At 56.9% G+C, this 274544-nt stretch overlaps 8 protein-coding genes and 2 long non-coding RNA genes across 26 annotated transcripts; 5 read left to right on the forward strand and 5 right to left on the reverse strand.

Annotated features, from left to right (window-relative positions):
- Positions 1–8779: 8779 nt before the first annotated feature.
- Positions 8780–30644, forward strand: Ubac1 (UBA domain containing 1). 2 transcript variants are annotated; one of them, XR_006856439.2, is made up of 11 exons: positions 8780–9002; positions 13657–13777; positions 14811–14884; positions 18706–18813; positions 19929–20031; positions 20339–20447; positions 21549–21771; positions 24931–25017; positions 25736–25874; positions 26849–27014; positions 30127–30644. XR_006856439.2 is itself a non-coding variant. In XM_046465640.2 (10 exons), the coding sequence occupies exons 1-10, from the start codon at positions 8865–8867 to the stop codon at positions 30240–30242; spliced, it is 1218 nt and encodes a 405-aa protein (XP_046321596.1). In that variant the 5' UTR covers positions 8782–8864; the 3' UTR covers positions 30243–30644. The 2 variants fall into 2 exon arrangements, 1 of the variants encoding a protein (XP_046321596.1); XM_046465640.2 differs by lacking the exon at positions 26849–27014 and having other exon boundaries at positions 8782–9002.
- A 6088-nt stretch (positions 30645–36732) lies between these two features.
- On the reverse strand, positions 36733–41445 carry LOC124107507 (uncharacterized). 2 transcript variants are annotated; one of them, XR_006856440.2, is made up of 2 exons: positions 40817–41445; positions 36733–38502 (listed from the first exon to the last, which is right to left on the reverse strand). It is a non-coding gene; the product is annotated as an uncharacterized LOC124107507 (long non-coding RNA). The 2 variants fall into 2 exon arrangements; XR_009228739.1 differs by having other exon boundaries at positions 40751–41445.
- Positions 41446–42126: 681 nt separating this feature from the next.
- Camsap1 (calmodulin regulated spectrin associated protein 1) lies at positions 42127–105470 on the forward strand. Of its 12 annotated transcripts, none has more exons than XR_009228740.1 (19): positions 42128–42314; positions 60367–60629; positions 61478–61639; positions 72604–72684; positions 73682–73714; positions 76074–76215; positions 85370–85509; positions 85607–85703; positions 85961–86138; positions 88404–88495; positions 88973–89057; positions 89727–92142; positions 93021–93226; positions 93739–93947; positions 94128–94230; positions 95683–95798; positions 96311–96429; positions 99857–100760; positions 101077–101582. XR_009228740.1 is itself a non-coding variant. In XM_058585935.1 (19 exons), the coding sequence occupies exons 1-19, from the start codon at positions 42158–42160 to the stop codon at positions 101094–101096; spliced, it is 4914 nt and encodes a 1637-aa protein (XP_058441918.1). In that variant the 5' UTR covers positions 42128–42157; the 3' UTR covers positions 101097–101582. The 12 variants fall into 12 exon arrangements, 11 of the variants coding, with proteins under 11 accessions (XP_058441921.1, XP_058441918.1, XP_046321399.1 ...); XM_058585935.1 differs by having other exon boundaries at positions 99857–100151; XM_058585936.1 differs by having other exon boundaries at positions 42130–42314; positions 93090–93226; positions 99857–100151.
- Positions 105471–105534: 64 nt separating this feature from the next.
- On the reverse strand, positions 105535–148928 carry Kcnt1 (potassium sodium-activated channel subfamily T member 1). Of its 3 annotated transcripts, XM_058585943.1 has the most exons (32): positions 148774–148928; positions 142487–142528; positions 137636–137715; positions 137073–137172; positions 135050–135106; positions 134632–134680; positions 133864–133923; positions 133657–133731; positions 133364–133447; positions 132612–132706; positions 131287–131467; positions 127693–127857; positions 127311–127447; positions 125967–126030; positions 125748–125856; positions 125149–125257; positions 124701–124850; positions 124126–124352; positions 122646–122880; positions 121248–121353; positions 120071–120243; positions 119619–119690; positions 119316–119450; positions 118799–118910; positions 114784–114885; positions 114380–114463; positions 114121–114246; positions 113785–113805; positions 112751–113075; positions 111344–111406; positions 108209–108293; positions 105536–108088 (listed from the first exon to the last, which is right to left on the reverse strand). In XM_058585943.1, the coding sequence occupies exons 1-32, from the start codon at positions 148926–148928 to the stop codon at positions 107968–107970; spliced, it is 3699 nt and encodes a 1232-aa protein (XP_058441926.1). In that variant the 3' UTR covers positions 105536–107967. The 3 variants fall into 3 exon arrangements, with proteins under 3 accessions (XP_058441925.1, XP_058441926.1, XP_058441924.1); XM_058585941.1 differs by lacking the exon at positions 142487–142528 and having other exon boundaries at positions 105537–108088; XM_058585942.1 differs by lacking the exons at positions 111344–111406; positions 142487–142528 and having other exon boundaries at positions 105535–108088.
- Positions 148929–177515: 28587 nt separating this feature from the next.
- On the forward strand, positions 177516–182702 carry Sohlh1 (spermatogenesis and oogenesis specific basic helix-loop-helix 1). Its single transcript, XM_046465643.1, has 8 exons — positions 177516–177639; positions 177917–178051; positions 178454–178601; positions 179522–179643; positions 179891–179967; positions 180850–181030; positions 181530–181600; positions 182303–182702. Exons 1-8 carry the CDS (start codon positions 177572–177574, stop codon positions 182518–182520), a joined length of 1020 nt encoding a protein of 339 aa, XP_046321599.1. The 5' UTR covers positions 177516–177571; the 3' UTR covers positions 182521–182702.
- Positions 182703–200830: 18128 nt separating this feature from the next.
- On the forward strand, positions 200831–213227 carry LOC124107403 (uncharacterized). The gene is made up of 3 exons (XR_006856379.2): positions 200831–200945; positions 212075–212142; positions 212740–213227. It is a non-coding gene; the product is annotated as an uncharacterized LOC124107403 (long non-coding RNA).
- Lcn9 (lipocalin 9) lies at positions 201035–203819 on the reverse strand. Its single transcript, XM_046465342.2, has 7 exons — positions 203669–203819; positions 203186–203322; positions 202858–202931; positions 202341–202451; positions 202029–202130; positions 201879–201921; positions 201035–201354 (listed from the first exon to the last, which is right to left on the reverse strand). The coding sequence occupies exons 1-6, from the start codon at positions 203762–203764 to the stop codon at positions 201899–201901; spliced, it is 543 nt and encodes a 180-aa protein (XP_046321298.1). The 5' UTR covers positions 203765–203819; the 3' UTR covers positions 201035–201354; positions 201879–201898.
- Positions 213228–216739: 3512 nt separating the features above from the next.
- Positions 216740–224187, forward strand: Glt6d1 (glycosyltransferase 6 domain containing 1). The gene is made up of 4 exons (XM_046465369.2): positions 216740–216813; positions 220426–220473; positions 222908–223045; positions 223461–224187. Exons 1-4 carry the CDS (start codon positions 216740–216742, stop codon positions 224125–224127), a joined length of 927 nt encoding a protein of 308 aa, XP_046321325.1. The 3' UTR covers positions 224128–224187.
- A 297-nt stretch (positions 224188–224484) lies between these two features.
- Positions 224485–230757, reverse strand: LOC124107419 (beta-lactoglobulin). 2 transcript variants are annotated; one of them, XM_046465370.2, is made up of 6 exons: positions 230472–230757; positions 229665–229801; positions 228540–228613; positions 228201–228308; positions 227716–227811; positions 224485–227465 (listed from the first exon to the last, which is right to left on the reverse strand). In XM_046465370.2, exons 1-6 carry the CDS (start codon positions 230574–230576, stop codon positions 227425–227427), a joined length of 561 nt encoding a protein of 186 aa, XP_046321326.2. In that variant the 5' UTR covers positions 230577–230757; the 3' UTR covers positions 224485–227424. The 2 variants fall into 2 exon arrangements, with proteins under 2 accessions (XP_046321326.2, XP_058441845.1); XM_058585862.1 differs by lacking the exon at positions 228201–228308.
- A 2554-nt stretch (positions 230758–233311) lies between these two features.
- On the reverse strand, positions 233312–236186 carry LOC124107420 (allergen Fel d 4-like). The gene is made up of 6 exons (XM_046465371.1): positions 236079–236186; positions 235230–235366; positions 234680–234753; positions 233844–233951; positions 233518–233619; positions 233312–233337 (listed from the first exon to the last, which is right to left on the reverse strand). The coding sequence occupies exons 1-6, from the start codon at positions 236184–236186 to the stop codon at positions 233312–233314; spliced, it is 555 nt and encodes a 184-aa protein (XP_046321327.1).
- Between the last annotated feature and the right edge of the window lie 38358 nt (positions 236187–274544).

Consider the following 274544-nt stretch of genomic DNA (forward strand, 5'->3'; position numbering starts at 1 on the left):
TGTAAGCAACAGAGTCACTTGCCAAACCCCTCAGAGGATGGCCTTTGCAGGAGGTGCTGAGGCCAGCTGGGGAAGGCCCTGGGGACAGAATGGGGTCCCTCCCAGGACTGCAGTGGGTTGGACTAGAGATACGCTGCTCAAACAGGGACCCCAGAGGAATCTGGGGGCCAAAGAGTCTTGGTCCCCCCACTTCTTCCCTTTTGCCACCTAGAGAACTTGTCACTCCTGGGGCCCATCACCCACCTCCTGAGGGGTGCTGGCTCGCACCAGCTCTCCCTCGGGTCTCTGCACCCAGCCTGAGGGCTGCAGCTCTGGGCCCTGCAGTGTTCATGGCAATGCCAGCCCTCAAGGTCTGTGTGTGCACACACACAACATGCAGCACTCACATGCACCCCACACCTACACAGACACACAAACATGTACACCTGCACCTTCTTACACTACGCGCACATGCACACTGCACGCACCCCCATCGGTAGGACGATGGCTCGCCTGCCCCCTCTAGTGGCTGAATCTTGGCACCGCAGCTGGCTCTCTCCAAGGGTTTCCAGCTTGGTTGAGGCCTCCTGGGTCCGTGGAGGTGGTGGTGCCTGGGAAACGGGCTGTAGAGACGTGGTCAGCAGCACTGGAGAGGAGCAGAACTCCAAGCTTTATCTTACACAAGTGGGCCCAGAGGAAGACAAAACTCCAAATCCTGAGCACCCATCCAGTTTCTCACATTTACAGGCTATCTAGGGGCGTGGATTTTCTAGTCTGCCTGACAGTGTTGTGCACCCGTGTCCAGAGGGAAGCATGTTTACAGGAGCAGAGTGTGATAAGGGGAAGAACTGGCTCCTGTTGCAAGGCCTTGAGTCAGAACCTCCATAAAAGAAGGGACCCCGTCAGTCAGGCTTCCTGGAGAAAGGCTGAGAGAGGGGAGGGGGGCAGGCCCTTCCCCAGGCTTTGGTTTCTTACCATGACATTTTTATAATTTCATTTTACAGCCAGGTCTGGACACAGTGGTAGAGCCCCATCTAGGTCAGACTTGGTGACCCCTTTGCGGGAAGACCCTCTCCAGCCTGTCCAGTTCTGCCAGTGACTTCCCAGGCTCCCACATTGACCCTGTGCAGGGCTGGGCCGAGTCTGCCCAGGGAGCTTGTCAAGGTAGGCCAGGAGAAGGATGGCCATGTCCTCAGCAGCCACCACCCAGGGCAGCTCAGGCCCTCCAGGGAACTCTCAGTGCTGGGGTAGGAGCCAGGGCTGGGCTGGGGTGTCCAGCTCACTTCAAGCCCCTGGCAGGGCTAGCTCTTCCCCGCTCTGGATGATTTCCTGCTGGGCCCAGGGCTGCCATGCTCAGCCCATCCAAGGCAGGGGCACTGGCAGGTAGGGAGGAGGATCCACCTCCCTGCCTCTTCCTGAGAACAACAGGTACTTCTTCACAGCAGGAGGTAACCTGCTGTCTCTCAATGAAAGGGACCTTGGGGCTGGCATTGCCATGAACACTGCCGGGCCCAGAGCTGCAGCCCTCAGGCTGGGTGCAGAGACCCGAGGGAGAGCTGGTGAGAGCCAGCACCCCTCAGGAGGTGGGCGATGGGCCCCAGGAGTGACCAAGTTCTCCAGGCAGCAAGAGGGAAGAAGTGGGGGGACCAAGACTCTTTGGCCCCCAGACCCCTCTGGGGACCCTGTTGGAGCAGTGTATCTCTGGCACAACTCAGAGGCTGTCAGTGTGGGCTTGTGTGGACCAGCCCCTACTCAACAAGCTTGGAGGGATGGAGTTTGGTAGGGTGTCCAGCATGCTGCTGGCAGTGGACTTACCTGGTGACACTCCTGCAACGACCTTGAGCCCCAGCCTGGTTCTCCTGGCCAAGGGAGGTTTTGGAACATTCCAGCACCTCCTCTGTGCATTCCTCTTCTGCCTGAAGTGGCCAAAGCTGGATACTGTAGTTAAAAGCCCCCTCGGCCCTGCCTGAGCCCTTGAAGGGCCCTGACCCTACCTGGGAACAGAGGCCCACTCTCCCCAAGACGGGAAGTCCCATGTGACCTTCTCCCAGCTGCACCCCAAATCTAAGGTGGCACCCGGAACAGAGTAGGTACTAAATAAACCATGGGAACCTGTGAACCACAGCGGCTGTGCCAGCATGTTCTCCAGAGTAGAGGCCAAGAAACAGTTTCAGGGCACATGAGGGGCACTGGGACCAGCATTTGGATGGTTGGTGGTAAGGGAGGCCACCTCAGGCGGAGGGAGAAACCAAGCCGCGGCAGGTGGGGCAGCTCAGGGTACGTACCCCTAACCGCGTGTCCCATGAAATGGCCTGAACCCACTGAGTTCAGCCACCCAGGAGGGGTGTGACCCCCACAGGTGCCTCCACAGCTGGGCTGGTGCTGAGGGCTGAGGGCAGGGCAGCCTGCGGCAGGTCCTCCCTGGAGGCACTCTGGTGGGACCTCTGTGTCCAGACATTAGCCTGACCCTCATCCAGGAGGGAGCTCGGAAAGGAAGTGACCTGCTGTCTCTCAGTGAGAAGGGATAGACGTGGACACCAAACTGGTCGACTGGAGTCCAGAGGCCCCCCTGCATGCTGCTGTCTCATCCCAGGGACCCCAAAGAGCCAGGATTGGTGAGGGCCTTGGGAGCAGCACATGGGCATATAGAAAGGCCTTGACCACGCCCCTCTGGGCATTTCCTGTTCTTCTCCATCATTCCTGAGGGTGCAGGGTGGCCACAGACTGGCTTCTGCCTAGGGAGGACCTGCCACCCCCAGGTGTCCACTCACATTGACTTCTGAGATCCTCAGAGAAAATCTGCCAGCAAGCTCAGTATGCCGAGCGGTGGCCGGGCAGGCGGGCAGAGTGGAGGAGGAGGCCCGAGGTCTGAGAAGGGGTTGGGTTGACAGGCTTGGAGCAAGGAAGCAGGAGTCACGTGGGAACCCCAGGAGCAACGGGCAGTGGTGAGCAGCCCAGGCGGGGCAGGGAGGGACTCTGCTGAGGCTCATGACAGACCACAAGGCCACAAGAGATAAGGCCAGACCTGTGGATTTGCTGATGACACAAGCTGCCCTAGGCTCAGTTTATCAGTGACACAGACCATGGAGGGGAGCGTGGGGTGTGGCTCCGCAGCCTCATCACACAGCTACCGGAGCACATCAGAGCACAGGAGGATGAGGGTCCCACATAAGTGGGGCACTGTGGCTGCAGAGCCTTCCAGAAGGGTAGCCCTGTGCTGTCTCAGTGGGGGCTTCCCAGAGATGCAGCCATGCCCTAACCCTGGAATGCAGATGAGCCTCACTGGGAAAAAGTTCTTTGCAGATTTAAGTAAGAATCTTATTGAGCTAAGATCATTATAGACGAGGGTGAGCCCTAAATCCAATGACAGGTGTCCTCGTAAGAGACACACTGGGAGGAGAGGAGAGGCCACGGGAAGAGGGAGGCAAAGGCTGGAGTGGTGCTGCCTCAGGCCAGGGACACCTGGAGCCCCCAGCAGCTGGAGGAGGCAGGAAGGCTCCAACCCCAGGGCCCCTAGAGGGACCACCCTGGCCACACCTGGATTTCAGACTTGGGGCTTCCAGGACCGTGAGCAGATATATTTCTGCTGCTTTAAGCCACTCGTGAGTTTGTGGTACTTGCTTATGGGTAGGAATGTGGCCCCTACCTCGTTAGAGCCCAGGAGGCGGTGAGAACCTGCCTCCTGATGCCTCCAGGAAGACAGAGAGGCCAGAGCGAGTGGCCTCAGCACCTCACACGTCTCCCGCCTGCTCATGTTCCCAGAGGGTCTGCCAATTCAAATCCATGGCCTGAGCCTTTGCCTGCATGGCCGTGCGGACACTTGGCAGTCCCCAGGTGGGGTGGGCCCTGCTCCGTATAGCCTACAGCTCGGTGGGCAATTGGGAGGGTTTGACTCCAAGATGGGATCCAGATTTCTCCTGTTGGAAGTGGGTGCCATTGAGGACCAGGCTGGGCCCTCTCCAGCTGCACCCTCTGCCCCGGAGCCCCCTTCCCCCTGTGTGATCAGCCCAGCAATGTGTCCAGTCTCCCTTGAAACCAACCCCAGAGTCTTTGTGGGGAACAGGCCGTCTTCTCCTTTTCTTAGCCTTTCCATACACTAGTCAGTGGGACATCTGACTTGAGTAGGACAGATATCACAAATTAAGATCGGAATAAAGAACCCGTGATTGTCCAGCTCACGGCTACCAAGTGACCCAGGTGTCCTTGGGGAGTTGCAGCTGCTGGAAGGGGTGCAGCTTGTGAGCTTCTATCCCCACGTTCTGTGGTGTGGGCAGACAAGTGCTATGTTACAGCACCTCTTGCCCATGAGCCTCCGGCAGGGCCCTGGCGCTCTCCTCAGCCACTTCCCAGAGAGGCCCAACTTCCTCACCAACCTCTGAGCTGGACAAAGAGGTGCTCTCCCGGCCCCATCAGTGGCTTCCGCATGTCCCTGCCCTCAGCCCTTCACGGTGACTTCACTCCCAGCTGTGTGACATGGTCAAAAGGATGCCAATAGGAGGAGCACAAGCAGACACTCCAGGGAACAGGCCTCAGGAAGCTGGGGACGGGAGACCACGCAGCCATCCATCTGAGAGCCCAGGGCCACCCGTCCGCCAGCCTGAAGGCAGGTGACCGAGGAGCCCTGCTGAAATCAGAGCAGCTGCCCAGGTTGGTAGAACCGCTGGTCAGCCCCGGGCTCGTGAGGGTCATGGACTTGTTCTGAGCCTTGAGCTTGAAGATGGTTTTGTCGCACAGCATCACTGGGTTGTGGGTGACGTCTGTGGCCAGGCAGGATTGTGCCCTGCCAGGCCCCTGAAGACACCCAGGTGGCAGGTGACATTTGGGGTTCTCCTGTGGGTTCTGTTCTCTCCTCCCCCTTTGCGTGTCGCTGGCCGGGCGAGTAGAACCTTCCCAGGCTCCCTACTGCAGCTGGGTCATCCCCTCAGTGGCTCTCACGATGACATCATGTGCCCTGGAGAAGCTCCCCCAAGCTGACTCCATGCGCCCCTAGCCTCCCTGGCCCTGCTCACCATCTTTAAATGCCAGAAGTGCGGAGTGATTTGTCACTTTCTTCCCACCCCCTATCTCCTCCATGCCTGCCTTTGATCATCCCTCTGTTCCAGCCTCTGTCTCCTCCCTCCATCTGCAGCTTCCTCCTCCTGCCCTCGCCTCCCCTGACCCCAGGGTCTCCTATGGTCAGTACCGCTCCTTCCCAGGAGAGAACCCGGTTCTGGTCTTCATCCTGGCTGAATTTCAGGGACTAACAGGCTCCAGGTCCTGGAGGGCAGGAGGTAAGCTAAACTACACCACAGGGATTTGGACATGACTGGAACCGGTTCCCAGGGAAAGATGAGGACATGTGTGCAAAGTGGTTCAGAGAGGAATGGCCTGAGCGGGGAGACCCTGGGCCTCTCCCCACAAAGCGCACCCACCTTGGAACCACAGCTCATCCTCCTGTGTCCACCAAGGCTTCTGAGTGAATCCCATGAGTGTGTGGGTGTCCGTCAAGGGCCTAGGTCTAGCCCAGACTGCGCCTCTGGTAGTGGCCACCCATTAAACAAACATTACTCAGAGACACCCATTAAGCATGAGAAAGACTTTATTCAGGAGAACTGACAGGTACAAGGACCAGGACAACAGGGTCTAGTAGAGGAGGAGAGAGATCGGGCTCACCATGGCACAGCAGAGCATGGAATTTATAGCCAAGGAGCAAAGCAGGGGCAGCTGATGGAACATTAAGAGGACACTTCTGCCTGGGTGCAGTGGCCCCCACCTGTAATTCCAGATTTGGGAGGCTGAGGCAGGAGGATCACAAGTTCGAAGCCAGACTGGCAACTTGGAGACTCTGTTTCAAAATTTAAAAAGGGCTGGGGATGTAGCTCAGCTGGGGATGTAGCTCAGCACTTGCCTAACATGTATGAGGCCTGGGTTGGACACCCCCGTACCCAAGGGAGAAAGAAAAAGAGAAAACATCTGTGGTAAGAGAGGTTCTAGGGTTCTGGCTAAACTGTCCTAATAGGCCAGGGTGACGATGCTACAGAGCTGAGGCCTTTCGGGAAACTGAGACAGCATGAAGACCCTCTCTTCAACCCCAATTCTTGCCATCAAGTCAGAAAGATTTCAGACTTATCACTCAGAGCAATGGGGTGCGTTTATTGAAGGGATAGGGAAAGGGAAAAGGGACACTTTCAAGAGAGAGAGTGGTCCTCTCAGAGAGGAGAGGGACTGTGTGCTTCCTGTACTCCAGCTTTATTGCAGATCCCAGAGAAGTTTCCAGAGAGTCCAACCTAGGCCCACTTCTTGACTTTTGACTGACAGCAGGGTGACATCAGATTTTCAAGTCCACATGGCCATGACAAATCTAGGTCACCTTGGCCCATGTTGACCAGTTCTAATTGGATTCTTTTTTTTTTTTTAAAGATAGACACAATATCTTTATTTATTTATTTATTTATTTATTTATTTATTTTTTATGTGGTGCTGAGGATCAAACCTGGTATATCACAAGGGTGAGGCAAGCGTTCTACTTCTGAGCTATAACTCCAGCCCCTCTAATTGGATTATTATTATTATTATTTTTACAATATCTTTATTTTATTTATTTATTTTTAGTGGTGCTGAGGATCAAACCCAGGGTCTCACACCTGCTAGGCAAGTTCTCTACCACTGAGCTACAATTCCAGCCCCTCTAATTGGATTCTTAACCATGAATTCTTACAGATTTTATGGTTAAGAAGAATTATCCTTATCTACTTGAGTTTCAGAATCTGGTTTGTGGAAAAGGTCACAAAAGTGTCTCCCTTCAGTGTAACTTGGGTCCTCATAGCAACGTTATTCCAGGCCTACATTTTTCCTGCAGATAACAGATAGTTTGCCGAGAAATGTGACATGTCCTGTCCACTTAGGCCAGGCCGGGCTGCAGGTCAATTGCTCCTGGGAAAAGAAAGCATGTGGGGATCAGCACATTGGTGCAGTTTATAGAATTATTCTCAACCTCCTGCTCCCACCATTTGCACCTGTCTATCCTCTAACAATCAGAGGGCACCTGGGGGGAGGGGTGTGGAGGATGAGGAGCCCAACCAGAAAGGGAGGTGGGTCCCTGCTAAATTGACTCGGCAGGGTCCTTTAATCTGGATGGGCCTAAGATAAGGTTCAGGAGCCGGATGGATAAAGTTTGGCCAAGCACGGAATCTTTGTCACACCCCACAGAAGAGTCCCCAGGCTGCTGGTCTGGGGGCCCCAAGCTGAGAACTCTGCTCTAGGGCCTTGCTGTCCCAAAAAACATCACAGCAGCATATACAGGTTCAACTTCCTAATCACCATAGTGTAAGGTAGGAGCTCAGGGGCGCCCAGAAGGTGGGGCAGGGTATAGAAGACGATGCGGAGGGAGGCAGGGGGCAGTCATGTCCCTGTTTAGCATAAGTCCCATCACCAAGACAACTCCCGCATAGGTTCAGTATTTTAAAATGACCAATGGGTCTCCTTCCCTCTTCTGTGCAATTCCCCCTCTCTCTCCCATTCCCTCCCACCTATCGTCCCTGTTTGATGATAATTTTCTTCTCATGCTCTTCCTCCCTGCTTTGTTTTGAGTCGCCTCCCTTATATCAAAGAAGGCATTCGGCATTTGTTTTTAAGGGATTGGCTGACTTCACTTATCATAATCTGCTCTAATGCCATCCATTTCCCTGCAAATGCCATGATTTTGTTGTTTTTTATTGCTGAGTAATATTCCAAGAGGAGGAAAAAATAAATAAAAAATATGAGTTATGGCAGATGGGGTAGAGGGAGGGGAGGAGAGGGGAGGGGAGGGGGGATAGGAAGGGGATAGGAAGGGCAGCAGAATACAACAGACACTTGTTTGGCAGTATGTGTAAACGTGGCTGTATAATCAACGTGACTCTGCAATCTGTACACGGGGGAATAATAAGAATTCATACCCCATTTGAAACAAATGTATGGTATATGATATGTCAAGATCAATGTAAAGTTTTGAGCAACCAATAAATTTCAGATGCTTAAAAAAATGACCAATGGGGGTAAAGTGGGCAGTATTCTAATTAGGTTTTCTAAAGTAACCAAAGGGGGACAGAAGTCAGGCAAGTATCATAAGGTGGCCAATGGGGACACATGGGGTAAGGTCGTCAGTCAGATCAGGCTAGAAAAGACCCGGCTGGCGGTTGGGCATGCAGGACCACTGTGCAGACGGCCGGCGCCTCCCTCGGCCCTCTCTGCTCTGCCTGACAGAGGGCCACTCGCGCGGCCGCTTCAGGAAATCTGCACCTTGCCTATTACTTGTGTGTCTTGCTCAGTTCCCTGTTCCGGACATCAAGGATCTGGACCCCAGCTGGACACAATACCTCCAAGACAAGGAGAAACAGGTGATTTCAATAATATATTTTACTTTGCCCATGGATCCACATATCACTTCGACGCGCAACCTACAAACATGACCGAGGAGCTTCGTGTCCCTTCTAACTGCTGGAGACCCCGTGTCAGCTCCGCCGGAGCTCACCTCCTCGCGCCCCAGCGGGCTGCCGCCCCGAGGCTCCGCCCCCGAGGACCACGACTCCCGGCATGCACGTGGCGCGCCAGACACGCATTTCCGGCGCGCCTGCGGGAGGGGGCTCCCGCGGAGAACCACATCTCCCGGCATGCCCCTGCGCGCCCGAACGCACTTCCGGCGCGGCGGCGACGGCACGCCCCCGGCGGCTGCGGCGGCGGCAACCAGGCGACCGCTCGGGCGGCGGCGGCGAGTGACGGGCGGCCGGGCCGACGGGAGCCGGGGCGGGGCGGCGGCGCGGCCCAGCGGAGGAGAGCCCGGCGGCTCGCCCCGCCCCCGCCCCGCCCGTGCGCCCCGGTGACCTTCACGGGCTCGGGCGGCGGGTGCAGGCCCGGGCGGCGGCGCGATGTTCGTGCAGGAGGAGAAGATCTTCGCGGGCAAGGTGCTGCGGCTGCACATCTGTGCCGCGGACGGCGCCGAGTGGCTGGAGGAGGCGACCGAGGACACCTCGGTGGAGAAGCTCAAGGAGCGCTGCCTCAAGCACGTAAGGCCCGGCCCCGCGGTCCCCGCCCCGGCCCGGACCCCGACCTCGGCGCCCGCGCTCCGGCCGTATCCGCCCGCGGCGGGGGCAGCGCCTCCAGCTCCTTAGCTCGGTACCCTCCTTCCCGACTCGGAAACCTCTGGGCGCTATTTCTGAGCCCAGCCTCCAGGCCTAGCACTTTACGTGCCTCCTGCATTTAATTTCCACAGCTACTTGGGGAGGTAGGGCAGATGGGAAAACGGAGGCCGGCGAGGACAGCCTGACCCGAGCAGAGCTCGTGGTTTTCTGGCGTCCGTGCTTGCTTCCTTGCTGTTGGGTAAGGCTTTTGTTCTTCAGTGGCTCCCGCAAGAGCTGGGAGTTAGTGTGCGTTCCTTAATTAAGAGGACCCTTTCCTGTCCCTGCAGAGCCAGCTGCTTGGAGCGATTTCCTGTGGCCAGCCAGCCGGCCTGGGGTTGGCTCCTAGCTGGTGTCACTTAAAATAGTGCCACAGTGGGACAAGTCTCCCGGCTCTTGGTTTTTCTGCCGGGTAAAATTGATTTAGTGGAAAGGTCCAGGACAAAGGGTTTCCTCACTGGGAGTACCACTTGCTGAAGTTTATTCATAGGAAATACTTCTTAAATTGTTAGGCCCTCTGGGTTGCTAATTTCTGGAACTAGTTCTTGAGGCCTTTGCCTCTCACTAAGTTCAGGTGAGACATCTATTCACCTCTCAGGCCCTGGTGGCCTGTACTTTGTGATGTAATTTTGCCTGGCAGAATTTAGCCACAGCTTTTTAATGGGGACTTTAGGTGAAAAGTTACATACTTAGTCCTCAGGTTGCTTGCATTAAAATATGGTTTGGCATTGTCTCTTAAGGTAAACTTTCAGTTATTATTTTATTAACTGCTTGCAAATAGTACTTTTTCACCCCTCCAGTGAGGGGTGGAGCTGATCTTATGGGACTTATGATTTTGTGGAGCTGATCTGTAACTGCAGAGGTAGGAATGGTGAAACCCAGCCTTCAGCCCCCACTGGAGCACAGTGGTTGTGCAGGTTTGCTTGGAGGGATTTCGAAATCAAAGGCTGGGGATTCCAAAGGCCTCTAGGGTGTTTGTTAGTGTCAGGTTTGTTGCTTGTCTAGGCTTGTGTCTTTACTACCTCACCCCCTTGGTGCTATGTCCTCCCACCGAGGGTGGGCTCCTCAAGGACTAAGTTTGTATCCACAAGCCCAGGGCCAGGCTTAGAGTGGCCACAAAACAAAGGTCAGGATTCATAAAACAAATGTAAACTTACTCTCAACTGCTTAGACATAGGTGTGGCATTTAGTCTAACTCAATTGTGGTATGGATTTGCATAACCATCATAGTAGTATTTTATGAAGGGAAATGACAAATGATCCCTAGATACAGGAGCACTTGGGGTTAATTAGGCAAGTATTCTCAATATGCTGATTATTCATGATATTTCTTGTTCTAGTTGGTATTGCGATTATATCATTTGGGATTTTTTTTTTTTTTTCCATTCTTAACCTCCTTTCAGTTGAGATTTCATTCCACTCTGCAGTTTCCCTGGGAGTGGAGGATCTAAGCATCAGGGACTTCCACACCTTGAGGATCCACATTGGCCATAGGACTGGTGGACTGTGTTCTCAGAAAATGTCCTCCCTTCATCCCACCATCCTGCAGGCAGAGTCAGTGTGGTAGTCAGAAAAGAGAATTCCTGAGTTTTGCACTTGAACATCACCCAGAAAACAGCTGCAGCTGTTGTATTGCTGGAGGCAATGAGATCTGGATGTCTTGGCTTTGCCTTCCTGTGCCTACTTTGCCTGTACGCGCTTATGCTGGTGGAGATTTTCCTTCCTCTTTCCCCCTTTGCCTTAAGAGGGATGATGTGGGCATAGCTCTCACCTAGTTCTTTTGCCAGATTTCTACTGTGTTAGAGAGGGATTGTCATAACTTTTTTTTGGAGGGGAGGTACTGGGGAATGAACCCAGGGGCTACATCCCCCAACCCTTTTATTTTGTAGCAGTCTTGCTAAGTTGCTGAGGCTGTTCTGAAACTTGCAGTCCTCCTGCATCAGTCTCCTGCGTTGTTGGAATTACAGGCATGTGCCATTGTGCCCAGTTTGTCAGCTGTTAAGGAGATGGATAGCTATTGTTACCTTTCCCTTTTTTGTTTTATCCAAAGTGAGTTCACCCTGGCAATCTCTGGTTTCCATTGTGCATTACTGGAAGAAGGGGGACAGTAAGCTCTTGTCTAATAGGGGGTTAAAAGTGTTAAAAAAAATGTTATATATGTGGCATGGTGGAGTTTTTCTGTGATAAGGTGTCAGAAAAGAGCACCATTCTTGCTAGTATAGCTGCTAAAACTTCCTAGGTCCTGTCATTTTCACATGGCAGCATCAGGTATGAGAGAAGGTGAGAGGTGGCTCCTCTGGGGAGGCCGTGGGATGCAGAGGGGATGCAGGCCTCCCTGCCCTAGTGGTGGCCTCCATTGGGGCTTCGCTGCTGCATCCTGGCATGTGCAACAGAGATGGAAGGAGATTGTCATTCGAGGCAGGGGTAATCCATGCTTACATTATGACCCCAGCGTGCTGTTGACAACTGCAGAGTACAGTTTTTGTGGAACCAGGATGAGGATTTTTTTAAAACTCTGTTTCATAAACTGAACTTGACCAATCAACTAGAATTAGTTGTGAATTTTAGTACTACCAAGAGGCACATGCAATATTCTGGGAACAGAACCCTTGCCAAGTTCAAGGGAGTTGCGGCTTCTGACCTACGTCATCAGAGGAGAGAATGCAGACTACTGTGGCTGGGCTTCTCCTCCTCCACTCTCAGGCCAGTCTGAATCTGCGTCGACCTCTTAAGCCTGCATGATGCTTTTTTTAAAGCTGTTTTCAGTCTTGGAGACTAACAGACATTTTGGCTACTCTTACAATTCTGATGTTGAGTGAAGAATGTGCTTCTGTTTCTTCTTTTCTGGTTAACAGTTGTCTGTGTGGGGTATTTTGAATGTCTGATGGCTAGGGAGGTGGCAAGCAGGCCTCCAGTGGAGTCTGCCCGTGGCTTCCTGATGCGTCCTGGAAGGCCTGGAGGACCCTGGTGCCCTGAGCGTTCTGGGGTGGGCATGTCTTGGAATGGCACACAGCCCCCTTGGAGGGCAGGCCACACATGCAGCTTGATGCTGGGTGTTCAGAGGCAGCCATTGAGCTGTCTCACCTGGCTTCTTCCTTTCCTGTTCTTTAGATAATTCTGTCATCTAAGCCCAGGGGATCCATAGCAGTAGGAATATAGTTGGGGCCCCTAGCTCCATTCTGAATTTCAGGGGCCTCCAAACTGGGCTCTGGAAGCATTTGTGTATTTTTTCCAAAGTATAAGTGCCACCCCACTTCCCCAGCCCAAGGCTCTGGCTCATGGGTGGGGCACAACTGAGAGGTGGGCACTGTGTGATGCGTGATGCTGATGAACAGGGAAGGGGTTGGGATGTTGGGTACAGACCCTGGTGAGCATGCGTGGCCCACCAACAGGCACCAAGAGCTCACATGGTCTTCCTGCGTGGTGCTGTCCGCATTGCAGGACCTACTGTGCGTGGTGGCCAGGTGGGCGGGACTTCTGTGATCCAGTAGGTGTGTGGGTCTGGAGGGTGGCCCACGGCTGTGCACAGAGAGAAGCCTCATTGAATAAAGAAAATGTCTGCCTGGCCCCTGCCAGCCATTTGCTGTGAGATATTTAGATGATATTACAGGATTAGGAGAATCTGCTTGGGCTCCCTCCTGGCCTGTGGAGTCTGACCATGGAGGTGGTATCTGGAGGCACCCTGGAGTGTGGGTGGGGTAGCTGTGTGGTGTGCGTGAGGACCATGCTCTTGTGCATGTGGCCGCCTTCCCTGGGTGGATGAAGATATCAGGCCCTTTCTTCTGCTGCCCCATGCATGTAACTGGGTTTCTAGGTGTCGTAGACATGACTGTGTGCTTGTTGATCCCCTGTGAGCTGCCCCAGGAGGGCCGGAAGCTGCGTGCACAGTGTGGCTGTCACTAGTGGGCTGGAGGCCAGTCTGAGGCCATTGTGCTCAGCACTGTCCTGGGGACTTTGTGGGCTCCCTGGGCAGGTCCTGGTCCTTGCCTCTGGGAACAGTTCTTTTTGTTCGTGGACCTCTACTCCTTTTCACAAAGGACTGTACCATGGAAGAAAGAAAAACAAGTGCTCAGAGTGTACCTGGATCTCTAGGTTATCAGGAAACAACAGACCTATTTTCACTCAAAATTTACTTTTCCAGGCTGGGGTTGTGGCTCAATGGTAGAGTGCTTGCTTAGCACGTATGAGGCACTGGGTTTAATCCTCAGCACTACAAAAAAAATAAATAAATAAAAAATTACTTTCCAGATCTTTCCAGACTAAGGAGTCGGTCTGGGTTGCACCACTTATCAGGAGGGTGCTGCGTGTCCAAGCTCAGGAGTCTGTGGTAGGTGGGTGCTGAGGTCAGAGGCTGGGATCATGGGTCCTGGCATTGCATCTAGCTTCTGTTGGTGATGGGATTCTTTGATTTCTTCTCAGCTTTAATGGCTTAGCTAGTAAGAAGCCAGTTGATTTCTGTGTGACCCCGGACATCAGGTCCTGTGTTATTGGCATTGTGACATATTTTCTGTTTAGATATGTGTCATTTGCTTCTCCCCTGCAGTGTGCTCATGGGAGCTTAGAGGATCCCAAAAGTGTGACCCATCATAAGTTAATCCACGCTGCTTCAGAGAGGGTGCTGAGTGACACCAGGACAATCTTAGAGGAGAATGTCCAAGACAAAGGTAAGTGGCCTCCAGTGAGGTGGTGCCCAGAGGCTGTGGGGCATGGGGCCTGGGAGCCATAAGCCCTTGCCAGCATGATGTCCAGTTCTGAGCTGGATATGAGTGGGGAAACTGGGCCTGCTCTGGTTTTATTTTCTTTTTACTAAAAAAAAAAAAAAAGCATGTGTTATGTTGGTGTATTTGTGAAAAATAGCAGAAACTGCTGGGCACGGTGGTGCACGCCTGTAATCCCCGTGGCTCAGGAGGCTGAGGCAGGAGGATCTCGAGTTCAAAGCCAGCCTCAGCAAGGCCTTAAGTAACTCAGCAAGACCCTGTCTCTAAAGAAAATATAAAAAAGGGCTGGGGATGTGGCTCAGAGATTATGCACCCCTGAGGTTCACCTTTGAGGTTAAGCACCCTTGGGTTCAATCCAGAGTACCAAAAAAAAAGAAAGAAAGCAGAACCCAGAGTTGAGCAAGCAAACAGATACATGAGAACCTAACATGGACTTTATTTTTAATTCTGTTTCAAAGCAAAATTGACTCTGGAGTGTCTGCAGGTTTTACTGATGGGCTGGGAGCCACCTTCATGGGGCTTCAGGCACCCGGGCCTGTGCTCATGCACAGATTCTCTGCATCACTTGACTGTGCCTGGGGCATGTGGGGAGGAAACCCCAGCTTTCTGTGTGTCACTTCGAATAGTGACTTTAATTCTGGAAATACTGGGTTATCAGCTCCGAGCTGCAAGAGTAAACTTTGCAGCCTCACAGAGTTTTTGAAACAGCCCATGAAAACGAGAACATTTGAGAGATTCCCATGAGTTCTTTATGTGGTTGTCAGTGCTGCACTATGCCTGTCTCCTGGGCCAATGGTCACCTGTGACCACCCTCCGTCTGCTGCTCTTCAGGCCCAGGAACTGTATGTCAGCCAGGGTTGTACACACATCATGGACACCGAGGGAGGATGGGCTTGCTGGGTTTAGGATGGACCCAGGGGGAACCACGGCTGTTCTGTCCTTTCTTCCACTTACGCTGCGAAACGTTCTTTCTCTCTAGATGTCCTATTATTGATAAAAAAGCGTGCTCCAGAGCCACTTCCCAAGATGGCTGATGTCTCCGCAGAAGAAAAGGTACGTGCCATGGTGTGCAGCCAGAGTGCTCTTGGTGGGAGTCTCCTGTGCTTGAGATTGTTAGGAAACATTCTCTGTACTGATTATTCACCAGTTGGGCATAATCCCCAGTCATGGACCATGTGGCTACTAGGGATTCTCAGTCATGGCTGAGCCTGTTTAGCTGATCTTGGTCTGTCCCTCATGGGTGACAAGCCCCAGAAAAGCTGGCTATATGGTTTTTGAGATGCAGAGGGGAGTGAGGGCAAGTTCTTCAGTTACAGCCCAAGCCTGTGCTGCCGTTCAGCTTAACCTCTGTCCTTTCCTTTTTCTCAAGCAGCCAGATTGGTCTCAATAGAACAGTGTAGCACAGTTGTTAAGAGACCCCCCCCAAGAGACAGCACAGGAACAGAGAGGGGGTACTGCTGTTCTGAGAAGCTGCATTTTGTCTGTCTTGCCGATTCACGTTCATAGAGTGGATTTATGATCTGCGTCTTCCCTTTAACATAGGTGCCTTAGGAAAGCTGTAGGTTATTATGGGCTAGTGGCTATCCCAGAGTGTGACCCTTGGGAAGCTCCTGATGAGAGCTGTTCTGCAGATGGGTCTTTTTCTGCTCTTAACCCAGACTTCTCATCCATGTGCTAGCGCAAAGCGGTCCTATCTTAAAGGGCACCACCTTTGTTTAACAGCTCTTATCTCATGGGGGTAGAGCTTCTTACTCCTTCCTGGGACACCCAGAAACAGTGTTCGGCCCAGAGGATGAGCAGGCCAAACTCCTGGGGTTGGGCCCGTGACCTGATAGCAGATGAGCTATTTTGGGGTCTCCTCTGGGACCAGGGATGTAAGGGGAGTGTACCAGGCCTTGGGCCCTCCTTATCTTTAGCTGCTCCTGGCCAGGGTGTGGGCATAGGCGGGCACCCTTCTCCAGTGGATAGACCTGGGCCTGCCCCAGCTTGTCCTGAACTAGGCCTGCTTCCAAGAACTGCTCCAGGCCTGTTGTTCTCAGATTACAGGTTTGACTGTTGGTGTTTATAAATGGTGGTGGGGTTCTGACCTGCCCCACAGTCCTCTGGGCAGCTGGCTTGCAGGATGCAGTGGAGCTCCTGGACCTGCTCCTCCTCCTCCATGTTTTGGCAGAATGACACACTGTAGGATGCCAACTTATAGTTTGTGGATTAATTTTAAAAAATTATTTTAGTTGTTAATAGATCTTTATTTTATTCATTTACTTATATGCAGTACTGAGAATCGAACCCAGTGCCTCACACGTATGAGGCAAGCACTCTACCACTGAGCCACAACCCCAGCCCATGGATTAATTTTTCTCCATATGTAGCTAAAAAGTCATATAGTTCTACTGGTCTTTTAATAAAACCAGTAGCTGGCTGTCACACCAGAGTCATAGTCCCCCAAGGTGACCACTCATGGTGCTTTCAGCTGTTGTCTTTAGTAGTCCTCTTTCTTATTTCTGAGTAGCATACATGTGTTGCTGTTTCTTGAATTGCCAGTTTGGGCTGCTGGCTCCTTAACAGCAGAATGGAGCCCCCAGGCTTCGCCACTCTCCCCACAGGTGTCAGAGCGGAGTGTTGATGGGAGAGGGTGTCCGTGGCTCCATTACTATTGTTACTGATGTGTAGTTCTCTGCCACATGCAAGGCACATGAAGATTATCTGTCTGGGGGTAGGGCGTTAGCCTAGCATGTGCAAGGCCCTGGGTGTATCCCCTGTACTCACCCCACGAGATTATCTTTTTACACAGTTGCTTGTCCTGGAGGTAATAATCGCCTTGTCATTTTGCTTTCTTGCTTAGCTTTTTATCATCACTTCATTTTCTTCAACAGAATTGGTAAACCCTCTGAAAACGTGCTTGTGTATATTAATTAGGTCATCAGTCAAAAATTGCCTTTTCTTAGAAATTTCCCTCTAAGCGCCTGTGGCCTTCATCTGTCTGAATCGTCCACTCCTGCCTCCTGTGCTTCTTTCTCTCATTTTAGAATTGTATGCAGGTTTCCTATTGCCACCTAACAAATGGCCACAGACTTACCTTCTTAAAACAACACTCATTTCTTGCTTGTGGTTCGTTTGGTCAGAAGGCTCTGCTGATTTCTGTACCCAGAGTCTTTGGAGTTGGAATCAAGGTGTCAGAGTGCTGGTTCCTTTCTAGGGGCTCTGGGGAGTGCATTGCTCTCAGGCTCTTATGGTCCCTGCAGTCATAGGGCTGAGGCCCCATTTTCTCACTGGCATGGGAGGGGCAGCCTTCAGCTCCTGGAGGCAGACTGCATTCCTTGGGTGGTGGCCCTCCATCTTCACAACCTGCAACAAAGTTTTTTAGGGGTTGAATCCCTCTTACCAGAGGAACCCTGTGCTTCATAAGGGCCCTTCTGTTTAGACCAGGGTCACCTTAGATCATGTGCTTTTCCTGAAGTTGGCTATTCTCGGGATGAAACCCAAACCCACAGTGGGATCTTCCATGCCAGTGCCCTGCAGCCATGCAGAGGCGACCCGGGAAGGAGCTTGGGGCCGGTGCACTTCTGCCTGCTCTGGAGTGGAGTGGAGTGGAGTATGTCACTTGCTTCCCTGGTCTGCTGGAGCCTGGCTTCCTCTGGTGTCTGGGAAGGGAGTTCATTCTTTAGGCCTTGTGTTCCCGTGTCCTGGCATAGATTTAGCACCAGCAGGGCGCATTCCACCCTGTGTGATCTGGCTTCTCCCTGCTCCATGTGGCACCTCTTGGGCCCTCTGGGTGCTGCTGGTGTTGGGGCGTCACAGGTGCTCTGAGGTAGCTCTGTCCTTCACTGTGCCTGGCACTCGACTCTGGAGACTGATGTTTGAGTTCCAGGCATCAAGTGCTGGGTCCCTTTTGCTGATTTTTGTCCTCGCTTTGTCTGCTGCTCTGGCTTGTTGGCTGGTGGGCCTGCTTCCTGCATGATCCCCTTCCCTTGTCTTCCACCCCCCAGAGCCTTCTGTCTGGCTGTGCAGCTCCTGTTGGGGTGCCCTGGTGCCCACAGAGGAGCGTGACTACTGGCTGCTGGTGCCCACATCCCCTCTTTGCTGCTCTTGTACCTTTCCTGTTCTTATTTTGGCTTTTGTGATTTATCCTGGATGCGCTCCCTGCACCTGCCCAGCTATTCTTGCCTGTCTCTTGCCTCTGAGAGGCCCTGGAAGCCTGTTGGTGTCTGTGCCCATGAGGCTGACTGTGGGGTGCGAGCCCAGCCATCTTGCCTGCTTCAGCCCACAGCTCTGCCTGTCCTGCTGGGTCACTGATGTGAGTAGTGCCAGGGCTGGGTCTCCTGACGGGGCGCAGGTGGGTGCTGCTCCCTCCCTTCTGGGTTGCCGTCCTTGAGTCCTGTCACAGCTCTCAGGGTAGCTTTCTTCAGGGAGCAGCTTGCTGAGCTGAGTGCTGGAGGAGCGCCCCCTGTGGCTCCAGAGCTGGTGCCCTCTGGCACCCGCCTGGGGGATTAGGGGAGGGTGGCGTGGCCTTGCTTCCAGGGTTCTGCCTTGGGTCTCTCCCAGGCTTGTTGGCTTCACCCTGTGTTCTGTTTCTGCCTCCACGTTCTTCACGCTTACCAGGGAGGCTCTGGGAGGCTGCTCTCTCCTTCAGGCTCCTCTGAAGTTCTTGTGCCCTGCCCGCTGCAGCTGGGGGTGGCTGCTCTGTGGCACTGCCGCGCCATAGAGGCCTGGTGTTCCTGAGTCCCACCTGCACTCCGTCCTTGGGTTGCGCACAGGACTCCAGAACCTCAGCTTGCCAGGGTGTATGGCTGTAGCTTGGGCAGACAGGCCTGCTGTTGAGCTTGATGCCTTTATGCTCCTGTGCCCACCTGTGACTCGCCTCACTTTCTGTACAGAAGAAACAAGAACAGAAGGCTCCAGACAGAGACGCCATACATCGGGCCACAGCCAAGCTGCCCGCCTGTAGCACGGACCGGGCCGCAGTCCAGACCACCATGAGGGATGTGAGTGCTGTCCCACAGTGGGTGGGGGTCTGTACTGAGCACCTGGGGTCTGTGAGAGGTTCCCCAGAAGTGCCTAGGGTTGGCGCTGCGTGCTGTCCCAGTATTTTTGGAGGCTGAGGCAGTAGGATTGCAAGGTCTGGGTCAGCTTGGGCAATTTAGGAAAGCCCTGTCTCAATAGAGAAAAAAACAAATGTTTGGGGAAGCCAGGAAGGGAATTTGGGAAATCTTTATTACTTTTGTAGCTTTCCCATCATCTCAGACTATTTCAAAACCAGAAGTTTAAAGACACCTGGGGGCGGGGCTGAAAAGATGTAAACCCTGGGGAGCGTCACGTCTTTTCTGAGAGTGGTGAACTGTTAGGATGGAGCCCGAGGGCTTAAGTTACTTTGGACTGGAAAGTTCTAAGCTAAAAGACAATGTGTTTGCCATGCTAGAGTGGATGGTGCAGGCTGAGGGCATGCTCACATGTCAGCAGGGGGGACGGTGGCCAGCCTTTGACCTCATGCCATCAGCTGTGACCTGGGTACTTCGAGAACTTGTCTGCTTTGTTTTAGGAACACCTCTCTTGGGGTCTCTTCTAGAGAGTTCTGTGTTGCCCAGAACCCTTCCACAGCAGCGGGTGGGTGTCCTACCCCTGCCTCTGTGTGTCCAGCCTGGGACTCTCAAAGGCCTGGGCTTGTGTGGGAGGAGCTGTTGATCTGAACCCAGGCCTGCCCTGGCTAGAGCTGGTGTGCAGAGTCTCTGAGGGCACCGTGCCAGCCCCCTTGTTGTTAGGCTGTGGCCAGCCAGTTGGACAGGTGGAGTCATCAGAATATTCTCTCCTCAGCAAAGCTGCTAACCCTGGCCGACAAGTGCTTTCCTCACTGGCCATAGGCTGAGCGGCACACTTCGCTCTCGGGGTTTGGCACCAGATGTATGTGTGTTGGCCTTGAGCCCTGCCCTGTCCATGTGCACAAAGCCCTTCCTTCCTGAGGGGGCCTCCTGAGGAGGTGCGGCTCCAAGCCCAACCCTCCTCTCTCAGGCAGCCTGGTTTAATTGGCGTGTTAGAACAGGTGGGGCTGTAGGTGACAGAGGCTTGTTGATGTCAGAGAAGTGATTTTTTTTCCCCACTGCAGTTCCAGACAGAGCTCCGGAAAATCTTGGTGTCTCTCATCGAGGTGGCACAGAAGTTGTTAGCACTGAACCCTGACGCAGTTGAATTGTTTAAGAAGGCAAATGGTATGAGCAGAACCCAGACTGATTGCATGACTCTCGTTCCCACCCGTCTACCCTCTGCCTCAGAGAACATGCCGCAGCCCTTGGCGTGAAGCTGGAGAGGTCAGCAGCTGTGCCTGCCTTCGCTGGTGTGGGCCGGCGGCCTGCTGATACCCCGTTCCTTGCACACAGGGCGAGAGCTGGTGCTACAGCTTGGGTTCCCTGAGGTCTCAGAACGTGCTAGAAGCGCTTGGTGTTGCAGATGTGCCTGACAAACTTGGGGGCCCTGAGAACGCCCCCCTGACGTGGCTGGTCTCCTCTCTTCCCACAGCCATGTTGGACGAGGATGAGGACGAGCGAGTGGATGAGGCCGCCCTGCGGCAGCTCACAGAGATGGGCTTTCCTGAGAGCAGGGCTGCAAAGGCCCTTCGGCTGAACCAGTACGTCAGGCCCTCTCCTTCCTGAGATGCTGGGGCATGGTCTCGTGGGCCTGCTGGGGTCCCGTCCTCTCTGCCAGTCACGCACATGCTTCGCTCATTGGGTCATTCCCAATACATGTGTGTTTTTAAAGGGGACCCTATATGTGTGCCCCACAGGTAGCTTAATTCATCACCTTGAATTGTGTTTTGTTTTTTTAAGTAGTGGGGATTGAACTCAGGAGTACTGTGTACTGAGCTCCATCCCCAGCCCTTTTTTAAAAAAATATTTTTAGTTGTAGTTGGACATAATAACTTTATTTTTTATTTATTTTTCTGTGTGGTGCTGAGGATGGAACCCAAGGCCTCACACGTGCTAGGCAAGCGCCACACCACTGGGCCCCAGCCCCAGCCCCAGCCCTTTTTATCCCTTCATGAGTCAGGTTCCTACATTGCCTAGGCTGGCCTTGACTAGCAGTCCTCCTGCCTCACCTCATAAATACTTGGGGTTACAGGTGTGCACCATTGTGCTTAGCTCAAAGTGGTGTTGTGTTAGTTCTGAGCCTCGGTCTTGCTGCGTTGCCCAGGCTGTCCTTGAACTCCTGGGCTCCAGCGTCTTCCTTCCTCAGCCTCCTGAGTAGCTGGGACTGCAGGTCTGTGCACCACTGCACGTGGCTATCATGAGTTTTAAATTCTCTCCTCCTTTGGGGGAAATGTAAGCCAACTGGTGGACCTGTTGGTGCTCACCGTGCCCTTGTTATGAGAGCTCAGCGTCGAGCCTCCTCCCAGCAGGGACCGGGGCTCTATTAGTACTTCTTGAGATTCGTGCTTTTAGTTGCTTGACACAAAGTCTTCATGGGGGGTGGTCAGAGGCCGTGTCCCGTGTTATGCACCTGGATTCATACACCCTGGGTGTTTGGTGCTCTTGGCTTAGAAAACGGGGTCTGCACGGCAAGAGCCTTGGTGATTGAGGCAAGGGCTGTGTGAAGGGTTCCTGTCCCAAGGGGCCACCTGCTGCTGCTGGTGAAGTTGCCTGAACAGTAGTGTCCCTTCTTTGGTGCACGTGGGACGGGAGCCCTGTTACTGGCCTGGGAGAGTTGAATAGAGTGTCTTGTCCCCTCTCAGCATGTCGGTGCCTCAAGCCATGGAGTGGCTGATAGAGCACGCCGAGGACCCGGCCATCGATGCGCCTCTTCCAGGCCAGGCCTCACCAGCAGCAGCAGGTGCTGCGGCCGCCACTCCAGAAGCTGCTGCTGGGACTAGCGAGGGAGACCAGGAGGTCCGGGACGAGCTCACGGATATCTTCAAGAAGATTCGCAGGAAAAGGGAATTCCGGGCCGATGCTCGGGTATGTTTTGTGAGCGCCGGGTGATTTGGCCTCTTGCTACAGCTGTGAGGAGGCTGTGGAAATCTGGAGGGCCTCCCGAAGGCCACTCTATGTTGTCTTCTTGGGGTCCAGGTGACCTCTTTCCTCTCAGTGGCCAGTTGACATGGGGCCTCTCCTGAGAAGGTGGTGTGGAAGTTCCTGTCCAGTCACAGGTGTCAGCCAGCCTCACCTGCTGCTGTGGCCACAGGACAGGGCTGGGTGGTAGTGCCCAGAGAACTGAGGCATCGCGTGGGCTGGCAGGCCTATGAGCAGGGACTGAGGGTCTGGGACACCCGGCCCTGCATGGCCATGGGTACAGTGTGTGGACTGGCTCCCTGCTGCCTTGTGCTTGATGCCTCCCTATTCTGTGCCCCCTGCCCTCCTCTTTGATTAGGGTCTTGATTCTTCCTTGGCCCTGTGCTTCCTGTCAGATCGTAGGCTTGTGTATCTGCGTTCTCATTCTGTTTTTGAGGTTGTTATCATTAATGGTACTGGGAATAGAACCCAGAGATGCTCTAACACTGTGCTGTGTCTCCCGTACTTTTTATCTCCTATTTTTTATTTTGGGTAGGGTCTTGTAAATTATTGAGGCTGGCCTCAAGTTTGCAACCCTCCTGCCTCCCAAGCTGTTGGGCTCACAGGCAAAACCACCGCACCTGGCTCCAGATTTTTGCATGTGGTGTATAGATTGTTCCTTCAGGATCTCACCAGTGGGGTTGTTTGTTCCATTGGAACCACATGTGGCCAGGTCTCAGATGTCCAGGCAGGATGATTCTTAGCAGGACCCCAACTAGGAGCCAACCCTTAGATCTTCAGTTCTGGTGGGACCATGGCCACATACTGACTTCTCAATGTAGTCCTGCAGAGACCAGGATGTCTGCCTCTCCTTCCTGGCTGAGCCAGGGTCTCAGTGCCCACTCCACCTGCGGTGGGCCCAGGTCTGTCTGCTTTCTGCCTGATGGTGCATCCTGCCCCCCAGGGTAGCCCTGCCTCACATGCCCTCTCACTGTTAGGCTTTCCGTTCTGTCTCTGTCTCTTGGGGATTCCCTGTCTTGAGAGTTTGTGCATTTAACTCTTTTGTTTCTTGAAGGCATTCCTCAGATTAGCTGAGCATTTGTCTCCTGATTGTAGGCCTCCAGGGAGTCAGGTCCATTTCCTGTGCTGGGACCCTGTGGGGACACAGCTCTTGGGCTGGTCCTTGGCCTCTGTGGGCAGTGGGTGTGTGCTTCCCCTCGTCTGGGTCCTGCCTGGTCCTTGTGTGGTTGCTGCTGGTCAGTGTACGTTCCTTCTTGTCTCAGCCTTTTCTAAGATGCAGGTCTCCGTAGTTGAGGGTGCTCATTTGCTCAGATGCTCTTCTCCTGCCATTCCTGCCCTTCACCTCTTGTGCTGAAACCCTTCTCAGAAGGCCTTCTTGTGTGGCACTGTGAAGGCTGTAGCTCCAGTGCAGCTTGCCAGCCTGTCTCCTGCCCTCTGGTTCCTGCCCCAGGAGTCCGACAGGGCTCAGGTATTGGTCACACACAGTGGCCTGTGCTGCTTGCTTCCCTCCCAGCTGGGGCTGAGACAACCACTGCAGGAGGTGCAGGGTCCCCAGAGGCGCGAGCATGAGGACTCTGTCCTGCTGCCGCCACGGGAAAGTCCTTCCCTTTGGACTGGGCTGAAGGGCAGAAAGCTACCAAGTGTCATCTGGAAATACTGGGGCATCATTTCATGGGCTAAGATGGACGTGAAGAGGGAAAGTGGATTTTATTGACACTAAAAGAAAAGACCATCCTGTGCTTGAATTCAGCTCTAGACTGCAGGCCATCTGCTGGAGATGTGTGGCATGTGCTTGGCCCCTGAGCCATCTCAGCCCCATGTCTTGTGACTTTGACATCCAAATGCTGTTCAGTGAGTGCTTCTCCCAGCATTTGCTTTTAGACCTTGGAGTCAGGAAGGGTCCAGGAAAGCACACGAGGTAGACCATGAACAGAACGGGGGAGCTTCTGAGCCAACCACACACCACCTGGATCCAGCCAGCATCCTTCCTGCTTCTCCTCTCCTCTGAAGTCCTCTTCTGTTGGTCCCCTTGAAACTCTGTGCAAACTGAGCTGTGAGTGGACAGCACTTCCTGGGGCAGCGTGTCATGGCATTGGGAATGCTGTGGGGGCTGCTTAACACTGTGAGAACCTGAGCAAGAGGGGCCCAGGGCTGTGAGACTTGAGACTTGACCTTCAGAGAATCAAGAGAGACCCTTGAAAACTCAATGCAACCTTTTTGTCTTTTGCAAAATTGACCCTTCAAACACTGCATTTCATAGTTGAGTATAAAGGACATGTTTATTATCTTGTCACACGGATATCGTGTGGAAAATCACCCTCCCCAAACACTGAAGATTAAGTCCTTGTTCACACCAAGAATGTTTACACTTAAGAGCCTGAGTTTGTATTAGATGTAAGATTAATTTTTAGTTTCTTTTTTCCCTAAGATAATCTGAATAGAGCCCTCCCTCCCTTTTTGCTTTTGGTAGTGGGAATTGAACTCAGGAGTGCTCAACCATAGAGGCATATCCCCAGCCCTTTTTATTTTTTATTTTGAGACAGGCTCTTGCCAAGTTGCTGAGGCTGGCTTTGAATTTGTGAACCTCGTGACTCAGCCTCCTGAGTACCTGAAATCACAGGTGTGCACCACCGTACCTGGCTAAGGCCCCCTTTGTAACAAAATACTATGACCCTTCTGTCTCCATTTAAGTTGGATTTATGAACTTGACCTTTCTCTGAGGCTGCTTGTGGGATAGCAAAGCCTCTGGCGTGAGTTCCCTGAAGGTTGCTGAGAATGGCCTGAGCCACACACTCACTGGGACAAACCTAAAACATTTGATGCCGGCTGGCCTGCCTTGGGTCCATGTGAGTGTCATCTGGAGGCCTGGCCACTTCTCCTCACCCCAGCTGGCTTCCCTCAACACCTCCTGGGCCCTGCTCACTGCATCCCGTCTGGCAGCTCTTGGGCGAAGCTGCCCAGAGCCCGCGTGTTCTCCAGTGAAGCTGTGCACAGGAGCACTGGGCAGAAGGTCCTGGTGTGTTTAGGAGGCCCTGCTGAGGGGCTGGCTCCCTCACGGGCTGCTCGGCCTCGGCGGGGCGTGACCGGCTGTGTGGTTCCCTGCAGGCCGTCGTTTCCCTGATGGAGATGGGCTTTGATGAGAAGGAGGTGGTGGACGCCCTCAGAGTGAGCAACAACCAGCAGAATGCCGCCGTGAGTACCAGCAGGCGCCTGTGGTGCGCCTGCGCCGCGGTGCCCCTTGCCCATTGGCCCTGTGCTGCGCACTGTGGCTCCCACGCGTGGTCAGTTACGCAGCTTTTTACGTGAAAGGTTAGCCGGGATGGTTTAGGTGTTACACGTTTTTAAAATACTGAGAACATTCTGGGCCTCGGCTTGCTGAGAACGGTGCTCTTGTGAGCGTGCTCTGCAGAGGAGCATGCAGCTTGTTAGTTTATCTGTTAAACAGACTCTTAACATTGAGTTCCCCCCGGGGACTGCTGAGGGGAGCTCTGCTCCAGGTGGGCTCAGTGGTGACTTGGGGACAGAGTTGAGGCAAAGACCGCCAAGACAGAGGTGAGGAGTCTGTATGTCCACACTCGCAGGCTTGTTGGCTATGGAGAAGTGCAGTCAGGCTGGTCCTTCCCTAGAACAAAGTAGGTTGTTGGGGGCTCTGTTGGCACCCAGGTTCAGTGGCGGGGGCCTGTGGGTGGGTGGTCAGACCACTAAGAAAGCCAGCCTTCCTTCTCTCTCTGAGCTGCCTGGCGTGCGGACCCTGCATGTGTGCTGGGTTCATTGGCTCCAGGGCTCCTTATGGCCAGAACAGCTGTGGGAGTCAGCAGGCATGCACAGAAGGGCAGGGCCGCCAGCCGCTTCACTCCATGTTGAAGGTATTCGAGGAGCTAACGGCTACTTTGCTGTTTTGGGTTTGCAGTGCGAGTGGCTGCTGGGAGACCGCAAGCCATCCCCTGAGGAGCTGGACCAGGGCATCGACCCCAACAGCCCTCTCTTTCAGGCTATTCTGGACAACCCGGTGGTGCAGCTGGGGCTTACCAACCCCAAAACATTGCTCGGTACGTGTGTTTCCCACACTCGGCGCCTCTGCGCCCGCTGCCCAGTCCTGCATCCTGCAGGCACTGCTGCCTAGTCACTGGAGAGCTGGGAGTCAGGCTCTTGGGGATGGGACCGGCTCCTGCAAGGGTGAGCCTGGGTGGGCAGTGGCTTCAGTAGGGACAGACATGAGGAGAAAGTGTGGTTTTGACTTTTGCTTTTTATTTACAAGGGACAACTTTGTTAATTTGTTTCTATTGTGATATGTAGATATGTGCGAAAGTGTATGTGTTTATAATTTTTGGGGGGGGGGGGTGGTACCGGGGATTGAACTCAGGGGCACTCACTACTGAGCCACATCCCCAGCCTTATTTTGCATTTTATTTAGAGACAAGGTCTAACTGAGTTGTTTAGTGCCTTGCTTTTGCTGAGGCTGACTTTGAACTTGGGATCTTCCTGCCTCAGCCTCCTGAGCTGCTGGGATTTTAGGTATGCGCCACCATACCCAGCAGTGTGTTTATAATTTTAAAGAATAATAAATCCAACTGGGCACAGTGTCATACACCTGTAATCCTAGGGACTCAGGAGGCTGAGATAGGAGGATTGCAAGTTTAAGGCCAGCCTCAGCAACTTAGCAAGACCCAGTCTCAAAAAATAAAAAGCACTGGGAATGTAGCTCAGTGGTTAAGTGCCCGGCTTCAATCCCCAGTGCCAAATAAAAATAAGTCTGATAGCCACATATCTGCCCTTCAGCTTAAAAACAGTGCAGGCCTCCCTGGGGATTAGTCCTAGGACCCTCACAGACTGCAAAGTCCACAGGTGCTCACATTCCTTACACACAATGGCACGTGACCTGCGGATGTCTTCCCACGCAGTTTGGTCTCTGGCTTACATGCAGGCCCTTGTGAGATGCCAAGCTACGTAAACGGTTGTGTTTAGGGAATAAAGACGAGGAAGAAAGTCTGGGCATTTTAATGCACAGTTCTTTTTCCTCAAGTATTTTTGACCCTCATCTGGTTGATCCACGGATGCTGGACCCCTGGATTGGAGGCCTAGCCATTGCAGTCCCCCTGAGCCGCTGGATGCCTCGCCTCACTGTCCTGTGCTGCAGAGTCTTGCCAGGCATGTCTCCAGCAGTCCAGCAGCTCTTCCTGCTTTCTGTGGTGAGCTTGTTGAGGTGCCTGGGTGACCTGCTGCTGTGTCCTCTTGTGGCCAGGTGTGTCGCACAGTGGCGGTTCTCTCTTCTACCATCTCTGCCACTGTGAAAAACAGAGATGTACTGGGTTGCTTTCGGTACACCGTGCTGCTCTGAGCCCTCTTGTCCCTGTGCCTGAGGTCCCTGGGGCTCCCTGGAGGCCGCAGCCTGGCAGGAGGGTGTGGTGGAGCCTCGCTGGCCTGAGGTGGAGCTCCTCTAGCAGGGTCTGGCTGCAGGGTCTCAGCTTGGCTGGCCCCTTTTCCTGTGGGATTGTTTTCTCCCCACACTGGCGTAGAAAGCCCAGGTCCCCATGCTGGCCCTGTATCAGTTACTTGCTTCTTGGTTTTTTTTTTTTTTTTGGTACCAGGAATTGAGTCCAGAGGCATTTTAACCACTGAGCCACATCCCATCCCTTTTTTATTTTTTTAGGCAGTTCAGGGCCTGAGTTGCTGAGGTTGGTTTGAACCTGCGATCCTCTTGCCTCAGCCTCCCAAGTCACTGGAATTAGAGGCATGGCCACTGTGCCTTGCCCAGTTTCCTGTGTTGGTTTTTGGCTTCTTCCCACCAGCTGGCGAGTGCAGGGCTCATGTAGTGACAAACAGAACCTGTTTCGTTTCTGTCAAAACCCTTTGAGAGAAAAGTTGAGAAAGGCACTCTCCAGCCCCTGCTGCATCCCAGAGCTCTGCGCTCCCCCTTTCTGGGCCAGTCCTGTGAGTGATGTGCGGGACGACACTTCACGCCAGTTCCGAAGTGTGCGGCTGTCTTTAGTGAGTGCGTTTCACCCTCAGTGCCCTTTCACACTGAACCTGGCTCCCCACCTCTCCTGCTGTTTGTGACCCTTAGGAAACTGGGGGACTGCCCAGTGGCCTTTCCTTTTTCTCCATCACATCCAGGGTCCTTTCAGTTGGGCGCTCATCTCGGAGTACAAGTGCACCCTTCCTTCCCCTCACCTGGAGTGGGTGAGGCTCGCAGGGCCTTCAGGAGTCCTCGGGTGAACCCCATCAGTGTGGCTTCTCCTGTGTGACTACGCTTCTGCTTAGTACCTTGGTTCTTCTGGAGCTTGTTTTTCTGTAGTGGGGAGGCAGGGGGAAGTGAGGTTCCTTATTCTGTAGCAGGGAGGCAGGGGGAAGTGAGGTTCCTTATTCTGTAGCAGGGAGGCAGGGGGAAGTGGGGTTCCTTATTCTGTAGCGGGGAGGCAGGGGGAAGTGGGGTTCCTTATTCTGTAGCAGGGAGGCAGGGGGAAGTGAGGTTCCTTATTCTGTAGCAGGGAGGCAGGGGGAAGTGGGGTTCCTTATTCTGTAGTGGGGAGGCAGGGGAAATGGGATTCCCTATTCTGTAGCGGGGAGGCAGGGGGTAGTGGGGTTCCCTATTTTTCTGAATCAGGGGGCTGGGAAGTGGGGTTCCCAGTCCTTGCTTCCTTTGTCAGATGCCACGCTCGCCTCGCCCTGTGTTCTCACAGCCCCATGTGCCTTTCTGCAGCCTGAGATTTTCCCTGGTTTGCAGAGGTGTTAGGCACATCAGCAGGTGGCTGGGGCTGGGAGGTGGTTGTGTCATTCTTAGAACAGTCAGATCCACTCTGTGCTCTGAGCCTGGCCAGGGTCCTACTTGACGCTGAGTGGCTGTGGGCTGCTGAGGCACAGGCTGCGCATCCCTAATGGGAAAAAAAAAAAAAAGAACAAGAAAGGGGAGAAAAAAAAGCTTCAGATTTTAGAGCATTAAGGATGATTGTCTGGTGAAACCTCTGCAGATACTCCAAACCCAAGCCAGGTATGGTGGTATCCATGCCTGTAATCCCAGCAAAGGAGACTGAGGCAGGAGGATCTCAAGTTCAAGGCCAGCTTAGGACTAGGGGTATGGCTTAGTGGCAAAGCTCCCCTGGGTTCAATCTGTACTATCCAAAAAACAAACAAACAAAAAATGTATATAAATAGATAAATAAAGCTGACAACCTTGAATCTGAACCACTTCTGGTCCGATTGCCCCAGAGGAGGACTACTCCTGCTTGGTGCTTTCGCTGGAGCCTTGGACATGGGCGTGGGCCATCTTTGCTGAGGTGGCCAGGCCTGGCATAGGCTGTCTGATGCTGGCGGAGTTGGGATTGCTGTCCTGCGGTATGGCTGGGTCATTGAGCTTTTTGCCATAAAGCGGACCTGGTTTTGGGAACGATTTTATAAAACTGTTGAGAAAGTCAAGAGTTTTGATTTTGAAGAAGTGCTGCATCACATTTTGTCCTTATCTGTTTGGGCTGCACTCGAGGTCTTCCACATGCTGTGTGAGTGCTCACCACCCCCTGCAGCCCAGCTCTTCCATTACCTTTTTGCTGTTTTTTTTTTTTTTTTTTTGTGTGTGTGTGTGTGTGTTTTATCTGTTTATTTTTATGTGGTACCAAGGATAGAACCCAGTGCCTCACACTACTAGGCAAGCACTCTACCCGTAAGCTACAGCCCCAGCCCTGATGTGCTGTTTTTTCCTAAGATTGAAAGTTAGGTTTTCAACTCAGTGTTATTAAATTTGCAGCAGGCCCTTTGTGCGTTAGTTGTGCCTGCGTTATTTTCTCAGTGTGGGATTGCAGGTTGAGGTGAGTTTCGGGGTCCTGGTAGTTGCTGCCAGGTGGCCGTCCAGAGTCAGGTGCTTGAGCACAGAGGCGAGCTGCGCCCTGCCAGATGGAATAGCAGCCTCTGTTTTCAGATCTGCTGTTTGGGTCACTGTTGGGTATTGTCCAGGGGATTTTAGGCTGGGACTTAGCATCAGCAGTGAAGTGTTTTTTTTTTTTTTGGTTCTGGGGATTGAACTCAGGGGCCCTTAACCACTGAAGCACATCCCCAGCCTTTTTAAATTTTTTTGAGACAGGGTCTCGCTAAGTTGTTTAGGGCGTTGCTAAGTTGCTCAAGGTGGCCTTGAACTTGGGATCCTCCTGACTCAGCCTCCGGAGCCACTGGGATCACAGGTGTGCACCACCCCTCCTGGCTTTTGGCAGAAGTTTTGAGTGACCCTTTCCTCTTTTATGCATCGAGAGGAGAGTCGCCCCTGTGCTTGTTGGTTTCTGGGTGCTGGTACTCAGCCTCACTGTATGTCCACAGCATTTGAAGACATGCTGGAGAACCCACTGAACAGCACCCAGTGGATGAATGACCCAGAAACCGGCCCAGTCATGCTGCAGATTTCTAGAATCTTCCAGACGCTGAACCGCACGTAGGTGGCATTGCAACTCTTGGCTGTCTGGCTGTAGCAGCCTCCCCAGGCATGGAGCAGGAGGGCAGGGGCCCTCACCCAGAAGCCGCCTTCAGCACCAGGCCTGGATTGCTCGGGCCACAGCTGCTTTTCCTCCCTGACCTTACTGCCTATGGACTCCTGGACGGTAAGCTGCCTTCTTAGCTCCTGACAGGTGTTCCCAGGAAGTGGCTGTCGGGTGGAAGCGGAGCGATCGCCTTCTCTCCAGAGTGCTGCAGTGGCTCTGAAAGGCGCCCCCTGGCGAGTGCTGTGGGGTCCGCAGGTCATCTGAAAGAAGCATGCTGCAGTCCAGTGCTTTCGCGTGGGCTGACCCTCCAGAGTGACTCTCAGATGGCTCCTTTAATAAATAAAGCTCTTTCCTATTTTCTGCCCTGGCTCCTGCAGTGCCCCCAGCGGCGCTGCATGTTGTCTGGATGTCCGCCTTCTCATGCTCAGTGTGGGTACTGCCTGCACCTGAGGCAGTTGTCGGTGCCTTGGGTTCCCTGGGGCCCTTGTAGACACATTTTGTTGGCAGATCTGGGGACTATGACATAGTGGGCTAGTTGGTGGAACCAGGGACCATGGCCACCTGTGTTGCCAGCTGTCTGTCGTTCCTTCTTTTTCTTAAATACCATCTGTGTTTTAAAACAAGGACCCGAGTTTCCCTTTCTCTAAACTTGGCTCGTTGCTGCTCACAGCTGCTCATTCTCAGCTGGGTTTCAAACTTCCCTCCACAATTGCTCTGCCAAGACCTGGGTAGGCACCGGGTAGGAGCCTCACCTGAGCTCCTGCTCCAATGCAGCTGAGTCAGGATGCTTTAAGAACCTGTTCCTATTCGCTGATCTGAAATCGTCTCTTCCTTGCCCTGCCACCAGCCCCATGCCAGCGGGGTTTGGCCCACCTCAAGTCCTCCCATGCCAGTCACACCCTTTAGTGGATGTTGGGGCTGGAAGAGAATGTTCTCCTGTTGGTTAGTTGTGATTGAGAAGTCTGTGGGACCCAGTGTGGGGGCTGTGGGCTGTGTGTTTTCCCCAGGATCTGTGTTGGGGCTATTTTCCTACAAGGACATAACGCCATGAGATAGACATGTGGCTGAGCTGATGCCCACCCATGTGGTGACCTGCCCTGAGACGTTGTCATGGCATCCTCCAGGGTGCTGGTCCTGACTGGTCTTGTGTGGCTTCTTACTTGGTTGGTGCATTCCCAGCCTACTCTTCGGGCCCCCCCAGAGGCCTGGGGCCATGGGACATGTATTTTTTCCCTTATCCCAACCTCTGGGGATTGTGGATCTGTGTTTTAATCTGGGTGGGGCTTTAATACCCTGTGGAGTTCTGGGAAGAGTCTCTGTGGCAGCTAGTGGCTACCAGTGGCTTGGGTTTAGGGATATAATCCTGCTGTCCTCATGTGTGAGGTCTACCTGCCTGCCTTAGTTGCTCGGGGTATGCAGGGTGTCATCCTGGTGCCTGCACGTGGTACAGCCTCTGCCTAGCCTGGTGTGGACATCTGTGTCCTGCAGGCCTTGTTGAGGGCCAGGGTGCATTTCAGGAGGCTAATGTGGGGGTGGGCAAACTGTGCAGGGCAGCATTTTGCACTTCGACTTGAACCGGGAGTTGAGTTCGGTGACCAGTGATGATGCTGTTTGATCCTGCTTATTGGGGTCATGGTGACACAGAGAGGAAGAACACATAGCCAGGTGACCTCTCAACCAGTTGGGACAGGATGAGGTGTGGCCGTTGATGGTGAGTGTGGGCGTGGGCCTGGGGACCCAGATGCCTGTGCCTGCATAGATGATCTGGCACACACTTACCATTAAATAATATCCACCTGTGTCATTTGGAGCTCCTTCTCTGCCTTTGTCCTTTGGGGCTTGTGAAGTGGGTGGTTTTTGCCTGTGCAGGCCCGGGGCTCTGTCTCAGCTGCTGGGGGCATGCAGGAGCTCCAGGGAGGACTCCCCAGTTCTGGGACTGGCAGCCATGATGGCAGTGGATGGAGGCAGGAAGGGCCAGGACACCTGGGTGCCACAGACTGCAGGGACCTGGCCTGTTGCCACTGTGGCCCATTTGGCCCCCCAAGCCCGGTTATGGGTTTTTCTCCCATAGTTCACTTTCTCAGCTTCCACACTGGGCCCATAGTGCAGTTACAGTGTGGTGGCTCATTTAAGAAACTGTGTGTTTCATTACGAAGTACTTACGTCTACAGAGACACATTTCTGATGGTGGTATTCTCAGAACATGAGGCAGGCACATCTGGTTTGGGTTCTGCACATTTAGACTTAGAAGAAGTTAGAGGCTGAGAGATGTTTATCATGGGGCAGAATAAGAGGGGCTAGGGTTGCAGGATCCCACACTGGCTCCAAGGGGTCTGTTGAAAATCAGTTATGCAGTGTGCTCCTGCAGGAGTGGGCAGCTGGCCACCATGTCCTCCACATCAGACTTCTGCCCCTAGGCCACGAGACCCTTAAGAAGCAGGGATTCCTAGAGAATTCTGAAGTACTGGGTGTGGTGGCACAGGCCTCTAATCCCAGTGGCTCAGGAGGCTGAGACTAGGGGATCACAAGTTGCCAGCCTGGGCAACTTAGCAAGATCCTACTTCAAAATAAGAAAGAAAGAGAAGAGTTAGGAGTGTAGCTCTGGTAGAACACCTCTAGTTTAATCCCCGTCACCCCTAAAAGAAAAGTCTAAAGGAGCCCAGATCCCTGGGAAGGTCCCCTGCTACATGGTGTCATTCTGATGTCCTTCTCAGTTCATTAAGAAGCACAATGTCTTAAGATTGCCTTTTTCCATGGAGTGGCTGAGCCTCACCTATCTTTCCCAAAGGACCTGTTATTCATCTGCAGACTTGAGGACCCAGCACAGCCCTGGGTGTCCTTCATGGGAATGGTCCAGATGGGGAGAAGTCTCAGGCAGATTCAGTGCTTAGCACTCTTAGAGGGTGCAGGGCCTGATTAGGAGGGTCCAGTGGAAGGTTGGATGGTGGGACTAGTACTGAGGCTTGGTGTGACTTTTGCACGAAGGGCCTGAGGATCCTTGGTGCCTAGTGTCCATACATACCTCACCATGGGCTGGATACCTCACATGGTGGTGCCCCAACAGCTGCAGAGCCACCCAGAGGGAGGTGGCTCAAGAGACTCCTGCAGAGATGTGAGGGGCAAAGCTGAGGTGGAGAGCGAAGTGGGAGGTGGAGGGCAGGAGGGTTGGAAGGGCAGGGGGAGCACCAAGAGTTTGTGCCTGAGATGGGGGGCCTGAGGGCCTCCAACAGCAGATGTGGGCCAGAGATGGGGTAAAACCATTCTCTGGCTGGGGCTCCTGAGCCAGGGATTGGCCTTGGGAGCAGTGTAGGCCGTCCCTACTCTGCACACTTTCTGGGCACAGTTGTCAGTGCATGCGAGCACTAACTGTGGGCTTGCCTAGGATCCAGAGCCAGATGTGGAAGTGGAGTTGCAAAGGGACGTTTGTACACGGTGGTCACAGCAGGAGTGTTCTGTAGCTCAGAGTTCTGTGGCACAGTCCACATGATCAGGGAGGATGATGGGTAAGCAGTGTGTGGCCAGCCACATAGATCCCTCAGCCTCAAGCACCTACTGCAGGATGGCTGAGCCTCGAGGACATCATCACATTACCATGGGATCCACTTATGTGAGGTCCCCAGAGTCACCAAGCCACAGGAAATGGAAGGGGAGGGGTACCAGGGGCTGGGCAGCCAGTTGAGTGGAACAGAGATTCTGTTTGGGAGGATGAAAGTTGACAAGCACAGTGGAGATGACTGTATGACAATGTGAATGGACACTTGAAAAGTCAATACTAGCTGGGAGTGATGGTGCACACCTGTAATCCCAGCGACTTGAGAGGTTGAGACAGAAGGATTTCAAGTTCAAGTCCAGTCTCAGCAATTTAGCAAGGCCCTAAGCAACTTAGTGAAACCTTGTCTCAAAAAATAAAAATGGCTGGGGATATGGCCCAGTAGTTGAGGGCCCCTGGGTTTAATCCCCAGTGCAAAAAAAAAAAAAAAAAAAAAAACAAAAACCAAAAGTCAACATCATACATTTTGTGTCATGTATATTCAGTCTCAGTAAGAGGCAGCACTGCTGTCTCCTCCATCCCTAAAGCTCCCTAAAACTGGGCGCAGGAGGCATCTCCCTGTGTGTCCTTCGGTGACACTTGGCAGAGGAGCTGTGGAGGCCTGGCCTGCAGCAGGTGGACTAAAGAGGCTGGTCTGGGCTATGGGTTCTGGGCTGGCTGCAAGGGAGAGCGCCACTGGCCACTGGCCTGTTCCTCTTGCCAGCTTCCTTCTGGCCAGGCTGGGTGACCCAGCAGTCTTCAGGCTGGCAGTGCTCCCAGGTGGCACAGGTGGTAGAGGCTTAGGTGGGGCTGGATGAGTTGACCAGTGTGAGACATCTGGGCACAGCATGCAGCAGGGGAGAGGGGTGCCCACCCTGGAGAGAGAGACCCATAGGGAAGTTCCACCTCTGTCTGTGTGGGGGGCTGAGCAAGTGCAGCTCAGGACAGAGGTGAGTGGAAGCTTCTCTGGGGCCGGGGAAGGAGCCCCTTCAGCCCCCATGGGCCTCTGGAAGGGTTAGTTTGGACCCCAGAGGCCCCTTCTGGCTGAGAGGCCCCACCCCTGGTACTGACTTTCCTCTAGGCTTGCCAGGAGTATTCATGTTCCTTGTCCCTGGTGGCTAGTCTCTGACCAGATCCTGAGATGCAGGCCAGAGAGGCCAAGACCAGGGAAGCCAAGGCCAGGGAAGGTGTGCCTTCTGGAGGCCAGTCATGAGCAGCGTCCTGGCTGGGACCAGTGTCTCGGCTCTTTCTGGGTTCTGTGATGAGTACCTCTTTATGGCTGAGCTCTACCAAGTGGCTGTGTGCATGTGGTGCCTCAGCTTCAGTGGCTCTGCAGAGCCTGGCTTGCCCTGGCCCGGTCCCCGAGGTGCAGCTCTGTCTGGCATGTCCCAAACAGTATCCTAGGCCTGCAGGCTGACAACCACCTGCTGCTCTCTGTCCCGGGGTGATTTTTCCCGGTAGGATATGGGTAGGTGGATGCAATGACCCCCATGGTAAGCACTAAAGATGCCAGTTTCCTCCTGGGGCACAGGAAGCCTCAGGTGAAGAGCTGAGGGGGTGTTTCATGGTGGAGTCAGGTCTCCCAGGGGTCTTGCCAACTGCTCTTCTCAGGGAGGGGCTGCTGGACTGCATGAACTGGGCTCTGTGGCCTCATGTTGCCCACCTTTTGTAGTGATCACCATGTACTGAGCAAGGACTGTGCTCCAGGTAGCTGTGAGGGCTTTGTGTCCACTCTGGTGCATGCCACATGCCCTCCTGGGACCAGGAGACAGGCTCTGTGCAGAGGACTAAGTAGAGGTCCACCTAGGCAAACTGAGATCTGACGAGTCACTTATTAAAGTTTGAAAATTTAAAAACTGGTTCTGCACATCTAAGCCAAGAACACCTTAGTTCTTCCTGAATTTTCAGTTCAGCATATGCATTTTTAAAGTTGTGGTAAAATTGTCATTAAAATTTATCACCTCTGTTGGCCCTAAGCTCCTGAGCCTCCTGCCTCAGCCTGCCAAGTGCTGGGACCGCAGGTGAGCGACACTGCTTGCACCTGGCCTCCAGGATCCACTTGAAGGCTCTGTGAGGTCCTTTTGCAGCTGGAACCAAGGCAGGGGCATCAACTGGCCTGTCTTAGCTTCCCTGGCCCCCTCAGCTCTGCCTGGGAGGCCTGGGACCCATGCAGAGCATTTGGGAAGTATATGCTCTTTAAACTGCCATGGCCATGCACTGTACACAGTGCCGTGCACATGGTGCTGCCTGGTGCACCTCTGGGGTGCCATCCTGGGGGCATCCTCCGGGCCCAACATACACCTTCCACCTAGCACAGAGCACAGGAACAAGACGGGGGTGCTGCCTCCCTACTGGTGCTCCTGGTTCTGGTGTGCATTGTTTAGGGAGAGATCATGTTTTGGGGTCTGTGTGTGAGTCTAGGGGAACCCTTTTCTCCCTGCTGCTCAGCTCTGGCCGGTTTGGGTGGAACTGAGCCCTGATTAGCCACCTTCAGGGGACCATGGGGCCTCCCCCAGGGGAAGCTCCCGTCTCGCGCCAAAGCATGGGTGCTGCCAGAATCCTGAGAGAGCGGAGAGGACTCCAGAGAACACCCAGCTATGTGGGGGCAGGGTGCAACCATGCCCAGCTGACACTGCTCCCATGAGGGGCCTCAGTGCCGCAGGAGCGCCTGTCCTGTTTCCACACTCTGCAGCTGGGCTGACCCTTCTCAGCCACAGAATGAGAGGAGCCCTGGCCTCAGGCCATCTGGAGGGGCACGCTGGGTTTGATGGCTAAGTGTCCACTGTAGGGACACCAGTCACACCTACCCCCTGCCACAGGCTCAGGGGTTTAGTGCTCCTGCTGCCCAATTCCTCCAGAGGTGGCTGGGAGGTGGCTGCCATATCGCTAGGCCTGCACATCCCACAGTGAAGCCTCTGCTCTGATGGCGCCCCCACAGGCTTACATGTCATTTATTTTTCAGAAAGGATGAGGGGATGGTGTCATGCTCGTTGTGGGATGACAGCTCTTTTTTCTCTTTTCTTCTGTGGTGCTGGGGATTGAACCCAAGGCCTTGTGCATGTGAGGCAAGCGCTCTACCATCTGAGCTGTATTCCCAGCCCGAGGGATGACAGCTCTTTAACAGAAGCTGTGGGGTCCTTGCCATCTTGAACCTCCTATGAGCTGGTGCAGGTCTGGCGGGAGCTGCTTCCACTCCTGGTTCACGGAGAATGAGGGCAATAAGGAGGGTGTGGCCCAGTCTCTCTTGCTGGAGGCTGCTGTTTGCCAGCCTCACGTGGAGAGAGTCTCCATTCTGGTGGGGGAACTGGCTCCCTTATAGCTGAGGGAACCAGCCATGTCACCTCTCACAGCCGGTACCAGGCAGTAGGTCCTCCCCCCATCCTCTCTGATTCCCTTATTCAACTTCTCACATAAACATGCCAAGAGTGGCCTGAAATCTCTTCAGGGCCACAGCCAAGCAAAGGAAGCCGGTACTGACATGTGCATGAGCACACAGGTGCACATGTCCCCACACGTTTCACAGCCCACCTTGGGGTGTGACTCCCGCCACAGTGCCAGTCTGCAGGCCAGTTCTCTGCACGCAGGAGCATCTGGGTGTGAGGAACCTCTCCAGGTCACTCCCATGAGCAGCAGCATCCTGTCCCAGCCCTCTGCCTCTCCACATGCCAATGAGAGTCAAGGCCTTTCCTCTCCTCTCCTGAATCACTGACTAATGAAAAGCTCAAAGGAATTCAAAGTTGTGCCTGTTCCTCCAGGTCCCCCACCCCAGAAATCACTCCCCCCCCATGCCTTTCAGGTAAGGGGTTTTTGGGTGAAAATCATCCCATACCACCATCCTACATGACCTTTCTGTACCCACAAGGAACCAACTGGCATTTCCAGTTGGGCAGATGGCTCTAACACTGGCCACACCAGGCCTTGGGGGCAGCCCTGTCTACCTCGAGGAACAGACTGCCCTGGTTATAGGGAAGGTGAAGTACACAGAAGGGCGCTCTCACATGATGCTGGATTTCAGTTAAGACCAAAATACATACCTCTCAAATCAGAACCAAAAATACAAAGATGACATTTCTACTTTTGCAAATGAAAGACAGCTGCCAGGCTGATGCAGAGGTACATTAGCATCTCCTGTAAGCGGTGTCTCTGGGGACAGGGTGCATCTCCACTGCAGGTGCTGGCCTGTGCCCTGGCCCTGGGCTAGAATTCCCCTGAGCTTGCTTGGGATCCTGGGTCAAGTGGGTGCCCAGAGGATCCTATAAATAAGGAAGTTCCAGGGCAGCCTGCAGCTGGCCAGAGCATGAGACAAGGGGCGTGAATATTGGCAGAGGCTTGGAAGCTGGACCTCCTCCAGGTGCTTCTCTTTTCTGAGGGGCTGGAACAGGATTTGGGTCTCTTGAAATTTGATGTGATGGAAGGTGGAGCCTAGAACCAGAACTATAGGAAAGCGAAGGTCAGGGGAGCCAGCCAAGCTCACCTATGCTGGAGAGAATGCTCTCTGCTGGGATATTTGAGAGACGTGGTGCAGGGGCTCCTCCTGCTCGGAGTTGCAGACTGGTGGGCTGGGACGTCACTCTCCTGCTGGGCTGATGGCTTTGGTTCCATCCTGAAGATGTTTGGGGTTGCAGGCAGGGGCCATTTCCTTGCATCCTCTCAGAGTCTTCATGGCACCTTTGGCAAACTGCCCCTTTGCTGCAGATAAACAAAACCAGTCCTGGGTTCTAGCAGCAAGTTTGTTTTGGATGATAGAGATAAATGCTGCTCCTATATTCAAACTTGAGCAAGGTACAGAGGCCTGGCTGACAGCTTCCTAAAGGGTAACTCCTAAAGCACACATGAGCCAGAACTGGCATCTAGACAAAACGCTTGTCTTTCCAGTGCCAGAACAGGTGGAAACATGCAATTCTAGCAGCCCAGATGATTCCTCTGACCCAGAGCCCTCTGTTCCCACTCTTTGCAGTTCCTTAAGCCCACGGGATCTCTGGGCTGCCAGGTTCTCCATCTGCTCCCTGCCCCATGTGGCCCCAGTGTCACAATTGACCCCTGCATATCCCTCCGCATCCCTGGAGGGTTCTGCCCTGGCCAAGCCCTGTGACTCAGCCCTTCTCTGGTGGTCTCAGGGCACATGCCACATCAGCCTTCCTTCCAGGTATGTCCACCTATGAGATGTCTCCTGGGAAGACAAAGAATGATGACGGCATCATAGTCTATCTCTGCAGCTCAGACAACTAACTATCCCAGGCTTTCTCCTGTCCCCTGCCACCCATGGTACCCTGCTGTGCCCTTAAGCCAGTCTTGGGGCCACTAGGGCAGAGTCAGCCAGGCTTCCCGCCCCAGCCCATCCTCCTGTCCCAGTGCCTTCTCTCACGCTGCTACCAGATGAAAAAGAGGGGCCTCCTCCCAGTTTCGTGTCTAGTCTTATGGCGCCAGCAACTCTCCGCCTCTGTCATCAGGTTTCCACCGGCATCTGGAATGTCCAGTTTGCACACACACCCCTCTTTCTGCACCCTGTCCTCCCCTTGGTTCAGCTCAGCTTCTCTGCTCTCCTCCACAGTGAAACTCCTGGAAGGAAGCTGCATACTCATTGTGGGGATTCTATCCTCCTCTGTCCCCACCCTCCCACAGAATTGCTTTCCAGGGATGCTAGGGCATCCCCAAATCCAAAGTCATGCTGAAAACTCTTGATTCTGCCCCACTTCCCTGTTCTGGCCTTTCCTATTTTAGTTAAGGATTACTCAGGTATCAGAATTGTTTAGGCCCAAAACCTGAGAACTAGATAAAATGGACACATTTCTAGAAAGACTTAACCACTGAAACTAACTCAAGGTGAAACAATCTGAACAGACCTATAGTGAATAATAATCAGTTACCCATGAACCCCCATTTCCATATGGCTGTGATGCTGAATTCTACCAAAGAATTAATGCCAGTTCTTTAAGAACTCTTCCAGAAATATATGAGGAACACTCTCAATCTGATTTATGAGGCCAGTGGTAACTGATATACCAAGACCAGATGAAGACTTCACAAGAACTTATAAACCAGTATTATTTTGAACATGGATGCAAAAAAAAAAAAAAAAACCCAACAAAATAGTACTAAACCAAACCTAGGAACATATCAAGAGGAATCTATGTCGTGACCAAGGGCAGTTTATCCAGGAATGCAAGGGAGGGTCAATAACTGAAAATCAAGCAATAAAATACACTACAGTAACAGGATGGCGGGGGGAGATAGATGCAAAAAAAGCATTTTGGATTTTCTGGAGAAAATCCAACCATGTTTCATGATAAAAGACATAACCTGGAGGTGCTGGGGATATAGCTCAGTTGGTAGAGTGCTTGCCTCGCACAAGGCCCTGGGTTTGATCCCCAGCAACACACATACACACACATTCCAAACAAACAAACAAAACAAAAACCTGGGAATAGAGAGGAACTTTTGTCTGATAAAGGGCATCCATGAAAAACCTACAGCCAGCATCATAGTGATAAGTGGGATGCCTCCTCCAGATCAGGAATGGGATAAAGACATATGCTCTCACGCTCCCACTTGACCCTGAGCTGGAGCTTCTTTCAAGCCAGGTCTCAGGCAAGAAGAAATAAAGCACCCTCCTCCCTCGGTTGGGAAAAAGAGGTAAGCTCCCTTCACAGAAGACAAGCTCTGTGTTCAGAAAATGCTGGGAAATCCACTGAGAAACAATATGAACTAATCAATTGGTTCCCAGTTCCTTCATGATAGGAGACCAACACTTGAGCAAGCACCGCAGGTCCTCCTTGACCTCTTTCCTTCTCACCACTTGTCCCACTGTCAGTGACGCCTGCTTCACCCTTCAGAATCCTTCCTCCCTCTGCTCAAAATCCCTTGATGGCACTCCACCTCACCTAGAGGAGGACAAGGTTCTGACCCTGTAGGATCTGCTGTCCCCCCTACTCCTCACCTCCTCCCCTGACTGGGAGTAAATGTCCCCTCGTAGGGCTTTCCTCGGTGGACGGGTTCTATCTACCTCTTGATGTGACATAGTGCCCATCACCGCCCAGTGTACTGCGGGTCACTCCTCTTCTGCCTGGACTCAGCTCCTGAGCCCTACGTCATCTGGACAGCATCTGAAAGACGGGGTCCACTTCAGCACAGCCTTCTTTCTGATAACAGGAGGGCTCTACCAAGTCCACAGAAGTTAAGAACCTCAGATCCAGGGAGGCAGGGGGCCAAGTGGCCACTCCAAGGCGTTGCGTGTCCTCTGATCTCCTGGGGCTGGTGCCCGTGGGCCAGCTCTTCTTCGAGGTCAGCACTCATTTCACAGGGATACTGACTCCCGGATCGTCCAGACCCTGCCTGGCTGAGAATGAAGCCACGCCCGCTCGGGAGGGAGACGCACGCCGTCTTCGCGAGCGTGGGATTACGTGGGATGCCACACAACTGCCCACCTGGGGGTAGGCTCACCCGGATTGTCCAGTTGGGGGGCTCGAAGTCTCCCCAAGCTTCAAGCACTGTTGGGGTCCCCACCCAGCTACGTCGGAGAATGGGCAGTGGAAGGCGCTGTCCAAGAGAGTTGGTGTCCGGCGAATTGGAGGAGCCAAGCCGGCGGTGGTGGAGGGGACCGAGCCTCAGGCCGTCCCACTGTACCTGGGGGCGGGGACGAATGACCGGGCTTAGGGCCGTTCCATTGCGCCTGGGGGCGGGACTGTAGGCGGGGCCTCAGGCGTGCGCAATGTACCTGGGGGCGGGGTGGAAGGGCGGGGCTTCAGGCGCGTGCCACGCGCTGGCGGAGGGGGGCGGGGACTTACGCGCTCCCACAGCGGCTGGGGGCGGGGCTGGAGGCGGGGCTTCAGGTGTTTCCCTTGTGCTTGACGACGGGGGCGGGGCCTCAGGCGCGTCCTGTGCCCTTGCGGACGGGGGTGGGGCCGGGGCAGGCTTTCGGGCTGTCTACTGCGCCTGCGGACGCCGGGGGTGTCAGGGTTAGGCCGGGGGCGGGGCCGCGGGCGGCGCGCTCTGCGCCTGCGGAAAGGGGCGGGGCTGCTGTGGCTTTCAGTGCGCCTGCGCAAGGCAGCGGCGGTGCGCTCGCTCCCGCCCGTTGGCCGCCGCCTCAGCCGCCACCTCCCGGGGCCGCGCACGCGCCGCCTCCGCCCCCGGCCCGCGCCCGCCCCCGGCCCGCGCCCGCCCGCCGCATCCTCGCCGGCCCGCTCCGCGCCTCTTCGGCCTCGGCTCGGCGCCCGCATCATGCAACAACAGCTAGGGCGGCGGCGGCGGCGGCGGCCGTGAGGCGAGGGCCGTGCGCCCGGCGGGCCGGCGCGGGAGGGCGGCGGCGCCTTTGTTGCGGCCGGGCCGCCGCGGCCTTTGTCTGCGGATGGTGGACGCGGGAGGCCGCCCCGCCGCCGAGGGCTGGCGGAGGATGGAGGCCCCGCCGGACGGCGCTGACCTGGTGCCGCTGGACCGCTACGACGCGGCGCGGGCCAAGATCGCCGCCAACCTGCAGTGGATCTGCGCCAAGGCCTACGGGCTAGGTGCGCGGCGGGCGGGGGGCGCGGGCGGAGGGCGCCTGGCGCGGGGGGCGCCGGCCGCCCGCTGGCCGCGGTCCCGAGCGGTGGCCAGAGCGCCTACGGCGAGGCTCGCCGCAGAGGGACGCCCTGGACGCCCAGGCGACCCGTTCGCCACCGGTTTTGGTGGTTGCAGAATCTTGGGCCGCTGACTCCCAGGCCCTCAGCTGGGCCTTGCACGGATTGCGTGGATCTTAGCGATCCCTCCGGTAATTCTGGTCGCGGAGCTGGGTGATCCTGCGACGGAGTTCTTGGTGAGGCCTAAGGTGCTTAGTGGATTAAGGCGGTCTGATTCCTGCTCCGGGAACTTTGCAAACCAGGTGGTGCGGCAGTGCCTTGATTCCTGGCTTCCTCTATTAATTAACCTTAGGTGCTTTGTTTCAATCCAAAGTTAGGGGTTAACACTGGTGTAAGCCTCTTAATTTGAAGCACGAATTAATTGCTTTTATTCTGGTGATAAATGACTGATTCTAGAGCAAGACTGAAGGGCAGAGGTAGCCCTTGGAGAAAAGGGTTAGTTGACCAGTTTTGAGAACTTGCTGAGCAGGCGTTCGGTGTGACAGTGGCCTGTGCCTCAGTCCGCCTCGGGTTAGTCATAAGCACAAACACGTTTTGTGAGTCTCAGATTAAATACACGCTTTATTATTTTTAAAAAATATTGTTTAGTGTCAGTGAACCTTTTTTTGTTTATTTATATGCGGTGCCTATAATCCAGTGCCTTACACATTAGGCAAGCGCTGTCCCGCTGAGCCAGCCCACAGCTTTATTTTAAACTCGTTTTTGTGCTGTGTAAGTAGCAGTTGGAAAATGATTCTTTCCTTTCTTTTAGAATTTTCAGTTTACGATCATTGTTCCCTGGTTATGTTGAATTTCTCTCAGGTTCTGTATGGTGGTGGAAAAATGCTGCCACATACCTGACTTTAAGTGGAATTGATAAAATGTACATGTAACACCTTAGAAAATGACACTGGAGTGTCGCTGGGTGTTGGGCACCATCCACACAGTGGCTTCAGGCACCCCTGCTGGCTGGCCCCTCCTGTGCCTTCCACAGTGATGTCTTCTGAGGCATCTGTATTCCACGATGTGTGCTTAGGTTCCTCCTTCATCCAAGCTCACTGAATTTTTTTCCACGTTGTGTAATATTTCACCAAGGCTTGTCCACCATGTGCCACTCTGACGATTATGGGTGCTGCTCAGTTCAGATTTTGTTGTTAAACCTGGTCAGTTCTTGGGCATGACTTACAGGCCTGTGTGCAAGGTTCACCTCTGTGGTTTTGAGGTTGTGCCTGCTTAGGCTCTCCTGATGAATTGTTAGACTCAAATATTTAACAAAAGGGGCTTCCGTCATTTGCGCTCTCAGTTTGTTGGTAAGGCCAGTGTCTGTTTTATTGCTTTCAGCCTTGGCATTCATCTTGGATCTTGTTAGCTATCCAGAGGTAAGTGTTGACTCAGAAGGTTGTATCTGGTCGGTCTAGCTTATCAGTATGGGTTGCTCTTGGGTATTCTACCTCATTGGAGAGAGAATCAAAACCTGGCACTGGGCTGTAAGTTGGAATTATTGGGAGGTGGGCATGTGAAGACTAGAGACACTGGTAGTAACTGAAGATCAGGTACTTTCTGTCCTGGGATCGAGCCGGGATGGCTGTGCCAGTTGGAGACAGGACTTTAGCTAACAGTGCATATCACTCTGGCTTTAGGAGATCTGTATTCCATCCATTTTTGCTCAATGAGAAATTTTCTGTTTTGAAGGGGAGTAGACGTAAAAAAAAGAAAAAAAAAATGGAAACTCCCTTTAAATTTACAAATTTGAAAGGTCCCAATTCAGATGACCAAGGAAACTCGCCGTGGCTCAGTTGAAGGAATTTTATGTATGCTGTAGTCAAGGGGGTCCCAGCTGGGGTGTCATTTCGCTATAGCTGGTGTGGGGTTGTGTCTTCCATCAACTGGGTGGGGAGTGATTTTAGCAGGATATGTAGATTGTTTCCCCTCAAACTTTGATCCTAATACAGGGGTGAATCTTTGTTATCCTCCACTACCTCTGCAGCTTACGTGCTTTTCAATGAAAGCGACACTTCCAGTCTGGGCACTTCAGTGGTTAGTCAGTGTGGGCAGGCTTGCTGGGAGAAGTGGCTTAGGTGTTTTATAGGTATACAGTTGTTTCTTAGGCTGTGAAGTGAAACCAGCTTTCCTTTTGTGTAGGAATTGAAAGCATGCCAAACTCTAGGGCTGGTTGTGAAGGCCACCTTCTTGGTTTGCCTCTGGGGTTCTGTGTCCCTGGGCACCCGGCTGCCATCTGTATAATCAGTGGCAGGCTCCTGGTGCTCACCCTGCCAGGCCTCAGACATTGGATTATGCCGAAATATTTCCTCCAGCTTAATCTGGCTCTGGTGCCACAGCCAAGACTCGTGGGCTGTCCTGTCCTGTGCTTTTATTTGTAGGTCCACCTCCCTCTTTTTTTGGTAACTCTCATGTTTCATTGACAGTCTTTTAATATTTTTTAGAAGTAACTTATTGGATATGTTGAAAATTCTTCACTTTAAGAAGTCTAAGAGGAGAGGAGTCTGGTAACATTTAGGGTGAAAATCGTAATAAGTTAGTAACAAGTTTAAAGGGTGACTCAAAATGCTATTTACTTTACAGAATCAAGTGCTGGACTGGGGTTGTGGAATTCCAGTCCACTGTGCATTTCACATGTGCCCTACTCTCAGGGACAGTGGGGGACATCAAATCTTGTTATCCCAAGGACAGTTCTGTGTCTGATCTGGCTCTTAGTCATTGCAAGGTTTCTGTGTAGCTCCTTGGAAACCCACGTGCTTTTGCCCTGGAGCTGAGCTGCTGACACCTGGCACTGGGCGGCAGCTCAGCCTTCTGTCCTACCAACACCCACTACTGGGCTAGATAGTGGCTGCTACCTGCCCAGGGTCCCTGTGGTGGGGAATGCTGCACCCCACTCCCTCCCTCTTGCTCTCCCACTCTGGCTAGAGTCATTTAAACAGCTGATTTGACAGGCACGTGTGGAGTGAGAGATCACAGTCGCTTGTGCGTTTAAACCGGCCAGCTCGTACGTACGTACGTACGTGGAGAGTGTTGGAGCCGCTGCGGGCTGCTTCATCTTGTAGGCATTAAGAGTAGCTTTGACCCTGGTTTGTTTAGTTGCAATTAGGGGCAGAACCCTTCGTTATCAATTCCAGGGGGTTGCTTGCTGTTTTGTTGTAGATTGGTCAAAAGGAGTTCAGTGCTGGGAGCCCCTTTCTAGCTCCAGAGCTGGTGTGGAGTCTCTCTCGCTTCGTCCCTGGACTGGGGCGCGTCTTCCTGGGAGCAGCCTTCTCCTGACAGTTTCAGAAGCATATTGCCAAATTCTTCCAGGTGATTATTTGTTTAGGTTATGAGTTTATTACTTTAGATTGTGTTTTTAAATAGCCTTTGTTGTTCTTGGAAAGGAGTTGAGTACTTCTGGGCTGGGTTTAAATGAGCGCTGTTAGGTGGAACTGAGGCTGCAGGGCCAGCGGCTGGTCCTCTGAGTGGCATCTGAGAACTGCCTGTCTGGTTATGTGTGCAGCTGTGCGTGGCTGGAGTCCTGGTCTTGCCTGGAGCTCTGTGTCCACCTTGCTGGGTGCTCAGGTGCTTCTTGAATGGGGGAAGGGGAAGATGTGTTTTGTAGTTCTGTCCTGGTGGCCAGAAGCGGGTGGATTCATATTTTCAAAGATAAGTCAGTTTGTAAATGGTCTCTTTCCTAGCTTGATGCCTAAGTGAAGTATTAGCCCAAGAACGAACGGAAATCCATCTTTGAGTTTGGTCAGTTCTAACTCTTTAAGTTCAAGTGACTCTCTAGAGGGCTGGCCTCATGGTGCTTCAGGGTATAAGCTTTGGGCAGACGTCTCTGAAGGGCTGGCCCTTAGTTCTTATTGCTCATGGCCTTCTGCCTTGGACTATTCTTGTGGCCTAGTAGTGCTGTGTGCCAGCGCCCTTCCCCATCACCTAGCTGCACTGTGGAAAAGCATGGATTGCTGTCATTTTCATTGTTAGGGTGGCCAGAATGGAGCCAGTGTCAAGTCATAACCAATGACAAATGAATGGCCACCCTGTGCATTGTTTTTTATTATAGGAAATACAGAGGGGGATTTTTATTTCCTGCTTTGTTGATTAAAGTCCCCACAAAATATGGACAGACACAGAGGAAACAGGAATAATGCAGGGGTTAGAAGATGACTGCATGATGAGACTGGGGGCTGCAAAAGAGGAGCCTCCAGGTGCATGGGGTGGGAGGGTGCCGGGACAACAGGCTTTGAAGGATGGAGAAGGCTTGGGTAGCCCCCAGGGACACAGGGGAGGGTATCTGGTTGCACCCTTGCAGCGGCAGAGTGTTTTGGGGGCACTGAGTGGATTAATCTTGTTGAGGCAGACAAGTCCACAAAACTGGTGGATTGAAAGAGTAGGCGATTGGTTGGAAACAGTCTGGGGCCAGGTTGTTTATGGCATTCAGGCTGCCTGGGGATTGTTTGGTGTGTGCCTGGGAAGATGTTTTTAGCAGGTCAGAGTGGGAGGAGGCCATGGACAGGTGGACCATCTGGGAACTGAGTCTCTGAGGCTGAAAAAGCCACAGCGAATTAGGGCGGTGGATTGAGCCAGGAGACACTATGAAAGCAGAATCCAGGAGACTGGATTGTGACAGTTGTGCAGGAGGTTGAGTTAGGGCCGCTGGGTCGACAGTGTTGGCTGAACATGGGGACCATCATACCCTTGGCGGGAATGGTTACAGGCTTGCTCTTGGTTCGTTCATTCGTTCCTTCCTTCCTTCCTTCCTTCCCACTTCCCTTCCCTTCCATTCCATTTTATTTATTTTTGGTGCTGGAGGTGGAACCCAGGGCCTTCCTTGCATGTTAGCAAGCACTATACCACCTAGGTATACCCCCAGTACTAGTTAGAGTCTTTGTGTCATGGAGATTTCTACTCTTATGGCTTCTCTTGACCTATACAGAAAGATGATGTTTGAGTTTTTATTTCTGAGTTCCCACCTGGCCCTTTTTTTTTTTTTTTTTAAGAGCTTAACCTTTATTTTAATTTGTATTTGGTGCTGAAGATCGAACCCACTGCCTCACCATGCCAGGCAAGTGCTCTGCTACTGCTGCACAACCCCAGCCCCGGCCCTCTTTTTTAAATGATGCTGGGGATGGAATGCAAGGCCTAGAGCATGCTAGGCCTCTTTTTCATGTGCTTCTCACCTATGGTGGTTTCAGTCCACATGAAGCCCATCATAAATCAAAAATATCACAATGTCAGAAACACATTTAATACACCTAACCTCCTGATTGTCATAGTCTGCAGCACAGCACACTGGAGTAGTGATTTCTGGTCCTTGTGGTCCCGAATCATGAGGGAAAATGATTTGGCATTTTGCTAAGCCCCCAAAGAGATCAGAATTCAGAGTTCAAAGTGCAATTTCTGCTGAATGCATGCTGCTTTGTACCATCAGGAGGTTGAAAACAGTGGTTAATCTTGAACCATCACCAGTCAGACCATTAAGCTAGTGTGCTTGAGTATTCCCTGGGTACTGCAGACTTGACCAATCAAAATTAGACTTGGGTCTGTTCAGATGAGGAGCATGTGCTGTGACCTTGGGTCCCGCTGTGCTTCTCAGGCCTCAGGTAATGCTGGGCTAGCCATGTATGCAAAGACTTATAAGGAAAGTTCTGGTGGTTCCCTGTCTAGTGAGGGGCAGATGCCACCGGGAGGGTATATGAAGAGTGAGAAGACCTCCCTGGAGGGCATCTACAGTGTTCCCTTAAAGAAAGTGGAACCCAGTGAGTGGCCCGGTGGGTAAAAACCAGGGCAGAGGCAGGGAAGGGGAATGGCGGTGGCTGTGGTGTTTTACTAAGGGAAAGGCTAGTGGCAGTTGGAGCGCACAATTAGACTGGATAAGATCTGGGCCAGACCTTGGAATGGCTCCAGTGGCTGATTGATCAATTGATGAGTCCTCGCCTGGGCCTTCCTGTGTGTGAAGTGGAGCCGTGGAAGTTTCTGAGGAGGGAACAGATGTCTCACTGTTTAGTCTTTGCTAGGGTACCATAGCTACTGCCCACTGTAAGTATAAGATGCAGATTTATTTTGTACCTTTGAGAAGACCGCTTTTATAGAGTTGTAATTTACATGCACTAAGATACACATTTTGTACCTTTATCTATCTATCTATTTTTATGTGGTGCTAAGGATCTAACCCAGTGCCTCACACATGCTAGGTGAGTGCTCTACCACTGAGCTACATCCAGCCTTAAGATGCACATTTTTTTTTATTTATATTTTTTAATATTTATTTTTTAGTTTTCGCTGGACACAACATCTTTGTTTGTATGTGGTGCTGAGGATTGAACCCGGGCCGCACGCATGCCAGGCGAGCACGCTACCGCTTGAGCCACATCCCCAGTCCCAAGATGCACATTTTTGAGAATACAGTTAGATGGGTTTAAAGGAAGGCACACTGCTCTGACCCCTGCCACAACTGAGAGAAAGCATTTCTTTCTCTGCCTGAGGTTCCCCAAGAGTCCCCCAGGGCTTCCCTGACCTGCTTCCTTTTGCAGCACATCAGACCTGTCTTTCTGGAGTTTCCTGCCATCTAAGCACACAGCGAGGACCTGCTATTCCTTGCTGGATGCAGGATATTTGAGATTCGAGCAAGCGAGCCCTAGTAGGCTTCCATCTGTGTCCTGCCCACATTGACCTCTCCGTTCACCTATAATGGTTACGTGGATGGTTTCCAGTTTAGGGCTCTGATGAGTAAAGTGGATGTGAACCTTCATTTTTGTGGACAGGTGTCTTCATTTGTCTCGCACAGGTAGACATGGCATTCTCACTCAGGAGATGAGTATGTGTGTGAAGTCATAGGAAAGGGCCTGCTGTTTATAGAGGGGTGGCGTTGGTGCTTCCCATTAGCAGGGCGCTGGGGCTCAGTGAGCTCCCTTCCCATCGGTGCTTGTCAGTCCTTCCCTGTCATTGTCCAGGTGGGTGGACTGTGCTGTCTGTGCCTTTACTGTGCATTTCCCCCAAGACTAAACATGATGGGCATTTTAAAATGCGGATTTTAGGCCTTTCTAATATCTTTTCTATGAAATACCTTTTAAAATCATGGCCAGTTTTATTTTGAGATCATTGTATATTGACGTGGTTGTAAGAAACACTGCAGAGATCTGGGTGCCCTTACCTGATTCCCTAGAGGTAACTTCTTGCAAAACTAGTGAAGTATTATAACCAGCATGCTGATCTTAGAATGACCCAGGTGTGGAGCCTTCCCTCCCTCTGGCCTCTTCTCTGGCCCTTTTATGCTATACCTGCCTCTTCTGCTTCCTTGGTCTATTTCACTTGGTTTCTTCAGTCTTAGGGCTTAGTATGGGTTTTTGCATGAGGGATTTAGCCAGGGATGCTCTATTCTGCCCTTTTTAAATTTTATTAATTTTTATTTTGAGACAGGGCATTGCTAATTTGCTGAGGCTGGACTTGAACCTGCAGTCCTCCTGTCTCTGTCTCCCGAGTTGCTGTAATTATAGCATGTGCCACCACACCCTGCTAGGAGCTTAGATATTGATTTGAGAGCAGGACCTTTTTCTGATGTAAGCAGTTACTGTCAGTATTACCACCTTCACTGTATCTCACATATATTGATAGGTTATATTTTCATTTTCATTTGATTCTATCTATCTTTAATTTTTTTCCTTTGATGCTTCCTCTTTGGCCCATTGTCTTAGTCCATTTTGGGCTGCTGTTACAAAATACCTCAGGGTAATTTGTACATGACAGAAATTTATTGTTCACATTTCTGGGGGCTGGGAAGTCCAATGCCGCAGTCTGGCTGGGCACAAAATCACGAGCCACCACACACCTTGTAGATTCAAACAGCAACTCTTTATTCCCGAACTCACACCAGCACTCTACACACGTTCTGGGGAAATCTACATTCTGGGCCAAATCCACGTTCTGGATCCCAAATACCCTCTGAATCCCGTGAGAACTCAAGGAGCAGCGAGCCCGAGGCAGCAGGATATGCCCTATTCCCAGCAGGGTACACCTTAAACCTGGAACCGCCCTAAACCCAAGGAGAGCCCTAAACTCTGATCCGCCCTAAACCCAAGGAGAGCCCTAAACTCTGATCCGCCCTAAACCGGGATCCGCCCTGGTCCTTGAGCAAGGTCACCTTACATGCAATGTCACTGCAAATGACCTGGGTCAATATGGAGAGTCCTTCCTCTAAGCAACATTGGGTAGGCTGACAAAGAAATTGCCATGTGTCATTCCTACTTGGCAATGGCTCTCAGCAGTCCAAGATCGGGCACCAGCAGACTCTGTGCCTGGCCCATTTCCTGTTCATAGACGGTGCCTTCTCTGTGTCCTCACCTGGCAGAGGGAAGACAGGTTCCTTCTCCTCTCTGCAGGATGTGCACCCCATTCATGAGGCAGGGCTCATCACCTAATCACCTCCGGAGGGCCCCACCTCTTCCTACCATCATAACCACCGGGGCACAGACATTCAGACCATAACACTTAGGAATCATTTATTAGTATAATTTCCAAGGGATTATAGAGATTTTCCTGTTTTCTTGCTTTTATTTCTAATGTGATTTCACTTTTACAGTAAGGTAACAAACTGATTTCTATTATTTTAAACTTGTTAGTGTTTGTTCCAGAATGTGCTCTGTTTTGGCGAATGATCCATTGGCATTTGGGAAAAAAATGAGTATTCTGTGGTTGTTGGGTGGAGAGCTCTTTATAGCCAATGGGATGCCATGTTGGTTGTGTTCATATTTATAACCTTGTAGATTTTATGTCTAGTATTTCTGTCAGTTGCTGGCAGAGGGTATTCTTGGTCTTACTTGTGGGTTGGTCTTTCTTAACATTATGTAATGACCTCTACGTCTTTAGTAGTTTTCTTTCTACTTTATCTCATAGCCATGTTCAGTGGTCCCTACTTATCTGTGCATTTGCTTTGCACAGTTTCAGTTACCCATGGTAAACTGTGCTCTGACAGTATTAAATGAAAAATTTAGAAATAAATAATTCCTAAGTTTAAGATTGCCATTTTGAGTAACATGATGAAATCTTTCATATCCTGCCTGGAACATGAGTCATGCTTTGTTCAGTGTGTCCACGCTGTATACACTACCCTCCCCTTAGTCACTCAGTAGTTGTCTAGGTCATTAGATCATGGTTTTGCAGTGCTTATATTTGACCCTCATTGTACATGATAATGGCTTCGAAGAGCAAGAATAACAATGATGGCAGTTTTGTTATGGTAGTTATGATTTTTGTTTATTTATTTATTTATTATTATTTTTTGTGCCAGAGATTGAACACAGAGGTGCTTACCCATTGAACCACATCCCCAACCCTTTTTTAATTTTTGAGACAGAGTTTTGCTAAATTGTTTAGGGCTTCACTAAGTTGCTGAGGCTGCCCTTGAACTTGTGATCCTCCTGCCTCAGTCTCCTGAGCCACTGGGATTATAGGCATGTGCCACCATACCCAGCATAATTGTTTTATTTTATTATTAGCTACTGTTGTTAACTTCTTATGGTGCTTAATTTATAAACTTGGTATCAGCCAGGTGCAGTGGTGCACACCTGTAATCCCAGTGGCTTGGGAGGCTGAGACAGGAGGATAGAAGTTCAAAGCCAGCCTTAGCAATGGTGAGGCACTAAGCAACTTGGTGAGACCCTGTCTCTAAATAAAATACAAAATAGGGGTGGGGATGTGGGTCAGTGGCCAAGTGCCCCTGAGTTCAATTCCCAGTGCCAAAACAAAACAAAACAAAAAAATCTTTATTGTAGGTCTACCACGATATCATATCTCCCCTGGGGTTCTGGGACTATGTCCCTGAGGATGGGGGTGGGGGGGGGCACTGTAACTCTCTTCTTTCTTTTTGGTGCTGGGGATCGAACCCAGGGCCTTCCTTGTGCATGCAAGGCAAGCACTCTACCAATTGAGCTATATCCCCAGCCCCTTTCTGCTTTTTTAAAAATAATTTTTGCATGGTATATCTTTTCCTACTCTTTTACTTTAACTCATGTCATAGAATTTGAAGTGAGTTTCTTGTGAATAGCTTATGGTTGTGAGCTCTTTTTAAAATCCAGCCTGCCAGTTTCTGTCTTTCAATTGTTGTGTTTGGATTTAATGTGATTGTTGTTATGTTAGGACTTGAGAGATGTTTTGTAATTTATTATTCGTTCCATTTCCTGTTCCTGTTTCTCTTTGATCTGGGTTATACATTTCTGTTTAGTTTCTTTGTGGTTGCTCTGGGTGTTATGGGGAGGTATGTGTCTTAAGACAGTTAATGGTGGTGGTGTTTCACTATTATCAGTGAAACATGGAAACTTTTTTTTCCGTTTAGGTCCCTTTACCTTACCCACTTTTTTTTTTTGTACCCAGGATTGAACCATCCATGGTTCTTAACCACTGAGTCACATCCCCACCCCTTTTTATTTGTGATTTTGAGACTGGGTCTTACTAAGCTGCTTAGGGCCTTCCTGAGTTGCAGAGGCTAGCTTTGTACTTGCAGTCCTCCTGCCTTAGCTTCCTGAGTTGCTGGGATTACAGGTGTGGTTTCTTTTTTACTCCCCCACTGCTGGGGATCAAACTCAAGGCCTCCTGCATGCCAGGCAAGTGCTGTACCCCTGAGCTACATCCCCAGCTCATTTATTTATTTCTCAGATGTTCTCACCAAGTTGCCAGGCTTGGCCTTGAACTTGGGATTCTCCTGCCTCGGCCTTCTGAGTAGCTGGAATTACAGGTGTGGCCATCATGCCTGGCTTATCTTTTAAGCTTATTGGAGACACATTCTTTTATTTTCCTTCATATGAGAATATGTCTATTTCCCAGCTTTTCCTTAAGAATAGCTTTGCTGGATGTGGAGTTTTTGGTTGACAATTCTTTTCCTCCAGCATTTGAAAAAATGTGTGCCAGTTGCCTGTGGCTGCCATGGCTTCAGATGAGACCCCCTGCCATTGGAGTCTTTGGAGGGGGTGTCTCTCTTTATGCAGTGTGCCCTCTCTGTGTGACTGCTTCAAAATATTTGTAGTTTAGAAGTGTGAGTACAATGTGTCTTGGCACGAGTCTCTCTGGGTTCTTCCTACTTGGAGTTTACTTTATCTTGAAATTGGTGGGTTTATACCATCAGCTATGCGTGGGCAGAGCTCAGCCATCGTGCTGCCAGTGCTCTTCAGCTGTGTGCTTTCCCCTCTCCTGGGCTCAGGAAGCACACAGCTGGCCTTTGGTTGCTCCCCCGAGGTCCCTCAGCTCTGCCCGCACTCTTCCAGTTTTCTGTCTGCTGTTCAGGTGGGTGGATGCTGCTGACCTCAGGTTCAGTGATTGTGTCTTCTGTCATCACCGTCCTGCAGTTGAATCCTTCCAGTGAGTTTTTAAATGTCTGTTACTATATTTTTTATTTCTATATTTGATGCTTTTAAAAAATTTCTTTCTGTGTTGAAATTTTCTAATTTTGTTTCAGAATTTGTTATATCTTGTAGAATCATTATAGTTGCTTTAAAATTCTCGTCAGATAATTACTGCATTTGAATCATCTTGGGGTTTGTGTCAGTTGGTCACCTTTTCTTTCTAATATGGTTTTCAGTTATTTCCTGGAGACTTTGGCTGTTGTGTTAGAAGATTTTGGGTTCTTAGGCTTCTTTTATTTTAGCAGCAGTGCCCTGTTGAGGTTTGCTTGCAGCCGTGGCCTCCTTTTGTGGGCTGTGGTCCAGCGTGGCACTGTCTCCAAGCCTTGTGCTATTTCAGTCTGCTCCCACTGGGCCCTTCTGGTGTGGCCGAGGGCAGGAGGAGCTTTGTGGGGCTCACTGTGGTTTTCGGTCCTGCCTCTAGTAATGGAGCACGTTTCCCAAGCATTGGTTATGGGGTGGTTTCCTTTGTGGGAGCATGGGGGGAGGCCCCTCATGACTGACAGGGAAAGAGAATATCTTCTTGACCACGTGCTTATGGTGGGACACCACTTGCCGGGTTCCCCTGGCACAGGTGACTCTGGCTTTGGGGAGGGGTGTTTTAGGCCTGATGGGGAGGAAGAGCAGGTCTGGCTGGTTTTCTATCATGCCATCTCTTGCTAGGGTCCCCTGGCTGCTTATTTTTATAGAGGCCTTCTATTAATTCCCCTGCCCCTTTGAGTCTGGGCCGGGATGAGCTGCCCGCTGCCAGGTTTGCTCTACCGGGAGTCAGCAGACACCAGGACTGGCCCCTGCTGGCTGGGGGTGAGGTGTCCCTCTCTAGGTCTGTGCCCCAACCAGCATCCCCCTCTTGCCTTTGAACTATTCTGGGGTTTGTAGCTGTTCTCTGTGCAGAGGAGGAGGCAGAGATCAGCCTGCTCTTCTGGTCTGATCAGAAACCCCTTCTAGCTGCTTGAAAAAGCATCTGTCTTTGGGTCCATCAGCATCTCTGTGCTGTCTTTGATGTGTGGGTTTCTTTTTTTAGTCCTGCTGGCATTTTGTAGTGCTTCTTGAAGATGTGGTTTTGTGAATTTTACAAGTACCAGGACATTCTCATCCAGTATCTGTTAAAGTGCTGCTTCTGCTCGTGACTTTCTTTTCCTGGCCTCCAGGTGCAGTTCCGAAGCACCGACAGGTCTGTCGTCCACCTCCTGGTCGTCTTTCTACTTCTTTGTCTCGTTGTTTTCCACTTACCTTTATCTCAGTCTGAACTGTTCAACAATCCATTGCATAAAACCAAACCCTGCTCTAGAATTTCTAGTTTGTCCTTTCTCTAACTTGTCAGGGTCTTTTTCCTTCTTTTTGAAAATAGCCTTTCCACTTTTCTGCTAAAATTCCTTCCTGTCTTTTCCCCTCCACTATCTTAAACACAGTACTTTAGAGTTGTGGCTGGTGGCTCACACTGTAGCTCCTGAGGTCCTGTTTCTTCCTTGTGAATTATGTGGTGGTGTTGTTTTTTAAATTTTTTTTAAAGTTGTGGAATTTTAATTTGTTGTTCTTGTTTTTATTTCAATCTGCTCCCACTGGGCCCTTCTCTGCTGAGAACTTCTGTTTCCCACTGACTTTAAGAGTTTTGCTTGTCCCTTCTAGAACTGGCCATGGTCTTAGATAGCCCCACCATCTGGGACCTCTTGAAGCTGGGGCCTGTCAGTTGCCTTTTTCCTTGAGGACTGGTCATGTTTTCTCAGTTCTTTGTATGCTGGGTGTTTATGGGCTGTGGCATGGGGTGAGGTTCTTTGCTGGGTACTGTTCATCTCCTGTGGTGAATGTGGATCTTCTTTCTTTGCAGCTGGGTAGCAGTAACCTACTAGGGTCAGACTCCGAATCTGCCTGGCCACATGGGCAGACATTCAAGGATCATTCCCCCTCAAGGCCTTTGTGGTGCCTTTGGGTCCATCCTAGGCATACAGCTCAGGAGCCGGCCCATAATGGCCCAGCTCCTATACGTGGTTGGGACCCACCACACTCTGTGGCTCCCGGTAACCCCTGCACCTTACCCTCTGGCTAGAAAGGCAGTTTTGGCTGCTGTGAGTAGGGTGACAGACACAGGGTGGGAGAGAAAAGGGAAACACCCCACTCTCCAGCTTTAGGGGTTCCTCTCCTGGGGAGGCCCAGAGGGCAGGTTTCTCTTGGGATTCACTGGTCCCATCGCAGTCCTGTGGCTGGGCACCCTCAGGTCCACAGTGGCTGCCCTCCCCACTGTGCCTGCTGTTGCCCACTTTGCAGAGCCCTCAGAGGCTTTGGTTGTAGGCCATGGGGAGAGGCTGCACTACTCAAGTCTGTCCACTGTGGGGCACCGCCTCTGTTGCCCCTTGTTGCTGCTGCCTTTGCTCACCCTGTCTTGTCATTTTGCCCATCTGCTTATTTTTCTTTGGGCACCAAACATTGTATTTGGAAGTGTGGGAATAATCTGAGGCCCAAGGTGGCATTCTCCTGCAGGGGGCATTGAGACCTGCTTGCAGCTGTCGCGCCCTCCCACCTCAGGAGGCTCCAGAGCTGGCCCGGGTCCTTGGCTCCGTTCCCAGGCCAAAGTGTGTGGGTGGTTCCACCAGGCAGGCCCATGGGTCCCAACTTTGTCCCTAGAAGCGAGCTAGGTGCTGGAAGTATGGCTGCACTTTCCTGCCACCTCTTCTAGGAAAGAAGAGGGAAACCAGGAGAGAGCGCGAGTGTCTCAGGTGAAATGGCCTCCGCCTTGGCTCTCAGGACTCTGGTTCCCCTGGATGTGGCTGGGCTGACACAGCCTTGAGCAGGGGTTATGGTCACGCTGCTCTCTGCTTGCTGGCCAGAATCCTGGAAGTGGACCTCCCACGTGGTCTAAGGGACTCCTGTGCTCGGGTGCCACGGCTAGCTCTTACTTCCCTGTGTTCCGACGGGTTACTTGGCTGTGTCTCCGTCTCAGGGGTGACTGTGATACATGTAGGATGGCCCTGTCCTCCTGGAGGAGCTGTCCCTGCACTGTGGCCATGAAGCCTGATGAGGGTGGCAGGTGGTTGTGCATGGTGAGCCCTCTGCTCAGGTTGGTCCCCTGTGTCGGGAGGATCTGGTGTCTGGGGATGCTGAGCTGGCCCCAAGGGGAAGCCAGGCCTTGCTCGGGAAGGTGGAAGGCTGTGCGAGTTCCTGCCCATCTTTCTGTTCCCCGGCACCTGGCTTTTGGTGTCCCTCACAGGCTTCTCTGTCCCCCGAGTTTTGTGTTTTGTGTTCGTGTTGTTTATCCCAGGGCTTGCCCTTACTGTGGGAAGCACGTTCAGATGCTTTCTCTAAAGCCTTTGGAGGGCAGCTCCGCCGCCCGGCTTCTACTGATAGTGTTTCTTTTGGGGGCTTTGGGTTTCCCTGCTTGTTCTTTCTTCCTTGCGTTACTGTGGGTGGCGTGTGGATATCTGAGAGACTCTGCTTTGCAGTTGTGGGCTTATTGGAAAGCTGGCATAGACTGGTCTTGCTGGCTTTAGCAGCTGGCCCACCAGGTTGTTGGCTGCAGCTCACCGTCTACCCTGTGGCCCTGCTGGGTGGTCGTGGAGTGCCAGCGTGAAACCCAGACTGTTGGTGTAGCTCTTGGAGTCGCTGTATGGCTGCATTGGATTTCACATGCGGCCACTTGGGGTGTCCAGGACCTCATATACAGATCCAAATGCCCACTCTCTGAATGTGAAGAGTCCCCCAGGGCTCATGTGAGAGACAACGTAAGAACATTATGAGGTGAGATGATTGGGTTATGAGAGCCCTAACCCTGTCAGTGCATTAATACCCTGGCAGGGAATAGCTAGGTGGAAACTGTGGGCAGGCGGGGGGTGTTGCTGGAGAAGGCGGGACCACAGCTGCCTCCTGGTGTCCAGCCCATCCTTCACTTTGCACGGGGAAGACAAGCAGGTGTTAAGTAACTCTTTTTCCTCCAGCTTCCCCAGCCCCTGACCCAACCTGACCTAGTCCATTCCCTTGCTGTGTGCCTTAAGTTCCTCAGCCTGCCTGTTCCCTGACAGCCCACAGAGAAGGCAGGCGTGTAGCAGGTGCTTAGTTAAGAGTCTGTGAACAGGGCTGGGGCTTGGCTCGGTGGGACAGCGCTTGCCTAGCACTTGTGAGGTCCTGGGCTTGATTCTCAGCACCACATAGAAATAAACATAATAAAAGCATTCTATCCACGTACAACTAAAAAAAAAAAAAAAAGTCTATGAACAAGTTACTGAAGCACTGAGTTTGAGTTCCCTAAACTTGCCAGGCAAGGGTCATTGGAACATTTTTCCTTTCGCCTGGAAGTTTGGCCACCTGCACAGCTCATCCCCGCCCCCTCAGTGCTGGGCTGTCTGCTGACCCCTCCCTGTGTGCTCCCTCTGCACCTGGGAAGTTGCCTGCTGACTTTGGCATCTTCTTCAGCATCAGCCCACTGCAGTGTCTCTTGCCCCCTCCTGGCTTCCCAGCATTTTTGTACCTTCCTGGCTCACAGAGGTGCTTGCTAATTGTTGAGTGAATAAATAGTTCTGACAATCTGCATTACTGGATTGCAGAAGAAATGAAAAACAAATGAAAAATAGAAAGAGATTGAAGGCATCTATGAAGCTGTTTGAAATAGCTGCTTCCTAGTAAACATCAAGGACATCAGGTCTGTGCACATCAGTTCTTGAGGGACCAACAGCTCAGCATGAGGGCAGTCACTGCCCCACTGGACCAGGGAGTGTGGCTCCTTACTGAGTGGGGCTGTAGTGGCCCTGTGGCACACACTGAGGAGTCCATGGGTCTGGAGCCATTATTCCAGCGTGAGCACCACTGTCCCCTGGCTCTCCCCTTGTGATCCTGAAGCATCCGGGGGTGTCTTACAGTATTCACATACATACGGGATTCGAAGAGCCGCTGGTGTGAACCCCTCCTTGCTGACTGTGGCCCAGCGAAGCATCGCTGTGGGGCCGATGGTCCAGGAGAGCCGCTGCTCAGACCTGCCTTGCCAGCCCCTGCCTTTCCGGTGGGCATCTTCACCAGGTTGGGGCTTTAGTTCAGTCCTTGCTTGCCCACCCATGCTTGCACAGGATCAGGACCCTGTAGGGTCCCCATGAGTTGTGGCGGCTCCTGCCCTTCTAGAGAGAAGCCCGTAGTTCAGGTCAGAGGGAGGATGGTGTTGTTCAGCTGATGGGGCTCAAGGGGCCCTAGGCCCCATGTGGAAACATCACATAGGCACTCAAGGTGGTGGCCACAGCCAGAAGGTACATCTGAGGTCACCCCACAGCTGTGGTCTTTGAAGCTTTGAGGCTAAATGCGCTCTTCTCGGACATGAGGTAGGACATAGCCTTGCAGTCTTGGGCGACTGAGGCAGCAGTGAGGTAGAAGGAGAGCAGAGGGCAGGTGAGGTGACCTGTAGCCTTCCCTGGCAGCATAAACTTCTGAAACTGTCGTCGAACCTGGGGCTCCTGCCTGGTGCCCTTCCCAGTTTCTGCTCTGCAGGCTGCCTGTCCCTGGGCACCACACTTTCCTCCCAGGACATATTGCTCCCATGTGTGGGTGCCCCTTGCCTTCTTTTGTCCCTGCTCCCATCTCTGGGGCAGGGCTTTCCTGGACTGCTTAGTGAAGCACAGCAAGCCAAAGGCCCTCCTATGGTGCTGCATGCTGGAGCCTGGTCCTTCTATCATTGATGTGGTCTGTTTTGTTCAGAGCTACAGGTGACTTCAAACTAGGTGGCTTTCCAGGGTAGTCGGCGAGTGTGAGGTTGGCCCTGGTGACACTCTCTGAGCTTAGCAGAACCACTGTAGCCTTCCAGAGTTGGAGCTGACTTGCCCTGTCCACCCTCAGAGCTGCTGTGGTCACTAAGCATCTCAGTGCTTTAAAAGTAGAGTGCCATGTGAATGCTGGCTGGCCACACTCAGAAAGAAGAAACTGAGAGCCAGGAGTTGAGACTGGGGCTGCGATGAGGATCCACAGACCCATGTTAAGTGGCCTGGGTCTCAGAAAACAGCACCCATGAGAAACAAAAGGAGACAGGAACAGAGGGAGAGAGGGGCCTTTGAAAAAGGATCTGCTCTGCTCTGCTCAGGCAGGGCCTGACTCAGGAAGCATGAGCCTCCCTGGTACGTTCGTGATTTCAACACTGGCCTTCCTTGGGAATGGTGGCTCTTTCTAAACACTTGTGGAGGTGTGGACAATTCAGAAGTGCTGCAGCCTGCACTGTCTCAGACTGAGTGGGTTAGGTTTGTGGGACTCGGTGCTCTTAGATTGACTGTAGAGACCTCCCTCTGTGGGACAGCTGCTGACCTCTTGCAGATGAGTCTAGGAGCAAGCTGGGCGGTATATAGGGCAGAACTGTGGTGGCGGTGGTGTACTTACCTGGCACATGTGCGTTTGGCTCCCTGCTTCAGAGTTGGTTTTGGCTTCTGGTGACCTTGGGCATGTTGTTCCTCTCTGTGCCTGGGTTTTCTTAGCTGGATGCAGGGACAGGGCCATATTGGGTGGCGTCACAGTGGTGATTCTGTAGCGTGGTCTGCTAATCTACACAGCTGAGAAGAGCCTGGCTGCTGTTGCTGGCAGGCGTGCCCTGTGTGCACCTCACTCACGGTGCTCTTTCTTTGCTCTAGATAACATCCCCGAGGACCTCAGAGACCCCTTCTACATTGACCAGTATGAGCAGGAGCACATTAAGCCACCTGTTATCAAGCTGCTCCTGTCCAGTGAGCTGTACTGCCGTGTCTGCAGCCTCATCCTGAAGGGGGACCAGGCAGCCACCTTGCAAGGACACCAATCTGTCATCCAGGCTCTGTCCCGAAAGGGCATCTATGTGATGGAGAGTGACGACACCCCTGTGACAGACGCAGACCTGGGCCACGCGCCCATAAAGATGGTGAGTGTCTGTAGTGGGCACACCCTGTCCTCTGCAGTTGGCCGCATGGGCAAGGCATAGTGCCCTGCGAACAGGCATACAAGAGGCGAGGCTGGCACATGGGCAGTGGTGGCTCTTAGTGGCTCGTGTCTTTTCACATGTGTAGACCCTCTGGCAGCGGGAGGGAGCGGGCTTGTGAACAGAGGCACTGAGGCCACTGTAGTGGCCCACATGTCCTTGTGGAGGCCTTCCTATTAGGTGGCTATGTGTCTGTCCTGTGGGTCTTCTAGTGCCAGTGCCAGTGGGCATGCCCCTCTCCCCTGAGCAGGCCTTGTCCACGGCCCCCCTGCTGCCTGTCCTGTTCCAGCGCCTGTTGGTACCCTACATTTCTCCTTTCGGGCACGTCATGGCATTCTGTATTCTGTGGTCTTTCTCACTGGAAGGGTGCCTGTTGTAGGTGAAGAGAAGGTTCTTGGTGCCCCGTGAGAAGGCGTGCTGTGTGCATGGGCTTGGGGTGGCAGCTGGAGGCATGTGTTGGCATGGGCATGGGCAGCCTCTTCTCACAGCTTTCCCACATGGGGCTGCACTAGGCAGTACTCCACCTGCCAGGAAAACTCATGGGCTGCTGGGGCTAAGGAGATGAGGGGCTGGAACCCACCCAGCCCAGGTGCTGGCCTTGCTTGAGAAGGGATGCTGTGCTTCCTGACCACCCTGAGGCTGGTGGGCCAGAGCCCAGGTGTGATGCAGTGAGGGGCATGTGCACTGGAGTGAGTGTCTCTTCCCACGGGGAGGATGGAAAAGAGCTATCTGGGTGGGCTCCCATGTGGGACCTGCTGGGAGAGGAGTACTGACTGTGGCCTCTTCCCCAGAGCGCCCACATGGCCATGGTGGACGCCCTGATGATGGCCTACACCGTGGAGATGATCAGCATCGAGAAGGTGGTGGCCAGCGTCAAGCGCTTCTCTACATTCAGCGCCTCGAAAGAACTTCCCTACGACCTCGAGGATGCCATGGTGTTCTGGATCAACAAGGTGAGCGCCTGCTGAGCCCTCCTTCCCTGAGAGCACATACTGACTCTCAGACAGGGACCTGGCTGCTGGGTCTTATCATTTGGGACTACTGGATGCTGTGACCAGCAAGGTGTCTGCAATAGTTTAAAAACAGAACAGGCCTTTCTCCTGGGCATCCAGAGTGAGCAAGATGAGTGGTCTTTGAAAATGCAGTACATGGGTATGGTTGAAACAAATGAATGGATCCTCATTTTATCTTTGGCACCTGTGTGCAGGTCAGTTTTAGAAAACATTGATTCTTAGGAGGCACATGGTGTCTTCTTGTTAAATATTGTTTTTTCCTTTTACATTTAAACGCTTTTTATTTTTGGTACCAGGGATTGAACCCAGGGGCACTTAACCACTGAGCTACATCCTCAGCCCTTTTTTGTTTTTTATTTTGAGACAGGGTCTCCCTAAGTTGCTGAGGCTGGCTTTGAACTTGTGATCCTTCTGCCTTAGCCTCCCAGGCCACTGGGATTACAGATGTGTGCCACTGTGCCCAGCTTCCTCACATTTAGAAATTTACAGTGCAGTTTTTATACAATACACACGAAGAACTTTCATCTTTAGTATGTGTACTTATTCATGAGTTTACCTTCCCAAAGTCTGTGGTTTGTAAGCATCCTTATTTGTAAACGGTGTTTGAGTGGGCATCAGGAGCCAAAGGAGACAAGATTGTGCAGCCCCATGTGAAGTTACCTCAGCGTGCTTGAAGATGTGACCCTGTGAGACCTTTTAAATTCTTTGCTTATAAGTGTGTGCGTGTGCAAAAGCTGGACTAATGGCTCCCTTTGCTGGCTCCCCTTAAACTGCTATGACAAGTAGATTGGTGTCAGGAATTGGGAAAGGCTTGTGCTGGGACTTCTGCTCAGATAGTCACCTTGTTCTTGAATTGATTTGTGTTCCAGATGAGAGTTTGGGGGATCAGGTGGGTTGTCCGGCTCCCTTACACCTGTGATCTTGTGGCAGGGGAAGGTGAGTGCTGCTGTCTTTGCTGGGTCTCACTTTGGAGCCTCTGGGCCTAGTTTGGACCTGGATGCTGGTTAGCGCCATCTCTGCCTGTAAGGGCACCTCTGGAGGTGGGCACCATGTCTCATGTGAGGCCGGTGCCAGGGGGAGGTGCTGTAGGAACTTGGTTAAAAATGGGATTAGAAACTGAGCTTCAGGACATTTCTGAAACTCTAGTAGGATCTTCCTGTGGGCAAATATTCAGTTTTTGACTTATTATAAAACAAATGATATGGTTTTTACAGAAAATTCAGAAACTATGAATGGGTGAAAGGACAAACGTAACTGACCCATGATCTTACCATATGAAAATGGTTGACATTCTGATGGTCCTTACAGTTTTTGTTTATGTGGGTTACATGTAGATTTAGAGACACAGTTGGACCTTATCTAAGCACATCCCAGGTAAGTCAAGGTTGGGTCGGTGAGGGCAGCGGGCGTCTCCCTGCCACCCGGCTGACCCCTGCTGATGGAGGCTGTCTCTCTTCTCTGCACTGCCTCTTGGACAGTCTCCAGCATTTCCTCAGACCATGTTTCAGCAAGGGAATGGTTGTGGTGCAGGTGTTCATTTTTAATGACTTCTGCTTCTCTTGCCAGAACCGACCTTTGAAGGCTGTGTGTTTTTATCATGCCATTAGTCTTTCTGGGTGCCCTGTCTCCCAATTCTTCCATAAATTGGATGTCATTAATAAATACCTGCCCCTTTGAAAGGTGACTCTCCCCACAGGATAAAGCCTGTGTTCCTTTGGGGAGGAGCACATTTCTCCCTCCCTGTTTGATCAGGTTTCTCCAGTGTTTGCCATGTGTTTATACACGGTTTTCTGAGGTTCCTGCCCCTGTTGCCCGTGGACATGGCAGATGTTTACAAGTTCATATCCATGTGTTCTAGAGGCCACATGGTCCTTATGGATTTTTCTGGCTTCTATATCCCTTTTTTTTTTTTGTTTTTGTTTTTTTGGTTCTGTGGGTTGAACCAGGGGTGCTTAACTACTGAGCCACATCCCCAGCCCTTTTTATTTTTACTTTGCAAGGGTCTCACCAAGTTGCTGAGGCTGGTCTTGAACTTGCCATCCTCCTACCTCAGCCTCTTGAGTCACTGGGATTACAGGCATGTGCCACCACACCCAGCTTAGTTTTTTTGTTCTTAATACAGGATCTTGCCATATGGCTCAGGCTAGGTTTAGGCAGTCCTCCTGCCTCAGCTTCCTGAGTCACTGAGGCCACTGGTGTATGCCCCATGCCTGGCTATGATGATGTATTTTTTTTAAAAAATTTGCAGATGTCACACCATATGCATTTCTTATTTTCTTTGAGCTAGATCTTGGTATACTGCTCAGGCTGGCCTTGAACTCCTGGGTTCAAGCAATCCTTCTGCCTCAGCCTCCTGAGCAGCTGGGATCACAGGTACATACCATTGCATCTGACTTCCTCCTGGCTTGTCCCCAGTGGACACAGCTACTGACCTGGATTGTGCTACGATGCTTGCAGCTCCTGTGGCCTCTGTCCCCAGCCCCTTCTCCTGGATCAGACTTGAGGTTGAGTGGCGGGGTGTTCCCTTCTTACCCCGAGTGCTGTTTCTTGTCTGTTATCATGGCCTCTTTCCCAACCCGATATGACTGGCTGCTTCCTTGGCATATCCAGAGGAGCTCAGGCTCACCTTGCCAGGCTGTGCCTGGTGTGGCTGTGGTGCGCTGGGGGCCTTGTGTGCTCTCCCACTCTCGGTTCCTGGGCTTCCTCTCAACCGGGGTCCTCTGCTGCCACCAGTGTGCAGACTGCACACACCTCCCAGTGTTTTCAGGTGGGACTCCCTGGTCAGTAAGATGGAGCATCCTTCAGGCTTCCCCATGTGCACTGCCCTTCTGGGGTCCTCTCCCAAGCGCACCTCCGAGGCCTCCCAGTCTTCAGCAGCTTCAAGGCCTGTCTAGTGAGCCGAGATCCTTTTCTTGTGGCATCCCTCTGGGACCCCGTCCTGCCCCCACTGAGATGGTGGCAGCCTAGGCTGTCTGCATGTCTGCCATCTTGGACTTGCCTTTGCCTCCTCTTGGCCTGAACCTTGGTTCCTTGCACACCCTGTGTACCTCTGAGACACTACCTTTCGGCCCAGCACCCGGGGTGCTGTGTAGCTGTCCTTTGTCTGGGACTGCAACAGCCAAGCCGTCCTTGTGGGTTCCTGAAACTCTCTGTGGTGGTTAGGTATTTGGGTTCTCTTTTTTCCTGGGTTTTCCAAGGTTTCACCAAAGTCTGCCTTCCAGAGGTTCTTTTTAGTTTTTATTGATGGCCAGGCCATTGCTTTCTTTTTCTATTTTGAAAAAATGCCTTGCTGAGGTATAACTTGTATGTAACAAATGGATGTGATTCTTTGCGTTTTGACAAGTGACAGTAACTTTTTTTTTTTTTTTTTTTTGATGGTGCTAGGGATAGAACTCTGCCTCACACATGCTAGACAGGCTCTACCACTGAACTAAATCCCCAGCCCTTTTAAAAAAATTTTATTTTGAGACAGGGTCAGGCCAAGTTGCCCAGGCTGGCTTGAACATGTGATCGTCCTGCCTCAGCCTCCCAAGCATCTGGCATTGCAGTGTGGCCATCATGTTGGCTGACCGTTTAATAGCCACTAGGATGGAGGCTGTGTTCTGCCACCTGTGGAACCCTGCTTTGTGCTCCTGTGCAGCTGACCCCTAGGCACTGCCGATCTGCTTTCTTCATGGGGATTTGTTTTGATAAAGTGTTTTGCGCTGTGTGATCTTCCTGGGTCTAGCCTCTTTGATTGAGCATCCATCAGCAGTTTGCTGTTTTTGTGCTTGTATTTCTGTTATATAAATGCACCATGATTTATCATCCCCTGCTGATGGGCACTTGGGTTGTTGCTGATGTTTATTTATTTTTTGGTACTGGGGATTGAACTCGGGCACTCAGCAATTGAGCCACATCCCCAGCCCTATTTTGTATTTTATTTAGAGACAGGGTCTCACTGAGCTGCTAAGCACTTCACCATTGCTGAGGCTGGCTTTGAACTTGCAATCCTCCTGTCTCAGCCTTCTGAGCTGCTGGGATTACAGACCTGCGCCACCATGCCCAGCTGATGTTGTCTATTTTGATATAGGTTCTAGGAGTCTGTTTGGCGCACATCTCTGTGTGCTGATGTGTTTTCATGCATTCAAGTAAATGTTTAAATCACATGATAAGTGTATGTAACTTAAATATAGCAGTATATTTGAACCATAGTTTAGAAGCAGCTATCTGAACGCTTTCCAGAGTGGCTGTGTCTTTTAAACTCCACTGGCAAGGCAGAGTTTCAGTGGCCGTGCTGTTGAGCCCATGCTTGGTGCAGTCTTCACTTCAGCTGTGGAATGAGGTTCTCCTGAGGTGGGTTCTCCTGTGCTTTCCTGTGTGTGTACCTGGGAGAGATGTCTGTGCTTTTTTATCAGGTGCCTTTTCAGGTATTCTACCCTTATTTACTTTACCTTTACTTTATTTTTTCCAGTACTGGGGATTGGACCCAGGGCGCTCTACCACTGAGCCACACCCTTACCCCTTTTTATTGTATTTTGAGACAGGGCCTCACAGCATTGCTCAGGCCAGGCTGGAACTGTGGTCCTCCTGCCTTGGCCTCCTGAGTTGCTAGGATCACAGGTGTGCATCATTCGTTTTCACTCGTTTTAATTGACTATTTGTCTTATTATCAAGTTGTGATAATTTGGAACACTGTACTGGGAATCCAGTGCCTTCTCAGTCTGGTCTCCTCCCTCCCTCCCCCCTCCCTCCTCCTGTGTGGTACTGGGGATCAAGCCTCGTCCTGCATTGCAGTATACCCCAGTCCTCCTCACTATTTTCTTAGTTGGTCTGTTGAAAAGCACAGGCTCCTGAGCCCTGCAGCCCACATTGCAGTGCTTCTATCTTAGAAATCTCTGCCTATCCCCGCTGGCTGTGCCATGGTCTCAGTTCTTGTGCTGGCATCCCTGACCCCTTCTGAGTTCATTCACTGTGCATGAGGGTGTGAGGTTTCTGGCTCCTGTGCAGAGGCAGTTCTGAGGCCCTCTCTGAAGGGCATCTTCCATTCTCCTTTGCTTCACAGTGGTGGCTGTGGGAAAACCAGTGAGTCTGTGTTGGATGCTTACATCTTTTCCACGAATCTGTGTGACTTAATTTCCTGGCCGCGTCGGACAGTCTCTGGTTGATCCAGACTGTGGTAGTACTTGTAAGTCTGTGGTGAGATAATTTTGGTCTTTGAACTATGCCCTTTTGTTAAACAATAATCGTTCTAGCTGTTCTAGGTCTGCACATTCACATCAGCTTGGCATTTCCCGCAAAGGGCATTTGCTGGGATTTTGAGTGGGAATGTGTTAAATCTAGAGCAGTTATCAGTGTTGCCAGTGTTGAGGCTCACAGTCTGTCAGCATGCCCTATTTGAGCATGGCTGTAGATTTTCAGGGTGGCATCTTGTATAGAGTTTCTGAATTTGTCCCTGGACTTTTAATGTCTTTGGCTGTGTCCTAAGCAGTGGCACACAATTTTATCTCCCTAATTTTATCTCCTAGTTAAATAGAAGAGCAAATTAAATACTTGAAGGTATTTAGGTTTTCTATTCAATTTGAATAGAAAAGGTTTAGATTTTGTTAAGAAATTTTAGGTCAGTTTTGGTAAGAAATGTGTCAGTTTTAAGTAAGTAGTTGGATTTGTCGGCATAAAGTTCTTTTTTTTCCCTCTAGGGCTGGCAACCAAAGCCAGGGCTGCGGGCACGCTGGGCACGCACCCTACCACTGAGCTTCCTTCCAGGCCCATACATTTCACTTTTTATCCTTTTAGTGTCTCTGCAGTCTGTGGTGCTGTCCCATCTTGGTTTCCTGATCCTGGTGATTTGTTCCTTCAGTTGTTCTGGTTTATCAGCATTATTAGTCTAAAATATCTGCTTGTCATTTTTATTGGGTTTCCTCTATCATTTTGTCCATTTTCTTTGTTAGTTTTTGTTTTTTCCATTTTTTCTTTAATTTGCTCTTTTATTTTCCCTATTCCTTTTGTCTTAGTTTTGGGTTGGCACATCGGAACGGTATGTGTTTGTCGGGTGGGCTGGTGCTGTAGTCCAGGTGGCTGACACCTAACACGTCGGGCCCAGGTGGTGAGCGTGCCCCTCCTCACGTAGACCCTCTGTGATGAGCGTGCACCTGTCTATAGGGACATGGAAGCAGGCAGTGAAGTCCTGACGTGAGTGGTCAGCTGAAGCCAGTCATTCAGCCCTTCCTCCATGCCCATGTGAGCGTTCAGAGCTGTCGACTCTTCCATGCAGCGCTTTTGCTGTGTCTTATGTGTTTTTATGTATTATATTATTTTTAGTTTCACTGGTGAATTCTTGTTTTATTGGTGGGTTATCTGGAAGGCTTTTGCCTAATCTTGAATATTTGGAGGGGGTTCCAGACATCTTTTTGTGTCTTTGATTTCTAGTTTAACCCTGTGGCCTGAGAATGTGCACTGTGTGTCTCACTCTGAATGGGGAGGCCTGTTCTGAGGCATGGGTGTCAGCCCCTGGGTTGGTGTGGGGGTTGTGTCTGCTGCAGTCTTGGTGGGTGGCTGTCTCCTGGGCCTGATATCTGGTCACTCGGAGAGGAGAGGAGTGTGAAGCCTCCCCTGGAGCCTGATTTGCTTCCTGCTTCAGTTCTGCCAGGTTTTGCTTTTTTTTAGTATTTTCAGTCTATTACTGGGTTCACTCATTTTAGTCTTTTTATTTTTATTTATTTATTTATTTTGGTACCAGGGATTGAACCCAGGGTGTTTTACCACTGAGCCACATCCCCAGCCCTTTTTTAAAATTTTGAGATAGGGCTTCACTAAGTTACTGAGCCTGGCTTTGAACATGCAATCCTCGTGCCCAGCTTCAAGAAATGTCCCTTTTATCACCAGTGATGTCTTTGTCCCAACAGTCTCCTTCGCGGCATGTCAGGTGGCCTTTTCCCTCTCCCTGGCTGGTCTCTTCCTGGATGTTCCTTGTGTGCCCGTAGCTGGCCTTGCCCTCTCACCTGAGGACGTGCTTCCTCGTGCAGTGTTCAGACCAGTCACATTGACCCTGATCAGTGCAGGCTTACTGTCCTGTCTGGCTTCTTTGTCTCGCCTTGGGCTGAGGAGCTGTACCATCGAGCTGCTTCCCAGGGCTTGCCGGGTTGCCTCCACCTTGTGCTCCCCTGCCTCAGCCTCCTGGGAAGCTGGGATGGCAGTGGCCCACAGGGCCTGGCTGGGCTGAGTATTTTCAGCACTCCGTGACACCTCCTGTGTTTCTTAGGTTGCTTCTTTGTGGCACTCTGCATTTTCAGATGGCCGTGGCTGCTGCAAGCACCATCTACTCCAGGACAGAGAAGGACGCTGTCCCTGGGGCTTTGGGGCTTCTGTCACCCTTCATTTCGCGGCAGCCCTGATTGGTCATGCAGTTCTGCTCTCAGCGCCAGTTACCTTTTAAAGCAGTTAGCATTGAGAATAAAAGTCTCCAATGTTTGCTTATGTATTTTTCAGTTTTTGTTCTTTTTTGTACTGACCAAAATTTTCAAACTGGTGGAGGGCCCCTTTACGCTCTTAATCCTTTAAGATTATTGTGGGCCTTAAAGAGCTTTTTAAGAAAAGTTCGATCTGTTAGTATTTTCCATATTAGGAATTTAAAAAAGAAAAAAATTTTAAATAATTTTAAGTCCTTAATTTTTTTAAATTTATTTTTTAATTGTGGTTGGACACAATACCTTTATTTCACTTATTTATTTTTATGTGGTGCTGAGAATCGAACCTAGGGTCTCGCATGTGCTAGGCAAGTGCTCTGTCGCTGAGCCCCAGCCTCAGCCCAGAAGATTTAAAACATTTAAAAATGGTAAACATAATTCATTTTATGTTAACATAAATGATGTTTTTTTAAAGTGAGAATAACTGTATTTTCCTAAGGAAAACATTTAAAAGTAGCGATATCTTGTATCTTCAGTATGTGGCTTGCTAGAAGACAACTGGGTTCTCCTATCCTCTTTTGCATTTAATTGATTATAATATGTTGTATTTCATTGAAGTTTATAAGGAGAACCTGGCTTCACATAGATGCTGCAACAGAGAAGAGGGTATTTCTGTTATCTTCTTGGACATGTGTGCACCTCTGCCTTCAATATCACACCAAAGCTTGACAGCAGCAGCTTCCCAAAGTTGAATCGTAATGGAGCCTTAGAAAGCCATCAGCCAAAAGGACGCACATGCACTGAGCTCACCATTTTAGGGTGTACAGTCGAGTGTGTGGCACGTTTAGAGGTGTGGGGCCAGCCCACTGTCTCAGCAGCGGAGCACCTCACACGCCTGGAGGGAGCCCTGCCTGTCAGCATCACTGCCCAGACCTGGCAGCCCCTGGCTGCTTCTGCCTGGGCATGTGTAGAAGGAATCATGCAGTGAGTGGTCTCTTGAGTCTGCCTTCTGCCCCGTTCCTGTTTCCAAGGCTCACCTGTGCTGTGGCACGTGCCATTTCCCACTGGCCACCTCTGAAGGTTCAGTTTCCCCATCCTTGCTAGCACTTGTTATTTTCTTTTCTTTAAAAATTTTTTTGTAGTTGTACACAATAATTTTATTTTAGTTATTTATTTATTTTTATGTGGTGCTGAGGATCGAACCCAGGGCCTTGCACATGCAAGGTGGGTGCTCTACCACTGTGCCATAACCACAGCCCCTTTTGTTTTTTAAATAGCTTTCCTAGAGGGCATGAGGCAGTCGCTCCTTGTAACTTTTGTAATTAATGACATGGGGCCTCTTTGAGTCCTTACGGGCCTCTGGTCTTCTGGTCTTTTGCAGCCTTCGGATCCTGGCCTAGTGGTGAGCTTTCTGCCCTGTTCAGCCCCAGTCTTTGTCTTCCTTGCACTCTTCCTTGGTCTTGGAACCAACTCATCCATGGTTTCGGAACACAGTGTCTGTCCTGTGGAGTGCTGTTTAACCCAAAGTAGATCTCCTAGATGTCACCTTTTGTGGGCACCATCTAGCTTTGGGTTGTAGAAACAAACATTCCAAAATTTTAGTTTTTGTTTGAGATTCGTTATTTTATCCAAGCAACAGACTCTGGCAGACGCTTTGATGACAGACATCCTCCATTCCACATCTAGCAGTTGGTGGCTTGACACCGTGTCTGACAGACTTGCAGGGCCTGGGTCACCAGGCACTATGATTGCCACATAGCAGAGGAGCCGTGGGCCTGTTCCCTATGTGGTCACATAGGATGTAAAGACATTACACTGAAGAGCGCATTGAGCTTCAGTAAACCCACCAGTGTTTACTGCTCCCAAGAGGATTGTAGGTAAAGTAGGGCAGTTAGTGAGGTAGAGTCCAGTGACAGCTCAGTGCCATTTCCCTGGTTGTGTGGAGGGCTGGCAGTTCTCCGCCTTGGTTCTGCACCATCAATGCCAATGTTGGCGCTGTGAGAAGGTTCAACTCATCCTGGCATTTGGTGGGTGTAGTTCTGACCTTGTGCAGACCCTGGACATGTTTGCCCCGCGTCAGCTGCCTGAGTGTCCGTGTTTCTGTGTCGCTTTCTCCCCCTATGCATAGGTCCTGTGGCACTCTTACTGGTGGTTCTCTCCTGTTCAGAGAGAACTGCTGTTGGATGTGGAATCCTAGGCCGGCATTCTTTCCCCAGGACGAGAGGTGGTTCCTGCTGCTGGAGTATACCTTGGTGTGGGTGAAACTGGGTGACCGTCCTTGCCCAGTTCTGCCTTTGGAAGGCAGTCTTCTGTTCACAGCTCCAGGCCCCAGGACAAGGATGGAGGCGCTGGCCTCTCATTCCCACCCTCCACCCGTCTGGCTCAGCTCCCAGGGCCCAGCTTGCCCATCACCCTTCTTGCTGAGCTCTCTTCTATCTCCTTTGCCCTGTGGGTTTCCAGCTTTTAAATTTCCCTGGTCTGTGTGGATTTGACAGGGTTCATAAATACAGGCAGATGTTTAATTTGCCAGATTTAGTCTCCTCCTCGGTGATTTTTTGTAAATAACAATTATATTTTCCTTTACATGACCATTTCTTCGGAATTTTGAAATTAATCTCCACTTTAAGTAGGAGGATATGCTTTTGTATTTGTTTCCTTTTTGCAGTACTGGGGATGTAACCCAGAGCTGCGCATGTGCTAGGCAAGTCTCTACCAAGAGCTATCCCCAGCCACCCCTGCCTTTTACTTCACTTTGAGATAGGGCCTGGCTAAGCCACCCAGGCTGGCCCGGAGCCTGTGAGCTCCTGCCCCATGCCTGGCTGCCTGGTACTTTGTACAGTGGTTCTCTTTTTCAAAGATTGAGCATTTAGCTCAGGTTTGTCTGTCTTGATTAGATATAGTCCTGTTTATAAGACTGAGATTTGTCTTTTTTCTGCTTTCTAATCCATGTTTTCTTTACATGTTATCGACTCTCCCTGTGTCCTTCCCTTGGCTCTCAGAGCAGCTTCTTTCTCATTGCTGTGGTTTGCAGGAGTAGCGTGTGCTCCGGTCTGGGGATGACATAGTCCTGCGCCTTCTGCTTACAGCTTGGACCACACCCCTAGCGTGGATGCACGTTTTTCCCTTCTCATCTCATCTGTGCAGTTGGGGGAGGAGAGAGTACGCATGTCTCTAGTTTTTAATGGTGTATAGCTCAGCTTTTAGTGTGAAATTTGCTGAGAGTTGTTTCCTGGTGGTTAGGGCAGGTGGGACCCATGCCCAGTCAGGCCAGCCTGTCCTGAGCACACCTGCTGAAGGTGTTGGCAGTGTGTGCTGAAGGACAGCCTTGCGCTGGCGCCAGGAGGCATGTGAGTCTCCTTGCCGAGGCTGGCTGACATTATTATCCATGGCCAGCCTTGGGTCACGTGAAACCCCTCCATCTCTGTGTCTGTGTCATGGGGCTCTCTGGGAGGGAAGATGGAGGTGCAGGTACCAGGAATGTAGAAGCCTCCTTCTTAACACATTCTTCTTCTACTTTAGGTAAATCTTAAAATGAGAGAAATAACAGAGAAGGAAGTTAAATTAAAACAGCAATTACTGGAAAGTCCAGCTCATCAAAAGGTAAAGAGCAAATTTAATATCTCTGGAATGCACTGTTATTGTTAATCCTAGTTTTAAAGAATTTGACCTGCAGCTACTACTTGCTTATTCTTGTAACTCACCAAAAATGAATCCAGCCTCTTGGATTCTCCCAGCAGCCTTGTTCTCAGTGCCTCGGTGAGGGCTGACCATGGGCGATTTGTCTCCCTTCCACCCATCCCTGGAAAGGGGTCGTGGTGCTTTGCCTGCAGGAGGGTGCAGGTGCACTGGGTGCGGGTGGGGGAGCTCTGAGTCAGGGGTGTAGGCTTACCTGGGAGTTAGCTTCTGAACATCAGCAAAGGAGGAGAGACTGCCCAGTGCCAGCGGTGCCTCTGTAGATCCCCGAGGTGGCCCCTGGGGTACAGTGGGACTGGTGGCTGTCTGGGAAGCCTGGTACCAGGTATCAGGTGGCAATGTGTGTTGAAGAATGGTGCAGATGGGCGTGTCACACAATCTGGGCATTAGTCTCTTACCCTGGCGTCATTTTCTCTTCTGCCAAGCACCTGTGTGGTGAGTCTGCCTCAGTTAGGTGTGTGAACGATGCCACCAGCCTGTGCCATCTCCCCCTGGAGAGCCAGGTCCTGCCTCCCCTCATGGCTTCCTCTCCCCACGACCAGCATTACACACTGGCTGCGGCCAGGCGCCTCCCTGGTCTGGCTTGTGGGCACCGTGCCTCCTTGGCCCTCAGATGTGTGCATGTGTGGACACTGACCAGGTGCTCCCCACTTGGAGTGGACTTCTTGCCTTGGTGCCCAGCCCTTCCCAAGTGCCAAGGCATTCTTTGCAAAGGTAGCAGGGTGTGTCACCTTCCCCTTGAACCGCCTGGGCGATGTGGTGTGCTGAGGTCCTGTCCAGCGGAAAGCTTTGACTCACTGAGGCTGTCCCACCTCTGCCGGGTGGGTGCCGTGTGAGCGCGCCTGCCGCCCGTGGACCTGCTCTGCTGACGCTCCTCTCACCTTCCTTCCTGCTTCCTGAGCAGTCTCCCTCCAAGTGGTATTGGAAGTTAGTGCCCGTAAGTGCCCCAGCCTCAGCTGCCACTGAGAGCATCCTGTTGCCATCACGCGCTTCCATAGAGCTGCTCGCACCCAGAACTGTTCTGTTTTTGTTTGTTTGTTGATTTAAATGTCCACGGGGGGTGGTTCCACTCTGTAGTGAGCAGGGTGGCAGTGTGGCACTTTGGAGCCCAGCTATGCTTCTCCCAGTCTCAGTGGCTTCTGTAGGTGGACAGTGTAGTGTGACTGACACAATGTGTCCCTTCCTGATAGACACAGAGGTGGATGATGGCCCACTGGCCGTGTTGCTTTTCATAGGTCACACGTCCTTCCGATGTTCCCTTGTCTGATGGGGCTCAAATGTGACACCCCTAGTGTGCCTGCGCTGGGTTGTCTGCTTGGGATGATGGCTCATTTGCAGGGTGCAGGTGGACAGCAGAGAGGGCTTTTCCAGTATTTCTGTTTCTCTGTTGTCCTCCTTGTGGCCTTCTCCCTGGGCCTTTGTGGAGTGGGCAGAGAGGTGTGCCTGTATTCCCAGGCAACGATCTGAGTTAGGTCAGCACAGACGCGGGCTCCTGGAGTTGGGTGACTTTTCACGTGAGAGGAAGAAGCCAGTCACCTTGTGGAGTAGGAGTCAATGATCCAGCTGTGGGCCGCCTGGTGGCCTACTCTGCAGAGGAGCCAACCTGCTGCCTGCCCTTGTCGGTGCTGTGGCACTGGGTGGAGCCTGCCCCTGAACTTCTGGACACACAGCTTTCTTAGTTGGCCTCTCTGAGCCCCTTCGGCTGCCTGTGTGCTATAGCTTCATTATTTGGCCCAGATTATCTTGGGCCTCCCTAAGTGGGGGACCTTGCTGCTCTCTGGATGTGTTAAAGAGGAGGGAGAGGAAATCACCCTATGGAGGCCTGCATCTCTCTCAGCCTGATCCAGAAGTGGTTTAGGCGTGGGCTCACATGGAGCTGTCCCACGGGGAGTGCCGCCTCCGATGAGTTTCGTGGAAACAGAAACACGTGACCAAGAGCAGTGACCCTGGAGGTTTTCCTTAGTGGAGGGCTTAGGACCATCCTCCCTGATGTTGGTGGGTGGCAGCAAGGAGAGGCTGGGTGAGGATGGGCAGGAGGAAGGTTTGCCTTAGTACGGGCAGCCTGAGGTTTGCAGAGCCGGGTCTGCACGGCTGCAGCGGGCAGACAGTGCCCCGCCCACTTTCACCCATGCCTCCATCTGTAATCGAGAATCCATCTGCTTTGCTGCATGCCGTGCCCACTGCGTGTGTGCTGCCTTGGAAGCCTGGCCTGGAGCATGCCATTGCACACTGCATGCTGGAACCCGCGGACTTTGCACGTGTGGTACAGTATGAGGCGGGTGCCTGTGGGAGCAAGTGCCGGGGGCTCCGAGAAACAAGTTAGAGTGTGTGCTGGTCGTTCCATGGACATAAAACAAGCCTTACCACTAAATTTAGAAGAACATCGGGAGCTTGGGACATTTTATGCTTGGGACAAGTACTGATTGATACTCTACACAATATACTTACCAAGATATCAACTCGAAATTTCTAGATTGCCGAGACAATTCTCCAAGTTGGACTCATCTGCAGAACTCTCAGAAATCCACAGTCCTTATTGTAGACAGCTGGGTTTCTTCCTCTAGTTCTCCCTCTGGAGAAAATGTGGCTGGAAATGCTGTGCATTAACGCTGCACTGGGCTGCCGACACAGGAGACATGAGTGCACTGCAGGCCCTTTTACTGACCAGCCATGCTCAGCAGATGGGGCATAGAGCCGAGGGACCCGCCTGCTATGGATACCTGGCACGTGGTTCCTCTGAGTGCAGAAGTGTGGGAGCCTTGACCAAGTGTTTGTTTTATGAACACCTTGCACGGATTTAGTTTCCTGATGCTTTGTTGTATTTCTTAGAGTGGCTGACGGTTGCATTATGAGAAATTTTGTCTAAACTGGTTTCTGAAATTTCTCTGACACTATAATAATGCTGTTTTGTGGTTTTTGTAATGACCACAGTTCACGCTGCTAACCTTAGGAAAGTGACGAGCTCGCTCTTCCAAGCATCAGGACATTCACCACTTAACTTGTTTCTCGTTGGTTTGTCGCTGTTGGCTCCTGGTAGTGTAGACGTGCCTCCTGCCTCTGTCCTGGTGTGCCTGGTGCAGCGGCAGTGTAGTTGGATTAGCCTTGGCAGTGCGAGCCGTCATCGTTGCTACCAAGCACAGTCCTGGGTGGAAACGTGGACAGGTGTCTGGTCGTATGGGGTCCGGATACTGGGCTCTCACGGGGAGTACCGCTGCTGTCCTGTCTCCAGTGCCCCGTGGGTCCTTGCTGCAGCAGCGTGCCTCCCGCGAAGACCCTTTTCCTTCTGTCAACTGCAGGTTCGCTATCGGCGAGAGCACCTCTCCGCTCGGCAGCTGCCCTGCTTCCCGTTGCTGGAGGACTTGATGCGAGATGGCAGTGACGGGGCTGCTCTCTTGGCGGTTGTCCACTACTACTGCCCAGAACAGATGAAGCTGGACGGTGAGTGGAGCACTTCCTACAGGCCGAGGTGTGCACCTTGACACCAGCTGCCGCTTGCAGGCAGGGCTCCGGGGAGAGATCACGTGTGGACAGTGTCTAGGGACCATTCCAGGCCTGGGTCTCACCTGACTTGCGATGCAGGCTGGAGACCCTTCCTCCAGCTGACCTCAGACAGCTCCAACTTGGCTTGGGGATGCAGAGCTCCCTGCCAGGTTCAGCCTGTTTATCTGTCAGCTGGTGGCCTACGGCGGGTAGAGGGAGAAGCAGGTGGCTATGAGTGGCAGGGATGGTTGTCTGCCAGGGTGCTCTGGGGACATGGATCCTAAACGATTGGGGTTTGCCAAGTGCCCTTCTTTCTGGAACGGAGAAGCAGAAGGCCAGGGGCGAGCCCCAAGCAGCGCCCATAGGGAATATCTCAGTGTCAGTCCTGAGTGGCGTGGTGCCCTGTGGGAGTATGGGTGTGCCATGTAGTAGTCTTTTTTTTTGATACTGGGGATTGAACCCAGGGTGCTTAGCCACTGAGCCACATCCCCAGCCCTTTATTTTTATTTTGAGAAAAGGTCTTGCCAAGTTGTTAGGAGCCTTTCTAAGTTGTTGAAGCTGACCTCAAACTTAGGATCCTCTTGCCTCAGCCTCTCAAATCACTGTGCCATAGGCACGGGCATATGGCACAGCACCTGGCCATATAATATTCTTTTTACACACAGAATCACCTCATAGACACAGAGCTGCCTTTTTGCTGGTCTGGTCTCAGATTTGTAAGTTCAACTGCTCCTATTGCCATAGCCTCCTGAATAGCTGGACCACAGGTGTGTGCTCTGGGCAAGATAGAGCTGCACTTGAAGGGCTGGGAGGCCCCTCTGCCTCCAGGGAGAGCCCACATGTGGGTCTGGGGGGCGAGGGGGGTGCCTCAGGGAGAGGGCTAGAACAACCCTAGGATCACCCTCAAATTCCAGGAGGCTCCCCAGTGCCGTCTGGGTCAGGAGGAAGTGGGTGGGAGAAAGGCTGAGGCACTTTGCTCTGTGGTGTGGGTGTCTGGGGAAAGGTGGGTGTCAGAAGTGGCCGGGACCAGGGGGAATTCTAGCATAGAGCTTCCCTTCTGAAGCCACACAAGGAGATGGTTGTCCCCAGGCTCAGCACCAAGACAGGTGGGAGAGGACAGAAGGTGTGGCTTGGTGACGGATACAAAGGACAGAGCGGAGAGCCTAAGGAAGACGCGGGGATGCTCAGCGGCCTTGCTGGGCCTCCTGTGCCTCGCCAGGGCACTTTCGCCCTCACTCTCCTGCCCAGGGCAGTGCCTTCTTGCCGCAGTCTAGCTGGGCACAAATCACTGAGCCGCCACAAAGCACTTGTATCTACAAACAGGAAACTTTATTGCCTGAACTCCAACAGCATTCCACGCACACTCCCCGGAAACTCTCCCGAACGCCACCCACGCGGCTCCTTCAGGAACACACCACACATCAACCGGAACTCCCTCCACCGGAACTTCCCCAACCAACGCGAACTCTTCAGGAATCCCCGGGAGAGCTCAACCTGAACTCAACGGGAACTCTGTGAGAACTCAAAAGTCATCATCTTAATGGCTCGCTGGCGTCACCTCTCAACTACTACTTCTGGCAAAAATGCCATGCGTCATCCCAACTCCGCTGTGGCCCTCAACACCTTCTCAGCTCTGCCTTCCAGTCCGCTGACCCGGTTCTTCCTGAAGGACGTAGTGGGGATGGGGTTGTGGTTGGTGGTGAACAGCGCAGGGCGGCACAGCCGCGCTGAAGCCCAGAGCAGCTGGGAGCAGAGTGTCAAGATGGTGAAAGCAACAGCATTACAAGGAGTAGCCCACAGGGCCACGTGTGGCTTGATAGACGCTGAAGAGACACCGTCAACAGCCATCGTGGAGTGTGCTTCTTAAACATAAGCAGTTGAGGGCTGGGGCTGGGGCTCAGTGGTAGAGCACTTGCCTAGCCTGTGTGAGGCGCTGGGTTTGATTCTGAGCACCACTTACAAATAAAAATAAATGAATAAAATTAAGGTCCATCAACAACCAAAAAACAAAGCGGTTGAAGTGCATGTGCAGGCACCTCTAGAAGACGACCTTGATGGAGCCCACTGAAGACATGGCTGCAGACCTAGTGACACCAGAACTCCCCAGCAGAACATGGGAACCAGTCGCACAGGTGTGGCCTGCTCCCAGGCTCCTGTGATCCCAGTGGAGTGGCCAGCGTAGGCTCTCCACGGGCAGGTGTCCTCCTCTGCTGCTTTGGTCAGGCTCCAGCATTGATGTGGTGCCTGGGCAGATGGGCGTGGGGCAGACACTTGGAGTACGTCAGCACTCCACGACCTGTCAGACAGGAGGAGCTGTGCCCTCTGCTGCGCATAGTTAGAAGGAAGCAGCTTGGGAATTGGTTCAGCTGGGTTCACCGCGGTGCACAAAACTTCCCAGAGAAAGTTGTAGGGAAAAAATGGAAGTTTTTCTAATCAAAAGTGACTTCAGAACAAGGAGATTGGGGAACTGAATCGCACCTTCCCTCTTGGATGAAGCCAGGGTGCATCCAGACTCCTAACAGCAAGTCACCGACCAAGAAGTAGAACCGAAGGGCAAAGGAGCCCCAGCAGGGAAGAAGGGAGGTCACCAGAACCCTGGGGTGGCCGGTGAGAGCACCAGGGCTGCACAGCAGAGGTGACTCTGGCGCCTCTGGCCTCCGACCCTAGTGCAGGGCAGGCACAGGTGAGGGGGGGACACCGAATCAGGCGTTTCTGTGACATGCTCCCCACATCTCGCCTGCCCTGCCAAGTCTCTGTCCTTGCCTGGCTCCATGGGGCCGGTATGTGCAGTGGGGAGGAGTCTTCTCTGTAGAAGCTGGCCGGGGGGGGTGACTACCACTAAGGACCTGCAGTTCTCTGCCAGGCAGCTGGCCCCCGCCTGGCACCTGCAGCCAAGCCTTCTTCCTGATGCTCCTGATGCCTTCCTCTCCATCCTCCTGTGGCTGGTTACCACAGGTCCCCTGATGTTTGGGACAGGAGGAGATGCAGTGGCGAGGGACAGAGACCCAGGAGTGGAACAGATGCTGGAAGGAGGGTCTGAGTGTCACAGATTAAGACCAGAGCATGTCCAGAAGCAGACTCCAACGAACTCTGGGAAGGGACATGCTTGGCTGCTGAAATGTCAAGAGTTCACTAATAAGCTGCATGACACACTTGAAGAACTCTCCCAGAAGTGGAGCCAAAGACAGCCATGAGGGCAGGGAGAGGAAGCTCACAGAGGGCGTAGGGAGAGGAGGAGGGGATGGGGATGCAGAGGAGCCAGCGGGGAAAGCCCAGGGTGCACTGGCAGGGCTTAAGGACCCAGGGCCTCGTGGTTATGAGGGCCACAGCACTCAGGCCGACACCCATGAGACGGGGTGGGAAGACAGCAGTGGGAGTCCTGGAGTGGGACACCACAGTGCCCCAGAGCCAGAGGCTCTGGTGGTCTGTTGTCGAGGGGAGGAGGGAGGCTGCAGGAGCACCAGCACTCAGGCTGGAGCGCCCCCCAGGGAACCTGTAGACCCGGGCAGGCAGGACACCCCGGAGGGATTGCAGCAGGACCCAAACAGGTGCTGTGCAGCTAACCTGTGGGAAGGGAAGCTCCCTCTGGAGCTGACCACCACCCTGCAGGGGGCCTTAGAGATGCCCCTCCTCCTGGGCCTGGCACTCCCACCAGGACAGCACAGTGGGTGTAGTCTGCCCCTCCATGCCAGGTTGGGAGGCAGAGTCGCTTTTAAGCTTAAAAAAATTCTCCGTGGTGTTTTAAGACTTTGTGTAACATGTTAAAAGTGAAAAATTTAAAAATTAAAGCAAATTCAATAGCAAAATAATAAATTATTAAAATAAAAAATTTTTAAGTTCTAAAGAAAAATATGTAAACTAAAAGCTTGTTCTTTATTTTGATACTGGGGATTGAATTCAGGGGCACTCTTCCACTGAGCCACACCCCTTTGTGTTTTATTTAGAGACAGGGTCTCACTGAGTTGCTTAGTGCCTTGCTTTTGCTGAGGCCGGCATTGAACTCATGATCCTCCTGCCTCAGCCTCCCAAGCTGCTGAGATTACAGGCGTGCGCCATTGCACCCAGCGCCCCCCCCCCCCCCCTTTTTTTTTAATTTGGTGGCAAGGATTGAACCCTGGGCCCTGTACATGAAAGGCAAGCACTCTACCAACGAAGCCATATCCCCTAAGGATTTCTTTTTTTCTTTTTTTGTAGTGCTGGGGATTGAACCCAGGGCCTTGTGCATGCAAGGCAAGCACTTTTCCAACAGAGCTCTATCCCAGCACCCCCCCCCCCCCCCCGCATTGGCTTTTTTTAAGAGGAGCTTTTACCCTGACACTAGGGATAGAATGGTCTCTCCTGTGCCCCTGAAGGGCATTTGGGCTGCTTTCCTGACTGACAGATGGGAAATCCTGCATAAGGTGCTAGACGGCAAGGATGCAGCAGCCAGGTGCGTTCACATGGCGTCCCAGAAGGAGCAGCTCTGGCCTGCTGGAGATGTGGCTTAACCTTCATGGCTCCTTCCCTGGGTGGCAGTGAACCCGGTCAGCATCTGCCCAGTACGAATGTCCTGTCTAAAATGCAGGGAGAACTGTTCAGAACCGGGAGTGAAGCCAACAAAAGGGATGTGAGAGAAAAGTGTGAAGTATTTTAAAAACTGGAAGAAAAAAACCACAGGCTTTTCTGTGGTGCTTGGAAGAAGACTTCGCTTTCTTGGGTGATGAGTCAAAGCCTGAGAAGTGTGATTTCTCCAGAGTGTTCTGCAGATTTATTGCCAATCCAATAAATACCTGTATTTTCATAGACACCGGCAGGCAGTAGGACTTTCTGCAGTCCCTGGGGGGCCCAGGCAGAGCACTCGTTTCGTAGCACTTTGTTTTGGTGAGCTTGCTTCAGGCAGTGCTCATGGTCTCTGTGCACTATGCCTCCAGCCTCCCCACTCATTGTGCTGTGTCACTGGGTAGCAGGGGCATTGTAGGCCACTCCTGGCCCCCTGGGTCCTTGGTTTACCTTGGCTCCCTTGAATCCGCAGGCTTCTGCCTTCAGCTTGTGTGACCTTGTTGTGGGGCAGGTCCCTCCAGCACAGCTGCCCCCGTGGCCTTGGCAGTGCTGGCCTGGTGAGCTGCATTTCCCCACTTGACCGTGTGACTTGGCTTCATAGTGACTGGCTTGTCTGTGGGAGAGGTGGGGGGGCCTTAACCCCAGTTCTCATCAGAGGTCTGGTCCAGTCTCGCCAAGTGCCACTGTGTGGTATTCACTAGCATCCCGCTCCTAGAAGTCCACCCTTTGCCTGTAGGCTTATTTATTCACGTTTCAGAATACATCTTTATGCCCTTATAGATTTTTATTTAATTCAGTAGGTTTTAATTCATTTATTTCATTGCTTAAATTGTTCCAGATTTTAGCCAAGTTTTTGTTTGTTTGTTTGTTTGTTTGTTTGTTTTTTGCAGTGCTAGGTGAAACCCAGAGCTCACAATTGCTAGGCACACTCTCCCATTGAGCTGTACCTGGGCCCTAGCCAGGTTAACTTTGAAGAACAAGAACATGGGCACTTGTTCTGTGAATGCCAACTTTTGTTTAACTTTCTGTGAGCTAAGATGGCATGACCCTGCTCAGGGATAGACACCTGTAACAAAAGACGTGCACACAGAATCCAGAAGAGAGACTGTAGGCTGCTGTTGCAGGGAGGGTCTTGCACTCTGCAGGGAGAGGAGAAGACTGATTAGTCTCAGTGGTGACAGACAGCACCCATCCTTAGACTAAACACCTAGACCTCAAAAGTACCAGTTAAGGTCTTGAAAAACAATCTAATTTGTACATTCTTGTAAACCTTTGAACATTTTTTTTAAACTTGGAAATAAAGTTAATTTCAAATGAGTTAGCACCAGGCGTTGTAGTATATGCCTATAATCCCAGCAGGGTGGGAGGCAAAGGCAGGAAGATCTCAAGTTTGAGATCAGTCTAGACAACCTGGCAAGTCCCTGTCTCAAGATAAAAAATAAAAGGGCTGGGGTTGTGGTTCAGTGGTAGAGTACTCGGGATCTAATCCCCAGTACCCCACCCAGCCCCAAGGTGAGTGCTCCAACTTCTTTGGGGCTTTTTTTTTTTATATATTTATTTTTCAGAAGTAGTTGGACACAATACCTTTATTTTGTGTATTTATTTTTATGTGGTGCTGAGGATCGAACCCAGGGCCTCACATGTGCTAGACGAGCTCTCTACTGCTGAGCCACAATCCCAGCCCCGCCCTTTTTAATTGCTTTTATTTTTTATATACATGACAGCGGAATGTATCACAATTCTTATTACACACATAGAACACAGTTTTTCATATCTCTGTTTGTATATGAAGTATGTTCACACTAATTCATGTCTTCATACATGTACTTTGGATAATGATGTCCATCACATTCCACCATCATTGCTAACCCCTTGCCCGCACCCTTCCCCTCCCACCCCTCTGCCCTATCTAGAGTTCGTCTATTCCTCCCATGTTCCCCCTCGCTACCCCACTATGAGTCAATCACCTTATATCAGAGAAAATATTCAACATTTGTTTTTTTGGGATTGGCTAACTTCACTTAGCATTATTTTCTCCGACTGCATCCATGATTTTATTCTTATTTTATTCCTGTAAATGCCATGATTTTATTCTCTTTTATTGATGAGTAATATTCCATTGTGTATATATGCCACATTTTTTAATCCTTTCATCTACTGAAAGGCTTCTAGGTTGGCTACACAATTTAGCTATTGTGAACTGTGGTGCTATAAACATTGATGTGGCTGTGTCCCTGTAGTATGCTGTTTTTAAGTCCTTTGGATATAGTCCGAGGAGAGGGATAGCTGGGTCAAATGATGGTTCCACTCCAAATTTTCCAAGGAATCTCCATACTGCTTTCCTAATTTGCAGTCCCACCTGCAATGAATGAGTGTGCCTTTTTCTCCACATCCTCGTCCACAGTTATTGTTGTTTATCTTCATAATAGCTGCCATTCTGACTGGAGTGGGATGGTCTTAGAGTAGTTTTGATTTGCATTTCTCTAATTGCTAAAGATGATGAACATTTTTTCATGTATTTATTGATTGACTGAATATTCTCTTCTGAGTTCATGTTCTTGGCCCATTTATTGATTGGGTTCTTGTTTTTTTGGTGTTTAGCTTTTTCAGTTCTTTATATACCCTAGAGATTAGTGCTCTATCTGATGTATGAGGGGTATAGGAAAAGAAGAACTTAAATTAGCACTATTTGCTGATAATATGATACTATACCTAGAAGACCCAAAAAGCTCTACCAGAAAATTTTTAGAACTAGTAAAAGAATTCAGCAAAGTAGCAGGTTATAAAATCAACACCCTTGGGGCTGGGGTTGTGGCTCAGCGGTAGAGCGCTCACCTAGCACGGGCGGGACCCGGGTTCGATCCTCAGCACCACATTAAAAACATAAATAAATAAAGGCATTGTGTTGTGTCCATCTACACCAAAAAAATAAATATTTAAAAAAAAAATAAAATCAACACCCATAAATCAAAGGCATTTCTATATATCAGTGACAAATCCTCTGAGAAGGAAATGAGGAAAACTACCCCATTTACAATAGCCTAAAAAAAAAAAAAAAAAAAACTTAAGAATGAACTTAATGAAAGAGGTAAAAGATCTATAGAATGAAAACTACAGAACCCTAAAGAAAGAAATCAAAGAAGACCTTAGGAGGTGGAAACATCTAGCTTGCTGTTGGATAGGCAGAATCAATATTATCAAAATGACCAATACTACCAAAAGCACTATACAGATTTAATGCAATTCCAATCAAAATCCCAATGGCATTCCTCATAGAAATAGAAATATCAATCATGAAATTCATCTGGAAAAATAAGAGATCCAGAATAGTGAAAGCAATCCTTAGCAGGAAGAGTGAAGCAGGTGGCATCACTATACCAGGCCTTAAACTATACTATAGAGCAATAGTAACAAAAACTGCTGGTACTGGCACCAAAACAGACTGGTAGACCAATGGTACAGAATAGAGGACACAGAGACTAACCCACATGATTACAGTTATCTCATATTAGACAAAGGTGCCAAAAACATGCATTGGAGCAGAGACAGCCTCTTCAACAAATGGTGCTGGGAAAACTGGAAATCCATATGCAACAAAATGAAATTAAACCCCTATGTCTCACCATGCACAAAACTCAACTCAAAGTGGATCAAGGACCTAGGAATTAAACCAGAGACCCTACACCTAATAAAGAAAAAGTAGACCCTAATCTTTATCATGTGGGATTAGACCCCAACTTCCTTAACAAGACTCCTGTAGCACAAGAATTAAAACCAATTAAAATCAATAAATGGGATGGACTCAAACTAAAAAGTTTCTTCTCAGCAAAAGAAACAATCTGTGAGGTGAACAGAGAGCCTACATCCTAGAGCAAATTTTTACCCCCTTGGGGCTTTTTGTTTGTTATGGTGCTGTGGATGAAGCCCAGGCCCTGGTGCACTCTGGGCACGTGCCCTGCCTCTGAGAGCCAGCCCAGCTCTTCCTTTGTTTTAACATGACTTTCACAGCAAAACAGAGGCGGACGAGGGACAGTCTTGACAAGGGACACTGTCTCAGAGTCTCCTTTTTAGTGGCCTAGGGAATCCTTGCCTGTACTGCATTTACTGATTGAGGGCATGACATCCTGCATTGGCCTCCCCCTGAGTGTGATAGCAAAGATCTCTGTTTCATGGAAGAGACGTATGCTGTGCAATCTTCTGGTCTGGGGACTCTCACCTTCCCTAATAGTTTGGATTTTCTGCTTTTCCCTGCCCACACCTTGCCACCTGGACATAACCGTGTGCACAGGGTTTCCATTGCCAAAGGAAACCGCCATTCTCTAGCCACATGCAGCAAGGCTCTTTTGCAAACTCAAAAACTCAAAGGGGAGAGCGCAGTGGAAGACCACCCTTGGAATTTCAGGGTTTCTGTGGGATGCATAGGGTTAGCTATCTCATCGCTTTTCCTTGAGCATTTTCCTCCTGTGTCTATTGTCGTGTGTAAAGCTTACTCACAAGGTGGTTTTGTTCAGAGTCACACCTGTGTGCACCCCCTCGGGGCAGAGCGCTAACACTGCCTCTCTGTGTCTGCTAGACATTTGTCTAAAGGAGGTGCCGTCGCTGGCCGACAGCCTGTACAACATCCGGCTGCTGAGGGAGTTCTCCAACCAGCACCTGAGCAAGTGCTTCTACCTCACCCTGGAAGACATGCTCTATGCGCCCCTGGTGCTCAAGGTGAGGTGGCCCCTCACCTGTTTCAAGGCCGTGAGCGCCGTGCTCACAGTGCTCACAGGGCTCATGAGGGCTCACGGTGTGCCTCTCTTCCCTTCAGCCAAACCTCATGGTCTTCATTGCTGAGCTTTTCTGGTGGTTTGAAAATGTCAAGCCAGACTTCGTCCAGCCCAGGGATGTTCAGGAGCTGAAAGATGGTGAGTGACCACCTGCACCATCATGCCCAGGCTCGAGCAGCCTACCCAGAACCCTGTGAAAGGCAGGCGGGTTGGCTAGCTCCTATTTAGAGTAAGCTATTCTCCCTGAACATATAATATGTCAAAATACACTCTACTGTCATGTGTATCTAAAAAGAACAACAATAAAAAACTGCAGGTAGTTTTCTGTGCTTCTTGCTATGTTCTAAGTAACCATGAATAATATGAATATTTCTGTAAAATTGCTATTTTTGCAGCTAAAACGGCATTGCAGCAGAAAAGTAGCCGGCCTCCTGTCCCCATCTCCAATGCAACCAAGCGCAGCTTCCTGGGCAGCCCTGCTGCACTGAGCCCCGCTGACCTGCCGCCACCTACTCAGCCACCAGCCGAAGGCGGGCATAGGTACCACCTCCATCCCGAAGAAGCTGAGTGTCTGTAAGTCACTCTGTGCTTTCCAGAATTAATTCACTATCTTGTTTCCCTTTTCATCGTCGCCCGAAGTTTTAATTAAAGTTATCTTTTCAATAGGTCATACATAAAGCACAGAAGAGTAGCCGTGGCAGCCTGTGCTCCTGCCCTGACCCTCTGGCCAGAGGCCAGCAATGGTGCCAGCCTCTTGCGGGCCCTGGTGCCTAGTTCTTTCAAGCCCGTGCTTCCAGTTCTGGTGCTGTCCACAGCATAGGTGTTTCTCCAGCTCTGTCCACAGTAAATCACATAGTTTAACATGGTCTGAAGAGTAGAAGAATTAAATGACAGTTTAAATTTGCTTTGTTGCAGAGTCTGATAGGATGTGTGTGTGTAGAATATATAAAGAATGAAATCCTCTTTGCATCTCAAGTACTGTGAATTGTTTTCTCAGAGATAGACCTACCCAGGAAGAATATCAGTTTGCTTCTTTAATTTCAGCAAGCAATTAACTTGGCTCTGGTAAGACAGTAAACAGAGCTGTTTCAAGTGTTTTTGGTCATCGGCACCTGACTGGACTGAGTGGATCTGGGGCAGATTGGCAGCTGCAGGGCAGGATGAGGGAGTCTGTGCCTGGCGTGTGAGCATGTTGACGCACCTGTCATTGTCTGTTATTGCTGTTACTATTATTCTGTGGTGCTGGGATGGAATCCAGGGCCTCCCTCAGGCTGAGCAAGCGCTCTACCTCTCAGCTACACCCTAGCCCAGAAGGTAGTTTTTAAACGTGGAGATTGAGCTAGGCTTTAAGAGTACAGCAGTACTTAGAGTGATTTTTGAGCAGAGCTTGTTGCTGAGTGATTCTGTGGGGCATGAAGACCTCTGTTGTCTTGGGCTGCAGAGTTGAGTTAGGAGGAAGGAGTCCTTGGAGGCGGAGGCAGTTCCCTGGTGCTATTCAGGGCGGGGTTTGCCGTGTTCTGTGTGGGGCTCTGAGGCCTGGAGACGGACTCCTGGAGCAGAGGTGGAGCACTCTGGCTGACATCTGTGCTGAGGCACGGGTGTCCGTTCTCCATGCGCCTCTCCACATTCCAGTCCCACATCAGCAGTGTGTGTGTGCACACAGACGTTATGGGTGCTGGGTGTCATGGGTGCACGCTGTGGGCCTGCTTTCTACCTCCCTGTGCACCCTGAGGTTTTCGCTCATTGGGATCTCTCCTGCAGCACACTCTAATAACTGTTTCTCTTCGCAACTGGGCTGGTGGCTAATAGCCATAGGAGCTGTGAGCAGCTCTGGGCAGGTGTTCCCCTGCCTGCCCAGCTCCTCGGGGACCCCTGCACCCCCAGCCATTCTGCTGGCAGCCACACTGCTCCCTAACTCTCTCCCACCCCCTCCCGCTGTCTTTCTCTCCCTCCCTCTTGCTCTCTCCTGCCTCTCTATCACCCCCGCCCCATTGTCTTTCTCTATTCTGACCCTGGATGACCCCCTGCCTTTGTGTCTGTAGGCTTCTTAGCTGTGGCCAGGGGACTCAATCTGCTCTTAACTTTGTCACTTCTCCCTTGTCCAAGTTCTCCTGAGAGTGAAATAGCCAGAGTAGCTGCCCTGTGAGGCCAGTGTTCCGACTGCTGGGAGCCATGCCCACTGACCAGTGCCCTTCCTGCATCTGTGGGGCTCTTCAGGGGCACACCTCACAGCACAGCTGTACACGCACCTCTCGCTGCCCCTCGCCTTTCTGGACTGTAGGGCAGAAGTGGAAGTGCTGCGGGCAGCTCTGGAGCTCCTGGTGGACATGGCTCTCACGTCCTCAGCCACCAGGACTGTACAGCACCCCTGCTTCTCTGGGTGTGGGATCCCGTTCAGGTCACTCAGAGCCACCTGAGTTAGAGTTAGCTGGATATGGTGCGGTCATCTTTGTGGTCTTTCACTGAACCAAGAATGTGCAGTTTTGAAAGTCATCTTTTTCAGGCAATTGCTTTTTCTCTTTTTTGCTTGTCTCAAAAGATCACCCGGCCGTGTGCTTGAGTGTTGCTGGGGGCTTGGGAACTGGCTGTGTTACACACTGTAACCAGAAGTACCATATCCCTGTCTGCAGCTGTGGATTTTTATCTCAAGTTTGAAGTTCTTGGTATTCTTTCTTGGTTCAGTTTCATAGAAATCAATTTTTGCCAGAGAACTTTTAAGTTGTTCCCTCCTTAACATGAATTCATAATGGTCTGTTATTTTATGTGCATTTGATTTGGAACTTGAAGTTTGATTAACTAGTGATTTTTTTTTTCTTCTCAAATTCTTTTTCCATTTAGTGGGAAAGGAACTTCTGCCTTTAGCCCTTCCCATCCTCTATTGCCACTGAGGCAGAAGCAGCAGAAAGCAGTGCAGGCAGAGGACAGCCCTGGTGAGAGCACAGTCCCCTCCACAGCCCCTTCGCCACCTCTTCTCGCTACTGTTGAGTAAAATAATGTTCCTCAAAACTGAATCATCTGATTCTGGTGTAGTAATTTTAGTTAATGTTTGCAGAACAAGTCTTAATTTGTATTGATATGTCTTAGAATTTATCATTCTATAGTTACAGTGCCAATAATCTAATAAATCCCATGTGGCACCCACTGAATTGGTGTGCCGTGCCTAAGCAGGAGCTGTTGACAGTCACCCAGTGTTGTCTTTGTGCTTTGGGCTGGTTGCTCCTCAATCATACACGACTCATCATTGGGACTGTTGAAAGTGGCACTGTTCTGATGGTCTGCTTGCTTGAGCAGCTCTGGCCTGTGAGTTAGGCATCATTTCCTGGAGAAGTGGCAGCTGATTGAAAGAACTTCCACTGGTGCACAGTTAGTCACTGATGCTGAACTTGCTTGTTTCCTCCGAACTGCAGACCAGCGACATCGATCTAACTCTTTAACCCGAGTCGATGGCCAGCCACGAGGTACGGCAGTAGCGTGGCCAGAAAAAAAAGCCAGGTGAATCACTTTGAAATGATACATTTCTATTTGGGGTGTTCATGGGACTGAAGCTGCAGTTCTCCACATGCTTCCAGGCCCCTGAAGGGCCTCCAGGACTCTTGGAGAGAGCTCACAGGCCCAGTCATCTCCATAGTGGTGCCAGGTGCTGACCGCCCTTTTTGTCTTGTTCTCTCATGGGGTGCATGTGGATGTTCCCGGTGGCCATGTAACATGTGGTGCCATGACAGTCAGGTGTGAGGGTCCTGCCAGCCGGCATAAAGGCTCATAGGATCAAATCATGTCACTGATAAGATAACAGGGAGTTTTCGTGTCATAAGCTTGTGATAGGCTTGTCATAGTCACAGTAGTGACTGCTCATCGGCATTTGGAGCATACTGGAGTTCTAATTTCTACTATGATGAACCGAGTCATATTGACAAGTATAATAAAAGCTCTTAGGAGTCCTCAATAATTTTTAATGATTATTAAAGGGGTCTGGGACCAAAAGGTTTCAGAATCACTAAGCTACAGTTGTTTCTGGTTCTCTTTTCTCCGGGGAGGGGTTTACTTAGGTGCCCTATACTTGAGGTTTGTATTCTTTTCGTAACTAGAGTTCTGCCCCAGACTGTCACATGGTCTCAGGGGTATGTGGCGGCATGTCCAATGGGCTTCTCCTCTGCGTTTCAGGCCAGTGTCCCAGCCAACACCCTTTGCTCTCCACCATGCTGCGAGCTGTGACGTGGACCTTGGCTCTGGTGACAGCGTCAGCCTGGCGCGCTCTATCAGCAAGGACAGCTTGGCATCCAGCATTGTTCATCTGACCCCACAGAACCAGCCCTGCCCCACAGCTGGGAGGACCAATGGGAGGAGCCTCCTGAGCAATGTTAGTATTGAGGATGAGGATGAGGAGCTGGTGGCCATCATCAGGACAGATGTGTCTCCCCACTGTGTGGACCCGCAAGGCCCCAGGGCCTCGCCGCGGGCCCCAGGCCTAATAGCAGGTGCCAGGTCTCCCCAGAGGCAGGTGGATGCCCTAGAGAATAAGCCTGACAGCTTTTTCTTGGAGCCCCTGCTGCCAGCAGTGCTGAGGCCGGCAAAAGAGAAGCAGACCACCACCAAGGAGGATGAGCGAGGGGAAGGGAGACCTCGGAGCATTGTGCCCAGGAGGCCCAGCGAGGGCCCTCAACCTGCTGCCCGGAAGAAGGCGACCGGCCGTCGTGACTTGAAGAGCACTTTCACCCCAATTCCGTGCTCAGAGCTTGCTGTTAGCACTGACCCTGCAGAGCGGGGACTGCGGTCTGCAGAAGCTACAGAAGTGCATGGGGGCCCTCTGGCCTTTGGCGGATTGGATCCGTTGTCTCAGGGACAGTCTGCTGATGGCTTTTTCCTTCACCTAGGCAGGGCTGATGGAGACACAGAGGGAAGGTTATGTGTTGGCCCAAGAAGCCCTGGCACCCCCGATGAGGAGCCCTGGGCTGTCCTGAGGCCAGATTCTGACTCTGACGTGGGAGACCTAGAGGAAGTGGAACAGGATTTCATTGGCGAGGACCCTGCCGTGGTGATTGCCAGGTACGCCGGTGAAGAGGAGTCAGCCAAGTTGCAGGAGGACATGAAGGTGAAGGAGCATGAGGACAAAGATGATGCTAGTGGCCGCTCGAGCCCATGTCTGAGCACTGCCTCTCAGCTCAGCAGCGTATCCATGGCCAGTGGAAGCGTGAAGATGACCAGCTTTGCTGAGAGGAAGCTCCAGAGACTCAACAGCTGTGAAACCAAGTCCAGTACCAGCAGCTCCCAGAAGACCACACCGGACGCATCGGAAAGCTGCCCAGCCCCTCTGACGACGTGGAGGCAGAAGAGAGAGCAGAGCCCAGGCAGGCACAGCCGGGACCCTGCCAGCCTCCTGGCGTCTGAGCTGGTGCAGCTGCACATGCAGCTGGAGGAGAAGCGCAGGGCCATAGAGACCCAGAAGAAGAGGATGGAGGCCCTGTCTGCGCGGCAGCGCCTGAAGCTGGGCAAGGCCGCCTTCCTGCACGTGGTGAAGAAGGGGAAGGCTGATGGTGCCCCTCAGCCACTGAGGCCAGAGCATTTTGCAAAGGAGTATGTTCAGCACAATGGCGAGGACTTTGACAGTGGCATTTCTAAGTCAGAAGCCTTCCTCGCCAAGGAAGAGCAGAGGGAAGATCTCAGTGAGTCTCAGGACATAGACAGAGAAAGCCTGGCTTTTGTCCAGCTTCATAAGCCCAAAGACCTGACGGCTGTGCATGACGGGGAGAAGGGCAGAGCGCTTTCTGCTGCTCTCCTGGAGGACGGCATTGGCGAGGTGGGAGACCTGAGCGAATGCGACCTTTCCATTGAGAAGCTGAACGAGACCATCAGCACGCTGCAGCAGGCCATTCTGAAGATCTCCCAGCAACAGGAGCAGCTCCTCATGAAGTCCCCCACGGTACCAACGCCAGGCCCTAAAAATAACTCTCAGGACCAAAAAGTAAAGACCTCAATCCACTTCGTTGAGCCGCTTTCTCCGACTGGGGTGTCTGGTCACCGCAAACCCCCCCGTCTGGGCCAGAGCCGGAGCTCCCGTTCAGGAAGACCAGCTGAGCTGAAGGTTCCAAAGGATAGGCAGCAGGGCTCTTCCCGGAGCAAGACCCCAACACCCACTGTGGAGACCCTCCCACATCTTCGACCTTTCCCCTCTGGTGATCACCCACGGACACCTCCCGACCCGGGCGTGGACAGTGCTGCAGCCCCCGGCAGCAACCCTCCTGAGAAGTGTCTCTTGGACAGTTACAGGCTTCATGATGAAAGCAACCAGCGGACATTGGCTCTGTCCTCCTGCAAAGAGGCAAATGTTCTGTCAGAACAGATGAACTTCACAGAAGCTGTGGACACGAGTGGGAAAGAGGCAGGGCTGCACTCCTCCGACCCCGCAGGGAGCGACCACGTTCCTGGGGAAGAGCCACTGAGGAGCAAGGCCAGCCTCATCGAGGTGGACCTGTCCCACCTACAGGCCCCCGATGAGGACGGAGAGGGGGCTGGCCACACGGGCTCTGTGGACCTCCTCAGCGACAGTGACCAGAAGCCTGGGCTTGGCTTCTTCTTTAAGGTGAGTTGGTGGCCCTTGTGCTGTGTTGCAAGAATCAAGGCTTCAGGCAGGTGCATCAAGAGCCCTGGGGGGAGCTTGGTGGGCTCCGTGGGCTCATGGCTCTGGAAACAGCCACAGAGACGCTCGCAGATGAGCAGGGCTGCATGCAGAGACTTTCTGTGAACCTGATTTGACTCTCCTGTATCACAAAGTATGTTTTTTCAGCTGTTTTTAACAGTTGGAGAAATGGTTGTCAGCTGCAGGCGGGGTTGCCCACCCTGGCTGGGCAGCACCTGGGCAGCAGAGAGGCTCTGCAGCATCTTCCCAGGGGTGAGGAGAGACACACTGGGGCTACTTTTCCTGAGACCAGACAGTGCAGTCCTCGGGCAGCACCAGACACACACTTTATTTGGTGTTTGTGCTTTTAAAATGAAAACACAGTTAATTTGGGTGTTAGCTCAGTTTGGAAATTTACTAATAGTGTTCAAGGCTAGCTGAACAAGGCATTTGGAAAGGTGGCCAATTGTGAATCCCTGTTGAACAGCATTTTTGTGTGTGTGTGTGTCAGTAATCTATAAAGGACATTTATTTCTTAGTTCAAAAGTAAAAGCTTTAGGGTAGCGTTAAAATTTTCTAAGTGTATATCAAAATCTGCTGGGTTGCCAGGTGTGGCTCACGCCTGTAATCCCAGGGGCTCAGGAGGCTAAGACAGGAGGATTGCAGGTTCAAGGCCAGCCTCGGCAACTCATTGAGGCCCTAAGTAAGTTAGTGAAAACCTGTCTTAAAATTTAAAAAAAGAACAACAAATGCTGCAGGATGTGGGGGCCTTGGGATGTGGCTCAATGGTAGAGCCCCTCCAGGTTAAATCTCCGGTATAAAATAAAAAACTATGTGTTGAGGTGCGCCTGGGCCAGGCAGTTCCGGGTGTTTCCTGTACTGTCACTGACCACCAGACGACGCCTGTGCAGGACGAACAGAAAGCAGAAGATGAACTTGCCAAGAAGCGGGCGGCCTTCCTCTTGAAACAGCAGCGCAAGGCCGAGGAGGCTCGCGTGCGGAAACAGCAGCTGGAGGCAGAGGTGGAGCTCAAGCGGGATGAAGCCCGGTAACCTCCTCTCCTGGTGCCCCCTCCGTGCCTGGCAGGGCAGCCTGGGTCCCGTGAGCCACAGGGATGATCAGGGCTGGCAAGCCCCAGTCTTAGTAGTGCCCTGCAGCCGCCTCGCTGCTCTCCATGCTGTCCCTGCTCAAGGCACTGGCCCTGTTGCAGGTCTGCGAGGGGCTGTGCCAGGCTCTTCCCTGGATGGTCTTCAGTCGTATCACAGCCCCGTAGCTGTGTGCTCATCCCATTTTAATGTCGAGGCCACTAGCATGTGGTGCAGCAAATAAGTTGCCCGTGGCCCAGCGCTCTGGTGGGGCTGCGGTTTCACACCAGAGGCTTGGTCCAGGGCCCACCTTTTGACCACTGTGCCCCCCGTGGAAACTGGCTTTCTCAGCTCCAGGGGCCCTAGAGATGCCCAGCCACAGAGCCTGGGTCCCCTGTGTAGGAGGCAGGTCCAGGAGGGGCGTGGTTTGGGACCCCTGTCACTCAGTGCTGTGGGGAACCACCTTGGCTCTCAGGCGTAAAGCTGAGGAGGACCGCATCCGGAAGGAGGAGGAGAAGGCACGGCGAGAGCTCATTAAGCAGGAGTACTTGCGGAGGAAGCAGCAGCAGATCCTAGAGGAGCAAGGGCTCGGCAAACCCAGGTCGAAGCCGAAAAAGCCGCGCCCAAAGTCCGTGCACCGGGAAGAGTCTTGCAGTGACTCTGGGACCAAGTGTTCCTCCACCCGTAAGTAGCCCCTGCCGTCTGCCACCTGCAGCTGTGCTTGGCGTGGAGCGCTTGAGCCGGGCAGGGTGCTGGGAGCCTCCAACAGTGTGGAGGCAGCCAGGCATCCCCAGCCTGTGGGGTGGCTGGGCCTTCCCCGCAGTCGGTTGCTCCTGCACATTGCCCTGTGCTTCGTCTCTGCAGCGGATAACCTGAGCCAGACTCATTCCGGCTCCAGCCTGTCCTTGGCCTCTGCAGCGACCACGGAGCCCGAGAGCATCCACTCAGGGGGCACACCTTCGCAGCGGTAAGGAGCTGGGCGAGTGGAGCTTCTGGGTGGAAAATGGGTGAGGGTGGCCTTGTCGCTTTGATCTGGTAGAATTCCAAGTTCACAGCAGGGTGGCTGTGGTGGAGGAGCCACGCCTGCCTGGCACAGCTGTCTGCTCTGTGACTCAGCATTGGCCTGCCTTGTCCCCAGCCCACGTGTGTGTCCACGTTCTCCAGTCTTCCAGGAGTGAGCCAGGGCGGCACCCTGTGTCTAGGCAAGCTTGACTGGTTGCCAGGACCGGGTGTCTTTCTGCCACATGTAGTTGTCAAGCCAGCACTTACCTGACCCACGGGCCGCATCCAGTTGTCATCAGTGGGCCCAGTCTGCGTCTGTGCCGATGCCATCGCTCTTCAGTGTCCTTTAACTTGGGACAGTTCCTTGACCTTTTCTGGCCATGATGTTCTGAGACGCTGAGCAGTTATGCTCCCATCTGCTTCCCGTGGCAGATGGGTCACGAGCGCCCACTCTGGGATGGAACAGCTCGTGTGAGGCCTTCCTCCAGCAGCAGGCCGGGCGGGTCCTGATCCCGTCAGTTTACTTGGATCATTAAGGTGGTATCAGCTGTTTTCCCACTGGCTGTTAACATCTCCCCTTTGTGATTAGAGGGATTGTCCAGGCAACATGGGGCCCACCTAGACATCGCTGAATGTGTCTGCCCAGCCTTGGAGCCTCCCTCGCTCCCTCCCATGTGGTGCTGCTTCCTGTAGAGCCAGGGCCCTCCCTCCTCTCCTGGTGCCCCCTCCATGCCTGGCAGGGCAGCCTGGGTCCCGTGAGCCACAGGGGTGACCTGTGGTATTCCTGTGTTCACATATGTGCCTGCTGTGTCTCCTGGCTTTGTGGAGGGTTCCTCTGACGGGCCCCAGGTCCTGCCTGGAGGTTTCTTCTGATGGTCAGCGGCCCAGCTAGACTCCACCCCAGCACTGTCTGGCACCCTTTGGAGAACAGAAGCCTCATGTCTCAGAGCTCTGTGCAGCTCTTGGCACCTGCCATGTTTGGTAGGGACACTTCTGCAAGCATAGCTCAGATCTGCCAGGCAGAGTCACTGACACAGGGCTTTCAGACTGGGCCCAGTGGGCTTCCTTCCTGGGTTGCATCCCTGGCTGACAGCAGTACAGAAGGCCTGCGCCAGCAGCAGCCCTTGCGCCCTGCTTCAGTGGACAGCAGCCCCAGGCTAAGCGTGAAGGCGCACTTCCTCCTGCAGAGGGGCCACCCCAAGTGTTTGCTGTGTCTCTTTGCCAGAGCGCGTGTGGGGTGGCAGTGTGCTTACCCACCCCCACCTTCCCCAGAAGTCCGCTGCTACAGGGTGCCCATACCCTGACGATGCGGATGGCGGTGTGGGCTGACAGGTGCAGTGGCCACGTGCTGGGTGTGGGTGGGAGGAGGGAGGCTGAAGCTCTGCTGGCCTCACCCTGTGTGCTTTACTGCCTGCAGAGTGGAGTCCTTGGAAGCCTTGCCCATTCTGAGCCGCAACCCAAGCAGGAGCACAGACCGGGACTGGGAAACGGCGTCGGCAGCTTCCTCCCTGGCCTCAGTGGCCGAGTACACAGGTGATGGTCACAGTCCTTGAGGTCACTGTGCATGCAGCCTCATGCTTTGGCTTGGCATTCTATAGAATACCAGTCTTCCTGTGTCTGAGGGTGTTTTCCTGTTACTGAGTAACAGCTGTGTGGCTCTCGGTGTCTTTGTCGTGCACCGTGGACTAGGGAAGCCCCTGGCCCAGCTCCCGTGGCCTGCCCTGCAGTGGCATAGTGCTGGCTCCAGCCGCCTTCAGAGTGGTGCTCAGGGCAGGTACCACACAGCCTAGGTTAGGCCTTCAAAATTACCTCCTGAGCTTGTCATTTTTATAGTAACGAACCCAAAGTTAGAAAGTGGATAGGTATTAGTCATTTTAACCTTTCATCTACCATTTCAAACTCACAAATGGGACTTCTCAAATCGATTTGAAGCAGTCCTCACTGCCCGTTTTCTGGAATGCGTGCATGTCCACGATGCTGCTGCTCTTTTCCATGTATTTGTGCCTCAGAATTTCAATTTTGCAAATCTTGGTCTGGTTTCTTAGGTCCCAAGCTCTTCAAGGAGCCCAGTAGCAAGTCCAACAAGCCCATCATCCACAACGCCATCTCCCACTGCTGTCTGGCCGGGAAGGTGAACGAGCCTCACAAGAACTCCATATTGGAGGTAAACGCCAGCCGCACGGTGGCTGTGAGCTGTTTGTGGGTTATGGGGCAGCCAGGGAGGGCGGGCATGTAGCTTTGTGAGCCCAGGTTGTGGTCGGGACCCTGAGAACTAGAGAGTTGGTTCTGGTAAAGTGCTGGTCACTGTTGCCATGTTGACAGTCTGCAGCTAGAGTGGGTCTGGCTTTGGTTCTTTTATTATTTATTTTTTGGTCCTAGGTATTGAGCCCAAGGATACTCTACCACTTGTGCTACTCCTCTCATCCTTTTTTATTTTGAGACGGGGTCTAAGTTGCTGAGAGTTTCACTGAGTTACTGAGGCTGGCCTCAAATTTGTGATCCTTCTGCCTCAGCCTCCTGAGTATGGCTTCCATCATCTCATAGGAGGTGACGGTGGCCTTCCCAAGTGGAAGTAGAGGCCTAGTTAGGATGTGGCTGGTGCTTCGCAGTGGGGAGCTTTCCGTTGGGGTAGAGGAAGAGGGAGGTGTGCTAGGATGGGCCGGCCCTGCCCAGTGCTGTTCTTGGCTCAGGCTGCACCCTGAGCAGTGGCCTGTGAGACAGGTGCATCAGGTGAGGTGCTGCCTGAGGAGGGGTCCTGTGGTGACTCTGGCCACACTGCCTATTCTGCAGCAAAGACCGTCACAGGCCATGTGTGGGCAAGTGGCTGTGCCTGGTCCCCAGCAGGCTGATTGACAAAGCCAGGGCAGCCCCAGGTGGCTTGAGGGCTGGAGGTCAGAAACTGATAAGGACTTGGGGAAAAATAAGAAGCAGGCTGCCTCAGGGTTGGGTGCTGGGAGTTCCCGGGTCAGCCGCAGTGCCTGGTGGTTGAGAGAGAGGCCCTAGGTCTTGGCTGAGAGCCTGGGGCCCAGGAAGGTGGGTGCTGCCTTGACTGGACTGACTGGAAGGCCTCCGTGCATCCAGCTGTGTGCCCAGTGGGTGTTTAGGAACAGACCCCTGAAGCTCAGGGTGAGCTCTGCCTGGCTCCTCAGACGGCGGGAGTGGAATTCCAGGAAGATGTGGGTACCAAGAACCCCTGCCCCGCACCTCAGGCGCATTTGTGACCTTGTGGAACAAGGGCTTCCGAAAGAAGCCTTTGCAAGCTGCCCGCCCGCCCTCAGAACTGGGCGCTTCAGTAGCACGAGGGGGTGTGGGTTGGTGAGCCCAGGAGGGAGGCTCCTTTCTTAATAGCAGATAATCTGGGCTGGTGCATGCCACCCCCTGCCCCTTCAAGCCTTTCTTGTGGGAGTGGAGACAAGCGGCCTGTGACCGAGGCATTTCTCCCTGAGCCTGTTTCCATGCAAAAGAGGCACTCCAAATTCAGAGATGCTCCAGCAGGGTACTGGTGCCTCAGCTCCTGTCGCAGCCTGGGGTGGGGGAAGACACGGACAGGGTCCCAGCCTCCGAGTACAGCTGGTGTGCCAGGCCTGCCTGCCCAGGGTACGTGGGACACCCCACCCACCTCCTTGAAGCACAGGTGTAGTGCCTGAGGGTTGTGTGTCCGGCAGGGCAGAGAGCTTCTGTCCAGGCTGGACATAAGGTGCCCCCTCTGCCTCGATCACAACAGAACCTCAGACTCCAGAAGGGAGGCAGGGCCAGCATGAAGACCTGCAGCTTAGGGTTGGAAGCCCCCTCCAGCCAGTGTCAGGAGCCACTGAGGGCTGCTGCGGGGTCTCGCTGCTCTGCACAGGGCCACAGTCCCCCTCCTGGCCTGCCTTTTGGCATCCAACTCTGTTGCTGTTGAAACTCAGAGGTTGTGCAGTTGAAATCAGTTATTGTACATAGATTTAGATTTTGCTTTTTCCAAGAACATTCTAAGAACGTTTGTGAATTTATTTAGTAAACATGTTATATGCTGACTGAGACCCCATAGATTTAGAAAATACCTTTCCTAAAGCAAAATAGGTGGACATAATAACAAGTCAGTGAAGCGTTGCTTCACACGTTCACGCGTATGCAGAGCAGGGATCTCAGCTCCTCCTCTCTCAAGCTGTTGCACCCGCACGTGTCATGTGGCGTTGGGCAGCCACCACTGTAACACACAGGAGTGAGTGGGCAGCAGGTGTGCCAGGGAGCTGCCAGGAGGGCTCAGAGGCCCTGGGCCACGCCTTGGGAGCTGCTGAACAGTAGGCAGGCTCGTGGCTCAGCAGGAAGAGGTCCTGTTTCAAAGGTTGTCAAGCCCTGACCGCTTGTTTGAACTCAGAAGTCCATAGTAAGCACCCAGCAGGCCCCTGTGGTCTGTTGCGTTTGCCTTGGGATCTTTTTCTCAGTCACAGCTTCACTGAGATGCAGTTGGTGTGCACAGGGTGTGTAATCCACCTTTTAAAGTGTGTCCTCCACTGGGTGCAGCGACCACACCTGTGACCTCAGCAGCTCGGGAGGCCAAGGCGGGAGGATTGCAAGTTTGAGGTCAGCCCTGGCATTGTAGCAAGATTCTGTCTCAAAATGAGGAATGTTTAAACAGGGCACGGGTGTGGCCTGGTGGTAGAGGCTGGCTCAAGGCCAGGCTCCTGCCCAGTGCAGTGGAGTATGATCCAGTGGTTTTTACTCATAGGCCAGCACAGCCGCCGATTGGCGCCCTGTCTCACAGTTTGCCTGTTCTGGAAAACTTCGGGTCTAGCTGCTTTCCCCTTGCACACTTTGGGGTGGTAGTTCATTCTTATTTAGTTATTTTTTACAGTACTGAGAATTGAACTCAGGGCCTCATGCGTGCCAGGCAAGTGCTCTGCCACTGAGCCACATCCCCATCCCTTTTTGTTTTTCATTTTGAGACCAGGCCTCACTAAGTTGCCCAGGATGGCCTTGACCTTACTGCCCTCCTGCCTTGGCCTCCCAAGTCCCTGTGTCCAGCAGTGCATGGGTTTGAGGTGTGCCGGTGTTGTGGGCTGTTCAGAACAGTATTTCTTTCCATGACTGAGAAACACTGCATCTGTGGGGGGACCATGTTTGTCCATCGGCGTTGCAAGTTTATGTGGCTTCTGCCTCTGCTCTGGTGGACAGTGCGTGTGGACGTTTGCACACGGCTCTCTGCGTGGGCCTGTTCTTGTTCCTCTTGTGTGTGACGGGGTGGAGCACTGTCCAAGGGTGGCCTCTTCCACAGTGGCTGTGCCATGCTGTTCCTCCCAGCAGCGAGTGTGCCCTGCACGCCCCCTACCTCTCGCCCAGCCATCATCCGTGCAAGGTGACACACTGGGTTTGGAGGGCGTTTCCCTCTGGCCGCACTGCCAAGGTCATCTGGGCTGGTCGTCCCTCCGTCCTGGGAGCCCTTCTCCTTGCTCACCTGGACTTCCTCAGTGGGGTCTCCACTGGGTAGACAAGCATGACTCCACACAGGCAGTCTGGCCTGGCTGGGCTGCCCTCACAGGGCTGAGGGCCGCCTGGGCCTGGCGCTGCAGCCAGCCGTGCTCAGTGCCTCTCCTTTCCTCTCACGGCAGGAGCTGGAGAAGTGTGACGCCAACCACTATATCATTCTGTTCCGTGACGCCGGCTGCCAGTTCAGGGCGCTGTACTGCTACTACCCCGACACCGAGGAGATCTGCAAGCTCACCGGCACGGGGCCCAGGAGCATCACCAAGAAGATGATCGACAAGTTATACAAATACAGCTCAGACCGCAAACAGTTCAACCTGATCCCAGCCAAGACCATGTCCGTCAGCGTGGATGCACTCACCATCCATAACCACTTGTGGCAGCCCAAGCGGCCCGCAGTGCCAAAGAAGAACCAGACTCGTAAGTGACCCCAGTGAAGCCCGGGGTCTGAGGACATGCCGACGGGATCCATAGTTACTGTTCCGTCTACTGGGGTACGAAGCGTGCAGAGACACTGACCTTTTTTCAGAGGTGTTTAGACCACAACAGGAAGCCCTCTCTCGCCTCCTTGCACGCACAGGGCATGCTGGGAGGGCCAGAGGGAGGCGTACGTGCCCTGTTTTCAGTGGCAGCTGCTGTGGTCCCTGCTGACCAACGCGGCCCTCAGATGGGGACGTCGTGCGGCGAGGTCTCCAGTGTGCGTCCCCCTCGCTTGCCCCTCCACACACTGCCTGCTGCCCTCCAGTTGGCCAGCGCAGGCGTGCTCTGCAGTCAGGTGTGTGAATGTCTTCCTGAGAGGAGCTCGTGTGGAGTCTTTATTTGAGAAGTTGTCTATTTATTGATTGTTCTACTGCCAACATCTACATCCAGTCCTGAGATGTCTGAACAAGTCCTTGTTCCTTGCTGCTCAGAGAAGCTTACTGAGGTTCCCAGTCCACTAAAGGCACTGAAAGCAGCAGTCAGTCTCTGCGGCACCCCTTTACAGGCGTGGAGATGGCGACTGCGACAGGCGGCCGTGCGGATGGCCGGGTACTGCTGGCTGGTGTTGGCCTGCTGTGAGGTGGTGCTGGGCCATCAGGGGCTGTGCCGGTGACGCTGGGTAGGGGCTGGTGGTCTGTTCACTTAATAAAAGCAGATTTTGGTACAGTTAGCGCATCTGTCCCTCTGAGCGGGTCTCTCCTGAGATGCTGCACAGGGCCGAGACTTTCTTTGTGGTGGTGTGACGTCTGTACCTGCCGTCGCGCTCTGGCTTGAGGAGTAGCATGCTCTGCAGGGTGTACAGGCAGGTGAGGGTGGTGACTTTGTCTTGTTGCCTATTTAAAAGCAATTATGTGGTTATTTGCAGTTATTCCAGAACTCAAGTAAAGTGGAGTGGCTTTGGGTTCTTTCCACATGGGTCCCAGTGGCGGCTGATGCTTCTCCAGAGCAGACGTTCCTGGGGAGCAGGTGCATCCCAGCCCCAGCCACGGCTTGTGCCACGCGGCAGAGACACCTGTGTGACGGACCAGCTGCCGGAAGATCCTGGAGCCACTTACGTTAGTTTTGCACATATTTTCTTGGGAGTGTTACTTGAATCTATCTTGAACTGCAGAAAAAAATTGACGTTAATAGAAGAAGTTAGAGACAGATATAACTGTCACACAGTGTTAGGTAGAAAGGTGACGGAGCTGTGTGCAGAGGAAGGAGGGGACATGGTACGGGACAGGAGAGGGAAGCCCAGGCCTCCTTCAGTTTCCTCATCCTTTGAAGAAGAACATGGCCTGCTCCGACTGTGTAAATATCGTGCCGGGCCCTGTGCTGCTGTGGAGTGACCGCAGCCCGTGCCGAGATTAAAGTCTGGACGTCTGTCAACATGCTTCTGCACGTGTGCTCTGTTCTCCACTGTCCCCTTGGTTCATGTTGCTGTTTGTATTGGAAAGAGCCCTGGAATGTCATGAAGAGTGAGCCATATGCCCCCCCGCCCCAACCCTGTCCCAGTGCAGGGTGGGCATTGGCTTCCCCTGGCCTCCTGCGGAGCTCCTGGGTGAACTGGCTTCCTGGAGGTGCTCCACCACGCACAGAGCATCCTGTCTGCGGGCCGGCCCCGCTGCCGCGTCTGACGTCTCTGGATGCCAGGGCTCAGGCCTCGTTGCTCGGGGTGGGGACGGGTCCTTGGTACGCAGCCTCTGCGTTGTTGGGGGAGCTTCAGGCCTTTCTGGCAGGGAGGTGATGCGCCCCTTGAGTTAGCCCCAGCGGGGCTCTTGTCAGGCCTGTGCTTCCTGAGTGCCTGCGGTACCTCAGTGCCACATGCAGGTCACCAAGAGTGTGTCCGTGTTTCAGCCTGCAGCCTAGTGGCGTGCTGGCACTTGGTGGTGACAGAAGCCTGGGGACAGAGAGGCTGGAGTCTAGACAGAAGGAGCTCGATGAGGCCCATTGTCCACAGACCACATGGAAACGCCTGGGCGAGGGTGCAAGGGTGTGCAGGCACATGTAGGGGTGTGTGTGGGCATGGGGTGTGTGCGCATGTGTGAGGGCATGTGTGCATGTCTGTGGTCATGGGGTGTGTGCATGGGTGTATATACAGAGGTGTATGCGCATGTGAGGGTGTGTGTGTGAGGACATGTGCATGTGTGGGTGCCGCAGACAGACCATCTCCCTTGTGTCCTCTGAGCCATTTCTGAGCGTGTTGCTGCCATGCAGCCTCAACAAATTTCAGGCCCAACCTGAGTTCTGCACTCAGGTGGCTTTGAGAAGGGGAAGAGTACAAAAAGTCCTTCAAGATCCGACTTTCATTCCCTGAAGTGCTAGCTTGAGGGAATTGAGGGAAAGTATTTACTGAAACACAGCTTTCTGTTCAATTCTGCTGGGTACCCTTCACAGGCTGGCTTTTATCTACCCTGTGAAGATAGATAATGTGGTCCTGCCGCTGGCCGGGAAGCACGCTGGCCTTGCCTGCCTTCTCCAGGCAGGACTCAGAGGAGCCCTGCCTTGGCTGAGAAGACGGCTGCAGGACAGGTGGGGTGTTGGCATCAGACAGAGCTGTTTGAGGGGTCTCCACACTCTGCCTCTCAGTGCTGTGGCATTATTGGGGACTTCAGAGGGCAGAAGCCACCCTGATAAGACTCGGGCTCCCTGAAGGACCTTAGTGCATAAGCAGTAGGTCCCTCCTGTGCCTCCCAGGATCATGACCTGGGAAGGCAGGTTTGGGTTGTAGAAACAGTGTCCTAATTGCTGTGCCACCTGGAAGAGGGACAGTCTCTGTAAACAGGGACCTTTGTGAACATCTCAGGCTCTTCTGTCCTTTAGAAAGAGCAGGTTGAATTTTCCAAAGTGTCTCCTCAGTTGAGAGGGGGTATTTTGCCAAAGTCGTGTGTGCTGGGGTAATAGCAGAGAGATGTCACACAGTGGAGGGTCTGAACTCCCCGCGGCAGGCGCAGGCCATAATCTGCAAAGGGGGAGGTAGAGGGTTTCTGCCGTGAAAATCTGGATTGCCTCTGGAGCAGAACAGGCAGTAGTAAGCCACACTGCCCTTGATCGTGGAACTCACCCCACCCTTCCCCGTGGGACCGCCTTTTCCCTAGTGAAGGTGGCCTGAGCTAGAGCTGGCTGCTTCTCTCGGAAGCCACAGGTTGGGCACAGCAGCACAGCCTATAATCCCAGCTGCTCGAGAGCCTAAGGCAGGAGGATTGCAAATGTGAAGCCAGCCTGGTAACTTAGCCAGACCTTGTCTCAAAATTTAAAAAATGGGCTGGGGATGTCACTTGGTGGTAGAGCACCTCTGGGTTCAATCCTCAGTAGCAAAAACCAAACAGAAACATAGAGTAGGGGGAGGAGGGGCAGATCTGTCCAGAAGTAGTGGGTGGTTCGTGACTTCTGGGACAGGGACTGGGCCTCTCCCAGAGACAAGTTCTGTCTTCCAGTCCTACATGGGCTCGCTTCCATTGGGGTCAGAGGTGGACCAGAGTGCTGCAGGTGGAAGTCTGTCAGGGCCACACTTGGCCCCTCTGGGGAACTGGATCTCCTGGGTTCACAGCAACAGCCTGGTCCCGCTGCCCCTGTGGCTGGCTGGCTGGCTGGGCGTCAAGTCTGGGGCAGGTCCACAGTGAGGAGAAAGGACTGTTTCTCAGGGTTAAGGAAGGTATTTGCCTGGTGACAAGACGATATGTGACCTGAGCACCTTAGCTGTGGTAACCATGCTGTCTGGGCCCCTGCAGGTGTGTGCTCGGGCTCCCTGGGAGACCATCATGGATGCCGCCCATCGGCAGGTCTGGGGATGTGGACCTGGCTGCTGACCAGGCGATGCACACTGGTAATCTGCTGTCCTGCCCTAGAGAGGCACACCAGGATGAGGCGCACCTCCAGGGGCCTATCTGGTGCGAGCACCTGGTAAATACGAGCGAGGGCTCAGGGTGAATCTGTGTTCACTTAGGAAGGTGACTCTGGAAGCCAAAGCCTGTGCCCTTCCCTCCCTCAGGCTGCACCTGGCCTGTCCCTGTGCCAAGTGCTCAGCTGGCACTTCACAGCACAAAGCTTGCCTGGGGGTGTCACAGCCCCCAGCCCACGTCTCCCAGCCTTGAGTCCGAGGAGCTGCTGCCAGTCACACTGCCACCCTGTGGGTCCTGGAGTTCTGCTGTCAGAGATGTTGAAGTGTGGAGGGTGGGGGTGCAGCTCAAACCCCGGGAAGCACCTTGCCAGCCGAGAGGCAGCAGGAGGGTGGTTGCCTGCCTGGGCCGGGCAGGGTGGCTCCAGACTCAGCCGGGGAAGCCCCAGCTCCTGAGCAGTGGCAGCGTGTTGGGGAGCTTTGCTGCAGGCAGAGCTGGTGACTGAAGGTTGAAGTCCCTGCCCCAGGGTGTGCCAGGGCCCCCAAGACCCTAGAGCCCCAAGGTTCCTATAGATGTCGCAGGGCATGAGAGTGGGTGTGCCCAGCACCGACCCATCTGAGGTTTCAAGTTCAGGCTGCCTTTGAGGCCTGGGACCCATAGGAGCTGGTCGGTGCCCCATTCCCTTCCCTCAGGGCTCCAGGCCCCCTAGAGCAAGGTGAGTGGCTTCCCCTGGGCCTCAGGCTGCAGCCTCCGTCCAGCTGTTGCCCCGGGCCAGCCCCTCCTCTGTGGCCTGGCCAGTTCATCAGAAGGCATCAGTTAGTCAGGTTTTTCAGAAGATGCTAAAACTCTTCCTGGAAGACATGACCATCCGCTGCTCCCAGGGCACGTCTAAAAAACCCTGACCGAACTTGGTGCTTTTAGACAGGAGAAAAGCCCCTGAGGTCATGGGAAGAGCCAGGGCAGGGCTAAGGTGAGGGCACAGCGTCAGGCAGAGGTGGCCTGGAGGCTCCTGAGGCCTGTGCCCACTGCTCTTTGTCGTGCCTGCCTGGCGTGAGAGGCTGGGACAAACTGAGTGGGGCTGGGCAAGGGTACCCCAGCCCGTTAGCTTTGGGGTTTGCTTTCTGTCCACTGTGGTCTATCACTGGGACACTGTGCACGTTCACTGGCTGATTGGTGTCACCGGACCAGTGGCCATCCACCCATTTTCTGTTGCTTGTCCTTGTTTGTGGTCCCTGCCTTGCCCTCCTTTGCTCTCCGGCTCGGCTGAGCCTCCCACGGTGTTCATCCTTTCCTCACAGGCCCACCTGGGTCTGCAGTGCTCCTGCCCCCCTCTGCCCTGCCATTCCCGTCACCCACCCCCAGGTGGCAGCACTCAGCTGTGAGCCAAGTTTCCTGCTAGGTCAACCAGAAATAAGGAAAATAAAGGTCCTCTCCATAATTTCGTTTCAAATTTTATGCTGCAAAGCCTTTAAATTCTAGCTCATTCTGGGCAGCGGCAGCTGCTGATGGTCAGTCTGGATCCCCCACTTAGCAGAATGGGTGTCTTCCGAGGGGTTCATCAGAGTTAGGACCCTTGAGTACCAGCGGTCAGTGAGGACAGAGGAGTAGGACTGACCTCCTTGGTGCCAGGACTACACAAGCCAGGGGTGTTGGCAAATGGACCCAGGACAACCAGAGACGTACCCACGTGTCCCCGGGCCTGGAGACAGAGATGGAGGTCGAGACAGAGTGCAGGAAGTTCTGGGTGTGCAGGCAGCTTTTATTGGTCTAGGAGCATCTCACAGTACACAGACCCTCCTGACCCCAGTGCTGGCCGGGTCCACAGCAGCCTCTGAACCTGGGCAGGGTGGAGCAGCCCTGGTCAAGGGCCCAGTGTCCTCAGTGGCTAGCAGAGGTTCATGGATTGCCCATCACCTTGAATGGGGCTAGACCCAGAGTGACAGCCCTCCCTCCTGCTGTGAGATGCTTGTCACAGGATGAGTCCCAGGTACCCACTCTTTACAGCACAAGGCGCTGCAGCCCCACCTAGTAGAAGCCAAGGTGGCTCTCCCACCCCTTGGCCCAGCAGCCAAATAGGTGACAGCAGGAAGCTGGGCCATGGCAGTAGGATAGGGGCTGGGGACACTGAGTATACATGGAGGTGGGCTCAGACCCCTTGCTGTCCACTGCGGCACCCCAGGAGCTGCTGACAGATCTAGTACAGCACGGCTGAGCTCTGGCCACCTAGCCAACGTCAACCACCTGCCCTCCATCAAGCCCCAAGACTTCCCTGCTCCTGAGTCTGCACAGTCCCTCCCTGCCCACGTGCATCCCTCTGTCCTTGTCAGCGCCTCACCCAGGCACTTTCTGAGCAGGCAGGCCCCTGGTGGGCCAGTGCGCAGGGTGGGGAGGCTGAGCCCCAGGTGTGTGGCACCCTGCCAGCCAGGCCTCCCACGCAGTTTTCTGTAGTCCCTGAGCTGCCTGCCCACCTCTGGGGAGCCATCTGTCCTGATGCTGGGGGTGAGCTGTGCCCAGGCCCTTCCCCTTTATCTCAACCTCTGCAGTGCACAAAATGGACACAGTGAGGTGCACACAGCCCCACTGGGCTCAGCTCTGGCCCCCAGTGGACGGGGTCCCCAGCAGCTATTGGTCTCAGATGAGCTGTGTCCACCCCACAAGACTGGGGTGCTCAGGGTCACTCCAGAGGCATTCTGGGATGATAGGGGTGAGGCTGATGGACAGCTCACCAGGAAGCCTCCAGGACACTGGGGCTTCTACCAGCCAAACTTCCCATCTGTCCCAACCCAGCATTATGTAAGGGCATGCTGGCCAGGCTGGGGGACAGGCTTGCCTGTAAAGTTGGGGGTGGGGACCACAGCAGACATTTCTGACCCTTGTAACTAGCCCCAGGTGTCCTCCAGACCCAGACTCAGAGCCTGGAGCCTGGGGCAGGCTATCTGGTGACGTGCTGCCTACAGAGTGCATCCATGTAAGCAGTGAGGTCTAGCAGCAGGGGCGGGGGCTGCCCAGATCTCTGCCCGAGGATTCCCTGGAGACCCTGGGGACAGCAGCCAGCAGCCCAGGGCTAATTGTGCTTCTCAGGTTGGGTGTTTAGAAACAAGACTTTGCTTTGAAATGTAAAATGGTCCATAGAGACACACTGTCACAGTGTCCCCAAACGCCATGGCTGGAAAAACTCAGTGTAAAAATAGGAACTGGTGTCTTCTGACTTTCAGTTACTGGCAGTAGGTACCCCCACCTGCCAGATCTGCCAGCAAGGGCCCCCACAGCCTGGGGGCTGCACACCCCTGGCTCAGCCTTCAAGACCCTCCTCTTTCTTTGCCCTCCTGGGGATAGCTCAGAATAGCAGATGGCAGAGAGCACCCCCTGGTTGCCCTTTATGAGGGCTGTGCCTCAGAGCCATGCCGAAGTCAGGAGGGCACTGAGCGGGGGTGGAGGCCACGAGATCACGCCGACTGTTCAGCACCAGCAGGACTGTGCGGGACTCCCCCGCTCCAGGGTCCAGACACGAACTCTTCCCCACCCGATGCACCCCAGTCCCTCCAGCAATGCCTGAACATGGCCATGTAGAGCAGTGGGACCCAGGTGGTGTCCAGTCCCTCTGTCCCCTACTGGCCACCTGCCCTTCACCTTGACCAGGCCCCGGTCACGAGTTGCGGTACATCTGTATAGAGACATGGACAGTACAGGTTTGTAAAAATAGATTAAAAACGTTTCCCGCTAGCCTCTAGGGTGCCTGATCTGGTTCCGCGCCTGGCCCTGGGGTGAGGAGTTCTTTCTGGGGTCAAGTCCTGGGAGCCACCCTGAATGAAGTATAGCCTCCCTGGGCCAGGCCAGTAACGGTATCTGTGCTGCTCCCTCCTGAGTCCTTCCTTTGGACCCCAGGCAGGGCACAAGGTCCAAAGGATGCCCTGGTGTGGGTTCCTCAAGGTGGCTCAGAGCTGGGTCTCGTCTCGAGTCTCTGGGTTGCAGGAGGACAGCTTGTTGCTACAGCTGCTCTTCCGGCTCTGGGAGCTGCTGGCCACGTGGGCCAGAGGGTCGGAGCGAATGAGATACCTGTGAAGCATAGAGGGAGGGCCCTGAGGTGCAGGACAGCCCATTGGAGTGCTCAGGCCCCACCCGCCCCACATACCCAAGAAGTCCCTGGCTGCCTGGGGAGGGGCAGGTCGCACTCACACAATGTCGTTGGGCTCCAGCCTCGTGTCAGGCGGGGGGTTGATGAGGACGTAGGAGAGGGTGTTCTGCTGATCATTCATCTCGTCTGCAAAGGACAGCCAGGTGGCGTCACTGCCCACTCCCCACCCTGGCTCTGCAGGGCCTGAAGGAGCCAGGGAGCTGAGCATCTTCTCAGCCGGGGCCAGTCCCCCTGGCACTGCTGGGCACTGGTCTCCAGCCCCTCCCTGCACTGAGCAGGGGTCAGCTAGCCGAACAGCCAGCATTGGGTGGCATCTCAGCAATGCAGGGCCCTGAGCAGAGGCTCCAAGAGCATCTGCCACCTGCACAGAGCACACACCTGGCACCTGTGCCTGATCATTCCCACGTGTGCACCTGTACACACCTACCTGTAGCTGCACGTGCCTGGACACGCCTGCACATACACACCTGCACACCCCTTGGCGTACCCTGTGGGGCCACGCACACTCCTGCACACAGATGTATAAAGCACATGCCTGACACACCTTCATACCCACCCACACCTGTACACACTTCACCCAACTCTCCCACCCTCCTTGAAGTGCCCTACAGATGCCACTGTCCCTGGGGACCAGGCAGGATCTTTCCCACTGGGGCTGTGCCATGCCCACACCAAAACCAGCATGATGTGCAGCTCACAGGGAAGCTGTGATTCCAGGAGCACCCGGTCATCTCACAGGTGTCTTGCACCGGGTCGGCAGGTGCCCTCGCCAAATACAGCGACAGATGGCCATTAAAGGCAGTGGCCCTGAATTCACTGGCTTCAGTTTACCCATCTGATGATGTTGGAAGGCACCCTGTGGCCTCTGCGCTTGGAGCCTCTGCTCAGGGCCTTGCATTGCTGAGATGCCACCCAATGCTGGCTGTTCGGCTAGCTGACCCCTGCTCAGTGCAGGGAGGGGCTGGAGACCAGTGCCCAGCAGTGCCAGGGGGACTGGCCCCGGCTGAGAGCAGCGGGGGGCGGGGGGGCGTGTCTGCTTGGAGCCAGTGGCCTCAGAGCCACAGCAGGCACTGGGGTCAGAGCCTCCTCAGCTGGGCACGAGCAGGTGAGCAGGAGGGTGCAGGCTGGAGTCAGGTGGTGGGCAGCCTCAGCCAGGAGGCCAGCCATATAAGCCACACCCAGAGCCGTGTCGGCAGGAAGGATGGCATGGTCACCCTGCACCAGCACAACATGGGGCCATCTGTCCCAGGAGTACAGCTATTTCTGCCCTTTTCCCAAAACCCATGGTTGGGTCTCCTTGGCCCTGGTTGGAGGTGCTGCCCTGACTGCTGTGGCTTGTGCTCAAGGCTGAGGGGAGGCGTGGTCTCCTGTGACCATGTGCCCAGCCATAGCTCTGAGGTAAGACAAGCATAGGGACAAGCTGTGTGGGCAATGGGTGGCAGAGGTGGCTCTTGCGGACCCTGTACTCAGACCACAGTCACTGGCAGGGCACCATGCTGTGATGTATGCCCAATTGCGACACTGGAATCAAGGGGCCACCAGTGCATTCACCCTGTAGGCCTCTGTGCCCAGCAGCTGCACCTTCAAGGGTGAGCCCCCGGGCCCTCCCTCTGTGAGCTTGGGCCCCTGGGCCCACTTTAGAGGGTGTTTCTGAAACTAGAGCTCACGGAAGGCCAAGTCAGGCCTGGCTCAGTACTTCTTGGAGGAGGTGGGTTATGCCAGGCTCCAGGCTGGACAGAGGGGCCCGGCTGGCCTGAGTTCTTATTAGTTTTGTGGCAGGCAGGGAACAGACACAGGTGTGGCTGGGCGAGGTAGGGGCCTTTGCTTCCAGCTTCCTCAGGAACAGCCAGGAACCCCTGGCTGCCTTCCATGTCAGGTCACCAAGGTGGCTCTCTACCTCCCTCCTCCTGTCTCCCCGAGCCTGGACGTCCACACACTCCTGCCCTCACTCCCCATGCTAGTCTGAGCTTACCCCCACCCTAGCCTCTGAATTGGGGGTTGCTTTTCTGCCTCCTTCCAAGGGAGGCTGTGGAGAGCGGGTAAGGTGAGGCTTGCTCCTTCATCTGTTTGCTGAGTGACCTGGGGTGGATGCCCACCCTGCTGGCCAGGCTAACAGGGCCACCTTGCCTTCGACAGGAGACTCCCCTGGCTTTCCCCTCCAGTGCCCCAGCATCATCGCCCTGACCAGCACGCAGGTGGTGACACACGAACACCACAGTGGGCCTGTGACCGTGGGCAAGTCTGGGGCTGCCTGAGCCCATGCCCGCCACCTGGCCCAGGAGCCACAGCCACAGGCAGTTAGTGGTGTGGCCTGGGTCTGGGCTCACGGGGCCTGGCAGAGGCCACTCTTGCGTGGATGCTGGTTCGAGGCTGTGGGTAAGGGAAAGCCCCTGCAGCAGCCTTGCAGACAGGCCCTGCCTGAGCTAACTCCATCTCGCCCTGTGTGGAGGGGGGCACCAGGACAGGCCCAGAGGCTGCCAGATGGAGGGGTCCAGCAAGGTCACGGCTGGGACTCTGCCCTGAGCACTGAGCCCTTGGGGCCGGTGCAGGGCTCTGGGGAGTGGGGTGGCCCTCCGCACTGGAGGACCCAGACAAGAACTGAGGTGATCAACTTTGTCCTAACTAGGCGGGGGGAATTTCTCTTGGGGTCCCAGTAGGGGATGGAAGCCAGCTGTCCCCCTGGCTCGGGCAGTACACACGGTCTCTCTCCTGCAGCTCAGAGCAGAGCAGCTCCAAAGCCCCCTGTGTACTGGGGCATTTTCCAGCCCAGGCTTCACCCAGCCTCTGTCCAGGGGGCTCAGGACCTTGGCTCAGGGGCCTCTGACATCTCATGGAACCAGCCAAAGAAGCCACGATGGCTGGGATGACCTTCCTGCCCAGTCAGGGCAAAGGCAATTGGCAGAGCTCATCCTACAGGGCAGGCCAGGGTGGACGTCCTGGGGTGGTCCCTGAGAGCCAGGCAGGCCTAGTCCTCCTGGCCTTGAGTGGCACAAACCCACAGCTTCGCCCGACCCACGAGGATGAAAGGTCCAACTGCAAGCTTGTGAGGCCCTGCCCGATATGGAGGAGCCTGGGGCCCTCTCTCATCTTTCCTGACCTCTGCCTGGCCTGGCCAGGGCTACAAAGGGTTGGCATGTCCCCTGTGTGGTGGTCAGTGTTCACTAGAGCAGAATTACCTTGCAAATATCCCAGGTTTACCCGATTCATGACATCACTGGCTGTTAGATTTGCTACGTCCTCTACAGAACACAGGGGAAAGGCACAGACAGAAACGGAGGGGAGGGGGAGAGAGAGAGAGAGAGAGATCAGCAAGCAGTGGCGTGGCGGGCAGCACTGCAGGCAGCTGCACACAGGGGCCATCCACAGGGGATGTGGTGGTCAGCACTGGCCACCTTGAAAGCGAGTTGATTGCCAAAAGGAAGCCAGCCCTTCTGTGCCAAGCTCTGGTGGGTGGGCAGGAGTATGTAGAGACCAAGGGGGACACAGGGCAGGCACCAGCTCTGGGGTTGGCCAGGCCAGGCCAGCCTGGACTCTCCACCTGCCAGTGCTTGGATAGGCCATGAGCACTGACCCCTCCATGACCTTGGTGGTCAGACCCCCAGAGGCAGTCACAGCAGGGACAGTGCATCCAGGGACGCCCTCCAGTGTCCAAAGGCTGGCCTCGGTCTCCTCGGACTCACCCCCCATGGAGTAGCTGGCAGTTGAGGCAGCTCAGTGTGCCCAGGGGTGCACAGGCAGCACCTGACCCAGCCCAGTGGCCCTGGGCAGCCCCTCCACTGGGGGGGCAGTGGGGCAGAGGAAGTAGATGGGCCTGGGCAACAGATGGGTCCCCGACGGAGCCTGAGGGAGGCTGGAGCAGCGGGGGGGGGGGGGTGCAGTGCAGCTGGAGCTGGGTCTCAGCATCCCAGGAAGAGAGGGTGCTCATGGCCAAAATCACCAGTGTCACCCCCAAACATGGCATAGAGTAAGGGGGGTTAGCTGTGGAACCTGCTCAGAGATGGATGCCTAGGGGTGACCTGAAGCAGCAGAAATGGCTGGCCACACCCTGGGAAGGACAGTGGGGCAGGTGGGAAGTGCCCTGGATGGGCTGTTCCGTGTCTCCCTGAAGACCACGTGCCCACGCCTCCTGCACGGAGACGGGCATGGGGCTGGGCAGCGCGAGGTGCCCTGTGGTCTCTCTGCCTTGTTTCTTTTCCCCATGAGAATGGTCCCTGTGTTCCTGCTGCCCAGCAAGACTGGACTTAGTGTCCTGTCTGTCCCTAAAGAAGACTGGGGAGATCACCTGCCCCACCCTCCCCACCTCACAGCCTCCTCCTCCAGGCTACAGGCAGCCAAGTCCAGTCTCCTATTAATGGACAAACAGAGGCCCCCAGCCACTCAGTTCTTGGGGATCCTATACCCTCCCCACACCAGGAGAGCCCTGGCCACTGCATTCCCTGCTCTCCACTGAGCAGGGCTCTCATGGCCACAGTGGAGCTGGAGCTGGCCCTGCAGTGAGGGACAGGCAGAATGGCCAGGAAGGCAGCTGGACGGATGGATGGACAAGAGGGTGCCACCACCCAACTCCTGCCCGGCGCCCTTACCGTAGCCAGTGGTGGGCAGCCCCAGGTGCTTCATGCGGTTCTTGACCAACTCAGAGAGCTCCTGGCGCTCGGAACGCCGGTAGAGGCTGAGCCGCTGCTGGTTGACCCACTCGGTGGCCGCGGGTACCTTCCCTGTGCGCTTGGTGCCCCTGCGGCTCAGCTTCCGGGCCCACTGTAGGCTCTTGCGCCGCAGAAGCGGGTGCTCGGCAGGGTCGCCACTGCTCGTGTGGCAGCCGTGGCCACTACCAGGACGGGCCCGTGTGCCCCAGGGCCCCTTGACCTCCCGTGTGTCTTCACGGTCCTCCACGTTCACTGAGACCTGGGACTGGGGGTGGGCAGCAGGTGTGGGCTGGGGCAGGGACCAGAGTGGAGCCGCAGGGAAGGGAGGATGGGCCCAGGCGGGGTGCCTCAGGTCTGCTCCAGGGACGGGGCTCCGGCCCTGCCCCCAGCCTGCGGTGGCTGAGCCGACCGCCTTAGCCTCTCTGGCCCGCGTTTCTGTGGGTCTGGCTGCTCCCTCTAGGCCCAGCATGTCCTGGCTCTTCACCAAGGGATGGTGGCTCCTCTGTGCCTCAGTTTTCCCAGGGTCCCTCTCTGCCACATCCTTGAGCAGTCAGCGAGGGCAGCAGGGAGTGTGGCTGGATCAGTGTGTGAGTGGGGTGCTATGGGAGCCCTACCAGGCAGCAACTGAAAGGCCGGGGGCCTGGGGATACGGGGGTCAGGCCAGACCTTGGGGAGACCCACTGTGGAGGCGGTACAGCACGTGCTGATGGCGATTGCCGCTCTGGGAGCTGGCACTGGACCATTGGGCTGGAGCAAGGGGTGCATCCAATGTCCCAACCCATGGGCCACTCCCTCCAGCCTGCTCCCCAGGAGGGTGACTGCCAAGAGCCCCTGAGCTGACCTGTGGCTGGCACAGGCTCCAGCCCCACTCCTCACCATGCATTTCCCAAAGCCCCAAACCAGTGGGTCCAGTAGGACCCTCTCCATGAAGCAGAGGGTTTTGAGGGTCAGCAGCACAACCAAGAGGCGCTCACCTGGGCTCTGAGGTCATGGGGCTGCAAAGGAAACCAAGGGCCGGCTGGAGCCTCGGGTGCACCTGCCCCCCCCCCCCCCACCTATAGTGTGACTCAGCCCCTCCCTGTCTGCACAGAAAGTGCTCAGTCAGGGTGGCCCACATGGCTGCCTGCCTTGTCCTGCGGCTCTCGGAGGCTCCCCTGAGCTCCCGCTCCCACTCAGGCAGACGGCAGCCATGCTGCCTCGAAAGAGCAACTACATAGGCAGAGGCCACCACACCCCAGGCCCCCAGAACCAGAGATGGGACTGGGAGTCTCAGGGTGGGGGGAGGCAGGCAGGGGGGTGGCTGCGTGCACCTCGGAGGTGAAGACATGACACTCGGTCCTGTAGATGCCGATGGGGATCTCTGCGCTGGAGGAGCAGAGCTTCTGGAAGAGGCGGCCGTAGGTGCGGATCCACAGGTCGTCCTCCGTGATCTTCATCTGCAACATGCCGGGAGTCCCAAGCTGGGGCGGGACGCGGGTGGTGCCCAGAGCCCCTTGCTGCGGGGCCCACGGGCAGGGCCTACCACCTGCTCCTAGGTGGCGCGGGAGCCCGGCCTGGCCCGGGACTTACAGCGCAGAGGTAGCCGGAGCCTGGGGTGGTGTCGAGGCCCAGCAGCAGCCTGGTGATGCTGATCATGTAGTCTTTCACGAAGGACTGTGAACCGAGCTGTGGTGAGGCAGGCGCCCGGCACAGGCCTGTGGCGCCCGGCCTCCGTGCACCTGAATGCCGCCCCCAGGTTTGGTAACCCACGTGGCCAAACACACTAAGTTAGAACAGGATCAGAACCCAAAGTGGAGCCCAGGGCAGCCCCCAGAGGAAGGGGCCTCAAAGATGCTGAGGTGAGGCCCACTGCCCTGGGGGACTGGACGGGGGTTTCACAGGACTGCGGGGGGTGACCCGGGAAGGCACCAAGTTCTGGCAGGGAGACGGGGCCTCTGCGGCGACCGAGCCCCCCTCCCTCCACACTGGCTGACCTGATACAGAAGCGTGTCCAACATGCTAATGCTGAAGACCCGTCCCGCAGCGAAGGGCAGGCGGAACATGAAGGCCAGGTTGGAGCCATTCTCCCGCTCCCGCTGCAGGAGAGAAGTGTCCTCAGATTGGCCTCGCCCACGCCCCACGCGCAGGGGCAGCCAGAGGTCAGGATGGTGCATCTGCGTATGTGTACAGGCGCCAGTAATCACTGGCCAGTGGGCCTGGGCCCCAGTTCACACTCAGAGCCAGGGCCTGGGAGTGACCACTGGAGTCCTAAGGAGAGAGGCCCAGGGTAGGTGGACTTCCTACACCAGCCACCCGGGACTCTTTTTGTCTGGGGATGGATCCTTGGCATTCTTTGTACCAGGCCAGCTCTACCTCTGAGCTGCGCCCTCAGCCCAAGCTTCTCAGTAATTTTCAATTGTAGACCGTATTTTGTGAATGACAGGACACTGGGGCACAGAAGCAAAGGTGCAGCATGTTTACCTGCTTATCCCCTGGCACACAGTGTAGACAACACTCCTGGAGCATGGGGAGTTTGATGCAGCCACTGTGGGTGTCCCAGGACTGCCAGGACAAGCCACCAGGAGCTTAGTGGCTTAAAACAGCACACTTCACCTCTCCAGGTGCTACAGATCAGACTGAACCCAGTGTCAGCAGGGCCTTGCTCCCTCTGGAGGCTCCAGAGGTGCTTCCCCACCTTTACTGTGTCCTGGGGCACCACCTTCATTGGCTCGTGGCCTCTCTGTCCATCTCCAAATCTGCAGTGCAGCCTCCTCCACCTCTCTGACCTCCTCCCTCCTGCAAGGATCCTATGGTGACGTGGGCCAACATGGACCATCCAGGACCCTCGCACATCTCAAGGCCCTCAGTTAATCCCATCAGCAGAGCTCCTTCTGCCACAGAGGTGGACACTTGCAGGCTCTGGGGACAAGGGCGTGGACATCTTCAGAGCCGTTCTTCAGCTGGCTGCACCCCAGTGGGGGTTCAGGTGGCAGGACATCAACAGCTGAGGACGCGCTGCCCACTGCAGCCAGAAAAGCTTCAAATGCAAGGAGGTGGGAAGCTTCCAGAGGGGCAGATACCCTGGCAGCCATTGCTACCGGTGCCAGGCTCCTTCCCTCCAGGGAACCACAGAAGGGAGCAGAGAGCAGTGGCTACTTTCCCTTCTCACTCCTGCGACCCAGAAGAGGGGAGTGTCGGCAGGAGGGCATGTGAGCCGCCAAACACAGACAGGCGACCCCAGTGATTCATGATCTGTGTGTGCCCTTACGTCTAGGAGCAGACCGCACCTGACGAAGGTGGACGGCAGGATCCCCATGATTAAAATGATTGTTTTGCTTAAATCAGAACAGAACAAAACGGAAGTTAAGAAGAACCCTGGCAGGTCCACAGAGACAGAGAGAGGAAGGCAGCTCTGATGTGTTGGTTCCCTTCCAGAACCTTCTCCATTGAGCACTGCCTCACTTCGCCCTAGAGGGACATCTGGGCTTCAGTGGGAGCAAGTGCGTCTTCAAGTCTTCCCATGATGGTGAGGACGCAGGGACACCCCGTGAGCCATGAGAACAGCCAGCCGGGAAGTGGCCAGCCCAGGCCAGCAGCGTGGGGTCGGGTGTCCCTAGGTCAGCTGAGCCAGCCCAGCAAGGGCTGCAGAAGGGAAGCTGCACAGGCTAAGGCTGGGGGAACCCCGGAGCTGTGTGGGGCTGTGGGTGCAGGCGCCAGCCTCTGCCCCTCAGCCAGACCCCAAGGCCGTCCACCTGCGCGGGTGCCTTCCCATCTCAACACACCAGGGAGTTCACCTGCAACCACCGCACCTCCCCGGGGCCCTCATCTCAGTGCTAGAAATAGCTTCAACCTCTGCTTTTCTCGCGAGGGGTAAGGCGAGTTCAGGACACCACATTCCAGGTGCACGCCAGGGGAAGGTCGGGGGCCGCTGAGGCCCCTCTTCTCCACACTTGCCAGCACCACTCGATGGGAACTCAGAGCAGCAGGAACATTTCTACTAAAATAGCCATCATTGGTCTCTTTTAACCCAGGGTCTCGTGCTGCCCACGTGCCCAGCTGAAGTCTCCAGGAGCCCCGTGTCTGAGGTGGCAGAGTCCTGCCTGGGACCCAAGGCCAAACTTGTCCTGGCAGAGAAGACAGGGCCTTGGTGGACCCTGTAAACTGGCACTCACCGGGGAGTGGGTGGGCAATGGATGGCCTCAGTGGCCTGCCCCACTCCTCCTCCTTGGCCTGAGCCCCCCAGGACCTCCACGCCTCTGGACCTCAACCTCATTCCAGCACAGAGGACCCAAGGTTGTTTCCTAAGAGCTTCACAGCCACCAAGGCCACACAGTGATGTCCTGGCCCCCAGCTGGTCCCTGTCACCCCTGTCGTCACAGAACCACAGGATGGGCCCATTCACTTTCCTGAATGAGGAGCTGGCCTGGCCAGGCAGTGCTTGGGGAGGAGGTGGCACAGCACTGGTGACGTCTGCCACAGCAAGCAGGGCAGCCTGATCAGCGAGACCTGACCTACTTCTGGCCTCCTTGAGGCACGGGGGAGGCACAAGGCCCAGGAGGAGCTGGGCTGACCCTGGGGAGGGTGGTGAGCAAAAGCAGCACTGAGGACTGGGCAGGCCTGCCCGACTCATACCCGGTGCTGCCCACTGGCACTGGGTCTTCCTGGTGCTCAGAATCCTGGGGCTCTGTGGCTTCTGAGGCAAGCCTTGACCTGCCAGTGTGGCCGCCCTCCACGACCTCCTCCTGGGGAGAGCGTCTGAGCTGTCAGGTGTGGGACTGAGGGACACAGAGACCCACCCATCAGGGTGTGGGGAAGCACTGGAGTGGGCAGAGGCCAGGGCCTGGGTGAGCCTCCTGCTGTGGGAGCCGCTCTGTCGGCCTGGGGGCTGTCCACTGCCCACCTGGCGTCCTCTCATTTCTCTGGTGCGGACAAAACCCAAGGTCTCCGTGGGCCTCTGGGTCTGCAGCCGGGTGCAGCCCGCTTGCATTGTCCATCAGGTTCAGTCAACAAAGTTGAGTCCACGTGCCACGAGCCTTGTCCCTTCTGCCTGGTGCCGACGGCCAGGCCTGCTCCGGGGGCTTCGGCTCACAGGTCTTCCTGAGTCGGCCACACAGCCCCTGCAGCTCTCCAGAGAGGACTCTGGCCCAGACTGAGCAGCGAGCATGCGTGGCTTTGGACATGGTGGCCGTGACCTCCAGATGCCTCCTTACCCACTCCCTGGCCTCCAGCTGCCCACCCTAATACATGGTCAGTCCTTGTGAGGACAGGTGTGCTGCCACTAGCCTAAGCATGGTCACCAACAGTGACCATGTCTTCCCCACCATGTGAGTCTCACATTCTTGGTGGATTCCTGTGTCTTTGGTGCGTCCCTACACCCTAATGGGTGGGTCTCTGTGTCCCTCAGTCCCACACCTGACCACAGCTGATATCCTGCATGGAGCCCCGAGGTACAGATGGGAGGATGCTGGGTCCAGCTCTGCCACCTGCTCTGTCCATCACGGGACCTGAGGCAGGTTTCCTCCCCTCTTTAGGTCCCCACATGCCAGGCCCTAACCAGGGCCTAGGACCTCTATGCCACGTAGGCTCTGAACGCAGACCAGGGCAGAGAGCCCAGGGCTGCTTCCTGAGAGACTCAAGCCCTGAGGCCACACTCAGCAGTGTCCTGGCCTCCCTAACTGGACCACCTGAGGACCCAGGCCCCATTCACTGTCCTGAGATGGGCCCACGGTCAGGTGTGGGGCTCAGGTGGTCCACCCACCTGGAGAGCTCCCTGTGGGGATTGGAGCTATACTGGCCAGCTGACCATCCCAGGACAGACAGTCTGGATTCTGGGTGGCCAGGGCCTGCTAGTGCCCTGTGGGATTTCCCGGCTCCAGGATCAGGAGCCTTCAGCTGGGCTGTCCCTGGCCTCCTAAGCACCCACAGGAGGCTGCCAGCTCCCATTTCTTCCTCTTGCTCTCTCCAGACTCCGGGGCTGAGTGGCTGGCACTCAGGGCGGGGGCTGCTCACCTTTTCGAGTTTGGAGAGAGCCAGAGAATAGCTGTCCTTGGCACGGAACTGCATGAACCGCATGTTGGAAGGGTGGGTGAGCTCCGTGGTGATGCTGAGGCTGGGGAAGAGCCTGGGGAGGAGGGAGGTGGGCCCTGGTCAGCCGTGGGGCTCAGGGCGGGCCCTGGTCAGCCATGGGGCTCAGGGGTCTGTCGTCAGGGCGTGGGGCTCAGGGCCTGTGGTCAGCCGTGGGGCTCAGGGCCTGTGGTCAGGGTGTGGGGCTCAGGGCCTGTGGTCAGCCATGGGGCTCAGGGCCTGCAGTCAGGGTGTGGGGCTCAGGGCCTGTGGTCAGCCATGGGGCTCAGGGGTCTGTGGTCAGCCATGGGGCTCAGGGGTCTGTGGTCAGCTGTGGGGCTCAGGAGGCCCATGGTCAGCCATGGGGCTTGGGGCATCTGTGGTCTGCCTTGGTCAGCTGTGGGGCTCAGGAGGTCCGTGGTCAGGGCCTGGGGCGGGGCCTGAGGCCAGCCGCGGGCCTCACCGGAACATGGTCTGCACGTTGACAATGGTCTTGGCGTCGGCCATGTAGTCCTCCTCCGCGCTCATGGTGCTCTCCTTGTCCACCACCACCAGGTTGTCCGCGTAGATGATGCCGCACTGCAGCAGGCTGTCCAGGCTGGTGCAGACAGGAGCCACATGGCCCAGGGACCCAGCCCACTTCCCCCCAGGTCCCTCTGGGGCCTCGGATGCACTCCCCTGCCCCAGCCATCTGGGCCACCTGGCTGCGCCACCTCGGGAGAGCTCAGAGGGGACAGGGCCCCATCCTCGGCTCCCAGTGCCTTACTTGTCCACAGAGCCCTCCATGTAGTAGACCATGGGGAAGCAGCAGATGGCCTCCAGGAAGTGGTGGTCAGGCCTGGGGGACAGCAGAGCCTGCAGGTGCCATCTGCTCCATGGCCCACCCTGCCCACACCCAGGAGCAGGGGACCCCGGAACTGCAGCCCATTAGACCTGGGAGTCTAGGGGAGATGGAGGCCAGTGGGGAGACCGAGGCCCAGGCAGGACCTGCTGAGGTCGGACAGCTAAGACCAGCCCTGGCCTGCCACCAGGCCTGTGGCAGAGACTGGCTCTGGGTAAAAGGAGCCACAGGGTGTGAGAGCCGCGGGCCCTACAGCGGGAGTTAGTCGTGGGGACAGGAGGGAAATGGACACGGGCCGCAAGGGAGGAGACGAGGAAGGAGGGCGGGGGAGGAGGGGCACCAGCTGCAGGCCAGGCGGGGAGGCCCTCAGGGCTCACTTGTTGTCCAGTAGCAGCACGATGGGGTTGAGCTCTTTGCGTGAGCGGTAGTAGGCCCGCAGGGGCACGATGAAGTTGTAGAGCCCGTTGCCGGCGGTCTCGGCCGAGACGATGATGAGCTTGTTCTTGAACCCGTAGGCCTTGGCATCCTCATAGCTGTTGTGCTTGCAGCCCTGAGTAGGGCCAGAGCATGTCACCTCCCCACACCCACCGCGGTCAGCAGGAGCCCCCAGAGGCCACAGCTGTGCCCGCTGGCGTGCCTCCAAGGGCAGCGCTGGCGCCCAGGCGAAGCCAGTCCGTGAGCGTGGGTTTAGCCACAGCTGCCGACGGGCACACCCACATCCTGGCCAAGGGCCAGAAGTCAGTGGCCTGGCCCGGGCACCCGGTGCTGTTCCCACAACACCCTTCCCCTAAGAGCCCTCAGGCCCTGGGCAGGACCGGCTGGGGGCATCTCACGGGAAAGCATAGCTCTGCCAGGGGACGGTGGCATGGGGAGTTCCCAGTCATCTCATGGGTGAGGACAGATGGCCCATGAGGACTGGCCTGGTGTCCCATGGGTGTCAGCCCTGGGAAAAAAGGAGTGCACACGCCTCAGACCCATGGGCGAGTGGAACCCATGGTGGAGGGCGCCATCTTCTCCGCAGAACAACAGAAGCCGCGAGGCGTCTGGGGCCTGGAGAGCAGCAGTGGGGCCAGGAGCAGCGCAGGAGCCCACGGTCCTTCCCACGCTCCCCGCGGGGCTTCGACAGCCTCCCCAGAGCACTGTGACCAGCGGACACTGGGGGAAGGCTGAAGGCCTGAGTGCGAGGCTCCCCAGGGAGCCCTGCTCAGAGGTGACCTGGGCTCCAGGACCATGAGCACCTCAGAACAGACATTGCGCCAGGCCGAGGTCCTGCCCAGCTCTGGCCACAGGCTACACCAGGAGAGACGGCCCTGGCGCTGCAGGAGCAGGGGTGGATAGGGAGGCGCCCACCCACCCTCACGCAGTCCAGGAAAAGTGCCTCTTAGGAATCTGGAGGCCAAGAGCCAGGACGGTGGGGGTGAAGGCCGGCGCAGCGGGGAGCACTCTGTTCTCACCCTCGCGGCACTCCCCAAGTCGGCAGCTGCGTCCGGATGTGAAGGGGGAGTGGGAGGTGGGGCCGCGCTGGCATCTGGCCCGGCTGGCGGGTGGCCTTACCTTGTCAAGACGAAGACAGCAGAAGGGCGCTTTCACGGGCAAGAGGTGGCACAGAGTGGGGGAGCTGCCGATGTAGGGCGAGTTGGGGGGGTAGCCCTTCACGTACCTGGGTGGAGACGGGCCCTCAGCACGGCTCTTTGGTAGCCATCCCAGGGCCACCACTACCGGGGGACTCAAGGGTGTCCATTCCATCCCCGGTCACCCTCTGCTGGCCAAGGGGGCTGGCTCTGCTCTAGATCATCAGCACCTGGGACGCACTCCTGGAGCCTGGCCTCTGGCCACCAGCAGGACCCAGCCAGCCCAGGCAGCCACATGGGGGACGAGACCTCAAAGACGAGCCACAAGGTCAGGGCCTCCACCAATGTCCTAGGGTGACTCAAGGCAAAGGTGTGTGTGCAGGGGCTATCACCGCTGTGCCCTCTCCCAGGGTGTCAGCAGACCTTGGGAAGGGTCACCTCTCCAGGCAGCCCCAGGGCCCCCCAGTGGTCAGACCTCCAGGGTGGGGCAGGAGGTGGCCTCTGCCCTGAGACCCCTCTCTCCTCAATGCACACATTCACAGAGAAGCCTGGGCTAGACCCTGAAGCCAGGATAGACCCAAGGGATCTGACCACCCTGTCGAGCTCCCTGACACCCCAGCACCCTGGCCAGCGGGCAGACACTGCGGCCTTGAGTCCTGCCTCAGTGGCTTCCCTGGGCCAGCTGGTCTCCCCTGCAGGCCACTGACCCCTCATCCCTGTCCAACAGCTCCCAGCACACACCACACTGTGCCCTGGCTGCCCACCACATTCCCCTCACTCCACCTCCAGGGGCCTCCAGATGGCAGCCTCAGGGGCAGCCTGCCCCTGCCCTGCCCTGCGGGGCCTCGAAGTGGCTCACTGGCAGCCACAGGCCATGACCCTGGTGGTGGGCACCACATGTCTCCTGACCCCCAGCGGGAGGCCCTGCCTTCTAGGGCAGTGAGGGCTGACCAGTTGCAAGGTGCACCTGGTGCTGTGGACGCTGCCTGAGTGCGCACCAGCCTGTGGGCAGGCGGGGGGCAGAGACTTCTGTGCAGAGCTGCTGTGGGGCTGGTGCCTCGGGCAAGGACGGGTCTCACGCTGGGGTGGCCTTGCCCCAGTACTGGCCCCACTCGGGTCTGTGAGCCCCCAGGAGGGGACCCACCCCACTCAGCGCTGACCTGCAACCCTGGCTGAGGAGAAGGGGCACAGACCTGCAGACCCCTCAGCATGCCTCTGCTCAAAGCGCTGCCGGGACCAGGGCTCAGGCACGGGACAGAGGTCAGGCACCTGCTCTGCCGTTTGCAGAGCCAGAACCCCCAGGGAGCCAAGAGCCCCCCAGGGCCTTCAGCCCCCCAGCACGCCCACCCACTGAAAGCTCAACCCCTGCAGCAGCACTCACTCGACCACGGAGAGCCCCTCGTCATCTGAGGGCGTCACCTCATCCTCAGACTGGTCACTCAGCAGGTCACAGGGCAGCAGGGCCGAGCTGTCTGCCAGCTCCAGGACCGGGGCTATGCTGGGCCGACGGCTGCCTGAGCCGTTCTCCGTGGGCACCATCAGCTTGTTGCCCCCGCCGCCCCCACCACTCTGCGAGGGACGGCACTCTGTGTTCTGTAAGTCCATGGCCACTGTCCCTGGAGAGAGTGACTGAGCTAGGCTGGTGGCCCCTTCCCACCCTGCTGTTAAGGCTGAGGACACAGCCAGCCTCAGAGACCCTGGCTCACATCCTGGCCCCTGTCCTACAGCTGCGTGGCCTTGGGAGTCTTGGCACCCTCTAACCCTTGGTTTCCCCCTTTGGACAAGCAGGACGGGGCCTCTGGGTATGGTAGCCCCAGAGCCCTCCACCTCTCAGTGGCACCACCCAGTCAGTTGCTGTAGTCTCATTACTGATGGCCTGAGGGTGGGGGCTCTTGGGAGCTCAGGAGCCTGGCAGCTGGCCATTCTGCTCTGAGGACCAGCCCAGGTGGGGATGGCCCTGCTGAGGATCAGAGGGGAGCTGCAGGACTGCCAGGTGGGGATGGAGGATTGGGCCCCGGGTGCAGGGCTGCACAAGTCATCACGGCTTCCTGGGAGCCACCAGGGAATGACACACACACTCCAGGGGAGGTGAGGCTGGGCAGCAGCAGACCCTCAGCAGGCCTGGCCTCAAGGGCACACTGCCACCATCAGGAAGTATAACCTCCAGGTCTGGCTGCCAGCCCACGACATGCCATGGAGAATGTGTGCCACACTGACCCAAAGCACAAAGTTAGGACCGTATGCCAACACTCCAGTAGGCACATACCAGTAGGGTATGCAGCAGGCACTCAACAGTGTCAGCGTGTCGCCCGAGTCATTCTCAGGCCATCCTGTAGGAGAATGCAGTGCCCTGGCCGAGTCTAGGGGGCTGTGGCCTGGGTGGCTCCCTGGCCTATCCCTGCTCCCCAGTCTCCTGGGTGGGCCTGGCTGCGGAGGGCCTACACCCACCTCAGGTATCCTCAAGCCCTGGGCCCACACCCGCGGGAGACAGCTGGACCTGGCCCCAGGCTCATGGAAGTTCCAGGGTACCTGAAGGCCAAAGGCCTTGCTAGTTTCAACACTGTCCAGCTGGCTCCCAGCCCCAGAGGACACTGGGGCCTTGGCCTATTCAAGGGCCACGTGTGAAGGAAACCTTCTGGGCTGATGGGACTGCCAGGGACCAGGATGGCCGGCTGGCCTGCACCCCAGAGACCCTGACCAAGGCGGCCCACAGGGTGGGTGCTCAGACACCCTGCTCATTGCTGACAGGCCCTCACAGGTGGGGACACCTCCATTTGACGAATTCAAACACTGAAACCCAGACAGACTCACCTTGCCCAAGGTCAGTGCAGGCCAAGGAAGAGCCAGGCCTGGGGGCTTACCCATGGAGGCGATGATGCTGTGCACCGGCAGGCGGGAGGGCCCCTCGTAGAGCCCCTGCCCCTTCTTCTGCTTCTCCTCCTGCTTGAAGATGAAGGCCGAGTTCTCCTCCTTGGTGATGTTGATGTAGAAGCAGGTGTCGGAGGCGGCCAGGATGTGCCGCGGCCCTGGGTTCAGCAGGATGCTCTTGTCGTCCTCTCGCTTCAGCCCGATGAGGCACACGCCGTACCTGGGCACAGGGGCTGCGGCTCCACGGGCTGCCCCGCCCCGGCCGGCGCCTCCCCCTGCTCCTCCTGGGGGTCACCTGACTGCAACTGCCTCCTGCGCTCCTGCCCAGCCTTCCTTGGGAAACCCACTTGGGGTCAGGGTCCTCCACCAAACCCTCCCTTCGTGGGTCAGGGAACCAGTGACCCTGGGGTCAGCCTTATGAGAGCCTAATGAGCAATCTGGAGGCCTCGGCTGGCTGTCCTTGTCAGGCGGCTGTGGCCAGGGTGCCCCAGCTCTGGGTCTCCCAGGCCCCCTGCCCCAGGGTCCCGCCCACCGGCCCTGGGCCCAGGTGTTGAAGGGGGGCGCGTACTTCTTGTGGGCGTGGAAAGCCGCGTAGGTGAAGCTCTTGCCCTCGTACTCGCGGAAGAACTTGCTGTCGCCCATGCGGATATGGTAGACTTCGTTGCCGGAGCAGCGTCCGTACATGCGCTGCCACTGCTCCGGTGACTCCTGTCCTTCCCTGCCGGCCACAGCAGGGCAAGAGACCATCACCCTCGGCTAGGGCTGCCCTCCCGCTCAGCGGGGTCAGCATTCCCTGGGGCAGGCCCCTCCCCCAGACTTGTGAGGCATCCACCCTTCCCCAGGAAGCCCGCCCTCAGAGTAGCCCCGCCCCAGGAGATCCCCGCCCACAAGAAGCCACACCCCTGTGGGGCTCCGCCCACAAGGAGCACCGCTCACAGGGAGCCCCACCCCACAGGGCCCTGCCTGGTGTCCCTGGGCCAGCTGGGGCCTGGCGGTAGGCCCTGCGGGGCACTCACTGGCCGCGGGACGTGTGCACCAGCAGGGTGATGAGGGTGGAGGTGGCTGGGCAGATGCAGTTCAGGGCCAGCATGGCGTACTTGCACTCTTCCTCGCACACCACGTGGTCTGCAGGGCAGCAGACAGGGTCCACTGTTCCTGAACTTGCTGCAGGAGCCCTGGCTGGGCCCCTAGACCCGACTGCACCGCAGACCCCTGTTCAGCTCTGATTCCAGCCCCTCCCCAGAGCCTCTGCAAGCCCAGAACCGGAGCCTTGATGGAGGCTCTGCTTTGTGTCTCTCCTGTTCTGCCCAGAGCTCCAGGGCTGGGTGTGGCCCTCGCCTGTCCCCTGGGGTGCCCATCTAGGCCCCTCACCTGTCCCCAGGGATTCCGGCAGGGTCCTGCTCACGGTGCACTCATCAGAGGGTGATGCTCCCAACCCCTGCTCCTGCCCTCCCTGACCCTGCACCCCAGCTGGATCATCTGAGAAAGCTGGACCGCTATGGGCGCCCCTCCTGGGTTGTGAGGAAGGAGGGCTGCTGCCCTGCCGCACCTCCTTGCTCCTGTGGTGGCTCCAGCCCCCGCCCTCCCAGCTGCGCACTGGAGGCCCCAGACGCACCAGCAAACTTAACGTGAAACTTGTTCTCAGGCTTGAGGATCTGGACGTAGAGAGGGCAGTTGGGGGCGAAGTCCTTAACGGCCCAGGCCCTCAGAATGGTCTGGTGGTCCTGGGGGGGGGGGTGTTCAGTGTTGGAGTGTCCCTGCAGTGAGGGGGTGGGCAGCTACCGGCTGGAGGAGCTCCCCCCCCCCCGCCTGCCTTGGCCTCGGCCTCACTCACTGCGGCTGTGCGGTCCACCTCGTTCCTGCTGCTCAGGATGAAGCAGGCCTCCCCATTGTCCATCCTGCAAAGTGCCAACCGCTAGTGTGGCCAGAGGTCGGCAGACCCCTGCTCAGGTGGTCAGCCTGGTCCCAGCAGTGCCTCCAGTCCTGGGCCTCCTCACCTCCCTGGCCTCTCCCCAGCACATCCTGGGCCTGGTCAGGATTTCTGGACACCCTCAGGAGGGTTCAAGCTTGGACACTGGACATGTCTCAGAAGCCAGATGGCATGTTTGGAGACACCAGTGTACCAGCCGGGGCACCTGGCTCTTCCAGGACATGGCCTGATGGGGCAATGGAGAGCTCTGGCCTCAGCTCCAGCTGTCAGGGGCTGGAAGGGGGTCCCCACTGAGACCCCACTTCACTGTGTGCTAGCAACCTGGGCCCTGGCCCAGCTGACCTGACCCAGGGTATTCAGCATCTGCAGCCCATCCCCGTGCCCCATCAACCAGGGACGGACTGGGCTGCAGAACAGAAACACTTGGGGGCAGGGACCCATCTCCTTCTCTTGGCCACACTGTGGTCCTGTATGACCATATCCAACCCCTGGTTCCCAAGGGCTCAGCTGCAGAAATAACCTAGCTGGCCTGAGATCCAGTGGACACACTGTCCTCTCCCACCCCAAAGCAGCAGAACACTGTGCCTCCTAAAACCTCTGCTGCCCCCTGCCTCCCTGGCTCCTCCCTATTTGCCCAGACACAGACATGTGTGAGGTATGGATGGGACACAAGGGGCTGTGGCCATCAGGGCCCTACCTCAGGGTACAGGGCTTGAGGGATGAGTGACCCTGGGCCAGGTGTCCTGCTTGCCCTCAGCCCTGTAGGCCCCACAGATGGACATGGGAGACTTCTGGAATGGGAAGGTGGCAGGAGGGGCTTTGGAGAGAATCCCAGGAAGTGCACTAGCACATTAAGGAAAGTTCCATGGCATGCCACATTTGTGTCACCTCAAGTCACTCTGCCAACTTATCTTTAAAGCAAGATCCACCCTCAGCCCTCGTGATTTTCCCCACTGACTCCATCAGCCAGCTCCTCCGCCCCTGGTCTATTTTGAGCTCCTAGAACTTGACGTAGAGAATCCCCAGACTCCAAGTGGGGAGAATGGGGGCTCCCAACGTTGGGTCTGCCCAGGAGGCCTGAGGTGGGCTTGCTGTGCCCAGCGTGGGCAGGGTCCTGCTCACCTGGGTCAGGTGGTGGGCACTGAGCCAGAGCTGCCAAACACCCCATACCCATTCTGCTGCTCCAGCTGCCAACCCACCTACCCAGTGGCTCCCACACCCGCTGTGCCCACCCTGGCTGACACTCACTTGGCCCGCATGAGGTCTTGGTCCTTGAGGGCAGAGCCCTGGAGGTAGATGACCCGCTGAGACCACAAGGGGATCTGCAGAACCCTGCGTACCTGGACGTCCATTTCAGTGGGGCAAAGGATGACCACGTAGTAGTCCTGCTGGCCAGGCCGTGGGTCAGAGCCTCTGGGCAGGCTTCTGCCACTGCCAGCCCACCTGCTTTCCCGGGTGCTGTCTCACCCAGCACTTCACAGGACCCCGCAGAACTCCCAGAGTGTGGGATGCCACCCTCTAGACAGGGAAACTGAGGGCTAGTCCTCAGGGGACGTGCTTGGGCTCAGGCAGTCCTGGAAAGGGGTGGCTGCTCTGGGGGCAGGAGGATCCCGAGGCCTGGGGGCCTCACCTGGAGCCGGGGGTGGGCGTAGAACTCATTCAGGAAGTCCATGAGGAGGTCGATCTTGAGGGAGCTGACACACAGCACCACGTGCTTCTCCGTCTGTGCGCGGTGGCGGCTGTAGTTGCCCCCAGACTTCTGCCGCTCCATCCAGAGATAGACGAGCTCTTCAAACTGTGCGGGAGAGCAGTGGGCACTGGCTCAGCATGGGCAGTGAGGGGCAGGGCGGGCAGGGGTGGGGCTGGGGTTGGACCTTTCCCATTTGGCAGGGGCAGGCCCTGAGCCCAGGGCCACAGCACAGAGCAGGACCAGGTGGCTGACAGGGTGTGCAGGGAGCAGACAGCCTGAGCAGAGGTCAGTGCAGGACCAGAGGACCAGAGGTCAATGTGGCCCAGGACAGAGCCACATTGGAAATGGCCACTGTCTTGGCACGGCCACCTGAGGAGGGGGAGTGAGCATCCCCACTTGCCCGTGCCTGGGGCAGCCTGAGATGCGAGCTCAGCTCCAGACCCCAGAGGCCGAGTGGCTGCCAAAGCCTGAGCTGTGGACGGTCAAGGCGTCAGCAGACCTGCGGCTCTTCCCATCAGCCCCTGAGACTTATTGTGGGGAAAACTGACAGTGCCGGCAAATTCTCGGCCCACGGAGTTAGGAAGTAAGTGCTCTCCTGACAGCTGCGGTGAACACATCGGGTGTGGGGTCAGTCCTCAGGCTGGGACCGCCTTGGGCAGGGTGGTGTGAGTCGAGCTGCAGCCTGAAGGCACCCCAGGTTCACCCCAGTGCCAGCCACTTGGCGCTGTCCAGGGTGCTGACCCTGCTGGCTTCACACTTCTCTGAGTGAAGGATGGTGGCAGCCCCCCTTGACAGCCGGCCTGCTCAGGGAACGTGACTACCTTGCCCGAGATCAAGTCACTGAATGAACAGGGCTCTTGCTCAGTCCCAGTGACAAGACCCAATGGCCTTGAGGCACTGAACTGGCTCCACAACCAGGAGGTGCCCAAGACCCAGCGTGGTCCCAACAGAGACGCCTCCCAGCAGGTGGCATGGGCTGGGCTCTGCTGGCGGTCACCATGGGCCTGTGTCCCACCTCCCGCAGGCTGTTTCCTTGTCTGCCACGGATCAGAGCAGCACTTGCCTCCCAGGGAGGCCGTGAGGATGAAGCCGGCTGATGACCAGGTTTGACAGTGAACCCAACGTGCGTCCACCTGAACCTCAGGACATGACCCAATTTGAATACAGTCTTTGTGATATAATTTGTTGAAATGAGGTCATCGTGGATTTGGGTGACCCTGAGTCCAACACTGCTGTCCTCAGGAGAGGAAGACCCAGAGAAGAGGCCTGGATCAGGGCAGAGGCTCCTGGATGGCCACAAGGGCACCAGGCCTGTGGGGGCCTCGGGCAGCAGGGCACCAGTCCCGCCCACACCTACGTGCAGATCCGCTTCCAGGACAGTGACTTCCTGTTGTCCAGCTGTCTGTCCGGCGGTTTGCTGTGGTGCCCATGAGCCTGACACTGATGCCCGACAACACGGGACCTGAGCCTGCAGAGCAGCTCCGGCACACGACAGCTGTCCCTAAGCTCTGGAGGGAGGCTTGTGATTGCCACCAGCAGCACCACCGCCCCTCCCCAGGGCCTCCACCAGCAAGTCCTGTTCCAAAGGCACCAGGACCACCCTGTCCACTAACAGGACCCCTAGCCTTCCCAGGGGCAGCAGGAGCGGGCAGGAGGCTGGGCGGATGGCGAGGTCAGCAGCACTGTGGTCCTGGCCACCCTTAGCCCTGTGAGGAGCAGGGCATCCTGCTACCCAGTCTGGGGCCTGAATCCATCCTCCCTGCAGCCACAGGAGCAGCCTGCTGACCCCTTGGTTTGGACTGTGGCCTCCAGAACTGTGGAGCAGGCTTGTTGTTTTAAGCCTGTGGTGTGGCCATCTGTTGGAGCAGACCTGGAGACCCCAGGGTCTGGCCTGTCCATGGCAGCTCTGGCCTCTGTGAGGCTCAGGTGGGCTGGGGGTACAGCCCAGTGGTGGAGGGCTTGCCCTGGTTCCATCCCTGGTACCCCTGCCTCCCAGAAAAGAAGGCTCCGGGTGACTTCACAGCAGGGACATTTACAGGGAAGAAGCATCGCTAAGCCCGCTCTTGGCACTCGAGGACAAGGAAGGGAGGACACCTGCCCACACCAGAAGCCGGGGTGGCCCTAGGGCCGGCTTGGAGTGCTTCACCAAGGTCGGCCCAGTGGGGCAGCCGCCCCTTCTCCAGCGGCACACTGTCTCGGGCCTGGCCGGCAGGGGCTGGGCTCCAAGGCAGCAGGGCTGCGCGGGAAGCCACCAGTGCTCCCTATTCAGGGACCATATTTTCTTCCATGTGAACCAGTGACCAGTGACCTCTGTGAGCTCCCTGGAGACACTCCCTACGCTGGCCGTGAGAGCTAGGGACACGTTAGAGCTGGCAGAGGCGGCGTGGGTCTGCAGGAGCGATCCAAGCCCATCCCACGGGTCCTGGCAGAGACCCCAGACCAGGGCGGGGCGGCAGGCCTCATGGATCAAACTAGAAATCTTACAAGGAGGAGCAGTGAGCCCAGGGGCTGTGGGCAGGGTGGGGCGCCCTCCAGGAGACGGCCGTCCAGGTGCGTGGTGTGGGGGGAGGAGCCTGGGGATTGGCTGGCACAGGCCTGCCCTGCTCCCGCGGCAGCAAGACGCAACCTGCACTCTCAGAAGGAAGTATCCATGACTGAGGAGGGAAGTGGTCTTTTCAGACAAGAAAGGGAAACAGAAGCCATAAAAGAAAGTTCAGGACATTTGACCACAGAAGAATCCAGACGGTCAGTACGAGGGGGGAGCTCCCAACCAAGAGAGGGCAGAGCTCATGGACAGCAGGGCTCTGTGCCTCCAGAGGGCAGGCCAGGGGGTCTGCAGGGCAGCAGAGCCCCCTGTGGAAAGTGCAGGGTCAGCAGAAACCCAAGCGGTCAATGAGCAGATGAAGAGAGGCCACCTCAGTGGACCATAAAATGGCTACAGCTTAGAATGCAGCCTATGCCCTGCATCGTCCCAGATGGAGGGCGGGAGGACCCAGCACTGCCTGGCCAGTAGGGACTCTGCCTCAGACGCCTGGAGGGGAAGAGTCACATGCCCAGGCTGCTGTAAGGGGCCTGGTGTTAGGTGTCCCCAGCACATAGTCGGCCTTCCTCGTAGCCCACTGGGAAAAGCAGAGGGCTTCTGGCTGGGGATGGGGGCTCAGAACCGCCAGCAGAGAGTGGGCCAGGCCTGAGGGTCAAGCTCAGGGTCAGCAGAGGCCCTTCCAGGTGCCCCTCACGGTCCTGACCACTGCTGCCATGCAGGACTGTGGGTAGCCAACAGGTGACTGTCCACACTGACTGTCCACCTCTGCCTCTGTACTGGTCCCAGGGGGGTCACCCTAGCACCAAGAGATCCCCTGTCTTCCCAGAAGGAAGAGCCCGCTCGGCTGCCCTGCGGCTCACCACCACGCTCCACAGGAGGCCCTGGCCAGGCCTGCCCTCCGCAGGTGTCACCCGCCCTGGCCTTGTGGCCCTCCAAGTTGACCACCCTGGTGCCCGTGCCACAGCCCCGCGTCCCTGAGGCTGGGGACCAACCTGCAGTGGGAGCACCACCAGTGCCACGCCAATCATGATGACCACCAGGAACTGGGACGGCCAGATCTTGGGCGTCACATCGCCGTAGCCCACCGTGGAGAAGGTGACGATGCAGAAGTAGAAGGAGGTGAGCAGGTTCAGGTTCTCGCCAGCTCGCTCCAGGTGCTGGATGCCACAGGTCCTGGTGGACGGGCGCTGCTGGGCCACCAAGGGCTGGGCTCCAGCCTGGGTACCCTGGGCTCTGGTGGACCCCGTCTCCTGCTGCTGAGTCTGAGTCTCAGTCTGGGGCACAGCTCAGCACTCTTGGGCTCCCAGACCACCCATCTGTCCCCAGCCCTGCTGAAGCGTCTCCCAGCCTGCCACGGGTGGGCACTCTTGATCCCTCTAGGCCCTGGATGGCCCCTGAACCAGCCCTGGCATCACCTTGGTTCAAATCTGACCCCCTTCCTGCCCAACAGCTCTTCCCAGGCCCAGGAGCCCACAGGGAGCAGGAGTGTGGAGCTGGGGCCTCCTGTGTGGACTGGGGCTGGGTAGGACCCTCGACATGAGGGGTTGCTTCCTAGGCCCTTCCCTGCACAGAGCTGGACACCTCCTTCCTATGCTCAACTGAGGGTCGATTGGGCAGGGCCTGGGGTCACTCCCTGGTCCCACGATGTTGACACAGCCGGTGCTCAGGGCCCCTGGGGTGGACAGCTGGGTGACACGGGGCTGCTGGGAGGAGACTCACCCTGAGTCACCCTAGACTCTGTAGCCTTGGACATCTGTTCCAGATCCTCTGAGGTCTGTGTGTTGTGGGTGGGGTGCGGGGGAGGGAGGGCAGAGAGCACAGGGCACCCTCTGCCCAGGGCCTGGGGGATAGGAAGTGGTAACAGGGCCGCTCCAGGATCCATAACAGGGTCAGAGCATAGGTGGGTGCAGGAGGTCAGCAAATCTACCCAAGTGGCTGGAGGCTCAGTTCCAGGAGAACCTCCAAGCCCCTGCCCTGGCCTGGCCTCTGCTCTCAGGGTGGCCTCAGGCCAAAGGCCCCATCCCACTTGAGGGCTAGTCCCAGCTTCAGAGCCCAAGGCATGGACCAGGAAGCCGGATCCCAGAGTCCTGGGCCTTGGGGGAGCTGGACTTAGGGGTTTGCTCATGGGGACATGGGCTCAGGGCTACTCCTGGACCTCCGTGCCAGCCAGCTAAGCCACCCCCTGCCCAGCCAGCTCTGTCTCCTGCCCCAGACCTTGACCCCAGAGCCTGGCTCTGTGCCCTGAGCTGTCACTGCCTCTCTGCCCAGGAGCACACTGTCCCCGGCTGTTGGGTGGCCCTCAATGCCCAAGGCTCACCCCGTGAACACGAGGCACAGCAGGGTGCAGAAGAGGATCAGGACCTGGTTGAACATGGCCGACTGGGTCCTCAGGATGGCACGGTGGAAGTCGTTCTGTGGAGGATGTGGCCTTCAGTGGTCAAGGCTCGGTCCCCCGCCAGAGCAGATAAGCAAGAAGCAGGCTGCAAAGCCAGTGGCCTGGCCACACCTCCCCTGGGCGAGGGCCACAGGGCAGCCTGGACTTGGGCAGGCCACTGACCTCGCTTCCTCTCTCAGGAGCACCCCCGCCCCCCTGTGCCCCGGGAGGGCTGAGGCCTGTAGGAGGCTCGATGGACCGGGCATTTCAACTTCACTGTACCATTAAGTCAGACCTGGGGTTGTGAGTCTGGGGGCCTGGCGGCGGGGGCAGGCCTGGGGGCACAGAGGCTGACCTCCCTAGATCTCAGCAGGCTGCCTGCAGCCCAGTTTTCTCGTGGGCCCAGAGCTCATGGTCTTGGTTCTCACAGTCTTGGTTCCCGTGTTCCCTGTGCCCGTGACCCAGGATTGGTGGCTGGTCTCCCGTAGGCCTGCTTGCTACTGCCCATGGCTCCATCTCCTCCCCAGCCCTTTCCCAGGTCAGGAGAAGCTCTCTTCCCAGACATTGACTGGGGCAGGTCACCGTGACAGACGTTCCTGTTGGTCACATGGCCTCCTGGCTGGCAGCCTGGTGGCCCTGGGGCTGGGTATGGCAAGTTGCCTCTGCAGGTGGGCAGGGGTCTGGCTCTTGCTTACGATCATATTCTCCAGTGCGTGCTTGGCCAGCCAGCAGTTGAGGAACACCGGGATGAACAGGTTCCGCAGCGGTGGCCAGAAGATCTGTGGGGAGACAGTGGGGCTGGGGAGGGAGAGGGCAGGACTGGAGGCCCCTGGGGTGGTGGGTGGGAGCTGGGGAGGCCCCTGGGGGAGGTGGGTGGGAGCTGGGGAGGCCCCTGGGGGAGGTGGGTGGGAGCTGGGGAGGCCCCTGGGGGAGGTGGGTGGGGGCTGGGGAGGCCCCTGGGTGAGGGGTGGGGTTGGGGCTCACCCACCGTGATGATGAAGGGCAGTGTGTTGACCATCTCTAGGATGAAGGACACTCGGATGATCTGCTCCCAGATGTTGCCCTGGGGGTCAAAGGGGGCTTCAGAGCTGGTGCAGGGAGGACAGAGGACAGGGACCGTGCAAAGGCAGCCTGGGAGGTCAGGGAGTGGTGCTGGGGGCAGGAGTGAGGAGGAGGCAGGATGGTGGGGACCTACTTTGTAGCTGAGGTAGATGAGGAGCATGGTCTCCAGGAAGCTTATTGTGGCCACGATGACCTAAGAGGAGAGAGGGACAAGGAGCAGACCTGGGTCTGGGGTCTGAGGCAGGGCCAGGCCACGTGGGTCTCTGGGCGAGCCCCCTTTGTGTGTACGTGCGCACAAGGCTATGGGCTTTGGACAGGTTCCTGACCAGGGGGCAGCCTGAGGGGCAGGGACCATGGAGAGCAGTCATGCTGCTGCCCCAGGAGGTGGAGGTGGGCCATGAGGGCCACGTGGGGGGCTCTGAGATGGTGGGACAGGGCAGGGCTTGCTGGCACTCTGCCAGGGAGGGGCTGGGCTGGGTGGAGCCTCCTCCAGACACAGCCTCTCTGAGCCTGTGAAGTGGGGCCTGAGGCCCTCTCTGGGGGAGGCCAAGCATCCAGTCATGAGCCAGTGCCACCACCCAGAGACCTGAGCAGTGGCAGGGCTGGGGAGACCCCCCCAAGAGCTGGCCTGGGCCACCTACCCTCACTTGCATCCCCTAGGGAGACAGCAAGCTTGAGGGGTCAGCAGGAGGGAGCGGTTCCCACAAGAAACGGAGGGGGGTGCGCCCCAGCAGTCCTTGGGTGTGTCCTAAGTGCTCCCTGAGCCCAGCTCCATTCTGGAGCCCATCAGGCCTGGGTCCCCTGCTCACTGGGCCTGGGTGTGTCCTAAGTGCTCCCCAAGCCCGGCTCCTGTAACGGCTGTCCTCTACTGTGGGGAGAGGAGCAGGTGGGGCACTCTCACCTGAATCGCCCACAGAGCCATCTTCCTCTCCACCCACAGGATTGGGGCCCTGGGGAGAGAAGGGAGATGAGCCTCGGGCAGGGTGCAGCACACAGGGGCCACAGCCATCAGTGTCCCCCTTGCCCCTGGGCCCAGCCCAGACAGGCTCAGGAAGAACATCTCAGAGGCAGTGGGGGCCACACAGCCAGAGGCAGAGACTAGCTGGGGGACCACGTTGTCCCCCTCTGAAGGGGACATCCCAGCACTGATCCCAGCCAGGGTCTAGAGGGCAGCTGAATGTGTCTACAGGGACCCTGGGCAGCATTCAGGCTGAGGCTGGCCATTGCCCTCAGAGGCTAGGCAGTGTGGACTCCATCCACACTCACCACGTGCACCCCATGTCCCCTGACCCTGGCAAACAGGAGCAGCAGGAACTCACCAGTTGATCTCAGAGGAGGAGCCATTGAAGGTGTACTTCTGCTTCACACAGCCCCAGCTGCGGATAGACAGAGAGCTGGCCTGGCCACGGGCCCTCCGGGCCAACCCCAAGGCCCTCCTAGGGCTGCCATGGGCTCAGGGTACATGGGAAGGGGACCCAGCCCCATGTACTGAGGGGTGCCAGAGCTCTAGAATTTTGGCAGAGACCCTGCAGGGATGACGGGTGGTCTCTGCTGGACAGACCACACCCTCACCTGGGATCTGGGCTGACAGTGAGACTCCGGCAGGAGATAGCCAGGGACTCTGCATTGTCACACACTCCCTGGAAGGTCCCACACAGCCAGAGGCAGAACCAGGGGGCCCTCCAGGCCTCCTGAGGCCAAGCCGCCTCAAATAAGGCTGGATGAGGCTCAGTGGGGACAAGGCTCCTGCCCCAAGGGGCTGGCGCAGCAGTGCAGGGCCCTAAGCCACTCTGGAGGACAAGTGTGTCCCAGCCACCTGGGATCAGCTGGCTGGCGGGTGGCAGGGCACAGTTGGCTGGCAGGGCACAGCTTGCATGCCAGTTCGCTGCTTCTGAGCCTATGAGAGGGGACCCCCGCCTCTTTCCTGACCTACTTCCCTCCAGAAACTCACCAGGGTGGATGCAGACTCAAGGCCATCCATTGTCCACCACTCCCCTACCTCCGGCCCTCTCTCCCAACATCTGCCCGCCTGTCTCTCGTCAGCATCCATCCCTTTATCCACCCACTCACGTTCTCACCTGGGATCCACCCGGGCGTCTGCCCCAGCCACCCTCTTACCTCTGTCCACCCACCCACCTTCCATCTATCCAGCCATCTACCCCGCCATCATCTGCCCATCCATCCAGACATCAACCCATGACCTCCTCACCGTCTGTCTGCCTGCCCACCACCCACTCACCCTTCTCCCACCACCACCCACGTGCCAGGCGCTGTGCTAGGGATGGGTGATGAACACCACACACTGGGCCCTCTGGGGAAGGGGACCAGAGGCCCAGGAGCTTCCAGGACTTGGAGAAGGTGAGGTGGACCCAGAAAGGTGGTTGAGAGTCAGTCAGAACCCCTGTTGCTCCACCTCAACTGCTGTGGTGGGTTCTGCCCGCCCCCCTGCCCGGACAACCACAGGGGTTTGTTCTCAGCTATGGGTGAGGGTCTCTGGCCTGGGGATGCCAACTCCTATTAAATAGTGGGTGACAGATGAAAAGGAAGGTGAAGAGCAGATCTGTACACAGACGGCCTCCAGGGCCGGCTCCTTCCCGGCTCAGCTTCCAAGACCCCAGCAGTTAGGGACACCTACACTGAGGAGCCTGAGAGGACCCAGAGCCAGTGACCAAGGGGAGGCGGTCTCCAAGGACATTATTCAAGACAATCCGGCACTGAGGGCTGCTGGGCCAACCCAGAAATGAGACAGAGCCTGACCCAAGCATCCCTAAGCAGAGACCCAGCAGCTTCCAGGGAAGAAAATGACGCGCCCCACAAGGATCGGGGCTGGGACTCAGCAGCAGGGGGGAGCAGGAGGACCACACAGAAACTTCCAGAGAAGTTCCCCCCATTCCTCGAAAGGCTCCTGCAGTCTGCAGGTGACTCTTCCTCAACATGGCCAGAATACGCCTGCCCTGACAGTGAAGGAGTGACCCAGGAAGAGGACGCCGTGGGCCAGAAGGGTCAGGTGGAGCCTCAGAGAGGGGCCAAAGCCCTAGCCAGTTTGCATACTGCTGCAGGGGGCTCCCCCAGAGGCTGGGACTCTCCTGGAGTGAGCGTGAAGACCCCCTCTCATGCAGGGGGCACCTGGACCTTCTGGGTCTACGGGCAGCCACACATGCAGCTCCAGCATGGGCTCCCCTCTCTGAGCTTGGGCAGCGTACTGGGCATGGCTTTGACTGGGCACGGGGCTTCCTAGAGGCCAGGCGGGGTGCTGGGTGCAGTCCCCCCAGGGCCCAGGCAGTCAGGTCCAGCCCAGGGCCCAGGACCCCTTCTTCCTCCAGCCCCACGGGTCACACCCACCATCCGATGCCCAGGGCCGGGTTGTCCAGCAGGACCCGGATGATGTAGAGCAGGCAGGTGAGGAGCTTCAGGGAGAAGTTGAACAGCCGGATCCTCAGGCCTGGGGGAGGCAGACGTCAGGAAGGCCCGCAGCCCCCTCCAATAGCTCCACCCCGGAGGCCCCACCCGGGCCCCTTCAGGAGGCACCATGTGCCCACTGCACAGAAGTGGAGTCAGGACCCAGGGGGCATCCTGAGGCTGCCCCTCCGTGGCTGGGGGGGCCTGGAGCCCACACACATAAACTCCGAGCCCCTCTCTGACTCCCTGGGAGGTCCAGGATGGCCAGTCTTGAAGCTGGGAAGGAGTCAGCAGGGGCCTGCATGGAGGAGGCCTAGCCCAGCCCCATCTGGTGTCCAGCAGATGGGGCAGTGTCCCCACAAATCCCACACGGCTCCCAAGAGATGTGCGACTCTTAGGCAGAGGGAATGCCCCCAGCGCCCACTGCTCAACGACACAGCCCCAGCCACACTGGCTTCCTCTGGGGCCCCTCCCCTCCTGCCTGGGAGCGCCCAGCCCCCACTCACTGGATCTTTGGTTTTTGATGAAGAACAGTTTGAGCCGCTCCTTGAATGTGTTCTCATTCACGTAGAACTCCACCTGGACCCTGGGGCAGGAGAGGGGACGGGTGGCAGCCAGCGGGAGCCTGGCAGAGAGGCAGCCCCAAGCCCCACTGACTTGTCCCCAGCTGCAGGACTGAGAGGCATGCCCACCTTGGACCCAGGAAGCCACCTATCACAGCCTTCCCTGTGCCTCCCCCAGCACACAAGGGCCACAAGCCACTGCCTGCTCAGCGTCCAGGGCCCGTGGGCCCCAAGGAGGCTCAGGCTATGGCACCCACTGGGCTTTGGGCACACAGAGCTCAAAACACACCCCAGGACCTATACGGAGTACCCAGAAGCTGACGGCCATTCATGATCTGGTGGCCTCTGGTGGCTGGGTTCTAAGACCACCGCTCAAAGTAGCGTGAAACTCAGGCAGTCGGGCCAGGAGGGCTGACAGGCAGCAGTCAGGCCTGAGCTGTCCTGCAGGCCAGCAGCAAAACCCCCTAGCACAGGCCCCTTGCCTTGGGCTCCCCTGCAGCCCCTGGCCATTGGTCCCCAGGCCCCCGTCACTTACACACATGACTGTCTATGGGCCCGTCTCCAAGCCCTCTGCCCAGCATGGGCTCTCTACAGTCCTGAGAACAGACCACAGTGGACCCAGTGGGAGTGGCCTGAGGGTGCCAGAGGGTGCTAGCACATGGCCCACCCACTGCTGGCCCCATCTGGTCTCTGGGAGTAACATGGAGTCTGATGCGACAGCTACTGCCCGGCTCTCTGTGCCCAGCTCTGCTGGAGTTCGCGCCCTGTTGGGGCTCCATGTCCCACCGAGGTGAACCGCCAACAGTCACTCCAAGGATGACGAGCCGGGCTTCCTGCAGCTGGGGTGGGGATGGCCTGTCCCCCAGCGGCCATGCCCCTGTGGTGCTGGGCACCGACCTCCCTCAGCATGACCTTGGGCGTCCTCCATCACAGGCTGAGTCCCTCTCTGCTCCAGAGCAGGGTCAGGTGGGGCGACTGCGTGTGGGTGGGATGATGGTGTATGTGGGGCACACAGTCCCCACCTCGGCACAGAGCAGGGTCACGACCTGGGAGGGCAGCGGGGCGGAGGGCCCACGGGCAGAGTCCTGCTGCGTGGAGGAGGTCACCAGCAGCCCCAGTGGAGGCGAGGCCAGTGCAGGCCCAGGTCCCTGTGCCCACCTCTCCCCACTCCCCATCATCAACCATGGGCAGGGGCCTCTCCCGGTGGCTGGACCATGAAAGCTCTCCTCTGAATGGGTGTGGGCTCTGTGGAGGCAGCTGGAGAGTCTGAAGTCACGGCCTGGCCCGGGCATGCTGCCCCCACGTCCTGAGAGGCGTTTGAGACGGGCGAAAGGACGGGGGCTGAAACCCACTATGGTATTCAGAGGTGGGCCTTGGGACGCGGTCAGCAGCCTGGAGCCCAGGAGGGAGTCCTGGTGGCCTCACAGGAGGAAGAGGCAGACAGCGGGAGACAGACACGTGGGTGCACCCGCGCCAGGCCTTGCTCTGACTGCAGGCTCTGCCAGCAAGAAGCTATCACCAGATGCGGCCCCAGGACCATGGAGCAGACCATGAGCCAAATAAGCCCCTTTCCTTTACTATGCATCAGTCTGCAGTCCGTTGCTGGCAACAGAGACCGACTGCACCCTCCCGATGTGGACCTGACCCTGCTCGATCTGACCTCCTCCCCTCCCCCAGATGGGCTGGGACCCAGGTACTTTCTACCTCCTCCAAAGCTGTCCCCCCACCCTCCGTGCAGCCGAGAGCCCCCAGCTCCCGGTCTACCCTGTGCCGTCTGCCTGGTCTCACTGGACAGCTGGACACCATTTCATGGGACATTACTGCTTGTCCACCTGCCCTGCCTGCTTCCCTAAGGCTCACCTCTGACCTCCCACCATCAGGCCCAAGAGGCCCACCCAGCCTGCCCTCCTTGGGTGGACGCCTTGCCCACCACAGCTCAGGGGTCCTCTAAGCTCTGGGCACCCCAACCCCACTCTTGGCTCCCTGTCTTCTGCCCTCCAGGCTCTTTCTCTGCCTCTCTGGCGTGTCCTGGCCCCTGGGGCTGGCTCTGCTCCGGCTTCTGCCTTCAGCTCCCCCAGGTTCTGAGCTCCCCAAACGCAGCTGCCTACAAAGACCACAAAGCCACTGCTCCGTCCCACAGTCAGGGAATGGAGAAGCCCACCCGTGCTCGTGCTGGCCTGCCTGCGGCTTCCAGGCAGCAGTGTCCCTGCTTGGGCACCGGTGGGGGGGTCAGGCCTGCTGACCATAGCTGGTCACACCCTGGCCTCTGGTTCCAATACCCCATGAATAGAACACAGGGCCACCCCTCAGGGGGTGAGTGCCCGGTCAGCTGTGGACATCCGTCTAGGCAGCCCCCAGGGCTCTGGGTGGGCAGCACCCACCTATGGGGGAAAGGGGTTCTCCATGAGGAGCCAGAGAAACCCTTGGGACCTGGCAGCAGAATTGGAGCCCTGCAATGCCAGAGAAATTAATGATGCTTGGCTTTTGATTTGTGATGAGCTGTGGCTGCCACTCCTGACCCCACCACAAACAGTAGACCCTCCAAGGGCCAGGGGCAGCCCTGGGGAGGGAGCCTGGCTGGGGTTGTGGGCCACCTCCTCCTACAACGGGCACTCGCTGGCTTGTTCTGAGCTCCTGGGGTCACAGCCTGCAGTCGGGGGCCCAGGCTGCTGGAAAGCCAGACCTGGCCACTCCTCACCTGCCCTCCTGGCTTCCTCTCCTCCTCCCCAGAGAGTGGGAACAATGGCAGGAACTGCCTCCCACACTGTGCGAGGGCGCCTGGCAGCCAAGGTGCCGTGTCAGTGAAGTGAAAATCAGCCTCTGTGCTGTGTCCCCGCTTCTTCTGGATGTGCGCCCAGAGGGAGGTGCACCCAGGGGAGGTGCTCCCGGGGGGGTGATCCCAGAGGGAGTGTGCCCAGAGGGGGGTGCGCCCAGAGGGAGATGAGCCCACAGCGGGGTGAGCCCAGAGGGAGGTGAGCCCAGTGGGAGGTGCACCCAGAGGGAGGGGTGCATCTAGATGGGGGGTGACCCCAGGGGGGGGTGCACCCAGAGGGGGGTGTGCCCAGAGAGGGGGGTGCGCCCAGAGGGGGGTGCGCGGGGGCTGGGGGGTACTCCCAGAGGGAGGTGCTCCCAGTGGGAGGTGAGCCCAGAGGGGGGTGCGCCCAGAGTGAGGTGAGCCCAGAAGGGGGTGCGCCCGGGCCTGTGCCGTCACTCTGACGGTGCCCACATAGGCAGCTGGGAAACCCAGCGCTATCTGAGACGACTCAGGCTCCAGGCTGCCCATTTGTGGGCTTGGCTCCATATAGCACTGGCCATGCCCACTGACCTGGGTGAGACCCAGGCCCAGCTCGGCCTTGAGCCTGGAAGAGCAGCACACCGCCAGCCCAGCCCTGGGGAGGTCAGTGTGGCCCTGGCCCTGTGGAGTGGACAGCTGTGTGGGAGCTGGCAGGCAGGCTGCCTGGGGTCAGGCTCGTCCTGCGCAGTGCCCCACAGCAGCACAGAGGGCTGGCCCTGGCGGGAAGAGACACCCAGGTGCCCCCGTGCCTGATACCAGTGGGGGCCTCAGCAGCAGCCCTGACTGTGACTTGCCGCCCACCCCTCCTGGAAACTCCCGGCAACTCTGGGTCTGGCCAGCAAGATGGGGTAGGCACCTAAGCTCCCCTAGTTCCTCACCCACGGTCCCAGGCTAGCTCCACAGGTCCGCCTGCTGTCCCAGGTTAGTTCACTGCCAGGCACTGTCACACCCCAGCCCCACAGAGCCTGAGGCGGGGTGGGGGGCCTCATGGTCATCCTTCCTCAGTGCTCAGAGGGGCCCCTGCCTACCCTGGCCTGGGCCCTGCAAGCCCAAGCTGGGAAACAGGGTTGGGGTTGGAGGAGAGTCCAAAATGGCCAGGGAGGGTGGTCAGGGGCTTCCTAAACTAACAGATGACCTGGCCTGTTCCTCCAACCAGTCTGCTGTCCTGGAATCTGCAGGGTCTTTGTTCTGGTCTTGGGCCTCCCAGGGCCTAGGGACACTCCTCTGACCAAGGCCAGCTGGGCAGTGGTGTGGGCCACAGCCTCGGGCAGCTGCACAGGGTCATACCCCACAGGGCTGAGGCCCAGCTCCCAGGGCCTCCACCAGCCTGCGGGGGCGTGGGAGAGCTTGGGGCAGCGGGCCAGCCTCCATCTCACGCCTGTTATCTGTGGTGCACAGGGTGCAAGGCTGCAAGGCTGGGGGACAGGCCAGGGTCAAGGCTGTAGCCCTCAACCCCGCGGGAGGTACCAGGCGAGAGCCACAGCAGCAGGTGGTTACTGCTGCCAGTGACGCTGGTTAATGGAACTGTTAATGACAGGCCCCACTGGGAGGCAGACCAGGTCAGGGAAGGAGGGCTTTCCCAGGGACTGCGCTGACTCCTACCTTCATGGGACCTCAGCCTCAGCTGGAGCCACAAGTGCAGCCGTGGAGCCCCTGGCCCCAGCCTGGGCTGTGGCAGGAAGGGCACCCCTTCTGCAAGCCACCTGGCTCCTGGGGACCTCGACCTGCACAGGCAGCTAAGGGGGCTAAGACCAGGCACGGGGTCATCCTCACGCCTGCCCTGTAGGGCACCATGGCAGGTCCCATTCTGGCACCAGGTTGCCCCTGAGAGCCTGGCCTCCTCAGCAAGGGACCACCCCCACCCCTGTGCTGGCTAGACATGACCCTGCCCAGCTGCAGGGCCAGGGGCCTGGCAGAGTGTATTTTCCCATGGGGACTGGTCTGCCCGGGTGTGAGGACACATCTGTCCCCAAAAGCTCCCTCCCCTACAAAGCACTTACTGAGAGAGGGAGGACTCCAGGCTGAAATCCTCCACGTGGGGCCTGGGGACACAGCAGACTCATCAGCGCAGAAGGCAGGTGGACAGAGGGCTGGGCTCCAGGTAAGGTCCGGGGGCAGTGGGGCATGCCCATGCCACACACCCTGCCTGCAGAGCCCCAGCACACGGCCAGGTGCCAGGGCAGGCGACCCAGCATGCAGGGTGGGGCAGGGTGGCAGCCAGGCCACCTCTGTACACTCACCTCTGTGCCAGGAAACAGCACAGCCCACCAGGGAGGCCAGAACATGCAACCCCCTGCGCTGGGCCCATTGGGGTGCCAACCACGAGGACAGTGTGGCCTGCCTTCAGCCGACACACACCTGGGAGCCACTGCTGTGCCCTGCCCAGCGCTAAGCATGCCCAGGCCCAGCAGCCCCAGGAACAGCCCTGTCAGAAGCACTTCACCCCAGGAAGCTGAGGGCAGCAGCAGCAGCCGGAGCCCAGGGTGGTGCAGGGGCCTGCGGGGTTTGCTGCAAGGTGCCCGACTCCTCTTCCACTCCCTGCCACCCAGAGACCTGGGGCTTGGCCGGCCAGTGCTGCCCCTTGGCTTCCTTGACTGGGCCGGCTGGGACTGGGGGTTGACAGCTTCTTGGGGGTCAAGGAGTCCCTGCACAGGGCCCAACCTGGGCAGTCTGGCCAGGGTTTTCCCAGACTGGCTGGTGGGAGCTGCCACCAAGTTGTGTGGTCCATATTGGACAGGAGCTCAGGGGCAAAGGCTGGAGGGAGTGGAACTCTACCTTCATGTGGACTGGGCAGTGTGGGGTGCAGGGGGTCTCAGTCTCCCCAGAAAGGACTTCAGGGGAGCCTCTTTTAATCTTCAAAGCAACCACTTTCCAGAAAAGGAAACCAAGGTTCAGAGCAGTCTGCTGCCTTCCCAAGGCCTCACAGAGGAGGAGCGGGGAGCCAGGCTGCCCAGCTGTCAGCACCCCTGCGGTGGCCTGGGCTGTACCCTGTGGTGGGCAGGCTCCCTCCTGGTGCGCCAGCCCTACCACCTTCTGCTCTCTTGTCCTGGCAAGGTGGAGACTGGACCCACCCTGGGAGGGCCAAGGTCCTGGCTGAGGTGGCTGTGGGTTGACAGCTCCACACAGTACAGGGGAGCCCAGACTTAACTGGTCCGAAGGCTCGGAGTGACCAGGAGTGCCAACAGGTTCTGTGCTGTGTTGGCTGGGGTCCCTCTCACTGGCTCCAGCACAGCCCAAAGTCGGCAGCTGGGGCCAGGCTGCACCAGGGTCTGCAGGAGACCAGCTGTGACTGGTCATAGGAGGACCAGGAGTGGGTGCTGTCCAGCTGGGTCCCCTCCTCACCCAGCCCTGCCCAGCTGCCTCCTCCTCCTCCTGGCTATAACCTGGATAGAGGTCTGCTGCCCACTGCCCACAGGGCCCCTGTGCTCTGCCTGAGAGCCCGGTCCTGAGTGTCCAGGGCAGGCCCTACCCACATAATGTCCCCTGGCCTGCCAAGCAAACAGGTCAAGGAGCCCAGGTCCCATAGGAAGGACAAGGGCCTGTGAGCAAAGGGACAGGGGCTGTTTGGGCCCAGGCAGAGCTGGCTGAGGACTGGAGCTGGTGACGTTGAGGTGGGCCATCTAGGCTGACCCCACCAGCGGGGCTGTGTGGGGAGGGAGGGAGGGAGGAAGAGGCCCGGAAGGGAATCTGGATTCCCATCCAGAACACCTAAGCCCAAGATGGCCCAGCAGGACCTGTCCCAGCAACTAGCGACCTTGGCCCCACCCAGGGCCTGTCAGCCACCCAAGCACGGCCTCCCTAGCCCTCCCTCTGCTCACAGTGGGTCAACACACCTGCGCAACAGCCTGAAGGCCCCCTCCACCCAGAGCCCAGGGGGGGGTCCAGGGAAAAGCCCCGATGAGGAGGGGCCAGGCCTAGAAGGGGCAGGCTCAGGGTCCAGGCCAGTGAGGCAGCTTCTCCAGGAGCCCCACTGCGTTGGTGGGAGCAAGTGTCTGGGTGTCCTCTTCCCTCTGCCCTGAGTTCCATGAGGTGCTTCAAGGGAGAGGGGCTCCCTGATCAACTGAGTGCACATGGGAGCACTGAGGTCTCAGGTCTCAGCAGGGTCCGGCAAAGGAAACCAGTTAATCTGGACTGTTTTGTTTCCCCCAAATTTACATGTTGAGCCCTGACCCCCACAAGGCAGCAGGGGACTCTATTTGGAGACAAGGTCTTCACAAAGGTTGAAACGGGTCACATGGTAGGCCCTAATCCAGGAGGACTAGCACCCTGCAGAGAGATCAGGACAGACACACACAGAGGGATGGCCACGTGGCCCTGGCGCCTGTGAGCCGGCAGGGCCTCAGGAACCAGCCTGCCCACATCCTGATCATGTACACAGCCTCTAAAACTATGAGAAAACTCACTTCTGTGGCTTAAGCCCCCCAGTCAGTGGCCGTCCCACCCAGTCATGCACCAGTTAAGGCTGGAAGCCGCATCTATGAGGGACCCCTCCCCCAATGTTTGGTCATGGTCAACGATAAACCAGCCCAGCCTGGGTCAGCAGATCAGCACGCTCTAGGGGAGAGGAAGTAACAGGGTAAGGGTGGGCGGATATAGTGTGGGGGCTCCTGAAGACGAGCTGTCCTGACAGCGGCCACCACAGGGGCCCTGCGGAGGGGGTGAGCACCAGAGAGGGGCTCTGGGCGGAGGCTTGGTGTGTGCAGAGCTGGAGAGCTCAAAGACCATAAGGAAGACCAGCATGGTGGACAGCAGGACACACGGAGCTGAGAGGGACAGGGTGCTGCGTAGGATGGGGCAGAACCAGGCTCCTGGAGGGGTGCTGGCTGCTGTGAGCATCTGGACCTGCAGGGCAGGAGGTGTTGGGCAGGGCAGGGGCTCTGTCCACTGTGGCCAGGCTTCGACAGACTGGGGCACCACAAACCCTGGAGTTCTGGACCACAGAGTACAGGGCCACGTGGGAGCCTGAGGTCCTGCCCTGTGGAGGCGCTAGCCGATGACAGCCAGGGACAGAGGACTGGGGCTGGGGGGGATCAGAGGAGGAGTGGAGGTGTCAGGCTGTGTGACCAGAGCTAGCCCCGGAGGCGGACACAGACGTGTCCCTGGTGAGACTGTGTACGGAAAGTGAGTGCTCAGCTTCCCAAGGGATCAAAGTGGGGCTGGGGAGGGCTCCCGAGGGTGCTGGCTGGTGGGAAGGTGGTGGGCGGGCAGGGTCCAGGGCTGTCCTGGGGAGTCACCAAGCCAGGGGGAGGCCAAGCTGTGTCCTACTGTGGGGCAGACTCAGCCAGGAGCAGTGGCTGGTTGATCCTAAACAGCCCAGCAGGAAGCGGGCTGAGAGGCCGGAGTGTTGCCTGCCAGGGGGAGGCTCCCGGCCCTCGGCCCTCCTGTACACAGGGGTGGCCATCTCCCAGGGTCTGTCCTCTGTAGGAAGAGCTGCTCTCCAGCTAGGCTCAGAGGGCCTGCCCTCATTGAAGGTCCCATGGGGACAGGAAGGGGTAGGCAGTGGCAGGGACCACTGTGCAGCCCCGTGAGCCTGTCCCTAGCCTGGCCCCTGAGCCAGGGCCTTTGCACGGCACCAGCCCCCAGCCCCCACCCTCGCCCACACTAGGCCCCACCACTGGGCTTTGCACAGAACCCTGGTGTGGAAGTCTGAGGGTCTCTGCAGCCTGCCCCTGAGTCTGCCCCTGTGGGCACTGACAACCAGCTCTCAACCTCTCCTTGACCCTCAGCCCACCCGCTCCCCCTCTACCTAGGACCTTTCTCACACCTGTCCCTGGGACACCCCATCTTTTCCAGGGCTCCTCTTCCTGGCCCCTCCTCCAGGGGTCCTCCCCTTGGCAGGGCTCCAGGTCCCTAAGACTCCTTCTGGGAGCTCAAGACCACAAGGGCCCAGCTCCCCGAACGTCTCAGGCCCAGACTCTCAGTCTGCCCTACTCCTAGGACCCCACAGGGCCTTCCAGGACACTGCCCCCTCAGACCCTTTGCCTGCTCTCTGCTGTCACCATGACTAGTCACCTGTGGCCACAGCCTCTGAGCATCCCACCCTTTGCCTGAGGGAGGGGGACATCTCCCACGGCCTCCCCTCCACTGCCCCCTTTCCTGCTGGGTCCATATGGGCACAGCTGAGGTGTGGCCAGCCTGCCTCCCCATGGCTGTCCCCACCTGAGCCCAGCAACCTTGGTGCTTGGACATGTCCCTCCTGAACCCTGCTGCCTTGGTCCTGAGGACTCAGAGGGGCTGAGGGAGTGGGGGGGGGACAGGTGGGATTCCATAGGGGCCTCAGGACAGGAGTGGGGCTGGGAGACCCCATCTGGGTCCAGGGAGTGAGGTGGGGGATAGAAGGAGCCCTCCTTCATTGGGGCCCTGGGAAAGTGCTAGAAGGAGGGAGGGGCCTCTCACCCCCAAATACCTGGGCAGCTCCTTCTAACCCCCCACCCCTCCCAGATGGGGAAGAGGAGGCAGCAGACCCAGTTCCAGGGACAGCCTGGCTGGGGGACAACACTGCATCTACGAGAGGGCAGTGCATCAGGGGCACATTGGACGTGGGGGCAGACACCTCTGCCCACTGTGGCCAAGTCCCCTGGGGACAGTGGAGACCTCCTTCTGCCTCACTGCCTTCCAGGCAATGGGGAGGACCGAGGCTCCATGGCCCTGGAGATGGCCCAGGCATGCAGGATGGGGCAGCTGCAAGAGCTACAGCCGACAGCTTACTCTGGCAGTCACCCTCCTCCCTGTTCTGGGCTCGCCTGAAATCTACACCAAACTTCCTAAAGCACAAATCTGCCAAGTCCTCCTCTGCTCAGGAGCCTGCCTTGGCTCCCTACTGCCCATCTCCAGAGCAGGCAAGCAGCCTGTGACCAGCACTCAGGGAAGGAGGCTGCAGAGCTGCCAGTGGGGTGCTGGCCTGTCCCAGAGGTGTGACCACTCCCTTCTCCTGCCCTGCAGAAACAGCCTGACAAGACCTGTACTTGAGGTCTTCTGGGGGATAGAGAGGCCAGTGTAAAAGGGCCAGCATTTATGGTCCACTGGTTCATGGGAGACCAAGTACAGGAGTGGGAAAGAGGAAGGTCTTCCTGGGGGAGGTGGCCTGTGGCCCCAGCTCCCATGCTGTGCGGTGGGCTCAGAGGCAGCCTGTGCAGAACCTGCCATCCCTGCAGTCTACCCCTGGCCGGGGCCAGGCTGGCTGTGAGTAGAACTCCTGAGATCACTGGCCCCCACAGCATCCAGGAAGAGGAGGCAGAGGAACCAGCCCCTGGGGCCTTGGCGGGCACTCACACCCTTCCGCCCAAGAGCTGCCCATTAGCAGCCCAAGAGCCTCGGCTGCACACTTAACCTCAACAGTTTCTTCTGGCAAATGGGAATACTGAGGGGCTGCCGAGAAGCAGGCAATGGGTATGTGGGCGGGCAGGCCAGAAGCCTGTGGCCAGGGCCCCTTGGCCTAGCCATCTGTCAGGCCCAGCCTCTGCCAAGCCCCCGTCAGCCATGATATGCACCCCCCAGGCTCTGGCCCTCACTTTCCCTCTGCCTGGAAGACCCCGCCAACTCCTCCTGCTCCTCCCAGAAGGACCAGCACCCCAGGAAGCCCACTCTGCAGCCACGGCCTGGCCTGCACCCCTCTGCCCAGCGCAGGCTCTGTGCCCACGATGTGTGCCCACAGCAGGCCAGGTCTGATTCATCTTCATCCCCCGCAGCACCAGGCATGGCTCTTGGCACAGGCAAGGTGCTGGCCAAGAATCATTGCTGCAGATGACACCTCAGTGTCCTCATCCATGAAATGGGGTGCCATGTCCCACCCTAGCTTGCAGAAGGGATGGGGAGGAACTGGCAATGCCCCAGGGAGGGCCTCCACCACCCTGGCTGCCCCAGGAACCAGGCCAGCAGCTGGCCCTGGGGATGCTCCCAGGGGGCTGCGGGCAGGGGCCTGAGCCCCAGCCGCATCTCAGCCTTCAGAGAACTACAGACCTGCCTGGACTGTCCCTGCTCACCTCCAAACTGGGGACCAACCTCAGGTGGGACAGGGCAGGGACCGCCTGTCACCTGGCACAGAGCCTAAGTCCACATCCACCCCTGCCTTACCCATAGGCCCACTGTACTCAGCCTCTAAGCGGGGTGTCTGGGGTCGGGAGGGGGGGGCACCTGGGTAGAGCTTCCAAGGGCAGCCCGCGGCGGTCCCCTCCCAGGGCTGCGGACAGCGCGGCAGGTGCAGCGGGCTGGCCCCTGCGATGCGAGCGAGATGCAAAGCCCCTCCCGGCGGCGCGCAGCGGGGACCCAGGCCCGCGCCCGCCCCTACCTCTGGCCCACGTCGCTGCCCACGGAGCCCCCGCCGCGGGCCGGCAGCAGCGGGCTGAGCCCGTGCGGCTCCTCAGGGGCCGCGGCGCCGGCCGGGGCGCCCCCCGGGCCCGCCTTGCCCTCGGACGGCGAGCGCGGCAGCTTGGCCCGCGCCATCCTGCGGGAGCGCTCGGCGCGGGAGGCGGCGGCGGGGGCGGCGCCGGGCGCAACCATCACGCGCCGCACCCGCCCCGCGCGCGCCACAGTGGAACGGTCCGGCGGGGGGGGGGGGCAGGACGGGGAGGGCTCCCAGGCTCCGTCCCCACCAGCACGCCCCCAAGGAAGACCCAGTCCCGGGGCTCAGCCTTCCCCAGAAGTGGTGGTGGTGACTGTCCGTGCTGGGAAGGAGGAACCGTGCAGCTGAGACCTGGGCCCTTGGCCAGGTACCTGGGGAACAGGAGTACCGGAGAGGGGAGCTAGGCATCCTGGTGGGTCCTGTGCCCACATCTCGACCCTCCAGGGGTCCTGAAAGCTCAGTCTAATGCCCAGATCGGCCAGCCCAGAGCTGTACCCATCCTTCAGTTCCTGGCTCCAGCTCCCTCACCAGGTGGGAAACTGCTGGTGTCTCCCGTGGGCACTCAGGGTCCTCCTTTCCCTTCTTTCCACCTCCAGAGCTGTCAGGGCACATCTCAGGGGCACTCGGCTGTTGGCCCCCACGCCACAGTGGGTGCTGGGCACGGGATCCATGGGGCATGAGGCCGCTACCCACGTGGAGCTCTTGACGTCCTTCTGGGGCGTGTGAGGCCCACCTCACCAAACACAAGGACGACCTGCCAGGGACACAGATTCTTATCCATTTTTTGATGTGGAAAGACTGAAGGAGGAAGTGACTTCCCCAGGAGCAGGAAGGAGCGGAGCAAAGATCTGGACCCAGGACCAGCTGATCAGAGCGGCTCTGTGTGGCCATGCTGTGTGGCTTTCCTAGCTCCTCCGTCTCACAGACAGGGCTCCAGATGACTTGCCCAGGCAGGTAACTCTGCAGGTATTGGTGCTGGGAGGTCCGGCTTGCCCCAAGTCCAGCTTGGCGTGGGAGCTCTCAGAGTCACACCTGCCAGACCCAGGTGGAGGGGCTCTCCTGGGCTCCTGGGCCCTCCTGAGCAGCCCACACCCCAGGCCAGGAGCTCCTGCTTGCTGGGCCCGACTGTGAGTGCCAGCAATCAGGGAGCATACAGGAGATTTATGGTAGAGAAGTGGGCTTCAGTTCTTCAGGTAGTACCAACACGAGTGGGGGTGGCCTGGCCCACCCACACTCACCAGGAGCCCTCATGAAATGGCCTGCACCACCCCCTCACCCTGAATCCCCTTGGCTGACCATCTGTCCCCGATTTCATGGGTCTCCATGCACATACTCTGCAAAAACACAAGAACCCCAGGGCTCACATCACAGGGAAGGAGCACCCAGAGAGGAAGGGTGGGTGAAGTGCCAGCCTCGGCCTGGCAGGGAGCAGCCTGTTTCTTAACAATGCCATCGAGGTCAGGTGGGCTGGGCCACCGTAGGGAAGCTGAGGCACAGGGCTACTCCCGCAGGGGACCCGCATCCTGGCTCTTCAACACCTGCCCCAGGCCCAGATCACATGGAAACCAAGCAAAAGGCTCAAACCTGGGCTCCCGTCGGCCTGAGGGGAACAAGCAGGAGGAGCTCCCCACCGCCCTGGGAGGCACTCACAGACGGAGGTGCCCCTTTCTGAGGAGCAGAGCAGCTATGAGGAGGGAGGCCGGAGGTCTCCGCAGGGCATGCTGTTGAATGAGACCGCTGATGTGCATAAACAGATCAAGCAGGCCACAGCGCCTGCACAACCCGGGGCCATGCACACAGCACTGCAGAGAGAGAAAGTGCCTGCGGACGTCAGAGGTGCTCACACGAGGCACCCCAGGAGCAAGGGGAGGGCGCAAGAGAGGGCGTCAGGGCTTTGGGGTGTTGTGTTCCCCCTGCATCCCTGAGCAATGGCAGTGAGCCACATCTGGAAGGCTCACGCAAGCCACATCCGCAGAGCGTGGCAGTAGAGATGCGTGGCAGCCTGTCCCCAAGGGCCAGCCTGTTCTGCCCACACAGAGAGCTCTCTTTTCCACTCTTGTTTTCTGAGTGCAGGGGTCTGCCTGTGCTGTTGGCATCCGAATCCCAGGGCTAGAGAGAGGTGACAGTTGGGAGGAGGACACCGACATTTTGTGGTGTCAACCAGCGACAGGCGTGGAGGAGCCTGTGTCCCAGGTGGCAGGGGGACCTCTCAACTTGTTCCTGCACCATGTGGGTGGGTAAAGTAGGTCTATCTTGGAAATGACAGTCCCCTCTCGGCAGGGTCCAGTGGCTGTTTCCTGTGTGGAGAGGGTAGACAGTCCCTTACACATCCAGTGCTGATTCCTGGCTCCTTGGCCTCTGGGTACAGTGGAGTGACCCACAGGCAAGAAGCAAAGCCTGGAGCAAGTGAGGTGGGAGGGCGGGCACTGGGCTCCCAGGCTCTGGGTCCTTGGAGCGTGGACGATCTTGCGCCCTCAGAATGTCTGCAGAGCATGGGAGTGGAGATGGGGCAGATGTCCTGGAAGCCCCAGAACAGATGACAATCGCCCCTTTATGAGTGTAAAAGACAGACAGGTGCTGTGAGCTCCCTGCAGGGAGGGCTGAGGGGCACTGGAGCTGGCGGAGGACACCGCCTCTGGAAGTGGCACTGCCATTCTTCCCACAAGACTGGGTGGGGAGGGTCGAGCTCAGGTAGGGGGAGGAAGGAGGGGCACCTGGGATGGGGAGGACAGGAGCAGCACAGAGGTGGATCAGGATGTCCATGCTGGACCCTCACAGGGTGCCTGCCAGAGGCCTATCCTGGGGCTGCCAGGCTGCAGAGAAACTGTCTGGTTACCTGCTCAGTATGGGAGCTGAAGCTCTGGGGCAGATGGGCTGCCTTGTGGAGCAGGGCAGCCAGAAGGTGGTCCAGAGGAGGTGAGGAGGCCGGGTCCCTGTGTGGCACGTCTTCAGGTGGGAGGCAGGTGTGTGGGCGGGTGTGGTATCTACAGTGGGGCAGGGGTGACCGCCGCCTCAGGAGCCTCCCAAACCCAAGCTGATAAACAGACAGTGAAAGGCAGTGATCAATACTCAGAAGCCATAAGGGCAAGGACAAGCCAGTGTCACAGATGTCCTCAGATACTGTTGGGAGCCATGTTGGGAAGTGTGGGCAGTGACCCCCCTTCTCTGATCCTGTCCTCAAGGTCAACCTGAGACAGCCACAGCATCCTGAGAATTCTCCCCACAGCCCTGGGGAGAGGCCGCCAGAGGCTGTTCTGGCCTTCCCTGTCATCTGGCTGGGGAGCTGTCTAGGCCAACCCCCAAAACAAGGTGACACCCTCAGGCTTCCCTCTGGGGAAAGAGTATGGAGCCCTAGGACATCTCCAGCTGCGTGGCGTGGTCAATGGGCAAGGACATTTCACAAGATCCTAGGAAACGGGGCAGATGGACACTCAGACACACAGCCCTTGCCCATGCTCTGGAGCGGTGGGAAGGTGGTGGGGTCACCCGCAGGCTGGGGCACAGGAAAGGGAACAGGAAGAGGACACAGGGGCTGGGAGGCGGAAGAACCCACTTGACCATGGGGGATGACCATGGGGCAATGTGTGGCCCAGCCACATGGGGATCCCTTGGCCTTAAGCAGGAAGGAGGGTCCGACAGCTGCGCAATGTGGGTGAGCCTTGAGGACATGGCGCTGAGAAAGGGGCCTGGCACAGGACAGTGCTGCGGGGTTCCACCTGTGTGACAACTCCGAGTCACCAGGCCAGAGACAGGAAGTGGAATGGAGGGTGCAGGGGCTGCGGAGTCAGTGTCTATGGGACAGAGTTTTCACTTGGAAAGTGGGAGAGTCCTGTGGATGGATGGTGGAGGCAGCCGCGGCACCATGCGGACAGGCTTAACACACGGAATGTCCTCTCGGAATTGGTTTGCATGGTATATTTTATGCCATGTGTATTTACCACACTTAAAACAGATACGTTTAGAAAAATAGAGAAGGAAGAAGGAACAGGAAGAGTGGGTGAAGGAAGGAAGGAGAGAAAAAGGAGAGGAGAGGACTAAGTGGACTTCAAGGACAGAGAACCTGGTCATCGGTAAAGCCTACGTCCAGGGCAGAGGGAAAGTATCCTCCAGGCTTCCGGCCCAGGTCGGCTTATGAGGGCAAGTTTCAGTAAAAAGGAGAGACAGAGGAGTCTGTTATCTCCGCAGACTGAGGAAGGAAAGGAGACTGCAGGACCCAGAAGCCTTTGGAGAGCCAGGCGCCCTCCAATTACTACTAAGTGAGTCAAGACTAGCAAGAACCTTAATCAAATTAAGGACCTCAGTAGATGACTCTGCACAGCAGAGGCAGACATAGAACCCGGGACTTGAGAGAGGGTGGAGGACTCTATCTCAAGGGTCCTTGTGCCCCAGGGCAGAGACTCCAACAGGCTTTAAGTATTTAAAATCAATTTAGAAAACATTTAGAAACATAATGATGTAGCAGACAAAGAACTGTGTACTGAGTTCCAGGAAAACACCACCCAGATATTGACCCTCCTACATCTACTGAGATTGAAGGGCAAAGAAAGAGCTCTTAAGGGTATAAGACGGGAAAAGGGGTCACCCGGGAGGAGCAGAGCCATCTGGCTTTGGGTTTCCTGGGGGGCACTAAACTCGAGGGTCTGGGCAGACCAAACGCTGAGGAGGAAGACAGTGAGATGAGGAGTATTGTACCCAGCCAAGATATCATCCAGGTCCACAGACACAGGACTGTTATACCCAGCCAAGCTGTCACCCACGTCCACAGACAGGGGAGATGCCGCAAGTGTGGAGCAACACACGACATGTGGCACCAGCACAGATGCCCTTTTTGAAGGAAAAACAACCTTGAAGGTGAAATGCAGTCACCTCAAAGAAATACCCAAGTAAGGAACTCCACAGTGAAAAATAACAGTGAATGTGTGTGTGGTCAGCAGGAACCTATGTAAGTGGATTTACAGCAAATGTTAGATGATTATGCAAAGTCTGGTTACAGAACAGATTGTAACAATTTAAAACCTTGGTGGAGTAAAAAGAACAATATAATTAGCAAACATTGGGGGTGTGTAGGGTGTTGTCGTCCAAAATGAGGATGCTCTAAGCTGGGAGTGAACCACACACTATCCCCATTGGACAGACAGTCCTTGGAGACATCTCAGCAGGGAAGGTGCCAGGGCACAGAGAATCCTGTTTTGATAGAGGTAAGGAAATTACAGAAAGGAATGGGGTCATGTCAAGGGCCAGCAAAAAGCCCCCTCTGGCCAAGGAAGGACAGCTGAGCATCAGAGGGAACACTAGACAGGGTGGATACATTTCCTCTGGCTGCTATAACCAATTGTTAATTGCCACAAAATTAGTGGCTTAAAACAACACACACTGGGACTGGGGATGTGGCTCAAGCAGTAGCGCGCTCGCCTGGCATGCGTGCTGCCCGGGTTCGATCCTCATCACCACAAACAAACAAAGATGTTGTGTCTGCCGAAAACTAAAAAATAAATATTAAAATTCTCTCTCTCTCTCTCTTTAAAAAAAAAACACCCACATTTCTCATCCAATCTTGGAGGTCAAAAATCCTGACACCTGCGTCAGCAGGACTGAGCCTCCAGTAGAGACATGCGTCTGCCCCTTCCAGAGTCAGGTGTCCACCTGTGCTCACCCACCTGGGCCCCTTTCCCTTCTGTACTCGCTGGCCTCTGCTTCTGTCCTCATGTCTCCCCTCCAGTTCTACTCTGACCCTCCTGCCTCCCTGGGAGGGCATCAGGCCTGACTGCCCAGAGAATCGTGGGTCACACCTCGTCAAGGCCCCCAACCTAGTCACATCTGCAGAGTCTCTTCTGCCACGTTCACAGACTCACGGGCTTCCAGGATTAGCTCGTGGACATCTTAGGGTGCACTTTTCAGCCACCACAGATAGCAAGTCTGTGTAACTCTGTGGGTCAGTACGTGATGCTCAGGGAGACAAATCCAGAAAAACCCGCTGCTGTCGCCAGGAGAAGCTGCCGTGAGCTTGGCCTCATGTTGGAACTGGTAATTGAAGAGAAAGGGTGGGGTGTGGCAGGAATTGTGCTATGGGTGTGCACCTGGCCCTCTGATGAAGGCAAGTCAGTGGAGGGAGAAACAGAACCAGGCAGGCACACCCTGGGCCCAGGAGCAAGGCGGGTCAGGCAGTGGTCAGACAGGGCTGAACCCTCAGTAGCAGTGTCCTCAGACCCACGGTCGGGGAGACCTGGATGTCTGGGTAGCACCTGCTCACCCTGAGGTGAGAAGGCACATGTGTTGCTGCTCAGGGGACCCACTGGCCATCTCCAATGGGGACACATGGGCAATACATGGGTCACAATGGCATCCGCAAGGTTCTCACACCTACATCAGGCAGATCTGGCCAGCTGGGCCTCAGGACCAGCGTCCACTCCAGAGGGACAGTGAAGTCAGAGGAACAGGCTCTGGGGAAAATAGCCTGGTGTTGGTCAGGGTTCTCCAGAGGACAGAACAATAGGCTATACATGGCCCTCGGGCGTCCAAGGGGAGTTGGGTAAGCGAAGCAGCTCCTGCGATTATGGAGACTGACACCCCAATCGGCTGGAGGCCCGGTGTGCTGGTCAGGGCTCTGTGCAGGTCCAGAGCTTCCCCCTCTGGTGGCTGTGTCTGCTCTTCTGTCTGTTAAACCGGCCCCACCTTCCCCGAGGTCCCCTTATGATGTCATCTGGAAAAGTCTGCACAGTGCACCCTGGTGACCATCTCTGCCTGCCTCTCTTCCACCACGGCGCCACCCCAGCCCTCTTGTAAGGAGACTGTGACTGCATTTCAGGCCCATCTCAACCTCAAGAGGCTTCACTAAATCACACCTTCAAGTCATACAAGGTCACAGCATCAGGTTCTAGGGATCAGGACATGGGCAATGTGAGAGTTAAACCCAGTGGCCTGCAGGGAGTCCCAGGCAGACCCCACATCCACTCCAGAGGGTCCAGCTGGATGTGAGGGGCTGGGTGTGGGGTAGCACCCACATTGTAGGGCTGGGTATGAGGAGAGAGGGTGGGGTGTGGAGGGGGTGCTGCCTGAGCCTGATGCCGCACCTCCCTCCAGGGGTATTACATCACTGCCCGGCTCGGTAGGGTCCTCTTGAGGGGACACAGGACTGGGCTTCCTCCCCACAGCTGGGCCCCTCTGGGTCCTGGTCAATCATGCAGGAAGAGGCCCCTGCAGAACAGCCAGAAAACTCCTGGGGATGGGGAGAATTAGTTCCAGCATTGGGGCGGGGGCCAGGCCTCTGGAGGCTGACCAGGGTCCTGAAGGGTCCAGCACGCAGGAGAGCTCTGCCTTCTGGGGTGACATCACTTTGTCTTCCAACAGTCCCTGAGGGTGGCACTCACTGAGGGGCCCACGGAGGATGGGGTGGAAGTGTGGATAGGGACAGAGAGGTGGAGCTGGGACCGAGCCTCCACAGGCCTGGGGTTTGGGGTGTGGCCCTGCCCACATCTGGAGCAATGGAGCCTGGGTAGGGGGAGCTCCGGGGCTCAGACCCTCAACCCACAGCCTTCCCAGGGCCAGCCAGCTCTGCTTCTATGGGGACTCCTGTCTCAGGTGTCTAGAGGGACCTGAGACCCAGGGAGGGCTCCTGGGGCCCTGCCAGGTTGGGGCCTGCTCTGGAGGGGCTGGTCAGCCAGTCCCACCCAGCACAGAGCTGTGGAAGGAAGCTGGGGTCCCACATCTGTCCTCAGCCTCTCTGTAGCTCCTTCCACTACCCCTCCCCACCAGCAGGGACATGCTGCCCTTCCTGTCCCCTCCCCCAAACCCACGCCTCTCCTCAGCCCCTTGCAGGCCCTGGGGTCGGGGTGCTCAAGGGATGGGCCCTCCCCTTGGCTGCAGAGTGGCCTCCCTCCTGGGCTCTCATGGGGGTCAGCGTCAGGGAGGAGGTAGGGTCCCTCCACCCTGTGCCATCCCCATGCTTCAGGCTGCTCCTGAGGTGGTGGCCCTCGGCCATCGCTCCTGTGAGGGGAGCCTCCTGCTGACGCCTGCTCTGTCCCCTCCTCCAGCACGGGATGTCCCCTCTCCTTGTCCAGCTCCAGGGCTGCTGGGAGAGTGGGCCTCTGGAGCTTCCACTTCCCAGCAGGTCTCCAGTCAATTTAGGGCCACCCAGGAAAAGAGCCCACCCAAGGATCGGGCATATTATTAGCAGACGCCCCCCCAGAGCTGGCTGAGAACCCCAAGCCAACAAGAGCTGTGAGAGCCTGCACAGGGCATGGCACAGCCGCCTCCCCAGCCCTGTGCTGGGACCTCACTGGTAACCCGAGCAGGGGCAGGTGCTGGACCTCCAGGTCCCCCCACACACCTGTGCACTCTGACAGGAGGTGTGGTGCCTGTTGCCCAGACAACAATGCACCATGCTTAAGTGCCTTCAAACAACAGGGATCTGTTCTTTCCCATTCTGGGGCTGGAAGTCCAAAATTGAGGGAACAGCTGGTGCTTGCCAGTCCAGCTCAGCAGCTCCTGGCCGTGTGGCTTGAGCAAGGTCCACTTGAGTGTCTGCCTGTTATCCTCCCAATCAGCTGCTGTCTGAAGAAGTCTTGGAGTCCTATCTTTGTATGTATAGCTAATTAAAGGCCAGCATGTGGGGTGGGGGGCTCCTGATGACTGCTGGGGGTGCTGCACACAAGAGGTTCTCTCCAGGATCCAGTGGAAACCCAAGTTCAAGTAGTTGTGGCATGGCAAGCAAGGTGATGGGGTTAGAATGGGGTTAGATGTGGTCCTGAGGTGGGCCTTGGAATGGGACCAGCACCCTGGGAAGGAGATCAGCTTGCCCTGCCCCCTGCCCCCTGAACACTGGGAGGAGAGGTCTCTGGACTGCTGGCACCTGCTCTGGACTCCCTGCCTTCCGGGCTGTGCCCAATGAATACTTGCAGCGGAACCCACTCCCCCTGTTCTGTGGTGGAGGCCTGAGCAGAAGAAGCCCTAACGTGACCCTCCCTGTTCCTGTGCTGCATGCACCAGCCTGGAACGTGTGGTCACACCATAGGAAGCTCATGGAAATCACCTTCTGACAGCCAGATGACCACGGGTCTCTGTGCCTTGGGGGATGCTGGCTCCCCCTTGCTGGGCATCTGGGTTCTGCTTTATAATTAATTTGGGAAGAATCTGATTTTGAGTCATGCCTGTGAGTCTCTGGGGTGTGGGCTAGGGGAGGAAGCCATGTGCCTGGCTTCCTCCCCTAGCTCCCGAGGAGCAGCACACACCGGGAGGAACACCTGCCTTGCCCTCTCAGCGTTTCAGGGTGCCGTAGGGCCTGGGTGTGGGGAGCCAGAGCCGTTTCTCATTTCTTGTGGTGGAGACACTAACATGGGATCACGTGGAGGCCAACATCCTACCTCAGTGAAGACAGGCCCCAGGAGATGCCCTGCTCGGCTGCACGCGCACGCACCCAGTGCCCACTTCCTCCTGCTGTCTCTGTGACCTTGGCCCTTGTCCTTCTGCTCACTCCTGGCCTCCTGGGGAGGAGCAGTGGCCCAAGCCTTGGAGTTCATGTGAGGCAGGAGGAAGGTGTGAACTGCTCTGGAGGCCACACCTCCACAGGAAGGCCAGCTGGCCTTCTGTCGTCCACCCTGACTCAGGGCCCACCTCTGAGGCTCTGCTTCCTGCTAAGGACCCCAGGGGGAGTCCCAGCCCCACACCCAGCTGATGGGGAGGGCATATCAGGCTGGATCCAGGCAGTGGCTGGGACAGGCGACACGTGTCTCACTCAGGACACCTGAGAGCACATAGAACAGTCCAGATCTGTCCTTTCTTGGTTCCATTATGCAGGCAGCAGACAAAGGGTATCCAGGAGAGCGGGCAGGACAGAGCACACATGACACCCTGGACCAGTTCCTGGAGTCCACACAGGTGGACCCTCCCCTGAGAGCTCACCCCAACCTCCCCTGGGCCCACTGGCCAGGTCAAGACCATCTCCCTGGCAGGCTGCATCCTCTAAGGCCTACGAGCTTGCACTGGACAGGCCCCACCCCAGGCAGGGCGAAGGGAAGGGCTGAGGTGACCTGTGGCAGAACCACCAGCCCAGCCTGGCCTGGCAGTCAGGCCTGTGCAGGGAAAGGAAGGCCCCAGGCAGAGGTTAAACACAACCTGGGGAGACCACACCAGCTGGCGTTTCCCTGAGCTAAGCAGCCCTGGGGTGGACACATGCCAGGGAGGCACTGCCAGCAAGAGGACTAGGGGCAGGGACACTCGGCCTGCTCCAGGGCTACCTGGGACTGCTGGTCCTGCCCTGGAGTCTGGCTGGCACAGGTGGGTCACCATCACACATGTGGCTGTCCTCTGCTGCGACAGCTCCTGACTCTCGTCCACTGGTCCATGTGAAATCCCCTCACTGCACATGTGAGTTCCGGGCAGCTCAGCCCAGAGTGCTGTGGGGGTGGATGTCCAGTCCCCATGGGGTCCCTAGTCCAGGAGGAAATGCCTCCCCATCTGCCTGTCCTTACCTCCCTCTGCCCTCGCCCCCAGAAGCTCCCGGCCTCCTCCTCGGGCTTCCACTGCCCTAAACCCACCACAGTCCTCCTGGATGCTCAGCTGGCCCCACCCCCACCCCAGCCAGGCCTGGCTGTGTCCTCTCCTTTAGGCTCCTCGGTTTCCAAGCCCTGGCCATGCCTGACACAGGTACTTCTCTTGTGGGAACCCAGGGACCAGCTGGCTCACCAGGCACCCCCAGAAGGGGCATAGGGTACAGGTACAGCCCAGCCCACCCGCAGCATCCCCAAAGCACCCTCAAAAGACAGCCGATGTGACCCAGATCCCCCACAGAGCTGCCGTGGCCTTCCGGTAAAACTGTGGCCAGTGGGGCTGGGGGTGTGGCTCAGTGGCAGAGCGCTTGCCCAGCACAGGTGAGGCCCTGGGTTCGATCCTCAGCTCCGCATAAAAATAAATAAATAATAAAATAAAGGTAATAAAAATACAACATTAGAAAAAATAAAAAAAAAATAACAACAGCAAACTTGAGCTGGTGACCTTTGGGGAGCCTAGGGCCCATTCTGAGGTCCAGATAGCTGGCTGCCGTCCTTAAGGGGCTGCCCAGGGGAGGAAGCCTGAACAGAGCTCTTTCCAGGGAGGCCCTGCGGCCCTGCTCTGGCAGAAGATGGGCGGGGCCATGGGGAGGGCGGATGCTGGTAGGCATCAGGAAGGGTGTCGTGGGGGAGGGCAGGCTGATGGCCCAGAGGGGCAGGCAGGCCGGGATGGGTGGGGAGGGCACTTAAGGGACAGGCCTCCTGCAGGCACTTGGCAGGCACTTGGCAGGCAGCCGGGCTAATTCTCCCCACTCACCTGGGCCTCCCTGGATGGTTCTTCCCCGCCCTGCTCCTAACTGCTCAGTCACCAGCAACCATAGGTGAGTGGTTCTGAGGGCCTGCTGTCCCTAGGGACCCTCACTTGAGTCCTGCTTGGAGCCCTGGGGAGGGGCCTGGCTCTGTCCCATGGGGCGGCCTGACCCACTGTGGTTCTGTTGGCCTGCGAGGGCCTAGACCCTGGAGGACTGACTGTTGCTCCCTGAGCTGGGTCCCTGCCTGCTGGTCTGTCCACAGCTGCCTCCTGCAGGGCTCTGTCCTGACCATGCTGGATCCTGCCTGCCTTCCCGTTTCTCATCCATGTGAGCATATTTCACATCTCCTCCAGAGAAGCCAGTCCAGATGCTCAGCTGTCAGAGGACCACGGGATGCCAGGCTGGGGCCCTGCTGGGGCTGCATCCACCCTCAGGCCTGCTCGGGCGTCACCCTGCAGCAGGCTGCTCCACTCCAGGACCCTTGGGTGAGGGATGGGGTGGGGATCTCTCCTGGGGCTTGGCCTGGGGCAGCACACAGGCCAACCCAGCCAGCCCAGGACAAGCCCCCTTCCCTGCATGGAGTCTGTTCAATGGGTTGGGGGTGTGTGTGCGGGTGCTTCTCACTGCTGGCCTGGCCTGCATTCAGAGGGGGAACTAACCTGGCTTCCACTGGGGCTTGGGTGACACTATGGGCTGGGCCCATCCACCCCTGGCTCTTCTACTCCATTTTTTTGGCATTTTGGAAGAAGGGCCAGTGGTGCAACAGCCCTTGTCTGCCTCCTGTGCAAAGCTCGTCCCCTCTCTTCCTGAGACTGAGTGGGCAGGGCAGAGCTAAAGCCTCATGTCCACACTACAGAGCAGGAGCCCAGGCTCCCAGAGCCCACCTGCAGCCACACCTGTAGCCACCAAGGCCTTTTTACAGCCCTGCCCCACTGCCCCCTCAAGCTGCCCTTCTCTGCAGGAGAAGGAGCCCAAGTGCCAGTACCCCTAGGACTGTGGTGCTCACTTACGTCTCCAGGGCATACAGGAGGACTGCTTCTAGACAGGGAGCGGGCCTGGGTCTCCTAACACTGCCTCTTGGGTCCTGGGAAGGGGCAGAGGCTCCACAGCGTCCAGTCAGCTTCCACTGAGTGCCGCTCCCCAGGAAGCCCCAGAACATGGCCTGGTGAGTGAGTCTACCGGGGCCACGTCAGTCCCTTGAAGGGGAAGCTCTCAATCCTGCCCCTCATCGAGCTGCGTAGAGCCCTCAGTCACCTGGGGAGAGTGGCCTGGCGGCTCTGCCTTGTCCACGTGTGGGTGGCTGTGCTCCCACCCCCCACCCGCAAGGCCAGCCTCAGCAGTGGTGACTCACTGCACATGGCTTTACTCCCCTGTCGGAGAGGAAGCCCACAGCCCTACCCACCTCCCCACAGCCTGCTAGGACTCGGGCCTCTCCCCATAGAGCCTGCCGGGCGCACAGTGGGGGAGCCGGGGGCAGGCAGAGAGAGCTTTCCCAGCTCAGAGCTTCCCCAGACCCTCCTGGTGGAGACCACCACCCTGGTTGGTCCCCGAGGTCCTGGCTGCTCCATCTCTGCATACCACCCTATGGCCTGCAGCCCCAGAACTCGGCCCCAGGAATCCTACCTGCTAAAGCCCTGGAGAGCTCCTGAGAGCCCCTGCACACCTGTGCTCTTGCAGGTAGGGCAAGTGGGCTCCCTGGCCCCTCTGGGCACCCAGGCCCCTCAGACTCGAGTCAGCACACCCTTCCCATCCTGAGAAGCAGCCTTTCCGTCTCCTTTCCTCGCTATGGCCTGGCTGTCACTATACCTGTGGGTCCCTGGTAGGCTAGCACATGTGCCCCCCAGCTCCGTCCCTTGTTTTAGGAATCAGTGACAGTGCACAAGGTGGGGGAACAGCTCTGGGGATGCCAAAGGCAGATGAGGAGAGGAGGGCTAAGGCACTTCAAGTGCAGTGGCCATCAGGGCTACCAGGCCCACTTCAGGGACCTCTAAGCAGCCACCCTCCCCCTTGGCCTGGGATTTGTGCTCAGAGCTGGGTGGGGAGGGTGTTGCTGCAGATGGGGGCTCAGGTGACCGCGGGACCCCCATCAGGGCAGGTCTTGACCCCCTCGCCATGCTGGTTTCCTGCCTCAGGGCCCTCTGGCTAAACGGGGACCATTTCAGAGTCTGGGGGTCATGAGATGGGCAAGGCCAGACACCCACCCTGTAGCTGTTGCCAAACTAGCCCCATGGGACAGAGACAGCTTTAGAAAAACAGGAAGTGGTTCCAAGGGGTGGCTTCCTTTGAGGGAGCTGGTGCTCTGGCCTCAGTGAGGGCCACATCATGCAGAGGACATGCTGAACTGCACTCGGGGCAGACCTCATGCTCCACGCAGTTAGCCATGATTTAAGAATCGTACACAGGTCTAGGACTTGGGGATGGGTTCAGTGGCAGCTCCCTTTGCCTGGACCAGGAGGGGAACCTCTGTCACCTCCTGTGAAGACAGAGGGGCACAGCAATACCAACCATAGTCACTGACATCCATCTGGTGGTCAGGAGGCCCGTGCACCATGCGGGGAGCCAGAGCCATTTCCTATCTGACGTTGGAGGTCCCCCAAGTCTGCCATTTTCCAGAGCAGGCACCCAGCGGGATGGGGCTGACTTATCAAGATGTCCAGTGCACGGATTGGGCCTGGGGAAGCCCCGACTCTCCCCACATGGGTCCCAGGAGGGCAGGAGTCCCCAGTCAGGGACACCAGAACCAGCACCTGCCCATCCCTCCTGCCCCAAAAGGAAGTTAAAACTAATCTCTTGTCCAAGGCATTTATTCTAGGTGGGTTCATTATGTGCTGCAGCACTTAGTTCAACAAGGCAGGAAAACACTGACTTTCAAAAGCACCTCTGCAGGACTCAACCCCTTGCTGCTAAGTGGCCGAAGACTTTGGGATCGATGTCTCCTCTGGCTCTAGGTGTTCAATGCAACCCAGCACCACTGGAGATCCAGGGGATGGTCTGGCAGGACATCCCTGCAGCAGGCCATGTGATTTTTAGTCACTTTCCCCAAGTACTGGGGGCTCCTGACATACAGCACCTGCACACTGACCCTGCTCATGAAAGCAATTTCCTCCTTTGCTGCAGTCTCAGCAGCTTATTCCGACAGCTCGGTTTGTGCCCTGATAATCTGCAGCTCCGAGCACTTCATGTGCTAACTTAACAATTGCACTGTTCGGGGACCAAAGCTGCGTCCAGGCTGGTGAGTGAGCCCTGAGGAGAGTGTGGAGCCCCCCAGCGCACACTGGAAGGAGAGGCTTCCAGTCCTCTGCTCGCAGGCTGACAGCACCTCCCCTGAGGCTGGCAGAGCTGGAGTGCTGGGTGTTTACCCAAGACAGCTATTTGGGGAACAGGGGAGGGAAAAGCAGCATCCTTCAGCTCCCTGCCAGCCCCTCAGCCGCGCCGCTCCTATGGACCCATCCCGACCGTCCTCTCCTCAAAGACACAAGTTCATTTTGCTTTTTCACACGGAAGAGAATCTAAGGTGAGGGAACATTGTCACTTTGAATGTGTGACTGCGAAATTGCACTCTGTCCCCCAGTGAATAATTAATAAGTGAGCACAGCCTGAGTCTGGAGGACACTAGTTCTCAGCCAGACTGCCGGCTGCTACCCCGGCGCCTAGGCCCCGGCTGGACCCCGGCTTCTGCGGAGCAGCTCTGCTGGAGCTGGGGGCAGGCACCAGGAGGCCAGGGACCCCCGACCGAGCTCTGGGCCGACCCCCAGCACCGAGCATCCCGCGCCCTGCTCCAGGGGCCCTCCCCGGACCTACTCCCCCTCTCCGGCGCCCCGAAACTTCCCGGTCCCGGAACCTGGAAAGTTGCAGGGCGCCGCGGCTGCGGGGGCGCGCGGGCTCAGCACCGCGGACAGCTCCGCGCGGCCGGCCGGCCCCGGCCTACCTGTCGTCGTTCTGGAAGGACTGGTCGCCCAGGAGCAGGTCCCGGAAGCGGTACCGCGGCGGCAAGGGCAGCACCTCCGTGTCCAGGTCGCTCATCTTGGGTCTGGCGGTGTCCAGGAGCACGTCCCCGCAGCCGCCGTCCTCGGCGCAGGGCCGCCTGCCGGCACACGCCAGCGCCCCCTCAGTCGCCGGGCGCCCTCGCGGACGCGCGCAGCCCCCGGCCCCGCGCAGCCCGGACGCCGCGGCCGCGACCGACCAGGGTGGGGGCGGGGCGGGGCGGCACCTGCAGGGGGCGCGCGGGGGAGGGGGCGCGGCCGGGCTGGGGAAGTTTGGAAGGTGGGACAGATCACAGCCAAGTCAGGGCAGGCTCTCACAGCTGCCCCTGGTCCCCCCTGGGGCTGGCGTGGGAACCCTTCCCTTCCCTGGACCCGGGCCAGGCCGGCCCTCCCCCGCCACAGCCTGTTCCAAAGCAGGCTGCTCAGCCTTCCTTCATGGTCCTAGCTGGCCTCTGGCCCGCAGGCCTCCTCTGGACCCTCAAGCTGTGCAGGGCTGGGTTGGTGAACCATCAGGAGGCTCAAAGGGCTCTAGTCTGCAGCCCCCTGGGGCCAAGCAGATCAGGTCAGGCCCTCTGAGTCCCAGGCTGCCCTGCCAGTGTTGTCATACTCTGGGCTCAAAGAGACCCTGCCCAATCACCCGAGTGACAGACACCTGCCAGTGGCAGACAGGGGTGTTTGGGGCAACCCAGGTACACTAGGAGGGTCCTTGGTGGTCTGCAGTCACTGGAGCCCTGGAAGATTTCCTGCCTCAGTCTCTACATCCAGGAAGGTTTTGCCTGCAGTTACCTCACACAGCCCCTGGGGCAGAGGCCAACAGAGCCACCCTGGTTCCTAGTTCCCAGCTTCCTAGGACAGCAGCCCCCTGGATATTAACACCAAGACCTCTCTGCCCCCCAAGCCAGAGGGTCACCAGTCACCTGCAACATCCAGCAGGCATGTGTGACAGCCAAGGGGCCAGGTGCAGGGGCATGAGGGGAGATTCAGCTTCGCCCCTGGGCTCCTCGTCCTCTGGCATGAGCTGAGCTCCCAGGGGACCAGACCCAGGTCGTCCTTGGCACTGTCCCTCCGCAGTGGGCTGCAGCATGCAGGAATTCTCCACTTTCCCTGCAGCCTCCACCTGCCAGGCTGAGCAGTGCTCCCACGCCCCGGCTGCTCCTAGAGCAAGGGCCCCAGGAAGGGCAGCCTGGTTCTTTAGATGGCCTGTTCCATAGGTTGCAGGCCACGTGACTGGCAGGAGGGCAGAGGACCCGGAGAGTGCTTTGCCTGAGGCAGGTGCAGGGAGATCTGCATGGGCTCCATTCCGGCTCCCTGGGCAGTGCTGGGAGGCTGGGCTCCAAGGAGGCTCACCTGGGCACAAGGCCAAGTTCAGAGTACCTGCCCAAGCTCCCCACCCCCAAGAAAGCAAGCAGGTGGGCCCCCCATCCTCTGGTGGCTGGGGGTGCTCAGTAGTCACCCCAGGCCATGGCTACAAGTTGTAGGCACCAGCCTGTCACCCTCTCCTTGTTTCTCAGGTCACAGGTTCAACCTCAGGGATCCGGCAGCATTTGAAAAATAACATTTTCCTAATTGCATCAGCGTGGCTGCCTGTTTTCCTTAGCCACAAGCGGGCTGGGCCGCAGGAGGTAGCCGCAGGTGGGGAAACACGTGGCTGAGGGGTGGGGACTATATGCTCTCTGTTTTGCCCCTTTCTTACTGAAAACCCTTTTCAATGGCAAAACCCCAAAGACCATCGACTCCTCTGGAACTGCTGCCCCTGCCACGCTACCTCTTGGGCACATTGGGTTTTCCCTCCTGGCCTCAGGTCCAGCCTTGGAAGTGCCAGGGAAGGGCACAAGGGGGGGCCTGTTTGCTCCAGGGGCATAGGCAGGTGGGGCAAGGAAGTGCACCAGAGGGCCCCGCCCCCAGACGTGGCTTGGGAGAGCCAAGGGTGAGCTGCCCTTGTCCCCTTGGAGTGTTGTTTCACACCGGAGTGAGCATCGGCCCTGGAGGCGACCCACGGACTCCCTGGCATCCTGCCTTGTCCCCTCAGCAGAGCCAAAACTCCACATGAACATGATTGTTTGCCATGCAGGCTGCGGGCCAGGGTCCCCAGGGCCTCTTGGAAAGCCGCCCTTGTAAGAGGACATAGCTCCCCAAGTATCGGGGTGTAGAGGAGACAGCTCACTGAGCACCAGGTCCTGGGTCATATCAGAGAGTTTTGGGGCACATGGGGGTCGCAACCCCCATGTAGAGCTAGTCCAGGTACAGCAAGAAAACAGCTGTGGCACAGCTGCCAGGACTTTGGGGCCCATGCCTCCTGTTCCCCTTCCTGCTCCTTCCCTGTGTGACCCAAGGGGACCTGGAGGATGTCTGGGCCCTGAAGTCACACTGCTATCCTTCTTTCCTTAAGGTGGCTGTGCCAGCAAATTGCCAATGTCCACAAGAATTCTGTGCTTTGGTGGCTTTGGGAGAAGCCCACCTCCCCCACCTTCTCTCTCTTCACTGAACAAGGTGTGGAGTTCAGCCGTGGGACTGGCTGGCTCCCAGAGACACGGCGGAGCCAGCAGGACAGCACCCACTTCCAGGCAAGCTGGGGCAGCCAGAAACCGCAGGTGAAGAATTCCCAGCCCCTCTCAGGGACTCTCCAGGACCCAGGGGGAGCCAAGGGCTCTGATGGCATGAGCGTGGCTCAGTCCTGGTCCATGAGCCCAGACTCGGTGCCCCAGGCAAGTCAAAAGAATACCCCTCCCTGGGGACTGTGGAGCAGAGGGAAGACAACAGCGGGAGGTGCTCCCCCCAGTGCCTGGCACAGTGGTGCTTGATCTACGGCAGTTCTCAGTTTGAGGCTGAGTTCTGGTGGACAAAGTCTGGAACCCAAGGGAATCAGGTCCCTAGGGTGCCTGTCCAGGTCAGGGGGAGGCACCTCTGGGGAGCTCAGTCTCAGGATCCAGCCTATGGGATGCACCCAGAGGCCAAGGGTGAGCAGGGAAGCCCACAGCCCACTGTCTGCAATGGAAGCCCTCTGGTGCCCACAAAATCCCAGGCTCTGACCATCTAGCCCATCTGGCAGTTGTGTCCAGTGCAGGGCACTTCGATGAGCCAAATGGTAGCACAGAACCCGAGGCCCCTCCCTGGCCAGGGCTGCTGCATCCCTCACACATGATGAGGACACCTGGAGTCACAGAGCCTAGGGGTTTCTGGAGGTCTCTGGTGGGAACCCAGTTGGCCTGGCTGCAGCTATATTCCGGCCTCACTGACTGCACGGCCTTCAGGCACCCAAGGGGGACTCTCCTAGGGCCAGGACTGCCTCTTCTCTGTCCCTTCCCCTCTCTCCCCTTGGTGGTCAGGGAAGCAGCAGCAGGGCTGAGGAAAAGGTGGTCAGGGACACCTTCCCCCCTAACGGCAGCAGGCACTCCTCACCTTAGATGGGGAGCTCAGCTGCCCGCTGCCCGTGAAGGACCCTTTGCCTGAGGACTGAAGGAACGGAGCACTGAGCCCAGGAGGGAAGGAGCGGGGGCTGTGTTCACGGCTGTCATGATCATTTATGTGAAAACCCAGGAGGATCAGATGAGAAATGACTAGAACCAATAAAGGCCTCTGATTCAGCAGCCCAAACCAGGGCACCCACAAACCAAGAGCAGGAGCATCCAGGAGCCAGAGACACTGCTGGGGAAAGGTTCTGCCACCAGGCGGCGAGGTGCAAGAACCCAGGGCCTGCCTGCCCCCGGGACTGTGCGATTCCCTGACGGCTGGACTGGGAGCTGTCGAGAGGGGCGGGAGCCATCATGTTCCTGTGGGCTCAGTGGTCATCCTCCAAATGGGCAGTTAATCGACTCCCATCAAGAGCGTATCATCATTTCCCCAGAATCTAACAAACATTTCAGAAACTCATGCTGAAGAGTGAAAGTGCAGCAGCAGCTGAGAGGATCCTGAGAGAACAGAGTGGGCTCCTCCCGCCAGCCGTGCGCACCGTGGCACGGACACCCTGGCGGGGCTCTGGGGGGGGTGCTGGCGTAGGAAACGACAGACAGCAGTGGAGCACAGCTGAGCGCCCTTGGCCACCCCGTCTGCATGGGGACGTGGGTGGAGAGGGGGCGTGGTGGACAGTCCTACCCTAGGTGAAGCCGTGGGACCAGTCCTGGTCTGACTTTGGTAGTGGCCTCGGGTCCCACGAGGTGGGAGAACTCTCTTGCTATGGAGGAGCCGGAAGAGAGCCTCTGCAGTGGGCTCAGCCTTGCTGTTTTTCAGCTTGGTGCTGGTCCCCTGGGCCTCAGCAGTTCAGTGCACAGACCCAGGAGCAGGGCTCCGGAGCCTGGGCCCCTGAGAGATCTGCTCTGTCGTGCGCCTTCCACTAGATCAAAGTAAGTAGAACTGGAGCCACCTCAGGGCCTCACGCCCAGGAAGAAACCAAGGAAATGCTGGAATTGCCTAACATGCTAGATCCCGCAAGGCCTAGAGGAAGGGGTCTGTGACCTTCTGCACCGGAGTGAAACTCGCCTGTTGAAACAGAGGTGCTGCCTGAAAAGAACCTGGGGACAACCAAGGAGTGCAGCAGGCAGTCAGGACCAGCCAGGTGGCCCACAGAAAGCAGCGCAGGGGCAGCAGTCCAAAGAGGAGGACAGGGACAGAACGGCACTCAGGCGGGCAGAGTTGGCATGCACTGGCAGGTGGACCCAGTTTGAGAGTGTGGAGTGCAGGGATATTGGAACCCGGGGCTCCTGTACCCACACAGCCATATGGAGGGTGGCTACTGACTATGACCCAGCAGCAGGTCCTTCCACCTTGGAGACCTCCCGGGGACACCCTTGCCCTGTGCCCAAGGAGGCTGGGGCGCGGCTGTTCATCATAAAGGCAAACACTGAAGACCTGGGTGTCCACAACTCAGGAAAGACCAACAGTTACCTGCGGGCCACTCTCTGAGCACACAGGTCTCCGCGTGAGCCTGGGTGGGCACCATACTGCAAAGACCCAGGGCTTTTAACAGGGTTCCGCAAGCCTAGACATGGAATCTTCCAGAGGATCCCAAGCCAGAAGGAGGTCTCTCTGGGTGCCTGCTCACAGAGGAGACACAGAGGCCTTTCCCAGCCACTGGCAAGCCCGGCTCTAGGCCAGGGTGGGGTATGGCGGCAGCACCTCATCTCCTGACTATGACCTAATGACCGCAGCTTCACCAGATCAGAGCTGGGTGGGCTTGGAGAAGGGCGGGGCCTACTCCTCAGGATTAGTGTGTAGATGTTCTTCCCAGGCTCCCAGGGGTTCCCGTGAGAGCCGGAGTGCTTTTAGTGCTGACCCTGACCACCCAGGCTCGGGTGTGACCAGCCTCCACTGAGAGGCAGTTCCTCTGCAGAGATACATTCTCCAGCTGCTCACCCTGGGGTCCAAGGTCTCAGGGAGACTGCAGATGCTTACAGAGGGGCGGAGAGGGGGGGCGGTACAGTCCAAGCATGCGTGGGGTGTGTGCACAGGCACCCGTACGAACACGTGCGTGCACAGACTGTACGCCACACCTGCACACACTCCAGCACACAGGGATGTGTGAGCATGTGTGCACATACATATGTATGTACATGAATGTGTGTGTTCAGGCCTGCAGGCTGGAGTATCCCCACAGGTCAAGGAGACCAGGTCTAGGAGGTAAACAGCAGTGTCACTGTGGCGTGGGACAGCAGAGTGCTGGGCTTGGTGCCTGGCAAGTGGGGCAGGCTGGGCTCTCTGCTGACCTAGACAGAAAGACTCATAGTTTCCTGCGTGCAGCAGTTAAAAGCCAGAGCTGTGCTAGCTGCCCAGGCAGCTGGGTGGGCCAGCGTGTCTGGGTGACATCCCTCTCCCTCTCCACATCACACGGAGGGTGGCTGCAGCCCACCATCTCCTGTGACACACAGGTCATGGTCCACAGTGAAAGCTCTGGGCTCATGTTGAGCAGAATCCAAACTGGGGAGCATCTATACTGATATCCGGGCAGCTCTCCCTGGGCACAACCCACCTGGGAGGAAGGGAGGAAGCCTGGCACACAGAGGCCTGGCCTTGGCCTGGGGCCATCACCACCAGGCCCTGCCCCCAAGAATGAGGGACTGCAGTCCCTATCCCTGGCACGTCCTGGGCTTGGTCAGCCTCTTGGAGAGCCCTCTGCTAACTCCCTGTCAGTGGACAGCAGCCCACTCTGGGTCATGTCCATGTCTGTTTCTCAGGGTCGAGTGCTCACCCTCAAGTGCCTGGGGCTCTTGGCCAGTCCCACCCACAGGCCATATCTTTTCTTTTCCTTTGAAGCTGCCTGGGTACCCTGGCCGTGGGCCTGACCCCACGGCTGCTCCGGGTGTCTGGTGACATGCACACATGAGTTCTCAGTCCCCCACCTGGGCTGTGCCAGCCTGGAGCTAGTGCAAGACCCTCCAAAGCCCACCTGGACTTGGCTGAGGGTCCTGTCACCTGAGCAGGGAGAACAGGGCACCCCCACTGGGAGCCTCACCTTGCTGTGACCCCCTGTGTACATGGGGTTTGGGTGCTCACGGCCGCATAGGTGTATCTATGCCCCAGAGCAAGGGGAGGACCCCTCCTTGCCCTGTCCCCACGGCCACCAGTGCCCTCTGGGCCTTCAGCAGCTGGTGCCTGACAAAGAGCACAGGGGCATGCTTTGCTGCAGTGCCGCCCTGGCCTGTCCTGTGCCACTCCTCAGATGCTACAGGCAGGCTGAGCCCCACGTGCCTGCTGCCACCACGGCGGGAGAAGTGACTGGAAGGCAGCTCGAGTGGTTGGCAGAGACAAAGCTGCCAGGAAGGAAGTACTAGGGCCACCAGGGAGTGTCTCTGACACCCACACCCCTGCCTGGAACCCACGCGCACCCCTGGGCCTCACAGCTTACGTCCCTGCTGTCCAGAGCCTCACCACAAGGAGGGTGCTGGCCTCAGGTCCCAGCAGGAAGTGCCCGGTCTTACCACTAACCAGACTGGAGGGCTGGCGGCACGCCCCCAGGCTGCACTGCCCTGTGCAGGAGATGGCACCAGGGCTTCTGAGGCTCAGAGGCAAGGGAGCCACGGACGAGCAGGCCCAGTCCAGGGTCCCCAGAACACACCTCCCACTGTGCCGGGCACTGCTGCGGGGGCAGCCGGTCCCACCTGGTGACGTGATGTCTTATGGCCTGGCAGCTCCTCTCAGGAAAGCGCACTGAGACAATGGGCAGACATTGGCCCCAGCTCCCAGCGGCACTGGCCTGGGCACAGAGGTGTCTGCACAGCTCTGTGGGCGCCCCATCTCTTCTGGTCACCATCAGGCCTCAGCTCACCACTCCAGGCAGAGGCTGTCACTCCCGTCTTACAGATGGGGACACCAAGGCCCTGAGAGGGCTGTGACTTGTCCAGCTCACACAGCCACTGACTCTTGGATCAGGATGGGCCAGTCTTGAAGTCAAAGCCCCTCAGCCCTCCTGCGGGTTCCTGAGGGGTCCTACCCAACCCGGGCCGGACCCCAGCCACCCTCAGCACCTGCCCATCTCTACTGCTGTGAGGCTGGCCTCCTAGTCGGCCTCCTCCTGGCCCCTTTTCTAGGGCAGCTCTCGGCCCCTTCTTGAGAAAGCCTCGTCCAGGGCTGCCCCTCAGTGGCCCCTTGTCTGTCTTCTTCTTTGATGCCCAGAGTTGAGTGCCAGCATCATCTCCCCGAGTCAGACCCAGCACAGCCTCACCCAGCCCAGGCCTTGCCAACACACTGGCCTGGAGAGCGCCCATCTGGCCAGGCCTAGCACTGGGCAGGCCCCCCCTCCCTGACTCCTTGTGGGTGACCCCTCTGTCACACAGGTCACTGGCAGCCCTTCCCACCACCCTCGAGTTCTCACACCCTGCCCACCAGCTACGTGGCACGTGACTGCAGGCACGTGTGCTTGCTGAGCATGCCTTTGAGGCTGGGGGGCACACATCACTCGCTGGCATCCTTCACCCACATGGACTTCCCTGTTCCAGGGAAACCTGAATTGTCTGTGGGGTGCAGAAGAGCCACCCTTCCCTGGGCTGGCAGTACCTGGAGCCTCAGCAACTTCCAGGGCTGGTCAAGATGGGACTGCAGACACGTGGAAACTGGTGTGGTGGGTGGCTGAGACCAGTGTGTGCAGAGCAGCACCCTTGGCTGGTGGCAGAATCCCCAGGCCCTGTTGCCTCTGCTAACTCACCTCTGTCCTCCTGAGCTGCCGTGGAAATCCAGGCCCGGGGCAGAGCCCGGAGCTCCTTCCACCCCTGTCCATCCTGCTGGCTTGGGCTGGGCTGCATCAAGGCCTCAAGCCTCTCCCAAGGGGCCTGGGCTGTGTTCTGTTGCCCTGCAGGGCTCCCTAATACGGGCCTGGAGGGCTGGCCAGGCATGTACCCTGGCAGAGCGCCAGGGTTGAGCTCTGTGTCCTGGCCATCTGGGCCCAGGCTAGGGTCCCGTGACCTATGGGAGCAGGGCCATTGGGAACTAGTAGTTCCAGGGAGGCTAGTGGCTGGGGTCTCTGATGGGAAGTGCATTAGGGGGTGGGGAAGGGACTCCTGACTCTGGGACAGCCTAGCTCCAGCAGCTGTCACCTCCAGGGCAGGAGCAACCAGACTCAAGAATGATGGCAGAGGAAGCGGTACCCTGGCCCCTGGCCTCACAGCAGGGGCTTTGGGGTGGGGAGGCATGGGAGTAGGAGGGGTCGGGGGGGCTTGGGTGGAGACTTCTGCAACCTGGAAGGCTGACAGCTCCTCTCTAGATCCCCACTGCTCAGTCAGGCAGCCTGGGGGCCTGGGGGGACCCCTGGGATGGGGTTGGGGTGTGAGCACTGTGGCGCACACACTAGTGGCCTAGCATGACGCTCGTGTTACCCAAGACTCTGGAGGGAGAAGAGCCAGGCATCAGGGCCGCTGGACTCCAGGTCCAGATTCTGACCATGCCGCACCCCCACCTCACCAGGAGGTCCTGTACCAGGAGGTCCCTGCCCAGGAGGAGCCCCCTCTCTTGCTTGGAAGTTCTGCCAAGAGTTCCTCACTTTCCGTGCTGAGGATCACCTCTCTGAGCTGCCAACCTGGGCCTCATCCAGGGCTCAGCTCTCCATGCCAGGCTGTCCTTTTCCCGCAGGGTCTTCACCCAGTGTGCCCGATACCCCTGCCCCCAGCCCTAGCAGCAATGCCATCTGCAGAGTGATGGTGTACTCTGCAGGAACAGAGACCAACTCAGACAAGCAGGGAGGAGGGGCAGCCCCCAGTGGAGACTTGGGTGGAGACTTCTGCAACCTGGAAGCTGACAGCCCAGTGGGTAGACTGTTCTAGGCAGAAGATGCCACCAGGTCGGGAGCTGAAACTCAGACCCTGGGGACAGGGTGCTCTGGCCTGGTCTGCAGCAGGCAGATGGCACAGGTAATGAACCTGGAAAGAATAGCCAGGGAGGGTGACACCCAGGCCATAGAGGGAGATGGCAGAGGATGCCCAGACTGGGAGGGGTGACGGAATGATCAAAGAGACTCCTGGGGTCACTTACTGTGCTGGAAAGACATCACCCGGCTGAACCCCCAAAGTGGCCATGGGAGGTCCAGGCTACACCCACTTCCCAAGGTCACTGTCCATGGCACTCACTCTTAGACATGTGATCCGGGTCCCAAATTGTCCCTCCCTGCACCTCCTGGTGTGTCCCTTCAGGGTGGCTCCAGCTAGGAACCTGCCCCATGAGCCTGGCCCCACACCACAAGGACCCTGTGCCCATCTGCTCCAGCGCTCCTGTTCCACACAGGGGAAGGGTTCCCTGAGGAAACATGCCTCCTGTCTCAGAACAGCTGAGACTAGCCACACCGGAGGTAAGGGCCCGTCTGGGGAAGGGTTCTTGCAGGAGAGTGGACAGGCTATGTCCAGGGTCCTGGAGTCTGGCTCCTGGCACAGGGTGAGGGGTAGCAGTACCTGTGCTCGGGGGCTGACCGCTAGGGCCAAGCAGGACCTGGGTGGCTCTGCCCTCCTGGGATCCTCCACCCACACTGCTGTCCCGCATGGACAGACACACTAGGACATGCAAGGACACCTGCCAGGCTCTGCTGGAGGGGCATCCCTGTCCCCAAGGCAGCTTGGGTCCTGGGGATGAAGACCTTGGACACGGGGCCCGGATTCTCACAAGGATGGTATTAGCCCAGACTGGGATCTGCCTGGGCGTGGGGGTGGGGGAGGGTCCAGCTCCTACCTGGGGTCTCATTGGCCGTCCTCGTGGAACTCGAAGGTCCTGTTGGCATAGCCCCTAGTCCCCCAGGAGCCGCCCCCAGGCTGTGCGCCCCTCCCGGGAGCAGCAGGCCTGGCGCTTGGAGCGCCGAGGCAGAAGCGAGTCAGCAGCCCCCTCCGCCTCTTGGCGCTCTTGGCCCCAGAACACTTAACATTTTCTTCTCTCAGATTGAGGGAAAAACCGCAGGTTCCAGGTTCAGGCGCCTGGCTGTGCGCGCCCCCTGCCGGCCGCGCTGTGACCGCTGCAGCGTCACAGGTTGTCTATCTGCACTCTTGCGGGGGACGCGCGCCTTGGCAGCCCGAAACTAGGAAGGGGCTCACTAATGGCTACAAAGACACAAGCGCGCTGGGGGTTCCATCGTGGGAGCGGCCCCATCCAGCAGGGGCACTCTGGTCTTCCTTCCGCGTTTAAAGTGTCCAAGCTACCCACAAGTGTTTGCGCCACAGCGTCCTGCCCTCTCCCTCAGTGCAAGTGGAGCAGCACCTGCCCTGACCCCTGCCAGGCCTTGTCCACTCTTGTAGCAGCCTGCACCAAGACCCTTGCTGGCCCCACACTGTCCACTGCTAGGAACCCACTGGGCTGGGACTGGGGGCCATCTAGACCCTAGGTAGCAGTGACTGCCTATCTGTCCCTTGTCCTGCTCTTTCAGCCACGTGGGCACATACAGAACACCTTTCACACAGGTAGTAAGTGTGTTTGTGTGTGTTGGGGGGACACCCGGACAGCCTGGCTCAGGTTGGGGAACTTTGAGTTCTTTGACTCTTTGTTGTCCAGTGCCATCCAGAACCTTCTCTAAAGCAGGGCAGCTGCAATAAGAGGAAGAGGGTGGAAGAGAGACTAAGAAAGAGATACAGAGATGGAGAGAGAATAAAGGGGGCCTGGGGAATCAGGGGTGTAGGGCTGAGCCAACATCAATTCCCCAGTTTTTCCCCAGGCTGGGGATACCCACTGGGGGCCATGGTCAGTATGAGGGGATCCCCAGGGCAGAGCTGGGCCAGGGACAATTGGGAGGGTGCACCGTGAGATGGTCCCCAACGGCCATCTCTACTGAGGTCCCTTCTCTGCCTGCAGGACACAGCAGGCTGAGCTCAGGAACTCTGTGGGCAAGGGCTGGGGCACTCAGCAGAAGTCTGGGATGTTCTGCAGTCCCCATGGGTGCAGCCCATGTCCCTCCCCAGGTCACCAGCATTCCTGCATCATGGGGGCTTTCCCATCTTGGTCCTGAGAGGTGGATACTGCTCCCCTGGCTGGCACTGTTCCCAGCAGGACCCTCACTGACCAGTGGCTGAATGTCCCTCTTGAAGGTCCCAGCAGCTTGGGGAACTCAGAGATGGTCACTCAGGGGGCATCTTGCCTATCACTATTCAACAAGACCCCTGCAGGGAGGTGCTGCTCTGGCCAATCAGAGATGATTACACAAGGAGTCAGCCATGGGAGACCCTGATAGGAATGGTGACATTTCTAAGGGCTTTGGGGAAAACAAAACTTGGCCCCAATGTGCCAGGGAGGAGCCAGGCCCCAGAAGGCCAGCTTGCACCCCACTTCCCAGCCAGGAGCAGGAAGGTACTGTGCCCAGGTCCAAGACCCTGCCTTCAGCCCCTTCCTCCAAAGGGCAGCCAGGTTGGCAGTCCCCACCCACTGTGACCCAGCACCCGGTGCCTTCTTGTCTGCTCTGCTGGCTGTATCCGGGCACTTTCCCTGGGGCACTGCGTATCCTCCAAGGCCAGGAGCTGCCAACTCCTCTCCTCCCACGGGAATGCCAAGGCCCCACACGGGCTGGCAGAAGTGAATACATCCAAGCATTTCTGGCTCCGTTTCACACCCTCTTAAAAAACACAAGCTGTCTGGTGAATCCTGGGGCTGTCCCCTCAATCCTGAGGGCTGGCCTGGCCCTAAGCCTCGGGTGGAAACAGGAACTGATCCAGCCTCAGGCCCCCTCCTCATGTTCCACCCATCAGTCCCCTGCCTGACACCCTCCCTCAGTCCCAAGATGTGGCCCCTTTGGCCTCTGCCCCTCCTTTCCTAGGTGGCCTGACCATGTTATCACCCCCACTGCCTGGGGCAAGGATGAAGAGGGCCCCCGACTGTGGGCCGTACCCTCCACACCCAAGGAACGCTTTCTCCATCTCTGGCCTACCCAGGTCCCAGCACCCAAAGCTCCACGTGGAACCCCAATCTCAGCCCCACTGGAGGCAGGGGCAGGAGCTCTGGCCAGTCTCAGGCCCAGCATCCCAGGGGACACCCCACTTCAGTGCACCTGGAGAGGCGCTGTGTCCCCTGGCCCAGTGACTTCCTTCAGGAACTGTTCCCAGCAAGTCCAGGAAAATCTAACAAAAATGCAGTGCTTCGCGGCCGCTAACCGCAGGGGGCCTCAGTGGAAAGAGGAAGGCTCCTTTCCCACTTCCTCCCGCCATTCACCATAGAACTTCATGGAGCAAGCCCGGCCCGGGCGGCTCCTCGGGATCAGCAGCGACGCGAGCAGAGGCCAGTGGAGTGCTGGTGAGGATCTGCAGCTCCCACCGCACACCCCGAGGCCTGCTGTCGACTGGGGTCGGGTGGAGCAGACCAGGCAGTTGGAGGGCACCTGGCGGGGCAGGGGACGCAGGAGGCCCTAAGGACGCTAAGTGCCCGCGAGCTGGGCCGGACACGTGGGCTGTGGCGTGACCCGGGGAGGGCTGGCAGGCGCCGCCAGGCTTTGGTGCTCGGCGGGGTGGGGGGGGTGGTGGTGGTGCAGAGAAAAAGGTGCAGGGGACGGCGCGCCTCGGGAAGAGAGGGGCTCGGCTCGTCCTGCCACACAGTTCGCAGGCCAGCCTCAGCTCCCAGCTGGGCTGAGTTCCCCGAAGACAGGGCGCGCCCCGAAACCCGGGGCATCCAAGGGCGGCAGGGACCCAGCCCCAGCGGCAACCGAGCGCACCCTCCGCGAGGCGAGCGCTGGCCTTTCCCTGGGCGTCCCGCGGGGGCCTGGGGAGGGTGGAGCCGCCCGCCACTTCCCGGCAACCTCTGCCTGGGGGAACTTTCCCGTAGGTGGCCGCGCGGGCCGGGGGCGGGGCGCGCAGGGCGGGGCGGGGCCGCGGGGGCCGGGGCCAGGTGTTCGCGGCGTGCGGAGCACGTGGGCAGGGCAGGGCGCGCAGGGCGGGGCGGGGCCGCGGGGGCGGGGGCCAGGTGTTCGCGGCGTGCGGAGCACGTGGGCAGGGCAGGGCGGGCGTCCGGGAGGGGGCGGGGCCGCGGGCTGAGCGTGGGGTCGCTGCCCGGGTCCTGTTTGTTTCTCCCGCCACCACACCTGGTTCCCATGGCGTCTCGCGGTGGCCCTGAGCTCCGGGCTGGGGTCCCCAGAGTCCCTGGCTTTGGGGGTTGCAGGTAAAGAATTGCGAGAGGGGTGTGAGGGTGTCAGGTCCCGAGGCCTCTGCCAAGGGACTACCATCTTCACCCTACCTGGAGCACCTGTGGCAGAGGCCCCACCCTGCTCCTGGGGGAGGCGGGGGAGGGTCCCGTGCCGACTAGGGCCGACTGTGACCCTGGCTTGTGCTCCGCTTTTCCCCAGCCACCCCCTGTAGACACCTGTTACTACTTCTGGGGCTCCTGATGGTCTTTTCTGGGGTTCACAACCTGGGGGGTCCTGGCTTCTTCTCTGTAGCGGCTCTTCCTTGTCCGGGACCCTGGTCAGCTTCCAGGACCCAACCCAGGTACCTGCCCGGGTCAAGGATCCTGTCGTGACCGAGGGCCTCAGCTCCAGTCTCCCTAGGAACGTGCTCAGTGAGAGGGAGCGCAGGTGAGTGGCCAGTTTGCGGAGGAGCCCTCCTGGCCCCGCCTGTTTTAGGGGGTGGGGGCTGTGACTGCCTCCTGGCCTCAGGCAGCCAGGGCCACCTGACCAAGGTAAATCCACGTGGGGGGGTCCAGCAGCACCCTGTGGCCTGAAGCCCAGGCATCTGGAGGTTGTACGTTTGGGATCCTTTAGACCTGTACACTGTCTCACCGCTGTCCACACCCTGGTCCTTCTGGGATGGCCAGGCTGACCCCTGGAAACCCTCAGCTCAGACAGCTGGAGAGTTAATTAGTGGCCTTGGCCTCTGCTGGTTCCCTGGGAGAGGTCCTTGGGGTTCCAGCAGCTGCTGCCCCTTCTGGTGGAGGCTGGATGGGTTTGTGGACATTTGTTGAAATGTTCTGGGCACAGGAGGCGGATCTCTGTGAGCTGTGAGCGCCTACGGGCCCTGCTGCCCCAGTTCGATGGCCGGCGGGAGGACATGGCCTCCGTCCTGGAGATGGCTGTGCAGTTTCTTCGGCTCACCCACACCCTGATTCCTGGTTGGGAGCAGCATGCTGTGAGTTGTGGGTGTGTGGACCTGGTCTGGCAAGGATGGCCCAGCGTCGCTCAGGGGCAGTGTCCCCTCCAGCTTCATGCCTCCCTCCACAGCCTGGGCTGGCTGCGGCTTCTGCAGGGCACTTTGTTCAAACTGTTCCTGTTGCTATTCTTCCCCTGGGAGGAGACCTGCTTCCCCAGTCCTGCTGAGTGATCAGTCGCCCCATGCTTGATGCCAGTACGGGGGAGAATCAGGGTGTCCTCATGCTGCCCTGGTGGAGCACCACATAGACCCTTTCCCTGCAGCTTTGCCTGAGAGAAGGCATGGGCCTGTGAGCCGTGAGGGCTTCACCAAGTCTCCATAGCCCCTACAGTGAGGGGGGTGTCCACATGTGTGGGGACAGGGCGCCAGATGGGGATAAGGCGAGGCCTGGGTGTCACCCTGTGCCTGCAGCCTTGTCCTGAGTGCAGGGTGAGCTCTATGTGAAGCTCTGGCTTGCTGGTCACCTGTGGGACAGCTGCTGTGACCAGAGCCCTGACAGCCTCCCAGGTGACCTTGTGATTGGTGTTTTGTTGAATTAACTCTTCGAGGTATTGGGGATCAAACGCAGTGACTGTGCATGCAGGCAAGTGCTCCAACACTGACCACATCTTGAGCGCTAACTTCGTTGGTTTTTTAATTAAAATCAAAATTGAGGGCTGGGGCTGGGGCTCAGCTGTAGAGCGCTCACGTAGCATGTGTGAGGCCCTGGGTTCTCAGCATCACATAAAAATAAAAGTTGGACTTGTATCCAGCTACAACCACAAAAAAAAAAAAATTGTGACAGGGTCTCACTGAGGTGCCCAGGCTGGCTTTGAGCCTGTGCTCCTCCTGCCTCAGCCTGCCAGCAGGGTACCACCACACCTGGCCCGTGTGTGTGTGTGTGTGTGTTTGAATTCCAGGTTCCTGCTTCCTCCAGGGAGGCTTGGCACAGGTGGAGCGAGGAAGTTCTGCAGTTGACCTTGGCGAGCCAGATTCCAGCCGGTGGGCCTGACCCTGGGACGGCAGCATCCACTGTGATTCCGTTAGTGTCCCCTGGGGCCCATCCTTAGGGCTAGGGGATGTCCAGGGACAGCAGAGTCACCTGTGGTCTCGAGAACTAGAAACTTGCTTAGGCCCCGACTCATACCAGTGGCATCACTGTCACTTGGTTAGGATCTAGTGTTTCCAAAGGTGTCATGTTTAGCAAATGTGGGGGACTGGACTGGTGTGGGGGAGGGGTGCTCAGTACTTGGCTCAGCATTCCCCACCCCCCTCTGTACACTGTCCAGGCAGCAGGACCCCCTGAGCTGTGTGACCCTGGCTGTGGACAAGACTGAGGTGCTGGACGGGCCACCCTCCCTCCCAGGTAAGTGACCACGTCCAGGGCAAGTCAGGAGACCTCCAGCCCTAAGAGTGGGGGGCGCTTTTCCTGGGTGCAGGTCCAGTTTTCACACTGTCTGTGTGCGGGGACTCGTGTTGATGGTTTTCTTTTCAGGTAGCCCTATACTCCCTGCCCTGGTCCTAACCACCTCCACTCCCCAAGGACACGCCCCACTTCCTCCTGTCTTCCTCCAGGGGCCATGGGGGTGCACCAAGGCCCTCGGCCCATCTTGGGCACCCAGCTGACCTATTCCATGTCTAGTTCTAGCAGCCACTGTTGGCTGTTCTTGGCGTCCCCTGGCTGTCCGTGGTGGTCTTGTGGCTAGATTGGCCACTGCTATGCCCACCCTCTGCCTCTGCTGCAGGGGTGCTCTTGTGGGGACCCACCTCAGGCCTGCAGCCTTCCAGCCACCTTCCTTCCTTGAGGCTACTATAGCCAAGCTCTGTCAGGTGGCTTTGGGGTCACCCTGAGGGGCACCTGTGATGACCCTGACCCTGACGGCACTAGCCCTCCTGGCTGTTCGTCACCTCTCAGGTGTCTTTGCCACTTCTGGAAATGGTTCTGCTGCCGGGTGATACCTCGTGACTCCACAGATGTACCGCTGCCGTGGGTGGGGCTTGCTGTGGGCAGAGCTGGCGTGGCCAGCTGCAGCGGTCCTGTGGCAGGCCACAGGGGCTCAGTGGAAGGGATCCTGCTTCCCAGGTATTAGGCCCCTGCCTCTGGGCAGCCCTCTGCCTGGTCACCTGTCTGTAGTCCACTTCTGGGGCCCCTTCCATGTGTCCTTGTTGTGGGGCTGGACTTGGTCAGAATCAAGAGGGCATGGGGGCAGCAGACAGGTGACCTGCTGACTGTGTCCCCCCTCCTCAGAGCCCTTCAGCCTGGTGCCCCGGCCCCCATGCTGGCCGCCCTTCTCACAGTGGCCGAGCTCCCCCAAGGTGAGCCCGGAGGCTCCTGATGGTCTGGGCCAGGCCGGGCCCCCAGCCAGAGTCCCCACATCCCCAGGTGGGCTGGCTGAGGAGGCAGCCCTGACACCTGTGGCAGATGCCAGGTGGGTGCCCATGGGCGTGCATGTGCGTGTGTGGGGAGTGTGCACGTGAGCATGCTTACCGTGCCGGCTACCGCAGGCCACCCTCCAGCCGCACCCTGGGCCTTTCCCCTCACCTGGAAGCTTCCACTCTGGTGCCCAGCAGGTCTACGAGGGGGGCTCAGGCGGTCAGGCCGGGACCAGCTGCCTGGCCGTGTGGCTTTCTAATGTGTGTTTCTGAAAACACTTTGTCTTCTAATTGTCTCTTGTTTTGGCTGACGGCAAATGAGTTTGTGTTTTGGGAGCGCACACCAGCTGGGCGTGGGAGGGAGCAAGGCTGCACTGGGGAGGAACCAGCAGGGGTGCTGGGGACAGGCCTGGGCTTGGGCTCCGCCTGCACCCCTTGGTGCAGCAGTGGGTGGTTTCTGCACGTGCTCCCGTGGGGGCTGGAGCCCCTTTGGATATGAAGTGGCTTCTTGGGCCTAGGTCCATCGGTGATCTCTTGGGGGTTTTTCACTTTTAGGTCTGTGTCAGGATCCAGTGTGGAGGATGGGACGTCCTTCCTGCTGACGGCCAGTCCTGACTGGTGGCTGGGTGAGTGGGGGCCGTGGTCCAGGTTGCCTTCGCCCACGCCAGCCCGGGCATTGGGGCCTCAGCCCTTTCCATGGAGCTAGGGTGGTCGTGCCCGGGACCAGCTGGCTGTGCACAGTGCAGTTTCCAGAGTGTGTCTGGGTCTCCACCTCCCTCTGGCTGGTGGTTGTCAGGGCGACAGGCAGGGAGAGTCAGAGGTAAAGCATGTGTGTGAGCGTGTGTGTGCATGCACATGTGACGATGTGTAAGAACGAGCACACTTGAGTGTGAACATACATGCGAGTGAGAACGCACGTGCCTGTGAGCTTGCATGTGACCACTGTGAGCAAGAGTATGTGGGCGTGTGTGTGAGGAGCATGCCTGTGAGCCTGAGACCTGTGTGGACATCTGACCTGTGGAGTGGGCTGTGTGGGGTCCTGGGCCTTCTCTCAACCCCACATCGTCACAGAGGCCCCTGGAGGTGTCTGGACGTGTCACGTGTTGGGTGTCGGTCTTCCCTTTAGGTCCTAGAGCTGGGATACCCTCACGATCTGGCTGGGAGCAGGGTCTCTGCATTGGAGGACTGGGAACCACGGGGAGGCAGGGCTTACCCTCCCAGAGGAACAGAGGGTGGCGGAGGGAGCCCCACTGTGTGCCCTGACCCTGCCCGCCTGCCCCAGTGTCCAGGGCACCCTCCTCCTCTGCTGATGTGCCTTTTGCTCCCAGGGTCCCTGGAGGGAAGAGGAAGCACTGTTCCACCCTGGGCCCTAGCCCAGAGCAGCCCAGCACAGCGGGCAGAGCCAGCCTTCCTGGGCAACCCTGAGCCTGGCTCCCCGGAGCTCCAGGATGGCCCCCTGGAGCTGTGGGGCTCTGACTTGGGCAGCTGGGGCCTTGAACTGCGGGAGGAGGTGGACGGCATCTTCCCTGATTTCCTTGGCTGCTAGCCACTGCCGGAGGGGCAGGACGGCAAGGCCCAGAGCCTGGGCAGCCTGTGTGTCCCTCATGTGCGGGTGCCTTATTTTGGGCTGGGTTGCAGCTGTGCCCTAATCTGAGCGAGCCTGGCAGGGCTGTGCGCCCGGAGGCTGGATATTAAAAAGGGAAAGCGATTTTCCTGGAGGAGAACAAACCCTGTGGCTTTTGTGTAATGAATCCGATTCATCAGGCAGATGCGCCACCTCCATTCAGAGCGCAGGCAGTTGCCCCACATGGTGACGTCCCTAAGTAACCCAGGCTGGGTGGGGGTGGCTGCAGCTCTGGGTCCTGCTCCCAGGGAGAGTGGTCTGAGGGCTGCTGTCCTCTTCAGCGTCCCTCAGAGCTGTGGGCCGGGTGTTTGGACTGTGTGGGGTCCTTTCAGGATGACCCTTGTGTCCCTCTCCCAGCCCAGGGTGCCCAAGGGAAGGGCTGGCTAAATTCTTGCCATTGCCATGGCTACCTTTGCCACAATGAGGTTGTTGGGGACCCTGGGCCAAGGCCACCTGCCCCCCACATCTGTGGAGGGACTCAGTTCCTGCCCGCAGGGGAAGCAAGCCCCATGGTCTTGTCCTGCCTCCCTCCGGGGGGACAGCAGGCTTGCCCTTCTGTCTCCATCTGGACTCAAGGCCCCAGGTCCTGTGACCCCACCCCCACAAATGAATTCCGGGGGCCAGAGCAGTCTCAGCTCTCCAAGAAGATAGAGCTCTGAGTGTAGGCTCAGCCTCCCAGGTTCCTTGCCCCCGCAGCCGGCGGAAGGTTCCGTTCATTCTCTGAGTCACTCTGACGAGGCCTGGAGCTGCTGGTGTGGGAGGGAGGTGCTTGCTGGCTGCGTGGAGCAAGGTCGTCACAAACCCTAGGTGTAGGAGGATGAGCCCCTCATCCTGGAGCAGGGCAGGGCTGTCCAGGAGCCCATCTGTGTGCCCGCTGGGGTCCTTTGGCAGGGGCTGGGTCCAGGTGGACACCAGAGGTGTGGCTCTCACCTGTGGACCAGCATCCTCCTGACCCTCTTGTCCCCTCCTGGTCTGAGGATCATGACAAGAGCCTGGCGCAGAGGTACACTGGTGGTCAGGGGTCCCGGCTGCTGCATCCCAGAAACATGCAGATCCTCAGAGCTCCACGACGAGGCCTCTGGGCACCCTCTGGGCTTCTAAGTCAGACCCCCCACTGGTGGCCACAGGAAGCTTTGGCTCTGGCCAAGCTGAGGTGCCAGAGCCGGGCCTGAGAGGCCCACCTGAGGCCGGCCTCACCTGTAGCCCTGTGAGGAAGGACTCAGGCTTGTGCACAGACCTGACGGGTGCCCTAGGGCTTGGACAGGCAGGACACTGGCCTGGCCCCTGACTTCCCCAGAAGGTGAGGGACAGACTCCATTCCAGGAGGCCCGCAGGTCTCCTCTCTTTTCCTAGCCACTGTTGAGAATGATGCTGGGGTCCAGCCTGGCTCATGGGGTTCAAGCAGTGACTGGGCAGGGCCTGCTTAGGGGCTGGGAGGCCAGGGGGACTTGGAGCTGCAGGAGCCTCAGACTTTAGAGTCCTAGTCCCTTCATGGAGGAGGGTGTGGGGGCTCCAGGGCTTGATCCCCTCTGTGCGTAGTGACAGTCAGCAGCCCAGGGGAACTGGACATGAGGGGGTGGGCCTTGAAGTGGCCTCCAGCCAGGGTGCAGGAGGAGGGCCGCCTGGCCTCACAGAGCTTGGCGGGGTCTGTCTCCTACAAGGAGCCACAGTGTGCCCAGCCTTGTGCAGCTCTCCTGCCCCCGCCCCTCCCGGGACTCTGCACCAAGGACAGCCTCCTTGCCCTGGAGGCTTCATTCATCGTGGTTCAGAAAGCTGGGGGCAGCTGCTCCAGGCTGTGACACGGCACAGCCTCCACTCTGATGGAAGGACAGTGGCCTCTCCCACTTAGCTCCTGCCCAGGTTCTCCTGGGCACCCTGCTTTCCATGAACACCCGCTCCTCCACACAGGGCCCACCCTGTGGGGGCAGAGGAGAGGCCGGCCCTGCCCTCTCCAGGCTTGGGGAGGAAATCCTCTCAGTCCTGCTCCAGCCTGGCCACCGTCACCATCACCCCCGGCACACTCCTAGAGGCCACAGGTCCCCACGTGGCTTAGAGACCAGGGGTAGGATAACACCCTCCCTGTGAGGCCTCAAAAGCTGTTTGGTGGAGACGTTGCCTGCCAGTGGCCAGGTGGGGGAGCTGGGCAGGAGCTGGACAGCGTGGGAGGGGAGTCCTGGAGGCCCCAGGCGGAATGGACCCTGCCTCTCTGCAGGGTCTTGGCAGATGTGCATGTCAGGGCTGGGGGTGGGGAGGTCTGTGGGCAGGCTCTGCCATGCTCGTGTCCACCAGCCAGGCCAGGGGCCTGAGGTCTCTGGAAGAGCATCTCAGGGGCCCGTGGCATGTGTGGTGGTCCTTGGGGTCTTGATTACCTTCTGTTGGAGGTGGCTGCTCAGGGGTCTCTGTCCCTCCTGCTCCTGAGGATGTGGCAAGAGTACAGCTTCCTCTTTGTCACCTTCCCCACCTGCTACAGGGTTGAGTTCCTGGACACTGGTGGCCCAGGATTCTGTGCAAATGGCTGGTGCCAGGCCTTGGCTGAGGCCCTGCCTGTTGGGTGCAGGAGGAGTGCTGAGGTCCTTGGGCTGGCCAGGACCCCAGAGTGGCCAGATTCCTGCAGGCAGAGTCCACACCCAGGACTGGCCCTTCCCGCCATACTGGTGGACTCACAGGGTGTTCCCTTTCCCTGCTGCAGTGGCCCCCAGAATCCACGTCTTCCTGGAACCTCAGATTATGACTTTATTTGGAAACAGGGTCTTTGCAGGTGTCATTAGTTGAGGATCATGAGACCCTCCTGCATCAAGGGTGGGCCCCCAGTCCAACAGCAGGTGTTTTCACAGGATCCTGCGGGGTGTTGCAGCACACACGGGTCCAGTCCCAGCACTGAGGGGGAGGGAAGAGGGGAGTGTGGGACAGCCGCAGGGAGAGGCCTGGGACCACGCCGCCTGTGGTCAGTGACGGCCACAGTGTCACTTCCCGGAGTTGGAGTTGGCTGGTTGGCCCTTTCTGTTGCCCCAGGTGTTAAACTAGGTGCTGCAGGTACCCCAGGGTCAGTGGTCAGTGAAAGGTTGATCCTCTTCAAAGCCTTCAAAGGTGGCAAGTTGGGGGCCCGTATCCCCACCCATGGTCCTCCTGTGCTGCCCCCGACTCTGCCCTGCCACACAGCCCCTGGCTCAGCTCCCCTCACCACGGGAAGCATGGTCCCTGCAGATGGGCAGCGATGTGGCTGCCCCAAGTGTCCCTGGGCTCAGCTGGTCACTCTGTGCTGGTGCTCTCTGGGCTGTGTCCTGGCACACGCCTGCCTGAGAGGAGGTGCTGGTGGCCCTGCCTGCACAGCGATGAGCTCTCCTTGGCACCATCTCAAGGAGTCCCCTGAGGCTCAGTGGCCATCGCTCACCCAGGATGGCAGAAGCCTGCACCTTGGAGCTGCCAAGGTGCCAGAGCGAGGCTGGCCTGCAGCAGCTACATACCAAAGCCAGCCGTTCGTGAGGCCCTGGCCTGGGCCTTAAGGCCAGTGCCCAGGGCTGTGGAAATTGGCCCGTTTGCCCTCATCCCAGGAACCCAAGGTGCTTGGGCAACTAGGGGTGCTTGGTGTGCCCTTGGAGGAGGCAGGCAGAGACTTCCAGGAGGTGACGTGACCCCTGAACTAATGTCCTGGGCCACCTGCCGGGCACCCCCTTTCACCTTCCACTGCCAGGTGGAGACTGTGGGTGCTGGGGCCAGGGTGGGAACACCTGGCAAGTCGTGGCAGTTAAGGACTGCCTGAAGGCCACCCCCCGGGGCCCCCAAGGTGCGTCCCTGGGGCTCTCCCTCCCTCCATGTTCCAGGTTAGACCTCATTCTGCCCCCCCCGGCCCTGTGGCAGGGACAGGAGTGCTGGCTCCCCGCCCTGCCTATGGGATGGGCCTCACTGGCCTGTGTCAGTTGGAGTAGTTCAGGGGTCACGTCACCTCCCGGGAGTCTCTGGCTGCTTCCTGAACTGGCCCTGTGCTGGGGACAGCTCTGCTTCTGCTCTCAGCCTGCAGGTGTGTCCACTTGCACCATGGCTGCCAACACAAAGGCCCAGGGACTTTAACTCTGCCAGGGCCCTCAACGCAGGTGTAGGACGTGGCCCCAGTCCATCAGCATCTGAGTGGCCCAGTTGGATGTGTCCCGGGCCACCACCAGGCCTCCGTGTCCATCGATGTGTTTTTACTGCTGGATTGCGTTCCTGGCCCTGACCTCCGCTCGCCTGCCTTTGGGATCTGTAGAATGGCACAGCACCGAGCACAGTCTTCTAGACTGGCGCTGTATGGCTGGTTGCAATGTCTGTGACCATCACCCGGGAGTCACCCTGCTTCTTTCAAGATGGCTTTTCGGGGTCTGTCCTTTGTGACTCCATGTACCTCTCCAGGCTTCGTCCGTGTTGTGGAGGGGTCGGAACTCCTCCTGCTGAGGCTGAGAGCTGTGGTGTGTGTGACGTGTGGGTCATCCCTCCTCTGTTTGTGATGGTGGCTCTTGGGACTGCTGCTGCCCGGAGCACCAGGGTGCGTGTGCAGACACAGTTGAGACCTGGCCTTTGTCTTCGGGTGTCCACATGTGCAGAAGGGGGGTTGCTAGGTGGACAGTGGTCATTCTCAGTCTATAGAACGGCTGATCTTTGTTGATTTTGCAGAAAGGGTTGGTGGTCCTGCTGGTTCTGGTGGCTCTTCTGTGGCAGCTTGTGGGCCATGTGCAGTTGTGGGGACTCCTTTGTACCTCTGGGGATGCTCCTGGGACCACCTTCCGGGCCTGTGACTCTGCTCACCTCTGTTCTTCTGGTTTTGCTGCCTGTGCGCGTCCTTTGGAGACGTACAGCTGCCCCCGTACTTAGTGTTTAGGATGGTACTGCCAAGTCACGGGACGTCTCGTCTCTTTCCCCCGCAGGGTGGCCAGGCCATTCTGCATTGTGGCTGACGACACATGCATTTTGGTTCTGTGTCCTTGCAAGCAAGCCCGGTGACTGTCTTCAGTTAGCTGCTCCAGTGGGTGGGGCGTGACGCAGCCTCTCGGCTGGGATTTCGTCTGTGGCAGCTGAGGGTGCCGTGCTTGTTGTCTGGCGAATGGGATCTGACTGTTGTTCTTCCCTCACAGTACTCATTCAGCAGGAAGTCAGCATAATAAGTCACGCCCTTGAACCATCAGCTCCCGAGAAGCCTCAGGTCCTGAAGCCCACCACACCTACAAACCCCCGCCCCATGGGACGAGGACCCTCTGAGGATGTGGTGAGCCACGGTTTCTCACAGGGCAGCCGTGTGCGCTGCTGCCCAGACACCCCTGCGGGGGCCTGTGAGTAGCTGTTAGGAGCAGGGGCTGCCCTCTGTGTTCAGGTCTTTGGCCTCCTCACTGATTCTCACCCAGTGTCCCCACCATTCCCCACCATTAGGCTAAGTCACCGTGCCCAGAGAGCCCACCCCAGCCCTGGGGCCCTGTGGATCAACCTTGTCTTTACCTCAGGCCTTACCTGGGGTTCCCAGGTGCAGCCAGCGTCCTGACAAGGAAGAAACAGGAAGACTGTGTGCGTGCGTGTGCATGTGTGCATGTGGGTGTGTGCATGTGCGTGTGTGCATGTGGGTGTGTGCATGTGCGTGTATTTTGCACATTTCATCAGAGTGGCTTGGGTCCATAGCAGGACTGAGTGCAGAGCGCCGGGTTCCCGTGTGTAGTGCCCCTACCCTCTGCTCTGTCAGCGTCCCCACCAGAGTGGTGTGTTTGTCATGGTGAGCACATGGTGTCACCCGGGGTCCACAGTCCTCCTGAGGGTTCCCTCTCAGTCCTGCACCTTCCGTGGTGTTGACAGATGTGCAGTTGCTTGTGCCAACATGGAAGTATCTCATTGTCACTGCCCTAGAAGTCCTCAAGTGCCACCTCGTCCTTCCTCCTCCTCCTCCTCCTCCTCAGCCCCTGGTAATCACTGTCTTTTTACTGTCTCCATAGCTGGGGGCAGAGGGAGTTTGGACACTCGGAGGGAGCAGGTGCTATGGACATAGGGCAGGGAGGGACTTAAGGATGGTGTCCCGGATGTGGGCCCGGGGGTGCACACCTGTAATCCCAGAGACTTGAGGGTCCAGGAGAAGCATTGTAAGTTTGAGGCCAGCCTGGGCAACTTACGAGACCCTGTTTCAAAACATAAATTATAAAAATGGCTGGGGATGTGGCTCCGTGGCAGAGCACTCCTGGGTTCAGTCCCTGCGCCACCAGGACCTGGAGCAGGCAGGGCCTCCCTGGCCTCGGCAGGCTTGCCGTCCCCTGGGCTTCAGCTGATTTCAGGCTCCTAGCCCGTAGGACTGTGCAGGAGTAGATTTTTCTTGTTTGAGCCTCTGAGTCTGTGGTTGGTTGGTAGCACGACCCCAGGAGGCCACCACAGTAGAGAGGCACCAACACGGGCCGTGGGTGTGACCGCGTCCACCTGGCCCTCATCTGAGAGTAGCTTTTTCCCACACCTGACACTCATTGTGGCTTTTCCTTCTTCTTGGAAAGCCCCCCCCCCCCCTTTATGATTACAGGGTGTTGTTCCTCCTCAGGGACGTTCCTCAGGGGAAAATCTGCCTTTCCACTCCCATGGGCCACGACCCCCAAGGTCCCGCACCTGTCATGTGGCCTGTGAGTGTCAGCTTGGGGCAGGGGTTTGTAGATGTGGGGGCTTCAGGACCTGAGATGGGGCCGTCACCCTGGCTCAGCCCCAGGCCAAACGCCATCCCAAGCACCCTTAGAAGAGGGAGGCCAAGAGGCTGGACACAGAAGCGGCCGCAGCGGGAGCTGGAGATGCTGGCCGAGGGGGGCCCTGGAGCCAGGCAGCGTGGCCCTGCGCTCGTCTTGATGTCAGCCCAGGAGGACCCTGGCAAGGGCAGCACCTCCCGAACCCTCCAACCTGGAGCGTCCTCCATGGCCACTGCTGCCCATGCCCCTTCGCATCTTGGCTCCAGCTCCCCCGGCTCCAACCCGAGCTGTCATGGTGCCCAGAGAGCCCAGCCCCAGCCCTTGGGCCCTGTGGACGTGACCTTGAGCTTCGTCAGGTCCTGGATTGCCCCATTACCTGGGGTTCCCAAGTCAACCACAAGGAAGAAACAAGGAGATCGTGTGCGTCTGTGTGCACGTGTGCGTCTGTGTGTGTGTGTGTGTGCACGTGCATGTGCGTGAGTAGGCGTGCAGCTCCCCGTGTCTGCAGCAGGTGCTCAGCGGCACACACCCACTTCCGCGAGCAGCCTGCCTGCTGGGCTGTGGACTCTTAGGGTTTGCAGGAAGCAAGGAGCCTTTGGGTCTGGAAATGCCCCCAGTGGAGTCCTGGGGGTGCCCGGCAGGCTCCTGGGTCTCAGCCCAGCGTGCTGACTTCAGGGTGGTCAACCCAAAGGAGTCAAGGCCCCAGATGCTGCAGAGACTCTGGCAGCTCGGCAGGCAGGTGTGAGGGGGGCAGTGTCAGACGTGGGGACGTTTCTTGGTTGGCTGGGTACTTGTCAGGAACGCAGCCGTAGAGGGAGCTGCAGCTGCTGTGGCCCTGGGTTGACTGTTGTCCAAGTCTCTAGGAGGCCATGTTACCTGCTCCAATCTAGGAGGCTTTCCAGCCCAGGGATACTGTCCCCGGCTGCCGGCTGGGGTGAGTTGGTCTGAGCCTGGTTGCCATGGGCAGTCCTTGGCCCACTGCTGGGTTTTCTGTTTATTGGGGCCCCTCCTGCCTGACTCTCAAGCTGGGGCAGAGCCTCTCGGCCCCCCCTTTATCCATCCCAGCGGGGCGCTGAGTGCTCCTTGGGTGAACAGGTGGGAGCTGTCCCAGCACTTCTCCACTACTGCCCCCAGCAGGTGCACAGGGGTCTGGCTTCTCTCCCAAGTCACCCAAGCTGCACTGGTGCCCAAGGGTGGTCCCCTTCCTGACCTGCTGGGGGTGCCTGGTCCTGCCGGATGAGGCTCCCTTCCTGTTTCTGGCTTGGTCTTTGGTCTGCAGCAGGGAGGAGGGTCAGAGGTGCTCCTGGCTGGCCTCATCCCCACACCCTTGGTCCTTCCCTGGACAATGCTCCCAGAGCTCAGGGTGCAAGTCCACCGGTGGCTGGCTGTCAGGTCTCCAGCCTTTGTCTGTGGCAGGTCCTCCCCTCTCAGCCTCAGCTGCTCTGCATGGCTGGGCTGACCATCGCTGGAGGGGACAAGGACCATGACCAGGGCATGGTGAGTGTCCTTTTGTGTGTGCTGTAGTCTGGGTCTTGTGGTAGATGGCCACTGTTTGTTATCCCTCCTGGTGTGATCTGCTTAGTTTGTCTCCCAGTTTTTAAAAATTATGGTAGAATACATGTAGCATAAAAATTAGTCTGAACTTTATTTCCCCTCTTCCGACACGGGCTCATGTGCTGCCCCAGCTGGCCCTGATCTCCTGGGTCTAGTGACCCTCCCAGCTCGGGCCCCTGAGCCGCCGGGACTGCAGGACGCACCTCCACGCTGGCTTCCTTAGCCTCTGTAGAAGCACAGCCATTCACACTGCGGTGGGCACCCTCACGCCGTCTCCATAACGTCCCCGAGGTCCCAGTCTGCTCTGGCCAGCATGGTTCCCGCTCCTCCCACTTCCTCCAGTGCTGTCCTCTTCCCTGCTTCATCCTGTGTCTCCCTGTGGGCTTCCTGGTGCTAGAATCTGCTGTGGACCCATGAGTGTCGCCCAGCCGAGGCCCGTCCTTTCTCTCATGTCCCTGTTTTGGTTTTCATTTACTTTGATCTGTCGACAGAAGACAATTACAAGTGTCGTTTAGAGGTCTTGGTTAGTTGGTCTTTGCCATTCTAGAACCAGGCTGCTCCTCATTGCAAAAGGGGCACTCCTGTGAGCACAGGAGGTGGCTTCAAGGACAGGGAAGGGACAAGGGCCAGTGCTGGCCTGTGGGGGCCTTGGGCTGCTGCTCCTCTGCCTTGGTTCCTTGGGAGGGAGGTCACTCATCTGTGCCTGCTGGGTGGCACTGTGGTGGGTGACCCTGTTCTGCCTGGGTCTGCTGGGTCCGGAGTCCTGGCCAACTGTGGTGCCTGCAGTCTCCTCTGTCACCACAGATGGGGCAATTCCACAGGACAGTTTGTCCAAAGTGGAGTTTCTGGCTCAAAGAGGTGTGTGTGTCCAACTCAATAGCTGTCATGTTGTCAGTGATTTGAGGATGGGAAGGAGGTTGGATAGCCCCAATGCGGCCAGTCGGGTGGGTGAGATTTGGCATGCCGCTGCTGCGTTAATTAGCCTCCTCTGCATGCCCGGGAGCCTGTGTGTGTCTCTTCAGGCACTCCCCTGGTGAGTTGCTGGTTTGTAATGGGGCCAGTTGCTCATCCTGGCCTTTACTGCCTCCCAGGTGGCTTTGAGGACAGTGGTGTGGGGGACTGTCCGCAAGGCTGCACAAAGCCCTGGCTCCCTGTGAGTGCCATCTACCTAGATCTTCCAGAAGCATCTCCAGGTGCTGTGTGGTGCAACCCCACAGGAAGGTCCGTGCCCTCTGCCCTCTGGTTCTCCCCACAGGGCTGTCTGCAGGGCGGGGCGGACAGCGTTCTGACCTGGCTGCAGTTCCCTCTGCTGGACTTTGTTCAGCCCCAGTGCGGCAGGGCCACCAGCACCCAGCCCTGTGACCTGGGCTCTGGGTCGGCCCCCAGAGGGCTGGGTGTTTGGGGGGAGGAGGCCTCGGCGAAGGGGTCGTGGCCTGGAAGGGTCCAGAGCCCAAGGTGTCCTGGGGGGAACCAGTCCCCTGTGTATCCACTCACCCCTCAGTTCACAGACCTGATTCTCTTGAGAGCCACCCTCTGTCCCTCTTAGCTGCCTCCCCTCTGGCTCCAGGAAGGACATGGGATACAGGCCAGGTCACTGAGTGGCAGCAAGAGCTTCAGCTGGTGTTGGGAGGGCCTGACCCAGCGAGTTCACCACCGTAGGCAAAGCCCAAGAATGTTGGCTGCACCGTGGAGAAGAGAGGCCGAGACTGGCAGAGACATGGCTGGAAAGAGATATACCTGTGCCTGGATCCACCTGTGCCTGCAGGTGGTCACCTCAGCACCTTTCAGACGTGACAGCCACTAAATCACATCTGTTGTGTGTCTGTGTAAGGTTTTCTGTATTTTGAGCTGAAGAGTCCTAATTGACACGAGTTTGCCTGTGAAGTGGGAACTCGTCACTGTGCACTCATCACTTGGTGAAGACTAACAACTCTGGGGAGGGCCCAGCTGCTCCCGTCAGGTGCCTGGACTGGGGAAGACGCTCCCTCTTTCCCTGTACCTGTTTCTGCAGATGAGAAGAAATGTCCCCTGCAGTCTGACAGATTCAGAGTCACCTTGGATGAAAATCCTTTATTGAGCAAGGAAGGGCCAGGGCCGAGAAGCAGGGACGGGGAGGGGTTGGGCCCTACAGGCTGGTGCGGAGGGACCGTCTGCAGACATGGGCCCCTGGGCGCCTCGCGGCCCGCTGCAGGCCCCTCTGTGGGCAGGGGCTGCACAGGAGAGGTGTTCGTGGTGGGCTTCCTGGAGGCTTAGAAGGGGTGGGCTAGCAGAAGTCCCCGCGAGTCCCATGCCTCCCCCGGTGCCCAGTCTTGGCTCCCTCCCCACTCCAGGGACAGGATGCCTGGGTCCTCTGGAGGGCTAGGCGTCACCCACCATCGCTGGTGTGGCAGTCCTAGAGTCTGAGCTCTGGCAGTGGTCTGAGGGGACAGAGTGGCCTGGATCAGCCCAGGCCTGGCCCTACCCCAGCTGCCCCTGGCTATCAGGCAGGCCACTGGAGGGCAGGGAGCCAAGCAGGGCAGGGAGGGTACGGCCTTGCCTGAGAGTTGCAGTGGCTGGATCTGCTGCCCGAGGCAGCCCAGGTCCTCGAGATGCTCCCAAAGTTGTCCTGGATCCCCCACTTTGCAGGGAGCTCCTGCACTGGGAGGAGAGGGACTCTGGGAGCCTCCCCTGCTGGCGACGGGGGCAATATGGCAGGACAGGACATGGAGGGAGCCTCCCAACTGGCTCCTCTGACAGGCCTGGGGCAGGGGCCACGGGGGAGGCTGGGCCACGGGGGAGGCTCAGGCGTTGTGCTCTCGGACCAGGGGAGGGCGCCCATCTAGGTGGGCAGTTTCCATCTGTGGTGAAGAAAGGAGAGAGCTGTGTCTGCCCCTGGGTGGGGAGGGAGAGGCCCAGACGGGAGGAGAACGTTGACTGCGGAATCCAAAATACCGACTGGCCCCGTGGGGGAGTTTGCCGCCCGCTGTCTAGGAGAAAACAAACCTGCCTTGATTGGCCCCTGGAAGCAGAGACCCTTGGGCCTGCTCACTGGGAGGGGACCAGTCCCCTGCTCGTCCGCCTGCCTCCTCCCTCAGGAGGCCCTTCCTGGGCTGGCCGCCAGGCTGCGCTGACCCTCGGTGCTCATTGATTAGGAAGAGGATCAGATAGTCCTGGGGCTTCACCTTCACCAGGTAAAGTGTGTGTGTCCCCAGTCTGTGAAGGCCAGGACTCACACAGGTTTGGGGGCATGGGCCCCGGGAGGCACACCTGTCCACCCCTGCAGCCGAGCCCCTACCGCCTCTGCTTAGGGCTAGCGCCAGGCCCTTTGGGGCCCCAGGGGCAGGAGGTGTGGTGGGGCCAGGCACAGGGACCTCCTCTGCCCCCTGAGAGTGGCTGTCAGTGCCCAGTGGGCATTGGCCCAGAGCTGCCTGCCCAGGGATGCCTAGTGCAAGCCATGCCTGCAAGCCCAAGCCCTGCGTCTCCAGGCCATGCCGCAGGCGAACACTCACACTCACACTCGAGGCTGAACTGGTTCTCCCCATGGGTCTTGAAGGCCACCAGGGTCATGAGCTGGCACTGCTGATCCTCCTGCAGTCGGGCAGGGGCATCCCCGGGCTTCCCACTGTGGGACCACGCTGCCGTGGTGCCTGTCTGCGCTTGGCCCCCTCAGTCCCCTGGCCTTGGGACGTGTCGGCCTCCCATGTAGGCTCCTGCCTCCCCTGGAAACTGGGTGCTATGGTCACCCTAACAGGTCACCCTAGGGAGGGGCGATGACAGATACACTTGCTCCTGCACACACCTGTGAGTGCCCAGCCTTGTGGGAAGCCCTGAGGTGACCTGAGCCCATGGGCAGCCTACAGTGACTGTGGCAAGTGTCAGGGGACAGCAGCTGAGAGAGGGCAGGTCAGTCCCCCCGCCCCCCAGGTGTCCACGCTGGACTCACGGCACAAGGAGAACTGCATGAAGGTTGCCGTCTGTTATGTCCAGAGCCTTGACGAACCCTGAAGGACCTGCGAGGCTGGATAAGGGCCGTGTCGTTGGAGGCCAGGGCTGCCATGTGCCAGGGCCCAGAGACCTGTGGGCGGCAAGCAGGGAGGCTGAGGGGCGGGGCCTCCTTCCTCCCCGGAAGCTACCCCCTATCCATGGTCAGCATGGGGCCAGACCTGTGCAGGAGCCCCCTGAGGCACTGAGCAGGCTGGTGGGTCCCAGGCCCTCAGGACAACCAGGGGACATGGTGCACGGGGTACGTCAGGCCCAGGCAGAGATTCCGTCTTAGGGTTCTGCAGCCTGAAGGTGTTCAGGAGGGGCAGCCTGTGGGTGCTCTCCAGGGCTCTGTGCTGCCTCCACTCTGTCCAGATGCTCCCTGTGACACTGTCCTCCAGCCCTGTCCTGCTGTGCCTCCTGGGAGCCCTGCCTGCCCTCTGCCCCTTACCTCTGAGGGGTCTGCCTCCTCCTCCTTGGAGGCCTGGTCCTGGGCCTGTGATAAGCAAGAGGGGCTGCATCCTTACTGCGTGCTCTGTCTGGGTTTGGTGGCAGTTGGGGACTTTCCCCAGGATGCCATCTATATAGCTTGTGGTCAGGGTGCCTGGTGAGGTCACCAGGAAGGGCTTTTCTCCGGGTGGGGGGCAGTAATCCTCCAAAATGTCAGCCAGCCATTGTCTCTTGGCTTCTCTGCTGCTTTGGACGCCGGCACTGGCTTGTCCCCACAGAGCCCGTTTCCAGAATCAACAGCCGCTGGGACCCAGCCAGCTTGGGGCCTGAGTGGTATCAGGGTCACATTGGGGTACCCTCTGCATTGCACAACGATTGGGACATAATTAGGTGGACACAAGCCGTGGACAGAGGGGTCCTGGGATTGGTCCTGGCGTCCCCCAGGTGTTATGAGCCCTGTGTGCCCAGGAAGCTGCCCTCCTGGCTGGCCTAGCAGGACTGAAGTCTGCTAGGGTCGCCCACATACCCAAGGAGCACGTGGCGGGCATCCCAACCCCAGAACCTCAGGACGGGGCCTTGTTTGGAAACAGCGTCCTCTCGGCTGTGGTTGGTAGGAGGCACTCATCCTGCAGCAGGGTGGCCGTCCTCCAGGTAGAAAGTCGGAAAGGGGCATTTGGGCCCAGGAGGGATGTCGGGGTGCAGCAGAGGTTGAAGCCATGCTCTCACGGCCGGCATCCTGGGGCTGCTTGCTGAGTCTGGCAAGACCCAGGCCTTGCCCCCAGGACACCGTCCAGGCCTCCACCCACAGGTGTCGGGGTGCTGGACACGGGGGCCTTGCCATGTGATGTGCCCACAGCTGTCAGCCCAGCTCTGCACCTTACATCTGGTCCTGACTCCTGTGACCTCAGGGCCTGTCCCCTCTGCCAGACCCTCCAGGGACAGTGCTGCAGCATTCCCAAGGCCGTCCCGTCTGCCCGGCCGCAGTCCCTCACAGACCCTGCAGTGGGGCCACCTCCTGGGAGCCCTCCCCTGTGGGCTTCTCCTGGACTCTGCCCTTGCCCAGCTGAATGCAGGGAGCAAGTGGAAGAAGGCCGGGGGCAGAGCCCAGGGCTCTGTTATGCTGCCAACCTACTCTGGCACCCGCGGAGTTCTCTGGGGTCACCTGCCCAGATGAGTCCCTCAGGCCTTCCGGGATCAGAGAGCAGGTTATTTGAGAGCCTCGTCCTGGGCTTCCTTGGCCCCAGGTTTGACACTCCCCACCCAGATCTGCAGGTGAGGGGTGCTGGCCCTGGTCCTCAGGAGGGCAGAGCAGCAGGAGGCCATGACAGTACATGCCCACCACGCCCGGCGTCCTGGTCCTGTATGTGGGGCCCAGCGGGTCTGCCCACGCTCTGGGTGGCTAGCCCAGGGCTCCTCCCACTGCCAACATAGAAGCCTCTCCTCCCACTCTGTCCCCTGCTCTTTCTGAGAGGGGCCTGGGTTCCTGTGAACTTGGCTGACCAGGACCCTCCCAGTGCAGCCTCCTGGCCTCCTATGCCCATGTCCTTTCCCCCAGGACAATGGCAAGGTCACCTCCATCCATAGTCCACACACGGCCCTGTCAGGTACGTTCTGGTTTTGAATGTTGACCTTTAAGGACAACACAGAAGGCTCTAATGGGTCAGCATCTGGATTCAGAGCAGAGCCCTGACCCTGGTCCTCACTCCTGACTCCGCGTGGGGACCCTCCTTATGGATTATTTCATCGGGAGCATTTGTGCAGCAGACTCTGGGGGCTGAGGAGAGCACAGTGACGGCCAGGGAGACACCTGCCCTGTGAACCCATGTTTACTGGAGTGACGTGACTGTCCCCCCCACCAGCATGGCAGTGCCAATCTAAGCCAGCGCTCCCTGGACAAGCACTCGCCCACGGCACTCAGTACATACCCACAGGCCCTGGCCTGGTCCTCACAGCGTCATCCTCAGGAGCAGAGGCTCGGGTCTCCCAGGCCTCGTGGGTGAGGAACAGACATGGAGGTGGCCAGGTCACAGAGCTGGTGAGTGGCTGGGAGTCCAGGGAGGGGTAGTGTCAGGCTACCTGCAGGGTGGCACAGGAAAGGTGCAGCCAGCCCTGGAGCCAGGACTTCCCCAACAGGCACAAACAGCCCGGGGCAGGTAGGAACTTAGAGGTTAAGTTTCCTGTGACAGACGAGGGTAACCAGGCGGAAGGCCGGAGCCGAGGGGCGGACGGCTGGTGCTCTTGGGCAGGCAGAAGTGGGTTGATGGCCAACACAGCTCAAAGTCAACAAGAAGAACACAAATGCAAAATGGCAAGGCGTGGGGACAGGCGGTGAGGGGTGGGGACAGGCGGTGAGGGGAGGAAGCTGCGGGTGACCCAGTGGGAGCCCCAGGCTGCTGCCTGCCTGGGCACAGAGCCCGGGACTCAGGGCAGTGGTCTCCTCTTACAGTGAGGTTAGGTCTCCTCCTGAAGTGGGGGGCAGGGCCAGGGGGAGTCACTTGGAAGTTTCTGGCAAGACCCTCAGGCCTGAAAGTGGGATGTTGCTTGGGGGGATCTGGGCACCCCAAATGCCCACCCTAGAGGAATGGCTAGAGGTGTGGCAGGTGAGACCGGGCGCTGCAGAGCAGTGGGCAGGACACCCGGAGTGCGCCCCTGACCTGGGCGCTGCTGTCCACCCAGGAGTGCTGGAGCCTGGGGGGCCCTGGCTCCATCCTGGCACTGCAGTCAGTGGAGGAGCACCTGCCGGAGCACCTGTGGCCAGGTCAGGAAGGCAGAAGCGGAGGGAGCTGGAAGAGCTGTGCGGGCAACATAAGTGTGACCGCGAGGGACAGGTGCTAGTATCTGTATGTGCATCTGGGTGTCCGAGCTGTCTCCAGACCGAAGAGCAAAGGGAGACAGAAGACAGTGGCAGAACCCGAAGTCCCTGTTGGAGGCTGAGCGCGGCGTGGCTGCAGGCAGTGGACACACGGGCACACCTGCTGGTGTTGGGACAGGTGACTCTCCGTGGCCGGCAGCCCCTTAAGCAGGCGCTGTGTCTGCCGCCGGGCCAGGGGTCTGGTCAGTGGTGGCCCCGTCCCCCAGCACTTGTCCTGCGCCTCTTCAGGGCTGTTCCCATCTCATCTTGGGTGCGTCCTGCTGGGCGCTGCTCCCCAGTGCCGACTTTGCCCACCACAGGTGCTGGGCATGTGGGCAGCTTCCTGTGTGTCCCTTGTGTGGCTCAGTGGGCTGGACCAGGAATGGATGGGAAGCTGGAAACCAGAGAGGCCTGTGGGACAGCCAGCCCCTCCCACCCTGCCCACCTGGCAGGTTGCTTTGGGGATGAGCTCTGCCAGCCTCTGACCCCGCAGTGCCTAAGGGAAGGGGGGGGTGGGTGTCTGGACCCTAGTCCTGAAGCACCCACACCTGGCTCCTTCACCAGCAGGTGCTGGTGCTGGGATGTGTTGGGCAGTGTGGGTACTGAGTGACCCCTGCGTCCACCATAGAACCCTGGGCCTGACCACCCAGGTGGTCCAACCCCCTGACTCCCTCCAAAGGGACTTGGGGTGGGGCCAGCTGCTCCTCATACTGAGGTGCTCTGGTCAGGGAGCCACTCCTTGCCCTCCAGGCTGCCCCACCATCCACCACCCAGTAGGGCCTGGGGACTCTGGGGGGACCCTGACTTCCAGGTGGGCTGCAGAGATGGGGGACTGCCCAGGACCGAGGGACAGAGGCTGGCAGGCTTCCGTGGGCCTCTCCGGGGCTCAGAGGCCAAGAGCTTTCATTTCAGCTTTTATTTGGAGAGGACCGAGATACTCATGCAGTCGCGAGGAAGACCACAGCCAAGTTCCAGGGCCCACGCTGGCCTCCCAGGTCACTGGCCGTGTGCCCAGCTAAGGACGCCACCCTTGTGTGACATGGATGCTGCCTGCATGGACAGGGTGCTGTTGCCTGTGCACTGCAGGGTGAGATGAGTGTGAGAGTGGGCAGGGTGTGAGAAAGTGAGTGTGAGAGGAGTGTGAGAGTGGGCAGGGTGTGTGAGAGTGTGAGAGGGAGTGTGAGAGGAGTGTGAGAGTGGGCAGGGTGTGTGAGAGTGTGAGAGGGAGTGTGAGAGTGGGCAGGGTGTGTGAGAATGAGTGTGAGAGTGAGAGTTGGCAGGGTGTGTGAGAGGAGTGTGAGAGTGGGCAGGGTGTGTGAGAGTGTGAGAGGGAGTGTGAGAGTGGGCAGGGTGTGTGACAATGAGTGTGAGAGTGGGCAAGGCTGTGTGAGTGAGTGTGAGAGTGGGCAGGGTGTGACAGTGTATGAGAGTGAGTGTGAGAGGAGTGTGAGAGTGGGCAGGGTGTGTGAGATGAGTGTGAGTGTGAGAGGAGTGTGAGAGTGGACAGGGTATGTGAGAGAGTATGAGAGTGGGCAGGGTGTGTGAGAATGAGTGTGAGAGTGGGCAGGGTGTGAGAGTGTATGAGAGTGAGTGTGAGAGGAGTGTGAGAGTGGGCAGGGTGTGTGAGATGAGTGTGAGTGTGAGAGGAGTGTGAGAGTGGACAGGGTATGTGAGAGAGTATGAGAGTGGGCAGGGTGTGTGAGAGTGAGTGTGAGAGTGTGAGGAGTGTGAGAGTGGGCAGGGTGTTGAGAGGAGTGTGAGAGTGGGCAGGGTGTGTGAGAGTAAGTGTGAGAGTGGGAAGGCTATGTGAGAGGAGTGAGAGTGGGCAGGGTGTGTGAGAGTGAGTGTGAGAGTGGGCAAGGCTGTGTGAGAGTGAGTGTGATAGTGTGAGAGTGGGCAGGGTGTGTGAGAATGAGTGTGAGAGAATGAATGTGAAAGTGTGAGAGTGAGCAAAGCTGTGAGTGAGTGTAGGAGTGGGTAGGGTGTGAGTGTGAGAGTGGGAAAGGGTGTGTGAGAGTGAGTGTGAGAGTGGGCGAGGCTGTGATTTTTTGTATGCTCCTGAGTGTATGTGCACGTGCATGTCAGCATGAATGTGAACATGCATATGTGAGGGACTCCACCTGACTGTGAATATGTATGTGCGTGTGTGTGTGAGTGAAGGTGTTTGTATGTGTACCTGAGAGAATATGTGTGAATACTTGTGATGTTAGTGTGTGTTTCTCTGAGTTTCTGCACAAGTTGGTGAGTCTGTGTACATGTCAGCATGTATGTGTGTGAGGTGGAGAGAGGTGTGAGGCTGTGGGAGCAAGTGTATGCCTGCAAATGTGACGGTCTGCCTGTGAGTGTGAAAGTGTGAGAACATGTGTCTTTGTGTGTTTTGTGAGTGTGTGTGACTATAGAGTGGTTATGTGTGTGACTACTCCTGCATGAGTGTGAGCCTGTGAGCATGGTGCGTGTGACCATGCCTGGCTGTGGGGAGTGTGGGAGTAGGTGTATGTGTGTGTTGGTGTGAGTGTGGGGTTGTGTTTTTGAGTGTATGTTTCTGTGTGCTTGGATGTAGTTCTGTGCCCTGTCCCATGTGCAGGTGTGCAGCCACCATGGGCACAGAGTGCACAGCCACCTGGTGCCCGCGGGCGTCCCTTTGCACACTTAGCATTCTGGGCAGCTCTGCCGCTGAAGGCTGGAAACCTGATCCGCCCCCGCCTCCCCCACGGGATCCCCAGGCACATGCGCATTGATCCTCCCCGTGGCTAAGGACGGTGCAGATGGACAGAGTTTGCTCAGCTGCACCTGTTGAGGGACCTCAGGCCGCGTCCCATGATTGGTGCCTGTGAACGGAGCTGCGGGGACACTGGTGGTGGGTGAGTAGGGGACAGTGTTTGCTCCCAGCAGGGCCAACAGACAATCACCTGGGACCCACAGGACAGCGGTTGGGCTGCTGCCTCTTTATTCACCACCACACAGCGGGGAGGGCCTCTGTGCCTACATGGGTCAGCCCTCTCCCTGGGCTGCCAGCCCCACTCCTCCTGGCTGCGAGGCCCTGCAGGACAGGGTCCTTGAAACCTCAAGGACTCGCAGGCTGAGCTGATGTGGGGGTCCAATGGGGGTGGCCTCTGGGAAGGGAAGGAGGACTTGGAGGGTGATCTTGTGGGACCATGGCTCGTTCCTGAGAAGGGACTCGGGAGGCTGAATGGTGGCCTCCAGGAGAGATGCCCAGACCCCGGCTGGGACTCATCTGGAAAGGGGCTCCATGCAGCGGTCCATTTGGGTCTGGAGATGAGACCTGCCTTAATTACTGGGTGGGCCCTAAACCTAGCAGGTGCTGATGAGAGGGGAGAAGGGACACAGACAAGGAGGCTGGAGCAATGCTGCCACAGCGGAGGGACATGGAGCCATCAGCAGCTGGAGGAGGTGGAAGGGTCCCGTGGAGCCCCGGGGGAGAGTGGCCCTGCGAGTCTTGGACCCCCGAGTTCCTGGCTGCAGAGCTATGAGAGAGTAAACCCCACTTTTCTGCCCAGAAGCCCAGGACACTCCTACAGCATGGGGTTCTTTTCTGCCCAGGTCCCACGTCCCATGAGCCTGGCTCCAGCAGTGATCTGCTCCTGCACCAGGCGCTCCACGCTCCCTTACTTCTGCAGGAGACCCCAGCAGGTGGCTGAGGACGGGTCTCAAGGGATGGTGCTGGCAGTCCTTCTGGGCTGGGACCCTGCCCTCTGACATCAGCCCCAAGGCAACCCCATCCGCTTCCATTGCCACCCTGAGCTGCCCGTCCTGCACCCAGGAAGCTCACGCACCGAGGGCCTGGCTGGGTGCTCTACCTCTTGGAGTAGCAGTGATCTGGGGAGACAAAGGCCCCTGGTTGGCTCGCTGGGCCTCCCCCCAGACCCCGAGCCCTTGGGCCGTTGGGCCAGGCAGCCTGCGCTGGCCTGAAGCAGGAGCCCTACCTTCTTGGGTCAGGTCCATGATGTTTTTGGAACTCAGTCTGTACTTTCTGCAGACTCTTTCAAATCTGTGTTGGAAGTTGTGGCTCAGCTTTGAGATCCGCCCTGAGGACAGGTTTGGGACCATGTCTGGGGAGGGCCTGGAGGGCCTGGGCAGGGCTGCATTGCTGACCAGCAAGAGGGGCTCGTGCCAGCAGGTGGGTGAGGGATATTGAAGCCCCCACTCACCCTCCTCTCAGACTTGGGGTTCTTGGAAGACCCCCACCCGCCCAGGGTGGCACCTGTCTCAGAGCAGGACAGCTGGGGCTGGGGTACCGTAGAGCGCCAGCACGCGGGTCTCGGTCCCATTGCGGATGTTCTGCATGTCGAAGATGACATACATCTTGTAGTCCGTCTCCGAGACCAGCACCTTGTTCTCCCCCTCGTCTGTGTGGAGATGCCACTCAGCACAGCCCACCGCCACGCCCCACGCCCCCCAGGTCCTGGACCAATGCGGGGTCACTGTGTGTGGTAGCCCTCAACCACCAAGAGGGAGGGGGAGTGGGAGCACAGGAGCGGCTCAGATGGGTCCCCTGTGTGGCAGTGTGGGCAGCAGGGCGCCTTGGCCCCCTCTCCATCCACCCCAGCCCCCCGGTGGGCCTGAGCCCGTGGCTTCCCAAGAGGAGCTGGTCTGGGAGCCCCTGAGTTGGAGCCAGGCTAGGTCCTCTTGCTTTGGGGTCAGGGTATCAGGGATCTCATAAAGTGCCTTAAGTCGGTGGTCACCAGAAACAGGGCAAGGCCGGGCAGAAGGACCCCTGGCTGTCAGACCAGGAAGAACCCTGCCCGCACTCACAGGAGATGGAGTACTCTCCGTTCTTGTTCGTCTTCTGGCAGACCATGCTCACGCCCACACACTCACCCTGCACCCTGGAAAGGAGCGGGGTGACGCTTGGAGTGGGGCCCCAGCCCCAGGGTCTATGGCAGGAAGTATCTGCCCTGAGGCATAGGCTTCACGCCCCAGTCCCGCCGGGGGTCTCAGCTGGGTCCACAGAGAGGGCCATCACCAGGCACCGCTCCTCTCTCGTGTCTCAGGATCCCTCCCCGAGGGTGGGCCCAGAGTGTGAGTGTGAGTCCGGATGCCAGTGGGAGGGGTGCAGTCCCCTTTGTCCAGCAACACTCACATGAAGCGGAAATTGAACTTGAGGCTGCCGTTTTTTAAGTGTTCAATATTCCGAATGAAGATCCTCAGGTCTCCGTCTTCTTTAATCCGCGACAGGTTGTTTGAGGCCATGGAAATAGAGTACCAGACCCCTGAAATCTGGAGGGAAAGGTGTGACGATGGGGAGCCCTGGATGCCATGGGGCTCCTCGGTGCCAGTTATAGGTGTCAGCTGCAACTAGGGGTCCTCTCCCTCCCAAGGTCCCCTCTGACCTCCCAGGCCCCCTCTGTCCTTCCAGGGTTCCCTCTGACCTCCCAAGTCTCCTCTGCTCCCCAGGGTCCCCTTTAACCTCCCAGGTCCTCTCTGCCCTCCCAGGTCCCCCCTGGCCCTTTGGCTTCTGTCCAGCTGGGGAGGAGAGGGCCTCCCATGGCAGAACCACGCTGTCATAGGTCAAAGACCCCAAGTTGAGGAGAGAAAATGCCCCAGAAGCCTGGCCTGTCCCCACCCTGGCCATGTTGTAGTTCTTATCCACGACAGCCAGGGGGTTGAACTTCTGCGCCCCAGCCAAGCTCAGCCCCAGGACCAGCAAGAGCAGGGCCATCCTTCCTGGTGGGTGCCTCGGCTGTGCCTGCCCTTTATGCCTGCTTCTGCCCTGTGGTTTCCAGACCCTGTGGGATGACCTGGTCTCTGCCTGTCCACAACATCCTGTGCCCGTGGGAATGCAGTTTAAAGTCCCCTGTGGCTGCTGCCCTTGACTGCTCATGACCTGACCTGAGCTGACGTTGGAATCTGCTTGAACTGGTGTCCAGCTGGGTCAGAAAGGAAGTGACAGAGGGAGTCAGGAGCAGGCCAGGCTGTGGAGACTGGGTGCGAGGGTCAGGGGCCCAGATGGGGCTTGGCCTCCAGCCTGTGCCCTTCCTGGCAGGGGATGGCAAGAGGTGAAGATAAGCATCTCCTGGCATGTCTGCAGCATCTGCTCAGCCTGCGGGTGTCGGGAGCATCCGGGCACAAGGTGTGCTGGTGGCAGGTAGTGGGGGAGGTCCCGGCTCCCACATGAGATCAAAGCTGGGCCAGGCAGCGAAGGACCGGGAAGAGCCGACCCTCCAGAGACACAGAGGAGCTGCCCACAGGCTGCCACTCACATAAAGCTAGGTCTGCCACCTGGGCATGGGCCCATGTGGGTCCTGGGGCCTGTATGAGCTGCTGGCCCGGCCCTGCTTTGCAAGGTTGTGGCAGCTCTGGGGACTGCAGACCCCTTCCCTCCCAGGTGGGCAACGGGGGTCGGCCGGCCAGGGGCTGGAGGGGAATCACTTTTCCCAGACAGGCGGGCCCTGGGCTTCCTACCTAGGAAAGAGCTTCCAGGAGGTCGGCCGTCCCTTCCAAGAGGCCACGCTCTTCTCCACAACTTCCTACCACTTTTTAAAAGAAGAGATTTAAGAAATGGTGTTCAGATGGGCAGAGAATCTCTGCTGACAACGAGTGGCAGAAGTGTCTCTCCCCACCCAGGCCAGGTGGCGGGCAGCTCCTCCTCCCTGTGGCTTCTGGGTCTTGGGGGAAGTCAGCTCCAGACAGACTGGAGAGGCCGCTGCAGAGGGTCGAGGTGGCTGTGGGTTGGCACCTGGGGTCTCTGTGATGGGGGCTGGGCCAGGAACATGGCGTCCAGGAGCCCTTCCCCTTGTAGGGTTGTGCTGGCTCCTTTGAGGCCTTCTGCCAGGCCCACCTGTCATGCCCAGCTGCTCTGACCCCTCGCACGGGCATCCCTGAGTCTGCCTCAGTCCAGAAGCAGAGGTGGAGGCAGCTCAGGATTGGGGTCAATGTGGCACTCCAGGCCCCTGCAAGACTTGGAACATGCCCCTCCTTCTGGGAAGTCTCTGGTGTCCTTCTCCAGGCTGGCACAGTTCTGATTCCTATCCTTAGGAAATCTGAGGAGTCTCTGGGACCGGGAGGTCTGGGTGGCCTGTCCTGGCCAGGGAGTGGCAACACCCAGTGCCAGTGGGATTCCCACCTGGCGTGAGGACACCCAACCCTGGAAGGCACCCCCGTGTAATTCCTGGCTAGCAGTTGAAGAAGGGGGCCTGCACTTCTCTCCAAGACACCACGTCCACACCGGGGGCTGCCCAGTGTCATGCTGGTCTTCACTTGGTGAAGGCCAGTCCCCGCTGGAGACACTGGCCGTGCCCTGAGTCAGGGACAGGCAGGAGGGTGCAGCTGCTGCCTTCTCTGGCATGTTCTAGGGAGCTGCTGAGATACAGAGATGTGAGAGACGCGGATGAAAAGAGGGGCCACACTGACTGCAGAGTGCTTTGCTGCCTGCGAGGGATCGGTCCACTAAGGTGGCTGCGGGGGCCGCTGGCTGCAAAGAGAACACGTGGAATCAGAATCCTTTGGATGGGCCAGCCCGAGCTGCTGGAAAGGCAAGAACAAGATCTGACCTGTAGTGGATCGGGAGCTGCCCACAGGAACCGAGCGCCCTTAGCCTGAGTGATGAGAGTGTGGAGATGTGGCCAGCCGCCCTGGGCTGTGTGGGTGTGAACTGTGAGCACTGAGCGCACAGGGTGGACAGACCCCGTGTTGTCCCTCTGTTTGGGCGGGCTATGAATGCGTCCCTTTGCTCACTCTGCCTATGATCCCACATAGCACACGAGATGGGCGTGGCCTTCATAGGTGTCAGTCAACCTGCTGACAGCAAGACATCCTGAAGTTAGACTCAACCCCCTGAAACGACCCCTTGCCTCATTTGAATGGCTTTTCCCCAGTAAAAGGGTTCAGCATGTGCTCCTCGCTGTCTTGCCTGCCTTGCCCCCCTTGTGGGAGCTGTGGCTGAGGAGAGGTCACTGAACCCAAAGAAAAGGTACTTTCTGTGTTTTTATTTAGTCCCAAAATTCACTTGGAGTGACCCTTGACTGGTTTAGACGTGTGACACAACAATTGGCGCCTGAACAGGGACTCCAATGTGAATTTTGAGAACTGGTGGTTTGTTTTTTTTCTTTCCAGTAGTGATAGTGTGCATAGATTTAAAAATTATTGTGGATTCATTTGTAAAAGGGTGATAATTAGACAAAAGAAAGTCAGTGACCTTAAACTTATAATATCTGGAAATTTTTGTTTTTAGAGACAGCAAGAATTTTATTTTTTGCAATTCTGGGGACCATAAATAGACATAAAAATGAGGAATTAGAAAATTGCAAGTACCACAGAAATTAAGATGATTGATAGAGGGTATGTTGCTAAGTTCAGTCCTCTCCCATGGGAAAAGCGCTTTGTGGATTTTTTCTGATTGTTTTTGTGAATTCTTATATTTTGAAATATTAGGTAAAGTTTTTTTTTTTTTTTTGAGTTATATGTCAGGGATCTGCGCTTGGAGAGCGAGAGAGCAAAGGCAAAGATTTCTTATGGTAAGATTGATATGGGGGATTTTTTCTACTTCTAGAGAAGCAAATTTCGTTTTTCTGCTGTTTTGGGGCAGATGCAGGGTTTGGCTGCTGTCCCTTGTGGAACCGCCAGCTAATTCTGCCCCTTGGAAACCTTGGTAGCCAAACCCTTGAGCCAGCCTCTGCTGAGGGGCCCATTTTTCAAATTCAAGATGCTGCAGGAGGGGCGCTCTGGGGGAGGAGGGTGCAGGGAGCGGGTCCTTTCCCTGACAGAGTGCTGCCCACTGACCCTGGCTCTGGAGCTCACGGAGCAGGAGGTGGAAACACAGGTAGCAGCGGCTTGCAGGAGCACAGGCAGGGCCACCGCCCTGGACGCGGGGCTCCAGCAGGGCACCCCGGGAGCACCCGCGCGGCGCTGCCCCCGAGGGTTTCCAAGTGAGAACAACAACCAGATGGAGCAGAATCCCACACCTGGGGACGTTCTGGGACCGAATAACAGCTGGGAGCCGCGAGCATCTGCCCCAGAAACTTCCAAGACGCCACCGTTCAGGGGACTCGCAGGGTCACGAACCTGGCCATCACATCCCCTGCAATCCCAAGCAATACGGGCACCTGCGAGAACGGCCATTTACAGCGGCAGGGGCGCTGCTGTCACCCTGGGACCACCGGCGGACTGCCCACGCTAGCGCGGAGGACTGCGGACCCTGGCCTGGCCATCGGTGCAGGCCCACCGCGCGGCTCCCATGGAGATGCTGACAGGGAAAGGACAAATTGCTGGTTTGCGACCCCAGCTGGACAGCCCAGCGGGCAACGCCCGCCCCGAAAAACTGGCGGGACACCCACACAGTGCAGCTGCTCGGTGTCCTATGCCCCGGGGCGAGCCCGGGCTGCGGGGCCACCAGCGCCACTCTTGCTTCCTCTCCGTCGTAACCGCCTGGCGCCTGGCTTCAGGTTCCCACTGTGAACCTCCACCCGACCTCGGCGACCCGGGGCACCGGCGAGGTGCCCGGCCACGTGGTCGCACGGAGATGTGGAGTGGACATGCAAAGGGACGGCCAACATCGGGGTTCTCCCCGAGGCTCTACACCTAGGAGTTCACCGGGCACACGGCGGGGACCAAATGGCAGAAAAGTCCCGCCTCCCGCGTTGTCCCTTTCCCTGTCACTCAAACGGGGCTTTTGGCCCCGCCCCCGCGTGGCTGGCCCCGGGGCTGTGGCCCTCGTCTTGCAGGAGATGTCCACTGCCGGTACCAGCCAAAGATCCCTTCCGCGAGCGCCTGCGGGCAGCCTGAGCCCGACTGTTCTCGAGCTGGGCAGCCTCATCTTTTCTCCACAGCTGCAGAGGCCGTGTCGCGACCGCCAGAGAGACAGGGCTCCTCCTGTCTTCCTTTTGGAGCTTATGAGGATGCATTTTGCTCATCACAGGAACAAAAGCCGGAGACAGTTTGTCACAATGTTCCCGTGATGACCGAAAAAATCCTTGTTTTCATTTGTAACTATACAAATACAAAAAAAAATAATAAATGTATTGGCTGGGTTCTTATTTTAACTAAATTAAGGGTACACCCATAGTTAAAATAAGTTGAAATGGATCCAAATAGTTTAAGAACTATGTAGTTTCATAAGGTCGACATAATTAGAGCTATACCTTTATTCTTAATACATATTTTTCCAGTTATTTAAATAATCTATGATCAGTAATTCATAAAATAATTAACACATATGTCTATTTATTTAATTAATATGTGTCTATTTGCTTCTAATTGTTTTCCTTCAACAGAAAACACAGAATTTATATTTCTTATACATGCATTTATCTGATGCTCTGCCTTTTATAGTTTAAAACATTTAAGATAGCGCTGGGGTTGGGGCTCAGCAGTAGAGCACTTGCCTAGCACCACATAAAAATAAATAAATAAAATAAAGGTATTGTGTCCATCTACAACTAAAATACAAATATTAAAAAATTAAGATAAATGTGTTTTACTATAAGAATTTTGCTTTCAAGAAAATACAACCATCAAGTAATCTCTAATTCTCAAATTATTGTATAAACTTTATTAGATGATAAACAGATATGATTCTGTCTACAGAAATGTCTAAGGGCTTTAATGATATTTTTCATTGAGATATTTCTTCTTATTAAGGTACAATAATTTGTTTAGATTCTAAGATTTACAGAAATTGTTCCAAAGTATAACCAAAAGAAATTCCAAAAGGAGAGGAAAATACTTCCACAGAGAGCAAGCACACATTGGAGATCTAAGAAGAACAAAGAAATTATCTTTGGGTAAAACAAGGTCTTTATTGCCTAGATTTTAATGATAAAAAAATTTTCCTAAATAAGGAAATCCTTATATCATTATCTAGACTGATGATATAGAAAGTTAAAATAATTGGAAAACAAATGTATGTATAACTGGACTGACTATAACAATCTGAACTGATTAATTCTAGGATATTTCAGACTCCATTCCCTGATTTTATTATACTAATATAAACCAAGATTGGGTCCATATTTCAACATGATAAAGACCTATTAAAATGTTAAGTTTGTTTCCATCAAGTAAGGTCTTTATTTACCTAGTGATTCTTAATGTTTAAGATAAGGATTAATTTTAGTTAATTAATTTACTTCTTTGATTAAATAATAAATATTTTGAAATGCTGACTTAAATTTCAATTTGACACTTCTTCTTGGAGACTAAATTTGATTGATTCAAAGATGCCAGTAGTGATTCCTGTTGATTCTTACATATTACTTCTGTTGTTGGATACTTGTAGGATTTGGGAGAGCATTTTATTAGAACTTGAGCTCTCCAAATTAAAATCATACATTAGTTTTGAACAATAAAATCTACAAACTTTGTTGGAAATTTTTTGTATTATCTAAGTTCTCTGACTGGACATATTATCCATAAAAAAATATGATAAGGTTTATATACTACTCCCTACACTGGGAAGCGGCCTTAATCATATTTTTTAAAAAGACAAGAGATACCTATTTAAAAGATAATATTCTGAGGTATAGAGATATTTTGAGACTTTCTCTCAGGAAGGGATTGAGGGTTCTTCTTAAATTGTCCATTTGCAGGTAACATCAAAATGGATCAGCTAGTCTATGTACTATAAAATCACAATGATTAATAAAAAATGTCTCAATTTTATATCTAGCCTCATTTACTATTAACAGAGAAGGCCTTAAAAATTACCTACTGGAAACAAAGATCAAAGGGGACTTCTCAAACTTAATACAGATCAGAACAAACTCAGGGAGGTTTTTGAGAGATCCAAATTCATATATTGTAATATTTCAAAATTTATGCCAGATGTCTAACCTTATCTAGAGAGATGTGCTGTTACTTAGCTAAACCTTAAAATAGAGGGCCATCTTAAAAACAGTTTTAAGGGAGATTTATCTTAACCATGTCCTGGTTATCTGTCTGGAGCACAGACAACTTCCCCAAACAGATATCCAGCACATAAACAAAATGCCTAAAAAGGAATTTTAGTAAGCCTTTAAAAAATCCTATTTTCATAGAGAGACTCAAAAAGACAGTGCAGCACCTTAAGCTTCTAGGGGGCCACCCATTTTCAAAGTTGGGTTTATCATCCAGTTAGCCCTAGACATTCCCTGGGATTGGCAAAGGTCAACACAGTCCTAGACAAGTTTAAATGTTACACCATAGTTGATTGGAGACCAAAGGAAGGAAGACAGACATACAGACAGAAAGAGATTGAAATGCTAATCTCACCCCAAGAAAAATAAACTTCCTTGTTAACAAGTTTACTCCTTTTCTAAATTATAATCAGGTTTTGAAAGCCTCTAAACATTAAAACAGGGTCTTACTTTGAACCCTTGTCAACAGTTTATCACTGAGAAAAATGACTCTAAAAATAGTTACCCCTAAAATATTAGACAGACAGCCATAAATAAATCAGCTCAACAGCTGATAGCTTATTTCAATAAAAAATTTAGCATGATAGACCTTTTCTCAACTTTAATAATATAAGGTGATGCCCTACATACGTTGATATTTTTAAAATTAGTAAAGTCATGGATTATGCATGGTGCTGGAGCTAATTTTGCTACATTGAGTGGAGTTGTTAAGGATGTTTGTGCAGCTGTTTCTTTATACACAAAGATTATTTTGACATAAACCCCTCAAAATGTCATTGTAGCTCGATGTCATAAAATTTTAAATTAGATCACTGTCTTAAACCACACTGTTGACTTGTCTTTGCCCATTAATATTTGAGATACTAACTCCCCCTACTTAGGTCAACACTAAGTTTGATAACAATAATGACAGTTTTTCATGAATTTGTAGATAAAAGAATATTCACTTCTCTAGTTCATTCTTTATTAATGGTAAAAAAACCAAAACATCTTCTCTAGGCTTATTTAACATATGTACTTCCTATTTTGGACAGATGTCTATATGTTTCTCATGCCCCTACTAAAGACCACCACTCCCAAGTTATAAACTCTTTCTCTCACTTCATTCCAAATTAAGATAATTATTTAAGTTAATCTAGAGCTAATTTCAAAATATAAATTTTTATATACAACTTATTGTATTCTTCATTTTTGGTAATTCTGTTAAAGTAAAAATCAAGTCATGCATTCAGTAAAGGCTAAGTTTCTGTTTACCATGGTCCTTTTAAATAACTTCTGTCAAAATTCAGGACCAACTAAAGACAGTAAATCTTTTCTTATTATTCAAATACGTGTACTATTATCTATAACTTAAGCTTATGATGCTATGGCTTACTTCAGGCCTTTACTCAATTTTATTAAATAAAAAGGGGGAAAAACAGGACCCCACAGGCACATAGTAGGTCTTACAAAATATTTTAACATTTTTTCTTAATCGTGATACTGAGAGTCTTACTGCTGCTGAACATGATTTAGTAAGTTAAGTCAAATTTCAGAAGGTAGAGTTTCAGCTGGTCATCGTGGGGAGGTGGACACAGCACGGTGGATTTCCAGCTGCAGAGTTCACAGCCATGCAGCTTCACGGGCTTGACAGGTCACCAAAAATCACGAACATTTCTCAGGTCCACCTTTAAAGTGCCTTGCAGTGAGGACTAAGTCCACCCATGAAACTGGACTAATTGTACTGGTTGTAGTGGTCAGCTGCACCTCGATGTGGATCCTGTGGTGAACAGGCTGTCGGGGAGTATCTTCTGAGAAACCTCAACCAGCCGGTCATGCTGGTCCTTAGAGATTAAGACTATGTATCTGGACAATCGTCAAAACAGAGAGATTGCTGAAATAGAATTTCCCGCAGGCCAGGTATTTACCTGAACTATCCACCAGTGTATCACAGCCCTGATCCTTCTACAATAGAAGGCGACACCTTTTCTGGGTGGTGGGTCGTGCGTATGCCCTGCCATAAGGGGTCTAGTGGATAGATCTTAGGCTGGTCTCCTAGAATCACGAGGATGCCATCACTCCTAGAAACCTTGATCCTCAGCGAGATGGCACCCCAAAGGATGTTCTGATGTTTGACTTTTGCCTTTTTACCTTCCTGACAGACCTAAAAGACTCCTTAAATGTGAGAATTGAGAGGAAGGATGGATACATATCCTGTAACCTATAAAAGGTACGACTTGCCTAATCTTATCACTAGTTATGGTAGAGAAAAAGGACACTGACCCTGTGTCCTATGGCCAGCCGGCCTGCTGAGGCTGACATTCAGGCCTTGAAACAGGCGCGTGCCATTAACCAGACCTGGGCCAGCTCTTGGTCTTGGGATCCTTGAAGTGACTACTTAAAATATTATTCATGGTTCCTACAATACAGCCTTTGTGGCTATTTTTTAAAACTTACAACATATGGGTTTTTCAATAATTTGACTTAAATTACTTCTAAGCCCCTTCATCATCAGATAAGTGCTGAGGGAAAGATTGGAACTACGTTAAAATCTTAGAAACCACTGGGATGAATACTGCGAATGAGCCTCTGCTCTGTGGTTTGTGGAAAGGGTTAAATGCCAAATAAAAATGCCTGTGTTTCAATGGCCAAGCACAATGCTTGCCAATGAAAATTGGGAAAAGATCAAGAATCTTCTAATGAGTGTTTGGCAGAGGAATACTAATAACCTGGATCTTCCAAAGTTATTTGAATGACTCTGACCCTAAATCTGCGGAAATATTCGATGGGTATGTTATTGAAATGATACGTCCTTTGGTTTCAATAGGAGGTCAAGACAACCTTGGACCAAGAATCCAGTGACTGGAAGATAGAATTCCCCAATTGCCTTCACTTATTAGGAAAGGGGGAATAAGTGGGGAGCTGCCACACAGGACCCGAGCGCCCTTAGCCCTGAGCGATGCGAGAGTGGAGGTGTGGCCAGCCGCCCTGGGCTGTGTGTGAACTGTGGGCACTGAGGGCACAGGGTGGACAGACCCGACGTGGGCCCTCTGTTAGAGCCTCGCTCTGGTCTTTTCGCGCGCCCTGCCTTGATCCCCACACAGCTCATGAGATGGGCGTCGCCTCCCCAGGTGTCAGTCAACCGCTGACAGCAGACATCAGGAAGCTGGACTCAACCCCCTGACCCCTGACCCCTTCTCTCATTTGAGTGGCCTCTCCCCAATAAAAGGGTTCAGTGTGGCTCCTCGCTGTCTTTCTTGCCCGCCTCGTGGCAGCTGTGGCTGAGGAGCCGTCACTGAACCCAAAGAAAAGGTACTTTCTGTGTCTGTGTCTTTATTGAGTCCCCAAATTCACGTGGAGTGACCCTGACTGGTTTAGTCGTGTGATGCGATATAGTGGTAGTGATCACGCTAAAATGAGACAGGTCTGTACAAAGTAAACGATGATCTTTCTAAAGACCCCAAAAGAAAATTTGTAAAGAAAAAATTAAATAAAAGGAGAAACACCCACATTCTTGGATGGAGGGCTCCGTACAATGGAATTATTAACGTTCCCTAAGCACGTCTGTGTTCTCTCCTGCTGCAACCTGCACCACAGGTTATTCAGGGCTACTGGATGGGGCTGTGAGGGGGAGCACGGAAAGACAAACAGAGGAAGAGCCAGACCCCGGGGGTTCAGCAGCCTCTGATGAGGGGGACTGGCAGCTCTGCACGTTTATTCTGGGGGTTCAAACATCAAAAGGATTCATTGTGAGAAAGTGTCTTCAAAGCACTCAGAGTGAAGGATAAAAGTCTCTGCAGCCCAATTAGCAGTTTGAGCCCAGAACTCCCTACCCCCCAGGTAGGTGGCATTTGAACTCGAGGTTAAGAACTGATAAAACTCTGAGGCTCGCACAGAATCTCCCTTTGAACGGGGCATCACCATAGCAACTGGGCTATCTCCATCAAAGCCTTGCTTGGAGAATTCTCCAGAGGGGCATGGCCTATGTCACAGAATAATTTGAGACCCATAATTCAATTGCTGCTCCTGACACTTGACATAAGCACAAACACATGCTAATAGGGCAGTGAGGCCATGGCAGCCTTGAACTTGAACTTGAACTCCTGGGCTCAAGCAATTCTCCTGCCTCAGTTTCCTGAATGGCGTGGATACACCACCACGCCTGGTTTCAGGGGTATTCACTGAGAAACAGGGCAGATAATGTATTAGTCAGTTGTTGTTACTATAACAAAATGTCCAAGGTAGCTAACTTTATAAGGAAATGAGGTTTATTCTGGCACATTGTTCTGGAGGTGCAAAATCTAGGGGCTGCAGCTGGTGATGGTCTTCTTGCTGTCAGTCCCAAAGCAGCACAGACATGAGATAGGGAGCACATGTGTGTGTGAGTGTGTGTGTGTGTGTGAGTGTGTGTGTGTCTTGTGGTCTCTTCCTTTCTTATAAAGGCGCCAGGAACCAGGCATGGTGACATGTCCTAAGCCATTCAGGAAACTGAAGCAGGAGAATTGCTTGAGCCAAGGAATTCAAGTTCAAGCCAGCCTGGGCAGTATAGTGAGACCCAATTAAAAAAAAAAGCCACCAGGATTCAGTGTTGGGGCTCCACCCTAATGACCCCAAATCTAATCCCCACTTCTCAATACCACAGCAGGATTACGTGCCCACCCTGGTGATACCATTAACGGAGGACTCTGGGGTAAGTTCCTGTCCGAGTGGGGAGCACCTTCCAAACCAGAGCGGAAAATACAGGCAAGAGCTCCGCTGGCCAGAAGGTGCTGCCCCTGCCCCCTCTGTGGAGCCAGGCTGGGGCTGGAGGGGCTTAGGTGCCCAGAGCCATGCAGTGGGGCCTGGGGGCGCCCCTTGTGCCTGGCCTCCATAGGAAGGAGCGGCCCCCAGACCCTCAGGAAGAGGCCCAGGCTGGGCACAGCGAGGGGCAGAGGCAGCGAGGGGGTGCGTGGCCCAAGTGGGAGCCAGGCATCCAGCAGCAGGTGCATCAGAGACGGAGACACGTAGGTGGCTCCTGCACCAGCGGACGCGAGCTCGGCAGCACTGGAGAGCAGAGCTACTCACAGCATCACTCCAGCCCGGCGCTCAGCTGGAGAGACTGCTCACCCCACGCAGGATTCTCAGGAGCCTGTCCCCCGGGGGACCTTCCTCTTAGATCTCCGGGTGCCAAGCCACAAGGGAATCCGCGAGTTGGCTTGAGGCCCGCGTTTGAGGCAGTTGCTCCGCCAGCCACGAGAAACTAGTGTCCAGATTTTTTCAGTAAGAAAATCTTCCATTTTCTGATGGGTCTGTGTTGTGGTCACAAGTCAGGACGTCCTCTGGAGAAGGCAGGCTCACACACACCCTGTCTTCGTGCTGTAGCGTGTAGGTGTGTGTCCTGTCGGGGAAATGAGGACCAGCAGGCTCCCAGGAAGAGACAGGCACCCTGGGCGGACGCAGGGAGACCAGGACTCGGCTTCCTCTGCCCCACCTGGAAATGCCCACGCCCACTGGTCGAGGTGCCCTCTAGGAGGGGGTGGGCCACGCACCTGCACAGGGGCACGGCAAGGCAAGAAGAGCATTTCAAGGTACCCTGGGACTCCTCCAGTGGCCAGGCCTGCTGCAGTGACAGCCCAGGGATGCCCGCATCACAAAGGAGAACAGCGATATCACCACCATCAGAAGGCAGGAGAGCCACAGCAGGGTGTGACTCTTGACTGGACAGAGGTCGCAGGACAGTACCTGTCCCTGGGGGACGACTTCGACTGCCTCCTTACCCACCCTGACCCGAGGTAAAGGCAGCCCAGGGGTGTTTGGGGCTGGGGGTGATGGTGTCAGTGGTGGCTGTGACCACTCCTGACCTGACCTCAGAGGGCTGTTGGCTGCACCAGCAGGGGCGGGTTGCTGCTGGGAACGGGAGCAGGGCAGTGGCTAGGGGGACCACACTGGCCCCTCCGCATGCTGGTTCCAATGACCTTGAATTTAAAAGGTGGACAGCTTCAAACTACAAAGGCCTGAGAACGTGCCCAGGGGTTGTGCAGAGTGGCCAGGGGAAACAGGATGGGAGCCACGTCTCGTCCAGTTTCCCAGTAGCCCTGTGACAAAGTGCTCGTCTTGCTTACCTTCGCAAGTGCAGGTGCCATGCATGCTGTCCCCACGGCAGTGTGTCACCAACATAGAGTGTCACCAATATCAAAACCTGTGAAGAGCTATTTCAGATCTTTGCTCTCAGGCTGGGTGTCTGCAAAGGCCAGTGTGCTCCCGCCTAGAGGCCCCCATCAGCTCAGAGCAGTCGCGTTTCAGGAGGTTATCAAATGAGTGTTCAGTGATGAAACAGAGAGGCTCCCCTTGGCCTTGAGACCCCCTCCCTGCACGACCCCCAGGGGGCTTTTCTGCAACACAAACCTGCAACACAAGCTGGGCCCCAGCCAGAGCACGGGCTCCATTTTGGGGGCTGGTGCCTTTGATTTAGATACCAGTCCCCACTACAGTCCTGTCTCGGACCACCATGGCCTCGGAAGCACCAGCTTACTGTCCCTAGGAGGACAAAGGAGTACAGGCCACTGGGGAAGGCACCTGCAGCTGAGGAGGTCCCCGGCTCCATCCCCGGGGTCTGCATTCCTCACGGCAGCCAGGGGGACATCAGGAGCACCCGCTCCTGGAGATGGGCAGGCACTGTCCGTAGAACTGGGGTGTCCCAGCTCCAGGCTCCCTCCCCGAGGCCGCACCCTCTGAAAGCGAGGCCCTAGGTGGTGTCCAGATGTCTGCCTGTTGACCTGTGGCTGGAGGTGACAGGGTGTGCTTCCTTGTGGGTTAAACCCTCCCTCCCTCCCTTTCCTTAGGAGGCAATGAATTCTAAGCGGAGAATGCTGTTTCTGATTTTGGTTCTTTTATCCCTGATGACGGCCAAGCACTACTTCAGGTAAAACCTGACGCCAAGTCTCCAAGAGCCCAGTGATGGGGGGGACTGCCCTGCCCTGTCAGAGGAGGTGGGCAGCACTGCTGCAGGCCCAGGAACATCAGGGGCCCATGGAGGGCAGGGTCCCTTAGGGTCAGGGATCAAAGCCTTGTGGGGTTGGTGGCAGCAGAAGGCCCAGAGTCCTCGAGGCCGTGGGCTCGTCTGACGCACCTGGAGGCGGAGGCTGGGAGTCAGCTCGGCTGAGACCACGTGGGCAGCAGAAGACCACGGAGCCACACGGCCCGAGACGAAGCCCCAAAGTCAGACGCACCGAGACAGGACCCTGGTCTGCCCTGTTCTGGGAGGATGCCAGGGCTTTCCCAGGTGACGAGGACGAGCTCCCGGGCAAGGGGCAAACGTGTGTGGGAGTCACTGAAGTGCCCCGTGACCGTCACCTTATGGCATAGCAAACCACAGACACAGACTTGAGGCACAGACCTGAGTGGTGACGAGGCCTGTAGCACGTGAGAGGAGGCAGGTGCCACCAGAGCCCCCTCTGCATGCGAGGACCTCAGGACCCGGCCTGCCAGCCCCGGAGGTGCCAGAACAGAGGCACAACCCTGTTCCCTGTGAGCCGTGGACACCTGGGTCAGTGCTGACTCTCTCCTGGGGACGCAGAAGCCCCGACAAGGCCTGGCCTGGGTTTGAATTCTTCTTCCTCCTCCCGACTTCTTCTTTTGGGTGCTGGGGTTGAACCCAGGGGTGCTGCACCACTGAGCCACGCCCCAGCCTTTCCAGGTTTTGAGACAGGGTCTCCCTAAGTTGCTGAGGCTGACCTTGAACTCACCATCCTCCTTCTGAGTTGCTGGGATTGGAGGTGTGAGCACTGTGCCCAGCTGGGCTGACACTCACCCAGAGCCATCTCCCCTGTGGTCCTGGCAGAAGCCCCCAGTAAAGAGCAGGTTCCCACTGCCCTGTGCCCTGCTGGCTCCTCGGCCACAGCGAGGAGGAGCCAGCGTTGGCTCCCTGTGGACGCTTGCGGCTGTTGATTGGGCGCCAGTTTACATGCCGGGCTCCAGCCCGGGAAGCGGGAAACCACAGTGTGTGCCCGCAGGGGTTTGCCAGACAGAGAAAAACAGACACGTGGTGGGGCAGTGCGTTTATATGGCAGGACACCAGTGCAGCTGAGAGGCCAGGAGGGCTCTTCTAGGTGGGTCACAAACCATCTCCAAGTTCCGACCACGTGTCTGATGTGTCCCAGGGGCACCTCTGCCAGCTGCCCTCGCTCCCTCTTGGAAATCTGAACCCCAGTCACCCTGTGCCACTCCCCACGTCCTCCTTAGGAGCAACACGGTGTTTCTGAGCACCTGTGGAGAGGGGAGTGGGGGGGACACAGAGAGAGATAGGGACAGACATAGGGAGGGAGAGAGAAGAGAGAGAGGGAGAGAGAGAGAGAGAGAGAGAGAGGGAGAGACAGAGGGACAGAGATAGAGAGGGAGGGGGAGAGAGAGACAGAGAGGGAGAAACAGAGATGGAGAGATGGAGAGGGAGAGAGACGGGCTGGGGCGGGGGGAGAAAGCCTTTGCCAACCCCGTGGAGGGCCTGCATCTGAGCTTGTAAAGGAGGGAGCCAGACATCTAAGAACGGGCATGAGAGCCATCCAGAGCTCACCCGACAGGACGTGCAGACAGAACACGAGAGTACAAAGACGCCCAGCGTTGTTTGTCATTGAAACCATGAGCTGCCACTGCTCGCCAGGCTCATTTCTAAAACCCTGAGGTCTGCACAGGACGGAGGCCCGGAGGCTCACAGCAGCAGCTGTCCAGGGGCTCACAGTGGAAGAGGGGGCCGGGGACTCGGCCATCCGCCCGGGAACTGGGCATCACGCCCGCATACGTGAGACGCTCAGGCATTAATCTGGTTAAGAAATGAATAAATACATGGAACTTCATTCTAGAAATTTAAAACTTCAAATTGCAAAAGGTCTTTGTTCAAATTCAAAGCTTGACTGTCTCCTGCCCCTGAAGAAGGAGACCCTGTGCTGGGTTGGTGGATTTGGGAACTAGAAGACGAGGGTGTCCAGTGGGGCCGAGGGGCCGGACCCCGTTAGCAGGGCACCCTCCCCCCACAAGCCCCTCCACACAGCAAGGTGACTCAGGACAGCAGCCATGACCTGCCGTGTTTGTTCAGCTGGAGGGAAAAGCTGCTGGTTCGGCTGACGTCTGTTAGGTCTGAGGACCTGGGGCTGGTCCCGGAGAGGACAGGGCGTGAGACGGCAGCGTAGGGTCGGCTTGCACAGGACGGCTGAGGGCAGCCTTCTGCAGCCCTGGGCAGCCTCCCTGAGGGGACAGGCAAGGGGAGGGAGCTTGCCTGCCCAGGGAGTGGCCTTGTGGCATTGGGAGCCCGGGGCTAGAGAGCTCTGAAGGGCCGCAGTGGCTTGGGGTCTTTCAGGTCAGGGCCGTTGGGACAGTGCAGCAGCATGAGCAGGTGTGACTGGATGTGTAACTAGCTTGCTGCCACCCTGCTGTGAGCCTGGGCTGCAGGGCCACCTCCACCACCAGGGTGACATCCACACCATGGTGGCTCAGCACCTCCAGCTGTCCCAGCACCAGGGTGGCGCTCGCTGCTCTGACAGGGTCCCTGTGGGATGGTGACTTTCTTCAGGGTGGGGAGCGCTCCTCCACCAGCATGTCTCCTACCTGGGACTGGAAGTCAGCAAGACCAGCACTGTGAAGGAGGTGGCCTTCATCAAGTTCCCTCCTGATGACATCTGGCCTGGACAACTGGATTCTGAGAGTGTGTGCTGGGAGGTCCAGCGCTGAGGACACTCAGATAATGTCTGAGGGAATGCGCTCTGAGGCCCAGAGCACTCTGGACGGTTGGTGCCGCTGCCCCTGACCTGCCCTGTTCTGCAGCAGCTTTCTACAAACTGCACCCCTCGTGTCTGCCACTCAGCACGGCCTTCAGCAGTTCAATGAGGCGGCCAGTGCTGTCTCAAACAGGCTCTGCAGGAACGACTGTCCCCATAGGCTGTGAGGGTCTGAGTGCGGCCCGGCCTGGCTGGGCTGAGCGGACTCGCTGGGCCAGGGGCGTGAAACATGCTTCCAGCTTGCGGTGCTTCAGCTAGCGGCATGCTCCAGGGGATGGGACTGCCGTGAGTCCAGAGCATCTGTGTCTAAGAGAGTCCGAGATCAGGTCTGCACCTCCCGACACCCCTCACCAACACAGGGCGCAGCCATGGGTTCTCAGGAGGAAATCAGCCAACTCCATGCCGGTCTGGATGCCCACGCTCTTACCTGGAATGTGATTCCAGAGTCCTCCAGACACAGGGCCTCCTGGCCACTCTGCCTCGGGTCACAGCCTCTTCTCCGGACACCACTTCCCTGGGCCAACTTGTTCCTCCAGACCCTGTGGAGACCTCTCTCCCACTGCCTCTGGACCCAGGTGTGGGTTGGTGTGCTGGGAAGGGGGGCCCCGGGGGCCAATCAGTGCTGAGGGTGTTCCCAAGGACAGGAGCCAGGGGCTGCAGATGTGGGTAGAGCTAGCTCCAAATAGCGTCTCCCCCGGGGGCTCAGCACGTAGGTGTTCCCTGAGCAAACTGCTTCTGTGATGACCTGCTTTCCCCTTTGTCCCCAGGAACTACGGCGTAGAAGAACCTCAGCTGTCAACCTGGTTTAAACCCAAGTAAGAACAAACATGTCCCTTTATGAAAACAGCCTGTCTCACTTGAAGGGACGGGTTCCTTCCTCCAATCCCCATGTTGTAGCGCCCTGGGTCCAGAGTGGTGCGCTGGTCTTTGAGGCTCTGGTGGGTACCCAGGTTCTGCTCACCAAGCCCCAGCATCAAGGTGAGGAGAGAGTGGACGCACTCTGTCCACTGGGCTCCGAGGTCCTGGCTTATCCGGGGGTGGCCAAGCTATGTGCAGCCAACCCAGGCCCCTTCACTCACGGACACTAGTGCTCAGAAGAGGGGACTCCCAGGCGGCCATGTGTGCCCACAGGTGCACAGTTCAGACGGACGGCAGGGCCTAGCCCACTGTCCCAGCTCAGGATTTGTTCCTGGAGATCAGGAAGTAGTTGGCTTCAACAGTCCCCGTCATGTCCCTGTGACAGAGGTGTGTCTGGTCCTTTAATATCAGTGACTTTTAGGTCAGAAGAGCGATAAGGGGGTGGGGGACAGGCTGAGTCTCGAGGGTCTGTTCAGGTTTCCCTGCTCACACCTGGAGGCACGATGCCAATGGTGGTGCTGCCCCGGGGGACCCCCTGGGGCCTTGTCCTGGTGGCTGCTGTGCCTCCTCTGGGGCTGGCCGAACGATTGAGCCGGACCCTGGGGCTCTGGGTAGCTCACAGGTGGGGGAGGTCCTCATAGTGGGTCAGTGGCTGACCGGTTCTTCCTTTTTGTTCACGATGATGTGTATTATTTGTGGGATAAATTTCTGAAATGGGGTTCTTAGATCAAAGGTCATAGACATCAGAACATTCGATGTAAAGGTAAAGTTGCTAATCGTCCCCTTTCATCTTCGTATTTACAGTGGATAAACTCACGTCTCATCCACTCTTACAGGTGGCAGAACTGCTTATTGAGCCCCTCAACTCAGTCTGCACTCCCGGGACTGTTGCGGGGTTTGAGGGCCTCTTTGTGTTTGGCTGGTCTCTTGTGCGTCCCTCTCTCACCTGGGTCTTTTAGGGGACCCCGGGTGGGCAGAGTGGGTTCAGGACAGCCTGCGCAGGTGTCTTGCACAGAGCCCACTCAGGCTGCCTGTCGGTCTGCTGGCTCTTTGAGACAGGGCTGCAGCCTTTCACGCCCCTGGCTGGGCATCTGTCCTTCCCCACCCTGCCTGTCTGTCCGTGTCCACCTCTGCAACACTCACTGGCCCAACTCCCGTCGCTGACCGTGTGGTCCTGGTGGGTTGACCTCCACTCTCCTTTCCCTATCATTTTATCTCACCTGTATGTGTTCTGAAGCATCCACATTTGAATCTTGGTCATAGCTTTTCAAAGGGGACCGTGCGTGTTGGTGGTCTTCTGGGTCTACCCCTTCCTTGGTGCCATGGGGCCAGGATTCACCCAAATTTTGCACATTGTTGCAGTTCTTTTTGACATCTGTGTAGTAGTCTGGCGTGGAAATGCCCCAGCAGATCCACCCTCTGTTCTGCTCCTGGGGGCTCGAATTGCTTTGCTCTTGGGATCTGTGCTGCCGTGAGCGTTGGCGTGCAGTGCCTCCTGGTCGAGAGCCTGGTGCGTTGTAACACTGTGGTAACAGATGTGAATGTCCCACCTAGGGCGCAGGGCATGGTACTTGATGTACTCTGGCTGCTTTAACAGAGTACCATTGACAGGGTGGCTTTAACAATAGCAAGTTGTCACAGTTCTGCAGGCTGAGTCCTGGGGAGCAGCACGGTCAGGTTCTGGTGAGGGCCCCCCGAGCATGCCCAACCCAGAACTTTTCAAAACCCCTCTGAGAACTCTTCCCACAGCTTTTCCTCTTAAACTCTTTGCTTTGTCCGCGCCGATTGCTACGGGCACAGGGTTGGTCTTGGGCTTTTGATGTGGGGTTTACATTAATTTTCAAATTTTGAGCCAGCCTGGCACATCTGAAATCCTGTTGTCATTTCTTCGTTATGGAAATCTAACCGTCTCCCCCGTTTCTGACTTGCCTTCCGACCTCACTGGCCCCTCGGCTGGCTTGGAGCAGGCGTGAGGATGTCCACTGGGCACGGGGGCGAGGCGGGGGCAGAGGCACGGTGCAGGAGGCTGCGGGCCCACTGTGAGCTGGCTTCGGTCTGTAATGGAGGGTTCTTGGTTGGGCTGCTTTTCCCCTCCAACTGCCCTTCTGCCACCAGAGCTGGAGGAAGTGGCCTCTGGACCTGGGAGGCAGGTGGGGGCTGAGGAGAGCTCGAGGCAGACACTGGCCCAGCAGTGTGAGCCTCGTGTTGACCGTCACCCTGGGGTGACGCACTTGACCTCTGTGGGCTCTGCACATGCTGGCAGGCAGGACACCCGTGCACGCCTCGGAGGGTCCTGCCAGGGCCAGGCCCTGTCTAGTGCCTAGGAGGGGCTGCATCAGCGGCCACCAGCCAGCATGGTGGCCCTGCCTAATTGTTCTGTGTATTGCCCAGGAAACGCTCGGACGTCACCACCACCACCGACTGGCTGGCCCCCATCTTGTGGGAAGGCACCTTCAGCACACAGGCCCTGGAGAAGTTCTACAGGAAGCGGAACCTCACCGTGGGCCTGGCTGTCTTTGCTAGAGGCAGGTAGGTGCCACCAACCTGTGCCCTTCTTGGGAAAAACTGAGGACACGCATCATGGACGTTCTGCCCCAGAGGGCAGCTTGTCCTTGCCATGCTGCTGCTTCCAGCCGACCTGTACAAGAACTTTGCTGTGGTCACTTTTCCACCTTGGCTGGGTCCGAGGGTCCACTTGGGAGGCCTTTGGCTAGCGTCCACTTAGCTCTGGCTCAGTGGTTCCAAAATTCCAAGGCACGTCAGCCCCGGGGCTCACTACTTCCTGGCCCTCTGACTGACCCAGTGGAGCTGCAGCCCCGCCTTCTCTCCCGGGGGATGATGGGCTCTTTGGCATCAGGCGGCCTTTGGTGGCCTCTGTTCCCCAGAGAACAAGATCTGACCTGTAGTGGGAAGGGACACAGGCTTCTTGCTCCGTGTGTCCCAGGTTTGCTGATGAGTACCTGGAGCTGTTCTTGCAGTCGGCCAACAAGTACTTCATGCCCGGCCACAGGGTGGTCTTCTACATCATGACCAACAACTACGTCAAGCGGCCCAGCATGGAGCTCCGTCCACTCTGCACCTTCCAGTTGCTTCTGATGGAGGAGGAGCAGTGGTGGTCGGACATCGACCTCATTCGCATGAAGGTCCTGGGGGAGCACATCGTGGCGCACATCCTGGAGGAGGCCGACTTCCTCTTCAGCATGACGGCCGACCTGATCTTCCAGGACGACTTTGGGGTGGAGACGCTGGGCACCTCCGTGGCGCAGCTCCATGCCTGGTGGTACTTCAGGAACACCCGGAATTACCCTTACGAGAGGCGGCCTCAGTCCTCGGCCTACATCCCTTTCGGACAGGGAGACTTCTTCTACAGCGGCTCCATCATTGGGGGCACACCCCAGAGAGTCCTGGACTTCATCAGGGACTACATGGAGGGCGTCATCCACGACCTGAAAATCGGGCTCAACAGCACCTTCGAAAGGCACCTCAACAAGTTCTTCTTCCTCCACAAGCCCACCAAGCTGCTGTCCCCCGAATACGGCTGGGACCCCACGTTCAACGCCCCGCCCCAGATCCACTACGTCAAGGTGGCGCTGCACCCCGAGAGGAGCTGAGGGGGCTCCATGCCCTCAGGACAGGAGGGAGTCCCCGCGGTCACACTCGCAGGACGCCAAACCTCCCCATTTATAGATTCAAAACGTACCCCCCTCCAGAGGGCTCTTCCTCCTCACGATTGCGACTCCTCTGACTCGGTTGATCTGGGATGAAGAGTGAGGGTGTGCTGAGTGTTCGTTCACGGAGGCTGCCGTCTGGTGGTGTGGACAACGTGAACATGCTTTTGACACAGAACGATTTTATTTTCTTTTAATGAAGGAACACTCCAGTTCAGAAAAAGTCTGTTTGCAAATCAGAAAAGTGTTATTAAATAAACGTAAAAAAAAATCTGTTTATTCTCCCAGCATGTGGCACGAGCTTGGTGTTGGATGCAGGAAGGTCGTGGCCAGTCTGTCCTGCAGGTGAAGGTCCTAGGTGGCTGGAGGCGGGCTCTCTGGCAACACAGAGAGGTGGTAAGCCGCGGGTTTAAAGCTGGCCCTTTGCCTCTGTTCCTGAGGAGCTGTTTGCTGACTACCTGCTTAAGCCTCTCGGTCAGAGGTGGCCAGGATGGTAGTGTCCTCGGCAGCCCGGAGGGTTTTAAGGAGATGAGCCCTGCAGGCTCAGGGGGCCACTGCTCTCTGGCAGGCTTTGGGCCCCTACGCAGGGGTGCACCCTGAGTGCTACGGGCTGAGGAGTGGTCCCCTTGCCTCTCATTTTGGAAGCCTGAGCCCTGGTTTCTGAGAACATGACGGGGCATTTACAGAGGTCATTAGGTCAAGATGAAGCCCATAGGGTGGACCCGACTCCAGTGCAACAGGAGTGAGCTCATCAGAAGAGGAAATCAGGACTGGGACCCATGCAGACGGATGACCAGTGAGGCCCAGCCCAGGAGAGGCCTTGGAGGGGCAACCTGCGGCTCCAGGCCCTGGACTTGAGCCTCCAGTGCTGGGAGGGGGCCTCCCGCCCACCTTTGCCCAGGTGCCTGGCAGCCTAGTGAACCGGGGGGGTGTTCTGGAGCTGGCGGTGACCGTGCTGCTGACACCGCAGGGCAGATGAGGGCCGAGCGCTGTGGCTGGAGGAGCTGCGGCCTTCAGGGTCAGACCCGGGGCTGTAACCCGCGGTCACTCCTGTCTCCTCCCTGCCCGGCCCTCTGGCACTCCAGGGCCAGGCTTGGCTCCGCTCAGCCGTCTGCTCTGAGTGATTTCCCCCTTGCATTCAGTGTCTCCACAGATGCCAGGAGTGAGGAGGGAGAAGGACCCTGGCCACAGCCCTGTCCAGGGCCGTCTGTCGCTGCCCTGGGTCTGACCTGGCAGGCAGGGGGACTGCCCTGAGCAGGGGCTCTGCCAAGGTGGCGTCGAGGCAGGGAGGGTTATGGAGAGGAGCTCAAAATGCCCACGTACAAGCAGCGGAGCCAGCATCAAGGCAGACCAAGCCCTTGGTTCACCTGGGGACAGAGGTCAGCTGGCCAGTGGGTGGGCTTCTGGGGCCACGCTCAGGTCTGCTGAGGAGTCCAGGGAGGCCTGCCAAGCCCTGTTCTTACTCGAGGGCCGCCCTTCCCGCACAGTGGGCATCACTGAATCTGTCTAGAAATGTCCCTGTCTTATTTGGTGGACAATGAGGTGTCTTCTGCTGGGTGACTCAGAGCCCGGCCCCCTCTCTTCACATTGCACTCGGCAGCTCTGGGTTCCGCGAGTGTGCAGATAGCCCCGTTTGGGGTCTTTTGCTCATTTTTCGAACTCCCATTTGAATCAGGGAGTAGCTTTGATATATATTTATCTGTGTGATGGGAATTCATTGTCAATTTCGTGGCAAATATTAGTGACACTTTTTTTGTATTTCAGTTCTGCAGGTGATAACTGATATGCGGGGATCCAAAGGCTCCGTAGGTCCCTCTTTTCCCTTGGGGTTTCTTTCTGTCCTACCTGTTGGCACCTCGGTCCCCAAGTATAGGGAGGACAGAAATTTCTAGGTTTCTTCTTTTAAAGAATGGGTCAGGAGTTGAGTTAACCTCTGCCCTTCCTGTGCCCCCAGAGGTCTCCCTGCTGCCGTCAGCTCCTTTATTCAATGCAGGTGCCATTAGGGTGGGCCATTTTGTCACCCGTGCTGTAGGGACGTGTGTTTGTCTGCTGACCTTGGGCCTCGCCGTCTTTCTTCCTGCCCTACGCTCCTGCCACGTGACTTCCCCCTGTGGTTACGTCCCAGAGGCAGACCATTTCGATGCTTTTCTTTTTAAACATTTCTAAACTTGTATTCTTTCATGTAAATTTTAGATCTGGGTTTTTTTTCGGGCAAACGTCCCCCTGGAGCGCCACCTCGGTGGCTGGCATGTGGAGGCCAACTTGAGCTGGGGGACCTGTAGGACCCCGAGGAGCGTGGGCATTTATTCTGTTGACCCTGTTGGGCGGTGCGCCTGCTGAGTACGCCTCTGTCACCCAGCCGCACCCCAGCCCCGGGCGTCTCTCTGAGTCCAGAATAAGGATATCTTTATTTCCACAGAAAGTCTGCACCTTCTTGGGTTATCACATTTCCAGGGCTGCTGGTTATGGGGAAGCGGCTCTGTTCTGTCGGTCCATTTTGTCACCGTGTCACCAGCTTTTGAGTCACCCCTGGCAAAACCCTCCTCGTGGTGGTTCAGTGTTTTAGGTCATGCTTATTTCACTCTGGTGGAGCGTGGGGACAGCTGGCCAGGCGGGGCTCCTGGTAGGCTTTGCAGAGGTGTCTTCTGGGCTGGGCACCTGCCAGGCCTGTCTAGGTGGGTGTCAAGGACTCTGACCTGGTTTCCCCGGAGCCTGCCCAGCTGGAGCAGAGGTGGGCACGCACTGTAGGGCCCTTGGCTCTGAGCCGGGCGTCCACTGCCTCAGTGACCCATCCGCACATCCCCTGGCAGCCCCAGCTGGCTCCCAGGGGGGAGTGTGGTTAGAGTCGTGGTCACTCTCCAGAGTGGCCCAGGGCAGACCCAGGTGGGCCAGGTCAGGGGCAGGAGCGCCTGAGATGAACCTCCTGGGGTTGCCTTGTGACGCACACCACGGGGTGACACTGCCAGCCTGGGCCGGCGTGAGGACCTTGGCAATCTGCTCCTTCAGGTGTTTCTGCGGAGGTGGGGACGTGGGGCCACACGCCCCTCCCACTCTTTCAGGTGCAGGCCAGGCTGGGAGATGCTATGGGTCCCTATGTGGTCAGTTGGCAGGTGGCCCTGTGACCCACAGGGAGGGGGGAGAGGACAGACTGCAGGGGCTTCAGGCTCTTGGGCAAGTCCCTGGCCAGAAGACAGGGGAGCTGGGGTCAGTGCAGAGGGATGGAGGCCCAGGCAGGAAGGCTCAGGGAGTGGACTCCCCTGGGCCTGGGCTGGGGCACTGTCCTGTGGAGGGACAGAGAAAAAGGCCTTCATTTGGTCACTCTGAAATTGCTCAGGTAATGAACCAATCACAGGACCGGCCTCTTGTCCCCCGCTCCCACCCCCACCGGCCGTGCCTCCCCTCCCGTGTGGCCCGTGGACTGAGTGAGACCCGACAGGTGAAGCACCTGCCCGCGTCAGCTGTGGTCTTCAGCTGTTGTGGTGAGGGGGGCTGCGGCCAGGCAGTGGCTGGGAGGAGCTGGATGCCGCTTACCGGCCACATTGAAGACCGGGGCGCTCTGCAGGCGGAATTTCTCCACGTACTCCCAGTACTTCCCCAGCCACGCGGGGTCCTCGAGCATTCTTCTCGCTGAAATCACAGGGCTGTGGTCAGGGCCAAGGCCCAGGGCCGCATCTTCTCCATGCCCTCCTCTGGGGTGAACAACAGGGAGGCTGAGCCTGGGCGGCGGGTGCAAGCCCTGGGCCTCAGCCCTCTGATGCTGCAGCTGAGATGCAGGGCACACACTGGGGCTGGTCCACTGTGGGGCCGCCTGCCCTGCCTCCACCAGGCCCGGCCTGTCCCCTTCCCTGGACTGTTGCAGTGGCCCCTGCCCTGAATCCCCTGAAAGCAGCCCAGGGCAGAGCCGCCCAGGGCTCCTTGAAGGAGTGGGCCCGATGCAGACCCCAGAGGGCCTCCCGCTTCCCCTCTGGTGATCTGGGCGACATGCTGGCCAGCATTGGAGAGAGCCGGCCACTTACCCAGCAGTGCCCATAGGCTGGTAACCTCGACGTCCTCAAAGCGTACGTAAAGAATGAGGTTGCTGTAGTCGGAGCTGACGAAGCAGATGTGCATGCTGCCCCCCGCGACTGGGGACCCCAGGCAGCTGAGGCACCACACCTCTCCTCCTCCCCGGCCCCCGGCCCCTCCCACGGGCAGCACAGGGCCGGCTCCAGAGGACGCCCCGCTTCCTTTCAGCTCGCGCTCTTCCCCACCCCCCAAAGCCCACAGCCTCCTGGTGTCAGGGCAGAATGGAGCGTCGGGGGCCCTGCTCACCCCTCCCCACTCAGTGAGGGCCAGACCCCAGGCTGGGTACTCACAGGAGCCTTGGTACTGGCCTGGCAGCCCAGCTGGGTGGAGGGTGACGTTCATTCCTCTACACACCCCTTCTCCCCTGGGAAAAAACGTCACCCTCTTATGGCTCCCAGTTACCTGTCTCAGGGGGACATTGGGGAGCCCTGTGCTGGGAGTGCTGGTGTCCCCATGCTCTTGGCCCCTTGGGCTTGGGGCAGTCTGGCACTGGTACCTGCATCAGGGTCAGGCATCTGGGGGAGGAGGATGGGGCCACGGTGCCCAGAGTGGAGCTGAGGGGCCCTGGGCAAGAGTGAGGGAGTGGGGTGGCCTGTTGCTGGGCGGACCCAAGCTTCCTGAAGGGGTTGGACTCATTAGCCCCAGGTTCTGAGCTCTGGGTCTTGGGGTCAGGGACCTGTCTGCGCTGTTCCTGTTTGTCCAGCTCCGTGTGTGGACAAGCCCCACCCCCTCGGCCCTTGCCCCAGGGGCTCCAGATCCGCGGGCAGGGTCAGGGCATGTGCTTATGGACCCGTGTCCCCCGGGCCACCGTGCGTCTGTGTCTAGAACAGGCCATCAGCTAGACAGTGGTCTTTTCTCCTAGGCTGGGTGCAGGCTGGCACAGTCCTCGTGGGGTTAGTGCTGAGCAGAAGTGGCCCTGGGCAGTGCTCCTCCGTGAGGCTTCTTGGGAATAATTAGCCACTTCACTTATTCATTGATAATTAATATTTGAGACAGTCTCAGCTGGTTCAGGCTGACCTTGAACTGCCAGCTCCTGCCTCAGCCTCTGCAGTGGCAGGGATTCCAGGCATGTGCCATGTGCCGGGCAAGTCGGCTGCTTCAGATGGCTGGAGACAGAGGTCTGCCCCCTGGGCTAGCGACGGTCTCCAGGCTGGAGCTGAACATCACAGCCGGCTATGCCCTGGGCCCAACTGCCGCTATGCCCTGGGCCCAACTGCCGGGCCTGGCCATGGCCTGGGCCTACGGGTTTAGGGGTCTGTCCCTCCTGCTGGCCCCTCTCTTGGAGTGTGAGGGCTTGCCCCTCTCAGGGAAGGGACCCCAGCCCAGCTCACTGTCATGTGTCTCCCTGGTTTGGGCCTCTGGTGCTGTCCTTGGGGGCCTGGGCCTGAGAAGGAAGATGTAGGGCCCACGCTTACATCCAGAACAGCACCAGTGCCAGGTCCCCACCCTCTCTGGTCCAGATGGAGTGGAGAGCAAGCCTCAGCGGGTCAGTTGGCAAGACCAGGTCTGTGTGGCTGGTGGCCAGCTGCATGGTGAACCAGCGTCCCTCCATCTGTGGGAATGTGGGCACAGGGACAGGCAAGGCTGGCTAGTCCCCTGTCCAGGATCAGTTTAGCCTGGCCAGCAGGTGGGCAGGGACTCCCAGGGCGGGTATTGGCCACGGTTCCACTGGGGGCATGTTGGTGGACTTCCTCGGGGTCAAGTGTGGTTTCCCTTCTTGAAAACATTTAGCTTGCTCTTGACTCTCAGGCGCTCTGCCTCTCTGACCTGATTCCTGACTCCTGCTGCTCCCTTCCACGTCCACTCCCAAGTCTGACCCAAGCTGTCTCCTCTGCGAGTCCAGGGAGGGCAGGCAGGAGAAGGGTCTGTCCTGCAGCTGCTCTGACTGCCCCTCCTAGCCTGGATCCTGAGTTCCCACGCCTGACTGTGGGTGCTGAGACCCCAGAATGGGTGGGCAGGGACAGACAAGGACTCTCTCTGCTCCCTGGTGTCATCCAGTGGGGGACTCCTCAACCCAGCAGGCTGTGGGGACCTCTCTTGGCTTCTGTCTCTTGGGAGAAGACAGGAAGACCTTGAGGTTCATGCTCCTGGGTCCACCAGAGCTCCTGCAGCACAGGCTGGGCCGAACCCCAACCCCTGCCTCTGGCCTGAGCACCTCCTCGATGTGACGCTGTCCAGTCCCTGTCCTGGTACCGTCTGAGGGCTGGGCCCACGATACCTACCTTTTGTGCGTCAAAGCCGGGCTGCACTGGCACCTCTTCCAGAGTCCCCTGGGTGCTGGCCAGGCCCAGGCCGAGAGCCAGCAGCAGCAGCCCTCTCTCCAGCATCCTGGTGCCAGGTCCTGGGAGCCGCTCTGGCAAACTCCCCTGCTCTGCGAACGTCCTCCAGCAGCCACTTGTCCCCAACAGCTGCCTCACCAGCTCTGGGTCCTCCCAGCCCTGAGCATCCCAGTCCTCCCCCAGGACTGACGCAGCCTCCTAGCCCCCACCCGCCTGTGTCTGGGATGTGAGGATGTGGCCTGGTTGTCAGGCCAGCCTAGCCACCTGCGGGCCTGCCCTGGGAACCTGGGGGTGGGCCTCCTGCCCAGGGAGGCCGAGGAGGACACGGGAGGATAAGACGTGTCTGCCTCGCCCACAGGCCCAGCTCCTCCTCCCAGGCCTGTGAGCAGGCCTGCAAGGACCACTCGTGTCCCCACTCACCTGCACCCACTTAGTTCCTGCCTGTGGGGGGATTGAAGGGGGTGGCACAGAAGGCCCTCAGATGGCACTGGGCCTGGGCACCAAGCCAGGGCTGGTGCTTATTTGTTCTGTTATGAACACTATGAATCAGCCGCCTCTCTCCACCCCAAGCCACCCCGCACCGTGTGTCCAGGATGGTGTGGGCTGCCCACTTTCGGGGGTCCACCTTTGCCTTAAGGATTCCGTGCCTACCCCCTGGCCCAGCCCTCCCCACCTTGTGCAACTGCAGAGATGCCAGCTGGTCTCCGAATGTGACGCCTGCCTCTGCACCCCACCTTCTGCCGGCCCTTCTCACCTCGTCTCCAAGCCCTGCCCTTCTGCGGGCCTGGCCTGGCCAGGAGCTGAGCTCAGAACTGACCCCACCCCCCGCACCCCAGCCTGGAGAGCTGCCCCAACAGGATCCAGTTCCACATTCTGGAATCTGGTGCAGAAGTGGCAGGTCCAGGGTCACCAGAGGCCCAGGCTCCCCTGCGGCAGAAAGTTGGCTCTGGGAGTGACCGACCCTGTGTGGGTCTCGAGGGTGGAGTTGGCTGACTTGTGCCAGGCACCTGCCCAGCACCTGTCCTGGGAGTTGGGGTAAAGTGAACTTCCCACCAGCTTTGGTGTGGCATGAAGCCGTCACCTGCTGGGGAGGGTCGGAAGCCCCAGCCAGAGCAGGCCTGGTCTGACCAGCAGGGCCCTCCTGGGGCTTTCTGTGAGGCAGAAACTGGGCCCTCTGGGGCGGGGACAGCCCCCTGAGGTCGGCCTTGGCTTGGGGCCGGGCTGGCAGATGGGGTGGCCTCCCACTCCTGGCCACAGACACGTTTGGCTCAGGCCTTGGGAGCTGGACGAGGACCCGGCAGGGCCTGCCTCCCACAGCCGGAGACAGCGCCCGAGTGGCAGACCCCCACCTGCCCTGTGGGCTGAGCGGGCTGTGCTCGAGGGCCCCTGGTGAGTGGCCCGCAGCTCTCTGCATCCTGACCATGCTTCCCAGGCCCAGGGAGCGTCCCCCTGTACCGGCCACTCTGGGAGGCCCTGGAGGGACTTGGTGGGGTGGAGCAATCTGCCCCCTCCCTCGCTCCTCTGGCCAGTGACACGCAGCCTAAGTTATGCCGGCTCCGGCTCAGGAGGACAGATGCAGACGGGGGTGGGGGACTCCTTTGGGTCTGAATGGGATCACCAGGGCCTGGGGGGCCTGGCACACCCTGTGGCCCCTCCAAACCCAGCTGCTGCCCTTGGTGTGGGATTCTGCCTCTGGGAACCCTGCCTGTGCCCCAGGGGTTGTTTCCAGGGATGGAGAAGCTCTGCTCTCCACCACACCTCCCTCTGCCCAGGGAGGTCCCTCCTCTGAGCAGAAAAGAGCCCGGGTGGCCTCTGGGCACAAGAAGCCCCAGAGCAGATGCAGGACTGGTTTATTGTACGGGGGAAGGGCGCAGGTCAGGAGGCATCCAGATTCGGGGCCACAGGAAACGCTGGCTCTGGGCTGCACACAAGGAGCCCTGGAAAGCCAGAAGCTTTGCTGCTGATCTCCGGCCCAGCAGGTCACCCCCGCCCCGCCCACGTGCTAGGCCTCTGCATGGCCCTGCAGCCTCGTTCCCCAGGCCCTGCATACCCCGTGGCTGAGCAAGAAGGCAAGCTCCTGCATCCCTGGAGCCTCACGGGCCTCTGTCTCGAGCCCCCTACACTAGGCCAGGCCTCCAGGTCACAGGCGCTGAGCCTCCTGTCCCTGGTCTTGAGTGGTGATTCCTCGGTATCCCCCCAATCCTCGAGCCTCTGAGACAGCCTCAACGTTGGCCTGGGAGCCTGCCTAACAAGCCAGAAGGCAGGGTGTGGGGAGGCATCCTGCCCTGGGTGCAGGGGAGGACCCAGGGGGGCCCTGGAGGGATGAGGGGCTGACTGCTCGGCAGAGCTCTAAGGGGCACCAGGATGCAGGGAGCACTGGGCCAAGCACAGGATGAGCCAGGGAGTGGCCGGGAGTGTGTGTGTGTGTGCACGCTCACTGTGGTGTGTGTGCACCATGGTGTGTGTGTACAGGGGTGGGCAGGAAGGGGGTGACTGCAGATGAGGAACAGGGAGGCTGAGGCCAGGGGCGAACCTCCCTTCTCCTGGGTGGCTGGAAGCTGTGGCCCATCCTGAGATCCCAAGCTGGGCTTCTGAAGAGGGGCCCAGCTCCTCTGGGCTGGCCTAGGTCTGATGTTCTGACTCAGTCTGGGTCCCAGAACACAGCCTCTTAGCAAGCATAGCCCAGTGGACTAGGGGCTGCACTGGGCAGGGTGGTCCCCAGAGAAAGCCACCTGCCAGAACTGGTGGCAGTAAAGACAGGGGACAGGCAGGTGTCTACTCACCTAGGACCCCAGGGAGGTGCATCTTGCTGCAGACCAAAGAGGGAACAGAGGTTACTGACCCCAGATGAGGCCACCCCAGCCCATGCGGACCCCCTCCTCCTGCCCACTGCCCTCTCTGGCCCCAGGGAGGACTTCCTACGGGGGGTTTTACCCTGGCCAGCGTGTTCCGGTCCCTGTGAGAAGTGGCACCTGCCGAGGTGGCTTACCGTGAGCAGACAGTTCCACAATGTTGTCTGGCTGGATACCTCTCCTGAGCGTGTGCTTCCTGTATGCCTCCTGCCCCACCTCGTTCACCAGGAAGGTCCTGCCTGCAGTCCCCGGAGTCAAACATCCAGTCACAGCGGACTGCAACCTCCTGGAACCCTCTGGAGGCCAGCAAGGAGGGCCCTGGGGCAGCCCCTGGGGAAGGCTCCAGCCCTGAGCCCCGCTGCCCACTGCGGCCTGCCGTCCAGCCAGGACCCCAGGTCTCCTCGCCTTGTCCTGAGACATGCGCTTCTTCCGCTGTCCCAGGTGGGATGGGGCTGGCACCTACCGTGGAGCTCCACCACGATCAGAGCACCCGCTTCACGGCGGTTCTCCAGGTCCATGATGAGGAAGCCATCGCCCACAGCCACGAAGGTGAGGAAGTTTTTACCTTCGTCTGCAACAGAAACCAGGATGGCGTAAGGCCTGCTGGGTCTAGGCACCCTGCCCGCCAGCACCCGCGCCTCCCCCAAGGGCTCAGCCTGCCCATCGCTCAGCATTGACTGGCTGGCCACAGCCTAGGACCCTGCCACCCAGACCACAGACTCCGTCAAGCTCTGTGTCTCTGTGTCTGTGTCATTGTCTCAGTCTCTCTCTGGGGCAGGAGGCAGGGAGGGCAGCGCAGGGGGAAGGGGGGCCAGGACTCCCCAGTCTTGACAGAGCTGTCTATGCCTCCTGCCAGGCTCCAGCTCTGCAGATGCTAGACGCAGCCTGTCCATCAGGCACCACTCAGCTCTGCACCCTCCTCTCCAGGGGCGCAGGCTGGTACCCCGCCTCACCAACGTTCCTTTGTGCTTTGGGACCTACGTTCACGGGGGAAATGTTAGCCGCACCCCAGGGCCTGGGCAAGGAAGCACCAGAGCCGTTCTCTCCATCGTCCTCCCTCCAGCTGGAGCCTCGGGGAGCGCCCAGGAGAAGGGCCGCAGTCCATGAGGAACCCTGGCATTCCAGGGAAGAGTACGGGGCTGCCGCTCTGGGATTTTGAAACTCAGAGGGGTGGCTACCAGGCTGTGGGGGCACCTCCCCCTTCACCCACTCCCCACTTCTTCCAGAATATTCCTGGCCAGTTGCCTTTGTACCCGCTCATGGCCAACCCCTGCCAAGCCATGGGGCACTGTGACTCACACTCAAAAGTGTAGCGGCCGGGCGTGTTGGTCTTCTTCCCAATGTAGAATTCCTGCACGCACTTTCCATCTTTCCTAAAAGAAAGCAACGTCCTCCCTCCATCCCCCTCTCTCCCTCTCTCCCCCTCTCTCTCCTTTCCTCCCTCCCTCCCTCCCTCCCTCCCTCCCTCCTGTGTGCGGGGATGGAGCCCAGGGCCCCTGCACACTAGGCAAGCTCTACCGCTGAGCCACTCCCAGTCCTTACACAGCAGGTTTCCTGAGACCTGTCTGCTGGACCCGGGTCCCCCCAAGGGCACCTGGAGCAGGAGCCAGTTGCTGGCCTGGGTTTTCCCAGATAGAGCTATGGACACCATATCCCCTCCAGGAGAGTGGCCCAGAGGACCCAGCAGTGTTTGGGGGTCCTCCTGGGCGGGGTGTCGGGGGGCGGGAGGTTGAGCTGTGAGCAGCTGGGAAGCCCTGGGGAGAGGGGTTGGGATGTGGCCGGGCGGAGCCAGGATGGGAGACGGGGTCATGCCAAGGACGCAGCCCCAGCCCCAGCCCCAGCCCCTCGCCTGTGGAAGTAGGTGATGTTCAGGTCTCCGTCCTCCAGGAGTTTGATGCCAGACATGGAACACAGGTAGGAGCCTCCTTCCTCAATAACAGACGGGTCGGTGGCGCCGAGCTTGACGGTGTGCCAGGGCCCCTCCACCTGCAGGCAGCAAGGCCCTGTCCTCACCCTGGTGGTCCTGGGGAGCCTTCTTCCCTGGCTCCTGGTTGCAGCAGTGGGCAGGGGCAGGGTTGCCCCGGAGGGGTGCAGGGTGCAGACCCACCTTATCTCAGACCTCATGCTGATAGGGCTTGAGGGCTGCGACTCTGCCCCCAACCCAGCCAGGCTGGCCAGTGTAGTGTTGGCCATGGCGATGCTGACGGGTAGGCCTGGTGCCTGCACCCCAGCCCCTGGCAGAGTGGGGAGTCCTCTCACACAGAGGCCGTGGGGCCGTGCAATGGGACACAAGGGGGGAGCTCTGGCCTAAGGGTCCCGTCCCTCTTGTTCAGGCCCCAGGCTTGCAGCCCTCCTGGGCGCTGGACCTGTGATGGGCTCCCAGGTGGCCACACATCCTGACGGAACCCAGAAGAGTGAGGGGTCACTGTTCCAGAGCTCCTGGCCTCTGGAAGGATACTAGTGTCCCTGTGGGTTCTCAATGCTGAGGCTGGCTCAGACCCACTGGTCTGCTGCCTCCCAGCTGTGGGGGAATGGAGCTTGGTGTCTTCCTGTGACACGGGCTGATCACTGGCTGTGCTGAGGAGTGTCAGGGTGTGCAAGGGGCTGTGGTCATTGGGGTGCACACTGGGGGTATTGGGGTACAAGGGGCCCAGGAGCAGCCTCAGGGATGGGGGTGCCCTCCACCCCTCCCTCCGGCCCCCAAGAGCATCTGTTCAGGGTGGAAGCCGGGTTGCACAGGCACCAGGCTTTGGTCCTGCTGGGCCCAGGCCAGGCCCAGCCAGAGGCTGAGCAGCAGCAGCGTCATGGCCCTGTGTGGCTGTTTGGTTCGGGATGCAGCTTGCTGGATGCGGTGTGGACAGCCCTGCTCTGTTGCATATATACTGCTCCAGGGCCAGGGCCAGGGCCAGGGCCAGGGCCAGAGGGAACAGCCCTCCTGCTGCCTTGCCCCATCTCCGTCCTTGCACCATCCACGGGAACCAGCGTGTTTGCACAGCAGGGAGTTTGGAGAGGGTCGCTGCCAGCCCTGGGGCCTTGAGCTGCTTCCTCTGAAAAGGTCTTGACGGGGGCTCTGGGCCAGGCCTCCAGTGCCACTTGGCTCCTGGACTGAGAGGCCTTTGTGGTGGCCTGGGCACATCCGGGGCTCCAGTGGCTCACAGGGCTGAGGGCCCTGCAGCCTCAGCACCACAGGCCGTTGGTAGGAGTGGGGGTTGCACCCCTCTTCTGGAGAGGCCCCGCTTCCCCTGGGGGCTGGGACCCACTAGTTGAGGACTGTAGAGCTTCCCGGGGGGCCTCGGGCCCTCAGTCCCAACCCCCACCCCGAGTGACTGCATTGCTTTATGGGTCTCTGTGTGGAGGTGGGCTCCGGGGCAACCTGGGCCTCTGGGGCACTCTGGGGCACAGCAGCTGGACATGGGACAGCTGAGGCTGGCCTTGCCCTGCTTTGGGCTGGCTAGTCTATGTGGCTGGCCCTGGTGCTGGCCTCATGCTGGTGCCCACTCCCAATGCCAGGACTCCAGGCTCCATGAGACCTGCGAGGGGCTGGGAGAGGCCAGGAGCTGACCCAGGTTGGGCTGAGCCAGGGAGAGGACACGCTTCAAGGGTAGGTCCTCTGAGCCCTGCCCTCTGTGGTCACGGGAGCCCATGAAAGCCCTGCGCAGCAGAGGCCACGTATCCGGCTTGGCCCAGCTCCTTACCAACGTAAGGAGGCCGAGCTGCTCAGCTGGCGAGACTAAAAGGATTACGCTGGCCGAGAACTCGGAGTCATCAAAGGTGCAGACCGCCGGCGGGAGAAGCACGTGGCTGCTCGTGGGCCAGCTGGAGGATGGTCTGCTGGTCATGGGATCATACTCCCAGATGATGGACAGGCCAGGGGAGGCTGGGGGCAGCGGGGACCGGGTGCAATGGCTTGCTGTGCCATGAGCCCCCTGGGGACTCCTTCTGGCTCTCTGCTGGCCCTTGGGCTTCCTGTCCCTGTGGGGTGGGGAGGCCAGCTGCAGCCGCTGCTGGATCTCGCCACGAGTGTGCACACGTGTGAGAGTGAGCGTGAGTGTGCCCGAGCGTGCACATAGTTCCGTTTGTGTGAGTGTGTACTGTCACGTCTGCAGCCAGGTTGTGCCGGGCAGAGGGTAGGTTGCCAGGAGAGGAACAGGATGCGGGGCCCCAACACAGGGCCTAGGGTTGCCGTGGCGTGCTTCCGGGGACAGTCCAGGGCCACAGGCCGACAGCCCCTCTGTCCCTCTGTGCTTGCCAAGCAGCAGCTCCTCTCCCTCCCGGTGTTCTGCCCAGTGGCGGCCAGCTGGACAAGTGACACGTGTCCTCTCCACGGTGCCTTCAGTCCCGCCCCAGCGCCGCTGAGAGGCGTTCTGTGTGTCAGGCTGCCTACGCAGCTCACGGTGTGACCAGCACCCCAAGGAGCAGGGTCCTGGGTCGGTCCAGATCAGAAGGACCTGGGCTTTCTGGCCTGGCTCTGCTCCCATGGTTCTTCAGCTTGGCAAGGGTTTCAGGATACAAAGGGGCCCCCAGGGACACCGTCTTCACCGTCCCCCGTCAAGGACTTGTATCCCGCGTGCACTCATCCGCCTCTGCACAGGAGGGAGCTAAAGATGCTTGGAAGGCTGTGGAAATGGCCACAGGCACCTGGAAGTCCAGGGATGTCCTCAACAGCATCCCCCAAGGTGTGAGCAAGGCTGGCAGAGCTGCCCCTGGACACCCGGGGACAGCATCAGCCTGAGGCCTGCAGAGGAAGCATGAGCTGGTAGAGTCCTCACTGTTGCACATCTGGTTTTAGTTGCTAGCTCTCTGCGGAGGAGAGCAGGTGGCCACATGTGCTGCAGGTGGGCTGTGAAAGTGCCCGTGGTCCTGCAGGTGGACTCGGGCCCCCTGCCAGCCACAGCTCTCCTGGCCACCACGACAGATGACAGCAGCTGATGAAACGCCCACCAGTATTTCTGTAAAATTCCAACCAAATTTTCCCAGGGCACTTTGATGTAATAAGAGGCCTTGGGCTCCACCAAGTGGCCATCCTGGGGCATGGGTGCTGTGTCCATCCTCCCGAGCGCCAGCACAGACCTGCTAGGAGTGGGCTTCTGCATTGGGTTCAGTCCTCTGGATCCAGAGCACTGAGGCCCACGAAAGCTGCCGGCTGGCCTTCTCCTTGCGGGGCTGTGAGCGCCGGGGGCCCCTCTCCCCTGAGGTGCGGGGTGGCTTTTCAGAATCCACACTGGTCCCTCTGAGGAGCATCATCAAGAGAGCTAGAAAAACCCGTCTCCTTACACAGGGTGATGACACTGTGAACTTCCAGCTATTTCAATAGCTTCTGGTGGCCTCTCGGTGGTTTTGATGTGCATTCCTCAGGGTTCTGAGCTTCCTTCAACTGCTTGTCATTTGCATCTCACCTGGTGAAGCTCCTGTTCAAATATCTTGCCCATGTGAGAAACAAAAGAAAACACTTTATTTTGAGATGATTTAAAGACTCAGAGAAGAACTGCAAACACAGAACAGAACTCTCCGTACCCTTTATCCTACTGGCCCCAGGATTAACATCCCACCCCAGGGGAGGACCGCAGAAGCCACATTAACGAAGTTACACAGGATTCTCTGTGAACAGGCGCTGTCTGCCCTGCACAGCTTGATACAGAGTCTCCGTCGCATTCAGTCGTGTCCTCCAGTCTGTGACAGGGTGGATCTGCGTCTTTTAGGATCCTTCCGCTGTTTGAAAAATCCAAGTTTTGTCTTAAAGAAGTCGTAGACTCGCATGCACTTGTAAGAAGTGGTACAGAGGCATCCTGCCGACCTCCCCAGCTGGCCTGCGGTGACCTCCCCCACACACCGTGCAGCTTCAGCACCGAGTTACGGGTTACGGATGGACACTGGGGATGGACGCTGGAAGAACACGTCTACTCAAGCGCCCCCTGCTGCCCCCCAGCGGCCACGCCGCTCCCTCCTGGCTCTGTTCCTGTCTGTACTGTGCCACTCAACAATGTTCTGTAGATGGAATCACACAGTGCGGAACCTTTGGGAAGGGTCCTGCGCCCACTGCTATTCCCTAGAGAGCCAGTGGATTTGTGCCCGTAGGAAGTGTCTTCTCCTCATTGCTGAGTAGCCCCCCATGGTGTGCATGCATCAGCTCCAAGAGCAGAGCTGCTGTCCACCCCTGTGCACGGTGTTCTGGTGAACACAGATTCTGCTGTCTCTGGAAGAAGCGTCAGGAGGGCCCTGCTGGGGGCGTGGCCGAGCATGCTGAGCTTCCCCAGTGGCTGTGCTGCCTCCCACCGGCCCCGCCCGGCGTGAATGACGCGTCTCCGGCACCAGGCGAGCCACTCTTCCTGGCCCTTGTCATCCTGACGGATGTCCATGACATTTAATTTCCCTAATGGCTGATAATGCTGAGCACTTTTTCCTGTGCTAATCTGCTGTCTGAATAGTCTTTGGGGAAATGTCTCTTCAAATCTGTTGTCCATTTCCTAACTGGCTCTTCATTTTTTCTATTGTTGAATTCAAGTACTTTATATATCCTAGACACACCCTTGGCCAGGTGTGTCACCTGCAAGTACCTCACCTCTGTCTGATCCCCGCCCTTGGCCAGGTGGTCACCTGCAAGCATGTCACCCCCATCTGTGTCTTTTCGTCCTCTTCACAGAGTCTTTTGCTGAGCAATTTTTAAAAATTTTGTTCAAATCTGATTTTTCAACTTTTTAACTTTGTGAATTGTGTGTTTGGTGCCAAATAAAAGCTCTTTACCAACTGTAGATTCTGGTGGTGTTTTCCTGTCTTCTTATTAAAATCATAAGCCTCATGTTTTGCATGAGGCCCAGTCTTCACAAGACCTTTACAAGGTGGGAGACTTAGATTCAAGTCCTTTTCTTTCCTTTCCTCCCCCCTCCGCTCCCCCTCCCTCTGTCCCTTCTTTTGCCTGGGGTTGTGAAATCACACAATTTCTTGAGAAGGCCATCTGTCCTGAATTGAATTGCTTTTGTGCCTTTGTCAAAAATTGGCTGGCAGATTTGTGTGCACTTGGTTCTGGGCTCTCTAAGCCACTCCCTGGATCTGTGTGCCCATGTCTCTGCTAATATCACCCAGTCTGGATAACCAGATTAATAACTCTTCAAATTTGATAAGTTGACTCCTCCCATTTTGTTCTTTTTCAAATTATTTTAGTAAATAATTTTTTGCTTTTCCACATGAATCTTAGAATAATTTTATCGATGTCTCCGAAAATCTTGCTAGGAATTTGACAATGATTTCATTGAACCTGTATGTCAATTTTTGGGAGAATGGGCATCTTTACTAGATCTTTCTTTATTGTGTCAGGATTGTGTACCCTTCAGCAGCTAAAGCCCGTGCAATCTAATTTACATTTAATTTACACTCATTTTTTTCTGAGTGTAAGTGGTATTGTGTTTTAGATTTCAGTGTCCACATGCCCATTGCTAGTGGTAGAAAAGCAATTGAGTTTTGTATCTTTGTCTTATATCCTGCCAACTTGGTGCATTCATTTATTAGTTCTGGTAGTTTAAAAAAATGTCTTCTTTTTCTGCACATTCAATCATCTCATCTGCAAATAGACATAGTTTTATTCTTCCTTTCAGACCCACAGGCTTTTTATTTTATTTTCTTGTTATTGCCCTGGCAGGAACTTTCTGCCCTATGATGAATGAAAGGATGTTTTTGAGGTCCCTGCCCTTAGCAGCAGCTGTGGACCAACTGTCTGTGTCTCCCTAAAATTAACATGTTGAAGTCGTAATGTGATGTGGAGCATTTGGAGGTGGGCCTCTGGGAGACATTAGGGTTTAGATTCTGCATGGGGGGACTTCATAATGGGACTAATACCCTTAAAAGAAGAGGAAATGATAAGAGATCTCCCCACCATGAGGAATACAACAAAAGGAAGACATCTCAAGCCAGGGAGCAGGTCCCAGCCTTCCAGGCTTTGAAACTTTGAGAAATAAATGTCAAGACACCCAGTCTACGGCATTTGTTAGAGCAGGTTGAGCTAAGGCAGGAAAGATATTCCGTTGTTCACCCTGAAGTATGAAGTTTTTGTAGCTGTGCCATATTAAGTCGAAGAAGCTCCCGTCTATTTCTATTTTTCTGGATATTTTTTAAGGGATGGGTCCTGACTTTCGTGAAATGCTTTCATGGACTCATAGGACTCTCCTTTGTTGTTTGATGACATGATGAATCACTGGTTGACTGGTTCACATCTTGAACCTGCTGCCTCAGAAGGTGACGTGAGCGCCCGTCAGGCAGGGACGTCCAGAGAATAGCTTGAGGCCCTCCAGGTGCTATGTCCTCCTTCTGGCCTGGTGGCCAGCAGCCCTGTGGATAGCGTCTGACCACCCAGACCCCTGACACACAAGGAACAGTGTCCCTGCCAACCCACAAAGGACATTTTGCATCAACAAGAAGTGGACATTTGATGTTCTAAGTTGGAGACTTTAGGCACTTCATGAACACGGCATAATCCATCTTTGGTTGAATGACACTCTTTGATGTGCATGTTTGTCTCGGGAATGAGAAAATATTTAACTATATATTTTCAACACCCTTGGTCTCCTGGGCTAGATCTTGATGTCATTGGATTCAATCTGAGGACGAGTTCCACTTTTGTGTCTCTGTTCCAGATGGGACGGGCCTCCCCATGATCTCCTGGCACCGTCCTCATCCCCAGGCCATCAGGGAAGGCAGGTGTGTCCGCCCAGGGACTGCCTGGTGGGGGCCGCCCATTCTCACCCAGGGGCCTCAGCCATGTGCAGCGGCTTGCTTTCTTCTGAGACCATGGTCCTTTTTTTCTTGTGCTTTCCCAGCCCTTCAGAGTGATCAAGGCCAGCGGACGGGCTTCAGGCTGCCTGCACGTCCTTTCCCATACCTGACGGCCAAAACGGAAACTTAAAGACTAGTTTCTCCAAATGTCTGCCTCCACGAAAGCCACCCAGCGAGTGTCCTGTCCCCAAATATGTGAGGCCTAATACACAGAAGCCATGACCCGCAGCCCGGCTCTGCCCACGTGCATCGGAGGAAAGGCAAAGGCAAGTCTCACTGCTTTACTGATTGGCTCAGAGGAGGGGCCCCAGGGTGACTCTGAAAGGGCCGGGGCCCAGGAAGAGGGGCTCGGCCAGCCACGGCCTGGGACATCAGGCCTCCTACTCTCTGACAGGGGTGATGCTGTCTCTCCACACGGAGGCCAAGATCCTGGGCTTGAGGCGATGATGGGGTCCCCATGATGCTGAGAACCTGCAGACTCTGGCCAGCGCCTCCTGGCCAGGGCGAGGGGCCCTCCCAGTGCCAGAGGGCCTCCCAGCCCCAGGTTTGAGGTCTGTCCCTCCCAGGCCAGCCCTGCCCAGCCCTCCACCCTCACCCAGGTCCATGCCCAGAGGAACGGCCTGATTCAGCAAGAGCCCGGGACCATGAGGTGAGGTCTTGGAAAAGGGCAGTACAGAGGACAGTGGGGCTTCACCAGGACCCAGGATCCTGCCCATCTTGCAGGGCCACCTGCCTGAGGACAGAGGGGCGTCTGGGGACCCAGGTGGGCGTGCCAGGCCCTGGGGGCAGGACCCACAGGAGCTCCCCAGACGCAGCACTGCTCTGCAGAGGAAGGGCAACAGGGGACAAGAGACGTGGTGGGGACTCAGCAGCCCGGGGGAGGGTCTGGGGCTCAGGGGAGGGAGGCGGCACCCCTGGGGGAGTCCTGCACCTACCCACCCCACCTGGGAGGCCGGCAGGACTGGGGAGGGCCCGCAGGACAGAGGGTGCTGCCCTGCTCCTGGGGGACCAGCAGTGGACACGGGTGCCCTGGCTTCCTGCTGAGGGGCAGAGGGCTGCACCCAGAGCTGGGGTGGCCTGGGTCTACCTCCCCCTGGGACAGTCCAGGAAGACCCCATGGGCTGGGACAGCGTCTGGAGCACTCTGTGGAACTCCTCCACGACCTTGGCCTTCATGGTCCTGTCTGTGGGGCGGGGTCAGGGCTGGGCCTGGGGCCTGCGGGGAGAGGGCTCCGGGCTGCAGGGCTGCTGGGCAGTGCTCTGGAGAAGGAGGCTGGGCGCCCTAGGGTGGCAGGTCAGTGAGGTGCAGGCTCACAGGTGGTCTGTGCCTGCTGCCCACCCTCAGCCCCCTGCCTGGACAGTGAATGGGTGGTCCACATGGGGACCTGGGAACGCCCTGTGGCCCAGCCACGGTGATGAGGAGCAGGCCACCTTGTGTTGCTCTCTGCAGCCTGAGGGCCCTTGCACACATACCAGCTTCTCATGGGGTGAGAGGGCCAGCACAAGGAAGGTCACTGGCCTGTGGTGGCCTGCGACTGTGTCCTCAGCCGGCCCCATGCACACCTGCCTCACCCCCAGGAGCGTGTCTTCTCCTTGCCTGGGTCCCACAGATCCCTGTCACCACCGTCACCTCTCCCACTGGCTTCTGCTGCGACACCCAGCCCCCCCCCCCAGGTGACAGTGGCTGCCCCTCAGCCCTGCTCCATCCTCCACAGGACTCCTGGTCTCCTGGGGAAGGGACTCCTGGGCCCAGGACAGAGTGGGCACGGACCCACACGCACACCCACCCACCGTGGGGAGGACCCCCAGCCATGACCCCTTGGGTGCCATTTCCCGCAGGGACCAGGGACTTGGGACACACCCAGGTACTGGCAGGTCAGGCTCTTCTTGGGGCGATGGTGTTTTCTAGGCAGAGGGATAGGGAGCTTCCGGTCAGTGTACAGCAGGAAGGCCTTGTCCTGTCCATATCTAGAGAGGAAGATAGGGCCCAGGGATCCCAGATCCCTCCCTCCTGCAGGAGGCTGGGTGCTGGCCGGACCTCACAGAGCAGTGGGACTCCCCCCATGGCCAGCGACCGCCCGGGTCTGAGGGCTCCTGGCCCCGGTTCCTCGCCTGGCCGTGCGTTTCCGCCCTCATATTCTGGGCTGTGCGGCAGTCACGCCCGCCCAGCACCCTCGTGGGGGGCACAGTGGAACTAGGCTCTAGGGGTGGAGAGACCAGCTGCGGGAGGTGGGGCTCTGGCCTGGGCCCGTGGTGCTGAGCCACACCCTCCATGGAAGGTGACGCTGGGGCCCTACGTGGTGCAACCATGTCTCCAGGTGTCTCCGAGGTGGCAGTGTGTGCCAGGAGGGGTTGCATGAGGTGGGCTGGGGCAGGGCAGGCACAGAAAGTCCCTGGGTGGGGAGGAAAGGACCTGATAGAGGGGAAGCACCCCCCTCCCAGCTGGAGGGAGGGAGGGACCGGAGAAGGAGGACCAGGGTTCCTGGATGGGCTGGTGAGTCCCCGAGTCACAAAGAGATCTGGTGGGTTAGGGGAGCCCGGCTGGAGTGGGCAGGCCTCTCACAGGGAAGGCCAGGGATGGGGACAGTGGTGGGAGGGCAGAGCGGCTGGTAGCTGAGCCACGGACGCCTGCAGAGCTCAGCTGAGGGCGCTACCCAGAGGTCAGGGAGCAGCTGGGCCCTGGCTGTGGGAGTTAGATCCACCCACAAGGAGCCCAGTGGAGGCAGGTCACAATGACAAGGTTAGCATTGCCTTGTGCCTTAGCCCTGCGGGGCTGGACACAGGCTCCAGTCCCCATCCCGTGGGTGCTCAGATGGGCCTGAGCCGCCAGGGCCACATGCACAGCTGATGTTGCACTCAGCAAGGTTCTTGGTTCTCTCTGCCATGAGTCCCTTCTCAACGCACCTGTCACTCTCCCTAGAAGGAGGCCAGCTCTGTGAGCTTCACGTGCAGACACCACGTGGAGGAAACCAAAGCCACAGGAGGGGCCCGGACACAGGTATCCCAGGGAGTGGACTCCAGGACAGCTGTTGGGCACCTGGCCCTGAGCTGATCAGGCCCTTGGGTTGCCTTTCCCTGATGGGAGCTCGGGCCCCTCACAGATCCTGGATGAACTCTGCCCAATGTCACCACTGTGTCCCCATCCCCCAACGAGCAGCTGGTGCTGTGGATGCCCTTGGCACATACCTGTGCCATTGTCACCCACTGGCACGACAACATTGTCATAGCAAGCCAAGTGCAATGTGCCCAAATTCTCCCCAACAGGCCACCAGCAGAGTCCTCCCAGAGCTAATGCTTACCACCTGGAGGGCAGCATGGCCTCCCTCTGAGATCACGTGGAGTCACCAGGCCAGCCAGCAGCACCAGCCTGGCTTCACACCAACAGGATGGCCAGCAGGAAGGACCTGCACACCATGTCTGAGCAGCATGGTGCCCAACAGCCAGGGTGGGCACAGTGGAGTGCCCGTGGGCAGCTGCAGGAGGAGCAGCCGTGCCCGTCCACACAGGAGGAGTGTTCAGCGGGAAAGGAGGGGCTTTCCCACGCCTGCTGCCCTGTGATGAATCTGGAGAACCCCTGGGGTCCCCGCACCATCCACCCCAGGGACCACTAAGGCCAGCATCAGGCCGGGAAGAGGAGTGCGCTGGGTGGATGTTGGAGATGCCTGCCCTGGTGTGGACGCGCTTCACGCTGCTTTGCTGTGTGTGGAAACAGTGGGGACCGTCAGCACTATGTGGATTTGTTATGCCAGATTCATGGGACCCCAGTAGACCTCCAGGAGCCGAATCCGATGCGATCACACAAGAGTCTTTATTGCAAGCTCGAGCCTGGACTCACAACCATACCTGATGCAGCGGTCCCAGGGAGTGAGTCCCGGTCCTTTGTTCAGTGAGATTTTATAGGTTTTGGGGGATACTCTATGTGTCACAACATCACACAGCAAATCATTCCATACAGCAGGAAAGTCAAACAACTCTTAGCATTGATTAGCTCATTCAATGGCGAGAACAAGTTGGGTAGGGGTGATTGGCTAATACAGGAGGGGGATTCGTTTGAACTGATTGGTTTAGGCCATGAGGGGTGTTCAGCTGAATGACCTGGTTTCCCAACATGTTATCAACCACCATAAACTACTGGGGGGTCATCTGGCATCCCAGGTATTTCCCTGTCTCATGCTGATTTGAGGTTGCTAGGGGGTTGCCATGGGTCCTCACCTAGCCTGACTGAGTCAGGGACACCTGGCTCCTATCTCTCCTATTATTTACAGACAAACAACTCAGCAGGGTGGGTATGTGCCTGGAGTGCTCTGGGGGTTTTCCCAGGACAAGGGCCATGCCCCCTTCCTTGGACAGGCTTTGCTATGAGGTAGAGGCTGGTTTTTCAAAAATGGAGTCACATTAGTTTCTCAGATTCTGCTGCAGTGAAACTGAAGCCCAATCCCCCAGGAGATGCTCTCCAGCAGGCTCTGACCCACACATGCAGGGTGCCTGTGGCATGGGCAGGGCAGGGAGGGGCCCCAAGGCAGACATGGCCGACAAGAGAGAAGAAGGGTGTACCCCACGGGAAGTGAAGCACACCTCCCCCCCGACACTCAGTGCCACAGGCTGTTTGGATGTTGGCTGTGAAACTGGCACAAGAAGCCTGGCTCCTTCTGACCCTCAGAGAGTGAGCGGCCACATGGTCAGCCTCCCTGCAGATGGTTGCAGGGAAATAGGTCTTTGTTCCAGGTCTTTCATGGACAGGGTGGACACAGTGGCCACAGCCTGGGGCAAGGTGCCTCAGTCCGCAGGCTCCTGATGCCCTCTGTGACAGCCTTGGCTGGCCTGGGAGCTGCTGTGGGGCTCAGGGTCTTTGTCCTGGACACCTCAGCCAGGTGGCAGGGCCTTGGGGGAGTGGGGACAACGGCTCTGGAGGCCGAAGGAGGAGCCAGGGGTGACTGGCCATGGAGCAGGCACAAGCTGCAGCCCGAGCGGAGAGGGACTGGGGTTTGGAGGTCAGTAACAGGTGCTCTGAGAGCGCTGAGCAGACGTGAGGTGAGGCTACTGTTACCATTGTTTACCGGTGACGAGTCCTTGCTTCCCCAATGCTGAAGTTTAACACCAGAGAAGCACGAGGCAAGTTTAGAGTGGAAAGTAGAAGCTTATTAAGGAGAGCAGAAAAGACTTCTCCCCGAGGAAGAAGGGGACCCAAGAGGTGGAATCTGTGGAAGGGCAAGATCTTCCCTTTTTTATAGCTAAGGTCTTCATTCAGCTTTCCCACATTTCTCTCTCGTTCCTGTCCTTTGTCCTGTTACCTTGCAGTCATAGAATGTAGGTGGGGAGACTGAAAAGGTGAGGGGCAGATGGGCCTGAGGAGTAATCTGGGCAGGAAGGGCCTGGGGCGGCTTTGGATTAGCACCTCGGGTAAACTGAGAGCTGTTTCATTAACATTTCTTTAGAATGGGCTCTGGGCCTCGGGAACATTAACATTTCAATTTCCCCAATGCTCCTCTGCTTTCCTGGGCTCCATTCTCAACATGGCCTTCATTTTCCATTTTACTCGATATTGGACCTGATTTACCTAACTACACTAACTACCTATCTTTAGATCTGGCTTCATTCCCCCCTCTCTAATTTTGGGAACTCCTTACTGCTGTAAGGAAAGGGGGAGGAGACCGTTCTGGCTTCTTCGAGCTGAAAGGGGGCGGTGTTGAGTAAGCAGTTTTAGAGTCCCCCTTTTTAAAAATCAGGTCTATCCCTGAGTGGTCCATGATAGAAGTTCAATTGAGAAGTAACAGGCTGGAGGGCCATTTGAGTGATGGGTGGTCTATAAGAGAAGCAAGAAGTCATTAGAACTGGAACTAGATTAATGCAGCAATAAATGCCACAGCACAGGAATATGCCAATGAGTATGATGACAAAGACAGAGATTAACAATGTTTTCCACCAGGAAGTATCAGAGAACCAGGAGCTAAGATATTGTTCCCATGACAAGGTTGGTGAGGACACGGCTTCTATCTGAGCAGGTAAATCTTTAAGGATATTTGTCACATTGCCAGAATTGTCAGGGATGTAAACACAACATTCAGTTTTAATAATGGCACAAGTACCACCTTGAGCTGCAGTGAGGACATCTAAAGCCACCTGGTTTTGTAAGATGGCCTTCCTCATAAGTGTTATTTCAGTGTTAAGGACAGAGATATTTTCCTCAATATCATGGAGGGCAGTTTGAGTATAATTGTTTAAAGTCTCTACATGCCACATTACATCTTCCAAACCAATTTGTGGGATAATCAGTGAAGCTAGATGATCATACCAACGAAACACGGATCGTCCCCATCTGTATTTGAGATTGGGGAGGTTTGCTGGCTGTGTTATATTTGGGGTCCATCTCTAGTACATCTTCCTATCTAGCCTGGGGGCAAAGATTGTGCCTCTACGGTGTCATGTAAGGTCACCACAGCATATCCAGCTTTGTGTTCTCCTTGTTCCATAAAGGAACTCCCATCTGTGAACATGGTGAGCTCTGGGTTGGACAGGGGAAGCTTCTGAAGGTCCTTCGGGCTGAGTGATTTATAGCTAGGACTTGTCAGCAGTCATGTTCAGGATTTCCCTCTAATTTCTCTGAGAGGAAGGTAGCTGGGTTTAAATTAGAGCAAGTCCTTATTTGAGTTACAGGTCTTTCTAAAAGTAGGGTTTGATATTTTAGAAGGCGATTGTCTGAGAGCCATAGTTCTCCTTTTGTATTTAAAATTCCTGAGAGATCATGGGAGGTGTAGACTATAAGGTCTCTTCCCAGGATGATTTTAATTGTCTCAGGGACTAGCAAGGCCACCGGCTGCTAGTACCCTCAAACAATGAGGCCATCCTTGACACTAGGTCAAGCTCCTTATTGACATAAGTTACTGGCTGTTGAGCTGGTCCCTTCTTTTGTGTGACCACTCCTAGGGCTATTCCTCCTCTCTCAGTGACAAATAGGTTGAATTTTTCTTCAGGGGGTAAGCTGAGGGCAGGGGCTTGGAGTAGGGCCCCTTTCAATGCCTTAAAGGCCTTAATCTGTTCTGGTTCCCGTATCAGGGAAGTCGTTCTTTGGTGTAGTGTCTCTTTGAGGAGGCCATAGAGAGGCTTAGCTATCTCCCCACATCCAGGGATATCCAGGGATCCAAAGCCTACAGTATCCAGTTATCCCTAGGAAGCCTCTAAGTTGTCTTATGGTTTAAGGTAGAGGATATTGTCCTATAGGGGTTATTCTTTCTGGTCCAAGCTTGCGAGTTCCTTGAGACAGCTGTAATCCTAAATATTGAACTTATTTTTGGCATAATTGAGCTTTTTTCTTTGAGACTTTATAACCCTTATCAGCTAAGATGTTTAAAATCTCTTTTTTTTAATTGGTTGTTCAAAACATTACAAAGCTCTTGACATATCATATTTCATACATTAGATTCAAGTTGGTTATGAACTCCCAATTTTACCCCAAATACAGATTGCAGAATCACATCGGTTACACATCCACATTTTTACATAATGCCCTATTAGTAACTGTTGTATTCTGCTACCTTTCCTATCCTCTACTATAATGACTTCCTGACATTCCTTTTGAGTAGAGGCACACAAAAGTAGTTGACTACATATTGTAGGACAGTCAGAGATGTTTTATCTCTGAACTCTGTTAAATCCTTAGCTAGGGTTTGGCCAAACAAATGAGGGCTGTCTCTAAACCCTTGGGGTAATCCCAAGTTAGTTGGGATCTGCTATCTGGTTCCTCAAAGGCAATCAGATATTGTGATTGGGAGTCTAAGGCTATACAGAAAAAGTCATCTTTAAATCTAACACAGTGAACCAAGCAGTGTCTGCTGGAATCTCAGATAACAGGGTGTATGGATTAGGAACCATAGGGTGGAGAGGAACAGCTGCTTCGTTAATTACTCTCAGGTCCTGAACTAGTCTCCATTCCCCTTTGGGTTTTTGAATTCCTAAAATGGGGGTGTTACATGGGCTGTTGCAGGGCACTAGAAGTTTCTGTCTTTTAAGGTTCTGAATGCTCTTCAATAAGCCCTTTTTTGCCTCTGGGCGTAGGGGACATGGTCTCTGATGTGGAAAGACAGAAGGGTCTTTTAAGACTATTTTGATTGGAATTGCACTTTTTGCCCATCCAATTTTGCCTTCAGTAGCCCACACTTCAGGGTTTATACATAATGGTCCTCTCCGTCCTAAACTCATTGTAATGGACGTCCTCAGACTCTGGCTGTGTCGGGTGGTGGGAAAGTGGGGGAGGATGCACCTCCGCTCCTGACCTCCTGACCCCCTGACCTCCTGACCTCCTGCACTTGCAGGCTTTAGTTTTTTTGGTTCTCTGCCCGCCTGGCCTTCCCTGTTTCACTTCATTTCACTGATTTCAGACCCCCCTCTGAATCCCCTCCCTGCTCCCTTTTGCTTTTTGATCCTCTTATTCTAGTTTCTTGAGGTGGGGCCCCAGTGACCCACCTCCGGCCACACCCCCCTGCCCGCACCCAGCCCCGGCTGTCCACCCACACTAGGATGAGCTGCCGAGGTCACGCTGTCACGCCCCTCGGTTCACCTCTGAACATTCCTGCCCTGACAGCAGCTTCTGGGGACCCCTCACATTCGACCTGTGACAGGACACAGCAAACCTTTCCTCTTGCAGGAGACCTTCCCTTCTTCCTAGAGGCTTCAGTGCCAGGGCCTGCCTCCCGGCCTTGGCTGCACCCTGCCCCAGCTGTTCTCCACCCTTGCTCCTGCTCCCCCCTCCCTCCTCCTCCCCCTCCCTCCCCTCCCTCCTAATCCCCCTCCCAACCCCTCCCTCCCCCTTCTCCCACTCCCTCCCCCTCCCCCTGCTCCTCCTTCCTCCCCCTCCCCTCCCCCCTCCTGTTCCTCCTCCTTCTCTTCTTCCTGATCCTCCTTCTCCCTCCTGCTCCTCTGCCTCCCTCTTCTTCACCCCACCTCCTCCTCTTCCTCCTCCTCCTTCTTTTTCAGGAGCTGCCGTTGAACCCACAGGTGCGCTGCCACTGAGCCACAACCCCAACCCTCTCTACTACTTTTTAGAATTGTTTGGTGCTGGAGGTTCTACCCAGGGCTTCCTGCGCGTGAGGTAAGCACTTCACCTTGAGCTACACCCTGGCTCCCCCTCCCCTTTTTTCTTTGGGACAGGCTCTCACTGAGTTGCTCAGGTTGGCCTCAAACTTGTGATCCATCTGCCTCGGCCTCCTAAGAGTCTGGAATTACAGGTGTGGCCCCACACCTGGCTTCCTCCTTCACCCATGAGTTATTTAGAAGTGTGCTCTTTAATTCATTACAATGTACCCATAGATTTTCTTGACATTGATTTCTAATTTAACTCCACTGCAGTCAGAGAACACGCTCTGGTGTGGTTTCTTGTATGGCCTGGGGTCTGGGCTGTCTTGGTGACGTCCCCTCAGTGTTAAAGACGGCTTGTGTCCAGATGCTGTCAGGTGGAGTTGTGCATGTCAGTCAGATCCTGTTGGTTAATGCATGGTTCCGATCTCTGTCCTTGCTGATTTTAGGTCTGGCGTTCTATCTCATCCATCAAATGCTGAGAGCGGATGTGACAGTCCAGCTTGGGTTTGTCTATTTCTTTTTGGCCTCTGCGGGTTTGCTCCGCGTAGTCTGACACTCTAGTGTTTGGTATGTACCCATTCAGGATTGCCATGTCTTCTGGTAGGTGGGCCTTTCACCTCCGCGCAAGGCTGCTCTGTAGTAGTTCTTCTGCTTTTATTGGAGATATTAACTTTATTTTATGAGTGTTTGTGGAGCTTATCTCTTCTCATTCTTTTTCCCTACCAGGATATAACTCAGGGGCACTTGACCACTGAGCCACATCCCCAGTCCTTGTATGTATTTTATTTAGACAGGGTCTCACTGAGTTGCTTGGCATAATGCTATTGCTGAGGCTGGCTTTGAACTCACTGTCCTCCTGCCTCAGCCTCCCAAGCTGCCAGGATCACAGGTATGTTCCAACACTCCTGGCTTGAGTGTGTCATTTTATTTCAAGTGTGTTTGCAATTGGCTATTGAAACATGTTTGTGGTGTCTGCTTTAAAATCCTGTGGATGATCTCAGCACCTGATGCATCTTGCTGTTGTCTTGCTCAGGTTGGGATTTTTCTGGTTCTTGGTTTGACGGGTGACTTTGTGCTCACCCTTGATGGTTTGGGTCTGGAGTCTCTGGGCCCTACCTCAGCCTTTTATCTCAGCGTCTCACTGCTGAGGTTGGCACCAGGTCCTGGCTTCTTCTGAGACTGTGCTTCTAAGACAGTTTACTGTCCGGGTTTCTGGGGTCACCTTGGTGTGTAGGTGTGCTGCTGGACTTTACTGTTCTTGCTGGTTTGCCCAAGGGGGAGAGCCGGGGCTGGGGGCTCTAGGGCCCTGCCTGGACGGCATTCTCAGGAAGGAGGCCGGGCACCCTGAGTGTGGCAGTTCAGTGCAGTGCAGGCTCTCAGGTGGTCTGTGCCCAGCTGCCTGCTCTGCAGGTGCCCTGCCCGCTCCTTAGCCCACCCTCCGCCTCCTGCCTGGACAGCGAGTAGAAGCTGGATGGTATCTGCAGGTCCTGGAGGAGAAGTCAGGTGCCCACCTACCAGAAGACCACCTGTCTTCCCACTGGCTGGGATGCTAACTTATAGACTGTGGTGACTCTGAGCCCCGAAGCCAGGGTCCATCTGGGGATGGTGGCAGCCCTGCCCTGTTGTCCGGCTGGAATACCACCTTCTAAGATGGTGTCCACTTCTGCACGTCCTTCAGTCCCCAGTGGTGGCCTCCACAGAGGCGATGGATTTACAGTGACTGCATCTCATCACTCTTAAGCCACCAGCCTCTCCTTCCACGACAGCCTCTTTGGCCTGTTCCTGCCCCATCACAAAATCACCCCCAGTGGACCTTTGCCTACCTGGGGCTCCTGTGTTCTGACGAGCAATGTGACCCTTGCTCCCTTCTCCCTGAGAGGGGGGTGGGCCGGGGCTCCTGAATGCTCCTTTGTGGATGAAGGCTGAGGGCCACATTTGGTCAGGGGCGACCTGGGTGCCTGTAGTGTTGGCGCACAGAGCCGGGCTCAGCAGAGTCTGGCTCAGTGTTGGAGGCTGCTCAGTGAGCCAGGGGCAGTGCGGGCCCTGGGGGACAACGAGTGGAGTGTGGGGTCTGTCCAGCCAACATCTTCCCACTTTCCCCCTGGTCTGCAGAAAAACTGAAGCAGCCAGAAGTCAGGTCTGAGTCCCTCTCCCAGCCACAGGCTGCCTGGGGCTGACCTCGAGGGCCATTGGCGCCATGCTGGCTGGGATAGGGCCATCTCCCCTCCCTGGCCCTGTCCTTCCCTTGCTGTCTCCTTGGCCATGACTGCTACCAGAGGCCCGTGGACACAGCTCAGCCACACATCCTGGGCCCCAGAGGGGAACCCACCAGCTCTCCCAGCTATCCGCCCCAAGTGTCAATACTGTCCACCAAGGTACCCCCTTGCTTGGCCAAACCCTCCTCTGCCTTCGGATGAGGCATGATTCCTTCAGTTCTCCGCTGGTGTCTGGGCACTATCCTGGTACCCCTCCAGGCTGTGCAGGCTTGGGTTCAGATGTCCACTTCAGTCCATGGGTCGTAGCTGTACATGGACATCAGAGTGGGAGGAAGAAATGGACCCGGGCCTGCACCCGCTCTGAGGAGCTTCTGCCACGTTTTCAGGAGCCTTGGGCATGGGGTTGGGTGCTGCCCGCTGCTGCCCGGCTCGTATGTGGCAGCGCCATGAACCCTGCAGATCAGACTGAACCCTGCATCACCCAGAGCTGGGCCCAGGGCACGTCCCAGGTAAGGCCAAGGTAGAGGGACGGGCCAGGGACAAGTCCTGTGAGGGCCAGGGCATTCCAGAAACAGGTTCCAGATCCAGGAGGCAGATCCACGGGTGGTTTATTTTCCTGCAGGTCTGGTTGATTTGGTTGTTCTAAGGGATCCAGGACAGTGTTCAGAGGCACTGGTCCCTCAGCAGGAGGTTGCCCTGGTCCCCTGAACCCAGCCCTGTGGCTCCCACAGGTGTGACGATGAGTTGCGTGGCAGTAGACGGAGCAGGGGGCTGGGCTGCTCTGCCTGTGCCCAGCAGGGGAATCCCAGCTTGCCACCCTCTGGAGTCGGGCAGGCTGGATTCAAAGTGGGGGTGTCCACATGCCAGCATGCAAGACGGGATTGCGCTGCCACCTCGGCCTGGGCTCATCAACGTCAGGCCCTGTCCTGACTCAGGGCAGGCAGTGGCCTCCCTGACAGGGCCCCGAACTAGGAGAGGAAGCTGCCTAGCTCCTGGGGCCACAGAGAGGCTGGTGGGGACGGGGACCCTTGAGTCCACTGTGAACACAGCTGGGTCCCCAGTCTTCTGGACGAGGTGCTCCTCTCAACGCAGGCACTCATGGACCTGAAGCCAGGTGGAAGGGGTCACCAGTGCCCCTGGTGCAGGGGCAGAGATGGCTCCAGGAGGTGCCCAACCTGGCCCTGGCCCCAGGAAGCACAGTCTTGGGGGTTGGACTGGATTCAAGCCCCCCTCATGCTGCCCTGGGGCAAGGGGACCACAGGGCTGCCACATCCAGTGAGGACACTGGCAGGCAGGCTGACCGGCCCAGGGCTCAGGGCGCAGTGGCGGGAGACTGACCTGATTTGGAGTGTGTCTGAGGCTCCTTGTCTTATCAGCCACCCTGAGCGACTCCTTCACCAACTGCCCCTGCCACTGGGAGAGGCAGGTGACCGGTGGAGCTGTCCAGTCCCAGGAGGTCAGCAGCCTGCAGCAGCCCAGCCCAGCCCCCAAGAGGCTTGCTCAGCCAGCTGACCTGGGGCTGCCTGTCTGGTCAGCGTGTTGCCCCATAGACCTTGGGCAAGAGCTCCAAGGGGACAGGGAACCTCCTAAACCCCATTCCCCACCCCAAGGCACCAGGGAACACCCACAGTGAATCATGTCCCATTAGGAAGCACCTGGATCTGCTCCCAGCCCCGCCCCCCACTCTGCCCTGCCCTGGAGCCACTCAGGGTCACCGAGCCCTGCTGGTGAACCCACTGTGTTCAGGGCCATCTCCAGGCTGCCCTAGGGGCTTGGCTCCAGCACCTTGATGCACATTCTTGGAAAGACATTCTCAGAGGAAGGGCTGTTGGCTGCTATGGCCATGGGGTGCCATGTCCCTGCCAACCGAGCTGCTCTGTCCCCACTCCAGAGGAGAGCTCTGCATGCCACCTGTGCTAACCAGGGCAGCTTACATGGCCCAGATGTCACGGTGGCACGGAGGTGTGGTGAGCTGGGCCTGCCCTGAGCCCACACTCAGGTGACTTTGGAGCAGGTGCTCTCTCAGGGACTGTCATCTAAGGCCCCTCCTGCCCCAAGAGTGAGACAGGAACTCTGAATTTGGGGTCGGGTGGTTGGAGGGAACAACTTCCTTTATCATTTGGGGGACGAAGGGGTCCCCAATACTATGACTTCATCCTGTGCCCACTGTAGATGCCTGAGGCCATCCTGCAACTCCACCCATGCCAGACATCCCAGGGTCAAGCACCCTACCTGTCCCCAAAGCTATAGAACGTTGGGACCTCGATGGCCTTTGTGCCACAGGCCCACTGTGAGCAGGAGACCCTCATGGCTGTGGCTGTGGCCTTGTGGGTAAGGAAGGACAAGGCTGTGGGTTGGGGCCTTTTGTCCCCAGCCTCCGCCTGGCCTTGGGATGCCGGGAATCCCCTGACTCTTCCCAGGCACAAGGACATTATCCCCCAGGGTGGCCTTCTTCTGGGGATAGTGTCACTTATTTCCCTCTAAGTCCAAACAGGAGCCAGCGTGTCCCTGGGGCTGGACGGTTCCTGGTGGGACTACAGTGGGAGGGATCTGGGGCTTGGGCCAGGCTGGCAGCCAGCGTCAGCAGCACTTCCCAGGTCTGTCTCTTAGACTCATCAGAGGCCAGCCCCGAGGACAGCTATGCCAGGGAGGGGACAGCCCTGCACATCAGCCAAAGAGTAAGAGGAGCCCACAGCAGCCCTAGGATCAGGTGGGCATTGTCACTGCTTCACCCTCTGCCCCTCACCAGGGCGGTGTCTGCCCCACCCCCAGACACCGCCGTCCCGTGCACCCAGCCTGCACACCACCGTCCCGGAGGGTGCACCCGGCTGGAATCAGCGAGGTGCCTCAGCGGTGCGGGGGCTCCTGCTTTCTCGCTCCCCTCTCAGCAGTGTGTGGCAGGGGCACCCGGGGGCTTTTCTTAGGGGGCTCTCGCAGGTTCAGACAACAGCAACGTCGGACCCTGATACCACGCGGTCCTGGGACAAAGGCTGGGCACTTACAAGGTGCATGCTCTGACTGGTGCCCAGCTCTGGGTCCTGTCCCCACCCACTCACTCCCCTCCCCAGGCTGCCAGGCCAGTTCAAGGGGACGTAAAGCTCGGGGGCTCCACATCTCCTCCTGGTCCCTGGAAGGGCGGGCGCTGCACCCCCCAACTCCACCGGTGCCTCCTGGGACCCCTTCTCTCTGGGGAAGAGCTGGGCTTCAGGAAATGAGGTGGAGGCCTCCCTTTCCCTAAGTGAGATTCCTCCCCTCCCCTCCCCCAGGCAACACACGGAGACCAGGCGGAGACCAGGCCAGGAGGGTGCTGCAGCATTTATTTGGAGTCAGGGAACTAGTCCAGGGGGCAGGAGCCCGCAGGGGCGGCTCTGTCAGGCAGGGTGCAGATGCTCCGGTGGCCGGCTGGGATCAGCAGCCGATGGCTAAGGTCCCAGACACAGACGGGCTTTGGCGACAGCCTGGGAGGTGTGAGGGGCAGCACTGAGGACCAGGGGCTGGCCAGGCTCCACAGACAGAGAGCTCCCTCCTGGCCCTGGGAACCTGGGGCCGGGTCCCAGGGAGGAGCAGCCAGAGGGCCTAAGGGGCAGCCCTGCTCCAGGGTGGCCGCTCAGGAGCCAGCACCCCCCACCATGGTCCCCCCCAGCTCTGTGCAGGCCGCATGTGCTCCGTGCTCCGTGCTCAGGGAGGATAGGCGTGTGGGAGAGCCCCGTGGACGCTGATGCCAGAGTCGGAGGCCGGCTGCGGAGACAGAACTCGGGCCACTCCCTGCCCGGGCCCTGGGTCTTCTCAGCTGGGAGGTGCTCAGAAAGTGAACTGAGGACAGGGGAGGGCTCTCCACCCTGAGAGAGGAGCTGCCAGCCTGGGGTGCAGATGGCCTCCGGAGACTGGACCAGGCAAGCAAGTGGCTCCCCTCTTCTCAGAGGAGGCCGCCCTGCCGGCAGCCTGGCCTCAGGGAGGAGAATACATGCTCTGCTTTAAGCCACCGAATCCCTTACAGCTCGGCCAGAAGGGCTTGGTTCTATGGCTTAACCCACATTTATCCTCCTGGAGTTCTGAGGTAGGGGTCCAGAATGGGCCTCCTGGGCTGGCGTCCTGTGTGGGCAGGGCTGGCTCCTCCTCACCCAGCCCCTTGCCCCCCCCCACACACCCCCTGTGCATCATGTGGCCCCCTCCTCACTGCACCATGGCCCCTTCTGCCCCACATTTCCCATGATGGAGAATGACCACAGAGGAGTCAGGAGTGACGTCTCAATCCAGAATTTGCACAAAAGCCAACGTGACATTAGTGGACGTGCCCATGACCAGCTGGCCCCTACAGGAGCCTTGCAGTCCCCTCGTGGCCAAGAGACCATCCATGCACTGGAGCCTACACATGGCCCAGAGCCCTGGCACAGGCATCTGAGAGGGATAGGAGGCAACTCTGTCCACCCACTGCCCGGGTCCTGGGGCTTCTTAGCTGGTGAGGTGCTCAGAAAGTAAATTGAGGCCCCTGGAGAGCAGGAGCCGTCCTCCCCTGAGACCTGCAAGGGGACTGAGAGCACGTGCTGGCCCAGCCAGGCCCCTGCTGAGTATGCCCACCTCCAGGCTGCTCGATGGGCAGAGGGCAGTAGGCTCTGCCTGGGCTGGGCACGGGCAGGGCCTTCCTCCTCTCACCATCTTCTTCCCTCCCTGCCCATGATGACCGCCCTTAACTCATAATAGAAACAGAATCAAGACCCCGAAGGTCACAGACTGCAGCTTTGAAATGCCCGGACCCCAGGGGCCTGCCGGCCTGGGGCCCTGCAAGGACATGCTCATGTGCAGAGGCCTCAGGGCCACTCACCTCAGTGATGGTGGGCCATGCAAGGATCCGGAGGGGCTGAGAAACAGCAGGAAGAAGTCACTGTGAGATGAGCCCCCACACCTGCACCCCACTGGAAATCAGGGGAGCCAGAGCCGCCGGTCATTACCAGTGTGAGAAGGGGCCATGACCCTGGCTTTGTCCAGTCCTTTATTCTCCACAAACTCCTCGAACATCTTCACCGCCTCTGGTTTCTTTTCCATGGTGGGGCCTGCAGGGCATGGGGAGTGGGCGAGGAGGCAGACCCAGCCGGGGCCGGGGGCTGGGAGGGCACCTCCCCCCAGGCTGTGCTGACCCCTCCCCCGGGGGGCTCTGGCCACTCAGAGGACTCGAGTCTGCTGACCCAGGTCAGGACTGGGGAGCAGTGCGTAGCTACAAGGGGCTTTGGAAGACCCTCTTGGCCAGCCCAGGGCCTGAGCAGATGAGCCTTGTGGAGGCCGAGGCGCCAGGTGCTTTCCCCGTGTGAAGGCCTACAGGAAGGGGTCTAACCGCCCCTCCTGGAGGGCAGACACAACACAGAATTCCCTGCACAGGCACGTCCTGTGGCATGGCAGGCCTTGGGGGGCAGCCCTGGACTTGATACCTGGGGGCATGAGGTAGGAGGAAGAGGAGCCTGCTATTGGGGACCCCTCCCCCAGAATCAGCCAGCCCCTCCCGAGCAGGACCGCATCTCCCAGCCTGGCCCATAAAAGCCTTTCCCCAAACCCGAGTCCGGGAACATGACGGTGCCCCCCACCAGCCCGGTGGCCGTTGGCTTCTCTGGAGGCCGCTGGCTGCCACCTCAGTGACCTCTCTGCAGGGAGTCCACTCCTCACACCAGCAGCCTGGGCCAGTGTCACCCTGTGCCCCTACAGAGCTGTGCCACCCACAGCCCACCTGCTGTGGACCAGCAAGAGTCAGGATAGTGAGTGCCTCTCAGTGCCACGGGACGGGTGACTGAGGTGGGCCAGCATGCAGGTCCGCGAGGCCGCGAGTACCTATCAGCATCATCATGTGCCTGGTCTTGTCCTTCATCTTCTCCTGGGTGTGCATGATGTAGTACATCTTCATCTTCGTGGCCCAAATGTGGATCGCCTGCTGCTTCTCTGGGGGGAAGGACGCGGTCTTGGGGACCAGCGGTTGGGCATATTATTAAGGCCGCAGAGGTGGAGAGGGCAAGAGCGGGTTGTCTCTGCAGTGCCCGATTGTGGCTGCTACCCCCCACCCTGTGCTGGGGCCACGGAAGCCTCTTGCCTGCCTTCTGTGCCGGTTACCGGGCAGCTGCCTGGACCTGAGGAGCCCTGGACGCCCTGCCAGGGCGCAGGGGGGAGAACGTGCCTTGTGGGAACATGCCCAATGCCAGGGAAATGCTGGCCTCCGTCTCATCGGCCAAGGGACAAGGCCGGCCATCTCCCTGCAGCAGAGGCTGAGCCTACAGGCAGGACGGGAGCCCAGGAGGGGCAGGGGCCGGGCAATGGGCAGTGGCATGTCCAGGTCTGCGCTGAGCGCCACTCACCGGCCATGAACTTGGTGGGGTCGTCTGTTTTCCACAGTGTGGTCTGCATCTCCTCACAGTCGCCGGACGGCTGCCTGGAGCGGAAACCGGACGGGGTGAGGTCTGTGCCCTCTCCTCCCAGCTGAGGTCTCCCATGAGGGAGGAGGGCATGTGCTCCACCTGCCCCTACCCTTTGCTGGCCCTGTCCACAGGCACCCACGTCCCTGGCCTGGGTGACAGCAGCACGGGACACATGAGCTCACCCATAGGCGTCTCACCCACGTGCTGGGTCAACCTGAGGCAGCCTGTGGCCCTCCCACACAGGTCCCTCCTGCCGGGCCCAAGTGGGGTCAGTGGTGGGGCCGACAGGCCTGGGCCGGCCACCTCTTTGCACCAATCCTCAGCTCTGCTCTCAGCATCTCAGGGAGCCCCGGGGGGGGCCCTGGGCCGGCAGCTCCCAGCCTCTGTGTGATTCCTCAGGGTACAAACCTGCCTTGACTGGATGGCAGGGTGGAACTGGCAGGGGCCAACTTTTGCCAACCTACAGTCCCCAGCTGGCCATGCTGGGGCTCAGAGGCATTCGCGCTTCACCATGGTGTCCTGCTGGCTCCCTGGACTCCCAGGAAGCCCCTGGGCTTCCATTCTGTTTCTAGATCTGTGCACCAAGCAGTTCCCTGGAGGCTGGTGCCACCAAGCTGCACGGGCCTCCTTGGGGCCCCAGACCTGGGGTGGCTGAGGGCACGTCAGGCAGCTCTTGGAGACGCTTGGTCTTGGGCACCACCCTTGGTGCTCCTGGTGCAGGCGAGGCTGCAGAGAACCTCATGAACCTTGTGTCTCCTAGATTTTGGCTGAGCCCAGTGTGAAGCAAGGAGCCACCAGTGACCATGGTTTGTAACCCCAAAGGCCCCAGGGTCTCCACGGACCTCCTAGCAATGAAGGGTACAGCAAACCCAGGCTGCTGAACAGCTTCCCCCGGGAGGGCCTGTGGGACAGGGGCACAGGAAGCAGGAGAGGCCGGCAGCCTTGTTTTTGAGGCTGTGATGTAAAGGCAGCACGGGCGGCAGGCTGCTCGAAGCTGCCAAGCCAGCTCCCCATGGCTGCAGCCTGATGAAGGCAGGTGAGGGGCGGGAGACACCCCTTCCCTCTGCTCAGCGGGGTGGGCGGGGAGAGCCGGAACACCCCTCCAGTCCCACCAGGCACCTACCTGAGTTTTACCTTGATCATCATGCCTTCTTTGGAGAGCTCCATCCAAAAGGGCAGCAGAGAGTGGGTCATTTGTGGTGGCGGGGGGCTGGTCATCATAAGGCCAGGAATTATGGGGCTCCCCATCCAAAGCAGAATGTGCCACTTTCCTACAAGCTGTGGGGATGCCCCAGTGACCAGAGGCCAGGGAGGAGGCCACGCCTTCCCACAGCTCCCCACCGTGAGCAGCCAACCATCTTGCCCAGGCAAATCTTCGAGGGTGTGGATGTTCACTTGGGCCTCTGCTGCGTAGGAGGGACCGCCTGGGCCAGAGGCCACCCATGAGCCTCAGGCGGAGTGACCCAGTCCCTCAGGGCCAGGGAGAAGCAGAGGCTGCAGAGTGGGAATGCAGGTGGGCAGAGAGGGGCGCATGGTCCCTGGAGGATGGCAGTGGGGCCTGCAGCTGGCCAGCTCCCAAAGAGGCCAGGGGAAGTGGCCTCTTCCAACATCAGCCCAACAGGAGGCATGGGGATCCCAGGAGGTAAGGCTGTGACATGCCCCAGGAGGCAAGAGCCTGGAGACAGGTGGCATCTGGACATTTGTAGACCCATGTCCTTCTCTAACAATTCTATGAGTTCTTGAAAGTCACAAGATCTTGACAAAATGTGAATTTTATATCCCCCCAATGTGTTGTCCTGGGAAAATCAAAACTCAGAGACACAGTGTTTCCAACAGGCTGCTTCAGAGCCGGGCCTTAGCAGGGGAAGAGAATGTCCCTGCAAGACGAGGGACACAACAAAGCCACCTTCACAGGGGGACCAGACAGGCTCCAATAGGGCTGGACCTCCCCTAGCTGCCCGCTGCCCACAGGAGTGTGCTTGCCCAACCCTACCCAGTGCCCCTGTCTCTAGTAAGGCACCAAGGGCCTCAGCCAACGTCCACCTGGGGCTGGGCCAGTCCAGGAGGGTTCTACTCCCTTCCTGGCCTCCTGGGGTACTCACCTCCTCAGGCTGGGCGGGGAGCAGCTCCATGGCGTGCAGGACGGAGGCCAGGCCCAGGGTCAGCAGGAGCCGCTGCATGGTGGCCGTGCTCTTGCTCTGTGCCCTCCTCTGCTGCCTGGATGCTCTGACGCCCATTTATCCCCCGCCCTGGGCTGGCCTGGCCACAGGGTCATTTCCATCTCACTTGCTTTTCACAATGGCCACCCAATGTCACGGTGAGGTGGGGCCTCACGTCACTGCTGGAACCTGGTGACTACACACTGCACGTCAGGTTCATGCCCTCGGCAGCCTGTTTTCAGAAAGCTCTTCCCAAGGGAGGCGTCATCCAGCCAGAGGGTGAAAACACCCTGCAACCAGGACCCTTCCTCCTCCTGGCCCAGCACCTCAGCCTGGGCCTTCCTGGCCAGTGGCCTCCTTTCTTCACCTCAGGGCCCTGCGTTTGGGGATGGAGGTCTGTTGCTGGCTGCTCCTTCCTGTCCATGGACTTCAGCACATCACTGGGTGTCCCCAGCAGACCCTGTGGCCTTTGGCCCTCCCAGGACTTACAGGTGCTGGCTCGGCCTCCTGCCTGAGGCCCAGGCTCCCATCCCCCACATGTGGAATTTGTCACATGCCACACTGCAGTCCTTGACTCGCCCTGATGCCCCCTCAGCCCCCCAGAGCTTCAAATGTCCACAGTCACCTCCCTGCAGTCCTCCTCTTCAAGACACAGCTTGCAAGCCCTCGTGGGGCGGGGGGTCCCCCAAGATCCCAAGTGAAACTGACCACTCTCTGTGGCTTGGACCACCTGGCACACTGCAAGAGGCTGCCCACCCCCCTCAGGGCCATAGCAACCGACGCACCCTCCCGGTGAGGCTGGGGTGCTCCTGATCCTCCTGGAACACAAGAACCCAGGAGGCCAGGACGGGGCCACCACAGGGATGTCCCCACCACCGCACTGTCCTGAGCCTCTCTCTCCACCTGCTGATGAGCTCTGAGGCTCTCTGCCTCCACCCAGGGCACAGCAGGAGACTCCAAGGCCACTGGGCCTCAACCACCCCCCACTTCTCAGCCACAGTGTCACGCTGGTGGATGGGGGAAGACTGGGGCTGGCCTTCCTCCCGCTGCCCAGGAGGGAAGCACTTTTCTGGCTCAAGGGGGCAGCCCAGCCCACCCGCCTGGCCTGGCCCGTTTTTTCCGGTTATATCACAATAAACACCATTTTGATCCATGGTTGTGTCACAGAAACAACGGCCTTGGTGTTTTGGAAGCTGTCTGTTGACACTGGTTGACAGATGCCTCTGCAGTAGCCATCCTGGGTGACATCCAGGGGACCACTCAGGCCACAAAAGACAACAGGGCTGCTGAACAGGGCACACAGCACCATGAACGGAGTCAGAGGGAGAAATGAGGGGTGGTTGAAGGGACTGATAGAGGGTGGATGGAGAGAAGGGGGATGGAGGGTGGGTGGGGGACAGAGGGTGGGTGGCTGGAGGGTGGGTGGGTGGATGGCATGTGGATGCAGGATGATCAGAATGATGGGGTGATGGGGGTGATGGAGAGATGGGGGTGATGGGGTGATGAGGTGATGGGGTGATGAGGTGATGGAGTGATGGAGTGATGGGGTGATGGAGTGATGGGGTGATGGAGGTGATGGAGTGATGGGGGTGATGAGGTGATGGAGAGATGGGGGTGATGGAGTGATGGGGGTGATGGGGTGATGGAGTGATGGGGTGATGGGGTGATGGAGAGATGGAGGTGATGGGGTGATGGGGGTGATGGAGAGATGGGGGTGATGGAGTGATGGGGTGATGGAGTGATGGGGTGATGGAGAGATGGGGGTGATGGAGAGATGGGGGTGATGGGGTGATGGGGTGATGGAGAGATGGGGGGGATGGAGTGATGGGGGTGATGGGGTGATGGAGTGATGGGGGTGATGGGGTGATGGAGGTGATGGGGTGATGGAGTGATGGAGGTGATGGAGAGATGGGGGTGATGGAGTGATGGGGTGATGGAGAGATGGGGGTGATGGAGAGATGGGGGTGATGGGGTGATGGGGTGATGGAGAGATGGGGGTGATGGAGTGATGGGGGTGATGGGGTGATGGAGTGATGGGGGTGATGGGGTGATGGAGGTGATGGGGTGATGGAGTGATGGAGGTGATGGAGAGATGGGGGTGATGGAGTGATGGGGGTGATGGGGTGATGGAGAGATGGAGGTGATGGAGTGATGGGGTGATGGAGTGATGGAGTGATGGGGGTGATGGGGTGATGGAGAGATGGGGGTGATGGAGAGATGGGGGTGATGGGGTGATGGAGAGATGGGGGTGATGGGGTGATGGAGAGATGGAGGTGATGGGGTGATGGGGTGATGGAGTGATGGAGTGATGGGGGTGATGGGGTGATGGAGAGATGGGGGTGATGGAGTGATGGGGGTGATGGGGTGATGGAGAGATGGAGGTGATGGGGTGATGGGGTGATGGGGTGATGGAGTGATGGGGGTGATGGGGTGATGGAGAGATGGGGTGATGGGGTGATGAGATGATGGGGTGATGAGGTGATGGAGAGATGGGGGTGATGGGGTGATGGGGGTGATGGAGTGATGGGGGTGATGGAGAGATGGGATGATGGAGAGATGGGGTGATGGGGTGATGGAGAGATGGGGTGATGGGGGTGATGGAGTGATGGGGGTGATGGAGTGATGGGGTGATGGAGAGATGGGGGTGATGGAGTGATGGGGGTGATGGGGTGATGGAGTGATGGGGTGATGGGGTGATGGAGAGATGGAGGTGATGGGGTGATGGGGGTGATGGAGAGATGGGGGTGATGGGGGTGATGGAGTGATGGGGTGATGGAGAGATGGGGGTGATGGAGAGATGGGGTGATGGGGTGATGGAGAGATGGAGAGATGGATGTGATGGGGTGATGGGGTGATGGGGTGATGGAGAGATGGAGGTGATGGGGTGATGGGGTGATGGAGAGATGGGGGTGATGGGGTGATGGAGAGATGGAGGTGATGGGGGTGATGGAGTGATGGGGTGATGGAGAGATGGGGGTGATGGAGTGATGGGGGTGATGGGGTGATGGAGAGATGGGGGTGATGGAGTGATGGGGGTGATGGGGTGATGGAGTGATGGGGTGATGGAGTGATGAGGTGATGGGGTGATGGGGTGATCGAGAGATGGGGGTGATGGGGTGATGGGGTGATGGAGAGATGGGGGTGATGGAGTGATGGGGGTGATGGGGTGATGGGGTGATGGGGGTGATGGAGTGATGGGGTGATGGAGAGATGGGGGTGATGGAGAGATGGGGGTGATGGGGTGATGGAGTGATGGGGTGATGGGGTGATAGAGGTGATGGGGTAAGAGATGATGGGGATTTTGGGGTGATGGGTGATGGGGGTAAAGGGATGATGGGTGATGAGGGTGATGGGGTGATGGGGTGATGGAGGTGATGGAGGTGATGGGGTGATGGAGTGATGGGGGTGATGGAGAGATGGGGGTGATGGAGTGATGGGGGTGATGGGGTGATGGAGAGATGGAGGTGATGGAGTGATGGGGGTGATGGGGTGATGGAGAGATGGAGGTGATGGAGTGATGGGGTGATGGAGTGATGGAGTGATGGGGGTGATGGGGTGATTGAGAGATGGGGGTGATGGAGAGATGGGGGTGATGGGGTGATGGAGAGATGGGGGTGATGGGGTGATGGGGGTGATGGGGTGATGGAGAGATGGAGGTGATGGGGTGATGGGGTGATGGGGTGATGGAGTGATGGAGTGATGGGGTGATGGGGTGATGGAGAGATGGGGGTGATGGAGTGATGGGGTGATGGGGTGATGGAGAGATGGAGGTGATGGGGTGATGGGGTGATGGAGTGATGGAGTGATGGGGGTGATGGGGTGATGGAGAGATGGGGTGATGGGGTGATGAGATGATGGTGTGATGAGGTGATGGAGAGATGGGGGTGATGGGGTGATGGGGGTGATGGAGTGATGGGGGTGATGGAGAGATGGGGTGATGGAGAGATGGGGTGATGGAGTGATGAGGGTGATGGGGTGATGGAGAGATGGGGTGATGGGGTGATGGAGAGATGGGGTGATGGGGGTGATGGAGTGATGGGGGTGATGGAGTGATGGAGAGATGGGGTGATGGGGTGATGGAGAGATGGGGTGATGGGGTGATGGAGTGATGGGGGTGATGGAGTGATGGGGTGATGGAGAGATGGGGTGATGGAGTGATGGGGTGATGGAGAGATGGGGTGATGGAGAGATGGGGGTGATGGAGTGATGGGGGTGATGGGGTGATGGAGAGATGGGGTGATGGGGTGATGGAGAGATGGAGGTGATGGGGTGATGGGGTGATGGGGGTGATGGAGAGATGGGGGTGATGGAGTGATGGGGGTGATGGAGTGATGGGGTGATGGAGAGATGGGGTGATGGAGAGATGGGGGTGATGGGGTGATGGGGGTGATGGGGTGATGGGGGTGATGGAGTGATGGGGTGATGGAGAGATGGGGTGATGGAGTGATGGGGGTGATGGGGTGATGGAGTGATGGGGTGATGGAGAGATGGAGAGATGGATGTGATGGGGTGATGGGGTGATGGAGAGATGGAGGTGATGGGGTGATGGGATGATGGGGTGATGGAGAGATGGGGGTGATGGGGTGATGGAGAGATGGAGGTGATGGGGGTGATGGAGTGATGGGGTGATGGAGAGATGGGGGTGATGGAGTGATGGGGGTGATGGGGTGATGGAGAGATGGGGTGATGGAGTGATGGGGGTGATGGGGTGATGGAGTGATGGGGTGATGGAGTGATGAGGTGATGGGGTGATGGGGTGATCGAGAGATGGGGTGATGGGGTGATGGGGTGATGGAGAGATTGGGGTGATGGAGTGATGGGGGTGATGGGGTGATGGGATGGGGTGATGGAGTGATGGGGTGATGGAGAGATGGGGGTGATGGAGAGATGGGGGTGATGGGGTGATGGAGTGATGGGGTGATGGGGTGATAGAGGTGATGGGGTAAGAGATGATGGGGATTTTGGGGTGATGGGTGATGGGGGTAAAGGGATGATGGGTGATGGGGGTGATGGGGTGATGGGAGTGATGGGGTAAGAGGTGATGGGGTGATGGAGTGATGGGGTAAGAGGTGATGGGGTGATGGGAGTGATGGGGTAAGGGGTGATGGAGTGATGGGGTGATGGGGTGATGGGGTAAGAGGTGATGGGGTGATGGGAGTGATGGGGTAAGGGGTGATGGAGTGATGGGGTAAAGGGATGATGGGTGATGGGGGTGATGGGGTGATGGGAGTGATGGGGTAAGAGGTGATGGGGTGATGGGAGTGATGGGGTAAGAGGTGATGGGGTGATGGGAGTGATGGGGTAAGGGGTGATGGAGTGATGGGGTGATGGGGTGATGGGGTAATGGGTGATGGGGGTGAAGGGATGATGGGTGATGGGGTGATGGGATGGTCCATTTAGCTGCTCATCCTTGGTCCCGTCTAACTCTCCAAGGTGTTTTCAAGTCCATCCTCACTTCTGACCCCCACCAATCAGCCTCCCCTGCAGGTGACGAGAAGGAGGTACAGTGTGCCAAGAGCCTGGCCTGCGTCTACCCATTGTTGGTGGCCAAGGTCGGCACAGAGCCAAGACTTCTGAGGCCAGGTGAAGCTGCTGCCGGCTCAGGGACAGAGCAGGGCTTCCTCCTCCTCCTCCCGGGGCCTCCTGGTCCTGGTGTGGGGCCCAGGGTGGCACCTACCACCTGCCAGGTTCTGCAGCCCCTCAGGCCGGCCCACCAGGCCCCTCTGTCTTGCTGGCCCGGTCTTTAGCTCCTGAGTGAGGGCTGGTAATTAGCCGAGTGGGGAAGAGGTATCTGATCTGCCTCGGGCTGAGGGCAGGCTTGAGGCTCAGGGGCTCTGATGGACGTGTGTGTGAGGGTTCAATGTGGGGCTCAGCGTCCTGAGCACGGTCCCTGTCACCGAGCCTTGTCTCCCACCCACAGGGACTGACCCAGAGGAGAAGACAGATCCTTATTTCTCACCTTGCACGAAAATCAACTCAAAATGCACCGAAGACCTTGGAATCAAACTAGAAAAGGTGCGACTCCTAGAGGACAACACAGGGTCAACACTCCAGCGTGTGGGCACAGACAGCAGCTTCCCATAGGACCCCTCAGCTCAGGAAATGATGCCAGAGTTAATAGACGGGATGGCATCAAATTAAAAATCTTCTGCACAGCCAAGGAAACAGGAACGTGAAGAGAGAACCCACAGAATGGGAGAAAATCTTTGTTAGCTGCTCTTCTGACAGAGGACTAATATTCATATTAAAGAACTCAAAAAACTTTAAACCCAAACCCCCAAATAACCCAATTAATGAAGAGACAAACAAATCAAACAGAAACTCTCAAAAGAAGAAATCCAATGGCCAACAAATATATGAAAAACGTTCAGGGCTGGGCCGGGGCTCAGTGGTGGAGAGCTTGCTTCCACGTGTGAGGTGCTGGGTGTGATTCTCAGCACCACCTAAAAATAAAGGTCCATCAACAACTAAAAATATATAAAAACAATTTTTTAAAAAAATGTTCGAAATCATTAGCAATTAGGGAAATGTGAATCAAAGCTACACTGAGATTGCATCTCACTGCAGTCAGAATGGTCGTCATCAAGAATGCAAAGAGCAGTGAATGTGGACAGGTGGAGAGGTGGAGAGGAGGTGGGGGGAAGGGAACTTTCACCCTGTTGGTGGGATTTAAGTTAGGGCAGCCACTGTGGAAACCATGTGGAGGTCCTCAGAAGACGAGGCATGGACCACCATGTGACCCAGCTGTGACACTCCTCAGTATTTGTCCTGAAGAATCGAAGTCATGATGCTCCGTGGTCCATGCACACCCGGGTTCACAGCGGCAAACCATGGAGCCGGCCGCAGTGTCCTCGGTGGGTGGACGGACAAAGAGAATGTGTATGTACACACGGGAGCTTTACTCAGCCCCCCCCCCCCAATAGAAACAGAATTATGTCAGTGGCAGGAAAATGGAACTTGAGAACATTAGGTCACGCAAAATAAGCCAAACTCAGAAGGTCAAGGTCACGTGCTTTCTCTCATTTGTGGAAACTCGAGGGGAAAGAGGAGAAGAAAGGTGTAGGTGACTCTCATGGAAACCCAGGAATTGGGAGAAGAGAGAGGGACGTGGGAGGAAGGCGGCGAGGGAGGGGACACACTGGGGAGGACACTGACCAAATCATGTTGTTCTGCTGTGTGTGTGCATGAGTGTGTGACACAGATCCACCACTGTGTGCCACTGTCACACACCAGTAAAAATATGGCTCCAAGAAAAAGGATAGAGAGGTTCATCAAGAGAATCCACACGTGGGCTGGGTGGTGGCTCCGCGATGGAGCGCTCGCCTAGCACTGGCGAGGCCCTGGGTTGGGACCCCTGGGTTGGGACCCCTGGGTTTGGACCCCTGGGTTGGGTCCCTGGTACCACATAAAAATAAATAAATAAAATAAAGATATTGTGTCCAACTACAACTTAAAAAAATATTTAAAAAAAGAGAATCCACGTGGGCAACAGATAACGGAGGTGAGGATACATGGAGTGACGCAGGTGTCACCTCGCAGCACGGGGTGGAGAGCCCAGGTCTCCTCCTGGCATGAAGGGAAGTGGACAGACTAGCACAGCCGATGTGCCTGACATTGGTCTCACGCAGAACGAGCGGTCAGAGAGACGTGGCCCACACCCTGGACCATACAGCAGGCCCACCTCACCGCAGAGCTGGAATAGACATCCATACAAAGAGACAGGGAAGAGCTGGGGATCAAGCCATCACACCTGAGAGCCAAGGAGTGGGGGCTGTGGCTGTGGCTCAGGGGGAGAGCACGTGCCTGGGGTGTGTGAGGCACTGGGTTCGAACCTCAGGATCACATAAAGTTGATCAATAAAAAATGAAGATATTTAAAAAAAAACAATGAGTGAACTTCACAAGGGAAATTCAAAAATAGTTTTAAATGAATAAAAATGAGGACGAAATCTACTGAACCACGCAGGCTGAAGCCAACGCAGTGTTGGAGGGAGCTCTGAAGCTCGGAGCGCTTGCATGACGCAACACCCAGCCTCGCTCCAGCAGCCAAGCCCGCAGCTGCGTAAGGCGGACCTGGAGCGACGACTGGAACGTAAGCAAGCAGGAGGAAAACAGCCACCTGACAGCCCGGGGGGGGGGGGGGGGGGGGGGTGGGCAGGAGCCAGGAAACACTGCAGGACGCAGGAGCCAGACGCTGGCCCCATGGTGAGATCAACAGTGGGTAGCTCTCTAGCAGGACTAACCGGAAAGCCAGGTGGGGACACAAATGGCCACCATCGGGGAGAGAAGGTGCACCCCAGGGTGAGGCGGTAGATGTGAATAAGGTCATGGAAATCTTCTGGACAAGACGCAGACCTTTCTGGAGCAGGCCACCCGCGCTTGAGGCCCCCAGTCTCGGACTGAGGCCACCCGATGTCAGCCGTGGTGCCCACGGTGGTTGATTCAAAATGACTGATGGGACCCCTCAGCTTTGTCCTTGGAAACTGGCAGGTGCTGCGACCCCTCTGGACACGCCACAGCTCAGGAGGGCGCCGCTCCCTGCCACCTCCAGGCCCCCGGGATGGCTTTGGCTCTCTTGTGTCCCTGGCCTTTCCTTCTTCTCCCCGTGACGACGTGAGACCCGTGTCCCTGCCCTGGCAGTGAGCCCTTCAGCCCGTCCTCCCAGGGCACCTGCTGGGCTGTCCACCAGGGGGCCTCCTGCTGGGCACAGAAGGTTGCCTTCAGTTTCCTTTGCCCTGGGCCACCAGGCGTCCTGCCAGGTTGAAGGGCCAGTCAGCAGGGGCACTGCAAAGGGGGGCCTGGTGGCACCAGGTGGTTCACACGGAAGGCTGATGGGGCCTCTGCCAAGTGCCACATCATGAGGATGTCCCTGCCACGGTGTTGACCACCCAGTACTGGAAGTGACGCGCCCCGCAGCCATGGAGCGTGGCGGGGGGTGGGGTGGGGGGCCTGTTTCCTTCTGAAGTCGTCAGTTTCACGGGTTCAGGTTCACCTGCTTCTCTTGTTGTGGACGGTGGGGCTCGCGGTCCTTTCTGTTTTATTTTAACTCTTTATTTCAGGGCTATGAAATATCAATCAGCTCCAAGTTTCAGCAGGAAGCAGTTGGTAGGCAGTGTGCATTCTGTGCCTCTGTGCCTGCCTCTGGTCTCCTGTGGGTTTTTACTTCCACGCCCTTGGCGGGCACCTCTGCCTGTGGCTCCCACCTGGCAGCCCGTGCAATGCCAGCCCGGCTGCCCCCAGAGGGGGCTCAGGGAGAGCCTGCTGCCTCCGCTAACCCCGTCGACAGAGGAATCTGCTCTTCTTCGGATCCCTTGCTACGGCTCGGTGCCTCTGGACCTCCTCTTATGGCCCATCTGCTGGGCTCTGGGGACAGTGCTGTGGGGTGTAGGGCAGCTTGGGGTGGAGGCAGGAGGCGCCACACCCAAGTGTGGTCCTTGGGCCCAAGTGCTGGTCCAGGCACGGGCTACCGCCTGGCCGTGAGGACAGTAATGGCCTCTGTCAGGCTGTTCTGTGAGGCACTGGGATGTCCCTTGGTGCCTTAGCTCTAAGGGTCTGTGGCCTGGCCCTCCTTCACTGTGCTGTGTCTGCAGGTTGGGATGGAGGTGTTTTCCCAGTGCTGAGGAGCTGGGAGGCCGTGCCTGGAACCAAGCAAGTGTCCGGGTTCATGGTTCCCTACAGGAGCAGGAGACCAGCCACCTCCCTAGCACCTGGATGCGGGCCAGGCTCTATGCATGTGGCTGCCATCTGCCCTGTGAGGGCCCTGCTTGCATTTTTACAGTCTTTCCTGATCTTCACGGGCAATTACATTTGGCTTCAAAGCCGTCCATCTGGAAATATTAAATGTTAGCATATCCCAGGCACCTGGGAGGCTGAGACAGGAGGATTATAAGTTGAAGGCCAGCCTCAGCAACTTAGCAAGACCCTAAGCAACTTGAGGAGGCCCTGTCTTAAAATAAAAAAGATACAAAGGGCTGGGGATGTGGCTCAATGGTAAAGCACCCTGGGTTCAATCTCTAGCACACCCCCTGCTCCAAAAAAAAAAAAAAGGTTAGAATATATTGTGAAAGTATAATCCCTGTGACTCTTTTAATTAACTCTCTCCCAATCTGTGTCATTGGTGGTTTCTGGAATTTGGTTTGGGGAATTTTTTCTGGTAGCTTCTGACAGGTGGGCTGAATCCCCACCTTCCTCACTCCTGTCTGGGGCAGAGGTGCAGACATTTCTAGTTGGCGTCTCTGGATTTCCTAATTCCTTGCTGTTTTCTCTCTCTTCCCCTCCCTTCTACGCTTCTCTCCCACCTGCTCTGCTCTTGCACCAAGGGCCCTGCGCTCCCTCCGGCTCCTGCATTCTGAGACCATGTTCTGTATTCACTTTTCTAGATTTTTCACAATTTTTTGTGGAAATGGACGTTCTTCTTCTGTAGGTGATGAGCTGAGGCCTTTCCCCAGCAGTAGTGTAATGCCAGATTCCTGGGACCCCAGTAGACCTCCAGGAGCCGAATCCGATGCCATCACACAAGAGTCTTTATTGCAAGCTCGAGCCTGGACTCACAACCGTTCCCGACGCAGCGGTCCCAGGGAGTGAGTCCCGGTCCTTTGTTCAGTGAGATTTTATAGGTTTTGGGGGGATACTGTATGCGTCACAACATCACACAGCAAATCATTCCACACTGCGGGAAAGTCAAACAACATTGATTAGCTCATTCACTGGCGGGAACAAGTTGGGTAGGGGTGATTGGCTAGTACAAGAGGGGGTTCCTTTGAACTGATTGGTTTAGGCCACGAGGGGTGTTCGTGCTGAACGACCTGGTTTCCCAACATGTTATCAACCACCATAAACTACTGGGGGGTCATCTGGCTTCCCAGGTATTTCCCTGTCTCATGCTGATTAGAGGTTGCTAGGGGGCTGCTTTGGGTCTTCACCTAGCCTGACAGAGTCGGGGACACCTGGTGCCACAGACCTCTCCTGTTATGTGCAGACAAACAACTCAGCAGGGTGGGTGTGTGCTTAGGAGTACTCTGGGGGTTTTTCCCAAGACAAGGGTCACACCCCCTTCCTTAGGACAGGCCTTGAGGTAGAAGCTGGTTTCTCAAAAATGGAGTCACATCCGTTTCTCAGTAGCGCCTGTGGGTCTGCGCGAGTCCCAGTGGCTGGTGCCGGCACCTGCACCCTCAGTCAGAGAGCAGGCTCCGCAGAGGACGCAGAGCACACAGGTGGCTACCTCCTCAGCTCGTCAACACCCCTGGGAAGGACAGGAGGAGGCCTCTCTGGAGGCACAGGAGGGCAGGGGTCAGCTTGACCCGTGGAGGAGGCCAAGGATTTTGGTTTAAAGGTAACGTAAGTAGACAAAGGAAGATCTGCATGTTGAGGACACTGGGGTGGGGCTGCGGACACCCCCTTGGTGCTGTGGTTATGACAGTCCCTATCCTGGCTTCCTGTTCCATCCCTGTGAGCAGGAGCCCCCCGCCCCCAGCCTCTCACCTCCACACCAGGCCCTGAGCCCAGGAGGAAGCACGGGACCCCACAGCAGGGCAGTGGGACACATCGTGCTGGCCCCTGGACACTGACTGCATCCAGCCTGACCTCCATGATGGTAAGACCAACCCCAGGATCCTGCCCATCCTGCAGGGCCACCTGCCTGGGGACCCAGGTGGGCGTGCCAGGCCCTGGGGGCAGGACCCACAGGAGCTCCCCAGACGCAGCACTGCTCTGCAGAGGAAGGGCAACAGGGCGTCAGGGGACAAGAGACGTGGTGGGGACTCAGCAGCCCGGGGGAGGATCTGGGGCTCAGGGGAGGGAGGCGGCACCCCTGGGGGAGTCCTGCACCCACCCACCCCACCTGGGAGGCCGGCAGGACTGGGGAGGGCCCGCAGGACAGAGGGTGCTGCCCTACTCCTGGGGGACCAGCAGTGGACTCGGGTGCCCTGGCTTCCTGCTGAGGGGCAGAGGGCTGCACCCAGAGCTGGGGTGGCCTGGGTCTACCTCCCCCTGGGACAGTCCAGGAAGACCCCATGGGCTGGGACAGTGTCTGGAGCACTCTGTGGAACTCCTCCACGACCTTGGCCTTCATGGTCCTGTCTGTGGGGCGGGGTCAGGGCTGGGCCTGGGGCCTGCGGGGAGAGGGCTCCGGGCTGCAGGGCTGCTGGGCAGTGCTCTGGAGAAGGAGGCTGGGCGCCCTAGGGTGGCAGGTCAGTGAGGTGCAGGCTCACAGGTGGTCTGTGCCTGCTGCCCACCCTCAGCCCCCTGCCTGGACAGTGGGTGGTCCACATGGGGACCTGGGAACGCCCTGTGGCCCGGCCACGGTGATGAGGAGCAGGCCACCTTGCCTTGCTCTCTGCAGCCTGAGGGCCCTTGCACACATACCAGCTTCTCATGGGGTGAGAGGGCCAGCACAAGGAAGGTCACTGTCCTGTGGTGGCCTGTGACTGTGTCCTCAGCCGGCCCCATGCACACCTGCCTCACCCCCAGGAGCGGGTCTTCCCCCTGTCCCAGTCCCACAGACCCCTGTCACCACCGTCACCTCTCCCACTAGCTTCTGCTGTGACACCCAGCCCCCCCCCC

This window comes from Marmota monax, unplaced genomic scaffold, assembly GCF_021218885.2.
Source record: "Marmota monax isolate L192 unplaced genomic scaffold, Marmota_monax_Labrador192_F-V1.1 WCK01_AAM20220418_F8-fsc00167, whole genome shotgun sequence".
NCBI lineage: Eukaryota > Metazoa > Chordata > Mammalia > Rodentia > Sciuridae > Marmota > Marmota monax.

Coding starts and splice junctions, on each gene's coding strand:
- Ubac1 (XM_046465640.2), top strand. CDS start 8,865: ATGTTCGTGCAGGAGGAGAAGATCTTCGCGGGCAAGGTGCTGCGGCTG. Junction 14,885..18,705: donor ATGTCTCCGCAGAAGAAAAG/GTACGTGCCATG, acceptor CTTTCTGTACAG/AAGAAACAAGAACAGAAGGC. Junction 20,032..20,338: donor ATTGTTTAAGAAGGCAAATG/GTATGAGCAGAA, acceptor CTCTTCCCACAG/CCATGTTGGACGAGGATGAG.
- LOC124107420 (XM_046465371.1), bottom strand. CDS start 236,186: ATGACGCTGCTGCTGCTCAGCCTCTGGCTGGGCCTGGCCTGGGCCCAG. Junction 234,754..235,229: donor AACATCACCTACTTCCACAG/GCGAGGGGCTGG, acceptor GCTTTCTTTTAG/GAAAGATGGAAAGTGCGTGC. Junction 233,952..234,679: donor CGGCCGCTACACTTTTGAGT/GTGAGTCACAGT, acceptor TTTCTGTTGCAG/ACGAAGGTAAAAACTTCCTC.
- LOC124107419 (XM_046465370.2), bottom strand. CDS start 230,576: ATGCTGGAGAGAGGGCTGCTGCTGCTGGCTCTCGGCCTGGGCCTGGCC. Junction 228,614..229,664: donor GCACTGGTGCTGTTCTGGAT/GTAAGCGTGGGC, acceptor GTTTTTTCCCAG/GGGAGAAGGGGTGTGTAGAG. Junction 227,812..228,200: donor CAGCCTATGGGCACTGCTGG/GTAAGTGGCCGG, acceptor CTGTGATTTCAG/CGAGAAGAATGCTCGAGGAC.
- Camsap1 (XM_058585935.1), top strand. CDS start 42,158: ATGGTGGACGCGGGAGGCCGCCCCGCCGCCGAGGGCTGGCGGAGGATG. Junction 60,630..61,477: donor GCCACGCGCCCATAAAGATG/GTGAGTGTCTGT, acceptor CCTCTTCCCCAG/AGCGCCCACATGGCCATGGT. Junction 94,231..95,682: donor GGGGGCACACCTTCGCAGCG/GTAAGGAGCTGG, acceptor TACTGCCTGCAG/AGTGGAGTCCTTGGAAGCCT.
- Glt6d1 (XM_046465369.2), top strand. CDS start 216,740: ATGAATTCTAAGCGGAGAATGCTGTTTCTGATTTTGGTTCTTTTATCC. Junction 216,814..220,425: donor ACGGCCAAGCACTACTTCAG/GTAAAACCTGAC, acceptor CTTTGTCCCCAG/GAACTACGGCGTAGAAGAAC. Junction 220,474..222,907: donor TCAACCTGGTTTAAACCCAA/GTAAGAACAAAC, acceptor TGTATTGCCCAG/GAAACGCTCGGACGTCACCA.
- Lcn9 (XM_046465342.2), bottom strand. CDS start 203,764: ATGGCCCTGCTCTTGCTGGTCCTGGGGCTGAGCTTGGCTGGGGCGCAG. Junction 202,932..203,185: donor AAGTTCAATTTCCGCTTCAT/GTGAGTGTTGCT, acceptor GCTCCTTTCCAG/GGTGCAGGGTGAGTGTGTGG. Junction 201,922..202,028: donor CATGGACCTGACCCAAGAAG/GTAGGGCTCCTG, acceptor TTGTCTCCCCAG/ATCACTGCTACTCCAAGAGG.
- Kcnt1 (XM_058585943.1), bottom strand. CDS start 148,928: ATGGCGCGGGCCAAGCTGCCGCGCTCGCCGTCCGAGGGCAAGGCGGGC. Junction 137,173..137,635: donor CATCAAAAACCAAAGATCCA/GTGAGTGGGGGC, acceptor TGCCTCCCCCAG/GCCTGAGGATCCGGCTGTTC. Junction 126,031..127,310: donor CAAGACCTCATGCGGGCCAA/GTGAGTGTCAGC, acceptor GGCACTTTGCAG/GATGGACAATGGGGAGGCCT.
- Sohlh1 (XM_046465643.1), top strand. CDS start 177,572: ATGGCGTCTCGCGGTGGCCCTGAGCTCCGGGCTGGGGTCCCCAGAGTC. Junction 178,602..179,521: donor CTGGTTGGGAGCAGCATGCT/GTGAGTTGTGGG, acceptor TTTGAATTCCAG/GTTCCTGCTTCCTCCAGGGA. Junction 179,644..179,890: donor GCAGCATCCACTGTGATTCC/GTTAGTGTCCCC, acceptor TACACTGTCCAG/GCAGCAGGACCCCCTGAGCT.